Here is a 285538-nt window from a genome sequence, read left to right on the forward strand (position 1 = left end):
TTTCCAGCCTCCCTTGTGGGTAAGTTGGGGCCAGATGGCTGGCTCTGGCCAATGGGATGTGAGCAGAAGGATACTAGCAGGCCAGGCTGGAACTACCTGTGCAATCCTCCTGGTCCCTGTTTTGCTCCTCACTTTGCAGAAGAACCAATCAAAGACTCAATGAAGGTTCTAGAACTGTGCTGTCCAATACAGTAGCCACTAGCTAGATGTGGTTATTGACCACCTGGAATGTGGCCAGTCTAACCTGAGATGTGCTGTAGGTATAAAATGTACTCTGAGTTTCAAAGGAAAACAGCTCATTAATCATTTTTATGGGATTACATGTTGAAATGATAACATTTGGTCTATTTTGGGTTTAATTATATTGTTAAATTTAATCTGTTTTTCTTTTTAAAAAATTTTGTATTTTAGAGATGCCTGGGTGGCCCAGCAGTTGAACAGTCTGCCTTCCGCTCAGGATGTGATCCCAGGATCCCGGGATCAAGTCCCACATCAGGCTCCCTGAGGGCAGCCTGCTTCTCCCTCTGCTGATGTCTCTGCCTCTCTCTATGTGTCTCTCATGAATAAATAAATAACATCTTTTTAAAAATTTTTTTATTTTAATTCCACTATAGTTAACATACAATGTTATATTTGTTTCAGGTGTTCTTTTTACTTTTTTCATGTGGCTACTAGAAATTTTTAAATTTTGTATGTGGTTGTGGCTGACAGTTTCACTGGGCAGTCCTATTCTAGAACAGTGTATCTCGGTCTTTTTTTAATAGTTATTATTATGATGATCCCCCTGAGGAGACTTTTTAGACATTTTTTTCCCTAAATTCATCTCTCTCATGAAATACGAAAAACACAGATACTGTATATCTGTTTAGGTATTGTAGCCCTTATAATATCGAAGATTTTTTTCACTAGCCTTCCCCCAAAACCAAGTTTGCCCCATTTAGGGTAATATCTCCCATGCTGAGATTGCATGTTATAGAAGATGGTGGTATTGCAAGATAAGAAAATCCAGAATCCCTGAGTCACCACATGGAAAGCTGAATGGGTAACGGGCACTGAGGGGGGCACTTGACGGGATGAGCACTGGGTGTTATTCTGTATGTTGGGAAATTGAACACCAATAAAAAATAAATTTATTATTTAAAAAAAAAGAAAAGAAAGCTGCTTTCCAGTAAGAGCAAGAAACAAAGCATTATGGCGTAGACCACCGAGATGTTAGAGCTGTTTGTTTGGGAGGCCACCACCGATCACCCTGACAAATCTTTAATTTTACAATGTCCTCAGTAAACCCAGAGAGATCTTGGAGGATTAAAAATCAGGGATCCACAGGGCCCAGTACACAATCTGGGTTATTTCCAGATGTGATGCAGCACCCCAGCGCTGCACCAGCCCATCATCCGGCGCTTGCTGCCAGCTTCCTCTCAGGCTCCTTGGCCTGGTCAGTTCCCCCTGGTTGGCCTTCTTCACTCCCTTTGCTTCCTCCTATGCCTGGATGACTTTCTCTTCTGTGTGCCTGGCAAATCTTTCAGACTCAGCTCTAGTGTCACCTCCTCCAGGAAGCACTACAGGGCCTCACCACTCCTGGCCTCCACTAAATGCTCCACACTCTGGCCAGAACCAGAGCTGTCTTCCGTATGAACCGCTACAGAGAAATAAACTCTTCTTGAACCCTCTTGCACTGTTGGTGGGAATGTGAACCGGTGCAGCCCCTCTGGAAAACTGTTTGGAGGTTCCTCAAAGAATTAAAAGTAGAGCTACCCTACAACCCAGCAATTGCACTGCTGGGGATTTACCCTAAAGATACAGATGCGGTGAAACGCCGGGACACCTGCACCCCGATGTTTATAGCAGCAAGGTCCATAATAGCCAAACTGTGGAAGGAGCCTCTGTCCACTGAAAGATGATGGATAAAGCTGTGGTCTATGTGTACAACGGAATGTTCCTCAGCCATTAGAAAAGACAAATACCCACCATTTGCTACGAAGTGAATGGACCTGGAGGGTATTATGCTGAGTGAAGTAAGTCAATCAGAGAAGGACAATTATATGGTCTCATTCATTTGGGAAATAAAATATTGGGGGAAAAATAGTGAAAGGGAATAAAGGGGAAAGCAGAGAAAATGAGTGAAAAATATCAGTGAGGACGACAGACCAGGAGAGACATCCTAACTCTGGGAAACGAACAAGGGGTGTTGGAAGGGGAGGTGGGCGGGGGAGGGTGGGGTGACTGGGTGACGGGCACTGAGGGGGGCACTTGATGGGATGAGCACTGGGTGATATGCTATATGTTGGCAAATTGAACTCCAATAAAAAAACATGCGAAAATAATAACAATAATAAAATAAACCCTGCCTAACACAGAAACAAAACGCTCCAAGGCCCCTCCGCAGCCAGAAGGGGAAAGGGATCTTAGCCTGCTACGTTTAAAATATTGGACTTTTTGCAAATTTCACAAAGCACGTGACCCCGGGGGCGCTGCCCAGGCCCTCGCAGGAGGAGCTCGGAAGCTGAACCCCGCGGGCCTCCAGGGGGACCCCATCCTATCGGTGCCCCGGACCGAGGAACTTTTAAAAGTAATTCAACAAAATAAATACGTGTGGAACGACGGTATATATAGCACGTGCTTAGCAAGCGTTTGATGGACTCCTCGTCCAGGCACGAGAAAAATCCCCCCCGTGGGGTGGGGAGGGGGAGGGGGACGAAGAGGTCAAGGGGTGGGGAGAGGGTGGGAAGGGCCGCCCTAAAGGCCAGGGAGGGAAACAGAATAAAGACCCGAAGACTAACAGGAACCGGGCGCCGGGCCCCCAGGGCAGAGGCCGCGAGCGCACAGGGCCCGGCGGGGTCCCAGCGCCCCCCAGCGCCCCCCACCGCCCCCCGAGGAAAAGGAGGGGCCGCCCCGCCCCCAGCAAGTCCCTCCTTCCGCCGCTGGCTCCGCCCCCGAGAAAAAAATCAAACCGGGAACCTCTACCCGGCCGCCTCCCATTGGCTGCGCGAATGAGCGAGGCCCGCGGCGACCAATGAGCGGCGGCCACGGCTTGGCGAGCGCCTTCCGGCCCGTCCCCGCCGCGCCGCCCGGCGCCTGCCTCACGGGCCGAGGGCGGGACGAGGGGCGGCGGGGGCGCGGCGCGCGGAGCTCAGGCGGCGGCGGGACGACGCGGCGGCGCGGGCGCTCGGCATGGCTCGCCTGGTGCTGGGTAGGCGCGCGGCCTCGTCGCCCGCGGGGGCTGCCCTCGGGAGGTCCGGGCGGGGCGGGCTGCGGTGGGGGCGCGGGGCCCTGGCGGCCTCGGGGCGGCTCGGCGGCGGGGCGCGGGCGCGCGGGGGCGCGGGCAGCCGAGGCCGGGAGCTGCGTGGGAGCCGCGCGGAGCAGCCCGGGCCCTGGCGGGGTGTTCGCTGGAAGCCCACGGAGGGGCACCCCGGGAGCAGAGCCGGCCCTGGAAGTGGAAGCAGGCCGGAGCGTGGCCCGGGAAGGGGGCCGGTGCCCTCCCAGAGCCCCTGAGCCGGGGGCTTGGACTCCGAAAACTAAATGGAGCGGCAGCCTTGCGTGCATTGCGTAAAGGTCTGTTTTAGGAAGCGCAGGGAGTGCGGGGAGGAGGATCCCGTCGCTTCTGTGGCTCCCCTTGGTGCCACCCGCGGCGCCCCGGCCCGGCCCCGCGTTACCAGCCGGGAGCCCGGGGGCCCGGGAGCCGGTACCACCCCGCTCTGGGTGCTGCTCGGGATCGGGGGTTCGTAGAGGTCTCCCGGGAGGAGGCAAGAGACGAACACTTGGCTGTACTCCTGCGGAGAAGCTACAGGAGGGGAACAGGTTCCGGTCTGCGTTCAGTTTCCCTCGGGGCGAATTCACACTCGGCTCCGAAAGGGTCAGGGATCCTGTCAGTTAACTCGTTACTTGATTACACGTCGTGAGCGTTTTTTGGGGGGAAGCCCTGTTGGTTTCTAGATGACTGCTTTTGGGATCTTGTACTCTTCTTCCTAGCAGGTGTGGTGGGACAGAGATGCTGCTGATGTGGATTTATAACGTCCTTAGCTACTGTGGAGGGATAATGGGGAGCCACAGATGGCAAGACCATCTGCTCCCAGGGATGCTAGACACTCGGATGTTCCAATTTCCCATTGGTGCTCATTATCCGTGAGTGGAACCGCCATGTGAATTGTAGAAACAGAACATTATTAGTCGAGATCGATTTACTTTATCATCTTAAGTGGCCCCGGGTTTTTGTTTTTGTTTTTATTGTTGTTGTTGGTTTTCTTGAGGGTTTTTGAAGGGAGTAGTTACTGGCTTCTTTCATGCTATTGGAATCTATACATCTTGTAATCTGTGTTTCTGAGTATTATGTTCAGTTTCTTTCTAGGCCCTACGAGGTCATTGTGCCTTTTAAGGAATTTGGGTCCCCAATCTTTATTATCAAGACATCTCCTTTGGAGAGCCATTTAAAAGAAAGAGGAGGCTCTTGTGAGAATTAGGCAAAATTTAAAGACAAATAAGCCACACACCATTGCTGGGGGGGGGGGGGAGGGGGCGGGGGGGACCCAAACCCTCGTCCGTGTTACACTGATGTCATGACCATCCCTGTAGGGAAAGGAAGCACATTCCTGAGGTAAAAATCATGGTCCATCCCCTTCCGTGAAGCTAGCCTGCTTGTAACATCCGTGCTGTCCGTGATTGACAGGAGAAGGGAGAGGACCTAATTCTCCTCCCACTATCTACCTAATGGCCCTCCTTGGGATTATACTAATGCAGTCTCCAGTCCTTTGGTTAAAAATTTGGATTGCATAACAATGTTCTATCTCTTTCCAATTGTGTGGCCTTGGGCAAGCTTGTCTTCTCTGTGGCTCTGTTTCCTGGTGTAAAAATGAGCACATAGAGTTCTTGAAATGAGTTAATATATCTTAGTTGTTTAGCTAGTGCTTGGTGTGTGGTGCTATTTCAGTATTCTTAGTTACCATGTCAGTTTCTGGAGGGTACTTGGACAGATACATATATTGAAATATTAGCTCTTCCCCCAGTCCCCCTGTAAGATCATCTCTTAAGAAAATATGTATATTTATTTGAGGGGAAGGGAAAGTATAAGAAATTTCAGCATTGAAAAAAAAAAAAGAATTTTCAGCATTGGTCTGTTAATAGAGACAAATCAGAAATAAATTCTGTTAGTCGTGGATTGGCAACATGATAATGGCTATATAGGGGATGAGAGTGATAAGGAGTCCATAATTATATAGAAAATGTCTGACTTATTTTTTTTTAAGATTTTTAAAATTTATTAATGAGATACATACAGAGAGGCAGAGACACAGGCAGAGGGAGAAGCAGCCTCCATGCAGGGAGCGCATCCTGGGACTCGATCCCAGGTCTCCAGGATCAGGTCCTGGGCTGAAGGCGGCACTGAACCTCTGAGCCACCCAGGCCGCCCAGTCTGACTTATTTTGAGTGAAAAAAGGTTACAGAAAGGAATGTATAGAATGACCACATGCATATAAGTATGAAGTTTTAGAGCTCTGAGTTACATAGAAATGTCAGTAAGAATATTCACCAAAATACTGCCCATTCTAGTGGAACTGTTGATGGGTTTTCTTTTGCATTTTCAAAAATTTCAGTGAGCTCAGTGTATCGAACAAGTATCAATTCATGTTGATTAAAAAAACAAAACTTCAGAAAGTAGATCTCTGTGGAGATTTTCCAGGACCAGTCTTAAGTTCTAAGTTTATTCAGAATTAGGACTCTGCTTGGATTCTTAATTTACTTTGTTAGATATGTCAAGCTCCCCTTAACCTTTCCTGCAACAACAAAAATATAATTGAGCAGCACAGTCCCATGGAGATGATAATGCAAACTTCATATCTAATTTTTAAATATTCTGTTAACCACGTTTAAAAGGCTTAAAAGAAATAGGTGAAGTTAATTTTAATATAAATTTCCCAAGTGTCTATAAGATACCATTTTAGCATGTAATCAATTTCAAAAATACTAATAAGATACTTTTTTCCTCCTACCAAGTCATCAAAATATAGTGCACTCTTTATGCTGTTTGCACATGTAGGGGCAGCTGCATGTGGCAAGTGGCTGCCATATTGGACAGTAGAGGTTATCAAGAGAACCCCACTTTGGTTGGCTTGACCTCCATCCGCATGCACCCTTTCCCACCTCTCGAAGTGGAAAAGGAGGCCATCTTGTCCTGGGCTGCCCCTGTCACTGACCCTGGTTCCCTCCCTTCCTCATTCCAGGCATTTTATTTCATTATTCCTCCCCTTTATCTTGAGCCTCTCCCACTCCCCATATTTTTTCCCTTCATGCTCAGATCACTCTCGACTTTAAAAAGAAACCTCCCTTCTACCGCAGGTTTGCTTGCTCTCTTGTGCTCTTTCTAATAAAACTTGTTTTAAAGAGTTACCTGTTTTCATCAACTTGTTCCCTCCTACCCTCTCCAGTCCTTTGCAGATTGGCTGCTGCTTATTCTCAGTCCTTCACCACAGCTGTCCTGGGTCCCAGCGATTTGTCATTAAATCCAGCAGTTCATTTTCCATCTCCTATTTGATCTCCCAGTAGCGTGTGTCACTGCTGCCCATTCCATCTTTCCCTAGGTTTGGGTGCCACCACTCTCTTGAGAGTTTCCCCAACCCGTCTGCATTGGAGCTAGAAAACTCTCTAGAAAGCAAATCTAGTCATACTTCCTGCATGATAACCTCTCATGTCCGCCTTAGTAAAGTCCACAGTTTTATTTCCTAAATTCCGATATTAGCCAATCTATAATTGAGATGCAATTTTTTTTTTTTTTTAAAGTAGGCTCCATGCCCGGTGTGGGGCTTGAACTCACATCCTTGAGACTGAGCATTGCATGCTCAGCTCTGCTGACTGAGCCAGCCAGGCACCCCTCCGATGCAGTATTTTTGAACAACATCATTACTTGGTTTATTCATGCCCATGACCTACTGAACCATTTTATCCTGAGCACTAAAAAGACAACTGTGGTTTAATGGGAAGAACTTGGAAATAGACGTCAGAGACCACAGATGGGCCACTAGATGTGCCTTTGTTTCCTTATTTACAAAAGCAGGATTATTCCTGCTCTCCAGTTATCAATGCTTTGAAACACCAAGTGGTCTAACGTATTTGAGAGTGATTTGAAAATTGAAAGCGCTATGTAACTACAAGGTAGAAGATTTAGCAACAGAAGCGTTGACATTGGTGTATACTCCTTCCAGAAGAAATACACCATTGAGCTATTCCAAAAAGCTCCATTTGAAATCTTCCAGATCCTATCTACAAGACATGTAAATGTGATTGCAATGATGCACACATGCTGCCTTAGAAGACAGGGCAGTTTCACAGTTTATTGCATCAGTAGATAAAAAGAAATAAAATCATCTTCATAGATGCTAAAGAGGAAGTAACAGGTAGGAATTCCTTTACTATCATAAAGTTTATCTGTTTCAACTCCAAATCCAGCAAATAAGAAAATATTAAAGTCAAGAATAGTCCATTATTAAGCATTATTCTGAAGGTATTAGATGCAATGCAATTGGAAAACAAAAATTCTACATATATTTAAAAGGAGGAGGTAGAATTTTGGTAGTACTACCTATTCAAAAAAACTTTTGAGTTCTTAAAATATTCATAAGTCAGTTCGGAACTTTTCTTCCTGTATAACAGTTAAAAATTACCTTTCAGTTCCTGGAGTAGCCAGCCAAAATGCACTTGGTCCACCGTGTGGCTAAACTGTGCTATCAATAATAACGACAAGACTCCATCCTCACTTTATTTTTTTTAAGATTTTATTTATTTATTCATAGAGAGAGAGAGAGAGAGGCAGAGACACAGGCAGAGGGAGAAGCAGGCTCTATGCAGGGAGCCTGACGTGGGACTCGATCCCGGGTCTCCAGGATCACACCCTGGGCTGAAGGCGGCGCTAAACCGCTGAGCCACCCGGGCTGCCCTCATCCTCTCTTTATAACATTTATATGAAAAATCTTTGTAAGCTCATCCAACAGCATTGCCTGTGCTGGGTGATTGTCATGAATAGTATTAGCAGAAATAAAAATATTTATAAAAGGAATTACTGCCCTTGGTAGTCCTATTTTAGTAGAGGAGACAATTTTTCCTCCAAAAGTAGTAATAAAGATGGTGTGCTAATATTGCAACTGAATAACATGAGAAATAATGCTGTGTGGATTGCCTAGGGTCACAGGGAGGCCTCCCAGCTTTTCAGTATCCTTGCCCATAAAACAACAGTAGTATTACCTCACAAGGTGACTGTAAAGAATGAAGATGTTAGTGCATAAGCACGAAGTAAGAAATCTTTTTCTGGCTACAGTTCAAGAGGTGAGCATATGGCCTCTGTTTCCTACTTGCTGTGCCCTGCAGTGAGCAGGAGAAGGGGAGGGCACTGGGGGTCCAAGGGACCCTGCCCTAGAAGGACCTTGAGCAATAGAAGACCCCACCCCCATTGTCCAAGTTGGCTGCTGGAGCATGAACCCTTTCACTCATGCTGTGCTTTGTGTCCTTACCACAGGTCTGGTGAGCTGCACCTTCTTCCTAGCAGCAAACGGTCTTTATTCCTCTAGCGATGATGTGATTGAACTAACCCCATCAAATTTCAACCGGGAAGTTATTCAAAGTGATAATTTGTGGCTGGTAGAATTCTATGCTCCATGGTAAGTATAAAACAGTTGTGGGATATTGATGGTACTTTATAAAATTAGGAGAAATATTACATGAAAATGTGCTCTCATTCAGCCGTCTAGTTTATCTAGTATACTGCTTGTTCAAAAGAAGTAGAGAAGGGGATGGGAGACTGCCTGAAGTGGTGCCAGTTAAAGGCCATGGAGATGGAGTCCATTGGAAAAAAATGGTTGAAGTAACTAATTGTTGCAAGAAAGAAGAAAGAAAATTTTTCTTGTAATTAAAAAAAAAAATATATATATATATATATCAGTGATGAGTTAAGTAGGATCTTGATGGAAGGAAAACTCATGGTGAAAGAATATTGGGCCCAGGAAAGGGAAGAACTAGTGATTCCATTTTGTTTCTTGAGAGTTGCTTCCAGAAATATTAGAAAAATCTGGTCTAATTTAAAAATTCTTCGGGGATCCCTGGGTGGCTCAGGGGTTTGGTGCCTGCCTTTGGCCCAGGGCGCGATCCTGGAGTCCCAGGATCAAGTCCCATGTCGGGCTTCCAGCATAGAGCCTGCTTCTCCCTCCTCCTGTGTCTCTGCCTCTCTCTCTCTCTCTCTCTCTCTCTCTCTCTCTCATAAATAAATAAATAAATAATTCTTTTAAAAAAATTCTTCTCTTGCCTTACATGCATTGCTGAGGGAAAAAAAAAACCCTTGTAGAATAAAGATGTAATTATATTGAAATTAATGATGCACAATTATACGTAGTCAAAATACAGTATTGAACTAATTGTGTGTGTAGTTAAGCATATAACGCAAACAAAACAAAAACCCAACAAATAGAAGTGTAGAGGCAGATTAATGGGAACTGCAAAATGTGCATGAGGCTGTACTTCTGTAAATTAGCAGCCTGCAGGTTCGCTGAGCCCCAGCCGGCTGTGTGTCTTACAGATAAACTGTGTGGTGGTCTGAGAACCAGGAAGTCCTTCTAGAGGTGAGCTGTGCCCCCCACACTCACATAGGGAGTAGTAAATGAAATTCTTAGAAATTCCTACCGGGACAGCCTGGGTGGCTCAGGGGTTTAGCACTGCCTTTGGCCCAGGGTATGATCCTGGAGACCCGGGATTCGAGTCCCATGTCGGGCTCCCTGCGTAGAGCCTGCTTCTCCCTCTGCCTGTGTCTGTGCCCCTCTCTCTCTCTCTCTCTCTCTCTGTCTCTCATTAATAAATAAAATCTTTTAAAAAAATTCTTCTTACCTGAGTTGGTGCATTTTAGGCTATACTTGAAAGGTTTTCCTTCATTGCTTTAAGTTTTTCCTTTGCAAGACCATGAAAACTGAGTTTTGGAAACTCAATACCAGTTTTCATGGACTATTTCACTTAATGTTCAATGTGGCAAATTAAGGTAAAATCCTCTACTTTTATGTTACTACATTGTGAATACTATTCAGCTTAATGCCTTTTTTTTTTTTAAAGTTTCTTTTTTTGTTGTTGTTTTTTTTTTTTTTTTGTTAAATCCAAATGAGAATTCTGTATGGATTAGTTCATTCATATAAGTAAATGTACCGATAATAATTGTAGAAACTTAAGTGTTGGATGCCTTTGTATGCAATTTTTATAAGTTAGATTTTTTTTTTAATCATTTTAGAATGAGTAATTGACATTGTTTTGGGGAGCTACGATATTAGAGAATATACCTCACTCTAAAACTAAACCAGAGAGCACAGCTGAGAAGGTCGGATCTGGATCATGTAGTTAATGGTTACTGTTAACATGGCAGTTTTGCTTCCTAGTGTTCTGGGGAAGAGGAGGTATCATTAGAGCAAGTGTTTTTCCTCTCTTCTTGTGTTTGGACTTGGCAGCTTGGTGAAGGCTTTGAATTCTCCCCAGAATAAAGGTTTTCCTTTTCCGTGTATAAAATAAAGGACACGAGGTCATGGAACCTAAAATATTGAAATACCATTATCAAAATGTTAAAATAAATATTGATGTGGGGGATCCCTGCATGGCTCAACGGTTTGGCGCCTGCCTTTGGCCTGGGGCGCGATCCTGGAGTCCTGGGATCGAGTTCCGCGTCGGGCTCCTGGCATGGAGCCTGCTTCTCCCTCTGCCTGTGTCTCTGCCTCTCTCTCTCTCTCTCTCTCTCTCTCTATGTCTATCATGAATGAATAAATAAATCTTTAAAAAGTGTGTGTGTGTGTGTGTATTGATAGATGTGGTTATGTAGTACTCTTGCACTGGGACAGTAAATACCAAGATCCAGCGGAAGATCTAACACCTAGACACCATAATCGTGAAATAGTGATCAGCATAAATGAGGTTGGGAGATCAGTGGAGCAGCTCTGGTAGTGAAGTGATGTGAAGGTAGCTGTGAGTTCACTTGTGACAAGTGGTGTGCTGTGAATGTTCACCATTGAAGGAAAGCCTTTATTTCCAAGTTAGTGAAAAAGAGGTGGTTTCCCTTCATCAAAAGTTCCTGGAACCCATGAATTTTTATCCACCAATTTTAGGATCTGTGCACTACAGGTGAAGAACTCTGGGTAGAGGTGTAGAGATGTGTTGTATTTTTGTGGCTTTCTGTTGTGTCTTTACTATGCTTCATATCGAAATTAAAGAGAATATATACTCTTGACGATCTTTGATATGAGTCCTTTCATAGAATAAAGGGAGACTCAAGAGCCACAAAATCCTATAAAATTTTGACACCTGGACTTCTAAGTAGCTCACCTGAACAGCAAAAGATACTAGATTTTAAGTATGTAGAACCGGCATTCCAGGATATTTCCCAGAAGATTCTATTAAAATATTGAGATAGGCTTAGGCTCCTGCGGAAGGTAATAATATATAGTGATTAAGAATGTGGGACCTGGAGTCACAGAGACCTATCCAGCAGCTCTGTCACCAGACACCTGTGTGATGTGATATTGGACAGGTTTCTGAACTTCTCAGCCTCTGTCTGCTCATCCATAAGGTGAAAATAACAAGGCCTGTCTTCAATGTTTTGTTGATGAAATGAAATTGAAATCCTGTGTGAAGGGCTCCTCATGGTCCTGGCATGTGGCATTTGCTTAGTAGGTTTTTAGAACCCTAATTAGGAGACTTTGTTCTAAAAAACAACTAATCACCTATGGGTAAACTGGCTATAGTGTCTTCATCCAATGGATGTTATTCAGCAGTGAAAACGAACAGTAAAACAGTTTACAGCCTCGATAAATGGTATAAACGTAACAGGTGTGTGTATCTATAACTTTTAAAAGCACATGTCTGTATAGTTCAGGATAATTTATTTTAAATACTGTTCCTTAGAAGATTAAAGTTGTTTTTCCTTGTGTACTCATCTCTGTCTCTCTTGTTTCCTCTCACTCTTTTATCTCTACCTTGTGGTATCAAGTACTTTTTAGCTTACTAGAAGATTTGGGATTACATGTACATTTGTAACCCTACATGCTTCTGTGGGAGCCAAAGAGCATTGAGATTTAGGCTTTAATACAGATGCCTCATCTATAAAATGAAGAGGTTGAACTAGATCACAGAGTATCAAACCTTAATGAGCTTAAGAATCACTAATTGATCTTAATAAAATGCGGGTTCCTGAACACCTTCTCTAGGAGTCTTGATTTCATGGGGCCCAAGAATCTACATTTTGCCTGACCTTTTAACTCAGACCAGCCATTGAGGTACACTTGACCGGATAAATGCCAAAGTTCCTACCCCAGGATAGAGTTAGAAATGACAGTTTAAACTTTTTAAATTAGTATATGAAAAAGGATTATAGTAAAGCCTTAAAATGGGAAGTTCCTTCACATCTCTGTGTTTTATTAATGCCTGTATGTACTCCCCGGTGGGTACCGTTTGCACCCACCCCTGTGCAACTCACTCTGTAGACTGTTGGTAGAGGATTTTTGAATTGGGGATCCAAGATATTAATCGTTGCCTGTGTTTTCATCTCCCAAAAGGTGTGGCCACTGCCAGAGGCTGACACCAGAATGGAAGAAGGTAGCAACTGCATTAAAAGTAAGTTTCTAAAATGTCCACATTCAGGTGTATACGTATAAATAAGTATACAACTGGGCTTAATGTGCAATAGGAAAATAATTTGCACATTGAAGTTCAGAACCTTTGTTCCGGTGCCGAAATCATGTAGAGATCAAAGGGATAATTTACATCTCATTTTTACATTGGCTGTGTTCGTTAATTCGATTTTCCAGATTAACGACATAATTACTCTTAGTTGTAGTAATTCTGGGAGCAACAGAATTCCCTCTCTAGGGCTGACTTAACATTCCCCCATCATTCCACGTAGGAATGATTTCTCCAGGCTAAAGTAATTCCATTTTTGTAAACCTAATCCTGCCCTTTATTTTCTTGTCCCTGAGTCTACATGAATCAAATGGTGGGTTTTTGTGGAATCTGCTATTTGAAAGAAAAATAGGTAATACTTTTATTTTTTCACAGGATGTTGTCAAAGTTGGTGCAGTGGACGCAGATAAACATCAGTCTCTGGGAGGTCAATATGGTGTTCAGGGATTTCCTACCATTAAGATTTTTGGATCCAACAAAAACAGACCAGAAGATTATCAGGGTAAGGACTTTCCCTAACTGCTCCATTCCCCCTGGTTGGAATTTTAATTTGAGCAGGTAGGTAAAAAAATAGGAGCAAAGGCCTGTTTATTTTTCAGAACACAGTCATACCTGTTTACATACCGTTTGTAGTTGCTTTCACACCAAAATGGCAGCATCTAGTGGCTGCAACAGACAAAGATAATTACTGCCCAGCTAAAGATAATTACTGTTGGGCCCTTCACAAAGTTTGCCAACTCTTGGGTCTAGAGTGAGAAAATCCTCTCTTTCTTTCCTAGTGCATTTCTTAATTTGGTTTATTTCCAGGTAGATAGGTGGAAGGGGCACTGCTTCCGAGGATGGAGGCATCTGGAGATAAAGAAGGAACAGACTAGAAGGCTATGTTATGTGCAGTTCTTGGACTTTTGTGTTAGGAAGTATCATCCAGGGCTGTAGTACACACCATCTGAACACATTCTGAATATTGCTGTACTGTATTTTCTTCTAATGTCAGGTCAAAATGTTCTCAGACGTTTGATAAGAAACTACTTTTAAAAAAACACAAAATTGGGACACTTGGGTGGCTCAGTGATTGAGTGTCTCAGGTTGTGATCCGAGGGTCCTGTGATTGAGTTCTGAATCTGGCTCCCTGCAGGGAGCCTGCTTCTCCCTCTGCCTCTGCCTCTCTTTGTCTCTCTCTCCCTCTGTGTCTCGTGAATGAGTAAAATCTTAAAAAAAAAAAAAAAAATAGGAAATTTTCTAAAGAAATTTTATTAGAGTTTTGCCTTTGAACTCTGAAGATAGCCTCATGGCTTAGATTGCCCATATACTTCTGAGTCAGTTAACAGCCTCCTGACTTTTTCTTGAGTATAGTTTTTGGCTAAACTTCCAAAGGCTGTTGTCATTATTGAGTTTCAGTAATTCAGTTACTTCTTAGACAAGGAGTAAATTCAGCTAGAGAACCTAAAAAAGCCTAAAATAACAGTGTTGTCAGCAAGAGAGAAAAAAGAGGCCTGGATTATGTGACTTTTCAGACCTTTCATATCCTACTTTTTCCTGATTTTTTTTCTCTCCATTATCATAGAAAGTTTTTCTTTTTTCTTCAATTGGTAATTTGTATTTGGAAATATTCTCTGCTTTATTAAGTAGATACAGGTTTCTTATTCATCTGTGTATGTGTTCCTTGTTCAGTAAACATTCCTGAGTTACTCTCATTTGTAAGTGGTATTAAGAGTGGTATTTGTAAGTGGTATTAAGAACATACAGGAGGATGTTCTTGTTCACACTAACAACCTCAAACTGAAATTGGGGATTTGGCTTTCCCAGTGAAAAGTCCAGTGCAATATGCATGGTAGGGAAAACTTGGCTCTCTGCTAAATACACGTGTGTACTGTTGGGTGTGTTCAAACATCTGATTAAACTGACAGATTGAGGTAGTGTCATACTGGTGCACAGCCCCCCACCGCCTGTTTGTGTGATTGTTCCTTGTCTTCCTATAGGGAGCAGAACTGGCGAAGCCATTGTGGATGCTGCTCTTGGTGCTCTGCGCCAGCTTGTGAAGGACCGCCTTGGGGGAAGGGGTGGCGGATACAGTTCTGGAAAACAAGTAAGGCTGTATAATGTCGATTTTTAATGCGTGTGATGATTTTTATGCCAGAATATGGACTCCTTGGAGAGGATAGATTTTTTTGGTTATTACTAATATTTTAATGAATTTTCAGTTGAAAAATAACATGAGGTTACATCAACTGATAACAGAGGAAGTCAGCTACCCATCCTGTTCATTTGGCCTCCTCAAAAGTCACTGGTCCCAGGGCACCCTGCCACAACTGCAGGCCAAGAACCAGGCCACAGATGGGCTTCATTGGCCCAGCGCTAAAATAGAAGAGTTTGGGCTGTGTAGCTAGAGAAAGAGCTCCAGGCCGGGGAGCTGGGCTCAGGGATCCTATGGCCTTTGTAGTTCCAAAGTGGAGAGAGAGACCAGATCGGCTTTAATCAAAGAGGAAAGCAATTTAAATAATCTCTTGGCTTATATCTGTAGTCAGCCTGAAATTCTGGAAAATTCTACACAAATGGAAGAAAAAACAATTTCTTGTCCCGTGGATTGGTATTTTAGATGCCCTCGTATGACAAGTGATGTTTAACCATGATGTACTTATGTTCTTGTGAAGAGGTATTAAATTCTTAAAAATGTAGATTAAATGGCCCTTTACTCTTAAAGAGATCATTAAAACTAGCTTCCTTCTACAGATGATGAACTTACCCAGAGATTTCTGGCTCTTGCCTTTGATTTCAAACTCCAACACTGAATGGTTGCAGTTGTCTCCCCTAGTCCCTGGCTTTTGGCCTAGACACCAGAAAGCCCTATAACAGAACTGACTGCTTCTGCCGTTTGGTATTTAAGAAAATTCTTTGGGGGCGCCTGGCTGACTCAGAGGAGTGTACAACTCTTGCTCTTGGGGGTATGAGTTCGAGCCCCACATTGGGTGTAGAGAGGACTTAAATAAGTAAAACTTTAAAAAATTTCTTTGGAAAAAAGGGGTTAAATTCTATATTTAGCTCTCTTGAATGGTAGGGACTTTATCTGTGGAAAGGTAGCAGCTGTGGTACGTTTAACATCCTGGGATGAACGAGCAGCTGTGCCCAGTCTGAATAGAGTAGTGTTCCTGGGTGGTTCTGTGAGCCATGTGGGCTTTCTCTTAATAAAACAGCAGGTGATAGAATTCAGGTGCATGTGATAGCTTATGCTGTAGGTTCTGGTAATTGACAGCAAACACTGCTTACCAAGCAAAAATACTATTAAGGAATAGCCCCAATCTGAGTGAGATAGTTTTCCCTTGAAAGAAAGCTCCAAACTTTGTTAACATTGGAAGAGATTATTGTAGAATTCTGTTTAGAACAGGGTAGTGTGCTTTCTGGACAAGCAGAGTTGAATGTCGCATGTCACCTGTCACAGGGTAGGAGTGAAAGTTCAAATAAGAAGGATGTGATCGAGCTCACAGATGACAGCTTCGATAAGAATGTCCTCGATAGTGACGATGTTTGGATGGTTGAATTCTATGCTCCTTGGTGTGGACACTGCAAAAAGTAAGTGCTTTTTACCAGGTTCTTTAAGTTACAGTGCCTTCAATGTAGTCACCTCGTTTGCTTTGAAGAAGCTGACCCAGGCCTAGGTAATCCCCGAGCTCTCCTCCAGAAAAACTCGTGACTCCGAATGACATTACACATTGTCATTACTACCAAGAGTTTCTTCTGTCATGTGTTCAGAGATGAACAGGGAGCCAGCATCCAGATTCTGGGAGGGCAGTGACAAAGGCCCGGGAGGTGAATGTGGGAGGGTGGCATCATGTCATGCATGGAGCTATACACAACCTGTTGTCCAAGTGTGATTTCACGGGGCTGGGCAGAAATGCATGCCTCAGCTAAAGTATTTGTGCCGAGAGTTAAAATACACTTTTAACGTGCAAGTGTTTTTCTGTAGCCTCGAGCCCGAATGGGCTGCTGCAGCTACAGAGGTGAAAGAGCAGACGAAGGGAAAAGTGAAGCTTGCAGCTGTGGATGCCACGGTTAACCAGCTTCTGGCCAGCCGATACGGGGTGAGTGTGGCTGTAAGGCTAATTGTTTTTATGTTACTTCATCCAGTATCCCAAGCCTCCTTGTGCGGTAGGAGAGGAGATGTTTGGCCATTTGTAATGAAACTAAAGCACTTTATTGTTAACCATTAAGTCTTGAACTTAGGACTCTTTTTTTTTTTTTTTTTTTTTTTTTAATCTAATATCTCACTATTTCTGCTGTGTGCTTAATGCAAATCTTTAGCCTGCCCAGGCTTTTACAAGTTGCTAATACTGCTTTTGAAGTTGGTGCATTTGTCTTAGAGCAGATATAGTTGTATTAAATATATATGTAAGATTTGAATAAAACTTGGCTGGGAGCACTTTGCGGGGCTCAGTCGGTTAAGTATCTTCCTTCAGTTGAGGTCATGATCCCAGGATCCTGGGATGGAGTCCCACACCAGGCTCCCTGCTTGTGCTTTCTCTCTCTCTCTCAAATATATAAAATGCTAAGCCTGGTAGGCAGACTGTTGGCCTGAACTGATGCAGACTGGGGATATTGTTAAATTAAATCACCCATAAAGTAGTGTTAGAATCTGTAGATATTTTATTCCTTATTAAATGTTAATTTGATTTTGTCTTATTTTTTTCTTTTTAATAGATTAGGGGGTTTCCTACAATCAAGATATTTCAGAAGGGAGAGTCTCCTATGGAATATGAAGGAGGACGGACACGATCTGACATCGTCTCCCGGGCCCTGGATTTGTTTTCTGAGAATGCCCCACCCCCTGAGCTGCTTGAGGTAAATCGCTTCCATCACTTGGGATAAGAGGAATGGTCCAGTCTGATGGTAGCAGGCACCAAAGCAGTAATGACACTCACTTTGCCTTTTCAGAGGAGCTCTTTTCCTTCTCTTTTAAAATGATCTCTTTAAAGTGTTACTGTACTTTCAAGTGGGGAAAACCTGTCTGACAAATTGCTACTTTTCATAACTTTTAGTACTAAAATAATTACACCATGAGTACACATGTACCAAGCTTCTTAGAATGCATCCGGTCACACTGTCATCGTTCTCAAAGTAATAGCTGTTATTTGTGGAGCTCTGAGCATGTGATAGGTGCCTCGCTAGCATCCCAGGGGAAGGGCTTAGGGATGAATCACAGAAGTCCATCGCTGGTGCCGCAGTGCATATGAGGCAATCTTTTTGGGAAGGGTCACTCGGTCTCGTGAACTGCTTTGCTCTTTAGTGAGCGTGATGATGCCCAGTCTTTGTTGTCAAGCTGACCTTTGGGTTTTGTGACTGTGGCCTTCCAACCACCCCTTGTCTTCTGGGCCCACAGATCATCAATGAGGACATTGCTAAGAAGACCTGTGAGGAGCATCAGCTCTGTGTTGTGGCCGTGCTGCCCCACATTCTGGATACTGGTACGATGAACAGAGGCTCCCTTGCTGTTAGTTGCTCTGTGCTGCCTGCCCTCAGAATGTTCGCTTATTTGATTAATGTTATAGACTTGTTTATCTTTGCCTTTAAAAATTTTTGTCTGTTCAAATCAGGAGCTGCTGGCAGAAATTCTTACTTAGAAGTTCTTCTGAAGTTGGCAGACAAATACAAAAAGAAAATGTGGGGGTAAGTTGTTATTTTCTCAATACAATTTGGCTGGGAGAGCATCATCATGTTCCTGAAGTGTCTGATTCCTGCTGTGATTTCTGTGGGATGTGTCCCTGTTTCTCTTTGGTATTTTTTAAATTTAAGAGGTAAATCTCACCTAGAAGGAAAAGAAGTAATGCAGGTCTCTTATTTATAAGATACTGATCTGTGCCACGGTGTATATATTTTTCATAGCAGTCATTTTAAATAGTGGTTGGGGCCCCAGGCTAGCATGCGAAAACTTAGTTTAGTCGCATAACTGGATTCTGGTACAGCTTCGAAGGCCAGATAAAGAAAGCAGAAATAGAAGTGTGTTTTCTTACCTTTTCCAAGCGAGGACTAGATACAGGCAGATTTTTAAGATAAAGTATGTCTCCTGTTCAGCTTTTTGCTTCTCTTCCTCAATATCGATCGCTGTCCCACCGCCCTCCTGCCCCTGCCGGCCCTCAGGTGACCTTGCGCCTCCTCCATTAGTTCAACAGAGGATTGTGTGCCTACAGAATAGCACGGCTGACGCCCTTTACTCTTCACCATTGTAGAGCTTGAGTAATGTGGTTGAGCATGTTCCCGGTGCTGAATAATAACATACCAGTAAGTTTTACAAAGAAGTTCCTGTACTCCTAGAGAGCATGCATAATCATCCAAATGATGTTAGTAGGATTTCAGGTAATAAAGACAGAAAATTCACCAGGTTTAGTAGATAATTTGGGGGCTGGGAGGAAAACTTTGCAGACTTGGGGGGCTTCTGGAGGTAGCGTAGGGAATGTAAAAGGAACTGTAGTTAAAAGAACATGTAGGGTGGCTTAGCGGTTTAGCGCCGCCTTCAGCCCGGGGTGTAATCCTGGGGTCCTGGGATCAAGTCCCACGTCAGGCTCCCTGCATGGAGCCTGCTTCTCCCTCTGCCTATGTCTCTGTGTCTCTCATGAATAAATAAAAAAATCTTAAAAAATAAAAAATAAAAAAACATGTAGAGGGGCACCTGGGTGCTGGTTAAGTGGTGAAGTATCTGCTTTCAGCTCAGGTCATGATCCCAGGACCCTGGGATTGAGCCCCACGTTGGGTTCCATGAGCCGGCTTCTCCCTCTCCCTCTGCCTGCCACTCACTCCCCCTTCTTGTGCACCCACGTGCCCTCTGTGTCAAATAAATAAAATCTTAAAGAGTACATGTAGAATACATTATTGTTGTGAACTTCCTTTTTATTCCTGCATCCATTTTGTTCCATAAAATATTTATAGTGTAATCTTTTTTTTTATATCTGCTATTTGGATTCCATCTAATTTGAGAGAAATCTTTATCCTAACAACCAGCTTGTTTTTTTAGGTGGCTGTGGACAGAAGCTGGAGCTCAGTCGGAACTTGAAAATGCATTGGGGATTGGAGGGTTTGGCTACCCGGCCATGGCTGCCATTAATGCCCGCAAGATGAAATTTGCTCTTCTAAAAGGGTCTTTCAGCGAGCAAGGCATTAACGAGTTTCTCAGGTAACTTCTTGCTTTCTTGAGTTGTTTATGTTTTGTGGCTTAGTTCTCTTGTGGTGTGGGTTCAAAACTAGGTTTATATAGACCAGGCAATAAATGGAATTACTTCACATTTGGCATTCTGGAGAATTAGGTGTTTGCTTTCTAAATTCTCTTTTAAGAGCTGTGTTCCCTTTTCTGTGGAAGGATTCTATATAGTGAAGGCCACCTTGCCATTTTGTGCTGTTGGCACTGAGCTCTTCCTGATTGTCATAAAAGTCTCAGTGGGCCAGTCTCACCCAGGGGCCACCCTCACATGCTTTGTGCCCCCGACCTCAGGGAGTACTGCTTCCATCTCTGGCCATTAGCTCCAGAAGGTGGTTATGTGAAGATGAGTGTACTCCTGGCAGGGAGGTGATGTGCACACCAGCCAACACGTGTGCTCAGAAACCACACACCTGTTCGGCCTGGCTCATGGAAAAGCAGAGTGAGAAATACCATTGGTGGAAATGTGCAGTTTGTCACACAGCCCATAGAAGCTCGTCAGCAACGAGGAAGCTAAAATGGACAACCTAGGAATATAGTAGCAGCACTTGAAATCTGCACTCAACCCATGACAGTGTTAGTGATTTCTAGATCCTTCCCTGAAGGTCTATTAAAGCGTTCCTCTTGGCCAGAACACAAGTATGTGTCTGGGTGCATTACCTACCCACCCTGAAGTAGAGAAAAGGACTGGGGTTTTATATCTGTTCATGGCCCTTTGGTTTGTGTGAGGCAGCAGCTGTGTTTCTCGGGCTCCCCTAGAAGAGATGAGAGCATGCAGCCCTGCAGAGAAAATGGTGGTACAGGGAGGAGCATGGCTGAGCTATGAAAAACTTTTTTTTAGCAATTGAACTCTGCCCTCAAGGCACAGTTCCCTCAGAATTTCGTTCCTATTTAAAGGAGGCTTGGCATCTTTCCATCAGTCCTGTTTGCTCTTAGTGCTGCTGAGCTTACATAGGAAGGTAATAGCTTTTATTTGAGCACCAGCTCCTGTCCAAATTGGCATCGTTTCAATGAAGAAACGTATGTTCAGAGATGACAAATAACCTGATTCAGGATGCTAATCTCGTAAGGAATAGCACCCCTGGCTTTCCTTGTTCTGTTGACATGGGTTTGTATTTCTTACATAAGCCACCGCTTGGGTTGGCCTTTGCCCCTTCATAGTGAATTGAGCCATTCTAGCTCAGTGTAGACAGACCGTGTGAGACATGGGGCCGACTGGCTGTGCTGACACCTCTGTACTCTGCATAGACAGCATCCTGCCCTGTGTTACGCTTACGGTTTGGTGAATGGTGTAGGGTCGGGTCTCAGCATACTGACAATCTGTTTTCTGAATGTAACTGATCTTCAGACATCAAGGTTTCTCGACGTTGGCACCAGGGCCAGATCTTTGCCCTGTCCTAAGTGACAGATGTTTAGGATCTACCTTTCAGATGCCAGTTGCGTGCCTCGCACACGTATGCGCACACACGGTTGTTCCCATCAGAAATGTCTGCGGTCATTGCCACATGCCCCTTAGGGAGACAATTGCTCCTGTGTAAGAACCACTGGTAGCACATCATGTAAAATGCAGTCTCCAAAGGCAGTGGATCAAATTAACCGGTTTTCCCACTCTGCTGAATAACCATCAGACGCACACAGGGGAGACTTCACTCCTGTTCGCTTTTCCTCTTTCCCCTGTGGTCCAAACACCCTTCACCTGAGGTTGCTTGGAGTCTCCTTTTAAAGAAAGCTTACTCCCAGTCCAGTGACTGCCTCTCTGTCTTTCTGGTGAAATATTTATCAGAATTGGTCAAAGTTAAGACATAAGGTGCTGTTTAATCGTAGAACTCTTCTCTGCCCTAAAGCCTGAGGTGTGAGAAACGCCACCATCACCTCCAGGCCTGCGTCCCTGGGCTGGTCTAAGTGCTACTGTGTGCTCGGAGGCGTCTGAGGAAAGGAACTGAATTGCACTTTGAAGATGCCATCTTTCATAAGGTGTATTAGGGGTCTTAAGTCTGTCTACAGTTTCGTTACGCTGACGTCCGTGTTGTGCCTAGGTTCTACGCAATTTTGATAGGTTTTGTGTACTTCGTTTGTATTTTAGCAAAATAAGTTTTTCTTAATTATTGACTTTATTTGATGCCAAGATCTGAGCCATTTCATTACCTTGTCCTGAGATAATACTGTTCAGGAGTAGGAGGTGAGAGATGCCTCCACGGGAACCTGGTGGGCAAGTCATTATTTTAAAGCATTGTTCCTTCATCTGTATGTGCTTGCTTTGGTCATCTTCCCCACAGGGAGCTCTCTTTTGGGCGCGGATCTACAGCTCCTGTCGGAGGTGGGGCTTTCCCCACCATCAGCACCAGAGAGCCTTGGGATGGCAAGGATGGCGAGGTGAGTCCCCAGGGCTGGGACTTGTCATTGTGGTGCTTGGCCAGCTGCTTCCTACTCTCCCCATCCCTGTGCATCTTTGCTGTTGTAAGCCAAGACCTTTCCACCAGATAAAGCCTTGGCGTGGCGTCAGAAACACCTGACCTCACCAGCCTCTCAGGGCTGCATGGCACTGGTTATTCTTGACAGAGACAACCAAGAAAATTTCAGTGTTTGACGTTTCTTTCCTGATTCTCATTCTGAAACCAAACATTGAACCTGGAATTCATGTACCTTTCGTCTGAGAAATACAAAATTACAGCTTTGAAATTAGTGTTCATTCTAGTACACTTGTGTCCCTCCTCCCCAGAAGGACAAGCTAAATGGTGTTAAAGAGGTGGTAATAGTTTAAACTCCTACTTCACCCAAGTTCTCAGCTTTTCCGGCTATGAAATAATAGGGAGTGTTCAAAGCAGGAGCTGGATTAGGGAGGAATGGGCTCTGTAATCCGGGGCATCTCTAGAAATGAGTTTGCTCCTCTGTGGTGAGTCCGTGGGGCCCTCCGAGCCCCCACTCTCCCTCCCCTGCAGGGCCTCACGGTGGCTTTGTTTTCCAGCTTCCCGTGGAAGACGACATTGACCTCAGTGACGTGGAGCTGGACGATTTGGAAAGAGATGAGCTGTGAGAGGCTTGGCACAGACTTCAGTTTTCTTTTCTTGGGAGCAGATTTCTCCAGCAGTGAAGGAACATTCTTCACACTCAGATGAGTCTACCAGTGGCCTTTTTAACCAAGAAGTAGCACTTGATTGGTCATGTGAAAACACTGCAACAGTGAACTTTGCATCTCAAGAAAACAATGAAAAATTCTATGAATTGTTGTAGCCAGCGAATTGGGTTGTCTTATCAAGTAATATTTTGAGGAAAACTGATGGGCTGTTGACATACTTTTCCCTCCCTCTGACTGCTGCTTGAATGTTCTTGGAGGCTGTTTCTTATATTAAGTTTTTTAATGTGATTCTTTCGTTTGAATATTAATGGCTTTTTTCCATTAAAAAATAAAATAATATTTTGGACAATGCCAATAAATGTATGAACTTAGTGTCCACATCATAAATTCAGAGTCCGATGTGTAGCCAGTGAATTAGTATAATGAAGGGTTGACCGTGATGTCCTCTGTCCCCGCACACCTGTGGTCTAGGGGACACCATCTGGATGCCTGCCAAGCACAGATTTCACATGTGTCCCACGAGGTCAAGCTCCAGCCTCGAGATGTAAAATGTACAGCGAGCTTGTAGAAAGAAGGGTGAACAGCAGTGGCCTTCCGCTGAGAGCTGCATTTCACACACAGGAGTTTGTCTCTCGGCGTTCCTGGTGACCGTTAGGAAATAGCGCTAATGATACAGTGAGCTCGGGATCTGGAAGGGTCTTCCTCCGCCCTCACAAGATGGCCATTAAGACACGAAACAGCAGCAGGCTACCGACTCAACAGGCAGCTCCCGTTTATGTAAAGCGCAGTTTTGAGTTCTGTTAGAACATAAGAGACCATTCAAAGGACTGAGCGTTTCTTTATTGTAACTTAAAAAAAATAAATACAACTGTAACTAACTTTTGTGAGCAATTTCTCTAAAAATCTGAATTCTGTAGGGCTCTCTGGCTAAGGGGAACAAGGTGTCTGTAAGAAGTCTGCACGAACAACGCGCAGTGGCGCCAGCTCATCTCTCTAGTCGAGAAGACTGAGGTCGATGTGGAAGTAGACATAAGGAAAATAGTCCTGGTTGTTGAGCTGCAGGCCCGGGATCTCCACAGATGCCTGCAAAAGAAGACGTGGTATTGGCGCTCTAAACCCAGAAACCGGTCTGCTGTCCTGTCTCTACTCTCAAGGAGGCTCTCTAGGCCCCAACCATGCTTTCTGCCCCGCACAGCACACAACCGCCTCGCAAACGTACACGCGGCCTCCTCCCGGTTATCCTTGTGTGTTGGTGAAACGTAGCCCTTAACAGACTGGCAGTTTCCATTTTCGGAAAGGGCCTCCCACCTGACCTGGAGCGGCTGACCTCAGCGCAGAAACCCAGCCATTTCTGGATTCTATACCTACATCCAGTATACTTGCAGCTGCTACTTGGTCCAGATGTCTGAAGACAGAGTTCAGCACCTCCCTTAAACGTTTGGTGGATGACTTCTTATGAGGCTGGAGGAGCACCGCCTGGAAATTCACCGGGAGTCCATACCTTCCCAGACAGACAAAACGTGCCAATAAGTTACTTCCGGCACAAATGTGGGTAAAATAACCCTGACAAGGAATAGAGGAAGTTCTAGTGAAATAATAAAAGCTTCAGTCAACACTGAAGAAAATAAAACCCAGTTGAATGGAGTGTCTAGTGTCAGAGGCAAGACTAATAACTGGGTTTTTCTGGGCAGGAAAATCCAGAACATGCTAACCAGCCACTTCTGGCCACTAATGGCGTGGTGTCTACTAAAATACCAAGGTCTGTGGGATCTGCAGGAAGAGGTGACGTGAAGGAGGCTGCAACTGCGTGTGCTACTGTTTCACTGCAAATCAAGCCTGCGACCTACTTAGTCCTGTGCCTTGAGGACCCTGGGTGAGCGGAACCCCAATTTCAGAACCCCACCTAACTCGTCTCCCAGAGCAAGCGCCAGGGGAGCCGGCAGGTGCGGACAGGGATGGCAGCAGGTAGTCCAGGTCCCAGGTGAGGGGGACGGCCTCAACTGTTCTCTGTCCCCCTCCTATCATCAGAGCTCTGGGGTTTCCCAGGGGAAAACGAGCAAAAAGAAAAAGAGTTGTAGCCGTCTTAGGAATGAGCAGTTTCCCTCCCAACTCCCCCAACTCCCAGTGCTTTCCAGAAACCCATTCCACATCCTCAACTTTGCCAAGCCCATTCTCTCCACCTGCTGGGCACCCCTGGGCAACCTGTACATTAGGGACGGGCCCTCCAGCTCCCAGGCCGTCACAGCCACCCCTGCGTCCTCCTTCTCCAACTGGTCAGTCCTCCAGTCACTGCCAAGGTGCTCAGGGAGGTTGTGTATCCTCCCCACCAAGGCCCCATGGTCCGAGCTCTCCTGCCTCTCCCAGCCTGGGAGCTACGGGCCATCGACGCTCAGTAAATCCTGACAATGCTCCTTGCCCTGCTCATGTAGCCTCCGAGCCCTTCCCCTTTCTCGGCCTGCTCCTGATTTCAGGGCTTTTCACATTCTTCGCAGACCCTCCCAGGCCTTTCCCTGCAAACTCCCACTCTGGGTCAATTTAAAGGAATGCCTTCTCCGTTCTGCTCAGAACATGCCTTCCAGAACAGCTGGGTCTGTTCTCACTCTCCCCAAGGCTGCCTCCCGTGCTGCTCCCCGCTGGACCGCTCAGTCGAGGACCCCCTTCCCTGATCGCTGAGGTCACCTGGGGGGAGCCGGGGCCTGCAGCCCCCATCCCGAGACCACTGTGGCCACCCCACCGTCAGGCCTGTGCTGCACAGGGCGTCAGGCTTTCTCTACTACTGCCCCCTTCCCCTTACCATATCACCCTCTTGCCCTGCTTTAAATAAGCTTCCTAGGCTCCCTAAGGCTCTCATTCCAAACGTGAGAGCGTCCAGCATCCTATGTCACCCAGTCATCCTTCAGCCACCACACTCTAGCTTGTCCCAACAACGACCTCACGGCCCGTTCGCAGGGACGCACAGATCCTTAAGCTCCCACTTCCTCCTCCTGCCTCTGACTTCCCCATGGGCTCTTCTGCATCCACCCCCCTTCCCTGTCGGGGTTCCCCAAGGTGCCTGTTCCCGTTGTCCCCTCTATAGGACTCTCTGTAAACGAATGCAGCCACACAGCCACCAGTAGGGTTCCCTCCAACCCCCACCAACCCCTCTCCCAGGAGCCAGACTGACTAGATAGTACCTGGCCAGCTCCTTCAGTCCCACGGGGCCGGCTCCACGCGCAGCCGGGATGGCTGAAGCCCCAGGTTCACTTCACCCCCGGGGAACTAGCCCCTCCTCGGCAGAGGCCTGCGTCCACTTCACTTCGGTGCTACCGAGCCATGAACATTTAGCATCTGCTCTGTCTAGCTCGGGGCTGGGGGACAGAGGGGGAGAGCCAGCCGGCCCCGGCCCCCCACGTAGGCGGGAAGGCTGGGACAGCTTGGAAAGGAGACTCCCCGATGCCAGCTGGGGCGCAGGGGAACAGGCAAGCAGGCCGACCTCGCTGGCCTTGTGCTCCGACACACGTGTTAGTTCAACACCCGTTTTTTCAGACCATGATCTCTCCATAGGACACACTACGGAAACACCACTAAAAAGATCAGATAGAGGGACGCCTGGGTGGCTCAGTGGTTGAGCGTCAGCCTTGGGCTCTGGGCATGATCCCGGGGTCCTGGGATCAAGTCCCACATTGGGGTCCCTGTGGGGAGCCTGCTTCTCCCTCTGCCTGTGTCTCTGCCTTTCTCTCTGTGTGTCTCATGAATAAATAAATAAATAAAATATAAAAGAAAGATCAGCTGGCTCCACACATAATTATAAGACTAATTAATCGAAGCACATTTTAAAAAGCAAGCTGCAGAACATTAAGGATAAACGGTCCCATTTGGGGGATAAGAAGAGTCTTGAAACCATTAACCATGATCATCTGTGAGCCGGGGACCAGGGAACTGGAACTTTCTCCAGTCTGCATTTCTGAACCTGAATGTCTTTAACAGTATTCACATATTACAACCGGAAAAACACGGATACAGCAAGAAAAAGTCCTACATGGTAGTCTTGTAAAGAATTATTTATACCTAGGCTTTTAGAGGAAATACTCCGTTTTATCCAGCTTAGGATATTTTTTTAAAGATTTTATTTATTTATTCATGAGAGAGAGAGGCAGAGACACAGGCAGAGGGAGAAGCAGGCTCCATGCAGGGAGCCTGACTTGGGACTCAATCCTCGGTCCCCAGGATCACACCCTGGGCTGAAGGTGGCGCCAAACCACTGAGCCACCCTGGCTGCCCTCAGCTTAGGCCATTAAGGACATCTATCTCTACCTCTCTCAGACAAATGGGCATGCACACTGTTGGGCCTGAGACCCACTGATTTTTGAGGCAAGCAGGTCAGCCTTGGGGCCTGTCTACACTACAGATGGCCGGAACACCCCAGGTTAGCTTGGGTTCACCCTGCGACCCAATGCCAGCATCCACGCCATTCCAGGCCTCTGCGATGGGCAAGGGGAGGACGAGGAGCCACGGTCAGATCCGAGCTGTGTTTGGACAAAACCACACCTGGCAGCCACCGTATTGTGTTTGGACAACACCGTGCCTGGCAGTGACTAGTTTGAACAAAACCACATTGGTGGCCACGTGGAGGATGAACCGGTGGCAGAGAACCGAGTGAGAGCCTGTGGCAACAGCTGGCCCGGCGAGGCAGGACACCAGGGGAAGACAGCAAGTGCAGGCAGGAGGATGGCAGGATGGTGGCCCGTCAAGGGCGCTGAGGAGTGCAGGGAGTGAGGATGAGGGAGCAGAGGCGCCTGCGCCCCAAGGTCTGGGGCCTGGTGACAGGAAAGACGTGAGGCCACTGGCATTAATGGGGCCACCAGAGGAAAGGGTTGGGAGGGAAGATGAGCCAGGTGTGCAGAAGCCTGTGTCGGGTGAGCAGCAGGATCGGGAGATGTAGGAAGCAGAGGCAGGGAAAGGAAAGTAGGAACAGGCCTCGGGTGGATGGCCGTGCAGGGGTCCTGGGGCCACCCGCCTTGCACACTGGGAGCAAGCAAGAGCTCCTGAGGCCCTGAGAACCGGAGGAGCACTGGCGCCTGCCGGTCAGAGCAGGCCAAGAGGCAGGGGTGGGAGCTTCCGGAAAAAAGGGTGTACAGCCAGCCGAGTGGGGTGCCACCAAGATCTGCCCCTGAGCTCCCGACGCAGGGCATGTTCAAACCACCGGAGAAAAGCAGGCTTCAAAAAATATTTCCTGTAGAATTCCATTTTTGTAAAAACAAACCAAAAAACCCCACCGCATAGCTGTAAATTAGAAGAGAAAAAGAAAAAGCAAAACCCAACGGAACAAAGACTCCTAAGGGAGCTGGGCCGGCGCAGCAGCTAGCCGTCTCTGTCTCGGTGTTAAAGTCACAGGTGACTTTTATTCATTATTTGTACACGTCTACAGTTTCCTAATTTTTCACAGTGAACCTATTTCACGTTCATGAAAAACAAGGCAAAATGTTTGTTGTCCATTCGCGTGGGTGTAGGTTTTAGGTTTTAGCTTTTGTGTCGCCTTGGGCCTCGGAGGTCGGGGGCCGAGACGGGGCTGGTGTTTCTTCTAGGAGTGGCCCGTAGCAGAGAGCGTGACACCTGCCCCGGGCCTGGCATGAAGGGGGTGCAGAGCCCAGGACAGCGGGGCCGCAGCGCTGAGCGGAGGCTCGGGGGACCCAGGAGGCCCTGAGCAGGGCGCCCGGGGCAGGAGCCCCACAGGAGGGGGCCGGAGGGGCAGGCGGCAGTCCAGGCGCCCCCTCCCGCCCGCAGGCCGCCGAGGCGGCATCTGCCCCACGCACCTGAGCACCGACTCCACGAACACTCTGAGCGCCTTGAGGTGGATCCAGGCGATGAAGGCCTCGCTGAAGTTCACCTTGAGCCAGCGCAGCAGCGGGCCCTGCGGAGACAGGACAGCGGGGGGGCCTGCTGGCCGCGCGCCCGACGCAGGCCCCGGAGGACACGGGTTCGGACACAGCAAGCCCTGAGCGGAGAAGCGCTGCCCGGCGGCCCGCGGAAGCAGCCAGTCGGTCGGCAGAGGCCCGGGCCCGGGTTCTCCGGGGCGCCCGGAGCCGGGGAAGCGCAGCAGGCCAGCCACCTGCCACATGCGTGGGGCCACCAGACCGGGCTGCGGGGGCGCTGGCAGCCCCTGACCTCAGGGCTGTCGGCAGGCAGCGGGCACGTCACCCCCCGCCCCCCGTCCCGGCATCGTCCGCCAGCTGCCACTTCCAGGGGCCTCGGCAGAGCCCGCCTCGCGCGGCCGCAACCCCTCACGGCCACCGCAGCTGCCACTAACGCTGGTGTGGCCGGCCCCGTGACGGAGCGCAGAGTCCTGGAGCGCAGGCTCCGAGCTCCGGGCGCCGTCGCCAATGGGCCACAAAGGTCAGGGGTGGGTCCAGCCCGGGCAGCCAGGGGAGGGGAGCCGAGCTGCCCGACCACCGCCACCCAGCAGGGCCTGGCCCCGTCACCAGCTCCAGCCACCTCCAGGCAGGGCAGGGGCACCCTGGCCAACAAGCACCATCCGTCGCCGGGGCGGGGGGGGGGGGGCAGCTCCAAAGACGCCCTCCGGACGAGGACGGAGGCAGGAGCGCTCTGGGCTCCCGGATTCAGGCTCTACGCAAGGCTTTGTTTTCTCAGAAGATTCCCGCGCTGGCGAGGACATGCGAGCGGGGGCGGGGGAGCCCAGGGGTCCGGGTGCTGCTTACCTCTCCCTCGCCCTCACTCTCTCTCTCTCTGTCCGTCTGCCCCGCAGCGGGCCTATCGGGGGTACCTAGCGGGGTTACCTTAACTTTGTGGTCCGGGAAGGTGGATGATCCCTTTTTAAGAGCAACACAGGAAGTTTGCTAAAGGCACAGAAATGATTTATTAATCTCTCAGCAAACACGCATCACGACAAACAAACAAGTCGCATCGCCTGAGCAGCGCGGGAAGGCAAGCTCGGGGGCGCCGGGCCGCCCTGGGGACCTGCGCGCTGGCTGCACTGGGGGTGGGACGGGGCGGGGGTTCGCGTCCTCGGGCCCGCGTTCCGGGGACGGAGCTGATCGCTGGCAGCGGGGTCGGGTCCCACACACCCTCCCTCCGCCTGGCCTCGGTCCGGACCTCCCCTCCAGAGGGGACAGGACAGGGACAGCTACAGCAGGTGTCCGCGGAATGGGCCCTGCCCCTGCAGCGCGTCTCCACCCCGGGGTCCCCCCGCACTGCACGCTTCATCCCCTTTCTCTGCAAACAGGTAGAAAGCAGGGGAAAGCCCCACCCTGTGCTCTCGAGGGGAGTGGAAGCCCCGGGACCTGGCCCGTGCCCTCCGGCTGATGAGGACCAACGACGCACGGGCCCACCTCCCAGCAAGCCGAAGGGGAAGGAGACGCCCCAGAAGCCGGGGGGGGGGGGGCCCCTCGCTGAGCCCTGTGGGCAGCACACGGCAGGGCCTGGCAAGGAGTTAGCGAGTCTCCGCAGCTCCACTCCCCGTCGAAGGGACCCTGGGAGGGGTGCAGAAGCCGACACCACCTAACAAAGTGCCAGCTGGCAACCTGAGCCCTGGGCGGCAGGTGTCAGACTCTCGTGTGTCACCTAGATCTCAGGGGGTCTGTGCCAGCGCGGAGGTGGGTGCCGACGGCCTCCCGCCCGGACATGTGTGAAGGCTGCCACCGTCTGGCCCCCCACCCAGGGGCCCCAGGACCGAAGCCAGCAGGGATGAGGCTCGACCGCAGAGACCACCGAGGCCTCCTGGGCCATTGGGGTTCGGGGCGAGCTAAGGCCAAGGAGGAAAACCCTTCGGTGTTCGGGTTCTCATTGGCGAAGGCCTTTCCTGCCTGGGGGTGTGGGGTCGGGGCCTCGGGGCCCTCCGTCCCAGGGGGAGCCCTCAACCCGAGGCCCAGCAGATTCTGGATCTGAGAAGCACGTTCACTTGGTGTGTGCACACATGTCCGTACACATACGTGTGTGCTGGGGGGGGTCAAATCCCCTCGGGCACGATCACGTGATCAGCTCCTGTTTCCTCCTCAGAGGGAATGGTGGGCCGGCCCGGGAGGGGCTCTGGGAACCCCATTTCATGGAACCCCGTGCTGCTGCTCCCTCAAGGGGTAGCTTGTCTGGAGTCCCCAAGAAAAGGCCACTGACCCAGAGAGGTCAAGCCGGACGTGCAGTTTCCGCCAGCGGGTGTCAGGGGATGCCCCGGGCCAAACGCTCGGCCACCTGGGAGGCACTCGTCGCTCTCTACCCAAGCACATACTTACAGCCTCTGTTTACGCCCTGGCTTCCCTTCAAGAGGCCTGAAGTACGTTCTACTCATCCTTGCCCCCCTCTCTGCACTAGAGGCCGAACTGGAAGTTCCTCTGAGGACCCTCCCCAGTGGGGCTGGGGGAGCGAGGCCCTGAAGACAGTCCACGAGGGGGGAGGGCCCGGAGCCACCCGGCTGAGGCCTCTCTGCAGGGGGAGGACCCTACACCCGGGATGTGCCCCTCGACGGCGACAGCGGAGCAGGGTGACCCTCCCAGGGCTACACTGTTCACACTTCAACAATCAAAGCCTGGGCACGCCGGGGTGGCTCCATGGGTTAAGCATCTGCCTTCAGCTCAGGTCATGATCCTGGGGTCTTGGGATCGAGCCCCGCGTGGGGCTCCCTACTCAGCGTGGAGTCTGCTTCTCCCTCCCCGTCTGCCCCTCACCCCTGCTCGTGCTCTCTGGGGCTCACTGTCTCTCTCTGTCAAATAAATAAATAAGATCTAAAAATAAATAAATAAATAAATAAATACCCAAAACCTAGTCTTCTCCCTCCTGAGCCCAGCGGCCCTCGCAGGTGGAAGGTCTCTGAGCGGCTGCGGCTAGAAATCTCCGGCATACGCACCGCTCTTTGCTAAAAGCATAGGGGACATCTACACAGGTGCTGGCGACAGGGGTGTTACATCGGGCCACACGGCGGGTGGACAGCAAGGTGCCCAGGGGACGGGCCGCCCGCTCTCGGCACAGCCACCCCGGCCTGGGTCGCTGCCCCCTGCCGGGTCTCGGGGTGGAGGAAGGTGGGGGGACCTCCCAGAGCCTCAGTTTCCCGGCCGCCGAGCGGGGCAAGGAGTCCCTTCCCGGGAGCTCTCCTAGGGGAGGCACCCAGCGCCGTAGCAGAGCTCAGGTGCCACCGGGGTGCCCCTCCCTTCCCCAGACATGGTCCGGGGCCGCGGGTCCCCAGGTGAGGGGGCGCTGGCGCGGGCGGAGGGGGCACTCTCCATGAAGCCCGCCGGCCCGGGGCGTCTACTCACATACTGTTGCTTCTTATCAGACAGCAACCTGCTCATCTCTTCCCTTTCCCTTTTAATCTCTTTCTCATCATAGTAAAATTCACGGACAGTGAACCTTCAAACAAGCAAATGAGACGCTTTCACCAGGAAGCTTCCGGCGGAGCAGGGACACCGCCCCCCGCCTGCCAGGGGAGGACGGACCAAACCCGGGGAGCCCACCGACGCCCGCCCTTACTTGTTCTCTTTGGCTTTGGTTTTGAAATCCTCGATCACTTTTCGAAACAGGGTGACTGTGAAGAGGCCGCCCTCGTTGTCCTCGGCAATCAGTCTGGGGGAGAGAAGCCTTTGTTCAGGGGACTCCTCGCCACACCCGACGGCGGAGCGGGCCGAGGAGAGGCCTGGCCCCTCTCCCTAGAGAGGCGGTCGCTGCAGAGGGGAGGCTCCGGCCCCGTCAGCCTGCGGGCCCATGGGCGCCCCCCCCCAACCCCCCCAACCAGCTGAGGGCAGGGAACCGGGCGTTCCTTATGATTTCAACGTCACCGCATTCCAATCGGCCAGCCTCCAAGGCACGCCTCAACACAGGGCCACGGTGGGCACTGTCCCAAACACAGCGGTCACCGGAGCCAGTGGTCAGCATTCTGGGATCAGCCTTGCTGGCCAGAAGACCTAAGGAAAGCCCCTGCCAAGCCCGGGCAGGTCGCACGGGCATGTGGGCCAGGTCACCTTTCCTGTCTCTCAGAGCCCCCGCCCATAACGGCCGCCCCAGGCTCCAGAGACTTTTCCAGAGACGCCTCTGCAGACTCTCAGGGGCCTCCTGACAATGTAGACCCTGGGGGTTCTGGCCTGAGAACCTGGTGGGGCAGCCTCTTTGTAAGGGGCCCCCAGCACACGGCCACAGAAAGCCACAGAAAGCCAGTGTTGCAGAGCAAGGTCGCCTCTGTGGAGCTGGCTGGCTGGCTGCAAGGTCCTCTGGCCTCCTCTCGTGACCTCAGGCCGTGACTGTCCCGTTCCCCGCACCCCTCCGTTCAGCCGGATTGCTATCTCCTGTGAGCTGTGACCCTGGGGGAGCCACCCGGGCAGGAGGTGTCCCCCGGCCGGAGGCCCCGGAGCTGAGATGGGCGTGGGCAGGGCTGCCGGGAAGCAGGTGACCTGGCGAGGCTGGTTGGCCAAGACTCACTGTCAAATCTTGTTAAATGACAACGTATTTCAGACGTACGAAAAGGCAGAGAGAATAACAAACGCTACGTACTGGCCGCTCCACTGAAGCCATGACGCGATTCTCACCCAGCAGAACCCTGGGGCACCTCCAGCTGCACATCGCTGCCCGCCCCGAGGTCACCACTGTGCTGAGCCTGGCGTTTCCCATCCCCACAGCCCCACGATGCCACCGTGCACGCGCACGTGCCCAGATCACGTATGGCTCAGTTTCCAGGCCTTATGCAAACGGGCCGCATGCTGGGTGTACTTTCCAGCCGCTGTTCTTCCTGCTGCGAGCTGCACAGGGAGACCCACCCGGCTGCTGCGTGCAGCGTGCAGCCCTGACACGCTGCTCTCCCCACGTGCCTGGTGCTCACGGTCTGAATATATTCCTGTATCTCTTCCCCTACCACTTCCCCAGCCCTCCCCAGCCACTCCTGCTCCGACCCCAGGAGGCCAGACGCTGAGACATCTTCCCCCACGGCTCATGCTCTGTGGCCATCGGAGCCAGGCCCCTGCTTGACCCGCAGTCGGAGCGGGGAGAAAGAGTGGACCTGCGCTGAGAGAGCAGAGGGGGAGCCAGGGAGGGCAGCCAGGGAGGGCTTCCTGGAAGAGGGGGCAGGGAGGCAGCATTCTGAAAGATAGAGGGAGTCCCGCCTGTGGCTGGGGGTGCGGCTGCAACAGAACTCCAGGCTGAGGGGCTCTTGTGAGGGCGAGCATGGAGGGCTGAGGGTTCCCTCACTCTCAGGACAGGAGGGTGCCAAGTTGGGGTGTCACTTACTTTGTTGACCGAGGGACCACCATGTCCGAGAGGGATTCGTAGGTTTTTTGCCATTGCGTGTAGCTTGGTCTGCAAGAACACAGAATCCCTCAGTGACTTCTGCAGAAAGGCTGGGGGGTCCCGAGTGCTTAGGACGCTGGACATGCCCTTTTCCCAAGATGATGAGTAGGCCTGGGCCAGAGAGCCCCAAACACCTCAAGGCCCTGCCTGGGCATTGGGAGCCCCCTCCCCAGCCCGGTCCTGGACCCTGCCGCCCCACATCTGGGGATGCCACCGAGGGCCCACGTGAAGGGTTCAGCCAGAGATTCGCCTTGGGGCTTTCTAGTCCTGACCCTGTACGGCGTTGGAGAAGCGAATTGGCCTCTCTGGCCTGTGGACAAGGGAGTGAGAGCCACCCCCGGGTTTTGAGGTGAGTGAAACAAGAGCTCCTGTCCAAGGCACATGGCACACAGCAGGTGCTCAAGAAGTGGCTGCGCCTGTCGCTGCTTTATACCACAGACACTGTCCCCCTGCTCCCGTTCCTGCCCACACAACTGCCCCCGGGGTCCAGGCCATGGAGGGCTCTCCTTTCCCTCCAGTCTTCTCCTGTGATCACCAACACAGGCTGAGCAGCCCCCCCCCCCACCTTCCTGGGCCACTCACTTGGGGACAATGACCAGAAGTGTGATGAGGTACTCGGAATCCAACACAAAGTCTTCTTTGCTCACAATATCGCTCAGTGTCCGAGTGAAGAGGTTTCCCCTGAATCCGGGTGGGACAGAGGGGGCGTGATCAGCAGACAGGCAGAGGGAGGCTGGGCTTCTGGGACACACGGACCCCCGCACACCCAAGACACATGAGCAGACCCTGGGCTGAGTGGTCCCCCGAGCGCCCCCTCCCCGTTCTGGATGGCCTGAGCCGCGGTGGCCGATCCCAACACCTCCGTCACCTGGGCCACCCCCGTGCAAGCCACCAGTGGTTGGGAGGGGACTGCGGGTGGCTGGCAGCTTGAGTTACTCAAGTGTCAATACTCGGGCTGTCCTGAGCAGAGTCGGGCCCAGAGAGGAGCCCCGTTTCACTTTTCACACCTCCCAGGTCCAGCCGCCAGGGGACATTCACCTGCTGCCGGTGGAACCCGGTCTCCACAGAGGTCGTGGTGTTTTTAGCACGTGGTTCAAGGCTACTGTATCAGCTACGGAGACCGCCTGCGACCTCGGCACCCGGGCCACCACGGCAGCTGATACCTTAGCACTCGACCCGTCCCTGGTGGGTGGCTCTCAACCACTCGGCCAAGGCCAAAGCCTTAGGGAACATGGCACCTCCAGCCTCACCTCTCCCACCTGCGCCATCACTACGTCCCGGAGGACCCTCTCCAGGGACACAGGGCACGCGCCCTCGACCGTGGCACTTGCTCGTGACTGTTCCGCCAACAGGTCTCACCTGCTGGCTATGCCCGCACTCCCGGCGCAAAGCAGATCGCCCCTAAATACCCGCTGAGCGAGTAATTGTGAGCTCTCCCAAGCGCAGAAATGACACTTTACTCTGCTATGTTATCTTTAGGGCCTGGCAAAAAGCCTGAGAATGCAGCAGGTGCTTAATAAAGCTTTATCGGGATGTCTGGGTGGCTCAGCGGTTTAACGCCTGCCTTCGGCCCAGGGTGTGATCCTGGGGTCCCGGGATCGAGTCCCACATCGGGCTCCCTGCATGGAGCCTGCTTCTCCCTCTGCCTGTGGCTCTGTCTGTCTCTCTCTCTCTCAATCATAAATAAATAAATAAAATCTAAAAAAATAATAATAAAAAAAATAAAGCTTTATCAAAAGAAAAATAACAGACCAAGGAGGCAGGAAGAGCCTCTCCCTCCCTCACGCGGCAGGTGCTCTCAACAGCTCAGCGCTGCGTGAATCAGCGGACGATGAGCTTCTTCACCAGTTGACTGAGGAGGCTGGACCAGATGTTTGCCCAAGTCCCCGAACAATTCTCAAGGAGCCCGCAACTGGAGGGCACGACGAGGAGATGGCCCAGCAGGCAAATGGTCGATGCCAGGGTCACCAAGTGGGGCTCTCTCTGCCACCGGCGCCCTGCCCTTCTCCCATCTCATGCCTTCGTAAGGCCAAGGGTGAGGCGAGATGCAGGTGATGCCCATGTGGCCTGATACAAAGTCGAGCAACCAACAACCGCCATTCCTAGTGGAAGAGCACCTTTCCCCGGTGGCTTTAAATTCTCCACTAAAATGAGCACCTGGGTGGTTCAGTGGTTGGTGATCTGATGGTGACCCTGGGATCCCAAGATCAAGTCCTGCATCGGGTTCCCCACAGGGAGCCCGCTTCTCCCTCGGCCTGTGTCTCTGCCTCTCTCTGTGTGTCTCTCATGAATAAATAAATAAAAATTAAAAATAAAATTAAAAAAAATTTCTCCACTAATGTACTGTTGGCTTCTTTCACGAGAAGACAGCTGGCCCAGTGACCATCCAAAGAGAGGGGCGTAAATGGGAGTGGGAGGTACTCAGAGGGACAGCTGGGTCCGAACTCCCCTGGGTGCCTCTCTTCTTTGGAGGATCTTCAGAGAACCGCCGACAGAATCAGATCCAGAATCTGGGGAGACTCGGAGGGTGCTCCCTGCCAACTCAGCCCTGCCCAGGAGCACCTTCCAGACTCCCTGGCAGGGGCTCATCTGTCCTCGTCCTCATGCCTCCAACAACAAGGCACTCACTACCTCACAAGAGAGCTGCTGTCATCATGACACTGGGCTTCTGCTTCTCCCCAGACACCTCCCACCATCTTGGTGACTGGTGGGGACTGGTGTCCACTGGGCCGAGCAGTCTGTTCCCTCCCGCTCCCGTGAGGTCCTTCAGTTGAGTGGGGAAGCCCTTGAGGTTGCTCTTCTCTGGGCTGCAGAACCCACTGCCCTCGGGTGCCTCTGATAGTCAGGTCCCGGCCACCCAAGCAGGGAGGGTCCTCTGTAAAGCTTCCATGGGGGAAAGGTCTTGGGGTGCAACCCAGGTGTTCTCAGTAACTGGGGAGGTTGGGGGTCGAGGCGGTGTGGGGCAGCATGGTATTCCTCTCTGGGCCCGGGCAGGGAGGTGCCATAACCCCTGCTCAGGCCTTTCCTCCGAGACTTGTGCACCAAGGCCCCCCTCCCAGGGCACAGCTTCTGGAGAGGCAGGAGCGCCTCGGCGTCGCGCTCTCTCAGACCCGGGCCGGGACCCCGGCTCACGCAGTGACCTGAACGGCACACTCCTGCCCCTGCCCCTGCCCTGCCCGGTCCCTGCCCGGCTCCTGCGCCCTCCAGCTCCTTGCACCCACCGGCTCCGGCAGCGCAGGAGCTCGCATACTCACATGGATTTCTTCTCCAGGTTCTCCAGGTTTGTCTTCAGAGTGTTGTAGGCGGCTGTTCGGGACTTCAGGTCAGTCTCGATTTGCGCCAGTTGCTTTTTGGAAAAGCAGAAGAGTCGGTCCAACTTTTCAAAATGGCCATAAGCTGCTCCCGGCGCCCGTCGGCATAAAGCACCAGTGCGGCCCACTTGTCAGGGACGCCCACGTCTTCCCCCACCCCGCCGTCCCGCGCACGCGGAGCAGGCCAGAGGTCAGATCCCCGCTCCGCACACGCGGGGCCCCCAGACACGCACGGCTGTTCCGGCTCGCTCGGCGGGGCGCATCTGCCACTGCAAGCCCTGCCCTGCTGCCGGGCCGGCCGAGGCCACCGCACCCCGGCTCCTGGGGGACCCACTGTGCCTTGGCCCCGCCGGGGCCCGGTCCCCAGGAAGGGGGAGGTAGGTAGGAAGGCTCCTTGCAGCTGGCACTAAGGAGATCCCCAGTTCTTGAGTTTCTGGGGGGACGTCCCAGACCCCCTCCTGCAGCGGGCCCTGGGGGTGGGGGGGCAGGTCATGGAAACGGGACGAGCCCGGGGCCCACAGCCTCACTCTCGTGCTTTCTGGCTGCCGGGCCTCAGCGGCCCCATCGGAGGCCAGTTGGGCTCCAACCGGACTCCAGGTCCCACCCTACCTGCCTGGGAGCTGCTGTCACGTCTGCAGCCTCTGAGCTCCCAGAATCTGCAGCGCAGGCCCCTGAGCAAGGGGAGGCCCACGCCAGACTGAGCTCCTCCCGGGCCGGGTCCCGTCTCTGCGACCCCAGGCCTACGCAGTGCTGGGGACACGCCTTCACCGGAACCAAGCACACCCAGCAGGGCTCCCAGGTGTGTGGCTGGTGCTGCGCGCGCGCGCACACACACACACACACACACACACACACACACACACCCTGCTCAAGGCAGCCAGGCCAGGCCAAAGCCCTGAGAGCCTCAGGGACCTGCCCCGCCGAACCCGAAAAGTTTCAGGCAGTGGAGACACCAGCGCAGCACCCCGAGGGGTCGGCACGGAGCAGTGCCCCCTCAGTGAAGAGCAACCCCTTCGCCGTGTTACACCCGCGGGTCTGGGGCCTCTGAAACTGCGGCATGACCCGGCCTGTGGGGACCGACATGCGCGGCCGGGTCCCCGACCGGGTGGCAGGACACGCTGCCACATGCTGGGCTCAGCGCTGGGAGGGGCTGAAGCCCCCCACCCCCGAGCCTCTTCTTCAAGGGACGTCAGCACCGGGTGTCAGCACCGGGGCCCTGCCAGCCTGGGAGACCTGCCCGGACACCCAGCAAGTGCCGCTGGGTGCCCAACGGCCCAGCAACCTTGGGTCCCAAGCCTCTCCCGGTGAAGGACCTCCCGGGGGAGGAACAGACCTGAGCCAGGGCTGGGGACGTTGCCCACGTGGTCATGCTGCGGGGCCACCGCAGGGAGCTGCGGCTCAGGGCCTCACACTGCAGGGGACGGGAGCTGTGCCACACACATGGACACACGGACACACACAGACACATGGACACACAGGCACACACAGACACGAGGACACACAGACATGGACACATGGACACACAGATGGGCACAAAGACACTTGGACACAGACACACATAGACACTTGGACACACAGACACACAGACACATACACATGAACACATGGACACATGGACACACGGGCACACACACAGACACATGGACAGACACACACGGACACACACACATAGACACATGGACACATGGACACAGACACACAGACACACACAGTCACAGACACAGAGACACACACGCGGCCCGGCCAAGCCCTGCATTCCCGCCCCAGGTCCCGGAGCGAGGCACTTAAGCTCTCAGCCAGCCTCCCATCCGCGGCCAGAGGAAGGGGATCCACGTCACAGGGGTGACACGGGAAGAGCCCAGCCTGTTTCTGGGCACCCGGGCAGTGCACCAGTGCCCTCCTCCCTCTCCTTGCTTTCCTGCCAAAGTCACCCTCCGGTCTCTGGCCTAGCGGGAAGCCAAGGTGTGTCCCCTCCAACTGCTCTGCTCCCCTCTCGGTGGACACCCCGACGTGGTCCAGGGCCCTCATCACCATCCGGCATCCCTAGGGCGGCGAGAACGGGCTGCCCGCCCTGCCCAGCGTGGCAGGGGTGCACAACACCTCCGGGAAGCCCCACCTGGCACCGGTGCTCAGGGAAGCCCCCCCTCAAAGGGCTTTCCGGAATCACTGCCCAATTGTCCCCCAAGGGGCTGGGACCTCTGTGGCGTAAGCAGTGCTGGAGGAGCCGCACCCGGATTCTGGAGCCTTCTGGCCACACCCGAGCTCCCAGAGACACAGGCCGGGCACCAGCGGGCCGTGAGGAGTGCACAGGGCTGCACTCAGGTGGGTCCCCGTGGCCCATCTCCTTCACCTGACCCGCCCAGACACACCTGGGTGGCTCTGTGGTCTGAGGAGACAACAGGAAGGCTTTGTTCCTGGCCTGCCCGAGACTCGGTCTCCCAGGCACCCCGGCCCGGCGGAGACGCGACCTGTCAGGGGCTCAGCGTACGGTGGAGGGAGGGGGCAGGCAGTCCCGACAATCAGCGCTCAGCCTCAGCGAGACAAACAGGAGCAACAGGGCCACCAGACACCCGCAACGTCCCCAGAGACTTGTGCCACGTGCTCTCATTTATGAAGTAAAAACTGGAAGCCACCACTTACCAAGATGGTAGAAGCGTGGGCTGCGGTGCTTATGGGCCTTTTTTGTGTGTTTTTTTTTTTTTAAGATTTATTCATTTATTTTTAGAGGGGAGGTGCAGAGAGAGAGAAACCCAAGCAGATTCCCCACTGAGCACAGAGCCCAACGCGGAGCTCGATGCCACGACCCCAAGATCACGACCTGAGTCGAAATCAAGAGTCGGAGGCTCCACCGACCGTGCCACCCAGGTGCCCCTAACTGGCCTCACTATCGTCACAGGCTCCTCAAGGCAGGAGCAGGACCCCTGGCGATGCCTCCCAGGAGTTAGGGCTCCAAAGCCGGACTCTCCACCGAAGCAGATAGTTTCTGGCAAGCAAATGATCACTCTGGGGTGTGGTGGGGGGATTAGGCTCTCACGAGTAGGGCAGGATGAGGCTGAGCTGCTCCACCAGCACCTCTCAAAAGGTAAAGAGCTGGAAGGAACACACTGAGCGGGCACGAGGGTCTGGGCCGGGCACGTCAGGGGAGTGTCTTGGGGATGCCGCCACCTGCCGGACCACAGGGCCAGAAGAGGTGGAAGGAGGACAGGTGCCCGCCTTGAAACCCGAAAGTCTCTGACCTTGCCCAGGGCATGGAAGGCCATACCTCACAAAGGCTCCGGGCCTGGTCAGGGCTGGCAGGAAGCAGATGGGAAGGGGACTCCGCCCAGGGTCACTCAGCAGAGCTAGGACCGCACCCAGCCTCCTGACTCAGGCCTCCCAGAAAGTCCCTCTTGGCACCATCACCAGGGCCCAAACGCCGTGTAGGTCCCGCAGGTGGTCAGATCCCCCTGGTCACACAGGTTTATCTGTCCCCCAGGAGAAGGCCCTCCTCTTACCTTTGCTAGAGTGTCCACCACGCTCACCAGCGGCTGCTTCGCCGGATATTTGGCCATGTCCCATTCAAAGTGGGTCACGAAGGATGTCAAGTCAACTGGAAGAAACACATTTTAATAATGAGTGGGATGCTCCCCATCTCATGAGGCCAAGGTTGCCAAACCCCAAGCCAAGCAACCCCCACTTAAACCAAGGAAGCAATCAGAGAAACAGAAGGACAGATTCAGGGCTCTGGGAAAGCACACACTCCCCTCCCCCCTACCCCCCCACCCCGGGAGCAGAGTACTGAGCCAGCTGGTTGGCCTTGGGTCAGGACCGTCAGCACCCAAAGCCCCTCTGAAAACGCATCACCAGCCACAGGGCCGCTGTAACCAGTGCACACATGAGCCTCAAACTCCCTCAGGTGGTTGCCCCCATCCCCACCCCCAAGATCAGCATTTGGGAGACCCTACTTTCCAGGTGGAAGCAAAGTCAGGAGATATTCTGAGGGCCAGGCTAATTCTCCACCTTGGCCGGTTGTGTTGGCCACATTCCCCTGTTGGGTTACTGTTCTGTTTTGAGGTACCTCAAAGACACGCCAGAGAGCCTCAAGCCAACCCCCAAAGACCACAGAGCCAGTTATGGGTGCCACCTGCCCACAGATGAGCCGTCTTTCCAGCTTCCTCGTCCAAGCCCTGGACAGAGGCAACTTCAACACACACGGTTTGTTTTAAAGAAGGCATTTTAGGCGTGCCTCGGTGGCTCAGTCGGTTGAGCATCCTACCCTTGATTTCTGTGCGGGTCGTGATCTCGAGGTCCTGAGATCCCCCTCATCGGGCTCCCGACTCATGGGGAGTCTGCTTGAGATCCTCTCTCCCTCTGACCCTCCCCCAACTCTCGCATGCACACGTGCATGCTCTGTCAAATAAACACATCTTTTTTTAAAAAAACAAGAAGGCATTTTAAACCTTGGCAAAGGGACACCTGGGTGGCTCAGTGGTTGAGCGTCTGCCTTTGGCTCAGGGTGTGATCCCAGGGGTCCTGGGATCGAGTCCCGCATTGGGATCCCCGCAGGGAGCCTGCTTCTCCCTCTGCCCATGTCTCTGCCCCTCTCTGTGTCTCTTATGAATAAAAAATAGATAAATAAATAAACAAACAAACCTTGGCAAAATACTAGAGTCTGTGACTGTGGTTTTTCCCACCTGGTGAGGAGGTGCATTTTTCAATGTATGTCCTTTATATGATAGTCTATAGTGAATAGACCAAATCAGGGGTTTTATTCAACATATTTCCCTTTTCCCCTTCCTTTCTCCAAAACCAAACCGAAACCTGCCATCCTTGGGATGCTTCTGGTTCCCTAACCAGCTGTGGGCAGAGGAAGGAGCTCTGTTGTGGACGTGAGACAAGCCGCGCGAGTGAGTGAACGTGGGCTGATCCAGGAACCCAGCCTCGGGCGCCTTAGTAACAAAGCCCTCTGCACCTGGGTCTCCCCACCTGAGAAATGGGCAGGAAAGGAGGCCACACAGCGCTGAGTGCCCACTCTTCAGATCAGCTCTGTGCACATTTAAGGAGGCGCCCCCACCCCCCGCCGGAGCCAGCTGCTGCTTACACCGCCCCAAGACCAGCCCCCCTCTCCTGGATTCTCATCCCAGGATAGGTGCATGCACCCCCTGCCCAGCACGTCCTTGTGCAGATAAAGGGACTGCTGGCCGCTCACTCAACAGTCAGGCACCTCCACTGACGCCAGCTTGCTACGGTGAGGGGGAGAGGGAGCCCCCACCACCACCGATTTCTCCTGGGGAGACAACCAGGCAAATGGTTGAGCGGCATTTTGCAGGCTGAGCGGCAACAGAAGTGCATCGGGGTGCTATGGGTAGGCGAGCTGGCACCTGACTCCCACGGAGGGCCAGGAGGGCTGCACGCAGGGGCTGGAGGTGATGGGAGGCTGCCATATGGCCACTGGGGGAGGGTGCTGCATGGGGGCCTGGGGTTGCTGGGACAGCCCAATGGAAGGGGAGGGCCAGGGCGGGTCACAGAAGGCCGTGTCTGTGTTTGCTCCTATGATGATAAAGACACGAGGCACCCAGTGTGTACCAGAAATTGGCCACACATTGTTCCAACTCCAACAGCAGGGCTGGGAAGGTAGGTCACTGAGCAGGTTAAGACACCAGGGCACACCAGGGGACACCAGGGGACACCAGGAGCTGTGTGGTCAGCCAAGGACATTCATGCACTGGGGCCACTGGGGACTCTGCAGGAGAGAAGCCAGTGTCGGGGTACGGGGTGCATGTGAGAGAGGAGGAGCAGCTGAGAGGGGCCAAGCTCTGGAAGCACAAAGGGGAGGGCCAGCTCAACAGGACACTGCCCGGGAAGGACGCCCAGGGCACCCTTGGATTTCCAGACTGGGTGAGTGGGGACAGTAAGGGGCCCCTCACTAAGTTGGGCGGCCACAAGGATGGACGGGGCAGAGGGGAGTCAAGTCCCCAGGACGCAGATGGAAATGAAACGGGGCTCAGAGGAGGGAACCAGGCAGCAGGCAGAGGAGGGAGTGCACAGCAGGTGGGAAGTGCCTTCCAGCTGGACGCTGCTGCCACCGCCCAGGACATCAAGGCTGGTGATGGGTGATGGCTGATGGTTCACCTTGGCCAGGACTGGGAGTCATTCCATTTAACTTACCTTTTAACACTATTAAGTATGTTGGCAAATTGAACACCAGTAAAAAATAAATTTATTATTAAAAAAATTATCATTTAACATACACCTAAAAGAATGACTGCTATTCGACAGATCTTAATAATTTAGTTAAATTATGTTTGATACTTCATTTAATAAGAAAACATGCTAAAATTTAAAAAAAAAAAAAAAGTACTATCATCGTCTCCATCTCAGAGGCGAGGGCACCGGCACAAGGCAGGCCCCTCACCAACATCCACTATGAGACGAGACAGTGACCGGGGAGGAGGCAGCACCCCCGCCCCTTCCCTGCTCGTCCCAGTCAGGTCACGCTACCCTGCGGGGTGCACGGTGGCCCATCTCTAGGCAAGAACCCGGTGCTCAGACCCCTGGGTCCCTCACACCTAGGAGATGGTCTCCAGGCTCCCGGTGCTCGAATCCACAAGAGGCTCCAGGGGGAGAGGTGCCCTGATCGGCTGGGATGTGGGGCCCCATCAGGAGAGACAAGGGGGCTCCCACCAAGCAAGGCCCGTGTGAGGACCCAGTGACGGCACCAACCTGCTGGCCCCGGACCCTGGGCTTCCAGCCTCCAGGATGGCGAGGGATAGAGGTCTGTTGCATAAACTCCCGGCTGCCGTATTCTGTTAGGACACCCCGATCCGATACAGACCGGGGTACAAATTTGCTATGAATATGGTTTTGTACTGCCGCACCCTGCAGGGGAAGACGCTGCAGAAGCGTGCAGGCCAGGGGGGAACAGCACGTATGTCTGGATGATGGAGGGTGGGGGTGGACGGGGGGTGAGGGCAGAGGCAGGACCCGAAGGTCGAGAAGGCAACTGTGGCACTGATCCCAGCCACCAATCCCCACTGCAGGCCGGGCACGCTGGCCACAGGCTGTCAGGCTGGAGCCCTCGCCTGTCCCAGTGGCCGGCCCCAGGCGGGGATGCTGGGCAGACCTGTGCGTTGGGATCTGCGCCCCTTCTCGCGACCACTCTGCCACTTCCAGGCCCCTGGGGACACTCCAGACCCCAGGCACAGATGCCTGGACCCCCTACTCTCTCTCACTGCTGCTTTTGTCTTTTAACAGCAGGACAAGGGCCACTCCTGAAAGCCTGCCGACCGTCCATCCACCTGCTGCCTGGGACACTCGCCTGTTCGGTTCCACTCTTGATGCTGCCTGGACACCCCCACCTCCCGCCCCAATTCCTCGCACTTTCAGGCTCCTGGAGGCCGGATGACTACTTCTGTGTCCCCAGAGCCGGTCACAGCACCCAACACAGAGCAAGCCTTCCATTTAAGAATCTCCCTAACAACTCTGGTGATTGTACTAACTTGCAGTACGTGGGTTGCTGAGAAGAGACACATTATGGACCAAACCAAACGTGTCTCCACGCATTGTCATAAATTCTAAGGTCTTTATGGCATTCAGATCAGAGAGAATGAACTGCTCCCTTTCCGCCAGAAGAGCTCCTGTAGGAGCCAGGCTCTGCCCATCTCCTTGGGTGGCTCCCCAGCACTCAGTCTCAATTGGCATCACAGCCCATATGGCACCGTGGGGCCGTCCCCCTGGCCAGGAGCTCCTGGAGAGCAATCTGCATGCCCAGCACCCAGCACAGTGCTTGGGACTTGAGAGCCATGCGGGGGGGTGGGGGGGGGTCCATGAATGAGGGGGCGAGAGGATGTCAGATAAATCTGAGACCGTGCAGACCTCCCTGCAACAGCCTCTTGGGATCTCTGGTGTGTGACCCTGACCCCCTGACCCCCTCTCCTCCTTCACCTCCCCTTGTGTGTCCAGAGCACCAGTTCCAGCTCCAGACCCTGACCCTTGCCCTAGGTCTAGCATCCAAGGGCAGCACCGCCCTGTCCGTGCCCATCACCTTCGGTGACAACATGGCCTGAGGATGGTCCCCTGACTTAGAAAGCAGCAGTCCCCTTGGGCCTTCCTGCCCTGCAGCTTTCTCTCCGCTGGCCCAGGAAAGAACAGGCCCCCACTCCCTTCCCTGGCTGAAGTCGGAGAAGCCTGGCCCCCAAGGGAGCAACTGACGGCTTGGGCTGATGGCCCATGAGGTCAGACCATGACCTGGGCAGGCTTGCTCAGAATCAAAACATGCCGTTCACAGGCGGCTGTTCTTGCGCACTAGTCACCTCATCTTAGAACCAAAACAAGGCCTTCCTGGCAGGCAGCAGGATGAGGGACCCGTGACCACACGGGCTGCGGCCTCTCTCCCGGTCAGGCCGGCCAATCTCCGGGTGTTCGTGACATCTGGGCATGAGCTGGGGCCTGCGCCAGACAGCCATGCGTCTGCCCCGCTACTGCTACAACCCAAAGCACCTGTCTCCTTCCTTCCAGACTCAAAGCTCGGCTGGGGCCAAAGAGCAAGCAAAAACAAAAGGTGCCCGTGCAAGGCTAAGAGCCCTTTGTAAAGGGATTATGTCCACTGACAGGTGAGAAAACCAGGACCCAGAGAGATGACCTGTGAAGGTCCGGGGCCAGGTGTGGCTGCTCCAAGGCTGCTGCTGCTGCTGGCTGGCTGTCCCTGCAACAGTGCCCTGGGGGACAGAGGCGAAATCCTGCCCACTGAGGGTAGCACTGACATCTCCAGTTAATTCTGTCAACCGCTATGCTACGCATGGGTGCTCTGCAGAAGAAGAAAAGGGTTTCCCCATCCAAATGGAATCAGAAAAGCCTGAGCAAAGTCAGCCTGAACAGGTCTCTTGACTGCAGTACTTTTCAGAGCCTTTATTGTGCTAATACACGTTGTGAAGGTCAAGAGTCACTGGCCAAGAGCAAGAGCCCTGCATTTGAGCCCCTGACCTCTATTTGCACAGAGCTGGTTACAGAAGGAGCCTGGAAGCTCTAGTCTGGGAAATCATGGGGACCCGATTCACAGTGGGCCCGGGGATAATGAAGCCTATGACATGAACAAATGAAGCTGAATCTCCTCCTTCCGAGATGAGAAGCAGCCAGCCTTTCAATAGCTGCCATTGCACCGGGGATGGAGATGGTGGAATGAGAATATCTAGTTTTAAGGAACATGAATTTTGGGTAGAAGCAAGCATCTTGAGCGCTATTGCAGAGTGAGCTTGAATCCCTGTGTCTTAAAGACCAGGTTTTTATGTAGAAAAGCGGCTCTCTCCCTTAAGCCAGCTCTTTGGTCTAGGACCCCCCAAGTTACCTGGCTTGGAAGTAAGATCAGTTGATCAATTTAAAAAGTAATTTTTTATTAGCACCAGCAAGAAATTTCAGTTATCGCAGACAGACTGCCTTCGGAAAGGTATTCTGATTAAATTCCAATCCGTAAAGATCGGGCGTTTGTCCTAAAAGGATTTGCTGGCTTTCATCGTTCTTCCTAAAAGGATTTGCCGCTGCTCATCCCACCGGTTTGAGCAAGGCTGGAGAAAACCCAAAGCAAATGTTTCCTTCTGAAACGCTGAAGCCAGGAAAGGCCTGTTCAGGCATGGGGATGCCCCCCATCCCCCCAGACTCCGAGACTCATGAGAAGAAGGGCCCTTGCATGAGTGAACCCCATCAGGACCACACAAAGGTAAGCCTGACATGTGAACTGCAGGGTCCACAAAACAGCCAGAGTCCAAGAGCGGGCAGGACAGTGGGCACAGAGGACAGTCATCAAAGCAAGGAGCAGGCCACAAGCCACAAGATGTAAGAGTCCACCTTGAACTTCAGAGCCAGAGCATTACCCCATTCCAGGAGGCATGCAGTGCTGGGGCAAGCAGGGCAGACACGAGAAAGAGGGAAAAGGAATAAAACAGGTGATAGGTTGTTAACTGGAGAAATCCACCGTGACCCGATCACCACACCCCTACGGCCAGGCTGAGAGAGTCCACCTTCCCAGGGACATGCAGGCATCACACCAAGCACACTCACGGCAAACAACACATAACCTACTCTTTAAATATTTCATTTTTTCCTTCAAACCTGCAATGTAATAAGGGGGAGTTATTATATTGCATGAACACACGAGGCCAAGTTCAGATTCGGGAGCACAAGCATTTCCATTTGTCAATTGAAACAAGCAAATAAAAAGGCCTTTTATGGTTCTCAAGAGGGAAGAACTATGCATTGCTACGTAACAAATGACAAAAGTGTTAAATACAGAACACACACTCTTATTTTCAGTATTCGTACGTGCATTGATAGAGTTACAGGTTTAGGCACGCCTGGGTGGCTCAGTGGTTGACCCTCTGCCTTCAGCTCAGGTCATGATTCCGGGGTCCTGGGATCGAGTCCCGCATCGGGCTCCCTGCTGGGAGCCTGCTTCTCCCTTTGCCTGTGTCTCTGCCTCTCTCTGTGTGTCTCTCATGAATAAATAAATAAAATCTTAAAAAAAAATAAATGACATTCAAAATGTGAACACACAGCACAGAGCATTTTCGGTCTAACTCTGTGTATTTGCTGGCCACAACTTAAGACTTCAATCTGCGGCTTTCCTTAGGCCCTGAAGGCATTTTCCAGCCTTATCTGGGGAGAGGGATAAATGGGTTGGGCAGGGTGGTGGGGTGGAGGAGAAGGTGGAACTTTCCATGCAGGACAGAGCAGAAGCTGATAGAGAAGGCAGGTAAGTCAAACCGTTAGACCCCACCAACCCCATTGTCCCCTGAGGTTTCTATAGGGTAAAAACGGCAGGTGCTCTAGAAATGCCACAGCAGGACTAGTAACAGGCCCAGGGGCATGTCTTCAAACCAGCGGTGCTGCTGAGCTCAAAACGAGGTTACAGCTGTGCCGGACATGTCAATTTTGACACTCCTTGGGCCATATTGCTGCAGCCACGACAGGTGGCACAGCCAGGGGCACCGATGGGCTGGAAGCAGCTGAGAGAGCCCTGGGTATAAAGACGCCAATGACCTACCTCCGTTGGCCAGGAGGTTCTCCGGAACCTTCCCTTTAGCATCTTCCATAACTTCCACCACGCTCTGGGCCATCCTCTTTATGAGGCTTTGGGAAAAGAACACAAGGCCGTTAGACTAGGAAGGTGCCTTCCTAATCCTCCTCTTCCACGGGCGGGTGGGTGGGGAAAGGAATGGGAGCCGCCCTCTGGGGGATCTTTGGCAAGAGGCAGGCAGAGACTTCAAATGTGAATAGCCTCTGAACCAGTATTTCCACTTCTGAGAACCTATCTTAAGGAAATAGGACGAACAGAAAAAGCTTTCTGAATAAAAAGATGTTCTGCGCTGCAGCAGACTGGAAGCCACTGGAAGGTTCGACAATAGGGGATTGTTTGAGTAAACGGCATAGCCCACTGAGGGACCATTACGCAGGCATTGGGAACGAGGTCTACAAAGAATGTCTAATACTGTGGGACAAGGCATGCATTATAATGTTCCATGGAAAAAACCCAAGATACAGACTTATACAGACAGCACGGCTGTGACTACGTGAAAGGGCTCTTCCTACTTTACGGATTCTCGATTATCATCCATAATGGTAATTCAATACTGAATTAATCCGGACTATAATAATTCAGTATTGCTTTTATAATTAGAAAATCAAAACCTTTTAAGTCTCCAGAAAGGCTCCTGGAGGCTTCAGAAAGTATGAGAAAGGATGGTGAGCTAGCAGGGCAGAGGGTCGTCCAATCACTAGGCTGTACGCCTGAAACTCATGTAGCGCTGAAGATCCAAAACGTCATAAAACAAACAAGAGTTCTCCACCCCTCAAACCAATAACAAAGTATGAGAAAAGAAATTGAAGTATAGGATTTCAAGGCAGAAGGACTCAAATTCACACGGCTCTGCCAATTACAAATGTATCGCTTCTTTGTTTGGTTTTTAATTTTTATTTTAAGTAGGCCCCACTCCCAGTGTGGGGCTCAGAGATCAAGAGTCCATGCTCCACCCATGGAGCCAGCAGGGTGCTCCTTGCAATTTTTTTTCTTTTTTCTCCGGGAGCCTGCTTCTCCTGCTGCCCCCTCTCTCTCTGTCTCTCTCATGAATAAATACAAAATTAAAAAATAAATAAATAAATAAAGACATGAGACTCCCGATGTGGGACTTGATCCCGGAACCCTGGGATCATGCCATAAATAAAATCTTTTTAAAAAATGAAGTAATATCTGCACCCAAGGTGCTCAAACTCACAACCCCAAGATCAAGAATTATACACGTTTCTGACGGAGCCAGCCAGGTCCCCCAAATGTATGCTTTGGGCCAGATTTTTTTAATTTCTTTGTACCTCAGTGCTCTTATCTATAAGATGCAGATCACACCCATTTTGCAGGATTATTATATTAATATAACTCATTAGACACCGAGGATCTGGGAGCAGAGTGTCTGCTCCTGGAGGCTGAGCACTGGGAAGTCTGGCTGGAAAACATGCCAGACTAGGACCGAAGTCTAAAAGCTCTGAAGATCCCAATCTCTGCCTCAGGCCTCCTCTCCAGCTGCTCTGGGCTCCCAGGAGGGAGGCAGCCTTGGCAGGGAGCCTGGATCGGGTCACTCAATTCCAGAGGGGGAACATGCTCTTCTGCTGTTGTGGCATTGGCCATCCTGGCCACGCAGGGCAGGAGGCTGGGGGGGCTGAGGACCAACGCAGGAAACTGAGGCAGAAGGGCGCCACTGAAAGGTCCCAGGTATAAGGGAGGGAGGGACAGGGAGGAAGGGAGGAACAATCAGGGGAGGGGAGGAGGGGAAAGGGAGAGGAACGAACCTGTTTTCCCATCAAAGTGATATGTATTCATGGTCAAAATTTGAAAAATATCCCAAAAAATGAACCATCACACTGCTCTGCCCAAGAGAAAACACACACTCTGCATTCCGGCACACTTCCAGCACCTTCCACGTCCACGGCTTATGTGAGCTGAGGTTTTCTTTTGATAACACCTGCCACTTGGCGGAGACTACCAGGTACCAAATATTCTGTAATCATTACCTCATTGAATCCTCACAAGCAGGGGCGCCTGGGTGGGTCAGTCGGTGAAGCGTCTGCCTTCGGCTCCGGTGGTGACCCCGGGGTCCTGGGATCGAGTCCCATGTCTGACTCCCCACTAAGTGGGGAGTCTGCTTCTCCTTCTCCCTCTGTCCCTCCCCCCAACTTATTCTCTCTCTCTCTCTCTCAAATAAATAAATAAAATCTTTTTTAAAAGATCCTCACCAACATTCTTGAAGGCGAGTATTATCCCATTTTACAGATGAAGGCCAGAGAAGTAAGCTGACCCCATCCACCTGGTCCATCTGAGGATCCTGAGGGTCTCAGCCACTGGGCCACGCTGCTGTCTACACTGAGACCCATCCTGGACTTAACACCTCCATAAATGTGTCAGCATTTCTTAGAATAGCAGTTCTCCACCTTACTAATTATAACTAATTATAATGACTCTACGAATTAATTACCCCACTAATCTTAGTCTGTTTTCTCAGCTATAAAATGGAGATGGGATTGCCCATCTCACGGGGTTATTTGTAGTGTGCTGTAATGCCTGTGCGGTTCCAGGTGTGGGGGGTTCGAGGCAAACCTCAGAGGTGCTCTAGGCAGCCCAATGGACCACATCGGGCTCTCCGCCCCCTGCTCAGGGAGACATGTGGCAGGAGACTGGGGCCAGTGGGGGACGGTGAGTCTGGTTCCCTCAGTTCCAGGAACCTCTCTCCTCTCTTCCCCTCCAGCCTGGGGGTTTGACCACGGCTCCCCACCTGCCTGGGTTTGTACACCATCCCTCGTGGGCCACCTACAGCCCACACGCAACACTTCACCCGTTCATAAACAGACACTCCTCAAATCCTCCTCATCTGGATAAAGAAGCTGTGGTCTATATACACAGTGGAATATCACTCAACCATTACAAACCATGAATACCCACCCTTAGCTTCGACGTGGATGGAACCGGAGGGTATGATGCTGAGTGAAGTAAGTCAATCGGAGAAGGACAAACATTATATGGTTTCACTCATACAGGGAATATAAAAAATAGTGAAAGGGATTATAGGGGAAAGGAGAGAAAACGAGTGGGAAAAATTAGAGAGGGAGACAAAACATGAGAGACATCTAACTCTCAGAAATGAACAAGGGAAGATGGAAGGGGAGGCAGGCGGGGGGATGGGGTGACTGGGTGACGGGCACTGGGAGGGGCACTTGATGGGATGAGCACTGGGTGTTATGCTGTATGTTGGCAAATCGAACTCCAATAAAAAAAATTCCAAAAAAATTTCTGAAAAAATCCTCCTCATCTGAATGTGTCTTCCATTCGCTGTGAAGACTCTGGCTCACTAAATTCATTTATCCATTTGTTTGCTCATTCATCCAGCAAATTCCATATGCTAAAGCAACTGTGTACCCAGTACTGTTTATAGTGCTGTGAACGAACGAAACAAAGGCCCTGCTCTCGGGAAGCTTCTATCCTAAAGCTGTCAACAATTCCACTTTATTGGGGCGCCTGGGTGGCTCAGCGGTTGAGGTCTGCCTGCAGCTCAGGTCAAGATCCCAGGGTCCCGGGATCGAGTCCCACCTTGGGCTCCCCACAGGGAGCCTGCTTCTCCCTCTGCCTCTGTCTCGGCCCCTCTCTCTGGGTCTCTCATGAATAAATATATACAATCTAAAAAAAAAAGAAAAAGAAAAAACAATTCCTCTTTATCATTGCTATCGTGGTGCATGCAAGTCACTACCTCCACATCCTCTGTGGTGCCTTGAGTAATAATTTGTTTATGCGAAGGTAGAAGTAACGCTCACCCCAGCACAATGCCTGATGCGCACCGCTGCTCAGGACATGTTTGTCGAGTGAATACATGACCTCTGGCACTCCGCGGCACCTAAATACCACACATGCTTGCTTCCTAATCAACCGCAAAACAGAACTCACTCATCATTTTGTTAATGACTTTTTGTGGCTTGCGATTCTAGCCCGTATGGAATTTTCAACAATAACAAGTAGGGCCGCACACCTGCCCTCAGGCGTGTACGCCACCGCGGAACATCTCAGAATAACATGGTCTGATGAAGTTTAACTGCTGGAAAACCCACTTATTGCACAGAACAAAAGGAGCCCTGACCTAGCTGTGATGACTATACCGTCATCAGCAAATTGTGGTCTTCCTGAATCAGAACATTTTTCTCATCAGAAGGAGCCTAAGAGACTATGTGATGTTTTGTTTTTACTAAGAGACTCTACAGTTTACTGTGAACACACTTCCGTGGACAGAGCTTCCCCGTACCTGGGATCTACCGCATGGTGTCTTGCCACCTGACTGTATGGTAACTACTTCCCTACCTTTGGACACATGGGTGGTTTCCCCTGTGATAGGATGTTGCAATGATACACATGTTTTGCCCACTTGTGCAGGTCAGAATAAGTTGTTAAAGAATAACTAGTGGAATAAAGGGTATAAACATTTGTAATTTTAACAAACAGGCCAAGCAACTCTCCAAATATACAGAGCCGGAGTGCAGCCCCATCAACAATGGGTAAGAGCGCCTGCTTCCCTAAACCGCAGCCAACATCGGGTGTCATGAATGTTTAATCTCTGCCGATCTGATAGCTGAGAAATTATATCTCATTGTTGCTCTGATTTGCATCTCTTTGATCATCACTGAGGCTGGACATCTTTTCATAGGTTCATTGACTCTACAAATGACTGTTTTCTTCTTCTGTGAATAGCATGTTTATGCCCTTGGCTGCTTTTTCTGTTTTTTTTTTGTTTTTTTGTTTTTTGTTTTTTTAAATTGACTTACTTGTAAGGGCTTTTAAGTATCTCAGGAACTCAATTCTTGAGACGGTGCTTTGAGCTGGATGACGTCCCCATGTTAAAGGTGAAAACGTGAAGACTTACATTGCTGAAAGTCACCCACGGAGGGTGACATGACAGGTGTCAAAGCAGAAACTGATCCCAAATCAACACGACTCTGAAGTCCATGCTCTTCAACGCTAGTTTACATTACACTTGGCACTTTCCTCTGAAGCACTTGATGAAAACATATATTATTAATCCATAAGGTAGGATGTACGCTTGTATTTTTAATTAAAAAGGCAAACTGCAAACACTGGGTAATCTTAATTGTGGTGCTGGGTACATCAGTGTCTGTCTCTCTGATATAACTACAGGAAACCTGGCATCTGCTGAAGGCTTGCAACTTCCAGCGGAAGGCTTGAACCATAAATTGTGGTTAATCTGGTTCAATCTCAGCTCTTAACACAGTAGCAGCAACCCCTTTTCCCATCTCTCAGCCACATGGGAGGCAGCTTTGTGTTCTAGGAGCAACTTGTACACAGTTTGCAGGAGCCAGGGTGAACATAAAGGACCCTGTCCTTGAGATACTGGGGATCTGTGTTCTGATTGCTGCTTCTGATCACAGAGGTACAAAGAGGTGGGTGGTTAGTGTGGTGAGTGTTTTATGCCTCCCTCTACCACCTCAAGCTCCTCGCCCTTCAGCTACACTGACTTCCAAGGGATTTAAAGAGTGTGTTGTTGTCCTCCCCTCTTCACTTTTCTTTTTCTCATTTTTGGAACCAGACATGAAGATTAACATTCCAAAACAAACAAACAAACAAAACTGTGTATATGGGGAACATTAGAAAGCAAATGTTCAAAGCCAGGGAAGGGCTCAGGAAAGACCTGAGAAGACTCTAAGTTTATACCTCAGGCTGATCCTTGGCACAGAGACAGCCTACAACAGTTGAAAGTAATAACAAAAAACAGCAAACCCAATAACAAAAAACAGCAAACCCAGAGAAGGAGAAGGATCTGATTTCCAGAGTTACCACATTATTAGATTCAAATGTCCAGTGCTCAACAACAAAAAAAAATCACAAGGCATAAAAAGAAACAGGAGAGTACGGCCCATTTAGAGAAAAGAAATAAATGAACATAAGCTATCTCTGTAAAAGAGACGATGGTAGACCTACCAAAGACTTTAAAACCACTGTTTTAAAAATGCTCAAAGAACTAAGAGAAATTGAGGAGAAAGTTAAGAAAATTAACTATGAACAAAAAATAAAGAGATAGAGGCACGCCTGGATGGCTTAGTGGTTAACATCTGCCTCTGGCTCAGGTCATGATCCCGGGGTCCTGGGATCAAGTCCCACATCGGGCTCTCCACAGGGCGCCTGCTTCTCCCTCTGCCTGTGTCTCTGCCTCTCTCTGTGTGTCTCTCATGAATAAATAAATAAAATCTTTTTTAAAAATTGAACTATTAAAAAAAAGGAGATAGAAAGCCTTTAAAAAAATGCCAAAAAAGATTCTGGAGCTAAAAAGTACAATAACTGAAATGATAAATTCACTAGAGGGATTCCAAGGCAGATATGAGCAGAAAGATTTAGCAAATCTGAAGACAGGACATGGAAATTACCAAATCTGAGGAACAAAAAGAAAAAAAGATTGAAGGAAAGTGGATAGAGCCTAAGGGCTCTATGGGCACAGCAAGTGCACCAATATATGCATTTTGGGAGTCTCAAAAGAAGAAGAGAGAGGCGCCTGGATAGCTCAGTCAGTTAAAGCAGCCCGGGTCATGATCTCCAGGTCCTGATTAAGTCCCACGTCCAGCTTCCTGCTCAGCAGGGAGTCTGTTTCTCCCTCTCCTTTGGTCCCTCCTTCCCCCCTGCCCCTCCCCGCCCTATATGCTCTCTCTCTCTCCCAAATAAATGTTAAAATCTTAAAAAAAAAAAAAAAAAAAAACAGAAGAGCGAACAAGGGACCCAGGTGACCCAGGTGATAATAATGAATCACCAAGAAGTCTCCAAAAAAGAATGAGGAAGGTCTCTCACGGATTGCCATGAAAGGCTGTCCCTTTTGGAATAAAGGGGAAAAAGAAAACAATAAGTAGTATCTGGGACACCTGGGTGGCTCAGCGGTTAAGTGTCTGCCTTCAGCTCAGGTCCTGATCCTAGCTAGGGTCCCAGGATCGAGTCCCGCATCAGGCTCCCCGCAAGGAGCAGGAGACCCGGGATCGGGTTAAAAAAAATAAAATCTTTTTTAAAAAAGAAAATAATAAGTAGTATCTGTAGTTATGGTCACATTTTTGTAAAAACAAAACCAAAAGACATAAAAATACTCGTATTATGCATGGAAAAATCTAGAAAGACTGGCACTACATTGTTGAAATGGCTATCTTTGGGGACTAGAGTTGCAGAGAGGGGATCCAGATTTTCAAATGACCAGCATGTATTAATAAAAAAAGAGAAGAATGGTGTGGCAAATAAACAGAGCAATAAGAACGTGATCAAGAGCATGTCACCTGGGCTCAGCTGCTTAAGACTTCTTTCTTTTTTTTTTTAAATTTTTTTTATTTATTCATGAGAGACACAGAGAGAGAAAGAGGCAGAGACACAGGCAGAGGGAGAAGCAGGCTCCATGCAGGGAGCCCGACGTGGGACTCGATCCCGGTCTCCAGGATCAGGCCCTGGGCTGAAGGCGGCGCTAAACCGCTGAGCCACGGGGGCCGCCCTAAGATCTCTTTCAAACTGAGCTTGCCAGTCCAGTCGGGAGCTAAGGGAGAAGGTGGGAAAGACGGGGGCACCACCCAGGTGGGAGGCAGGGCAGGTAGGGAACCGATGGGGGGACAGGTCTCCAGGAGCCAGGCAGCTAGGAACCCGGGACTGAGGGGCCAGGGAAGAGGGGCTGCCGGTGGCCACGTGTGCAATGAAAATGCTCTGCTCCTCCTTTCTGAGAACACTACGGGGCACCTCCTGGCGCTGCTGATTTTCGAACCCTGGGCTCCAAGAGGGCCATTCCCGCTGGCCCTTGGGACACAGGATGGCTCAAGAGCTGAGCGCACAGCAGGACAGGGACCCCCGAGACCTCTGTCCACGCCCTCTCCTCCCGCAACCCCACGCTCGTCTGACCACCTGTGGCGCAGGGCCCCGGGGCTCGCCCAGGCCCACCCCGGATGGACGATGGGCACCAGCGGGGGGTGATCGCCACTCGCTGAAGCACCACGAGATCCCAGGGCCCACGCATAGAGGATGTTCTTCCTGAAGGGTGGCCCCACTGCAAGCTTGCCTGGCAAAGCTTCGTGGGGTCCCTCCTTCCAGAGCATCCCCTGTGGACCCAGTTTTCATCGGGGCACCCCTCTCGGCAGGAGACCCGCCCCCCCCCGCACCGCCCCCCTGCTCTGTGGGGAGAAGGGCTGAGCCTCGCACACCCGGGACGGGAGCGTGCCTTGAGGATCCCAGGTCCCGGGTGCATCCACGGGAAGGGAAACAGGGCTTCCCCGCCCCCCCTTCCCTGGGTTTTTTGGAAAATTCAGACAAACCAGGCTGATAACCGACTGGTTTTCAGAAATTACTCCATGCCAGGGAAGAGAGGGCCAACAGATGACAGGGCGGGGCAGAGGAGTTTCCACAGGGTTCGGAAGCAAGAGTAACAATAGCTTTTATCTAGTGAGCTGTCCTCGGGCCTCAGGCACTTTGTGGACGCACAGACACAAACATCAAGAATGACAGATGAGGCGAGACCACAGTGGGCTCAGGAAGCGGAGGTTCAGAGAGACCAAGACACCTGCCCAAGATCCCTTGGCTGGTGGCCTTGACCTTGACTAGTACTGTCCCCAGACCCCGCCCCTAATGCAAGGCCCGGCACCACCCGCTCTCGGCGCTCCAGCGGCCAACGTGTCCCTCTCTGGATAACCAGAACCCCAAGCACACCCCACAGATGAAGGAGCTCTGACAGGCCCAGCCTTCCTCTGCAGCCACACAGGAGCCCGGAGAAGCGAGGCCCAGAAGCTTCCACACAGCTGGTGACTCACTGAGCCCCTGGGCCCCTCACCCCGCTCCTTTGTCTGTGCTTCCTCCTCCGCCAAAGGACAATGAAATCAACGTGCCTTGCAGCAATCATCAGGAACATGTGACTGGATCATGATTCTCTGACTTTCTTTTAATAAAAAATAAAGGTTCAGTGAGGCCTCTGAGAAGGTTCCCACACTGGAGGGCTCTGGAGGGCTCTGGAGGCTCTGAATTCTGGCCTTGCTTTTTAGAAGCTGGAAGTGGCAATAATGGGCTGATATTTCCACCTTTAGAGGGATCCCCTCAGCCTACTGTTTGTAAAGCCATTTAGGAAAATCACCCATCAGTCAAAACAGAATTTGCTTTGGCCAAGTCAGCTTTATGCAGCTTGGTTCACCCACAGCTCTGCTGATTCTTGGTCCCCTTCTAAAGCCTATCTACCCTCAAGAGAAAATTCGCCCCCCTACGGGGCTGGGGACAAGGAAGGCCTCTCTTGTGTCACTGAAACGCTCTAGGGTCCTGCAGGCCTTCAGGAGTAAGCGGGCGTCCTCTGAGCATGGGGATGAGAAGGGAGACTGGAGTTTGTTTAAGTTCCGGAGCATCTTCCAGAAAAGTCAATCCACCAACCAGTCTGGGCACCGTGCCCAACTGCAGGAGCCTCCCTCACAGCAAGCTAGGCCCAGGGCACACGATGTGAAGAGCGCCCCCAGAGTTGTGCAACCTGCAGCCCACCCCAGAGGATGAATGGGCAAAGGCCAGAGTGGGCAAATCATAAAAACAGAACTACAAATGGCTGATGGGCACCTGAAGATATGCTTCCTCTTGCTGGTTCCCAGGAAATACACATTAAGACCATCACAGGGATCCCTGGATGGCGCAGCGGTTTGGTGCCTGCCTTTGGCCCAGGGCGCGATCCTGGAGACCCGGGATCGAATCCCACATCGGGCTCCCGGTGCATGGAGCCTGCTTCTCCCTCTGCCTGTGTCTCTGCCTCTCTCTCTCTCTCTCTGTGACTATCATAAATAAATAAAAAAAATTAAAAAAAAAAAAAAAAGACCATCACACATGATCTGCATTTTACCTGGTCAACCAGCAGACAGGGGTATGACGAAACAGCGCTGTCTTACCACCTCATTGGAAAACGACTTAGCGATCTGTACAAACAGCTTGAAATACGCCTGTATCCTTTGAACCAGTCATTCCACTTTTGGAAATGCGTCTTTAGGACACAGCCAAAAATGCAGCTAAGGATTTACGTGAAGGTATTAATCAGGGTATTATTATGATTAAGTGTTTCATTACCACGAGAAATAAAATGAAAGAAGCCCTCCTGCCATTAAAAATCCTTGACTTGGGCGCCTGGGTGGCTCAGTCGGTTGAGCGTCTGTCTTCAAGTCAAGATTCCAGGACCCTGAGATCGAGCCCCCTGTTGGGCTCCTTGCTCAGTGGGGAGCCTGCTGCTCCCCTGCTTGCAAGCTCTCTCTGTCAAATAAGCAAATAAAATCTTTTTAAAAAGAAATTCTTGACATTATAGTCATGCCTGGGAAGGAAGACTAGAATATAAGCCCCCCACCCAGAATCATCACATGGAGTCACGATTGGAAGGGCCCTTAGAGACCCAGGAGAGGTGAGGGCCCACTCGAGGTCACACAGCCCTTAGGTAGCCGACCAGAGCAAAAACAAGACCTCAGTTTTAGAGTAACAAATTGAATTTAATAACTGTTGTTGACTTGTTGGGTTTTTTTTTCCATAAAATCTCTCCTCACTTAAATCTTTTGTCTATTTGCACATGGAATTTTTTTTTTTTTTAAGTAAGAAGAAAGCAATAGACTGCTGACACAAACATTTTTTCCACACTGCAGAAGTGGGTGGGGCTTCTGTGGAGCCTGGCCAGCCACCCCTATGGGATTCCTCCCATGGTCAATCACCTTTAGGGGCCTCGTGAACACACATTTCATGGCAAATCTGCATGAAAGGTGTTTCCTCTTGGTTTATCTGAAAATATCCAGGCTTTCTCTTTGCATGAAATGCCCACAAGAGGCAAATCCATAGATGAATGTCCAATGACCAGGGGTTGGGGGAGTGGAGGGGAGGGGTTGGGGCTGAGGCTGGAGGTTGCAGAAGGGAGTGATCGTGACTGACAGGCACAGGGTTTCCTTCTGAGATGATGACCACGCTCTGGAATCAGATGGTGGTGATGGTTGTAAACATACTGGAGACCAATGAATAGCGTCCATCAAAGGGGCGACTGTTACCATGTGTGAATTATGTCAGTTCTTAAAAACCTGCCCTAGCCTTTTTCTTGGCTTTGAGGGTGAAGATCCAGCCTGGAGGAGAATGTCAAGGACGGATTTGGCCCTTTATGCTGGATGTCATCACCTTCTCCAAAGTTCCTTGGCCTCGCTCCCTTCTTTCCCGCCACTGCTATATCTTATCATTGCCACCAACCTGTCCAAGCCCTGCCCGGGGTCACTGTCCTGGGCAGGCCACAACATCTTTCTCCACATTTCCTCCAATAGCTTCCTCTCTGCTTGTCCTGCCTCTCCCAATCTGGCGCCCTCCTGTCCATCCCGCCCACAACAAGCAGACAAAGCTCTGCAAATACCCAGCTTAGCATGTCAGTGCGCTGCTGAAACTATGTCAGTGGTTTCCCAAGAAATTCAAATGTTGATGTTCAAGCTCCCTGGCCAAGTTAACAAGGGGCCCATCCATCTGCCTGTCCGGCCTCCTCCTTCTTTACCTACCCACCACCGCCCTTCCCATGCCAGCCTTCTAGAAGCACCTGGGACATCCTGAGCCACCTGGATGCAACTCATCCTTGAAAACAGCCCAAGTGCCCCTCCTTGCGGCAAGTCACCCCTAACAAACACAATACAGTGATGGATAACACCCCCGCCCAATACCTGTTGGTTCTTGCACTCAATAAAAACTGTATTGTGTTCATTACGTACCAGGCAATATTATGGGGAGATAGTAGTGAACAAACCGACCATAGCTGCCACCCTCGTGGGGCTTACTGGAAACTTCCCTCCACCACATCACTTATTATACTGTACAAAGTGTGGCTTTCCTTATCTAGGTACTCCATCAAAACAAACAGATCTCTGAAAAATTATTAATTGTACGACCATCAGCTCCAGCAAAAATACAGTGGTTCCTGGAAGACACACAGCCTGGCAAGTGCTGGCTGGCTGGGCAAGTGCCTGAGAGGTGAAGCAGGATGTTAGACCAGTGCTCCTCAGAGCCAACGTGGAGCCATTTTTGTTTTGTTCACACATCACCTAGGATTGAGATGATCTCTTTATTCATCTACCCCATCTCCCAGAATGTGAACGTCTTGAAGAATGGCCATTTCCTTAAAAATAACAACTCAGCATTCTCTATGTCTACATAGAGAATTATGTAGAGAGGCTACATAAGCCTCAATGCAATCGAAATAGCAAACTCAGCCCATGATAAGGGAGCCGTGTCCTGGGACCACATGGGACCCACGCTTTAGAAGGTCCCAGTGTGGCCTTCCTCTAAGCTGCGTCCATCCCTTTGGAGCAATCCAAAGGTTTGAGGGTCAAAGGGGATGTGTATGCCCACACTGTGTACCCAGGACCCTACATGCCTCAATGGGTAGATATTTATGTAAGAGAAATTAAAACATATGTCAAGGGACGCCTGGGTGGCTCAGTGGTTGAGCGCCTGCCTTTGGCTCAGGATGTGATCCCAGGCTCCTGGAATGGAGTCCCACATCGGGCTCCCTGCAGGGAGGCTGCTTCTCCCTCTACCTATGTCTCTGCCTCTCTCTCTGCGTCTCTCATGAATAAATGAATAAAATCTTTAAAAGTAATAATAATAAATAAATAAAACATATGTCAATAATAAAAATTGTACATGAATGTTCATAAAAGATCTTTCTTTTTAATAGTCCAAAACTGGGATGCCTGGCTGGCACAGGTGGTTGGGTGTCTGACTCTTGATTTTGGCTCAAGTCGTGATCTCAGGGTCATGAGATGGAGCCCTATAACAGGCTCCACGCTTAGCGGGGAGTCTGCTTGAGATTCTCTCTTCCTCTCCCTCTGGCTCCCCCTCACGTACCTGCTCTCCCTCTCTCTTTCTCTCTAAAAAAAATACATACATAAAAGTCCCAAACTAAAAAAAAAAAAAAGTCCCAAACTAGAAGGCATCTAAATGTCCCCCAACAGGTGAACAGATAAATAAATTGAGGGTTACTCATAAAACAAAATACTACTGAGCAGTAAAAAAAAAAAAAGACTGCTAATAGACACACAACATAGATAAATCCCAAATAATGATGTGGAATGGAAAACCCAGACCAAAGAAAGAGTAAGTAACTGTATCATTCTCTTTATATAAATGCTGTGAAAGATGCAAATAATCTTATAGTGAAAGAAAGCATATTAGTGTTCAAGGAGCTGTGAGAAAGAAATTGCTTACAAAGGGACACAGAGCACCTTTTGCAGGGAAAGGGACACGTGGTGATGGCTTCACAGACATGTGTATTTCAAAACTCATCAAACTGTCTATGCTTGTCATTCATGTCTAAATACAGCCACTAGGGAAAAAAAAAGCTACTATGCCCAGGTCACATTTCTTAACTGTCAAGTTCATAAAAACCCAACATTTGATAACACACTTGATGAGAAAGGTTTAGGGAAATGCGGACTCTTCATCATCGAGGGTGGAAGTGCAAAATGGTCAGCGCAGGGAAATCTGGCAACATCCATCAAAATTACAGAAGCATATGATGCTCGGAGTCAGCAGTCTGCTTCGGAGAATTCAGCCTGCGGATATACCTGCACACCCTTCCGTGCAAAGTGATGGTCTGGGTGCGGGATTGGGTACTGCAGCACCATTGGGAACGGCTCCCTTCCCCTTCCCCGTGAGACTAAATAAGCCAGTGTCCACCTCTGTGGCTGGTTAATAAACGATGGGACCTTCCCCGTGAGGGGGGCCTGGTAGCTGGGAAAGAGACAGCTCTTTATGAACCAACAGGAGAATCTCCCAGGACACATTGCTAAGTGACAAATAACCAAGATGCAAAACGCCCATTTGGATTACTACTTTGCGTTTCCAAAGGGGAGAGGCTCCGAAAATGTATCCGAGCAACTCCTAAAACTGGTTTCCTTAAGCAGGGGCCGGGAAAGGGGTCAGATGGGGCGCGGACGGTGTAAGGTGTCCGGGAGACTTCTCATTGTTCAGATCTTGGATGTGTGTGAATGTATGACCGGTTCAGAAACAAACTTTTTTTTTTTTTATTATGAACTTTTTAATATATATTGAGAGTCCCCGGTCTAGAGATCAACTTCCTGGAAGTGTGTGGAGATTAAATGGGGTTGGGACATCTGGGTGGTTCAGTGGCTGAGTGTCTGCCTTTGGCTCAGGGCGTGATCCCGGAGTCCTGGGATCGAGTCCTGCATCGGGCTCCCTGCAGGGAGCCTGCTTCTCCCTCTGCCTGTGTCTCCAGCCCTCTCTCTATGTCTCTTGAATCACCCTAAGCTTCTATTTAAAATGCAGGTTCCAAGGGGTGCCTGGGTGGCTCATTTGGTTAAGCGTCCAACTCATGATTTCAGCTCAGGTCATGATCTCAGGGTCATGAGTTCAAGCCCCACAGCAGTTAGCGTAGCTAACTACACACAGAGTTAGCTTAAGTTTCTCTCTCTCTGTACTCTCAATCTCTCCAATAAATAAATAAATTAGTCAAGTAATTAATGCTTTAAAAAATGAAATAAAAGGGCAGCCCCGGTGGCGCAGCGGTTTAGCGCCGTCACACCCAGGGCGTGATCCTGGAGACCCTGGATCGAGTCCCATGTCAGGCTCTCGGCATGGAGCCTGCTTCTCCCTCTGCCTGTGTCTCTGCCTCTCTCTCTCTCTGCATTTCTATGAATAAATAATAATAAAAATCTTTAAAAAAATGAAATAAAATAAAATGCACATTCCAGGACCCCACCCCAGATAAGCCTCATCAGAATCCCTAAAGGTGGTGGTGCCCAAGGACCTGTGCATTTTTTTTTTTTATTTCTCAGGAAATCATTTGGGCTGAAAGAGGAGGCTTATGACCTCCTGATGGGGTAGATGAGGGACACGGATTCAGTACATATTTATTCAGCTCCCACTATGAGTCAGGCGCTGTTCCAGAACCTGCTTACCTGCTTTCTTAGGGCTTATATTCTACAGGAAACAGGCAAAGACAAAAAACAAAAGTATTAAATAGTGGCAGGTGGAATGCAAGTATCAAAACAGGGTGACCTGGCAGGATGAGGCTGTCAGCCAGTCTGGAGAAGGCCTCTGGAGGAGGTGACATCTAACCCGAGATGGGGATGACAAGAAGGAACCCGCCCTGCAAGGGTGGGGGTCCTTCTCGTCCAAGGCAGGTTGTGCCTGAACCCAGAGCAGGATGGGGCCAGGGCGGTGGTTGGTGGGGAGGGCATGAGGGAGGACTCCAAAGCCCGACTCAGTAGGTTCTGGAAGTCAGAGTTAAAAGCATGCATTCTATATCGAAGGCACTGGAAAGCCACAGGAAGGTCTCAAGCACAAAAGTCATGAGCCTCTTCTCCCTCTGCCTATGTCTCTGCCTTTCTCTCTGTGTGTCATGAATAAATAAATAAAACCTTTAAAAAAATAAATAAAGCTGCTCTTGAAGTTGTTGAGAACAAGGGTGACAGCCATCTCGTTACGGTGTGAAGAGCCAAGCCAGAGGGCTGAGGAGCAAACGAGGTTAGGGCCGCTGGGCTGAGGCCTGGAGAACACTGGAGCCGTGGGGCCCAGGAGCTGCTCGAGATCTAAGATGGAAGTAAGAGCCTTTGACTAAATTTAGCCTCCAAAGGATTATTCTGCGGATTTCACAATGTTGCCTCAGGCCTCCCCTGACCCCAGGCCTGCTGCACAGAAGGCCACCAGCTGACATTCCTTCCCTGCTGGCCCAACTTCTGGTTTGGTGAGAGCAGCTAGAGATGGGGGGCGGGGGGGTCAGGGACTGAGTCACCTCAGGCAGAGCAGAGAGTGTCACAGCAGGACCTGAAGGCAGGGCTGGCAGGGGAGAAGCTACCTGTCCCCTTCCCAGGTCCCTGGCTGAGGGAGGAGAGAAGCAGGTGGACCAGGGTAAGGCCTGACACGCACCAGCTATGTGACTTTGCACAAGCGGCTTCCGTATTCTCATCTATCACGAGCGGGTATTTACCCAGTTCGCAGGACTGTGGCGAAGATTCCATGAGGAAACAGAGAAATGAGAAGCGCCTCCTACAGCGCCCGGCACACGATGAGTGATCGCTGAAAGGCAGTTGCCAGAACAGGGTGGTGCGTGAACTCAAGACAGAAAACAGGGCAAAGAGAGGCACAACAACCCTTGTCTTGTCAACCCCCATAGCCTTCATGCCTCCAGCAAGAGCGCCAAGTTGCATCAGGTACCAAAGCACAGAGCAGATATGAAAATGGTGATAACTGTTGTTCCTATAAACGTTTATCGACGCTGTACAATGAGAACAAGAGCATGCACCCATCTTGGCACCCATGGAACATTCAGGAGAAGCAGCAATACACGTGGTCCCACGAGGTCTTCAAATGGCCAAAGATAGAAACAGCACTCACTTACTTCACACTGAAAATGCAGATTTTCAGGCCCCACCTCAGACCTACTGAATCAGAAATTCTGCAGGTGGAGTCCCGTAATCTATTCTTTCATGGGGGGCGGGGGGTGGGCAGAGAATCTCAAGCAGGCTCCATGCCCAGCATGGATCCCAATGTGGAACTCGATCTCACAACCCTGAGATGACCTGAGCTGAAATCAAGAGTCGGATGTTTAACTGAGCCACCCAGGCAGCCCTCCAGTAATCTATTTTTTTTTTTTTAAGATTGTATTTATTCATGAGAGACACAGAGAGAGAGAGAGGCAGAGACACAGGCAGAGGGAGAAGCAGGCTCCATGCAGGGAGCCCGATGCAGGACTTGATCCCGGGACTCTGGGATCATGCCCTGAGCCAAAGGCAGATGCTCAACCATTGAGCCATACAGGTGCCCCCAGTAATATGTTTCCTAACAAAGCTTCCATATGATTTTCTTGTACGCTGCTGTTCAAGAGCCACTGATGTAAGTGGTGTGGAGGTGGCATGCCAAGTGTGGCCTGCAGACCAGCAGCACAGTATCAGTATATATAACTGGAGCTTGTAAGAAATGCAAGGTCCTAAGTCAGAATCTGCATTTTTCTTGAGATCCCCAGGGGATTCATCTGTATGTTTGAGAAGCACTGTCTAGACTCTAGCCCAATGCTGCCTCATAGAAATATAATTGAGCCACAAGTGTCATTTAAAAATTCCTAGTAGGGGATCCTTGGATGGCTCAGCGGTTGGGCATCTGCCTTCGGTCCAGGGTGTGGTCCTGGAGTCCTGGGATCAGGTCCCACGTCGGGCTCCCTGCATGGAGCCTGCTTCTCCCTCTGCCTGTGTCTCTGCCTCTCAATCTGTGTCTCTCATGAATAAATAAATAAAAATCTTTAAAAATAATAATAAGAAGAAGAAGAAGAAGAATTCCTAGTAGCCACACTAAAAAAATAACAGTGAAATAGGGCAGTCCCAGTGGCTCAGCAGTTTGGCAACGCCTTCAGCCCAGGGCCTGATCCTGGAGTCCCGGGATCGAGTCTTGAGTCGGACTCCTTGCATGGAGCCTGCTTTTCCCTTTGCCTGTGTCTCTGCCTCTGTGTGTGTGTGTTTCTCATGAATAAATAAATAAAATCTTTAAAAAAATAACAGTGAAACTAATTTTAATAATACATTTTACGGGGCAGCCCCGGTTTAGCACCTCTTGCAGCCTGGGGTATGATCCTAGAGACCCGGGATCAAGTCCCACGTGAGGCTTCCTGAATAGGGCCTGCTTCTCCCTCTGCCTGTGTCTCTGCCTCTCTCTCTCTGTGTCTCTATGAATAAATAAAATCTTAAAAAATAATAATAATGTATTTTACGTAACCCAATATCCAAAACATTACTGTTTCAACAAATATTAGGATTTTCCTTTTTTTAAAAAAAATTTTTTTTTGGTACTAAGTCTTTGTAATGTGATGTTTCATACTTCACACATCTCATTTCAAACTAGCCACCTCTCAAGTACTCAAAGGCCCCATGTGGCTAGTGGACGCTGTGTGAACATCGTGGAGAGGATGGAGAACAGAGTAAAACTTCCAAATTCTTTTTACAAAGCTGTCATCATTCTTACATTAATACAGCTTTCTAATGTTGTGCTGTCACACAACAGACCCACCTTAATATTGTGGTTAAAAGTGAGGACTCTGGAGCCAGACTCCCTGCCTCTCACCTTAGCTCCAATTCAGTAAGTTTGTGGGTCATGAAATTAATACATGAAAATCTCTATTTATAAACAGTAAGCATTTAAAGAAAACATCTCATTTCTAATAGCAATTAAATAAAAAATAAAACTTGAGGGGAAATCGTCAATGAGATACCGTGCAGAACCTTTATTGAATGAGACATGGAAACTCTCTTTCAGAGGAAGGAGAAAAATAATTAAGTCATTTGAAAGATGCACTGTGCTCATGGAAATACTCAAAATGATAAGAGTGTTAATCCCCCCTAATTTCAATATAATCCTAAATGAATTATCAACAAGATCTTTGCACCATCCACATGATAGGTTCTGTCCTAAATGCTTGGGATATATCTGAATTAAAAAAAAAAATCATGCTTAAGAGATATCTCACAATGAGATCTTTAAGGTTTGTAAATATTAGGGCAGGAGCATGAAGGCATGTGTATTTTTTGTTTTGTTTTACTAAGGAAGGAACAATACAAAACCATCATAATGATTGCCTACGGGGAGAGCAACTGGGGTAAAGTGGAACTTTTTGTTCCTTTTTATACCATTTGATTGTTACACCATTTAAATTTTTAAATATTTACAAATACTTTGTAAAATGCCAATGTTAATTATCTGAGCAATGAATAGACATGAGTGAGCCATTTTTAAATGTCTGTATTTAAAAAAAAAAAAAATCCTAACAATGACTGATGGGTGAATCTGGGTCAAGGCTCCTCTGCTGCCCTGAGCCCACTCAGCTCTTTGGGCATGTTCCTCATCTGGAGCATGGCTGGGTTAGATTAGCTCTCTAAGGGTCTGTGCAGCTCTAATATTTCAGGATTCTTCTGTTCATTCATTCAGCTGGTTTTTGAGGGCCTACAAAGTTATAGGTGAAGGGATCTACCGTGTACCAATGACTAACCTCAGGATCTAACTAGAAGGCTGGTATTAACCAAATGATCACAGAAGAAAATGCACAAGTACACTGTGAATGCCATGAAGAGGGAGCCCACCAGGACAGGGGGTGGGAGGAGAGTCTGGGGAGGCTGAGCAGCCTGAGCAGGTGTTCAGGGGGTTTACAGCGAGGGGGAGGTTGGGAATAGTCATCAAGAACAGGAGGACAGCCAACACATACAGTAGGACTGCCAGGCAGCTTTGAGGAGTCTAGAAAGCACACAGCATTAAGAGGCATTCAACTGAGGCGCCTGGGTGGCTCAGTTGGTTAAACAAGTGTCTGCTTTTGGCTCAGGTCATGATCCCAGAGTCCTGGGATCAGGCTCTCTGCTCAGCAGGGAGTCTGCTTCTCCCTCTCCCTCCCCCCAGCTCATGCATTTAATCTCTCTCTGTCTGTCAAATAAAAAGGGGGGGCACTCAATTGATATTTTTCTAATGAACTGAAGAAATGTCATGCAGCCAGGGTAATGTTTTAAATTATATTTGCTTGTCTTTAGAATGCCCTTAGAAGAACCCACTCCCTGAGATCTGCATCATTAAGCAGACATCCGCACTCAGATATCTAATCTGTGATCCACATCTTTGAGCTAACCCTCAGTCAACTCCCCCGAGCCACATGGGTAAAGAAAAGCCACCAGCTATCCCAGAAGCTGGGCACTTTACTCAGGGGGCAAGCGACAGTCACCCGTGTACCACAGGGCCCCATGCAGTGTCTCTGAGTGCCCAAAGCACCTGTGCAACGTAACTATATTTCAACCCGCACCACAAAACCAGCTAAGATAACGTCAAGAACTCAAACACTGATAAAGGTGGGGGGCGGGGGGAGGGAGGCAGTGCGCTTCTTTCAAGATTAAATCATTCGGTTTCTCAAATGTTCATGAATTCCAGGGTAAATATAGAGTAAATGGGTGGGGGGGGATAAAGAATAAATTTTTAAAAAAAAAGGAAGAAGAAGAAGGCAGTAAGCAAAACCTGCCTTCCAGCTACATGGAAAAACACTCTAGTGCCCCGAGTAAATAAATAATAAAAGGATATGGAAACAATACACCTTGAAAACACTTGCCCCTCCTCTGTTCTCCTGGCCAGAAGCAGCGCTGACAGGTTTGTGCTGCCTGGGCTAGCATTTATTTATCTAACAACACTCATGTCCCCTTTAAAGGATGAGGTAGGACGTTTCAAAGACCTGCAGGCCTTCAGGTAGTGTATATCCTATCATTTTACTCTAAACTCCAGCATTAACTCCTAAGACAAAGAACCCTGGGCCCCTGGACTAAATAAATGCTAGAAATAAGGGGTGCTCAGATCACACCACTTCCCTCTCCCGGCCCCGCCTCTGAAGGAAGGCTCTAGAGAATATATACCCACAAGGAAAAATAAAACAATGCACTGTGACTGCCATTCTCACCACACCTAGCCCTGCTTTTTGAAAACACCTTAATTCGTATGGGTCCTATCTGTTTCACGATGACAGCCTTAACCTTGCCTGCTCACACTATTTTCATAGTACTTCTTAAATACATGCCATGGCACCAGAGCAAGCAAACTGTTGCAACCACTAGGTATGGGACAGAACACAAATAAAAACAAGGCAAAACAACAAAACAAAAAGGAAATGAAGGTGGAAATAATAATCCAGGATCACAGAATTTTAGAGCTAGAGGAATAAGAAACAGGCCACGGGACCTGCACTAGGGCAGACAATTTGTAGCAAAGAAAGATCTAGAAGGGTCTAAAAAAGTCTAGAAAGACAAAATGCTGACTCGCGGTCATTTCTGCAGCAGGCCTGGAAACACTTCTTATGGCAATACTGCCGCTCCTCACTGCATGGCCCTCATGCTGTGGTGTGTTAGGGCTGCGGAGAAAATCAGGAGTAATCGCGAGCCTAGGGCAGTGAGCTGCCTCCACTGTCTGTCAGACCCAACTCCTGTGCAGTGGAGTAGCCTAAGAAAGGAGTTGATATTCAGGGATCAGGCCACTGTTCCTCAGATGTTAACTTTTCATAGAACATGTCCTAGGGGGGCCTCTGGGTGGCTCAGGGGTTGAGCATCTGCCTTTGGCTCAGGGCGTGATCCCAGGATCCTGGGATCGAGTCCCACATCGGGCTCCCTGCAGGGAGCCTGTTCTCCTTCTGCCTGTGTCTGTGCTTCTCTTTGTGTGCCTCTCATGAAAAAGAACTTAAAAAAAAAAAAAAGAACATGTCTTAGGTTTTTATAATACTTGATATAACATGACTTTACTTCCCTTCACTCTTCTGTGAAAGCACAGAGACACTCACTATTGTCCCATTTTACAGATAGGAAAGCCAAAGGCTAGTTTTCTTTTTCAAAGTTGGTGCCAACTACTTGGTGACCAGGACTGCCTTCCTGTGGTTGGAGCAACATCCCACGTGTATCAGAATGTTACTAACAAAGCATCCTTTTCATTCTCAGACTAGGGATAGGTGAACAGCGACAGAACCAGAAAACCAGAAAAGAACCAGAAAAGAACCCAGAAAACCTAATTTCTAGCTCATGGCACCAATCTGCAGATTAAGAATCCTTAAAGTGTGATCGCTAGGACTCCTTTAAAAATGTGTTAAAAAGGCAGGGACACATCACATCACCTTTGCGCTGAAAAGAAACACCAGCAAAGTCCATAGGCCCCGAGAATCTGAAACCCTCTATGGAGGCAGCAAGATTAAGTGGCGGGTGTCCTGGTCATGACCTGGGCCTCGTGGACTGTTTTCTTCATCTACCCCACCTGCATTCTTTTTCATTCACATGAGAACATTTGTTAACACATTTTCAGTTGCACGAAAACTGGGGGTTATTATTTTAAAACAGCCAAATAAACAAATTTTGGCAAATCCCTAGGGTATAACACTCAGAGTGGAATAGTTAATAGTGTGATCCACAGGATATAAGATATGAAGAGAGGGGTACTTAGGTGGCTCAGTCAGTCGAGCATCCAACTCTTGACTTCGGCCCAGGTCATGATCTCAGGGTCATGATCTCAGGGTTGTGAGATCGAGCCCCACTTCGGGCTCTGTGCTGGGTGTGGAGCCTGCTTGGGATTCTCTCTCTCTCCCTCTGCCTCTGCCCCACTCATGCAAGCACTCTTGCTCTCTCTCTCAAATAAATGATCTTTAAAAAAAAAAGATATAAGGAGAAAAGCAAGTTACAAAATACATATAACAAATGTCACCGTTATTAATATATGCAAGCATAAATAACATGCAGAGAAAAAATTGGAGGTCTCTACTGTAAATACAACATAACAACATAGTGGTATCTTCTGAATGGCATAATTACTGGTGATTTGGATTTTCTTTTTTTTCTTTAAATATTTTATTTATTTATTCATGAGAGACACACAGAGAGAGGCAAAGACACAGGCAGAGGGAGAAGCAGCCTCCCTGCAGGGAACTTGGTGCGGGACTCAATCCCTGAACTCCGGGATCACAACCTAAGCCAAAGGCAGATGCTCAACCACTGAGCCACCCAGGTGCCCTTGATTTATATCTTCTTTTTCATGGTCCTCTGAGATCCATCTCTATTTTCCAGAGATTATGTACTAGATTTGTAACAATTTTATAAATTAATAAAGGACTTTAAGACTTTGAACTACTCTCACACACTTTTGGTGGGAATGGGAATGGGAATAATTCCTTGGAGAGGTGATGTGGGCATATCTGTACAAGTTTACATCCAAATATTCTTTAATCCAGCATTTCAATTTGCAATTATCCTACTCCTACATGTGCACAAAGAAAAAAGGACCACCATACAACATTATTTGTAACAGCTAGAGACCAGAAAACTTAAGTGTCCATCAATAGGGAAATACAAGTAAATTAGGGAATCTCTATTCAACAGAATAGAGCCCAGTAGAAAAACCCAGTTATGGACTGACATGAAACTATCTCTAAGGGATCCCTGGGTGGCGCAGTGGTTTAGCGCCTGCCTTTGGCCCAGGGCGCGATCCTGGAGACCCGGGATCGAATCCCACGTCGGGCTCCCGGTGCATGGAGCCTGCTTCTCCCTCTGCCTATGTCTCTGCCTCTCTCTCTCTCTCTCTGTGTGACTATCATAAATAAATAAAAATTTAAAAAAAAAAAAAAGAAACTATCTCTAAGATATGTGATTAGATGAAAAAAGCAAGGTGCAGGACATACGCTCTTATTTGTGTAAAACTGCTTTTTGGGACATATTCATATTTGATTATGCATGTACAGGCTGTCTCCAGAAGGTGCTCCTCAAAATTACAGTAATGTTGCCACAAAAGAGGGGAAATGAAGGAACAGGAAAGAAGAAACCAGATGAGAAGAAAACATGTCACTGGATAGCCTTCCATCTGCACTTCAAATTTTTTACTATGTGCTTCTAGTACTACAAAAACAAAACCAACCAAAGAACTTTAAAATATAAAGCCTTGGGGGAACCTGCATCAATTACATTTCTAAAAGTTTTTTTTTAAGATTTTTTTTTATTTATTCATGAGAGACACAGAGAGAGGCAGAGACTCAGGCAGAGGGAGAAGCAGGCTCCCTCTGGGGAGCCTGATGTGGGACAGGATCCCAGGACCCCCGGATCACGTACTGAGCCAAAGGCAGATGCTCAACCACTGAGCCACCCAGGCTCCCCATTGACAAGTTTTTAATACCTTATGCCATAGTTCTCTTCATTTTGAAGGTAGCCCCCTAAAAAATGCTGCTTCCAGAAAAAAAAAAATCTACCTGAGAGCCCCCAGGTGCTGCTGTCCAACTGATGCCCTCATGGGGACCCACACTGGCTCTTCATGTGACTTCTAGGACTCGGTTTGGACAAGTATGGGTTCAGCCAAAGCAAGAGCACTGTGTCCTCTGACAACAATGTCAAATTCTCACTTGTTTGCAGTAAATAAGAAATAGTTTACCTTTCAGCAAAGGTATCGAGTTTCCCCAGCTCATCGGAGAGGCCAACCAAGGAATCCAAGGTCCCCACCTAGAAAGATCGGAAAGAAGTTAGAGGCTCACACTTTCTGGCAGAGAAGGGTAGGTCACTTTCAACAACGGTGCAGGGAGTTCTGTAACCTTCATCTTGCCTTTGCTATTACTGGTCAATGGCCCAACTGGGAGCTGGGAAGAGCTGTTAAAGAGAATCAGTGGATTTGGGATATTTTTGAACTTTTAATTTTAATTATCATTGTTGTTGTTATTGCTGTTATTATAATAAACTGGGATAAACGTCATTATTTCTGCCACAGGAAGGAGTGACCACTAGGTCACTGTGAGACCCCAGCTCATTTTCTTCTTAGAATGGGATTTGCTAGTCATGTGATTAATCCCCGCAGCTGAGGAGCGGATGTAGCAGAAAGCACATTAAAGAAGCTGCCATTTCCGGGGCGCCTGGGTGGCTCAGTAGGTTAAGCATCTGTCTTTGGCTCAGGTCATGATTCTAGGGTCCAGGGACTAAGCCCCGCCTTGAGCTCCCTGCTCAGCAGGGCTCTTGCTTCTCCCTCTGCCTCTGCCACCCCCATCCCCACCCTCACGGCTCATGTTCTCTCTTTCAAATAAATAAAATATTAAAAAAAAAAAAAAAAGGAAATTGCCATTTCTAAAGCCTTTCTTCTTCAAAATGTGCAACCAGTCCCTATGTCTGTTCTTTGCTATTACTAACAGTGATCTTGCTTGCCCGGGGGCCAGCTCTCCCTCCCACCTCATCAGTCCTGCAAGGCCTTTTCTTTTTAGATTTCTTGTAACGATCGGTTTTTAAAGTGAAAAATGATTACAGCGTCCAAAGCTGTATTTAAAGGTCTAGCCACAGAGCCAGAAGGAAGGACTTTGTTTTCGTGTCACCAGTCACCCATCAGGCACTGAAGAGTAATCAGGATTAACGTGGTGTGTCAACTATACCTTCATTTGAAAATGCTTTAAAAAAATACTTTAAGAAAGCTAATTAGGAACGGATGAAGCCTGGATAGCTCTTATGAGTGCAGTTGCTCCTTTCCAGGCAATTTGATGTTAAGCAACTTTGGGGGAGGCTCCTGTTTCTTATCTTTCCTCCCTCCAATCTAACACGCTGCCTTATGGAGTCTGTAGCGCGTGCATGCTGAATTCCCAAACCTTTAGAGCATGGGCCACCAGACAGAGGGACATCTGCACAAGCAGCCACATATGGCTTCAGAAACCAGTGCTGAAAAAAAGAAAGAAAGAAAGAAAGAAAGAAAGAAAGAAAGAAAGAAAGAAAGAAAGAAAGAAAGAAAAAGAAAAAAAAAAAAAAAAGAAACCAGTGCTGCCACTCCCCAGATCCGCAGCCCTGGTCTCCTTCTTGGCTCTTCCTGGTTTATACCGTGGGACTTGTGAAGATGCCAGATGATGTGCTGAAGGTGCCTGGCCCCCAACATATTGTTCAATAAACGCTCGCAGATACAGTAGCATCACCGATAACTAGGGTGGCTGATGGCAGAGCTCGTAGGGCAGAGGGGCAGACTGAGGTTTGAAAGATTAGGTGACAGTTTGCTAGAAGAGCTGCCTCTGGTAGTTGGGGCCACCCCTCCAGCACCCACAACGCATTTGCACAGGTGTCATCGAAAAAGCCTCAAGCTTCGTCCTTTTGGAAATGTACGATCTTAGGAGGCATGACAAGAATTCCACTCTTTTAAAGCAAAAAGATTATTACACACCTTGTTTCTCCTTCATATTTCTTTCATTTTAACTTTGTTCTCTTGCAGTGCCCTTAGACTCCCCTGCCTCATACCTCTTTCCTGTCCTATCTCTTTCTGCCATCTGCCCACTTATCATTAAATTGCCTTCTTGCCTCTCCACCAGAACCAGAAGGATCCTTTATCTCCCACCACGTGCCCAGTTCTACTGGGGACTACCCAATGGTTCTGGGCTACCAAGAACGGTAACTACCAAGGATGCAGCTCTCCAAGCCCGCACGTTTAAACTGTATCGTTGGTCTTCTTACGTGTCCAAGACAACACACGAAGAATCCTAGAACAACTCACAGGCCCAGGTGTGTAAAATGCTCTTCCCACTTTTTCAAGACACTTCTACCCACACCCGTCTCCCCCTGCTTGTTCTGTCCTGTGTCTTTAAGCCCACAGGAACCACAACTAACTTCGGGCTGTGGTACGAAGTCCCATCCAGACCGCTGACTCACCCTGTCCATCCTCACCCCCAGGCTGGTCCTCAGCCTCGCTGTCTTCGCCCTGTTATTTTCTCCTTGGCTTCCCAGAAGACATCCACCCACCCCAATCCATCACCTCCTTCCTCCTCTCCAGGAATTTTACCTTGAAGTCTGGAATCGAGAATTTGGTGTTATAAGACAGGTTGGACTTGGAGGTTACGGTGTTCATCCTCTCCAGAGCTTGCAAATTTTCCTGATCACCAGGGGCAGAAATTAACCAAAACTCCGACATGCTTCCCGCCTTCTTTTATCCAGTTACTGACCAGAACCACAGCAACATACACAAACAGAAACAGGAGGAGACAAGTGTCAAATATCTCTCCACTCCTTCCGCACTCCCTTCCCGCAGAATTAATCCTCTGGAGGATGTGTTGATTTTCCCATTTCTCATTCTTTGCCCCTTTGACCTTCCAATTCAGATTCTCTAGTTCCAAGGACACCATATGCACAAAGCAACGTTTCTTATCTCCACTCAGAAAGCCCTCAGGGCGCCAGAAAGACTCTCAAGCCACCCCTAGGGTGGTTCTGACTGGTTTCCAGGGTTGGGGGAGAGGGTTGGGGAGAACCAGATTCCTGTTCCTTTTATCCCCCCCCCCCCCAAAACACACACACTCCTGACACCATAATGCACACGCAGGGCACAGCAAGCTGGGCGTGGGGCCCTCTGAAATAGTTCCTCCTTTCCACCTTGTACTTTGTGGGATGCAGGATGGGGTGAAGGCAGGAATGAGACAAGGAGGCAATTTCACAACAGGGGCTTGCTTGGACAAACCCCGGATCTTAACTGGCCAACTTGGAGAATAGTGCTACCCTTACAAACAGACTTCGGGGGGCACCTGGGTGGCTCGGTCTGCCTGCAGCTCGGGGGGTGATCCCAGGGTCCTGGGATGGAACCCCCGCATTGGGCTGAGCAGCAACCTGCTCTGCGCAGAGTCCACTTCTCCGTTTTTCTCTCTCCCTCTGCCTCTCCCCGCTGCTTGCGCTCAAGCTCTCTCAAATAAATAAGTAAAATCTTAAAACAGGCCTCAGAAGAACTCCACTTTTTCACAAATACGTGGAAAGGGTGGTGGGAGGCCTACGAAAGTCGTTTTCCCCTACGACCAGGTGTGCACCGTGCAGAGGTGGGTAGCGCGCCGGGCCTCAGGTCTGCAGCTTCCAAAGGCCACTAGTCCTGCTCATTCAAACGTGCACACGCCCACACCTCGGGCCCCGGCCCGCTCCTCCCCTCCCAGCGCCTCCCGAGGGGGACAGCCCGGGCCCGTCCGGGAAGCTTTTCCTTTGGCCTCGCGTCTCACGCCCCCCCCCCCCAAGACACCCCGGGTCCCTCCTGCCCCCGCGCTCCGAACGCAGTCCCTGGCGGTCCGGGGCCCAAGGCCTGGGGACACACCGGCCCGCGCGCGCAGCCTGCGGAGATGCCGCCCGCCCGGCCCGCCGAGGGCGCCGCGGAGGCGCCGCTTCCCCGGTTCCCACGGAGAAAGCGCGGCCCGGGCCGGCGCGCGGGGGGCCGAGGCGAGGCGAGGGGCGAGGGGGGGCGGCGAGCGCCGGCCCCCGGGTCGCGCCCCCGACCCCGCGCGTCCTTACCCGGAGCCTGCGGCCGCGCGGGGGACTGCGGGCGGGCGCGGGGCGGAGCGCACGGCCGGCTCCCGGGAGGCAGCGGCTGCTGCGCGGCGCCCCGCCCCGGGCTTTTATCCCGACCGGGAGGCCGCCGCCCGCCCCCGGGCATTTGCATACCCGCCTCCCGCCTCCCTCCGCCGCCCGCCCGGGGCCCCTAGCCGGCTGTGGCCTCCGCGCGCCCCGGGTCCTGGGTCCCCCTCGGGGGTGCTGCAGGCGGGATCCTGGGGAGCATCGGGGCCTGGGTCCCCCTCGGGGGTGCTGCAGGAGGGATCCTGGGGAGCATCGGGGGCCCTGGGTCTCCCTCGGGGGTGCTGCAGGAGGGATCCTGGGGAGCATCGGAGCCCTGGGTCTCCGTCGGGGGTGCGTGCAGGCGGGATCCTGGGGAGCATCGGGGCCTGGGTCCCCCTCGGGGGTGCTGCAGGCGGGATCCTGGGGAGCATCGGAGCCCTGGGTCTCCCTCGGGGGTGCTGCAGGCGGGATTCTGGGGAGCATCGGGGGCCTGGGTCCTCCTCGGAGGTGCGTGCAGGAGGGATCCTGGGAAGCATCGGAGCCCTGGGTCCCCCTCGGGGGTGCTGCAGGCGGGATTCTGGGGAGCATCGGGGGCGGGGTGGGGAGCTCCGGCCCACGACGTAGCAGAGCGCACCCGACCTGCACGCCCGAGAGGAGCGGGCTGCGCGCGGTCCCCGGGACCCGGACCCCCACCCCCCACCGCGCCCCGCGGGGACCCAGCACCGGGGCTCGGGAATCCCCCGGCGACAGGACTGATCCGTGGGAAGAAACGCAACAGGTCCGCATAGGTTCTGGAACGCACCTGGGCGGGCGACCAAGCCTCCGTGGGCGTCCACGTGGGCGGCAGCGGGTCCCCGGTTGCCAAGGAAACTCTCCAGGGTCCCCCGCGCCCACCTCACCTCACCCCTCCTGCGAAGCCGCCCTGGATATGGCAGGGCTTGAAAACCTAGTGTCCCCCCCACCCCATGTGCAGTCACGATCTGCGCTGTCTGAAAAAAGAGAGGGAACCCCCAGAAATTAACGTGTGACGCTTACAAAACGAAAGAAAAACTCCTAAGAATTCATGTTCTCTGGAGTAGAGGAGGAAATGTGAGCGTATCCTTCCCCGTGGACGGTGTTTGCAGTGATTTCTGGGAAAGATAAAAATCTCAGAATTATAGTGGGGGGGGGGTGGAGAGTGTTGAAGAGTTCCTTGAGAAATGAGCCCCCCCCCCCCTTATTAGACAAAACCAGTCAGACTATCCAACTGTTGCTGAGAATGCTTTCGGATCTTTGGAAAGGAAGGGAAGGTGGAACTCCAGATGCTGGGATGAGAAGCCCCAGATGCCGCACAGAAAGGTGACTTCTAAGGTCACAAGTGCTCACACTGCAATCCTGTTGTGGGCTTGGAATTGGCAGTTCGGAACTCCCAGCACCTGTGCGGTGCATCATCACTATTGGGACACTCATGTGCATTAGTCAGTCCTTGCAACATCATCTGAGGGAGGACACCTGAAACCAAGGGATGAGGAAACCCGGTGTGTACAGGGAGGTAAAAATGGTAATTCCAGGGAAGGAGTGGCCCGGTTGGACATTAAACCTAGGGTCTCCGACCTTGGACTTGACCCAGGAATGTCAATTCTTTCCAGCCAGGCCAAACAGAATCGTAGAGCTGCGGACAAACTTCAATTACAAACAAGTGTAGGGATGCTCCAGAATTGCATGAATTGCTGGGTGTCGGGTCACTGGTTAATGGCAGAGCTATGAAGGGGATATAGGCCTGGGGTCCAAGGGTCCTTAGCCCTGCTCCCGCCAGCCTGCAGGACTGGGCCCTAACTCAGGGGGAGAATATGTGCTTTCCTTCTCAGATCATGTTTTTCTCCAATATTCCAAACTATCACCCTACACTGGCTTCTCAGGCATTGGGCAACACATTTAGAATTGTCCTGGACTTTCCTTACGGCACCATTCTTTCTACAAATATGGCTTCCTCTAATGAGCTTGTTTCACGAAATAAGAGTCAGACACAAAATAACTCCTGGACATCTGATTAAGAAGTTATTGAAGATCTACAGTGTTCCTTGTCTTAAAATCTTCCCACTGAAAACCTAAAATTTTCTGATTATTGTACACCTTAAGCTTCTTGTTACAGGTTGGAATTTGTGATAGTTGATGACTCCTGCTGTAGAGGTAGCTTGACTTTTTTCAACTCACTTTTTTCTGCTTATAAACATCACTTTCTGCTGCTTATAGAGAATTTGGAAAACATGGAAAGTATAAAAAAGAAAATTAAAAAAATCACCTGTATTTCCACGGTCTGAAAATAGCCCCTCTTAACATTTTTCTTAGCTACCTTTTAATGCATATTCATATATATAGACTAAGACTTTTGGCCATGATTGAGATTAGATATTATACATAAGGTTTGACATCCTTTTGTGGATTGTTTTTTAAAGATCAAAAAATTATCAAGCCAATCTTATCAATGAAGAATAATCCAATGGCATCAACAATTTACCACAGATTGGGACTTGAATCAGATCTATTTGATTTCAAAGGCAAATGAAGAGATCTTGTTGGACAACTTACATCTTAAATAAAAGGATTTAAAAAAAACAGAGAGAGAAGAAGAGAGAGAGATGAAAACAGCACTGTCTTGCCCCAGGGGTCTTTTGATTTGCAGCTTTCAAAGGCAACATCTGTACTCATCAGTTCTGAACGGACTTGTTTTATTTTGTCACGTTTCCCTATAGTCAATCAATCTTTAACACAGAGAAATTGGGAGAAATTCACCGAAAGTTGTGGAACCTGGTCCTTTGGTATATCTAAAGAATATAAAACAGCATTCCCACCCCATAAGGAAAGTGATTCCTTTCCATGTATCAGCCTGAAGCAGCCCTTATGAACCCATGTGCAGTTCCTCCAACTGTCCCCACACTCCCAACGTCTCTGAAATCTACAGCTAAATGACTGCAAGCTTATGTGCCTTGACCACTGCTTTGAAAACACCCACAGGTTAGGGAAAGTGCCTCATAGACACAACCCTGTAAGAACCCAGGTTGTAAAGAATATTATCTCTTCCTGGGAATAAAGGCCAGGAAGGAAATGCTATCAGCTTGGAATTATCCTGAAATTATTATGAATTTAGCTTTGGCTACATAGTCCAGGAATATTTCCGCAGTTGGCACTGGTTATGTATTGAGCCAGCTGAAGTCTGTGCAAGATGAAACAGTCCCATCAAGTTTGGGAACCAGAAGGACCAGGCTGGCCTAGTTGGTCTGTTGTTCCCTGGCCTCTCCCAGATGCTGCCCTTTGGATCTCTTTGTTACTTTGTGGAGAGAGCCGTCATAGGATGCTCCTTACGATGAGCACGGACACGTAATTCCACCTACAGGTGGCTTAGGTGGATTTTTCTAGGCTTTCCTGATAAGAACCCAGGGAAGTTATTCTATAAGGACAGCTCTCTGGTGGAGATAAATGTTAAGTGGAGCTGTCTGCTGAGTCAGGATGGTGTTGGAGAAACAGATTAGGCTTTGGAATCGGGCAATTGGATGAGCTACTTAGCCTTGCTGAGCTGTGGGTTTCCCATCTGAAAACAGGGGCACAATTATGCCCACGTTTCAGGCTTGTCCTGCGGGTGAGAGAGAATAGCATTGGAGGCACCAAAGACGTGGTGTGCTCTGTGAACGCTCCCTTCACTTCCTGATCCCTCTCTTTCCTTAGATATCCAGTTGGGTTTTGTATCTTAAATATGGGCCATGCCAGGCATCTTTCTCCATGAGCCTAAAGTACTTTGACTTACGTTTTCCCATTCAGCCAATACCCTTGTGATTTAAGGACAGTCATGATGGCTTTCGCTCTTTGGTTGGACAAAGCGAGGCCATGAATTCTCATGATTTATTTGCCCAACCTGGACAGGGTTATGGAGAATACTGCTCTTCTTCTGCTCATTTAACAGCTTGTTACTATTCTTTCCAGTGTCTGCAAGGCAGTGGGGGGGATGCAAAAGCGAATCAGAGTTTTCAGCCTAGCGATGGAGAGAAGCAAGTGCGGTAAACAGAATCTTAAGAAGTCCTAACTCACAAAGGTATGAATACAACCCCCCGAGCAGGATGTGATACATGCATAGAAATGAGATGTAAGCGCTCAAGAATGCCATGATCCTTGTTTCACAGATGAAGAAACAGGCCAAGGAGATTAAGTGATCTGATCGGGAGCACAGTTACTGGTAGACCTGGAACTTGAACTTCATTCTTCCACCCCTGAGAGCATATTGCTCAACCAGATCTAAGCTCCCTCCACTGCCCTGTCCAAAGATGAGTTACTAGCACTCCGTCCATGATTACCTTCCTGACTCTTCCACTCTTAGCTGAGTGAACTTGCACAAGTTACTTGATTTGGGTGAGCTGGGACACAGAGATAGTAGACGTACCTGTCTTCTAAGGTTTTTCTGGGGATTCCATGATATGGCCCATGGACCGGCCCATATCAGGTCCTTGGTGAAGGCGTGCTAGGAGCATTAGCCACCTCAAACACTCTGCTCCTTTTCCTTCGTCTTTCCTTTCCTTATCCCTCACAGGGTTCTTTTGGAAGACACTGATTCTGCCCTGTTGTAAACTTGTGGCTCATTTGTCACTCATGCATTCAGTCACTTCAAACGTGTCTTTGATGTTGTTCGCCTTAGAGGAAGTAGAGCACAGCTAGTGCTCTGCTTGGGGAAGAAGGCAAAGCAAAGAGTCTCTCAGGGGTTTGGGTTCTAGCTTTGGAATTAAGAGGATCTGACCTCACATCCCATTTCTGGTGCTTATTAACTGTGCCCTTGCCACATACCCAACCTCCTTGCACTCCACTTTCCTCACCTGTAAAATGGGGACTTCAAGGTCTAGCTAGAGAGTTATGATAAAAACGGAAAGAAACGGAATGTGTGCAAATGTCCAAGTGTGCCTAACCCCACTGTGCTCCTCTCTTTAGATCAGAGGCTTATGCTTCACTCACTGTCACGTTCTTGGTGCTGAGTAGATGCTCAGGGAATATTTTTTGGGTCACCTAAAGCAAAGAGCTTAAATGCCCGCCACTGCTTGGAGAATCAGGGCAAGCCTGGTGAGAATTTTCTTGCTCTTCTTAAATCGATTCTGTTTTAGAACTTGTAAATGGTTTGACAGGGTCATGAAGATAGAACACTGTGTGTGAGTAGTGGCTCGGAGTGTTCAACAGGAGTGGCTTCCACAGTCATTTGAATTATATTTACAAGACTGAAAATTGGAGGTGGCGTAGATGCCCAACCAAGAGGGTTTGAGCAAATCAATAATGGCATAACCATGGTGCCATTGAAAATGTTTTAGAGGAATAGTAAGTGTCGTCATTAAGATTCCAATGGCAGCCCGGGTGGCTCAGCAGTTTAGTGCCACCTTCAGCCCAGGGTGTGATCCTGGAGACCTGGGATCGAGTCCCGCGTTGGCTCCCTGCATGGAGCCTGTTTCTCCCTCTGCCTGTGTCTCTGCCTCTCTCTGTCTCTTTCTGTGTCTCTCATGAATAAATAAATAATTTTTAAAAGATTCCAACTTTGTAAGAAATGATAATGTAAATATAAGAAATGCAATACATGCATCTATATTCATCTTAAAAGGAAATAAATTAAGATGTTAGAAGAAGTTATTGCTGGAAAGTGGGATCATAGGTGTTTTTTCTCCTTTGACCTTTGTATTTTCAACTTTTTTATAATAAACAAGTCTTTTTGGGGGTGCCTGGGTGGCTCAGTCGGTGAGGCGACTGCCTTTGGCTCAGGCCATGATCTCAGGGTCCTGAGATTGAGCCCATGTTGGGCTCCCTGCACAGTGGAGATTCTGCTTCTCCCTCTGCCTCTGCTGCTCCACCTGCTTGTGCTCTCTCATGCTCTCCCTCTCAAACAAATAAATAAAATCTTTAAAAGACAATAAGCAAGTCATTTTAAAAAAGATTTTATTCGTCTATCTGTTTATTTAGAGAGAGTGCATGTGCAGCAGAGGCAGGGCAGAGGGAGAGGGAAAATCTTCAGCAGACTCTCCACTGAGCACAGAGCCCAACTCAGAGCTCAATCTCATGAACCTGAATCATGACCTGAGGCAAAACCAAGAGTCAGATGCTTAACTGACTGAGCCACCCAGGCGCCCCTGTAGTAAACAAGTCATTTTTAAACTCAAGAAAAATAAGGAATCATAGTAAAATTAACAGCCATCCAGACCACCAGACACCAATCACTAAGGTGCAATAATGTCTACACGCTCCACCTCCTGTTCCAAGCTCTGAAATCTACCATCTTCCATCATTCCTGCCCTGCCCAACTCTTAAGCTCAAAGAAGCCAAGGAGAGACTGCCTTCTTTTTCTCTTTCTTTTTCCTTATCCTCATATTAGTTTGTACCTCTGAATACTCCCATCCTCTGTCCCTAAAAAGGCAGAGCATGATCAACACTTCCTTCCAAGAGGCCAAGTATTTAAGGCCATTAGAGAACTTTTCATCAGCTACATAGTCTTGCTTTTTATTATTGTATCATGATTAGTTATTTGTTTCTTTATAGCTAAATTTTAAGTGTCCTGAATTACCTTTCTCTGATGACTCATTTCATTTTTTTTTGTCTTTTACTTCTCTGAGGAACTTAGAACACACCTAGCAAACATTCAAAGGTTGTTAAGTAAATATTTGTTACCACCAAAAAAAAAAAAAGGCTCTCCTAGCTTTATTACAATCTTTTAAAAACATGAGGTAGAAAGTTTCCACGTGTTCTGTTCTTCAACCTTTCCTCTAAGGAGCTTCCTAAGAGCCAGTCCCAAGCGTGCCCTACAGATTCCAGAGTACAACTTGAACTTGCCCACTCTTCTTCATTTCTCTGTTCTGGGCCATCATCACCTCTGCTCCCGTCTCCTGCAGTGATTGAATCATGCTCCTCTCCCAAATTCATGTTCACCCAGAACCTCAGAGTGGATCTGATTTGGAAAACAGGTCTTTGCAGATGTAACTAGTTAAGAATATCAAAATGAAATCATATTGGATTTAGGGTCAGCTCTAAATCCAGTGACCAGGATCCTACAAAAAGAGGAAATAGATACACGTGGGGAAGAAGACCAGGTAAAGACAGAGGCAGAGGTTGGAGGGATACCAGCCAAGGAAGACTGAGGGTGCTGGGGCCACCAGAAGGCAGGCGGAAGCAAGGAAACCTCCCTCCCCCCCTGAGACTCCAGAGGGAGCATGGTCCTGCTAACACCTTGATTTAGAGCTTCTAGTTTTCAGAACTTGAGAGAACAGATCTCTCTTGTTTTAAGCCACCTAGTTTGTGTCACTTTGCTAAGGTAGCCCTGGGAAACTAATACATCTCCCTACAGCCCAGAGTTGTGGTTTATTTTTTTTTAAAGATTTTATTCATTTATTCATGAGAGACAGAGAGAGACAGAGACAGAGGGAGAAGCAGGCTCCACGCAGGGAGCTCAACGCGGGATCTGATCCAGGGTCTCCAGGATCACGCCCTGGGCTGGAGGCGGCGCCAAACCACTAAGCCACCAGGGCTGCCCCAGAGTTGTGGTTTATAACACATATCAGATCACATCATGCCTCTGCTCAAAATCCTCCAATCATTTCCCATTGCTCTTAAAATAAACTCCAAAGCCCCATTTCTCACATAGAGGAAAGAAGTTACAAATACGGAAAAGGGGGGAAACTGGAACAAACCTTGTGTAGCTGGATGGGGATTAGAGGTGTGAGTAAAGAATTTCTAGATTTTCAGGTGGATGTGTGGATGCTGCACGGATAGTTGGATGGACAGATAGATATTTTCCTAGCTCTGTTCATTGAGAGAGCCTAGATGCAATGATTTATCAGTTATCAGCACCGAAAACATTGGTAGTTTACATCTTGATTTCTAAATACCATAGTCCCCTGAAAGGAAGCAGGGAACCAGGGAGAAATGTGTAGTTCCAGAGCTGGAATAGAGGACAGTAAAGGGACATAATGTCTTCAACTTACTCTCAAACTGTCCCAAATAATAATAACATATATTACATAGAGAGATATGTGTATCTCTCTCTTTTTACACACAGTCTCATCATATACCTACCATATACCATAGATATATCTATGGGTATCCCTTGTGCTATTTTTTTTAAAGTATTTATTTATTCATGAGAGACACAGAGAGAGAGGCAGAGACACAGACAGAGGGAGAAGCAGGCTCCCTGCGGGGAGCCCGATGTGAGACTCGTTCCCAGTACCCCGGGATCACGCCCTGAGTTGAAGGCAGATGCTCAACCACTGAGCCACCCATGCGTCCCCCTTGTGCTGTTCTTGTTACTTTTCTGTCATTTTGAAATTATGTTAAAATAAAAAGAAAATCTCCCTTTGCAGGCCTGCGGGAAGTGGAAGGGAAGAGAGGGGTCCCGTTCCCCCACCTCCGCTCACAGCCTGGCCCCTCTGTGGGCCTCGAGGCCACTAGGCCTCTATACTTCCATTCCGCCACCACAGGAAGCCAGCCCCCCGGCCAGGTCACCATTCCCATCTCACTCCTACTTCTGTCCCTCTTCCTATTCCTCCTCAAGCCCTCAGCCCCTGTACCTGTGCCCTCTGTAAGTCACACCCCCATCAGCAAACCCATGCTGTTCCACCTTCCTTGAGCCTCCCTCACCATCTTGTGCTGACCTCAACCTGGCTCCCCCTGAGGCCATGATTTTCTTCAGATCTCTCTCAAGCAGCAGCTGCTTTTCACTCTCGTACCTCCTAGCATTGGGTCTCCAGTGGGAAGCACCCTCCTTGCTCCTTCCTGCCACTTCCAGGTTCTTCTTCCTCCACCCCCACCCCCAACACCTCTCCCCAGCTTTGAATCTGCTGCTTGGCTCGTCCACTGGAACTTCTCTGCCTCCAATGGAAAGGAAACATTTTCTAACTGTGCTCCCTTCCCTGCATGGTAGCCACTAGCCTTGTGTCTATTGGGCACTTGAGATGTGGCTAATGACTCTAAGGAATGGAGTTTTAGATTTTATTTAATTTGTATTAATTTAGGGGCACCTGGGTGACTCAGTGGTTGAGAATCAGCTTTGGCTGCGGTCATGATCCCCGGTCTTGGGATCGAGTCCCTCATTGGGCTCCCCACAGGGAGCCTATTTCTCCCTCTGCCTGTGTCTCTGCCTCTCTCTGTGTGTCTCTCATGAATAAATAAATAAATTTAAAAAAAAATTTTGTATTAATTTAGATGTGAGAAGTCACACATGGAGGGTGGCTACCATATTAGACATACCACCCACTTCCACTCAGGATGGTGCTCTATACACCCCCAAGGCACTCCATCTTCTTCCTCAAAGAGTTTAGTTCCTCACACATTCTTTCTCTCAATGCTTGGTGGTGGCACCACATATGGAACTGATCCTGGCCACATTCTGGCTCATTTCTCTGAACTCTTCTCCTTCAGTGATGGTGACCATCTGTCTTTTACTCCCATGGTCTTAGCCTTTGTCATTACTGCCTGGAACCCTTTGCTGGTCTCCATACCATGCGTCTCACTCTCCAACCACTGTCAAATCCACTAAGAATGGTACTGATGTTCCCCTATTGCCCAAAGAGGAAGTGATTTTCTCTGCCTCGCTTTTTATTAGAGCATTTGCCAGAGAAAGGTATGTTTGTAAACCGTAAGTCTATCCTTTTACATGTATATCAATCTTTTTTAAAGCTACAGAAGCCTCTGGCCAACAAGACAACCCAGGGAGGTTTTGCTTAAGGCCCCTCTTTGAAATGTAGACATCAAGGACCTAAGCTTCCTGTTACTACTTGTTATAGAAATATGAGAAATTTTCTTTTTTGCCTTTGGATAAAGGCAGTTGGCCAACACAGACAGCTACTCAATTACCAGGTGGATTATGTGCCCCCAACCCAACACCACCACCTTATTTTCCTAGTACCCTATGGTCCTTGTCCATCCCACTGAGACCAAAATCCATGGGTCCTGCCATTGGCTGTCACCCTGCCATGCCCTCACATCCCTCTTTAAACCTCACTGTCTGTATTATATTTACTCCCTTGCCTACCCTCTCAGCATTCTTGACACTTACTTGCTTTGTTTTACTTGATGGCCAAAAAATCCAACCTTGGGAAAATCCACCTCTTCGCCCACACTGTGCTGCATCACGCAGCAGTCACGGCTGGAAGAAAACACAGGGCTTGAAGGAAACATAGAATATGTCCCTTGATTGGTCTTGAAGGAAACATAGAATATGTCCTGCCAAGATATGCCATTGGTCTTAAATGTCAAGTGAAACTGTAGAGGAGGAAAAATTCTCCTCCACCCTATTTGGATCTCTGGCTGGACCTAAGGATTAAACTGGAACAAAACAGATTAATGGGAGAAAAGCATGGCAATTTTATTAGATTTTTACATGTACGTGGAAACCCTCATAAGACAATGAAGCCCAGAAGACCAGACCAGAGCAGGAAGCTTTTATTCTCTTAGGTAGAAGATTAATCAATTTATGAATTGATCAGACAAAGGAGTTTGGACTAGATGTAGTAGGAAGTGAAGAAGTAACTAGGAAGATAAAGGGTAGTTTAAGTAGGTTGCTTGTGCACATTTCTTGGCTCCACATTCCCCTACAGTCTCCCTTGACCTTTACCACCAGGATCCTAGATCGTGTTCTTGGTACAATCCAGTAATATACTACATTTCCCTGATCCATTTTGTCCCCGCTCTTCTATTTCAAACTCTCCTCTCTCCTTGTATGTTCAATTTCTCTTCACCCATTCCCACCCCCAGCAGGGAACTTTGCTAATTCCCTGAAAAAGGAAAACAATCTCCCCCACAAGCTCCCACCACGTCTACACCAATTAAGTCAAAATGGATCACAAACTTAAAATGAATGAGCTGAAGCTATAAATCCTTAGAAGAAAACAGAGCAATCTTTGTAATCTTGGGTTTAAGAAAAAAAATTTCTTAGATATGACACCAAGATCGCAAGTAATGAAAGAAAAAGAAATTGAATAAATAAAAACAAAAATAAAAAATAAATAACTTCTGTGCTTCAAAAGGACATCATTAGAAAATGGAAAGGCAACTCACAGAATGACAAAAAATATTTGCAAATTATATATCTGATAGGGAACTTGTATCTAGAATGTATAAAGAACTCTTACGAACTCAATAATAAAAAGACAATTCAATTGAAATGGGCAATGGATTTTTAAAAAAAGATCTTATTTATTTATTCATGAGAGACACAGAGAGAGAGGTGGAGACATAGGCAGAGGGAGAAGCAGGCTCCCTGTGGGGACCCTGATGTGGGACTCCATCCCGGGACACTGGGATCACGACAAAAAAGAAATCACTATGAGATACCACTTCATACACACAAGTTGGCTATTATTGAAAGAAAGAAAGAAAGAAAGAAAAAGAAAACAATGGAGCATCTGAGTGACTTAGTCGGTTAAGCATCTACTTCTTGATTTCAGCTCAGGTCATGATCTCAGGATCTGAAGATGGAGCCCTGTGTAGGGCCCTGCGGTGAGTGTGGATCCTGCTTGGGATTTTCTGTCTCTCTCTCCCTTTGCCTCTCTCCCCATCAAAATAAACAAACAAACAAATAAATAAAATTTTAAAGAAAGAAAAAAAACAAGTGTTGACAAGGGTGTAGATGGATTGGAACACTCAAACGCTGGGGGTGGAAATATAAATGCTGCAACCACTTTAGAAAACAGTTTGGCAATTCCTTAAATGCTACCCCAGATGGCTCAGCAATACCAGTCCTAGGTACATACTAAAGAAATGAAAACACTGTCCACACAAAAAACTTGGACATGTGTGTTAATAACAGTATTATTCATAATAGCCAAAAAGTAGAAACAACCCAACTGTCCATCAGCCGGTGAAGAGACAAATAACCTGTGTTACGTCCATACAATAGAATATTACTCGGCAGTGACAAGGGATGGGGTGTAGACACAGGCTTCGCTGTGGATGAACCTTGAAAACATGATGCTAGGTCACAAAAGACCATGTATTATATGATTTCCTTTATATAAAATGTCTAGAATGGGCCAGTCCATTGAGGCAGAAGGTAGATGAGTAGTTGCCTAGAGCTGAGGGGTGGGAAGGTTTGGGAAAAAATGGAATATGACTATTAATGGATATAGAGTTTCCTTGTGGGGTCATGAACAGGTAAACTAATTGCAGTGATGATAGCACAACTCTATGAATATACTGAAAATTATATGGTATGTGAATTATATTTCAATAAAGCTACTTTAAAAAAGGAAAGCAGCTGCAAATACCACGTACAAAAAAAAAAGGCAGCCTAAAAGCAAACAGGTCTGCTCAAGCACGACCGGCCTGTGAAACCCTTCCAGGTCCTTGATTGGATTTCTGTACCAACTGGCATCTCCTATCCCTCTCTTCATGGCTTGCAGGGCATCAGGCTGTGGTCGTGGGTCACTCATCAGGCCCATGGCTGGGCCGTGAGCCAGTAGAGGCCAGGAAAGACACCTCACTCTTCTCTGCGTCGTCAACACCCAGCACGGCGCCTGGCACAGAGTAGGTTGCCGGGAAATGTTTAATAAGTGGATACTCATAATTCTCTTGAAAAAAGATTACATTTAATGAGTATACCACTCAGATATTTAATTATTTCATAAGCATATATTCATTGCCATGAATAATATATCCTTGATTCATACACTGCTGATAAACATTGCCAGAACTATGAACCTAAGACCCACGCTGCGCCCAATAACTTCAGAGGTCAGGAATGTCAGTCTCTGAATGCTCGAGCTCTGTCTTGATCTCAACACTGCACTGCCAACGTTTTTGGGGAGCAAGCCACTGTGTAGGTGGTTGGAGGGACAAGCCTTGCCCCAAACCCCGCTGCAGTCAGCTTTGGGGACAATCCAGGTCCTCTTGATCCGAATCATGTCTGTGCCCCTGGTCTGGACACAGTGTTCCACATGGAGTGGGGCCCCAGGAAGGCTTGTGCTCTGGTTATCCCACATGGCTTATTGAAGAGATTTATGCTTAGCCAGAGGCTGGTGGAGGTGGGGTGTGGATTTTACAGGCAGATGAGCAGATGACAACAGTAGAGGAGGTAGCCCATCCCTTCATCCTTGTCCCTTCACCCCAGCACCTTGGGAGGACATTGTGAGAGGTTCCCTAGGGTGCAGATGAGACTGCTACCCAACACTTAAAGAGGTTGTAAAGATCTGTTTTAGAACTACTACACGCACCTGTGAACATTTGTGCTGAAATGCACGACCTCCTCTCCCCCGTGGATTTACCTGGCAGGAGTGGCACACTGACACCGAGATGAAATAACATAGAACGAGCTAAATAACATGCCATCTTTTTAAAGCACATCATTGTTTTCAAGGCCTGTTCATTTGAAAAAACCAGCAGCACAATCATAGGTAATTTTGAACCAGGATGTTACAGAGGAGCAATGGTTCTCCACCAGCATGGAAGAGCAGCACAAAACTCCCACAAGTCTCTGCTTTATGGAAGTCTGCTGAACCTGTGGACAAAGTGAAGCAGTTCACACACACCAACTTATAAAGCAGGGATTTTGAGGTGTTGGTAAGGCCAAGAGTGAAATCTCTAGGCAGAGTCCAGGCTGGGTATGAGCCTGAGCCCCGTATCCATGGGTTTGGAGAGGCCCTTGGGAACCCTCATTTCTTGGGCGAGCGCGTCCTGGCCTGCCAACCTCCTGGTCATCCCCACTTCTCCCCACCCTGCTCTCCTCTCTCTGTTCTTCCCGGAGTACTCAGGATCCTCCTTCTGGTCCTAAAGGCCCAGGGATCCTGGGAGCCAACATCCCCAGCAAGCAGACAATCTGCATGTCAGCCTTCCTCTGCCTCCCACCACGACCCTCCCCTGAGGACACCTGTGGGGAGACCCCCAGATGCCTCCGAGATAGTGACTGTGCAGAAGCCCCTCCCTGCTGAGGCTCCTGACCCCCAGCTGCCCACCGCCCTCTGCCCCTCCTAGGAAGGGACAAGAGAAAGCAGAGACGTGTGTCCGTGATGATACGTCCTTAGACATGACAACACCCATCAGGGAAAGACCCGTATCTGCCTGCTTCACTGCAGGGTGAAGCTAATCAGCAGTATTTCCTGAATGAATGAATGAATGAATGAATGAAATGTGATGAGTGAGTGAAATGTCATCATCTGGTCACTCCCCCTTCCTCAGTGAAATTTCTCTGCAGCCCAGGATGCATGGCTCGAGTGTCCCCATGGACACCCCCCCCCCACCTCTGAGCACCTGGAGCTCTTCCCCTCCAAGGACCTTCCCTTTCTGTCCCTCAGCTCCCACTCCTGTGGCCACGCCCTGCACCTTGCCCCCCACCCCGGAAGCTCCTCCACATCTGAATGCTTAGATACTGCCAGCCCCTCAGCACAGCCGGCTGTCCTCCTTGTCCCCTGCCCGACTCCCACTGCATGGCCCACAGCGCACGCTCACACACGTACTCACATGCACACACACATGCATGCACATGCTCACAGTGCTCATGTGCTTGCACACACGCACATGCACACGCAGGCACTCACACCTGCTCTTGTGCATGCGCACACGTAAGCACGCCTGTCACCGGCCCTTGGAGGACCGACTGCCTGAACTTCCATCTCACCTGCACCCTTGTTCTCTCGTCCCCGGCTCTTGCTGCGGATCGCGGATCGCCCCACCTTGCTCAGCAAACCCCAGGCCCCTCCACTCTGTAAGGTTGCCACCATCCCCACGCGGCAGCTGAGCAGGGCTGGAGGGAGCCCCACTGAAGTCTGACCCCCACTGCTCTTGGCACTTGACACCCCCCACCCCCCAGCGGTCCCTTTCTTTGGGTCACTCGCCTGTTCACTCATTCCACAGCTATGCCCTGAGCACCTCCCACGGGTCAGGATAGTCATCAACAGGACAGGCAGGGTCCCCGCTCTCAGGGACCTTACCCACCATGGGGAGACAGTAAAGGGATCATAACCGTCAAAGGGATTTATCGAGCTTCCCATTGCCCTTCTGCTGGGGTCCCTCCCCTGGGCTTTGCAGCCTTCATTCTGTAGATGACTTTGCCTCTTACTTCAAGGAAAGTGACCCCCTCAGGTGTCATATGCCTTCCAGTCTATGAATGTTTCACCCTCTGCACCCCCTGCTGCCACTGCCACCTTTTTTAAAAATTGTCTCAGAGGATGTGACAGGTCCCTGCTCACCCGGAGCCCCGTCTCTCCCATCAGTTGTTCCCTTTTATCTTCACATGGTCACCCTACAGATCCTTCCCTCAGCTTGCAAACAAGCTCAATCACCTCCTGTCCTGAAACCGTCCTCCTTGGTCCCCGAATCCCCTGTGGCCACCACCCAACCTCTCTTCTCTTCCTGTCAGGAAGCTTTACTTCCTCAGGCCTGGCTTTTGCTTCCTTACCACCCTGCACACGTACCGTTGCCTGCAAGGGAAAGTGTGTGTAGGGGAGCAGAGCCCTCCTGGTCCGCTGCAGTAAACTCTACCCTTACCATTTCCTTGGCAACCATCCCACATGATGCTTCTGAGAGTTTGTGTTCTTGGGTGGAGCAATGGTTCATTCATTCTTTTTTTTTTTTTAAGATTTTATTTATTTATTCATGAGACTCACACACACACACACACACACACACACACACACACACAGAGGCAGAGACATAGGCAGAGGGAGAAGCAGGCTCCATGCAGGAAGCCCAATATGGGACTCGATCCTGGTACTCTGGGATCATGCCCTGAGCTACAGGCAGACACTCAACCGCTGAGCCACCCCGGCGTCCCTGGTTCATTCATTCTTAATTGACAGTGTTCATTGTTGGTCATTGCACTTTGTATTTTGGTGAACTTCTGTTTCAAGTTTGGGGTTATTAGGAAGAAAGCATTTGTGAACATTCTGGTAAGTGTCTTTTGGTGCACATGTTGTTCGCATTGCATTTGAAGACGTGTCTGGGAGTGAAATCAGTGGGTCTTGGTTTACATAGGTTCAACTTATGTAGATAATTCTAAATGGTTTTCTGAAGTGAAATTTTAATTTTAATGATATCTCATTGTGGTTTTAACTAGCATTTCTCTGATGACTAAATATGTAGAAGACACATGCATGTGCTTTTTGGTCATTACTCTATTAATATATTTTTATTAGATTTTTTTTCATTATTGAGTTGTAGGAGCTCTTTATATATGCTAGATACCAGTCCTTTTTGGCATATATGTTATGATTGTTTTCTCCCAGCTTGTATTTTGCTTATTCATTTTAACCATGTCTCTTGATGGTCAGAAATTTCTAATTTTTGATGACGTCTAACTCGTCAATTTTTCTTTTATGATTACAGATTCTTTTTGTGACTGAAGCAGCTCTGCCTATCCCAAGTCACAAGATACTCTCCTGTGTTTCCTTTTAAAATCTTAATGGTTCAACTTTGATGTTGAGATTTATGATCACTTTTGAATTCTTTTTTTTTTTTGGTATGGTACGAAGTAGGACTCAAGGTAAGCTTTTCCCCACCTGGAGATCCAGTTACCCCAGCACCATTTGTTGCAAAAAATTTCCTCTCCTCATTGGACTGCTTTGGTGCCACTGTTGAAAAATCAGATGATTACATAAACTAGGGTTTATTAGTGGGCTTTTTATTCTCGTCTGTGATCTGTTTGCTGATTCTTATTCTAGAAGCTCAACTATCTTGATTACCATAGTTTTACAGTATATCTTAAAATCAGGTAGTGTAAGTTTTCTAACTCTTTTTTTCCCCAAAAGTGTTTTGAAAGAAAACTTTGTATTTCTACACATTTTAGGATCAGCTTGTCAATTTCTACCAAAAGAAAAGAAAAGCCCCCTGGGCTTTTGATGAGGAATGCATTGAATCCATAGATTAATGTGATGAGAGTGGACATTTTAACAATAAATCTCATCTTGAATTATTTATGTATCTCTCCCACCCCTCCCCAACCTGCTCTTATACTGTGTGATATCATGCCTGCCCCTGAAACTGGGAGGTGCCCTGAATTTGGCCCTCTCTCTTAGCCTCAGCAATAATCACTGAGGCCTGCTTATTTTTCTCCCTAAATATATGCTGGATCCATTCTTACCTTTCCCCACTACTGTGAGAATGTAGTAGAACATGCAGAATGCAGGCTTTCCCCCTTACTCAGCTAGAGAATTGCAATCACTGCTTACCTAGCTGCACTCTGCAAAGCCAGCTTGCACAGCAGCCTCAGAGAGAATCCTTTGCAGATCTGACCATGCCACTCTGGCTCAAAGCTCATTAGCTCCAGAATGTGGTCCCAACCACCTTAACTTGAAATGCACCATGTGCACGATCTGGCTCTTTGCCACCTTGTCAGCAGCATTTCCTGATATCCCCTGTGCCTTCCTCTATCTGAGAGCCTCCCCACGCCCACCAAATGAGTTAGGGGGCCTTCCTTGATATGCTCATTATGCCCTGTACACAGGATAAGGTATCTAATGTAGGGGGCCCTTGTTCAAAACTTATTAAGGATTTCAAGATGGTGACAGCAGAGTGTTAAGCCAAGAATAAGGCTTTTCTGAGTGCAGGGCCCTGTGTGACTGCACGGGTCCTTTGCACATCTCACACTTGTAACTGTTTCTGTTTCTATAGCGCAGGAAGCCGTAGAGCTTTAGAGGGCCCAGGCAAATCATCCAGAAAATGAGTTGCTTTTTCCTAAAATCAATGGCTTTTGTCCTTTGGTATAATCTCATCATTTTAAATGGTCTCAGAAGACAGAACATTGTATTGTAGTATTGTAGTCCAGTTACTTAGTCTTGGAAAGTAAGTCAACAAACAGCTATGCGTAAGGCCCGCTGAGATCAGAACATTGTGAGCTCTGACGAAATGAATTTGCCTGTGCCCACAGTGTCAGCCAGCAACTCCGTCATAAGGAGAGGTCATGATAAGCTTTCAGGCACAGAAGTCACCTGTTTGTATTCTGTATGCTATACTCACCCTGTGCTCATTTTCAGTAAGCATCTGTTCTTATTTAAAGGAGCTCATACGTTAAATACTCCAAATATCCCCTTCCAAATAAGCTGGAAATGCATGAACATTCATATTTGGTATTCTTTTTTTAAAAAAGTTTTTTTTATTTATTCATGAGAGACACAGAGAGAGAGGCAGAGACACAGGCAGAGGGAGAAGCAGGCTCCCTTCGGGGACCCCGATGCAGGATTCGATCCCAGGACCCTGGGATCACGACCTGAGCTGAAGGCAGACGCTCAACCACTGAGCCACCCAGGCACCCCCCATATTTGGTATTCTTTATACAAAATGTAAGTGATTGAGGAGGAAATGTGTAGCGAAGTAGCATCTCACTGTCTGAGGCTGGGTGTGGGGTGATGATTGTGGTCTGGTTTGGGGCACAGGTCCCAGTGAGGGTATTTTTGATCAAGTGCAAGAAGTCTTCCTGTTTTACTGCTCAGCTTCCCTGGTTGGATTTCTCCCTCTCCAGGGTTCATTAGCAGTTTGGGCTATATCCTGTGCAGGCTTTTATTCCTAACGTGCACAAGGCCCGGCAGCAGGTCCAATAAATGTTTGGCTGATGAATGTATGAGAAGGGGGAGGGAGAAAGGAAAGAAAACAGAAGGAGACTTCAGGGCAGGATTCTATTATCTTATGGAAATAAGATAACTCCCTCCCTCTACCCACCCCACCACATAAAGCTGACAAGCAAACAAAACGACCCGACTTAATCTGAAGTCCAGTTTAACTTTATCCTTAATGTAGGTACAGGTTCACTGAAGACCGTTAAATGCCCATGTTAATAATACTAATGAAGACAATAATAAATTTATATCAATAACGTTTATGAAATGTTATTTTCTTAATAACATGCATAGGGCTTTAACCATTTTTAATTTGGTTATTCGTTTATTTATGCACTCAACAGACAATGAGCACCTATTACGTGTCAAAACTAGGGAATACGTTTCTGTGGTCAAATGTTCTATAGTTTATTTTACCATTGGACATTTGTGGATTTAAACATAATAAAAAAAAAAACTAGAACCCCAGGTAACTCAGTCAGCTAAGCCTCCGACTATTGGTTTCAGCTCAGGTTATGATCTCATGGGTTGTGGAATTGAGCCCTGTGTTGGGCTCCACACTCAGTGGGGAATCTGCTTGGGATTCTCTCTTCCTTTCCCTCTGCCCCTCTCCCTGCTTTCTCTCTCTCTCTCTCTCTCTCTCTCTCTCTCTCTCTCTCTCTCTCCTGTATGCCAGGACTCCTTTGCATGGAAGAAGTGACTGTCTTCTCCCTCAGCAGGAAAGACAACTTGCCCTGGATGCTGGCATTGGTGGCAGTGGCGATGACTATCCAGGTGTGGTCAGCAGTAATCTAAAATGACCCATTGACCTTCACTTTTCCATGATTCCTTCCCCTGTGCATGTGATAGGATATTGTTATGTAGCAAAAGAGATTTTTGCAGGTGTAATTAAGGTTACTAATCAGTTGATCTTGCAGTAGGACCTCACTAACTCACACAAGCCCTTTAGAAGAATTTTCTCTGTTGGGCACAGAGGAAGACATCAGAGGGACCACACTGAGTGGCCTGAAAGAATGCAAGCATCCAGATTGTGAGGTGCCTCTGGGGGTCATGGAGGAGGGATCTGAGATCAGCCTCTGGGAGCCAAGAGTGGCCCCCAGATGACAGCCAGCAAGAAAAACAAGGGATCTCAACTGCAAGGGAACGAATTCGGCTGACAAGAATGATCTTGGAAGCTGATTTTTCCCCAGAGCCTCCTGACCAGAACTCAGCCTGGCTGCCACCTTTGTTTCTGCCTTGTGGTGCCTTGAACCAGGAAACCCAGCCATTCCATGCCAGATCTGACCTATACATAGCTGTTTAGTCGATATGTTGTTTTAAGCCACTCAGTTTGTGGTAGTTTCTTAGAGAGCAAGAGAAAACTAATGGCATTTTTAAGATAGGGAAAATTGTTCCATGGTTTACGGGCAAACCTAAGTGATGATGCCGAGAAGCAGGGAGACGGGCAGACGTGGAATCCTGGGCGGGGAAGGGCTCAGCTAGGAGGGGGAGGGCGAGGTCCACAGTCACTCAGGCAGGGTGCATCCCATCTCTCTTATGCAACCTGGGACAAGTTTGTTTTTCTTTTAAAACTTTCAAACCTACAGAAAAGTTGAGAAAGCGGTATTTTCAACATCTCACATACTCCTTTACATAAATTGAACAATTATTAACATCTTTTGTAATATGAGACAATTAATACTGCCTCCTCCATAGGTTTTGGTGAAGATTAAGAGAGGAGACTTGTATAAAGCATTAAATTAGAAAGCTTACTGTCCTCGCAGTGAAGTTGGTGATTTTATTCTTATTAATTCTTGCAACATACACTTAGCAGCATCTACATGGGGTGAGACACTTTCAATTCATCACAGATCTCATGCTGAAATTGCAGTTTAGGAATCTATGGAGATATGGTTAAGTAGATAAAAAATTACAAATTCTTCAACCTTAAGTAATGATCATTCAGGTAAGGGGAAAAGAAATCTCACTCTCAATATTGGCTTGGCTTATTTAAAAAAACATATTTATTTTGAAATAATTTTAGATGTATGGAAAGGTTGTAAATACACCACAGAGAGTTCCCATATGCACTTCTTCTAGGTGCCCTACTCTTACTGTCTTACACAACCATGGCATGTTTATCAAAACTAAGAAGTTAATACTGGTGCAATACTATTTTTTTAAAAAAATGTTTATTTATTTACTCATGAGAGACACAGAGAGAGGCAGAGACACAGGCAGAGGGAGAAGGCAGGCTCCCTGCGTGGAGCCTGATGCAGGACTCGATCTCAGGTTCCCGGGATCATGACCTTAGCCGAAGGCAGACGCTCAACCACTGAGCCACCCAGGTGCCCCTGATGCAATACTATTAACTAAACTACAGATTTTATTCAAATTTTCCTAATTCTTCCATTAATGTGCTCCTTCTGTTCCAGGGTCCAATGCAGAACACTGCATTGCAATTAGGACTTTTTTTTTTTAATGTTTGACTTGAAGATGTGTACATATAAAGCCAGCTATAAGTTTATTGTGGTTTTAGCTCTTGCATTACTATACAACAGAATAAACCTATACGTTATTTTCAAGCAAAATGTTAAAAGTTCAAACCATTTGCCACTTTGTTAAAGGAATATATAGCATTGCATGAATTTTTTTTTTCATTGCATGAATTCTTTTGCATTCCCTGCCCCTACCTGACCAAGTTGATTTGATTCTTCCCATCATTGTTCTCTATTTGACGAACTGTAAAACCTTCTTTCACACAGCAGGCCATGACATCACTGGACTTTTACTTGGCTCAAACTTGTCCCTATCATATTACTTCATACCATCCTCCTCTCCTAATCACTGAGCCAAGACAATGAAAGTAGTGACACGTGGCATCAGTGAACTGTAAACGAAATGCAAACCTGGCACTGACACCGAACTTCTTTCAGAAGATGGCCAACCAGATAATCAGATACGCTTAAATCAATTATTAAAAAGACTATCATTGAAAATTTTTTTAAATCCTAAAGTTTTTTCTTTTAAAGAATACAGCCAGAAGTACCAGGTTAAGTGCAGCTTAAGAAACACTGCAGTGAGATTCTATACAATGTTTGATGAGAACTTAGATATTTTAAGGCCTCCTAGAGATGAAGAAGGATGAATGGGAGTTACTGAGGTTTCCAGAGAGAGGGAGTTGAAAAAAGTCAGAAGAGCAGGAGTGGCAGGAGAGGGTCTTGTATTTTTCAAGCCGTAAGTAGTTCAGCTTAGAGAGTCTAGTGGGTGAGGGGCAGCATCAGGTACTGTGACTGGAAGGCCAGAGAGGTCAGCAAAAGTAGGCAGATGTATTCTTCTAGGTTTGGGGAAAACTAAAGAGTTTTGAATTGGAGTGTAATGTGATCAGATTTTCCCATTAGAGATGGTTTTGTCCCCTGGGGGGGACAGAGACCAGAGAAAAGGATTATAAGGGGCTGGATGAGAGAGGATGAAGCTTTGAACTCTTATGGCACGATGGCAACAGAGAAGAATGAATCTGACATCTGAAAAGTAGAATCAAAAGGATTTGGAGACCAATTGGCAATGGAGGTAGAGAATTAAAGAGGAATCTTGGAGATTGCTTGAAAGTTTCTGAAATGGCAACTAATAAAACAGAACATTTAAGTTAGGCTTCATGGCTCCAAATATGGAGCCTACATTTAGCTCTTTTTCTCTTAAATAGTTTTAAATATTTTGGTTCCCAGGACTAGATAATAGCAAGTAATGCATAGTTTTCACCATGTCAGGTGCTGTTTTTTCACCATGTCAGGTGCTGTTTGGAGTGCTCCAACTGTACTGTATTTTATTGAATCTCAAAGCCCAAGGGGGCGCCTGGCTGGATCAGTTGGTAGATCTCAGGGTTGTGAGTTCGAGGCCCACATAGGGCATGGAATCTATGAAAGAAAAGAAAAGAAAGAAAGAAAGAAAGAAAGAAAGAAAGAAAGAAAGAAAGAAAGAAAGAAAGAAAGAAAGAAAGAGAAGAAAGATGGATGCCTGGGTGGCTCAGCGGTTGGGTGTCTGCCTTTGGCTCAGGGTGTGATCCAGGAGTACCTAGATTGAGGCCCGTATCAGGCTCCCTGTATGGAGCCTGTTTCTCCCTCTGCCTATGTCTCTGCCTCTCTTTGTGTCTCTCATGAATAAATAAATAAAATCTTAAAAAAAGAAGAAATAAAGAAATAAAAGCCCATTAACTGTAAGACACACCATTAGCTAAAGTACCACTACAGGAAAAAACACCGTCAACTAAACATGCATGACACAGAAGACAGACCTTCACTTCAGGAATGTTAAGAATATATATCCTGGACTCCATGATTTATGGCATCTGCTCATTTAAAAAAAAAATTACATGGGGGTCCCTGGGTGGCTCAGCAGTTTGTGCCTGCCTTCGGCCCAGGGCGTGATCCTGGAGACCCGGGATCAAGTCCCACATCGGGCTCCCTGTGTGGAGCCGCTTCTCTCTCTCTCTCTCTCTCTCATGAATAAATAAATTCTAAAAAAAATTACAACAGCCCTCTGAAGTAGGTCCTAATATTATCTTTATTTTTCAAATGCGGAAACAGAGGCAGGGAGAGATTAGGTTCGCTCACTGTAGCTCTAGGCTCTCTCTGGGTAGCCAGTGGGAGAATCAGGATCTGGCTCCAATCTGGCTCTACAGTCTATGCTCTTAGCTCCAAGCACAGGCATCTAGTAAGCATTACATTCACAGTTCATTATATCCTCAGAAGCGTTTGTGTTATAGATGATACTAGAAACACTGGAGAAACACCTGCTTTGCAGTTCTGTCCTCAGTGGAAAGCAACCTAGAGTGCAGTCATAGTCAGTAAGCCCCTCAGGCTAGTGACGGTGGGGAGGGAGCTGTGTTGGCTTTGAGGAACCAAGAACACCTTGTTTTATCTTGCAGGAAACACTGTGTTCCCTCCTGTGTGGTTTCTGACTCTGACATTTCTTGTTGGAGACACAAGAAATAGAAATGGACGTATCTGAAACAGTAATCATCTGGCATAGAGATACACTGTTTTTAATAAGGCCGCAATGTACAGATGAAAGAATTAGGACTTTGGGTCAGGATGAGCAGTGATAAATTAGTTGATTCATTTCAATGAAGAGATATCTACTGAAAGTGTGCTACACACTAGGCACTGGGTTGGCCCAGGGAACCCAGAGATGAATTAAGGCCCAGTGCTGCCACCGAGTCTAGATGGATGGGGTGGTCAGACACGTACAATACAACCCTCAAAGATAATTGCCGTGGATTTACACAAAATCATTCAAACTAACCCAAGAAGAGGGAGTGTGAGGGTACAATGGAAGCATGCTGGGTCACATGTGAGCTGTTGAAGCTGGTATGGTATTATACTTTCAAATATATTAACATTTTCCTATGGTAATAAAAATGAGAGAGGGAGAAGATAAAAGAATGAAGGACATGTTCTAAAGGAGACTGTCCCAAGTTTAATAAAGGAAGATGCTTTATGGGCTCTTGAAAAATGCCATTTTAGTTAGCCTCGAGAAGTCATGGTGATTTAAGGAAACCAGAGCACTTGAAGGAAATCTCCAAGCCTAGGCTTTGAGGACAGCATTACATCCAGGTTCATTATTATTGTCCTTACAGGGTGTGTTAAATTACCGTGTTTATTGCTAACAAAAATCTACCAAAAAGATATAGTTGCCATAAAGGTACTTATACAGTACAGTGAGCATAAGAGAAAGAACAAGATATTCAAGAGGTGAGTTTTGAGGAGGCGGTGGAAACTGGATATAAGGTGAAAAAGAGAGCATTCCAGAATTCAGATTAGCATGAACGAAGATTCAAAAACAGAATGAAACCAGTGCTAATGAATGAGGAGGCAAATTTAGGCATCCATGGGAAATAGGACCCTATAAAGCAAAGCGAAATGGCCTATGGCCCTTAATTACCAAAATTAGTAGGATAGGAGTGCCTGGGTGGCTCAGTCAATTAAGTGTCTGACTTTGGCTCAGTTTGTGATGTCAGGGTCCTGGGATCCAGCCCCGCCTCAGGCTCCCTGCTCCGCAGGCAGTCTGCTTGTCCCTCTGCCACTCCTCTTGCTCATGCTGTCTCTCTCAAATAAATAAAATCTTTTTAAAAATTAGGGGACGCCTGGGTGGCTCAGCGGTTGAGCGCCTGCCTTCGGCCCAGGGCGTGATCCCAGAGTCTTGGGATCGAGTCCTACATCAGGCTCCTTGCATGGAGCCTGCTTCTCCCTCCTCCTGTGTCTCTGCCTTCTCTCTGTGTCTCTTGTGGATTAAATAAATGTTTTAAAAAAATTAGTAGGACAGGTCTACATATCTTCTAACGCATAGTACTTCATAAGTGACAGATACTATCATGTTTTACAATCAATGGACTTTTACAAGACATTCGTGGAAATAATAAAATATCCTTTTCGTATAAAATTATTCTAGATTTCTTGGAAATCATCTTGCATATTTTGGAAAATAAGCGTCTTATATTTTTATGACTTGCTTGCAAGGCTTATTACTGCTATGGAGCCGATGACCTAACTGTAGCACGATGCCTCCCCACCGGGGATGACAGTCCTGCGCATTTCCTCCAAATAAACGCTCAAGCAGAAGGTAGAACCTGGACTGGAACTTTGAGGATAGTTACAACAAAACCAAAATTGCTAAGCCCAGAAGCCTTCCCCCTGGGGTAAACTAATACAGCCTGTGCTCGAAATGACCCACCTCGGTTACATGCAAGGGACGCAGTACTGTTAGATTTCACAAGGCCCCGTGTGACTGCTTGGAACTACACTTTCCCATTAACTTTGCATCTAAGCTGAAAATGCTCCAGTCCCCGGATCTGGGCAACAGTTTCGGAGGCCTTCTCCCTCACCAAACAACCAACAGAGTTCGTCAACTTTCTGAAAACGCTGTAGCGAGGGGCTGTATTTGTCCTTCCGGTCACACACCCCTCTCCAAAGACATCAGTTTCAAAAGCACTTCATCCTTGATCTTCACCCCTTGCTTTTACAATTTTCCTTAGTATGCTTTTTTTTTCTTTCCCTTCTTAGTGGATGAATGTCAAACAAATCTAGATGCAAGTAACATTTTTACTACACCGGCTTTTTAAAAAATAGATTTACAAAATATTTATTTATTCATGAGAGAGAGGGAGAGAGAGAGAGAGAGAGGCAGAGACACAGGCAGAGGGAGAAGCAGGCTCCCTGCAGGGAGCCCGACGTGGGACTCGATCTTGGGACTCCAGGGTCAGGCCCTGGGCTGAAGGTGATGCTAAACTGCGGAGCCACCGGGCTGCCCTTTTTAAAATATTTCATTTCTTTATTTATGAGAGACACAGAGAGAGGCAGAGACACAGGCAGAGGGGAGCCTGTCGGGGGGACTCGATCCCAGGACTGTGCGATCAGGACCCGCGCCGAAGGCAGGCGCTCAACCTTTGGCCTTTGGCTCCGGTCGGGATCCTAGGGTCCCGCGGGGCCGGGACTTGATCCCAGGATCACAACCGGAGCCAAAGGCAGAGGCTCACCCACTGAGCCACCCAGGTGCCCCTACACCTGCTTTATTCATTGTTTTAAAGATTGTATTTATTAGAGACACACACACTCACACAGAGGCAGAGACACAGGCAGAGGGAGAAGCAGGCTCCATGCACCGGGAGCCCGACGCGGGACTCGATCCCGGGTCTCCAGGATCACGCCCTGGGCCGAAGGCGGCGCTAAACCGCTGAACCACCCAGGGATCCCCCGACACCAGCTGTAAGGCGCACTCAGATGCGATGTATTATAGCTAAACGGGGGGAAGAAAAGAAAACGAGTCCACCGGTTCGCGGCCGCCTTCTCCCGCTGGGGTCCCTTGACCCAGCCTCCAAGACCTCCGGTCGCCCGGCAGCACCGCGACACTCGGCCAGGACGGCGGCTCCAGGGGCTTCCTAACGGCCAGGGGTGTGGAGGGGCGAGAGAGCGACCCTCCTGCCCCGCGCCGGGGTCGCCCCGCCAGAGCCCCACTCGTTGTCCACCCAGCCGCTCCGCTCCCCGCCGCCCGCCACTTCCTTCTTCCGGAGACTGGCGCTGTTCCGGCGCGGGGGCTGCGTCATCAGCCGGCGCCTGCGCCTGCGCCTGCGCCGCCCAGGCGCGCGGGGCCCACGCTCAGAGCCGGATGCTCGCGTGCGGCGCGGGGCCCCGGGCGCTGGGAGGAACGCGGGGCGCCGCGGCTCTGCCCCACCATGCAGGTGTCCAGCCTCAACGAGGTGAAGGTTTACAGCCTCAGCTGCGGCAAGTCGCTGCCCGAGGTGAGGCGCTTCGGGGTCCCCCTCCTGGCGACGCGGCCGCCCCTGGCCTCGCCCCTGGCCTCGCCCCTGGCCTCGCCCCTGGCCTCGGCCCTGGCCTCTGTCAGGCTCCCCCCGGGCCGGCCCCTGACTCGGGGGTGGGGGCGGTCGGTGCGGGGAGACGGGGACCTTGCTGTGCCGAGGGTGGGTGATGGGCGCCGGACAGCTTCGCTGCACCTTCTGTCGGGTTCTCTGGAACAGAGGACGCGTCCCTTTGGGCTTCGAGGGATGCTCCCAGTCTCGGCCGCACGGAGGACGGAACAGATCGGTTACAGAATTTAGGGTGTAGAGGGCAGTATCTCTGAGCCTTGCTGACCTTAGCTTGATGTCATCGAGTCTTGGGACCTTAGGACCTCGGAATTGGAAGGAGCTGGGAAAACAGTGATTCCTTTACAGTCTTATATTTAAAATGTGCAACAGATCCAGTGATGGGAAGGGTGACTACTTATCCAAGCTCACACACCTGTGCCCTGAGGCTTGGTGTTTTTTTGTTTTGTTTTGTTTTGTTTACTTCTTTTTTTATTTTTTTTTTAAAATTTTTTTTTAATTTTTATTTATTTATGATAGTCACAGAGAGAGAGAGAGAGAGAGAGGCAGAGACAGAAGCAGGCTCCATGCACCGGGAGCCCGATGTGGGATTCGATCCCGGGTCTCCAGGATCGCGACCTGGGCCAAAGGCAGGCGCCAAACCGCTGCGCCACCCAGGGATCCCTTGTTTTGTTTACTTCTTAAAAGTTTCAGTCAAGGGATCCCTGGGTGGCGCAGCGGTTTGGCGCCTGCCTTTGGCCCAGGGCGCGATCCTGGAGACCCTGGATCGAATCCCACGTCAGGCTCCCGGTGCATGGAGCCTGCTTCTCCCTCTGCCTGTGTCTCTGCCTCTCTCTCTCTCTCTCTCTCTCTCTCTCTCTCTCTCTCTGTGACTATCATAAATAAATAAAAAAAAATTAAAAAAAAAAGTTTCAGTCAAGCCTCTGTCCAACTGCTTCCAGCTAGAGGAAACTTGTAGCAGAGGCTGATTTCCGTTTTTAGATCACTGATTAGATACTGGTTTTATTTACTTATCTATCTATTTGTTTAAAGATTTTATTTATTCATGAGAGACACACAGAGAGAGGCAGAGACACAGGCAGAGGGAGAAGCAGGCTCCCTGCAGGGAGCCCAACGTCGGACTGGGTCCTGGGACTCCAGGATCACGCCCTGGGCTGAAGGCGGCGCTAAACCGCTGAGCCACCCAGGGATCCCCTAGATAGTGGTTTTAAAACTTGTCGTTTAACAGCATGCTGGTGTGGGTTTGACTCTTGCCCTTAGAAATCAGAATACAGGGCAGCCCAGGTGGCTGAGTGGTTTAGCACTGCCTTCAGCCCAGGGTGTGATCTTGGGGTCCCGGGATCAAGTCCCACATCAGGCTCCCTGCATGGAGCCTGCTTCTCCCTCTGCCTGTGTCTCTGCCTCTCTCTTTCTCTGTGTGTGTCTCTCATGAATAAATAAATTAAACCTTTAAAAACAAACAAAAAAAGAAGTCAGAATACATGTAGCTCTTTGCGGGGTCTGCCCCTGAAAGACCTGAAGTCAGGGATTCGATTTGTCCTCTCTTTTCAGAACTCAGGCTAGGTAATTCCTCATCTTCCAGTTTTATTCTTCACACACAGTATGATCTTTTCTCGTTTTGTTCATTCCCCACATTTGTTGAGAGGTCACTGCACGCGGGCAGCCCTGTTGTGAGTGTTGGGATGCACGGAGAACACATCAGATCAAAGTTCCCTGTTGGGATAAAGGATGAGTGAACAAACGAGGAGTCAACTGCAGATAATGATTAAGTGTTTTGAGGGACGTGTGAGTAGAGGAAAGCGTCGTGGCGAATGTGGTCAGAGAAAGTATTTTGGGTAAAGCCTTTGTGGAAGGCCTCTCCACCAGAAGTATAGGAGCAGAAGCTTGGATAAGGAAAAGGAGCCAGTCGTGTGAAGCTGGGGAAAGAGTTTTCAGTGCTGGGAGAACAGAAAGTCTAAGTGTTTCCAGATTGGAATGCTCTTGGCATGTTGGAGAAACAGAAGAAGCACAGGTGTAGGTGTGGCTGTGTTTGGCCAGTGGGGAGAGCAGAGGTGGATAAGGCTGGAGAGGTGGGCCCTGAAGGTGGAGGTAGGGAGTTGGGGTGTTGTCCTTAGTGCTGCTGGAAGCCATCGTTGGGCTTTAGTATGGGCTGCTGTGTACAAATGACTGTCACTGGGAGAAGCTGAGTGGGGATGAGGTTGATGGGCCACCTGAGAGACTTGGGCTTTGGAATTACACTGCCTGCTGCGCTGAGCTCCATTAATTTCAGAATGAAATGTGCCATCAATGAATTTGACTTAAAAGTGTCATTTCTTCATTATCAGGTATCAGCTGTTTGGTTAGTTGATGATCTACTTTTCTTCTTTGTAAAAAAAAAAAAAAAAAGTGTCCGTAAGAAACTTTCTCCTTTTAATGTTTTACTGATTAATATTTCACGTGAATAAAGTTATCCCATATGTTAGTTGTAATCCCTAATATTTGAGGCTTATTGCCTTCCGGATGAATTCATTTTCTGTGGTGTCAAACATAGTAGTTCTAGAATTTATTTATTATCTAATGTGTCTAAATATGTAGTAGAAAAAAAATCCAGAGGATATAGTAACAAGGTTGGGAGCAGAGAATATTTTCACTTCCTATGTGAATATATTCCTGTAATGTTTTGATTTTTTTTTAATATGAGCATTTTTGTAAGCAGAAAAGCAAAGTAGTTATGTTTTGAAACTGTCTCTTCATTTTCTTTAAGTGGCTTTCTGACAGGAAGAAGAGAGCACTACAGAAGAAGGATGTCGGTAAGTATTATTTTTTCCCACTTTGGCTATATTCATGATCCATGTTATAATGCTTTCACACATTTGTTGTTACATTTAAGTGGAGGTTCGCAAAAATATGGCTCAAAATACGCTTTTTTGCCCTTTTCCATCTAGAAAACCTTATGCTGTAATTGATATGTTCCGGTGGGTGTGGGGTTTAATTCTACCTATGTATAACCAAATAAGTTAGCCTGTTACTATTTCATGGATAATAGCAGAGGATGCAAGACTCCTGGGTCAGAGATGAGGACTCTGTTACTCAGTGTGGCATGGCAGGTAGCAGACATGTCAGCATATTGCTGTCAGTTCTCTTTGCCCTGAGTCCCCCAGGGGCACTTAGATAGCCCGCAGCTGCTGGCCACACAGGGGGCTTGTGTTGAAGCTGAGGGACTCTGAGCTTGGGGAGTCCACTGCTTTTATAGCAATTAAGAAGCAAGCCTGCTTTGTCCAGAGGAGACGTGTTACCTGTCCAGGTTCTTAGCTGTATAGTTAACCCAGAGAACTGGCTCAGGTGAAGGCATGGCTGGGGCATTGTGGCCTTATCATACCTAGCAAGATGTATAGGAATGTAAGAGGCCCAAGGAGGACAGTCTGTCCTAGCAGTGCCATAATTGCCTTGTTCTGCATTGTATCAATTTTCTTTATTAAAAGATCATTGCAGAAGATTTTGATTCTTTAATTGATGGTGGTTGGGAAGAATATAAGATCAGTTGTTTGTTTGTTTGTTTTAAAGGGGGACTGGCAGATTGTGACTCCTAGGCATCCCACAAAGTAGGCCGGTCACCTTAGGGGCAACCTTTACCCACTTAAAAATTCATCTCACATTAACAGTGAGGATTCATGTGTCACACTGAATTATTTTCCTTACTCATAACTTTGAGGCATTGAGGCATTGATCGAGTTTTTTTTTTTTTTTTTTAACAAATTTTCACTAAATTTTCTCCATCACAACTTGTCATATAAGAAAGATGATTTACTTTCCATATATATTGTTTAAATTTGTCTCTAAAAATCAAAGACTAAGATGTTGAAGGGGTTTCTTCTGGGTGTGAGATAAATACCCCAAGGCAAGCATCTTGGAAGAGATAGCTTTGTATAGCTGGGACTGAAGTTAGATGAGAAAACTTTGAGTCAAAGGAAAATGAGAATGCTGCCCTAGTAATGTTCACTGATTTGGATTTCTTCTGATTCCCCCATCTACTCCAGCACCCAAGTGTGTAGGAAAACAGATTTAGATGACTTAGAGGAAAAAACTGTTCATGGACTCTTTCAGCCCATCTCAAAACTATTGTGTATCTTCCATATCGAGTGGGCCATTCCTACTCAGCTGGTTTGAATCTTATATTTGGGTTTAGTTTAATAAACAAGGCAGTAATGTGCCATAGAGTCATAAACAGTCCTTGCAGTAGACCCATTGTTACTATAGCAACCCGCAAGAATCCACACATTTTTATAGAAAAGGGAACCAGGTGTGAGAATCCATGTTTGTGTTTTGATCCAGAGAGATTGCTCTAAATCTTTACCCTGGGTCCTCTCAGCTCAGCTGTGTGCCAGTTTCTTGGTAGCAGTTTCTTACATTAACTTAAGATTTGAAAGGTTTAAACTTATTATTATTTAGAAGGAAAAAAAGATTTTTGTCTTACCTATGACTGAGTAATAATAGTGGTATGATGTTTGTTGTTTCCCCTTTATCCAGATTTTGAAACTGGATGATTGTTTCACACCATTATGGATATTTTTCTTTTCAAGTAGTGATGATACTTCTTCTGTTTAAAAAGTAAAAATAAGAGGTGCCTGGGGGGCTGAGTGGGTTACCCATCTGCTTTCAGCTCAGGTCATTATCTCAGGTCCTTGGAATGTTGGGCTCCCTGCTCAGCGGGGAGCCTGTTTCTCCTTCTGCCCCTCCCCCCTGCTCATGCAGGCTTAGTACACTAAGTACTAAGCTTAGAAAACTAATGTATGAGCTAAGAAAAAACCTCCCCATGTGATAGGTGGGTCTGTACTGATGTGCTTTCCCAAGGCTCGGAAGTACGGGGACGTTGATGACCTGTTCATAGTGATTGTTCTATGTGTTTAGTCTTTTTATGAAATAAAATAAGCACTTGGTAGTTAAACCCATTACTTACTTCCTCTCTTTGTAGATGTCCGCAGGAGAATTGAACTTATTCAGGATTTTGAAATGCCTACTGTTTGCACCACTATCAAAGTGTCAAAAGATGGACAGTATATCTTAGCAACTGGTAAGTATCATTACATACATGATTTACATACATTTTATAGTAGGAAATGCTAGGGTGGGAAAGGGCACTTTTTTATTTAACATTTTATTATAAACCATTTCAAACATACAGAAATACTGAAAAAATTGTATAGTAAACATCTCTTTACCCATCACCTAGGTTCTCATTAGTGTTTTGCATGACCATATCTCTCCATCTCTGTGCATCCATCCATTCATTCTGTTTCTTAATGCATTTCAGAGCAGGTTGCAGATATGAGTGTCCTTTTCTGCCACATTTTTTGAGGAGTTTTGACAGAGGCATACACCTGTGTAAGCCAAATCCCAGTCAAGATCCAGAACATTCCTTTTACCCAGAAATGTCTTTCATGCCCCTCATCATCTTCCTCCCACCCATGCAGAGGCAATGCTCTGTGGTTTGTGTGTTGTTGTGTTGTTGTTTTGGTACTGGTGACAAGTGCAGCCTGTTTTGGAACCTTACATAAATGGAGTCATACATTGTGGATTATTTTTATGTGGGACTTATTTTCTTAGGACTTTAAGATTCATACGTGTTATGTGTGTCAGTAGTTTTTTCTTATTACCAAATAGTATTTCCTTATAAAAATAGAGTTTATTTATCTATTCTCCATTTAATGGACACCTGGACTGTTCTAATTTTTTGGCTGTTATTGATAAAGCCCTGTGAACAACCCTATACAGGCTTGTTTTGAGAACATTGCTGGGTCATAAGGTCTTTTTAGTTTTAGAGGGAGCTGCCAGACTTTTTCCAAAGTGGTCAGATCATTTTACATTCCTACCAACAATGATTGAGAGTTTCAGGAAGGGTTACTTTTAACATAACTTACTGTATAATGGACTAATATTTTTTATGCCACTAAGCGTTTATATTAGTAATATTCATCAGTTTCAAGTGATATGAGTGTCACTCGTATAAAATATAGGGAACTTTTAATGTGTTATAATTTAGAAGAGTATTACCCAGGGTGTGGTTTGGCTGTGCTTTTGGTACAATATCCTGTGTATTGGCCATACACTTTTTTTTACTTCGCTGGCTTAACATGCATCTGTATCCCTTTTCTAAACACTTTCTTATTTGACAGAACTTTTATACATCAACATGCCAGTCTCTCTTACTCTGTAATGGTTGTCTCAGTACTAATACTATGCACATTTCTTAGCCTCCAGTTCATATGTAAGAACTATGTATGCCATATGTAGTTTTATATACATAAACTTATGGAATATATTATATATAGTAATGGTGTTTTTGTGTGTGTATGTGTGTGTGTGTGTGTGTGTATATATATATATATATATATATATATATATTTTTTTTTTTTTTTTTTTTTTACACTTTTTAAAAATGAGCCGAAGGCAGATGCTTAACCACTGAGTCACCCAGGCGACCCTATTATACTATTTTTAAGTGAGGTCTTAGGAACTCAAAGATTACCTTATTTCCTTTTTAAAAAATATTGGCTTTAAAAATCAGTCTTTTTCTTTTCTTAATAATGCAAACATGATAAACTTACAAAAAATGAAGACATTACAGAAATATAAAAGATAAAATGTGAAAGGCCCTAAAATTGGGCTTCACAGAAATGAACAATCACTGTGCAGAGTACTTACATCATCAGTGTTGAGTCTTATAAACATGGGGTCATAGGCACCACTCTGCAGCACTCACCTGGTCCCTCTGTCCTCTCCCTTTACTTGGTAGTGTGTTTTGGCAGCTTTCCTTGTCAGTACAGGTCTTCATCCTCCACTTTATGAGGTGTATGATGATTTGCCATCATTTATTTAATGATTTTTCTATCAGTGGACATTTTACTTCCTTTCAGCTTTGGGCCATTTGTAAACAGTGCTGCAGTGAACCCTCTTCATGTCTTGCTATATGTTTCTCTAGGACAAATTTGTATAAGTTGAAATAAGGATTCCAGGTATATAAACATCACATATTGTACAGATTTTGCCAGGTTGTCCTTCAAAGTTATAACAATTTATACTAATCACCAAGTGTGTGAGAGTACTTCTTTTTTTAACACCCTCATCTACACAGATGTTAACTGTCTTTTAATCTTTACCATTCTGATAAACAATAACTATTTCATTGTTTTAATCTACTTTGTTAGATTGTTTGTGAAGTTTATTAGTTTTTTGTATTTCATTTTCTGTGACTTGCTTGTTTGTATTCTCTGCTGATTTTTTTGTTTTTGAAAGATTTATTTATTTATTTATGATAGACATAGAGAGAAAGAGAGGCAGAGATACAGGAGGAGGGAGAAGCAGGCTCCATACCGGGAGCCCGACGCGGGACTCGATCCCAGGACTCCAGGATCACACCCTGGGCCAAAGGCAGGCGCCAAACCGCTGAGCCACCCAGGGATCCCCCTCTGCTGATTTTCTTCTTGGGTTGTTGAAGAGGGCTGCTTTTAGATTCTTTTTCTTTCATGAGATTATAATGAATCCTATTCATCTCAGAACAGAAGGTATACTTAATACACCTGCAAGGTATTGACAATGAAAAGCATGTCCTTTAGGTTTTACATCACATTAATTTTTTTTTTTATAGGAACATATAAACCTCGGGTTCGATGTTACGACACCTATCAGTTATCCTTGAAGTTTGAAAGGTGTTTAGATTCAGAAGGTAAGTAAGAGATAAAATTTGAGTTCACGAAAATAACTTTTTTATATGTGGCTACTCTTCTGCTTTTTAAAAATGGAGACGGGCCATGTATAAGTTTTCTTTGCTGTGTAATGGATTGGCATGAATGTGGCAGCTTAAAACATCCATTTATTAGCTGATTGCTCTGTAGGTGAAGTTTATCTAGGCTCTGCTGTGTCCTGTTTTCAGGGCTGACCCAAGCTGTCAGCCAGGCACATCTGGCTCTTACTCAGGAACTTTGGGTGAGAATCTGCTTCAAAGCTTCCCGGGTGTTGGCAGAATGCGGTTTGTTATGCATGTGGGGCTGGGGTTCCCGTTTCCTGCTGGCTGTCAGCCTGGGGCCACTCTCAGCTCCTGGAGGCTGCCTGCATTCCTTGTCACCTGGTCTTCTCCACCTTTAAACCAGCACCTACTTGTTGGGTCCTTCTCCTGGTTTGATTCTCTTACTTCCCCTTCTGCCATCAACAGGAGAAAACTGATTTTAAAGAGCTCTTGTGATTATAAATCTCCCCATTCACCATCCAATGCAATATAGTCATGGGTGGCCCACCACACTCATAGGCTTCACCCTCTCTGCAGGGAAGGTGACTGTACCAGAAGGGCAGGGAAAGTGGACGGATTTCTGTCAGGTGCCTGGTTTTGAGGCATTTGAGAGAAAAGCAGTTAATGGACTAAGTCTTCTCCAACTGGTTTTACTCTTTCCTTTTTCAAAACAAGATGAACTTCCGCATGCTACTAATAGCAACTGTTTTCACTCTTCATTTATGTTTAGCAGATATACAACAAAAGGGTAAAAAGCTGCTGTTCTCTTTTTTAAGTAAATCATTAAAGAATTTTTGAATGTTCTTTAATGTCTATTTGTATTTTGAACTCAGAAAAACTGGGAAAGTCTAGAAGTCATTATGTTTTGTGAGTTTAATTCGCTTCAGTTCTGCAGAAAATCTGATCTATCTGTATTGAGAAATTAAAAAGCTTTTAATTTTCCACTTGTTTTAGGGCCAATATAATATGGCAACTTTATTATTTTATGAAAGGACAAAAAGGGGGAGAACCCAGTATTTGCATATAATTTTTGTGTTGAATTAGAATCTGCATCAAGTTTGCATTTGTATGAAAGTGGATTGATAATTGTAATTTTTCTTACTCTTTCCTTTTTTTCAGTTGTCACCTTTGAAACTTTGTCTGATGACTACTCAAAGGTATGCTTGATAGTGCTGGTCAGAACTGATCATGATAGATATTTCTATGATGTTCCCATTGTTACGTTAGGAATGGCTCTGTAGTAAAATAAAACCTATAATTTCTATTAATATATTTTTAGTTTGACCACAGGTGTGATACATAAAGTATCTTTTAAGACAACAGTGATGGCCTTTGGCCAGTCTAATTAAGTTTTCTATATAACATATGGAACTTTGTCTACATCGTCAAGAATTGGTAGCAGCCATCTCTTTTTAGGCCATGTTAGATTGTAGATTTGTGATTTTTAAGTATTTCCTTTAAACTAGTATTATTTACCAAGTTGCTTTCATATGTGAGAAGTAAGATAGTATTTATGACTAATTTTTTTTACCCTGCAAACAGATGGTCATGGAACAGTTCGAAACACAGTTAAATTCATCTATTTTTTCTTGTCTGTTTTTGGTGCCATTAGTCCATCTTTCAACTTATGTCATTTTCAGTAGTTATAAAATTGTCAGAGTACCGTATTCAATTTAAGGTACGTTAAAAAATAAAAAAAAAATTTTAGTCATGTCAGATATCACTGTGAAGGAAAATGGAATTTCTGAGCTGACCTGGCTTTATGTATTGTCTTCAGTTCTGGAAACTGTGGAATGTAGTCTATTCTTTTGCCTAATAGTGGTCATTAATTGTGTTTTTGGGAACATATAATTCCCTGAGTGGCAATTGTGAGATTATTAAAATGTGTTAAGTAAAATAGGGAATTACTTGAGGTTGCTGAGCAGTGTTCCACGTTGTAAAGTGCTGGAGCCAGGTAAATGAAGGGCGTTTGTTTTAAGTCTCTGTCAGAGGCAAGAAAAACTATCTTGGGTTCAGGAAAGCAATAAGAAAGCATGGGAGAAAAAAAAAAGAAAGCATGGGAGAGGTTTGATTCTTAGTCATGATAGAGAGTTAGTTGTGTGTGCACACGTACGTGTTACAGAGAGGGAGGGTGGGAGGGATCAGAGTTCTCTAGCTCCATCGGTTCTAGTGGTGATGAAGTAAATGCTTTACCTAGAAACCTCAGCAAACTCATGTTCTTGTTTCATTTTCAGATTGTTTTCTTACATAATGATAGATACATCGAATTTCATTCACAATCAGGTTTTTACTACAAAACCAGAATACCAAAGTTCGGGAGAGATTTCTCCTACCACTATCCATCCTGTGACTTGTACTTTGTTGGCGCAAGGTATTGGGTCGGATTCTTTGTTTTCTCCACCCCACCCCCCACCCCCCAGCTTCTGTTGTTGAAATCAAGAAGAGGGATTCAAAGAGGAATAAGAGGGATCCCTGGGTGGCACAGCGGTTTGGCGCCTGCCTTTGGCCCAGGGCCCGATCCTGGAGACCCGGGATCGAATCCCACATCGGGCTCCCGGTGCATGGAGCCTGCTTCTCCCTCTGCCTGTGTCTCTGCCTCTCTCTCTCTCTGTGACTATCATAAATAAATAAATAAAAAAAATTAAAAAAAAAACAAAGAGGAATAAGACATGATCCCTGCCTTTCAGTTGCTTGAGGGATGTAGTTCCAGAGTAACTGCTCATTTGGGAATTACATCCGTGGCTTTCATTAGCATGGTGCTCTGAACCTAGCGCCATGTGGGCACCTCATAGGGTCATATTGGTGGTGAAGGTGATTTCCTAGTCCCATTGCGCAATGTTTTAAAATCTCATTTTTTAAAGCTACCTTCTATATGATGATAAAAATAATACATATCCATTTTAGAAATTGGGAAAATATAAAAAAGTATTAAAAAAATCACCCATCATCATGCCTTCTAGAGGAAATCCTTTTAAGTATTTAGTTGTATTTCCTTAAAGTCTTTTCTGCTATATACATACGGATCCATTTTGGATCTTGTATTTTCTGTGTTATTTGTAAATAACATTCCACCTGATAAATTCTTTTTTTTTTTAACCCTTTGATTTTTTTGTTGGAGTTCAATTTGCCATCATTTAGCATAACACCCAGTGCTCATTCCGCCAAGTGCCCCCTCGGTGCCCATCACCCAGTCACCCCAACCCCCGCCCACCTCCCTTTCCACTACCCCTTGTTTGTTTCCCAGAGTTACCACCTGATAAATTCATAATATTTTATTTTGTACATGAACAAACTCACAAAAAAAGGTGATTATTTTTTAGGTTTAAAATACATTTTGGTTTAAGTTTTACATGGGGAAGTAATGCCCTGTAAGCAAAAGATATATGTACATACTTCTAAAATTTATATTTACTTGAAGTGAAGTTCATTGCAATTTACCAGATTTCTAACTTAATTCAATTCATTACTTTGCAGCTCTGAAGTTTATAGATTAAACTTAGAACAAGGACGGTACTTGAATCCTCTACAGACCGATGCCGCGTGAGTGTTCTGTTGTCGGAATACTGCTGTATTTCTCTTGGCCAGGAGATGGAGCCAGATGCTCAAGTTATCAGATGGCATGTTGCATTTAAAGGAGCATGGGGCAACTTAGTTATTTAAAAAAGTATCATTGAGTTTTTTCTTAAATATAAAATTCACTGAAAGACCTGGTGATTTCTTTAAAATTTTAATTTTTTAATATACTCGAAAATTTTATAACTCTACAAAGTTCAGTTTATTATTTTTTGGAGTGTTCTTTAACTTTTCATTTATGATTTTGTTCTGTGATATCTCTTATGGAGAAATTTTGGATTATTTGCAATATGACTTTTTAAATTTTATTTTTTATGTTTTTGCTGGCAGACATTTAAGGTTTTTTTTTTCAAGTTTTCCTTCCCCCCCCCCTCACATTATAGTCTGTATTTTTATTTTATTCAGAGAGAAATCCTTTAGGGATTAATTTATCATAATAATAATACTGAGTAATAATGACAATGGTAACAGTGAAAGCGCTTACTCTGTGCCAGATATTCAGTATTTTATACATATTAGCTCATTTTAAACTTAGAACAATTTTACTATCATCATTTCCATTTTAAAGATAGGACAGCTGAGGCACAGAGAGCGTGAGTCCATAGTCACACAGCTAGTACGGATTGGAAGCTAGGTTACTTTTCATCTAAGTCTATAAAGCACTTTTTGGATTTTCCTTATTTTTTTTAATATTTTAATTTATTTATTCATGAGAGACATAGAGGCAGAGACACAGGCAGAGGGAGAAGCAGGCTTCATGCAGGGAGCCTGACATGGGACTCGATCCCAGAATCCCGGGGATTATGCCCTGAGCCAAAGGCAGACACTTAACTGCTGAGCCACCCAGGTGTCCCTGGATTTTCCTTATTGCTTTGAGAGGGTTTTTAAAGGTTGGAAGAACGTGTAGTGATAAAGACCAGATAAACTCTTCAGTATTTCTTTTCATATGGCTTGAAATGCTCTTATTTTCTTTAAAAAAAAAACTAGAGTAACTTCATGATGCATTGTTGAATAATAAATGCTTTATGGCTGGATACTTTCCTGTTGGTAATAGCTATTATTTATTGAGTATCTTGTGAGTTCGGATGCCGTGCTGAACATTTTATCATTTTTTCATTTAGTGAAGTATCCATTTTACAGAAAATGAGGCTTAGGGATCCCTGGGTGGCTCAGCGGTTTGGCACCTGCCTTTGGCCCAGGGCATGATCCTGGAGTCCTGGGATCAAGTCCCACGTCAGGCTCCCGGCATGAAGCCTGCTTCTCCCTCCTCCTGTGTCTCTGCCTCTCTCTCTCCCTCTCTATGTCTATCATAAATAAATAAATAAATAAATAAATAATCTTGAGAAATGGGTAAAATGTTATAAAAATAAAAAAAGAAAGAAAGAAAGAAAATGAGGCTTGGATTAGTACACCCAACTCAAGCTAGTCCGGTCTCAGGACTCACTATCTTAGTGATAGCCTGTGTTCTTTCTGCCGTGGGGAGAAGGTATACTGAGAAAATAGAATGAACCTTTATTGTCAAGGTGGTAGGATAGTATTTTAGAAGGAATCCCTTCATTGTCTCATCCCCTGGCAGATTGAGGGTTGAGTGTCATTCTGGGGAATTCTTTCCTTTCTGGGATTTTTTTGTACGCAGATGAATAAGGAAGAACCTACCTGTCTTCTTTTTCCACAGGATTGAGTTGGCTATTTAGAAAGTTCATGGAGTATCTCTCCCACCTAAAATAAATATAATAATACTTTCTCCCTTCCTGCTTTACTGATTCAGGGAGAATAACGTGTGTGACATCAACTCAGTGCATGGCTTGTTTGCCACAGGAACGATAGAGGTAAGCAGACATGGTGTTTATTTTTTTAACTTGTTTTGCATTTGATACTGAGTGGAGTGTTACTTGAAGATGGAGTGGCTTGTTCTAAGAGCAGAGTGCTAATGGAGCAGCAGGCTACTGGTTTACTTTTTGCAGGGACATTGGTAACGCTGCACACCCAGACAGGGCCCTTCTGTTGCTGCAGATTGGCCCTGGTGTGTCTGCTCTGGCACACTTTGACATGGATCATCTCTGACATTGATCATCAGGAGCTAGATGAGCATTGCCAGCCTCAGGGGAGCAGTGGTAGCATGACAGCCAGTCCTGTTCCTAGCAGGAGGCAATATGTCATGCAGTCCCAGCTCTGATACTTCCTGGCTTTACAACTGAATTACTTTCCCTGAGGCTGTTTCCTCATCAGTGACATGGAGATAATGATAGCTTGCTTGCCAGCTTTATAGAGGCGCTGGTGAGAGCCACTCCGAACACCCTGTGTGGAAACATTGTCGGCTATAAAGGCATACAAGATCATGATCTGTACATCCTGGAGAGTAGGATTCAGTAAATACACAACACTTCCCTTTTAAACTGTAGTACTTTGGAGTCTATGTTCTTCGTACTTGTTGAGAATATTCCTAGATTTGCAGTTTTTTGTTTCTTTTTTAAAGATTTTATTTATTTATTCATGATAGAGAGAGAGAGAGAGAGAGGCAGAGACAGAGGCAGAGGCAGAGGGAGAAGCAGGCTCCATGTCGGGAGCCTGACACGGGACTTGATCCCAGGACTCCAGGATCATGCCCTGGCCCAAAGGCAGGTGCTAAACTGCTAAGCTACCCAGGGATCTCCAGATTTGCAGTTTTTAATTAAAATAAGTACTCATAGTTTTAAAAAAAAAGTGAGAAATGTATTATTGAAAAAGTGTTCTCTTGTGCCTTCCAGTCATCAAATCCTACAGCCTGGAGTTAATTCTTTAATGTTTTTTCCCTAGGTATATGCAAATATGCATATGTTAGTCATATATTTTTTTAAAGCTTTTTACAAAAGTAAAATTATATTTCTTGACTTGCTTTTAACATGATAGTATATAATATACATCTTTATACATCTCTACTTACAATGCTAAATTAATTTTTAAATTTTATTTTATTTTTTAAAGATTTTATTTATTTATTCCTGAGAGAGACAGAGAGAGAGAGAGGGAGACAGAAACAGGCTCCATGCAGGGAGCCCGATGTGGGACTTGATCCTGAGATTCCAGGAGCATGTCCTGGGCCAAAGGCAGGTGCTAAACCGCTGAGCCACCCAGGCATCCCAAAATTAAATTTTTTAAACTGATGGATAGGATTCCATTGTTTAAAGGTACTATAGTTGATTAAACCAATCTCAGATGGATGAAATTTAGGGCTCTACTCAAATTATTTTTATGCATTTTTCTTTTAGTGATTGCATAGTATTCTTTTTTTTTTTTTTTTAAAGGTTTTATTTATTTAAGAGAGAATGAGCAGGGAGGAGGGACAGAGGGGGAGAGAGAGAGAAAGGGGGGGCAGACTCCCTGCTCAGCAGGGAGCTGATAAGGGTCTCGATCCCAGGACCCTGGGATCATGACCTGACGCCACCCAGGCGCCTCAGCATAGTGTTCTTCTTAAATGGATTGTGCCAGTCACTCTCTTGCTCTATTGCTTGCAGTTCTTTTTTTGTTATTGTTTTTTCATTTTTTGTTTTATTTTTCCCTAGCTATGTATTTTTTTAAAATTCTGAAAAGTTGGAAACTGCACTTTCAAAAAAAAAAAAAAGAAAACCGCACTTTCTGAGAAATTGAAAACACAGTTCACTCATTACATACATTTTGCACATTTGCTTTCTTTTCCATAAAAATATGAGTGTATATATAAAATGTTTTTTGCACCATTTGAAAGCAAATTGCAGACATTGTGACATTTTAGCCCTAAATACTTCTGAATGTTTTTCTTAAAAGCAAGGACTTTCTTGTATAAAATCATAGTACTGTTATCCCTAAGAAATTTAGCATTGATACAATAAAATTATGTATTAAATACTTAACATTGATACAGTAAATATTTAAATAGTTTCAGTTCTACCACAATGTCTTTCACAGCTCCTGCTCCACTCTACCACCCAAACCAAGGTCCAGTCAGGGATCAGACATTGCATTTCAGACTTTTCTTAACCAATTTTTTTTTCCTTTTAAAAACAAATTCAGCTCATTGTAAAATATTTGACAGTACCAAAAAGGGTGGAAGAAAAAATTAAATTCTTAGCCCCATGAGATAATCAGTGTTAGTAAAGCCCTTTTCAGTATTTGTCTAAGAATTTTCTGGCAGCAGCTATTTTGTAAAATTACCACGTTTTGTTTTTTTTTTTTTAGGGTCGAGTAGAGTGCTGGGACCCAAGAACTCGCGGTAGAGTGGGCCTGCTAGACTGTGCATTAAGTAGTGTCACAGCAGATTCAGAGTAAGTGGAAATGAACGTGGTTTAAGTACCCATCTGCTTATGATTTAAACACGGGTATCAATATTGCATTAAAATTAATTGCTGAAGGTATCTGAGGTAGTAGTTTTGTGAGTGTTTTATGTAAAAACCCTTTTCTGGAAAAGTTCAATAAGAGGGAAAGCCGGACAGAATTCCTTTCTAAGGTGCTACATAGAATGTCTTTTTTGTTAGTTGCTGTTGAATTTTATTTAAATAGGTACACTGCAGGAATGTGTAGTTCCAATTCTGTAGGATCTAGTGATAGAACCATGTGTTCACCACTGCAGTTAATAAGCAACAAGGTGTACTTTGAATTCTAAGGTAGAGGAAGGCAAGTGTTTCAGATATCTTCTTGTTCTTGTTTGCCAATTCCTACTCTAAAACAATCAGAAAAGTAACACACACTTGGGGGATGAAAACTTCTATCTGCCTGAATTTTAGTAAGATGTATAGGCCTCTGTTTTCCCTCCACTCACCAGAGTGGTTACTGTTGCACTGTTTGGTACATATGTTTTCAAACATTTTTCTGTGCTCATATTAATACATATGCAATCTTACACTTTCTTGGTCAGATTCACGATTTGGGATTATTTGTTGTAATCATTTCAGAAACATCTTTTCTCTGGGATCTTGATATTTGTAGTATTGAGACTTTACTCATCATTTCGGTTGGCCAGACATATACCTGTAGTTGTGTTGTGTGGGAGGTAGAGTGTTTGATGGGGGGGCTGCAGAGAGAATGTGAACCCTCTAAATTATTTCTGATATTTGTGTGATTTGCATTTTTCTGGGAGAGAAAAGAATTTATGTAGTTCTTTCTTTTGAAAAATTAGCCTATTTAAAGCATCCTTGACTTAGAGAAAAGGTATAAATTGCTTACTTGGAAAGACATCTTTTTCTAATGTATACATTTTCCCCTATATGATAAGTAAAGATTTAATCTTTTTCATCTTTTAATTATGACATTTAAAGGGAGTGTAGGTAGTGGGGGGTGGGGTAACTGGGTGACAGGCATTACGGAGGGCACATGATGTAATGAGCGCTGGGTGTTATATACAACTGATGAATCACTGACTACCTCTGAAACTGGTAATACACTGTATGTTAACTAATTGAATGTAAATTAAATAAAAAAAATAAAGGGAGTGTAGGGAATTTTTTTCCTTATTAATGAGTAATACTAAAGTAATACTAATGAACAATTTCATTAATCATGGTATGGAGTATAGATAGTAGACAATCTTAAAGTGGAAAATTTACTTATTCTACATTCGTTTGTTTTTAGAATTAGACATTTCTATTGTGAAATACCATATACATACACAATCTCAAAACATTAATGTACAGATTACCAAATTATTTTAAAGCTCTATGTTTGTCAATAGAAGAAACCAATAGAGAAATGATTCTCATAGAAGCCTGAGAAAACAGGCCAGCAGCAGTTCTATGTATTGTGTCTTAACACTTATTTTTACTGTAATTTTTATGACTGTAATAGAAGTAACATTATAGAAAATTTAAGGAAGGGATGTGAAAAGATAATCTTTAATGTGGTCTTTAGAAATATGGGAGTATTTATTGTTTTTTTTTTCTTTACATAAAATATTGATTTACAAACACTTCCTATGACCACTTTTGTTCTTGTGAGTTGAGTGTTTTTAGCTATGATGACAGTTATTTTGTTTGCTTGTTTATTATTTTTCAAAGATATTTATTTAAGAGAGAACATGAGCAAGGATAGAGGGGCAGAGAGGGAGGGAGAAGCAGGCTCTCTGCTGATCAGGGAGCCCAACGCAGTACTCAGTCCCAGGACTCTGGCATCATGACTTGAGCTAAAGGTAGATGCTTAACTGACTGAGCCACCTAGGTGCCCCCAAAGAAGAGATGTTTATGTAAATACCTTATCCTGGCTTAATCAAAGGGAAGATATTGTCATACTGATCTTTTTCAGGTTTTATAAATTTTTATTTTTGCTTGTAGATACTTTGACAGTATTTTTTACAGTTTTGAAGAAGTTAATCTACAGATATTTAAAAGCAGATTACATTTACATATAAAGCTTATTTTTTATTTTGATTAAGAAAGTCTGGATATAAGTACCTTTTTATTATTATTATTTTTATTTTAAAGATTTATTTTACAGAGAGGGAGAGAGAGAGAGAATGTGTGTGGGGGGAGAGGCAGAGGAGTAGAATCTTTTTTTTTTTTAAGATTTTATTTACTCGTGAGACAGAGAGAGGCAGAGACATAGGCAGAGGGAGAAGTAGGTTCCTCGTGGGGAGCCTGATGTGGGACTCGATCCCCAGGTCTGGAATCATGCCCTGAGCCAAAGGCAGATGCTCAACCGCTGAGCCACCCAGGCGTCCCTGTAAGTACCTTTTAAATATTATGCTAGAAATAGGATTTTCTCCATTAGAATTAAAGATTAATGCATTTGTTATTTGAAAGGTTTGGCCATAATACATGGAACACAAATATTTTGCCTTTCAGAATAAACAGTTTACCAACAATCTCTGCTTTGAAATTTAATGGTGCCTTGACCATGGCAGTTGGAACATCCACAGGGCAGGTGAGTATGTTTAAGATGGAAACTTCATACTTAAGTTAGTATCTCAGAGGCATGTATATATTGTGGGAAACATCCACTTTATTTGTTCTGTTTGGCAACAGAAAATGAAGCATTATTGTTTTGACCAGAGTGGAGGGGGTACTCTGGAATGCTATACTCTTTTAGCACCTTGAGAAAAAAAAAATTTTTTTTTAAAGATTTTATTTATTTATTCACGAGAGACACACAGAGAGAGGCAGAGACATAGGCAGAGGGAGAAGCAGGCTCCCTGTGGGGAGTCCCATGCGAGACTCAATCCCAGGACCCTGGGATCACGACCTGAGCTAAAGGCAGACGCTCAACTGCTGAGCCACCCAGGCATCCCCACCTTGAGAAATTTTGATTGTGGCCTTCATGGTTGACCTGAGAGGTTTTTTTTTTTTTTTTTAATAAGATTTTATTTATTTATTCATGAGAGACACAGAGAGAGAGGCAGAGACACAGGCAGAGGGAGAAGCAGGCTCCATGCAGGGAGCCTGATGTGGGATGTGATCCTGGGACTCCAAGATCACACTCTGGGCTGAAGGCGGTGCTAAACTGCTGAGCCACCTGGGCTGCCCAATCTGAGAGGTTCTTAAGCTGGAGCTACAATGGAGCTATTTATTATGCCTCAGGCATTCTCTTAAATGTGATTTAGAATAATATTTTCCAGAGTGTGTGGGTCAGCAAAGCTTGGAATTTCAGCAGATTCCTACTCTTGCAGGATCACAGTGCATTTGCGTACATATTGAAGCTCTGAAAAATTCATCTAGACAAGAAATGTGCTTAACAAGTATTTCCAAAATTTATGTATCCCAGGAAGCTTTTTTTCACCAAGCACCATTGACCCCATGCCATGCAGTAATGTACGTTCGCAGTGCTCGTCTGACAAGTATGGGTTGAGTAGCCACTGTGACCTATTCTTTCTTCCCTTCTTTCCTTCAAGGCAGAGCCCACACACTTGCAGGTTTGCTCTTCTCTGAAACAGATTCAAGACCCTATTTCCAGTGGAGATACTGCCTGTGTTGTCATGGTCTGCAGAACTCGGGCCCCCCCCCCCCCCCCCGCAACAGTCATAGCTTTGCCATCACTGTCCGCTCAGATCTGCTGTGATTATGTTCAGCCCGCCTTTTTTTCTTATTTCTGTCAGCAACTCTGACAGTGCGTGGTACATGTAGGTCCTCGGTATATATATTTGTTTTAGTTCACAAATGACACAGACTCTTACAAATTTTTCTTTCTGTTCCTTTCTTAGTATAGCCCAGTTATTCTCAATCTTAGTGTGCCCAAAAATTATTCTCTGGTGAAATTCATAAAACTGTGTTACTCTAAGGGTGATTTAATAGATTTTTCTAGAATGTTTTTGTTGTCAGATTTTAGAATCATTGTGCCCTGAGTAAGGTGTTCATTATACTCGTAAAAAGGCAGTAAAACAAATGGCATCCATTATCCTAAGTTTTCAAAGTTGTTTTTAACATACAATTTGTTTAAACAAATCATTTGTTTTCTTTCTCTTAGGTTTTATTATATGACCTTCGATCGGATAAGCCACTGTTGGTTAAGGATCACCAGTATGGGCTGCCCATTAAGTCAGTTCATTTCCAGGATTCATTAGATTTGATTTTGTCTGCAGACTCGCGCATCATCAAAATGTGGAATAAGAACTCAGTATGTACTTACTAGATTATTTTCCTAATATTTCTTTTCTTTCTGTTGTCTTTTTGAGTTATGTGGGCTTTTGAGAAAGAGATGCTAAGTACCCATCTGAGAGTTTAGTTGGGAGTCAGTTACTTTAGCAGAGATAATATTCATACATAAATAAAGTAGTGAAGACTGCTTTCTTACTGCTGAGAAGTTGTCCTGGTTTGCTAGAACTGGCATGCCTTTCTGCATGTTCAGTTAGGTAGAGAGTAAATCCCTTTTTAAAAACATCGCTCCATGAGAACCTCCTAGATCCTGAGGCTCTTTCACAGCTTGGGAAAGTTTTTATGAGCTACTAATTATCTTTCCATGTCAACGTTATTATGTATCTCAATTTCATACCTTTTAAAACCTATCTCAAATAATTGCCTTCTGGAAATGACCCCTTTTCAATAATTTCTTAAAGTGTTTTTCTTAAAAACATTATTAAGAATATTTGATGTGGGGACACCTGAGTGGCTCAGTTAACAGCTCTGATTCTTGATTTCGGCTCAAGACACAATCTCAAGAGTTGTAAGATTGAGCCCTGCAGTGGGCACTGTGCTTGGTGGGGAGTCTGCTTGAGATTGTCTCTCTCCTTCTGCCTCTCCCTGCTTGTGTGTTCTCTCCTTCTTTAAAAAAAAAAAAAAGAGTATTTGATGTTCTTTCTTCTCACTTCCAAGTGTCATTTAAAATGTAAAAGTAACAAGCCTACATTTCTGGTTTTCACCTGCCTTATGCTTTTCATTTTTTGTTTTAAAACTTTAAATATTTTGAGAGTTGGGACACCTGGGTGGCTCAGAAGTTGGGTGTCTGCCTTCGCCTCAGGGCCTGATCCAGGGTCTGGGGATCAGGTCCCATGTCAGGCTCCCTGCGGGGAGCCTGCTTCTCCCTCTGCCTATGTCTCTGCCTCTCTCTGTGTCTCTCATGAGTAAATAAATAAAATCTTTAAAATTTTTTTTGAAAGTAGAGGAAGATTGGTTTGTTAATAAAATGGGAAAAAATTCAGTATAGCAATTTTTTTTTTAAAGATTTTATTTGTTTAGAGGGAGAAAGAGCACAAGTGGGGTGAGGGGCAGAGGGAGAGAGAAGCTCAAGCAGACTCCCCGCTGAGTGCAGAGCCAACACAGGGCTCAATCCCAGGACCCTGAGATCGTGACCGAAAGCAAAATCAAGAGTTGGATGCTCAACCGACTAAGCCACTCAGACATCTCAATATAGCAATGGCTTTTAAGAGTTCTTTGTATTTGGGGGTCCCTGGGTGGCTCAGCGGTTTAGCGCCTGCCTTTGGCCCAGGGCGTTATCTTGGAGTCCCGGAATTGAGTCCGACATTGGGCTCCCTGCATGGAGCCTGCTTCTCCCTCTGCCTGTGTCTCTGTCTCTCTGTCTCTCTCTCTCTCTCTCTCTCTGTGTGTGTGTGTGTGTCTCTTATGAATAAATAAAATCTTTAAAAAAAAAAGAATTTTTTGTATTTAATTAATTACAAACTTCAGTGTCTTTAGTAAAAAGTGTTACTTTTTTTTTTTTTTTTAATTCATTTTTGAGGTGAAGGGGGTGGAAAGTCCAGCAGCCTCAGCAGTAGTTGCCAGAGTTGCACATGTCCAGGACAGAAGTGCTACTGCCATCCCATCGTACTTCAGCTACGTCCCCAGCTCCTGGGACCATAACTTTTGTTTTTAATTTTCTTTTGGTTAACTCCCGGAGTATTGGCCTTTGTCATCATGTCTTGAATTAGAATTTGGCTGCAGCTTCTCACTGCGTGTGCAGTGGGTATCTTCCCCATGCTATAACTAAACCCCCACTCCTTCTCATGGGAGCCTCTGATGATACATTAATAAATGCAAGAGCTAGCAGACATTTTCAACATCAGTTCTTGAAATTATTCCACCGCGGTTGCTGCAATGCATTTTCTTTTGGTGTTGTTATGACTAAATACGCCCTCTTGACCAACACCCAGATTGCTTGGTTTTGCTTCACTCGTTTTCCTTATTTACCTTTCTCATCACCTTTTTCCCTTTCCCATCTTCTTATCTTTTGCCTCTTGTTTCTTTTACTGTCCTCCTCTTAATTTTTTAAAATATAACACCTTTCTCCCTCTGCCCCCATATTGAATATAAAAGTCTGTTAGCCTTTCCTGCATAACTAACACATTACATGTTTATAGGATCACATTTTGTAGGTTATTTTCTGCCCATGTCTTACTCGATCCTCCTCAGAGCTTTGTGATCCAGGTGTTGCAGATATGCTCTCCTCTGACCCTGCTGACCATCTCCCATTCTTTGCTTTCTCTGAGTACAAGCTTAACTGAGGCCTGTCTTCCAGATGAGAAGTATATCTCTAAGTTGATGCACAACCATAGCTTAAACTTTATGTAACCGCTGCTGGTGTATGGACCTTATCTGTGAAACTGTATTTCCTTGGATAAATCACCTTCCCCCCAGGCCTCAACTTCTCCATCTCTAAAGTGAACGCATTTCATAAGTTGATAAAATGAATGCCCTACTATTTTTGAGACTTAAATTCTGTGCTTTCAACTAGGTAATGTTATTTCTTTACATAGTAGTTTGTGGTTAGGTTAGATCTCTGGTTTATTTTTTTACTCAACATTGCTAAAAGTTGTCTTCCGGGATCCCTGGGTGGCGCAGTGGTTTGGCGCCTGCCTTTGGCCCAGGGCGCGATCCTGGAGACCCGAGATCGAATCCCACATCGGGCTCCCGGTGTATGGAGCCTGCTTCTCTCTCTGCCTGTGTCTCTGCCTCTCTCTCTCTCTCTCTGTGTGACTATCATAAATAAAGAAAAAAAAATAATTAAAAAAAAAAGTTGAAAAGTTGTCTTCCTTTAACTGTTTTAATAATTCCTTTTTGCTTATTCTTCTAGGGAAAAATATTTACTTCCTTGGAGCCAGAACATGACATTAATGATGTCTGCCTCTACCCCAACTCAGGTATGCAGTAGCCATTCAGTGGGATAAATCTAGGCTGTATGTTATAGGGTTTTAAATTGATTTCATTTCTTCAGACAGGGTTTGGCTTGGTTAGGACAATTCTTGGATATTATATTTACTGGAAGAATCAAGAGCAGGAAGTGGTGTGAATGATTCAGAGAATGGCACTTGGTGACTCAGTCCTTAGCTGGCCTAGCTATTAGTAGAAACTAACAATATATAGGCAGGTGGCAGGTGAGATGCTATTTTAGTGTGCTCTTCACTCTTTTATGTGATTAGTAATGGTGTGTGGAAATTGAGGTCAGGGATTTGGAGAAGGCTGGGATTGCCTGATAATCCACAGGGCTTCCGCAGTTGTGGGTTTTGATGTCTTCTGTGTTGTATGCTGTTCAGCACGCATCATGGATTTCAAGACTTATGATACCTTCAAGACAAATCATTGAAGAATTTTGGGTTACAAAAGTAAAGAACAGTCCCCACTCTCAAGCAGTGTTGTATTCTAAGGACAGGTGTTCACAGATCATTTTGATGGAGGGATACAAAGCAAAGTAGGAAAAATTCTGTGATGTACAAACAGCACTTTGATAGCATGTTAGAGTGAGGGGTTTCAGCCATAGCAACTGGGGAGATTGCAGAGGAGATGTTGGTTTGCATATATTTGGTAGGTGGGGTGGGGAGATGGGACGTTCCACGTGAGGGAGCAGTGTAGGAAGGGCAAGAAGGAGAGGGTACAGCAGGTACTATAGGGTATCATTCGTGGGGCTTAGTTGGGAAAGGGGTGGAGCCTTTATGCGGGAGCCCTGGTGGCTCTCCCAGGAATGAAGGTGGCAGAGGTCCAGGAGTGATGTGCTGAATGGTTTGGGCTCAGTCTGTAGTCAGGACCTGTTCAGACCATGGTTTCAGAAGATGGTTCTGTCCATCGTGTAAAGGATAGATTGGTGTGGAACTAAAAAGAGTAGGAGGGGATATTCTGAGCTAAGGAGAACACAAGAGACCAAGCCAGTTTAGACAGATTGTTTTCTTTTTTAAACATTCAAATATCAAGAGGCGGTAGGTTAGTGACAGTGTCTGGCAGAGGGTCTCACACCTGCTGCTTGTCAGTATCATATTGGGAGCCTTTTTAAAAACTACACATCTCTGGGCCCAGTCCCCGATGGACTGACTGGAGTGTCCCGAGGAGGGCCCAGAAGCATGTGTTTGTAATGTGTTTGCCAAATACTCCGGAGGCCCTGGCTGTACCCATAGCCTTGTGGTGGGAGCCGGGTCTAGTGGCCTATAGAAAGTGTGGTCTCAAGAGAAGCAGGTCTGTGGTTACGAAGTTTGGAGACATGTAAGTAGAGGTGATTTCAGAAGAAGTTAGAGTATGTGAGATCACTGTAGGAAAGTGTAGAGGTCAGGACCTGAGTCCATTTAGAGAGGCTGTGGGGAGAAGGAAGACCCAGCTGAGAAACTTCACAGGAACAGATAGAGGCCAGAGAAGGGACCGAATTTGAAGTAGGTGATTGGGTAAGGCATGGACGATCGGGTGAGCACTGCTGGGCAGGTCTGAGGATGGTCAAAGTTGAGGTAGGAGGAAAAGCGAGTTCTCAGCACTCCTGTGCTACTGTGCTCGGCAATACCCATGCATCATTCATTTGTTCAGAACCCTGTGTCGTTGGTGTTGCACACAGTTGTTACTTTTTTCCTGTTTGTTTTGCATCTTAGGAGGGGAGGATGGTTGGGTAATCGGGCCAGAATTGGTCACCCCGCTGGTGTGTGGCAGGGCCTCAGCTAGAGCCAATCTTTCCTGATTCTGGAGCCCTTGCCCTTTCTAGTTCCATGCTGCTCTCCCTGGAGAGCTGAGAAGCTTCAGTTTTGTAATCAACTATATATTTATGATTTCATAGCAGAAGTCGGGGTGAAGTCAGATTCTGATGGGTTGAGGAATAAACTGCAGTGAGGATGGTGGAGTCCGAGTTAGAGAGAGTAGACAGTCTGAGAGGGGGTCTTAGACAGGAAGATGAGTAAGACCAGGTGAAAGTGACGTTGGAACAAGGGTGGTGAGCAGGTTTCGCCAGATTGAGGGGAGAGTTTGAAGGGGGCAGCTGGTGTTGGGAGCAGGAGGCTGCATGGCCACTTACGATCCTTGAACACTGGCAGGGCGACTCATTGAACAGAGGTGTGCTTTATGTGTAAAATAACAGGTTTCAAAGACGTTATACAGATAAAAAATAATGTGAAATAGAGGAGCCTGGGCACTCAGTTGGTTAAGCCTCTGACTCTTGATTTCGGCTCACATCATGATCTCAGGGTCATGAAATCGAGCCCTGTATCCAGCTTGATGCTGGGTGTGGAGCTTGCTGAGAATTCTCTCTCCCTCGCCCTCTGCCCCTCCCCCTGCTTGCATGCACACGCGCACACACACATGTGGGCACGCTCTCTTTAATTTTTCATGTGAAAAGATTTTGGACATATTAAAATCATTTTCCCTGTTTTAAAAAAATTTTTTGTTTAAATGTATCTACCAGAAAACGTGAAATCACGTGTGTGGCTTGCATTATATTTCTGTCTTGCAGTACCGGCCAGACACGGGGATCTTTCCCAGGGTAGGATGCTGCCAAGATGCAAGGTGTTGAAGTCGGGCAAGGACGAGCAGCATTAATCTTGTTGGAGTAGGGATGTTCCTCTAGGAGTCCGATCCCATCTGATGATTCTGGTTCCCCAGCATTACATCCTGTCCATTCTCACATTCCCCATTGTCTCCCAGATGCCTTTCGTAGCCCATTGTTTGGAACCAGGCTGTAGTCAGTTGTGTGTTACATCGATGTGTGGCCATGTTTAGTTTCTTTCAACCATAATAGCGTGTCCTTCCCCCCCCCCCCCCCCGCCCACACACACACATCCCCCATGGGTTTTTTTGTTTGTTTGTTGGTTTGTTTGTTTTTGCCTTCTCCATGATGTTGACTTTTCCAGGATCAGTCAGTAGTCTCAGAGAATGCCCCTCACCCTGGGTCTCGGTTGGTTTTCATAATGTCGTTTACCTTGTGCCTCCAGCCTGTATTATTTTTTCCCAAATAGAAGTTTGGCCTAACTGTGGTGGACTTTAGGTTAAGTATTCTGGACAAGAGAAATGGTGGTTTCTCCATGTCAGACCCCATCCCATAGCCCTCTAGGGCCAGTGAGGGGCAGTGTGACCCAGGTTAAGGTGACCACCAGGTCTCTTCATTGCAAAGTACACTTTTCTGAGAGGTAAAAATGTTAAGAGTAATGTTTTGGATAGAAGAACAAGGTGACTGACAGATATCTTATAAGAAGTGAATCAAACACCAAAAAATAGCCAAGTAATGTATTTCCTGAGCCGGCAAGCACATTAGGACAAGTACCTCAGATGCCGCCTTGGGGTTTGGATGTGAGCAGGCTTGATTTCACGCGTCTCGCTGCTTTCCCTCGCTCTGCTCCTTTCCCTTTAATACCACTCTTGCTACTTCGTGCTTAATCATCACAAGCTTAATCATATTTTAGAAAAGCTAAAACGTTCTTCTTTCTTTATCTTCTTGCTTACTCATTTTGAAGTAATTAAAGCCGAATCACAATTATTGTTTTGTCATGTTTTTCTAATATAGAGATGGCTCAGAATATTGAGAAATGTTCCCGCCTTCCTGGCTCCTTTCTGGTCCTTCTCGTGTTGCTCATTCAGCCCGGCTCCAGCGTCTCTGTGTCTGGCAGCTGCATGCAGGTTGGCCCGGAAGGGGTGGTGCGCAGCACGTGTGGCTGAGCCCCGCCGCAGCTGGGAGTCAGGATGGCTGGGTTCAGGTCACTGGGAGAGAGAAGATGGGCTTTCCACCCAGAAAGCTTGAGGTGAGGCTGAGTAGTCCTATAAAGTACACTGTGTGGGTCTCCCCAGCTGCCTTCCAGGCTCCTGGAGACTGCCTGCCCTGGTAGATGGGAGGAAACCTTGCCTTCTCCCAGCATCGAAAAGAGTGGCTCAGGACACCTGTAAATACTCTCGGTGCCCTCTTTGGGAAAACCCCACGCTCACAGCAGGAGTTGAGTACATGGAAAGAGGTGTCCTGGCCTCTCCTCTCTGGCACAGTTCTATACTCAGACTGTACACTCTGTGTTGTTCATGGCAATGACTGCTGCTGGCCGCCTAGCACAAACGTGTCTGAAGGACTGAGATTTTGCTTTTCCTTTGTTTTTAAATTTTCAATTCATGGCAGGCTGCTACTTTCGTAAAATGTAATAAAAATGAATTACAAGGAAAAGGCAATGTGGCATGGCTCCACTGGTTTCTAGATTCTTCCCTTCCATTCCTCCACTTTCCCTGGGCCTGGGCCCACTTTGCAGATTGGCCCTGGGAGCTGGCCAAGTAGAATTGGCAGAGAGCATGGTTTCAGATTTTGAACATTGTGCTTCAGTGAATCCTTGAGCCCCTGAAGCACATGCAGGTGAGAATTGATGTGTGCTTGCTTCCTGGGAGGGCCCTGCTGTTCCATCCAGGTTTTTGTGACTGCACCGTGAAGCTGCACAGCACACGGGATAGCACATGGTATAGCAGATACCAGACTTGAGGTGTTTTTTTTGTTTGTTTTTTTTTTGTTTTTTTTTTAAGATTTTATTTATTTGGGGCAGCCCAGGTGGCTCAGGGGTTTAGTGCTGCCTTTGGCCCAGGGTCTGATCCTGGAGACCTAGGATCGAGTCCCACGTCAGGTTCCCTGCATGGAGCCTGCTTCTCCCTCTGTCTGTGTTTCTGCCTCTCTCTCTCTCTCTGTCTCTTTCTGTCTCTCATGAATAAATAAATAAAATCTTAAAAAAAAAAAAGATTTTATTTATTCATGAGAGGGAAAGAGGCAGAGACATAAACAGAGGGAGAAGCAGGCTCCCTACAGGGAACCTGATGTGGAACCCGATCCCAGGACCCCAGGATTACACCCTGAGGGGAAGGCAGACGCTTAACCACTGAGTCACCCAGGCGCCCCAAGGCGGGCTCTTAGACTCTAGGCGCTCCTGAGCTTCTCCCTCTCTTTTATAGTTAATATTGTCATTGTTGACACTAATAAGCATCACTACAAAGGACATGGGGGAGGAAAAACCATTCATTATTCCACCCTCTCCTCCCGAGTACTGTTACAGTTTCCATGAAAGAAATTCTTGTATTTATCTTGTGTTCATAGGTTTTCAGTTGTTGTCCTCACACTGTATGTATAGTTGTCTTTTGCTTTCCAGTTGACATACTAGTTTTTTTTCCCTTTGCTGTATGGCATTTATATTTGAACTTCTGAAATTTTTAGTATTTGACCATGTAAGAAGTCTTTCATTTTATCTTAGCTGTGGTTGTGGTTTGAGAGTCCTGTTCCATGGGCTTTGGAGTTGATAGAACATCCGCTTCTCTCCTTCCTAGCCGTGTGGTGACCTTGAGCAAACCATCTAACTTTCTGAGGCCGTGTTATCTGGAAGTCAAGTTCCTGGCACAGGGCCTTACACTCTTCTCCTCTCTTGAGTGTGATCATCTTAATTTCTACTGAATTTCTTTTGCTGATTTTATGTACTTCTTTTGGCTTCTTGTTCTTGGGCTTTGCCAGGTTGCCTGGTTTTTTTCATTCATAATTGGTTTCAGTCCTGACCTTCCCCACTTTAGTTTGGTAGTAGGTCAGCTTGTATCATTGTCCATATATGGCCAAGTGAGATCCTATTCCATTGTGGAAAACAATCTGCTTTTTCTAGTCTGAGTTCTTTTGTGCAGTTAGATTAGAGCCTTCTCACTGGTTTATTGGGTAGATGTGATTGTGTTTCCTTGTGGAATGCAGTTTTTTGAATGATCCGTGTTCACAGTCGAGCCATTGAAGCCAGACTTAGGGAATCTCTTTCGCAAGAACTTTCATTTTGGTTGTAATCTGTCTCCTCAGTCCCCAGAACGACTTCTTTTTATCGTGTCTAAAAGGTATAGGGAAAGGTTTGGCTCTAAAATTCTCTAGCTTGTGGCAGGGCACTTGGTCCCTTTGAGCTTTTTTTTTTCCCCCTATCTGTAAAAATGGATGCTATTATTTCTTATTTCAGAGACTTGTTGCATGTTCACCAAGTTAATATCTGTGAAGGCTCTTTGTCATTCTGGAACAGGGGCTATGAGGACTGGCACTGCTTTGGAGGCTTGTGGGGAGGAGTAGGTTGCAAATGTGGCAGAGAGCAGAGACCAAAACCGGGACATGGACACACTGGTACTGTGCTGCAGAATCATGGGGGTCACTGGGTGCTGCTGCTCCTGGGGCTTGGGGGGATGCCTTCACCAAATGCTGGGAACTTTTCCCATACTTCAGTTCTGCTTTCTCAAAATGCGGATCTGTTAGTTGAGTCTCATCAAATTCCCTTGGGAGTGAATGAACTGGGGTAGAGTAAGGGCTGTTAGATGCTCTTTAGATCTTTCCTGGTATGGCCACACAGAGCATTCCCCTTAAGTCAGTGGTTTTGTTTTCAGTTCAGGAGTGAAATTTAATGCAAACCTGAGGAACTACGTTGCTGTGACATTCTGTGGAAGATGCTTTGCCTTGGTTCTTTGATTCCTGATAACAGAAGCCTTTCTTCTTCATTGTTGTCATCATCATTATTATTTTAACTAGTGCACCAGAAGTATATTTTATGTATCTACGTGTCTAAAGCATCAAACTCTCTCCCCCTTAAGAACAATGGCAAACTTTATGTAGACCTGAGCACCTAATGGTAGAAACTGCTTACTTACTTGGCTAGTTCAGCTTGAGCATTTTGCAGGTAGGGAAGCTGGTCTTCATGATACTGAAGGCTCCCCATCTAGGAGGATCAGAGACTGAAGCCTGTGACCTGATTCCTGGGGTGCCTGGCCTCTAGGCCCTGCTCTTCTGCGGCATGTGTCTTCTGAGCACCTGGAGCATTTCAAAGTGTAAAACAAATAGAAAAAGGCACCTTTCTCTTACCCGTGTGTTTACCTTTTTCATTGTGTTTATTTTTAGGAATGCTTCTTACTGCCAATGAAACCCCCAAGATGGGCATCTATTACATTCCGGTAAGTAATTTGAATAGTAGTTACGGTAAATGTAGGACAAGCAAAGACAGTTTATTTTTAAACTGGTTGTATTGAAGGCGTTTGGGTCTGCATGCGGTTGCATAAATTAAACATAGCGAACTCACTTGTAGTTTCACTTTGCTTCCTGGAGCCAGTAAAATAATGCTTAACTATTCTTTTATGGGAAACTGCTTACTCTCACATTAAAATAGGGATTAGGAAGTGTTTGTTTTTCACATTGACATTTGGTTTTTGTTTCCGAAGTATTGCAGAATCTTAAGCTTTAAGCTGTTAGTGATCAGGAGGTCTGATTCTAAACCAACAGCCTGGTGCTCTTTAGTCATTTCATTGTTTCTCTTATAAATAAGTTCCGCCTAAGGAAACGGTCAGACGGATCTGGTCAGTGATGGCATACAGTCACAGTCTCGGCCTTTTATTCTTCTTTAAGAAATTCTCTTGCATGTGACAGAAGCTTCCCTACCTTTACCATTAGATTACAATAAGAAAGAGACATAGGGGAATAAGATCTCCTGAATAGAAAACCACGTAGTGCAGCATTGGCACTAGATTACTTTATGGCTGGCAACCAGCTCCTTTTCTGAGATTTGGGGAGAAGAGGGTGAGAAGTGTTGCAGAGCAGGACTTTAGGAAGGTCAACTCCGTAACTACTGTCAGCCTCCAGTTGGGAAAGTTCTTCATATTTACAATTGTCCTTTTAAAATAGCTTAATGGTGTGTATATTTCCCAAAAGAAGTATTCTGGTTGATGTCAACTTTCTGTGGTTTCAGGAAACTCCTGAGTTGTTAAAAGTACTTTGAGATAATTCTTTTGGTTGCTAGTGAAACGAAGGCCATTCAAGCAGCAAACTTTGATGCTTTTCTGAGTTGTTATTTGTTCCATTTTCCCCAGCCTCTCCAATACTGCTTCTGTATTCCTATCCATTTTTCTGTCTTTCCTCATGTTTGTTTGTTTGGTGAATACATTTATTAATTGCATCAATGGTGTGTCAGGCTGGATGCTAGATGCCAGAAGAGTAATGGTGTATAGAGCATTGCCCCTTTCCTCACAGAGTTGGCTGACAGGGAACGAAGAAAGGAGCAGTTCGAGTCCAGTGTGAAGAATGCTGTCATGGGAGTAAGGAGGGTGCTCTGGAGCACTTGGGAGAGCAGATGCGCCACCCAGTGTGGAGCTGGGACCTGGTGGCTGGTGCAGAGGGTACTCAGAAACCTGCCCATGGAGATGGACTTCCAAGGAGAGACTGGAGGGTGGTTATATATATCAGATGGAGAGGGTGGGGTTCAGAGTGGGAGAGAGATCTTAGAAGTAGAGGGAGCAGTGTGCAGATGTCAGGGAGAAAGTAGCCAACATGGCTGGGGCACAGAGAAGGATGGGGGTCAAGAGCCAGATGGTGGAGGTCTTATAAATCAGGGTGGCTTGCGGGCAGGGAGGCCTGGATAGGCTTCAGGCAGGGGAGTGATATAATCAGATTTGCACTTGGGAAGGATTATTTTGGCTTTCCAAGGAGAATGGCTTAGACAGGATCTAATATGAATACGCCAAAGCCACATACAGGAGATGATGGTACCAGTGCTACCTCTGCTGGGCTTCTATTTTTAATGGTTGTAGCCTTTTGAGTTCTGGAATAATTTGAAGCAAGATCGAACCAGCAGGCAGTAATTTCAGAGGTTTGTTATCCTTGCATTGCCAGATGGCATGTCCCAAAGGTGTTTAATGATGAAGGCTTGTACAGATCATGAGAAATGCCTTGCCCCGGTCCAGTATGACAGTCTTCAAGAGAAACAGAATAAATCAGCTTACCTCCTACACATTACTGCTCATCTTGAGAGAAGTCTCTTCATTTTCCTCTGCGGAGTGCTTATTATGTTTTGGTCTTACCACTTGCGCATAAGGTGTTAATGTCCTGGGTGGTGCTTTCCTAGGTCAAACTTAGGAGAATCAACCAGTGGATGGGGGTGGAGGTCTAAGATGGAGCATGAAGGGCTGCATCAAGAGGCTCCCTAAGTGGATAAGGAACCACAGGCCTCAGCCCCAGAGCTGCTTGGTGGGGAGGCAGGAAGGGCTGTCCTGAGTGCTTGTGCACTAAAGCCACCTCACCCGTTTGTGCTCTGCTGACAGCAGTGGGGATAGGATTGAAAGATAGACTTGGCTACTGATGGGACTTCGGGAGTAAGAGAGAGGGAGAGAGCAGAGACAGCAGCTCTGTTTCTGCTCAGGGGGAATGGGTGGAAGAGGAAAAAGAGGGCGGGGATAGTAAAAATCAATCTCCCATTGGTATCCTTGTCTGCATTTTATAAAATGATCTTTAAAAGGAACAAGCACACAGTTTTTTTGATTAGACAATGTATGCATGTTTCTAATTATTCCAAGTGTTGTACAAGGTATGAGGAAATAAAAACCACCCATTATCCCTTGATACTCTTAAAAACACTCTTTTGGGATGTGGTATTTTTCAGTTATGATGTCATTGGTGTGAAGTTATATTTTATATAAAAGTTTGTATCCTGGGCTCTTCAGATTAACTTCAGAAATATTAATTCCAAGGCATTAAAATCACCTAAAACATTTTTAGTTGTCTGTTGTTTTTTCTTTCATTATAATTCCAGTGTAGTTAGCATACAGTGTGACAATAATTGTGGGTTTACAGTGGCCAGCACTTCTGTAAGTACTTCGCCGGTGCTCATCACAGGGCACTCTCGGTCCTCTGCACCTATTTCACCCATCTTCTCCCTCCCCGTCCTGCTATCTGTATTAGTGTTCATTGCCTGGCTCATGACATTTATCTAATCTTAGGACTATAGGAGACCCATGACTTAGTTCTCACTTTCTGTCTATTTGTTGGGGTGGATATTTTTGTTCCAAGTAATATGGACTTTAAAGAGCATGAATGATAAGGGTCAATGCCAGCCAGATGGTGAGTAACTGCTTTCTTGACAAATGGTAGCTTGTCTTCTTAGACCTTTTTAGTTTGTGCTTTGTGACTTAGAATTAACAGAGGCTGTGCAAAAAAGCCCACAGGGACCGCTCCCAGGTGACTGCGTGTGGTAACAGTGGGAGCATGTCGTTCTTTCCCAGCTAAGCACTGTGCTGGGACTTGTATTCAATGCTCCTTCCTGACTGCCTTTTTACCCTGCACTGCATGATGTTTTAGAGTGCCCTTGTCTTTCTTTGGAACCTCTTCTTTTGTAAGCGTCCTTCAGAGCAAGGAGAGAGCCCAGGGCTCTGAAAGCCTGCCATTTTTCTAAAGATTTTATCAAACTTACCAAGCTGATATTTGACACAATGATTTCTTTGAGGCCTATAAAACCGGGAAGTATGTTTTTAATATATGATTCATGCCAAATTTAGGAGATTTGCATTGTGATGTATTGGAACATAAATCAGGTATGAGGCCCCCATCCTCCACTTTGGGCCTGTACTAAAAAGGAAGACAGCTTAATGTTCTTTTAGCTTAAATTTGGCAACTCTGTCTCTTACCATTTTTCTTGAATACTTGAAATCTTTATAGATTAAGTGCAATTCCTGATGTACACACTTTGCCACATACAGAACCCATAACTGACGAGTCTTTTATGGCCAAGTGGGTTTTTTCAAGCCCTTTCTCTATTTTCTCGGTATGCTCTTTTCCCCCACTCCTCTCAGAGACCAAGAGGTGTTATTTTGCTTGTTTGTTTGCATTTTAAATTCTAGGGTCTAACTCAACTGCAGCTCCTGAGACGAAAGTCAGGAATAGTTTTTTAGGTTTGGTTTTCTTCTGCAATGTAATTTAATCTTAGGGTAGTTCTTTATACTTAAACCTTTGGCAACTGAGTGGTTTTTAGAGGGAGTCCAAATGTCCTATAGCACCCAACCTTAAACCCAGCCAGGGTGGTTAATGCTGTCTCTGTTGGAGATGACCCTAAGTTCCAAGCCCCCCAGTGTGTCAGGAGCTCCCGAAACCCCTCATGACTGGATAGTTGATCGCTTGCACGCTTAATAATATGTATGGATGTGTAACCTTGAGGAAAAATGTAAAAGGAAAAAGCATCATTATTTGTTTAGGAAGCTGTTTAATTTAGAAGAATAAAAGGCAATTGAAGATATATTTTTAAAACATGTAGGGGCACCTGAATGGCTCTATCAATTAAGTGTCTATCTCTTGATTTTGGTTCAGTTCATGATCCTAAGGTCAGGAGATCCAAGCCCTACATTGGGCTCTGCACTGGGCATGGAGCCTGCTTGAAATTCTCTCTCTACCTTTCTCTCTCCCCCTCCAACCCCCTCAAAAAAAAGCCAGACCAACTCCCCCTAAAAAAACACAAAAAATTAAAAAAATAATAAAACGTGTAAATATAAGCCACTATGAAGAATTATATGCAACATCATCAAACCCAACAATCAATATTGGCAGTTAAGCATTTTATTTTAAAACAATTTTTTAAGGAAAAAGAATAAATACATTGTTTTTATTGAAGTGTTTTTATTATTTGTAAAAAATCAAGTATTAACTATTTTAACATTCACTATTTAAAAGTATGTTTTAAGTTTGGAAAGTACTTTTGAATCCAAAGCATCTGGAATTGGGCAGGATTTCAAAATTATAAATCCAGGATTTCAAATATTACAAATAAAAACAATATTCAAATAAAAAAGGATTATATTTAACTTGCACTAGCACTTCTGTTTCTGTTGGGAAATAGCACTGGAACTCAGCCAGCATAATGCATAAAACCCACAAAACTTTGTCTTTGCAAATAAAAGTAACTAGGTATTAAGCATACATGCTCAAGAATACTTCATTTAATGATAAAACACACACACACACCCTCATAAACGCATGTAAAGCCAAAGGAAATGCAAACATTTTTTAGTTGTGCAATGTAATAAAAGCCTCATAGTAAAGAATGAGTGTAAGTCTCTTCACTTCAGTGAGTTCTCACAAATCTGGAAAGGTCTGTGGTAGAGCCAAGGGCTTCTGATACCATCACTGGGTTCATGTGCTCCTGTCTTCGTAGGGGTTTAGTCACTGGTTTGGGTTAAACGTCCGTGCTGTGGTTCTCAGGGAGACACACTGTCAGTAAGTACTTTCTGGTTGAGGGGGGTGGGAGTCCGCGCTTTTGAAATTACTGAGTTGTAGCCTTTGGAAGTCAGTTTTAAGAAGTGGAGTGAAAACTTTGTAGTCTCTGTATGGATGCTTGCATTTGGGCGCATTGGGTTGTTGCTCCAGCAAAGGATAAAAAATGGGTACCATAATTTTCTCCTCAGTATTTTTTGTTCGATAGGCAGGCAAAGAGAAATTTGTGACCAAAACAAAGAAATTTCAGTACAAGTGATTTTTCTTGCTCTGTATGTGGCAGATTGAATTTGTTCATCTAGTTCTGAACTCAGCCACTCTGTCGTGTTGGTACAGAGATATTTCTGGATATTTGTTCACCTCCGTGTAGCCACTCTGAGGTATGGCATCTATTTTTTAAGTCCAGCATTTCAAAATATTACTGCTCTGAGGGGCTTTGGCATAATTTTCCAGAAGACTTAAGAGCATAGCCGTAGAATACTTTCTAACAATTACTCCATACCTTCACCTCTTAAGGCAACATATTTTTTTTTATCACCCATGCAAATTGTAAATAACTTATTTTATGTTAGATTTGACAGTATCTGAAAACTAAGTGCTAATTAAAATTCTTAGGGGGGGTGACCCCTTTGCTCTTTTGCCTGTTGGCCGTTTTGTCTTTTCCTGTATTATAAAAGCAATTGGAGGAGACCGACTGATACTTGTATTCATTTGGCAAGAATATACTGAGCATGTGCCTGGACCCGGGAATGTGTTGGTGAATGCAGCCATTTTCCTACCCTGCCTCTGTGAGTTCATGATCTAGGGGAGGGTGATGGTAAATAAGTGTGTACCTAAGTGCTGTGGGGAAAAGGACCAGGTGCAGTGACAGAGGAGTACACTGGGGGCAGGGAGGGGGATTAGGCCCTGTTAGCATTCTCCATTTTGTGAGATATTTTAGGTTTCCTTTCTATATAGATGTTATCCTCCCTGTTTTAATCATAAAGCTTAGGGGTAAAAACTTGGTCTTCTTTCTGTCTTATGATCGCAGCACATACCTCGGGGCTAAATGGTGAATGACAGATTTGTTCCATAATCTCTAGAAACAAAACACCCACAGAGAGAATTTTGGCCAACGAAGAAAGTGTTGCTTTTCCTGGAGAGTCAGTGGTACAATCAATCAAGTGCCCTTCCTTCCTTAATGTGGATCTCACATGCAGATCATTTAGATTTATCTCTAAATAGCACATAACATGGCCGATCGGACCGCTTTGAAACACTGCCTTGACTTCTAGAACACCATATTCTTGTGGTCTTCCTCTTATCATCCAGTTGGCTCTTCTCAGTCTTCATTGGTTAGTTCTTCTGTGTGTGGCTCAGGGCTTGGGTCTCACCCTTCTCCCCTTGACCTTCGTGAACCCAGCAGTTTAGTCCTTGTCACTTCTCTTTCTATTCTTCCCCTCAGGAGCTCTTCTGTCCCTAGGCTTTCTATGATACATGTGTGCTGATAACTCCCAAATTTCCATCTCTGGTCTTTCCTTCTCTGAGCTACGGTTATGTATCCACTAATCTTCTTGGGCTCTCCATTTGGAGATCGAATAGGCACATTATATTGAATAGGTCCACAGTGGAGTTCTCGATCTCAGCTCTCTACCCTTACCCCACACCTGCCAGGTGTTCCCATTTCAGCAGAGGACTCATCATGCACGTAGTTACCTAGGCCCGGGGCACAGGAGCCACCCTTATTCCCCTCCCCTTTCCACTTCGTGCCTCCTTCTCCGTCTGTCAGAAAATCAATATCGATTCTGTTTCCAGTTTGGTTCAGATCCTGCCGTGTTCCCGTGCTTTGGCTCCTGCCCCTCATCTTGATTGCCAGACTGGCCTCTTAGCTGCTCTTTCTTCTTTTTCTGTTAGCTGTCTTGCAGTCTATTTTCCATATACCAGCACGAGTGATATATAAAAATAAAAATGAAACAAATATAAATTGAATTATATCACTCTACTGCTTAAAACCTTTCAGAGGCTTATCACTTTGCTTAGTATAACTCCTTTTCTAACTTAAAATGCCCTATAAGCAGAAAAAGATCCCAAATCTGGAGTCTCCATTTTCTCTCCCACGTTGGAGAATAGATCTCTGTAACCCATTAATCCATTTATAGAGTTGACCAAATAGAGTATAAAGCCAAATCCACAGCCATTGCTGCCATCAAGGGGAAATAACCTAAATGAACCAAAATCAACACATGAAATTAGTAGAGAGGAAAATAAAAATTAGAAGAACAATCAGCAGAGTTCTGCTCTCCCCCTTCCTTCACCTCTGGGAGCCAAGGGGAAAGCTGTACTCGAGCCTACACAGCCTGTGTGAGATGAATGTCTCAGGCAACGGAGTTTACCTGGCTGTCAGGTGAGTCGGTTGTGTATCTAGGTGAGACCTTCAAAATGTAAAAGATCATTGCAGAAAAAGGTTAAATCGTGACTCTCACATAGATATCAAATAAATGTGTTAAAATTACTTATTTTAAACAGATTGAGAGTGTGACTGGGGGTGGGAGGAGCTGAGAGGGAGAGAGAGAATCTCAAGCAGGCTTCATGTCCAGCATGGAGCCTGACACAGGGTTTGATCTCAGGACCCTGAGATCATGACCTGAGTCAAAATCAAGAGTTGGATGCTCAACTGACTGAGCTAACCAGGCACCCTGAACATGTTGAAATTTTTATTTAGCCTGTTTATTAACTGAGGGAACCAGGCACATAAATCAAAGGAGAAGTCTAAAAAAGCACAAATTTGCGTGCCATAAAGTTATGTTGAATTGGGTGTGTGCAAATGGACACATAAATCAGCTTTTTCAAAGGTGTGGAGGGTTATTTGTGCAAGACAATTCATGTGCGTGTCTACAGACAGTATTTTGCACTGCTACCAGTTCCCTACATTTAGAGTTGTAAAATGAATTCCATGAAATCAGAATCCAATCATCTTGAAGGGTGTGCTCTAGATCAGGGGTTTGGCAAACTAAAACACCAGCACTTGTTTTTGTAAATAGTTTTATTGGAACACAGCAAACCCATTTGTGTCTGTATTGTCCTTGGCAGTGTTGAGTATTTGTAACAGAGACCGTATGGCTCACAAACCCTGTAATATGTACCTGGCCCTTTAAGAAAAAATTTCCCGACCCCTGCTCTAGACTATGCATAGTTTTCCATGAAAGCACAGTATTTTTCCTATGCTAATTAATCTACTTAAAAGTTTATGTATTTCTTCATCATAATATACAGAATATAAAAATAAAATATAAAACAGGGATTCAGGATTTTGGCTTTTCTACCATTAAACTTCTAGCACCTAAAGCAGTGCCTGTTACACTGTAGGCATTCAATTAGTGTGTATTGAAAAATCAATAAATATGTGTGAGAGTACTCTGATGACTGATTTGGAGAATCTTTGTGATTGTCAGCTTCCACAGTGGCTGGTTGGCAGTGTTAATTTTTAGCTATTATGTCAAATTCGAATTTTGCATGGGCCTTTTTCTGCTACCACTCCTGAATCACAAAAGTGGAGAACATGCCTCTTAAGTGCCAGAGTATAATTTTCATACGGTGGGATAAGGATCAGTTCCTTTGCTCTGACAGTACATTCTAATCAGCTAGATCAGAACATCTTAGAGTGATGCAATCTCTGTATTTGGGAGTGCTGACAGATTTATAAAAGTAATACCTTGTCCAGAAGATTTACTAGTGATACTGTTAAGAGGATAAACCCTTTCCTAGAAGAATACAAAAGGAAAATATGAGAATATAGGTATTTAGCTTTTGTTGGACCCTTTTTGAAATTTGTGCAAAAGTTGGCTTTTCATCTGAGTAGAGCAGACCTATATGTTTTAAAGAGTGGAAGTAATGCCTTTGTTTTTCTCCCTGTGTGTCCTGTGCTTTTAAGCAGGAGTTGCTGGAAGTACTGTGCATGTTCTTGTCTAAGATGTGGGTTTGAATCTAAACAATGATGATTCCAGTTGATCCGTTTCAATTCAAAGTCAGTACTGAAAGCCCTTTGGTGTCCACTAATCAGATATTTGATGATTCCCCAGATATGAGATCTCTCTGGCCAACTGGTGTGTCCATGTACAGTCCTGAAAGTGACAAACCAAAGGAGAGAGCTATTAGACACAGTGATAGAAGTAATTTTGTTAGAAATTCCTGCTTCATGATGCCAGTGGCAACGTATTCTCTTGGTTCTAGGGAGGTAATGCCAGACACAAAGAAAACTATCCCCCTGGGGAATTTGCTAGCATACAAAGGGTGTACAAGACAGAACATAAACTGGACAAGTAGTTGCTGAATTGTTTCCTCACTAAAGGAATTTCCATGTGCTGTAGACAAATGGGGGAAGCTTTTGGAGCATAGAACAGTAGAGCAGGAAGGGAACTTAAGGTCATCTTGCCCGACTCCTTAATTTATAGCTGAGGCGTCAGACTATTTGTTCAAGGTCAAATGACAAGATGGTGGGCAGAGCTGGCCCTAGAAGGCATTTCTTCAGTCTGTATTGCAGAGCGGAAACGGCTGAAATTTTCTAACTAGTCGAACCTGAGTTTGAATACTAGCTTTGTCACTTACAAATTTTGAGGCCTTGAGTGGGTTATTTACCCTGGCTGATTCTTCGTTTCTTGAGCTATGGAAGAGGAGTGATATCTTAAGGCGGTTCTGTGGAGCAGATGGATTTATTCAATCATTTATCTGGTGCCAGGCACATATATGGAGGTTTTGCTGATTATGACTGTTACACTTTCTTACAATAGCAAAACTATTTGCTACTATCCCCGTTGTCCGGGGATAGGGAGTATTTGGCATTATGTGGAAATGGGCCTTTATGTAGGGCTTAGAAGGAATGTACTTTGAGCAAAATGGAGACATATTGAAAAGTTTGTGATAAAATCATAAATATGAACTAGGAAAATGATTTCAGAAATATACCTTGGTATTGTTGAGCCTGTGATAGTGGATTATATAGAATGTGGGTTGGGAAAGAGCAGTCCAGTGCCATTAGTTTTGCTGTTCATTATTGAAACAGAAGTGATGAGAATCTGGTTGCTAAAATAAGAAATCTGATTTATTTATTTTTTTAAGATTTTATTGACTTCTTCATGAGAGACACAGAGAGAGAGGCAGGGACACAGGCAGAGGGAGAAGCAGGCTCCTGCGGGGGGCCTGATGGGGGACTTGATCCCAGGACCCCGGGATCACAACCTGAGCCAAAGGCAGACACTCAACTAAGTCATCCAGGTGACCCAAGAAATCTGATTTTTAAAACTGAAGTACTTTCCCCCCTATTATATCATCGAAGCATGCTTTTTATAGAAAATGGCAAATAAAGAGAAGCAGGAGAAAACTTGAGCACCCTCCACTTCCGAAAGACATACTAACATTCTGCTGTATTTTTTCCATTGTTTTAATCTGAAACATTGTTTATGTGGTTTCATATCTTGCTTTTTCCCAGTTAATTAATATTTCCTGGTGTTTTATAGACTCTTGGAGATTAGTTTAAAAGCAGGTTTTGTGTGTAACATAAAAGTAATATATATTTGGGCACCTGGGCGACTCAGTCGAATGGGTGTCTGACTCTTGGTTTTGGCTCAGGTCATGATCTCAGGGTCGTGGGATGGAGCCCTGCATTGGGCTTCATGCTCAGCAGGGAGTTGGTTTGTCCCTCTTCCTCTACTTGAGTGCTTTCTCTCCTCTCTCTCTCTCTCAAATAAATAAAATCTTTTGTAGAAAAGTAATATGTAGCTATTTTTAAAAACATTTATCAGAAAAAAAGAAACTCCCAGGGGTTGGGCCTCTGGGTAGCTCAGCGATTGAGTATCTATCTGCCTTTGGCTCAGGTTGTGATCCTGGGGTCCTGGGATCAAGTCTTACATCAGGCTCCTCTCAGGGATCCTGCTTCTCCCTCTGCCTGTGTCTCTGCCTCTCCCTCTCTCTGAGTCCTTCATAAATAAATAAATAAATAAATAAATAAATAAATAAATAAAATCTTTAAAAAAGAAAAGAAACAAAACCAACCATAGTCTCAGTAGTCAAGAGACATTCTTATTTATATTTTGTTACATTTTCTTTGCATTTGGGAATATCTTAGTGGCCACTGATTAGATTTACAGCACAATCCCATAATTAAATTCACTTAGCTTACATAAATATAAACAGAAGTCCTTCAAGGTGCTGGGGGCTACAGTGACAAGAGCACATGGTGGCAGTTATGTGGTGGCCCATTCCACATGCTGGGAATGTGTCCTGGACCAAACTGTGGCAGAGAGAGCCTTTCTCAACTAAGAGAATTCAGTCCTAATTCCTAAAGGGTCTACTGTATGTGATTAGCTACCTTCTCTCTGGTGCATGGAGGGAGGTGCTAGTTACATGTCTGTCATTCTTAGGAAAATAGAGAAAGTAGTTATTTTTTGTTTATGTGGTAGAGATGAGGAATGCCATTAGAAAAAGGCTGCTTGGATCAGTTGTTTTCTTCAGAAGATATTTCCCCTAGTATCTCTCAGAGTGTTGCCACACTGAGTGCAATTCTGATCATTTAAGAGATGGTTTCTCTTTTGGCATGACAACCAACCACTAGATGCAAGTCATCCATTGTATCTGCCCTGTCCCAACACTGAGGAAAATGTGCTTTTCATTTACTGAGGGATATCCCAAAGGGATATTGTCAGATTTAATTTTGTTTCTACTCCATTTGGTGTTACCTGCTTGATATCAGAGCCTGATCTCTACATGAGGTCGAACCAATGAAATTGAATTTTAGAAATATTACATGTTATGGACGGAGTAGGAGAAGGGAAAAGATTTAAAAAATATAGTTAGCAAGTTCAGAATGGGCAAGAGGGTTTAGCCACGGCCTTGGTGAAAAAGAGATCTGAGAGTTCTCCAGCTGTAAGTCAAAGGGGTGAATGTCAAGCAGAATGTTGGCAGTGATGCCGCGTGTGAAGGTGGAGGACAAGGTGAACCAGTGAAAGGGACATCTGCGGGCTTTTAATGTGGGAATGTTCATTGAGAAATATTTTACAGGCTGAGGGTCAGAGCCAGTTTGGAAGAGAGTTCAGGAGTTGTTTGTCATGCACAGCTAGAGAAGGCATGTTTTTAGGATGTAGGGAAAGAGTAAGATTATGGGAGAAAGGTACCTGCGTGAGCCAGAGGAAATGGTGGGGTGTCGGGCTGTAGGGGACAATGTCTGTGACTAGGAATACGGGAAAAGCTGGTGGAATGTGGGGCGGAGCGGGGAAGGATGGAACTTCCAGAGCTGCTGCAAGGAAGAAAAAGATAAATTTGAGGAAAAAAACCAGTTCATTGTAAACTGAGTTCAGTTTTCAGACCAAAGATGCATATTTTTCAGATGTCTTGGTCCATAATAATGCAAATGGGCCATATGCTTAATTTTGTTCTCCAAGAAAAGCATTTCAAAGAGAAAAAAACTAAACCTTGATATAGAAGGATGTTATCTTACGAAAAGTAAAAGACCTGATATGGAGAAAAAAATGGGAGGCACTTATGAGTTAGTGGAAGAGTTAGACTCAAAGCCTGTGTGTTTTCCTGATGAACAAAAGGAGAGGGATACAGAGCAGGTGCCTTTTGGGGGGGGTTCCTTTCCAACCCAAGCTCGCAGGAAACTTGTGATTGAATTTTATCTTATGCATGAAATGGCATGCTGTTTGTAATGTGTCAGTTACATGTTCCTCACTATGAAATGGGAAGTAAAGGCAAAAGTCAGGTGGCTCATAAAGTGTTCTGTTCTAATACACATAAGTTGTTTGCATCTTGACCAAGGGGAAACGTGGGCTTCCTATTTTAATCTAAACACTTACAGGCAGCAGCAGAGCATGTGAAACATTTTTCCCAATAATGGAAATACTTTCCATTGCCATTTCTGATGACAACTTATTAGGTCTTCAGAATTTCAGACCTATAGAAAACATTGATGTGCGACACTCAGGAAGTAACTTCCCAAGCATCCTGTCACATTTTCAGAAGTTAATTTGAGTTCTGGCTAGGTAAAATGCATCATTTTCATATGGAAATATTTGATACACATGTGACATATGCTTTATTATGTTAATACGTCAGATGGTATTTATTTTGCTTAAACGGTTATGTGTCAGGCATGCCCATTTTCTTGAAAATAAATGACAACTTCCTATTTGGGTGCTAGTTACTCAGTTTGAATCAGATATTGACCAGAAGACTTGTCTCCTAGCTCTCTGTTAGTCATCTTGGTGTTTATCAGTTTGATCTCTTTACTTCTTCTGGACAAGATAGAGTTGGAAGTAAATCGAGTATTCCCATTTCCTGTTGCTATGGTCATGTAGGTGGTGTTGATACAACAGAGTGTCCACAACTAGGGATTGGTTTTAGCTTCTGAAAATGCTTGACCACTCAAATCATGGGGCAGTCTTTGGTTAATATGCCTGTTACCTACTCTGATTTTTTTGGCCTGTTTTCTCCTTAAAAATAGAAGGGAGGTTATACAAATAGGCAAGAATTTGGGGCTACATTCTTTTAAAAGGCTTAACATATACAGAAAACAATAAGAAGGTTCTCGGACTCACACAGTCTTTACTTTGACTCTCTTCTCCAATTCCAAGAAAGTTTGTCCATCTTCTGATGTCGTGGTCTCAGGTGTCAGCTCCTCAAGGGCAGGGCCTCTGTGTATTTTACTTTTTTTGTGGCTTTCACAGAATACATGCTGATATGAAGGAATAGATAGTATTGACACTTCATGTTGAAATTTTTATCATGGAAAAATTTCAAATATGCATGAAAGAGAAAAAGAATGAACTCCATCTACTTATCTCTTAGCTTCAGTATTTGCATTTATAGAGGGAAGCAGAGGAAGGATTGGTTCATATTTCTAGCACTTTAAATTGCTCCAGAAAGTGGTTGTTAAAAATTGTTAAATGGAAATGAATATTTCATTTTCACATTGGCTCATATCTTTAATTAGGTTGTGTATTTGACCTGCTTGAAGAACAGGACATTATTCTCAATTAGAAACAGATCATATATAAATGATAGTGAGGCATATTGAGAGAAAGGTTAGATCTACCTGTCTGTGTTTCTTGTGTATTTGCATGTGGTTGTCATTCAGTTATGACTGACTTTACTTTTTAGAGCAGTTTTAAGTTCCCAGACAAATTGAGTGGAAAGTACAGAGAGTTCCCACATACTCCATACACGCATTCACACACAATGCGCTCTCCACCATTGTCAACATCCTGTACCAGACTGGTACATTTGTTACAGTGGATAAGTCTACACTGACACATCATTATTATCTGAAGTCCTTAGCGTTCACTCTTGGTGTGTACATTCTGTGGGTTTTGACAAACATATAATGACGTGTATCCACCATTATGTTTCATACAGAATAATTCACTGCCCAAAAAGTGCTCTTGTACTCTACCTGTTTATCCTTCTCCTCCCTCCAAGCCCCTGGCAACCGCTGGTCTTTTTACTGTCCACTTAGTTTTGTCTTTTCTAGAATGTCATAAAGCTGAAGTCGTATGGTATGTGACCTTTTCAGATTGGCTTCTTTCACTTAGTAATATGCCCTTATGATCCCTCCATGTGTTTTTGTGGCTTGATTGCTCATTTCTTTTCGTTGCTGAATACTATTCCGTTGTATGAATGTACCACATTCATTTATTCATTCATTCATCTCTGGAAGGACATCTTGTTGCTTCAAGTTTTGGCATTTATACATAAAGCTGTTCTTAACATTCTGGTGCATGTTTTTGTGTAGATGTAAGCTTTTGACTCCTTTGTGTAAAGAACAAGGAGCGTGATTGCTGTATCCTCCATTAGCGTCTGTAATTAGTTTTATAAGAAAACAATTTTATCTCAGAGTGGTTGTACTGTTTTACGTTCCCACCACCAGTGGGTGAGAATCCCTGTTGCTCACATCCTCACCAGCATTTGGTTATCAGCATTTTGGGTGTTAGCATCCTAATAGGTGTATAGTGGTATTTCATTGTTTCAATTTGCAAATACCATTTATTTTTACATTGATCACTGAAAAAGACACCATGGGCTTGACTACAGTGTCTGTGTTGGCTAGTTTTTAGTTTTAGTATTTTGAGGGGACTGGATTATTATTAAACAAATATTCAGTAGGCATTTTTCATGTGCCTGCATTAAAGCCTGAGGTACTGAAGACATTTTCAGACTTGGACATTACTACTTCTGAGCTTCCTGTTATGTAAAGAGCAGACAATACAGTTGCTAAGGGACTTGTATACAAGATCTTAAAGGAGCACATAGAGAAGTCACTTTTCCATAGTGAGAGGCTCAGAGGGAGTACTGATATTGGAGTTGAATTTTGAAGGACTTGTAGGATTTAGCCAGTAAAAAGGTAGAAGGGAAGGGTGATGGTATCAGGGAGCTCTTTCTACATGCAGTGAATTGAGAAGAGCCTAGGTTTTCTGGGTAAGAGATAAATAAAACTGGGGAGGTATTGGGGCTTAAATCTAAACCTTTTATATCATGTTAAAGTCTTTGCTTTTGATTTTAAGTAGAGTGGCATGCCTTTAAAGGGTTTTATTCAAGGGAATGGGATCAATCATTTGTGTATCAGATTATTTGCTTTTAAGGAGGGGAGTGGCTTTGAAAACAGAGGCTAGGACAGTTTGTAATTAGGAAAAGTCATGAGGGCTCCATCTAAGACAGTGACAGTGGGTGGTGAAAGAGGTGACAGATACACATTAAAGAGGTATATCCCTAGAGCTCAGTGATTGTTGGGAGTGGAGGCTACGTAAGGAAGGTAGGGGAACCAAATGAACAGTGGTACCAATTACAAAGACAAGAGCTATGGAATGTCGGGTGAATGCTAACTTCAGTTTTAGAAATGTCTAATTGTCTTGATGGGATCCCTGGGTGGCGCAGCGGTTTGGCGAAGTTCTATCTCCCAGGTATGAATTAAAACTCTGGAGCTTCAGGTAATATTGTGTTAAAATGCTTCCTGGGAAGGAGTTTTGATCTTTAGGTTTTTTGGTTCATCTCCTTGGAAGGGGTCAAAGGTGGTAAGGAAGTTAGGTTCTTGAATTTTCTAGTGCTAAAAAATCATCTTTCCTAAAGATCTTACCTTAGTCAATATCACAAATACCAGTCCAAGTGTTGACGAAGGACCTCAGTCCCAAATTAAAAGCTGGGATTCTGATCCTTTAGAAAGATTATCTGAATCAGTTGGTGTTTCAGTTTGTTAAGGGGACTTGTTAACCCTTGGTGTCTGTGCCCTTTGTCTTTTGGAGGATGTTTGTTTTACTTTAGAAAATATGTCCTAATTAAAAAACAAATCAAACAGTGTAAAACTCTATACTTAGAAAGGAAGAGTTCTTCCTAACCACCCCTCCAACTACCATTTAGAACAAAGATGGTGCACGTTCTTTGCAGAGTCCAGTCAATTCTCTGCCTTCTTCCCCTCCCAGACAGTAGTATACACACACATTAGCATACGTTTTTTTGCAAAACTGGGATCTCATTATGCATATCATTGTGAGAGGGTTTTTGGTGCTTTAACAATATATCATTCTGATCAACACGTAAGTCTAACCTGTTCTTTTTGATCGTTGCTTAGTATATCATTTATAGAGAATGGCAGTGATTTATTTACCAACTTTCCTATTCATGGATATTTGCCACCCATTTCTTTCAGTTCTCTAAACCAGCACTATTCAGTAGGACATTTTGTAATGAGGGAAATGTTCTAGATTTGCTCAGTCCAGTATGGTAACCGCTAAGCACATGTGGCTTTTGAGCATTTGAAATGTGCTTTGTGTGCTTAAGGAACTGAATTTAAGATTTTATTCCATTTTATTTTTTTTTAAGATTGTATTTATTTATTCATGAGAGACACAGAGAGAGAGGCAAAGACATAGGTAGAGGGAGAAGCAGCTGGGATCATGACCTGAGCTAAAGGCAGATGCTCAACCACTGAGCCATCCATGTGCCCATTTTATTCCATTTTAATTTAAATTTAAATAGCCACATGTAGCTAGTGGCTACTATGTAGGACAGCGTAGCTCTGAGCTGTTTTACAGTCAAGTTATGTCATCACGCCATTTGCTTGGATCACATTCCTTTAGCCTTCATACATTACAATTTAATGGTATTTGATGTTTAACAATCTTGTGAAGTTTATTTTGTGAACCTCTTTTAAAGAAATACTGTTCAGAATCAGAGTCTCTTAAAGATCTTTGATATACTTTTTGAATTTAGTTCCAATAGAGAGTTGATAATTCCAGACATATCAGTATGCTTCCCTTTATCAAGTAAATGATATCTTTTCACCTTACTGTGCAAGTCCTTTTGCCTTAGGTTGCCGGGGAGCCCAAAGCAAAAGTTTTGGTCAGCGATAGCAGGTGGTATTTTACCTCTGCTACTCCCCTACCTAACTACATAGTTTTCCTTTCATTCTGAGTTTAAAGATCTCATTATGTAAATGGTTTTTCTTATAAAGCTCTCTTCTTTTTTGCACGTAGTTAGATTTTACATGAACTTTTTAGAATCTGTTCTGGCCTCACTAAAAAAAGATTAATCTGTATACACACTGCTTCCCTCACCATAGCGTAGGTCTTGATAGGACCTTTAATATCGTCGTATGTATGGGACTCCTGTTTATCTTCTCAGTGGGAAATAGACATTCTATCTGGGTTGTAGGAGGTTACTTAAATACTTAATGGCTGGTCACTTATTCAATTATGAGTCCATGTTGGGTTCTTTCACTCTCCTCTTTTGTTCTGCCAGTATAATGCTCTCTGTTGGTTTTTTTGAGGGGTAAATGAGAAATCTTACTTTACTTGAATTGAAAATGTCTTCAGGATTTCCTAGTTTCATGTGTGGCACTCTGTAGATAAACAGTAACTGCTGAATGGTGGCAAAATATTTTTTGATCCTCGTGGAATAGCACTATTGAGGTGTATAACCTTGAGAAAAAGTACACATAAAATTTTAAGACATTTACTCTTCCTTTGTTTCTGCCAAGTTTCCATCCATGGCTATTTTAAAATATTAATATACTATTAGTTTTTATGTAGACTTCAGATTAAGAATTGGAAAGAATAAGAATATGCTAAAAAATTAAAAATACTTTTGCCTGCAAGGAAGTGGGATGGAACCAGGAAACTACTGATGTGGTAACCAGGATAACACACGACAACCATCTGTGTAACCCTTGGCAGGAATCAAGTGACAAAACAAGATCTGGGAGAGTGCTCATTACCAGGTGTGTGATCCAAAAGATAAATACATTCTCATATGATAAAATTGGCCTCATGCCTTCAGCACCCATGGGGCATGTGCGTGTGCATGTGCGTGCAGACATAGCCATCAAGGTTGAGCATTTTTAGCATGGTTAGGAAATTGGGAGAGGAAGAGGCTGGAAGTGCAGTACATTGATACTGTTTGCACTCATTGTCGCTGCACGCTCTGGACGTGAGCTCCAGAAAACTGACTGAGGATTTCAAGTGTAGCATGATAGTAAACATAAAATGGTGACATGGGTGCAAGGCCAGGCTGTCCAGGACAGAAGCAGCGGGGGGCCCTAGAAGAAACAGGTTCTCCTATTTATTTATTTTTAAAGATTTTATTTATTTGAGAGAGAGCAAGAGTGAGAGAGAGAAGCAGATTCTCTGCTGAGCGGGGAGCCCAAATGTAGTGCTCAATCCCAGGACCCCAGGATCATGACCTGAGTAGAAGGCAGATGTTCAGCCTACTGAGTCACCCAGGCACCCCAGGTGTTCCTATTTAACTAGCAGTGGACTTTGAAGAAGTCAGGGACCATATTAAGATATTCTTTCCTTTCTCTTGAGAATTTAGGGCATTGTTTGTCATTTCATGAAAAAGCAGAAAGAAAGCTATTCATTCTACCCTAAATTAGAATTGCTCAGATTAAATGTAATGTAGTTTTGAATGCTTAAGTGAGAAATTGAAGAGATTTGCTTTATGAAGGAGTTTTACATGTTCGAATAAAATTTTTGCTCTCTTAAATTGCGGCGGTTCATTTGAATGTAATTCTGTTCTCAAATTTAGCAGAAATATTTGGTTTTCAGTAAGCTTAAATGTTCTGAATGATACTAAGCTCAAAGTCAGTACAGCTCCAGGGGATACATGTGTCTGGGTTTCAAAAAATCATGGCTTTGGTGTCCCAGAAGCTTTCTTGACATTCCAGCACCTCAAATAAATGTTAAAAGTTTAGGAAAGAAGAGGAGTGGAATGCTTTTGTATATCTTTTCATTTGATAAGATCAGGAGACAGGAGAGTCTCTATCTGCTGGCACGATCTTTTCGCCTAAGTTTGCCAAAGGGTAATTTCACGATACCAGTTCCTTGTGAAAAGAGGTGAAGTGTGTGTCCCTGTCTTCAGTTTTGCTCATCTCTCTAGTTTTTTTTCTGTCTGTGTGGTGGGGAAGGAGGGCAAGGGAGTCTAACAAGTATTCCATGTATTTTTCTGGCCTCTCCTTCTGGCTCCCGGGATATGGTACTCAGACAAACTCTTATTGGGCCCCCTTTCCTGGAAACTCATTTTCTATCCCAAATCCAAAAAACAAAGAAAGGGAAGTGTAAAAATACATGAAAATAAATTCTGTAAGCACGTGACATTACAAATATGAATCATATGAAGTCAAATCTTGTTGTAGAAATAGGATTAAGAGTTGTTTGGGGGGTACGTGGTTGGCTTAGCTGATTAAGCATCTGACCCTCGATTTCGGTTCAGTTCATGCTCTCAGGGTCGTGAGATCGAGCACTTTGGGTTCCATCCTGGGTGTGGGGCCTACTTGAGATTCTTTCTCTCCTTCTGTCCCTCCCCACACACCCTCTCTCCTTCTCTTAAAAAAAAATTGTTTTGGCACACATTACCTGTGTATTCTTGTTAGAAATGTTTAAATGAATCTAATTCTGAGAAACAGACTGTAAAGGTGTTGAGACCTCTACATATCAGCTGGCCTGAACTCAGAGTGTAAACATCCTTAGAGGTAGAGGAACTCTTTTAGATTAAAGGAAACTAGAGAGGCATTATAACCTAGTGCAATGTGTGATCCCTCATTAGATTTTTTTAAATAACAGCTTTTTCAAGATATAATTCAGAAGCTGTAAAGTTATAACCCTTTTAGAGTACACGATTCAGTAGTTTTTAGCATATTCAGAATTTTGTGTAAGTAAGCATCACTATGTTTTATCAAACCCAAAGGAAGCCCCATACCAGTACTCCCCAACCTCTCTTTCCCCCATCCTCATCCCTTGGCAGCCACTAGTCTACTTCTGTTTCTCTGAATTTGCTTGCCTATTCTGAACATTTCACAAAAATGGAGTTGTTTAATATGTGACCTTCTGTGTTTGGCTTCTTTCACTTAAAAGTTTTCAAGGTTTATCCATGTTGTGTTATGAATCAGTACTTCATTCCTTTCTGTTGCTGAGTGACATTCCCTTGTATGGTTATACCACATCTTGTTAATTCATTCATCAGTTGATGTACTTTGGGGTTGCTTTCACTTTTAAAATGAATATTGCTGCTGTAAGCATTTTGTATGGACATGTGTTTTCAGTTCTCTTGGGTATATATATATATATACACACACACACACACACACTTAGGATTAGAATTGCTAGATCATATGACAACTCTATGCTTAACTGTATGCAGAAGTGCCAAACTGTTTCCCACAGTGGCTGCCCCATTTTACATTCCCACCAGCAATATATGGGGTTTCCAGTTTCTTCAGATTCTCAGCATTCTTTGTTGCTTTCCATTTTCCTGAGTATAGCTATTCAAGTAAGTGTGGTGTGTTAACCTTATTTTGGGTTAGATTAGCATTTCCTGGTGACTGATGATGTGGAACATCTTCTCATATGCTTGTTGGCTGTTTTTATATCTTTGGAGAAATTATTCAAATCCTTTGCCAAGTTTTAAATTAGAGTACTTAACATTTTTATTGTTGTGTTGTAAGACTTTATAAATTCTGTCTTTCCTTTATTGTTTTCCTTTCTGGAATGGAAGCCTTTTAAAAGCAGAGATTCTTGTTTTATTCTCTGCTGTATCTATGTCTGACAGGAACTATTTGTTGGATAAATGAATGGTGATCTTTAGCAATCTATTCTTATTTAAGAATGAGGCACTAAGGTGCCAGGTGAAAGTTCTTTATACACGGTGGTCTAGTCCATGGTAGTTTTCATGCTGACTGTTCAGCTCATGACTGTTGGGGGATTCCCAGAGACCAGCATTTGCCCTTTGGGGGATCTTTCATTTCCTGCAGAGAAGAACCCTCAGTTCATTATGGGAACACGGGGAGGGGGGTTAGGATAGCAAGAGTGGAAACACAGCAACACATCTGTAGTTTTTGGAAGATGAGAAAAGGAGCCGGGGGCGGGGGCGGGGGTAGGGGTCAGTGCGGTACCTGCTGCTGGACACACAGATTGGCATTCATTGTGCTAATTTCAGCCTCACAGTGCAAATCTCTTGTGCTGGCATCCTCTCTCCTGTCCTATTCACTTTCTCCGAAGAATTATCCTCTGGTCTCCTCCTGGGTGGTGAGAACTTAGGCTTTCATCATCTCCATCACCTCCCCTCCGTCAGGCTTGGTACCCCAGATGAATGGAGCCTGGAAGTCCTGGGTCTCAAGGGCTCCAGGGAAGAATCTGCTCTTCTTTTTCTGTTAGGTTCACCATGCTAAATTCCTCAACTGCTGCATTTTCTTCTTTTGTTCTTTTTGTCCTTGAAAGTTAATACCTTTTTATATTGATGGACTGAATTTTGAGTAGGTTTGGGAGAGAGAGATGAAAACATATAGTCAATGTGCTGTTATTAACTGAAATCTCTGATGTTGTTATTATCAGTTTTAATTTTGTATTTAGATGTTTGCTTGGGGTGTCCTGTCTTCCCCAGCCCTTGAGTACAGGCATTCTATCTTCTGCTTATCTGTGCACAGAGCCTTGCATACATTGACCACTGATTTGATTGGCTAATAGTGAGACAGTAGCATGAGCACTTTTTTCGCTTAGACTTCTTTTCTTATTTCAGTTTCTAAACAGCTTCAAAAACCAAATCGAAATTGAAATCATGGCTGACAATTTCTCTCTTTTGAAATATACTTTTGAAAATGTTGAAATTAAATTGCTCTTTTTGCTTAATCTGATATTTAGGAATGAGAGAACAAAGTGCTAAGAGTACCTTTAAATGACTCACAATTACTCACGCAAATGCATGTGAACTTGGGTGTGCAGTTAGGCAGCTCATCGTGTTGCAGATGCAATTACACGCCTAAGTGCGTGGCCACTCCCTCGGCTCACCCTCGGCTCACCCAGCTGCCTCTCTGGTTTCAGGCTTGTGATCGGTGATTATTAAGCCCCAGCTGTCAGAATTTGAAAGTACATGCTGGGGCTCGTGGTGCCTCTCAACCAATAATGGAGGAAAAGTCCGAAAGGAAATTTGCCTCAGGGTGTATGTATTGAACAGTTGGTCTTACTTGGCAAAATCCCATTCAGCCACTAGAGATAAAGGCTACACAGTGAGAAAAATTAATAATCATAATAGTAGTCAGTGATGTTTACAGTATAACTACCTCTGATCTGCAATGAAATCGAAAAAGCCTTGAAGTTTTTAAAATAATTCATTGGTGGGAAAACCTGACTTGACTTGCTTCATTGAGATGGAAAACCTGCCCATTTTAGTTGTTATTTATTGTCTGTTGATAATTTTTTTTTAAAGATTTTATTTATTCAAGAGAGACAGAGAGAGAAAGGCAGAGCCACAGGCAGAGGGAGAAGCAGGCTCCATGCAGGGAGCTCAATGCAGGACTCTATCCCGGGACTCCAGGATCACACCTGAGGAAGGCAGGCGCTTGACCGCTGAGCCATCCAGGCATCCCTGTTGATAGAGTTCTACCAAACGGAATAACAAAGAATTTTCTTAGTTGCTTAAGTTTTTTAAGTTATTAAAAATTCAAGATAATAATTGTAGGGAAATACAAATCAAAACTACAATGAGATAGTACCTCACACCTGTCAGAATGGCTAAAATTAACAGCACAGGAAACAACAGGTGTTGGCAAGGATGTGAAGAAAGGACAATCCTCTTACACTGTTGGTGGGAATGCAAACTGGGTGCAGCCACTGTGGAGAACAGTATGGAGGGTCCTTAGAATGTTAAAAATAGAGCTACCGTGGGATCCAGCAATTGCACTACTAGGTATTTACCCAAAGGATACAAAAATAGTGATTTGAAAGGGACATGTGTACCTCGATATTTATAGCAGCATTATCAACAATAGCCAATTATGGAAAGAGCCCAAGTGTCTGTTGACTGATGAATGGGTAAAGAAGGTAAGGGGTGTGTGTGTGTGTATATATATAAAATAACATATATATATATATGTATATATATATATAATGCCATTATTATTACTCCGCTATCAAAAAAGAATGAAATCTTGCCATTTGCAGTGATGTAAATGAGCTAGACTGTATTATGCAAAACAAAATGTCAGTCAGAAAAAGACCATATGATTTCACTCATATGTGGAATTTAAGACACAAAACAGGGGAGTCGGGGGAAGAGGCAAACCAAAGAAACCAACTCTTAACTACAGAGAACAAACTGATGGTTACAGTTGAGGTGGGGTGGGCTAGATAGGTGATGGGGATGAAGGAGAGTGCTTGTAATGAACACCAGATGATGTATGGAAGTGTTAAATCACTATATTTGTACACCTGAAATTGATATTACACTGTATGTTAACTAAGTGGAATTTATTTATTTATTTATTTAAGATTTTATTTATTTATTCATATGAGATACACACACACAGAGAAGCAGGGACATAAGCAGAGGGAGAAGCAGGCTCCATGCAGGAAGCCTGATGTGGGACTTGATCCCAGGACACTGGGATCATGCCCTGAGCCAAAGGCAGACTCTCAACCACTGAGCCACCCAGGGGTCCCCAACTAAGTGGAATTTAAATAAAAACTCAAGAAGGATAATATAAAATTTAATTGCTGTTCTATGTTATCAGTTATTTTCTTATCATTGATAGGAAGATAATGAGATTATTTGATTGTGTTCAGTAGCATTATGAGTAAATGAAAGAAATGATGAGATTTATACTGACATAGTAGTTTGGTTCTTTGTTTCTAATAATATGAATAATACTTCGTTGTTATTTTAATTGTACTTGATTTGTTAAAACCATCCCTTTAGTAAATCCTCATTCTTTATTTCTACCCCAGCCCAGCTCAGGCTGCAGCACAGTGATGTTTTAAAAGTAGAGTAGTGGGAGGGCCACCCTCTTCTGTGGACTCCAAAAGGATTTTAATATTCATCCTCTTTTCTCCCCACTCTGTCATTTCTGTCCACTACCTGAATATATAAGAACTTTGGGTTTTATTTTTTACAACTTGTTTTTGCTTTTTTAAAGACTTGACTCATTTTATTTATGATAGACACGCAGAGACATAGGCAGAGGGAGAAGCAGGCTCCTTCCAGGGAGCCTGATGCAGGACTCCATCCCAGGACCCTGGGGTCACAACCTGAGCCAAAGGCAGACGCTCAACCACTCAGCCACCCATGCGTCCCAGAACTTTGGGTTTTAAAATTAAACCTATATAAGTAACATCTTAAAGGCAGTTTATAACCATAAAGGCAGAAGATCACGGGCACATACTATGTATTTTTCATGTATTTTAAAACCAGTTCTGCTCAGATGAATTAGAGCAAGCAAATATTTGGCTGCATTGTTGTTGAGGCGTTCCTGGGAATGTTGATAAAGGTTCTTTCCCATGTGGTAGAACCATGTATTTCCACCCAGATTGGTTGGTATGGTGGTCATTAAAGTTGCCAAGAGGCCCACAGTATCCCTTCATTAGCAGTTGGTTGAATCCGTTTCCAATTCACTGCTGTGCTGACTGACTTTAGGAAATTCTTATAAATTAAAAGTAGTTCATGAATAGGTAATAGAAGTTTAAAATAGAACAGTCTCCACTAATTTTCTGAAACAAACAAAACCTTAAGGTAAATAAAAATGTAGATAAAGGAGCAATAAGCAGTTGTGGCTGAAATACAGAATAAGCAATGTGATGACAATACAGAAAACCTAGAAGCTTTTGATAGACTAGTTATAGTACACCAGTAGTTAGAAAGGATGTTTCCTTCAAGTTGTAAAGCCTGAAATTTAGGAAGTAAATTAACATATTTTTAGGATTAATTGAAGGTTTAACATATTTTATGAGTGAGGACAAGAACTTTTTATACATTAATTAATATTGTGGTCATTATAGTTACCTCAGAGAGCTGTGTGAGGGGCTGTGCCCTCCTTATTGGTTAAGCTGACCACTGCTTTTGCAACCTAATGCTAGGCCTTTGGGGAAATCTGGAATGTAGATAAAACCTGCAGTTTAATGCCAGTTAAATCAGTAATTTCAACTTTGTTATGGTTGTTCTGTTGTTTCTTTTTTTTTTCCTGAAGAGGAACTAGGGAAATGTGATTAATAAAATCAACCCACTAGATTTAATTTTGTTTTTGATGGAAATATTTCCTCCTGTAAAATTTAATGGCCATGAGTTTGATTGCAGAGTTTATTTACCGTAACCAGACCTGTCCCCTGAGAGGCAGTTTAAAACAATACCACTAGAATCCAGTTAACTAATCAAGATGAGTGTTGTGGAACATTATAAAAAAGGACTTTTGTGAAAGTCAGTTCAGATCTGGCCTGATATTTTGATACTCCTGCTCTTCACCCCCAAGAAAAGTCAGTAAACACAATATAATCTTGTCTTGGAAGCCAGTGACTTATCACTGATGGAAGGTTTTTAAAAATGAAACTGTCTTATTATGAGGTCTTTTGGTCACCATTGCCCCCTCGCCTGCAAGGCAAAAATGGTCTGACCAAATGTTCTTTATATCCAGTAGTTTTATGGTGAGATACTTGAGTGTTTTTATCTGAATAAGGAAAATTAAACAATGTAGAAAAATACTTTTGCCAAGTAGGACCCTTTAAAGTCTTGGTACTTTGTGCTATGTGGAATTCACGAATGCATCCATACATTATGTACCAATCAAGGTATTTGTGAAATAGTATTGAAAACATGCTACTTGGCAGGCAGTGTTCTAGATACTGGAGATTCAGCATTTAGAACAGAGGAAGTTCCTGCCCTCCCACGAGGACAGTATTTTGGATATTATATTCTAGAAAAGTGACCATAGTGTACTTACTTTTTGTCTGAAAGAGGAGGAAGCTGCCGTCTTAGCACTACTTCAGTGTATGGCAGAGCTTTGCGTTTGCCCTGTGATGGATGAGAAGCAGATACCCTGTGACTGCCCGAGCTGTCACTCTCAGAAGGGACCCTGTGATTTTTTCCCTGCTTGCTCATGAGTTCACTCCAACCCAAATACCCTCCAGACGTGCTTTTCGATGTTCCTGCCATTTGTTCCAGCTCTCACCTGTCTTCCCTAGAGACTCAGGGCATCTGTTTGTTGCTTTACATGATTCGTTGGGTGTGCACATGTGCTCCACTCAATATTCTCTTCCAGCTATATTTTAAACTCCTTCAGAGAGATCATGGGCAGTGACTTTGGTTTAGTGTAGTGCTTCCTGTGTAGTAGACTTATTAGTGTTTGTGACATCCAGCCACTGTCCTAAAATTGCTTAAAAACATAGCAATTTCTTTAAAAAGTGTTCTACATTGAATCTTTAATGCCTTGCATTTCTTGAAGGTTTGTCTTTTAGTTAGAGTCAAACCACTTAGTACATCAAAACATTTACTTTAAAAAATTCTATAAGTCATGCTAGTATGAAACTTCTTGTTAGGGTTCCTTTTATGCTCATTAAGCACTGTTTTTCATGTTCAAGAGTGCCATACCCTTTGGGGTCTGGGGGATCACCCTTTCTAATCAGGCACAATAATTAATACTACATTAGTATGGCCATGTCGAACATTTATAGTTTTTTGATTGGAGATGGTATTAGGCACTGTTTTTCTTTGTTATAATTCTCTTCCTCCCCCCCTTCCCTTCTCTAAAAAATTTAAGCTAGATTTAATAATTTCCATTATGATTTTTGTTTTCCTCACGTTTAATTGATTACTATCACAGTACACAGGGAAGTAGTCATGGGAAGTTCCATTTTGTCAGAGCCCAGGGTTGGTCCTTCGGAAACCTCCAGTTCAGTGAGGCTTTCAGCAACATGGCCTTCCCGCTGAGCAGCATTGCTTCCTTTGGGGTAAGCTTTGACCCCAGTGGATGAGGCATTGTGCTGGGAGAGATTTGTATCAATAGCAAAAAAGTAAAAAGCAGCCATTGAGTTTTATGAACTTAATATTTTCTTAGTTAGCTATAAATTCTGTTCAACTTTTATTCCTCAGCCTATTGTTGGGACTAACAATGGGTGAGTGACCCATTTTAGGTTAAGTCTAAAGGAGTCTATATACAGAATTTAATTTTTAATGAATTAAATGAAGTGGACCACACAGAAACAAATATAATTATCAAATAATTAGTTGAAAACCCCTAAAAAAGGAGATAATTCTCATTTTAGACTTCATTTGTCATGAACAGCAATCTTAAAAAAAATATATTTTATGCCAAATATGTTTTTGTAGATTTTAGTACTCTTTTGAATGAAAGAAGTGATAGATAAAATGATGGATGTTATTTTTAAGTACCTGATTTATTTGTATTTTGGTAGCGCTAATATAAGAGCATTCATTAATATCTTTGTATTCTAGACTGATATTTTTCCCTTACAAGCCTAAATTTTTCCTACTTTATTCTCTTCCATTATACACATGTTGGTTATGCATATTATAGTTATTTTTCAATACTTCTGATAGAAACAAGGATTTTTAAGTTATTGTAAGAAAATCTGGTGGTAAAATTACTCTTAGTTGAGGTGGTGAGAATGTACATATCTAACCTGTTGATCAACACGGTAGGTTTTGGGTCCTGCTCCCAGGTGGTGTTCCTTCCTAGACAACTTGACAGAAGAATTAGAAGAGAATCCGGAAAGCACAGTCTACGATGATTACAAATTTGTCACCAAGAAAGACCTTGAAAATTTAGGTAAAAAAATTATGATAAAAATTTTTTAAATTTTTTAAATTTTTTGTGGGGGAGGGTGAATTTTGAACATTAGCTAGAGTCACATTTTTCTGATTTTCCAAATCTTCTCTCTCTGCCAGATGAGATATTAAACATACTATTTATTTTGCCAGGTTTGTAATCTCTGCTTAGAGAAAGGTTCAGATAAATCCAACCTACTGAAGCTTTTTTGTATCCTAAGTGAGGAAGAATTTTCTTTAGCCTATTAGCTATGTATAGAAAAAAATCGCTGATTTTTTGCAAGAAAGCAGCGACTTTTTTCAAGTACTATTTGAGTATAAGGTTTTGAAGATATCTCAGAAACTACACATAAATGATTTTTGGCTCCCTTTTACGTTTGCTTATAGAAGACCCCATCTAAAACTTAGAAACTTGATCGAATCCTCAGTTATGTAGAACCTTAAAGACCAAGCAATGCCTTTTACCAATAGCCAACACTTGTGGGGCTTATCATGTGCCACGTAATATTCTGAATGTTTACATACAACTCTTAAACCTCACCACTCCATGGAGTGGATATGGTTATGATGCCATTTTATAGATAAGGAAACTGAGGCCCTAAAAGTGAAACTAACTTACCAAAGACTTCAGTCGTCATGGACACAGGGGTTGGGGTTTACACCTAGAATGCCTGTGCTTCACCTAGCCTTGCTGACCGGGCGGAAGAGAGCGTGTGTCTCAGGTGATGGGTACTACTTCGGCACCTGGGAGAAGATGGATAAGGAGAGGAGATTTTGCTGATCTAGTTCTGTTGTTTGAGAACGGCTGCAGCACAGGAAATGTTGGACAGTGGGCAAAGCCCAAGGACCCCTTCTCCAGGAGTCGACGCAGCTTAGTTGTCTGTGGCACAGATAGATGTACAGCAACAGTTCAGTGTTGAAAGAAAATAAAGTTTAAGAGCCTCTCAGTGTATTTATGACACAATTCTGTTTCATAGCACAATTAATTTTCCACCAGTTCCGCCAAAACAGCTCTTTACATTTTAATGTTTAAAGAGAAAAGACATGTAGTCAGCCTTTTAAAAATGCTGATTTGAAATATGGTCAGGTGGGATCTTCCTACTGACATGCCTTCCTGAATATCTCGAGTGTGACTTTTATACTATGCTGTGTCACACTCACCATTCTTAAATTGGAGGGGAAAAGTCACTGCTATCTTGCAGAGTTTTAAAAAATATTATGTTTAGTTCATTGGGGCACTTGTTTAATCTCTTTTACTATGTTCATCTTGGGTGAAGAAGGCAGTTACAAAGTATAGTGTTTCCCAAAGCATGTTTCGTGGAGTATTTCTTGTGCTGGAATGCTGGATGGAGCATGCAGTGGCTAGCACTATGGGCATTAGAGGGAGACTGGTATGCGTCCCATGTCTCTGCTTAACATCTGCATGACTTGGCCAGTTACTTAACCTCCTTAAGCCTTGGTTTTCTCATCTATAAAACAAGAATAATAATGGGAAAGAGCATGCCCTTCCTACCTTACAGTGATAGGATACTTTGGTCTGGAAATTATGGGAGATTATGCCCCCGACTCCCTGCCACCACTACCTGGTGGTACAAAGTTGGCAAATCACTGTTGATGCCAATATTTTTTAAATTAAACTGGTGCACAGAATCTAAAAATCTGATAAACAATAGTATAAAGAAATCTTCTTTGCCAGTCTTTCATAGTTCATTAAGACTTTTTCATCATTTTTATGCTTAATAAGACCTTTAAAATAAACAAGGGTGGGCAGCCTGGGTGGCTCAGCGGTTTAGCACCGCCTTCAGCCCAGGGCCTGATCCTGGAGACCCGGGGTTGAGTCCCACATCAGGCTCCCTGCATGGAACCTGCTTCTCCCTCTGCCTGTGTCTCTGCCTCTCTCTTTCTCTCTCTCTGTGTGTCTCTCATGAATAAATAAATAAAAATCTTAAAAAAAAAAAAAAATTCCCATTCCTTCAAAAAAAAAAACAAGGGTGACACTGCTTAAGGTGAATTAATTTTTCTCCATGGTTTGTGAAGATTAGTGGTTCCAGTCCTTGGAGTTTTACTCCAAAGTGAAATCTTACAGTCAAATCAGAAGTGAAATCTTAGTATAATGCAAGAAAAACTGTTTAATTTTAATCAAGATTTCATAAGGATTATGATTTACTTCCCTCTTTTGATTAACTTCCTCCAGGGCTCACACATCTCATCGGGTCACCTTTTCTCCGGGCATATATGCATGGATTTTTCATGGACATAAGACTCTATCACAAGGTAAGTAGAAGACTACACTTATTTTAGGTGATTAATGAGCCATTTCTTCTCTATTTACTTGGATTTTGTAGAACATATTTATGATTTGTAAGATACTTCTGTCCTTTAGCAGAATAGTCATGGTGTAGATGAAACATGCTATTAAATATGCCTTTATTTTTTAACTTGTTTTTCCTCTTTGAAAGGTGAAATTGATGGTAAATCCATTTGCTTATGAAGAATACAGGAAAGATAAGATCCGCCAGAAGATAGAAGAAACCCGCGCACAGAGAGTCCAATTAAAGGTAGATGTTGTGCTCACTACAGAGTTGACCAGAAAAGTACTACATTTTCATTTTGTATGTTACTCCAGAGAAACCAGCCATCTATTTCTTTGTTTTCCCATTTTTAGTTTACATCTTTTCCTAATAGTTTGGTATATTTTATTGGTCATGAGGGCAGATACTCTTTACAGCTTGGACATTATGGATTCTATGGTAACGATATTGGGAAATAATATCAGAGGGACTGACATTATCAGCCCTTCTAAGAAAATGTGATGGAATTTTCACACAGGTTTTCAGTGTTTGGAGTGTTGAGGCTTCGATAATCCCCATTTCTTTCTGACATTTGGCAGTATCTGAGGCCATCTGGACTTGGATCATGGTCATTAGACTATGTCAGGATCCAGATAGGAATCAGATCACCTAGTTCTAGAAGATAATTTAATGTAAGGGATTGTTAGCCAAGTGTTAGAGAACTAAGGCGAAAAACATAAGGACAGCTATAAGAGACGAGGCTGTAGGAAGCAGCTAGTGCCTCAGGGCTGGGCAGTGGGGAGGAGGCAGCCCTGGTGGAGCTGGGCTATGGCCACTGCTGGGACCCAGCCTCTGAGGAGGCTGCAGCCTGTGCTGGCATCCTGGGGTTAGAGCAAGTCTGCTCCTGGGAGTGTCAGAAGACGGCACACTGAAACCCCACGCTGCTGGAACCACCTGCTTGCTGCCAGAGTGAAGAGCTGCTGACTTGTGTCAGCCCAACAGCAGGCCGACAGGGAAGCCAGGTCCCCTCTGCATCCCGATCTTTCTGGCACCCCTCCTTGGTTACATTCACCACGAGGTGACACACTCATTTCTAACTAAATGTTGGCAATAAATAAATACACATGTACATAAGTACATACATGTGCACATAAATATACATATATATGCAACACTCAGTACCCTCTTTGTAGATTGTTTTCTAGGAGTGCTGAATGTGTGTGTGTTGGCAAGGGGGATACTGGGCTGTGGGGTACTCGTGTCCCATTCTTTGCATTACTTGTCAGAGTTGTATTCTACAATGGAACAGAAACCCTAAGGTGGAAAAGGACAAAAAAGAACTCACAACTTGATCCTGAGAGTCGTCAAGACACCCACTGAGAATTCCTCTTAGAAATGTGCTATTTCAAGAGCAGCAGAGTGCACGTAGCATTATTAGTAACATCTCAAGGGTTCCCTAAGCCCCAGCCAGGGGCTGCCATAGCAGGCCTGCTGGTTTCCAGCCCCCAGTGAGGGGCGTGGCCCCTGTGACACTGCCTCCAGCCAAACCGCCCCCTAAGCAGGTGCATGTTTCTCCATGCACCAGGGAGAGGCCAGGTGAGGGCAGGTATTCCTGGCTGAACTTTGTGTCTCCTTGTGCCCGCCTGATAACATCGCATGTGTCCACGTTATTTCCTACTCTGGGGATTGTGAAATTTTAAAAGTAAGAATCAGAGGGCGCCTGGGTGACTCAGTCAATTATACATCTGACTCTTGATCCTAGCATGAGTCCTGATCTCGGGGTCGTGAGTTTGGGCCCACATTGGGCTCCACGCTGGGAGTGGAACCTACTTTAAAAATAGATAAATAAGAAAGAGAAAGAAAGAAATCTCTTGTTTGTGAAACTGTACTCCTTATAGAACTATTAACTTTTAAAGCTAAAATCTAGGTACTTAGTACACCTTTTTTTTCTTCTGCTAGAAACTGCCAAAAGTTAACAAAGAACTGGCACTTAAATTAATTGAGGAAGAGGAGGAGAAGCAAAAATCTACCTGGAAAAAGAAAGTTAAGGTAAGATTTTATAAGGTAGTGAAGATACTGCTAAGTTGTTTCTGTATTTTCTTAGTAACTTATAATTATCTTTTTTCTTTCTTCTCGGAATATTTTCCGAGATGTAGCTTTTTCCCCCCTGCTTGTCGAATGGTATATGCTCAATAGGAGAAGTTTGGAAAACAGAAAAGAATATAAAGAGTGTCGCTTACATAATTCTACCCAGAAAAAGACATCACTAATATGTTAGTGAATTTCATTCCTGTCTTATTGCTCTTAAAATTATAAGCTATAATACTGAGATAATATTGTATATTTATCCTGACTGTATAAAATAACAAGTGGTTTTGAGAGCTGCATATAATATATACTCTTAAGGATGTATAATTTATTTAATCCTTTTATTGTTAAATATTTAAATTGTTTATTGTTTTTCTTTGTTCTGACTAGATCTGTTTATAATTCGAGAAGTAATTTTTATTTAGACTTGGCATTATCAGGAGTATGCACACTTGTGTGTAACTGCTGTTTATGTTCCTTAGTTACTAATGGGAAAATGGAATGAAATAAGTAAGGGTTAGTGTTTCATGTTGTTGATATGGTCAAGGTGGGGAGATTTTTCTAACTTTCCCACATATATGAAGACTTCCTCATCATCTGCTTAGACTAGCTGGCAGGTAGGCAGATCACTCAAGTTTGGCTCTTTGCTGGAATGAGTTCTAAAGATCCAAGCTCCCAGGAGCCTGTGGACTTCGACTCTGAGTAAAGGGCCTGACCTTGGAACTTTGGGCTAGCTGTGTTATGCTCTCAGGTTTTTGTTTGCTTGTTTATTCTTTCTCTGTTCTCTTGCTGATTTCTAACCAGGTAAATAAACATGAGATAAGCCAGTTCTTTCTGTGTTTATTTTTGTTCCACTCTCTTATAATGCCAGCAGACTTCGGCTGATGAGTCTTATAGTTTCTTGCTCACTAGTTGGGTCATCCTCGGTGACCTTGGGCTTTACTGGAGCATAGTGTTTTCTTCTATAACATGCAAAGATAGAACCAGGAAGGGGATGTTTTTGCAGTGCTGTGATTTCTAAGTGGAGCACACACTCACTACTTAACCTCTGTCTCCTCATCCTGGTTGCATCTTCCCATCCTGGTCTATTACGTTTTTTTAATATATTATTTAAACTCTGATTTTAAGAGCCTCCCTTATGTAAATCCATAGATGACTTTTGTGCTTCCATTTTCCTTATGTGAATAATATACCAACATTGAAATAATCACTTAAACTTATTATATACATTTATATCCACATGCTATGTCTATGCCTCCTCCTAATTAATTCACATCAGAGCGTTTAAGTGTGTGTGTGGATCTTAAAGTGCTTGAAGTGCAAGTGCCTCCTGCTGTGTTGACTCTCTCCTCAGAGTATTCATCTTGATTTTCTTGTAAGCCCAGCCTGAGGATGACTAGAGAGGTAACTTTTTAACTTCAAAATGTCTTTTTGCAAGCTAAATGGGAGTGATCTTTGGATTACTGAAGCCCTAAAGCTTCAGGAGGAAGAACGTGGGGCTGATATAGAATGCACACGTATACATTCCTATCTATGTTTTATGCTGACGAATCCTTATCTATAATGATACGTATCTTAATATTACAGAGAGTAAGACACTTCAATTGTGATTTCAATACTTGTGAAGGGTGGTATACTCAGTTCAGGAGCTTTTTAAAAAGGCCCTGATGATCATGAAGATGTGGGGAAAGTATCCTGTCCTTGCCTCCCACCCCCTTTGTTTTAAAGACTTGCATTGCAGTTGAGGGACAGCCAGAGGTTTATAACACAGATGGTTCTCACTGTGCACAGGGTGCAGGCTGGTAAAATGACTATGTGAACTGAAAACCTGCAAAGTGATCTTAATAGTTAGTGGGAAAAATTGTGATTGTGCATTTACAGGTCTTTGTCAAAACATTGATAGAGTCATCCTGTAAAGAATCCTCCATCAGGCTGTGTACTACTTCTCTTGCAGCATAAGGAAGGACAACCTTCAAAATTCTTACCTTCCTTCATCAAACACCATTATCTCTCTGGCTGCTGGAAGCTGGATGTGCTGTCTTTGTAAAAGCAATGTCACCTATAAAATTCTGCTAGAAAGTGCTATTTGTAAAATGTGCCCCTGATTTGCTTTTCAATTGCTTGCCAACCCAGCTCTGGACCTTATCATCAGAGCTCACTTTCTTTCTAGAAATACTTGTGTATAGTTTTCTAGAAATCTGAGGCTATTATTAGACAAAGTTTATATGACTTGTTGTTTAACGTTGTTATCTAATTAAAAACGAAGACCTTAAAGACCACTTGCAAGTTAAGGGAAGAAGCCTTCATAATGCAAAGAATACTTGAAAGAATTGTTCCGACTCTCAGCAGTTTGTTAGTTTTGCCTTTGAACTAAGTTCTTCAAACCCTCAAGATTTGTAATAGCTCTGATGACTTCTGATTTGAAAGCCAGTATGCTTTAATTCTGCTTTGGCCCCAACTGGAATTTCTTGGAGGCAGACACCAATATCTGCTCCCAAATATTGCTGCCACTGATAACATCGTTAGAGTGTAATAAGATGTGTACTGCAGACCTTATTGATGCTGGGCCTGCAGTGCAAAGGGACCCATTATCTAGTGTCAGGAAGCATTATCTGGACCTTATCCAAACTTAAACACTTGGTGATATTAATTCTAATTAAGACTTGATTCATTCATTTCTTTCAACAAATCCGTATTGAACTCCCCATGTACACAGGTTTGGCACCTGGTGATTCATTGGATTTGAAAGGATTTGAGCCATTTTTCTTATAAGTGTCATTTCCTGGCCGTTGGCCTTTTCTACCAGTTTTTCACTGTTGCCTTGGAGTCTTGTATGAATGTCCTTCTCTTGGGTTCTGCAGCAGCTCAGTTGTGTGTGGTCTTGCACGACGTCTCTAGGTCAAGTGTACTCTCACCTGGGCCGTTCACAGGAGAGGTGTCTTAGCCCGCAGGTTGATTCGATACTGTGAAGGGTATACTTTAAAGTAATAATTCATCTCTCTAGGGAGAAGATAGAGCCATGCAATGACACTGGGTTGGATCAGATCAGCTTTAACATTCCAAATACTCTTTTTAATGTTTTTTACTACCAACTAAAGATTGTTTTTGGATTTATTAGTTTTAAACCACATGGTCTTAAAAACTAAGTATTTCTCCATGCTTTGTTAGGAATGTCGGCTCTCTCTCCCTTCTCCCCCATTTTCACCTGTCCTAAGGTAAGCACTTTTGCCCTTTTAGCAGACTATTTTGGTGTAAAGCAGATTACAGTTGCCCACAGTGCTCCTTTGTGACTTTTAAATGTCAGGCCAGGGATGCCTGGGTGTGGCTCAGCAGTTGAGTATCTGCCTCCGGCTCAGGGTATGATCCTGGGGTCCAGGGATCAATTCCCTATTGGGCTCCCTGCGGGGATCCTGCTTCTCTGTCCTCCTGTGTCTCTGTTTCTCTCTCTGTGTATCTCTCATGAATGAATGAATGAATGAATGAATGTCAGGCCAACCATCTTTCATCTTTTGATGACCTTCCCTCCTGGTAAGTTCTGTTGCAGTTTGGGACTGTCAGCACCAGCATTTACCTCATCGGGTCTGTGCACGTGCTCTTCCTGTTCCAGATGGAGTCAGGTGGCCATCTGTGATTACCGTCCCTTCAGCCTCTGTCTTCTATGGATTTAGTGGTTGGCCTTTTGTTGGTCTTATATACAGTGATCACTAGTTAGCGTTCAGTCCTTTGCTGGTTGTCTAAATCTCATGTCAAGATATTTATGTGAATATCAGTTGTTACATGAACTTTTCTTTTCCTGATGGAGTCTCTTCTACATGTGTCGACCCTGCTCCATCTGGACTGGTCACCTCTGAGTGTTGGTCCATGGTCAACATCCTGGGGATTCACTCCACCTCCTCCCCATCTTGGATACAGAATTAAAAGGACCTTTATTTCCTGAAGGCATATTCTTTCCAACCCAGACGAGCAGGCAGGCAGTGAGGGTATAGGGAAGAGATTTTCACATGTGCGGGTTCTCAGCAACAACCACACATTATATTGGAAGGAGAAAATGCTAGGTAATTTCCTGAGGAAAATAAACACATAAATGTAATAATATGTGGTTGTGCTACGCCAAGGGGTTGTCCTCCTTCCATTAACCCCGCCTGTAGTGCTGGCCACTGAGTAGGCCCCTTCAGTCCAGAAACTTAGGCTCTTCAGTGCTGGGGGATTTTCTTGGGGAAAAGAAATTTTAAGTACTTTGCTCCTACTATGATCTTAGGTCATTTGTTTATATTTAAGAGTGAAGGACCTAAAAAAAAGCTGAATGAAGGCTCTGAGGTGGGGAGATAGGACTCAGCAGTCACTGTATGGTGACCCAGCCAAACTGTTTATTTGGGGAAGCTTCAAAAAGCAATGTCTTTTTGGTTTTTCTCTTGGCTGGTCTATTCTCCTGTTTGGAGGGTAGTGGCCTGGCTCCCAGCGTTCTGAAAGCTACAGTCACAAGGGCGTGGGGTGTGGGGCAGGGTGTCATCGCAGCCCATGGTGTGCAGCCCCTTTGTGCCACGTGCTTCCCTTGTCCTCAGGGTGCTGCTGCCACAGCAGGCACCTCTCTCTCTCCAGGGAAGAAGCCTCTCCTGGGACAGGGTGGGTTTGAGGCCTGCCTTGCTTCTTTTTAGAATCTTACCGCTCCTATTTTTCTGTCTTTCCCTCCTTCTTCTTAAGGCTCGTGTCTTTAAGCCTATATTCTGTTGCTTTAGTGGGGTTTTAGCAGAGGTTAGAAGGAGATGCTTGTGTGCAGACTAGCATCTTTACCCAGAAGCCTGCACCCAAGACATCATAGCATTCATTTCATAGATATCGTAGCCTTGAAGGAATTGACTTGTTTCAAATGTTAAGCATTCCTCGTATATTACTCTCTTGGGACAGAATATTCATGGTAAGCATCCTACTCAAATCTATAGATAATACTTCTTTGAAGTAGAGCTGTGATAGGAACAATGCTTTGAGAGATGTTTTTCAGATTTGCCTGGCAGGTGTTTAACGTGTGCATGTGTATTTCTAGGGTAGATAGCTAGCCAGACACATATAAACTACTGTAGAACATCACTAACTACATCTTATCATACTCCTTTTTTAAAATTGGTTGTAAAAATAAACAATTAGACCAGGAGAAATCTCCAAGGGAAATATTTTTATAGCTAGGTCAGAAGAGTTATTATTTTATAGTTGTTCTTCCAAAACATACTTGTCCATGGCAATATAATTTATTTGTTTAAAATTCAGAAAAAACGTAAGAATACTAGCAGCATATTCTTTTGTAACATGTTTCTGTATTACTCAATGTGATTATTTAATAAATACAGTAAGAATTAATACAATTTAGTCTCCTCCTCTCACTTGAGACCTAGCATGGTGTTCCCAGGCAGTTAATGGTGTTCCTCAGAATCCAGAGGACATTCTCCTTAAAGACTTAATTTTGGGGATCCCTGGGTGGCTCAGTGGTTGAGCGTCTGCCTTCAGCTCAGGTTGTGATCCTGGGGTCCTGGGATCAAGTCCTGCATAGGGCTCCCTGCAATGGAGCCTACTTCTCCCTCTGCCTGTGTCTCTCCCTCTCTCTCTGTGTATCTCTCATGAATAAATAAAAATCTTTGAAAAAAAACTTCATTTTTTTTAGAGTAATTTTAGGTTCACAGCAGAACTTAGGGGCAAGTCTGGCCTGATCAAAGAATGCTTTTTTCAGATTTTGTCATTATCCTTGTGTCGTCAGACTTCACCAGTCCATAGTGGGCTGGAAATGCTCTTCAACTCTGTGTCTGTTTAAACCCATTCATCTGTCCTCAGATACTGCATCCCCCAGTGAGCCCTTTTGACATGTCTTTTGTTGGAGTTACTTTTTCCCTCTACCCTTAGAGCACTTTCAGCTCTGCTTAGCATCCTTCATACGGTGCCTTGGATCTTCTAGGCTTTTGTTTGTGTTTTTATTGTTTTCCTTCTCATTAGATCTGAGCTAGCACCTTGGAATCAGGAACTGGATTCTTACCTATCTTTCTGTCTTCCTTGAACCTAAATCTATCTTAGATATGATATTTAATCAGGGAACGCTTGATCAATGTATCTTAAATATATATCCAGTATGTCTTAGAATTTTAGGTTAAGGGTTTGTCAGACATTAGGGACATGCGAATAATAAATAGCATAAGTTCCTTAATGTCTTGTGCCTTATCAAATCTATTCCAAGTACCACACTCAGAAATCCACTGCTTACAAACAACCACAGACAGGTTAGCTTTTCCAGCCTGTGTTCAGGCTGTTTAATTTACAAACCCTGTGAAGTAGTTTGATTTTTCTGGTTTCCAAGCCTGTAGTAGATAAACATTAGAACTCTGAATGTAAAAGATTGTCATCTGTTTATGTGAACAGCTAAGTTTACAATACATTCTAGAAAACTTTCTATTCAAAATGGTACAACTAAAAAGGAATTTAGTTAGCGTCAGCCCTGACCTATTCAGATCGGTCTCAATAGCAATTTTATTGTGTCAGAAGGTTTACACTGTATCCTTCATGAACAGTTAAATGGCCTACAGGAAAAAATTGATGAGGCCATTGCGTAAGAGATGGAAGCTTCCCTTAGGTTTCCAAATAGCTCCCTGAGAGCCAGGAAGTATACACCAGCATCTCCTCACCGTGTTAATGGTTGCCTTATTATTACTATGTATTTTCTTTCCCAGTTTTGGAATATGAACTTGGAAGACTCACTAATTTTATTTCAGTATAGTAGCTATGCTTAAAAAACTGTGTTTCAGAACTATATGTTTCCTTGAAAAGTATTTTTTCATGAGAAATGCTAATTGAAGAAAATTCTTTCCAACATATTAGGCATAGAGTTAAGCCAGAAAAGTTCATTCTTAGCTCATTATGTGTAATGGCCACGTAATACATGTAGTCTGTGAAATAGATTAATAGAATCTGTGAGTAGGAGGTAAAACCCAAAGGCAGATAGAAAGTTCTGGAAACTAGTACTAAAGAATTTTCCTAATGATTTAATGTTATGCCTTATGCAGCCTATTCATTTATAATTGACTGAAATGTTTTTAGGCCGTCTTTCTGGTCAGATTTTGTTCATACTGACTTGAAATTCTGCATTCTTTTTGTCATAGAGCCTTCCTAATATTCTCACCGATGATCGATTTAAAGTTATGTTTGAGAACCCTGACTTCCAAGTAGATGAAGAGAGTGAAGAATTTAGGCTTTTGAATCCACTTGTCTCCAAAATAAGTGAAAAAAGGAAGAAGAAACTAAGACTCTTAGAACAACAAGAACTCCGTGAAAAAGTAATGTACTCCTTATCATTTTGTATCTGCTGTTGTTTCCTTAATGTAAAGTTTTCTATGTAAGTTAGAAAAACCTTTGGGACACTGGAGATATAATTCATTTGACCTTCCGCTCAGAAGTAGATCTTACCTAATTAAGAGCATTTTGCCCCGATGCGTGTGATGTCACGTACTCTGGACAATGACTCTTTCCAAGAGAACAGCAAGTCAGTGTTTGGTGGGGGATAGGAGCTGCTGCTTACTATTTTTATTTTCAGGAAGAGGAGGAAGAGCCGGAAGGAAAACCAAGTGATGCGGAAAGTTCTGAGAGTTCAGATGATGAGAAAGACTGGGTTGAAGAGGTCAGGAAACAGCGCAGACTGCTCCACCAGGAGGAAAAGATGAAGCGGCAGGAGCAGCTCAGGGAGGACCAGCAGACTGTCCTCAAGCCCCAGTTTTATGAGATCAAAGCCGGTGAGGAATTCAGGAGCTTCAAAGATTCTGCCGCCAAGCAGAAGCTGCTGAAGTGAGTAACCCCCCTCTCTGATGCCTCCCGGGTTGCCGGGGCCTTGCTCTTCCTCACGGCCGTGTGACCCTGAGGAGGACATCTTGGTCTTTGAACTTAACATGAGGGAAGCACCACAAGGTTTGAGGGGAAATATACTGGCCTTCCTTACGATGACTTTTAACAACTTTCTGAGGTGGAGTTCACATAGGGGAAGGCCCAGGGTGTGAGTGTTGGCTGGTGGAGGTAAGAACACTTTGACACTGCACAGGTCATGATCTTGTGTTGTCCTTGTTTCTTTCCCTCTGTTTCCCTCACCTACAGATACCTGTTTTGTTCTGTGCCCCTATGATTGATGGTTTTCGGTATAGTGGTAACTGAGAACAGCAACAGATTCTTTGCCTCTTAACAAAAAGTTATTTTTCCTAATTAGAATTTCCACTATGTTTATCTGTATCTCAGCTTACCTGATGACTGAAAAGATCACTTGGGAAATTTGCCAGAAATGTTAAGCCTTTTGCAAGAACACTGAGGGATAAGAGTGGTATTCTGGAATAGTCAAAAACCTAGAAACAGAAAATGGAATGGGGGTTACCCAGGCTGGAGGAGGGGGAATGGGGAGATGCTACTTAACTAGGTACATGGGCAGCCCGGGTGGCTTGGGTAGCCTGGGTGGCTCAGTGGTTTAGCGCCGCCTTGAGCCCAGGGTGTGATCCTGGGGACCTGGGATCGAGTCCCACATCAGGCTCCCTGCATGGAGCCTGCGTCTCCCTCTGCCTGTGTCTCTGCCTCTCTCTCTGCGTGTGTCTCTCATGAATAAATAAATAAAATATTAAAAAAAAATAACTAGGTACAGAGTTTCAGTTTGGAAGATGAAAAATTCTTGTAATGGATGGTGATTGTTGCACAGCAAGGTGAATATATTTTATCACCATAAAAAAGTCAACTTAAAAAAAAAACAGTATTACTTGGATAGTTTCAATTGTAGGTGTCTAAGTAAGGAACAGGCTAGGCTAGGTCCTCAGTTCCAGATTGTGTACAAGCCATAAGTTAGGTAAGTCTCTGTTAAGAGAGCTCCTGGGCTGAATGTTGATGTTCAAGATGAGAATGTGATAGATGGTAGATAATCTCAAAAGAAGAGCGCGAGTGTCTGGAGGAGCTGGGCGGAATGGATGAGGTGTGAGGTCCGGGGCAGTACCAGTTCTGTACCTGTACTTCTCCAGCTCCTTGCTTCCCATTTAGAAAATCTGGTTTTTCAGATGTAGGAAGTGGGAAAAGGGTGGAGAGGACATTGATGGACAGGCTAAACTGTCTCTGGAATGGAAGAAATATGACTGGTCCTCATGATCTCACTGCTTCTAGCAAGTATCTGGGACACCAAATAATAAGTAAATCCTTCAACTTAGAATCCAGGAGATCTCAAAATTCTGGTTCTAAAGAACCAAAGGTCTGCTGGTGAATGAAGAATCTAGTAATTGGGTTGGTATCTTTACCGGCCTTACTTTTCTTTCAGTAATAACAACTTCCTTGAGATACAATTCACATAACGTACAGTTCACCTACTTAAAGTGTAAGTTTCTAGTATATTAACAGAGTTGTGCAACTATTACCACAGTTAACTTTGAAACATTTTCATCTTCCAAATGAAGCCCCATTATCATTTGCTCCCACCTGCCCCCAGCCCATCCTGTCCCCAGACAACCACAAATCATCTTCTATCTCTATGGGTTTGCCTGTTCTGCCATTTCATATAAATGGAACTACACACCGTGTGGCATTTGTCCGGCTTCTGTTACTTAGCGTAATGCCTTCAATGTTCGTCCGTGCTATAGCATCTGTTAGTACTTCATTCATTTTTATTGCCAAATAGTATTCTGGTGTGTGGATAAACCATGTTCCCTTCATCTGTTCACCAGTTGATGGACATTTGGGTTGCTCCACATTTTGGTTATTATGAATAATGTTGTTACGAACATTTGTGTATAAGATTTTACGTGGACGTGTTTTCATTTCTCCTGGCTATGTACTTAGGAGTGGAATGGCTGGTCATATGGTAGCATTATGCCTAACCTTTTGAGAAACTGCCAAACTTTTTCAAAGAGGCTGCTCCATTTTACTTTCCCACCAGCAGTGTGTGCAAGCCTCAATTTTCATGTTCCTGCTGGTCTTGGAAATTTAACTTGGAGTCCCACTCAGAAACAGAGGGAAGACTAGTTGTTTGTAGTATTCTGATTTGTAGTATTCTGATTCTGTGGAGTGAGATTCTTTGTTAGATTATCTGCTGGTTTTGTCTGGCTTTATTTACTTGACAACTGGCTCCTGAATCGGTACTGGGTAGACCCAAGTAGGCACATGATACATTTTTGTGGAACTGTGAATCTCCAGTGCCTTGGCTACATGACAGGCAACTCAGGAAGTTACCCTTTCAAGGGTAACTTGAAAGAAAAATGAGAAAGAACCCATTTACTCCCAACCCATTGGCCAGGAAAACTTAGGAACAGTTGTCTTTAGTGTAAGCATGGTAACACGGTGATTTGGGAGGAGGAGGCATGACTAAACTTTCTGACATTTTTGTTCTGCCTGTGGGTTTTAGTAGGACGTTAATAAGAGAAACAAAAGGGATAGAAATTTAGTACTTAATGGATAAATAATAGCCATGTTAATACACTACAATTAAACATTTTTACTAAGTTAAACTTTTTTTTTTTTTTTGAAAAGGAACTATATAAGTGATAATACTTCATGAGCTTAAAAGAAGAGTCCTGGTTCTTGAAGTAATAACCCTTTGGTATGAACAGCCTGCAGTTTGCTGGCGTTTTGGCACAAACTGCTCATTGAGTTCTAGTCTTGACTGGATTATTTTGGCAGATCCTGAACTTGCAATATTTTTATATTATTTGATGAAGCATTGAAGCATTATCCTTCAGAGAACCAAAGTGACACCTTCTGCTTATTCTGTGAGTTACCACAAGGCAATCAATAAAACACAGCATCAAAACTGAGTGTATCACATTTTAAATGTTTACTTGGACTTGCCCAACTTTAAGACTTTTTCTGTAAAGGGTAAAGTGAATTATGAATCCTAACTCAGTACTTGAGTGAGTCCTCTTCTTTGCTTGGCATGCCAACATGAATTCAGACAAAAACGTATGTCTGTCGACACATAGTTATAGACCTTATAGTATGTTGTGCTTTGTGAGTTTATTCACCCACCTGTCAGCCTCTCCAGCCACCCATTCGTCAGTGAGACATTGGTTGAGTGTCTGCCTAGTGTGAACAAAGTGCTGTCCAGAGCCAGGGGTTGGAAAGAGAAGGCACAGCCCACAGGCCTGTAGCCTTCACATTCTAGCTAATAGTCTAGAGCTAAAAAGGGCCATGTAGAAAGTGCATAAGAAAGGGAGAGATTTAAGGAAGTCCTTAGAAGAGGTCATACTGAAACTGGCTGTAGACAAAAGACAAAAAGATGAGCACCCAAGGCAGGGTGGGAAGATGGCATGCCAGGCAGAGTGACATGTGAACAAAGGAGCACTGTGTGAAAGCCGAGGGAAGCATGGTTTGGTGTAGGAGGGCATAGAATAACCAGAGAGCAGTGGGCAGGCCCTGGCCCAAGCATTGCTAAGCCAGGGAAGGTTGTCACACTGAGGTTCCCGTGAGCAAATCTGTTTCCAGCTCCTTCCCCAAATCATAAAATCATTTGTGAATAAAAGGAGTTCATATTGGTTATGGAAGATAAAAATAAAAACTTGTAGGTACAAAAAGTCCCTCTTTCCCAGAAACTCATAATGAAATATCTCAGTTTTAGAGAGAAAGCACAGGGAGGGGCTCCTGAGGTCAGCTAACAGACTATTCAGTAGTCCCAGTCAAAAGTGATAAAAGCCTGCACTGTGGGATAGAGATGACCAGGCCATCCTGAGCCCAAATTATCCACAAGACTGTCTAAGAATAGGAAAGGAAAATGGACATACATCACAACATTGTTCAGTTACTAATGTAATAGCGAAGGAAAAAGAGGTAGTTGGATGATATTGAACTGTCTGGCAGTGTTGCCATCAAGAGCAAGAATACAGAATGAAAACCAGGTTTAAGGCCACAAGTACTAAGCTGGCTATCAGCACATTAAGTGTCTTCTTGGTGATGTTCAGTAGAGAAACGGAGACCCAGGGGCTGGACTAGAGATACAGCGCTGAGAAAGCAGCTTTCCCTGTGTGATTGAGACCACAGGGTGAGGAAGATCGACTCAGTGTGTAGGATGCATTGAGGGTGAAGAGTGGAGCCCCTTGGGAGCAACAGGTATTTTTTTCTTGAGTCTGTGATAAAAACCACATGCCTCTCTTTAGGAAAATAAACAGCACACAAAGTACTACAGGTAGTTTTAGAGCTGTCACTGATAATACTGACAGCCACATGCTAACAATCCCAACTTGGACAAGCAGAGGGGAAGGTAGCTAGTAAAGATCACTGAGGAGTTTTCAGAGATGTAAGCTGGAAGGAGCCAAGCAGGAAGAAAATGGCACAGAGGGTGTGGCACAAATGTGCAGTGGGGCTGGGAGTTCCCTGAACAGAGGAAAGCCATTAGGAAGATTGTCTTGCTGGGACCAGCTTCTCAGGCACCAGCCCAAATGTCGGATTGCCATGGACTGATGAATGAATAGAGATAATAAATATTGTGAGTAATTAATGTAGATGATTCTTCCAAGAAGTTTGGCAGAAAAAGGAAGGAGTCCAAGCCAATAACTTGATGGGGAAAGTTTTTTCGGCTATTAGAGATAGAATGTGTTTGTGGGCAGAGCAGGATTACCCGTGGCAGCAGACAGTGACTTGAGACACCAAAGTCAGTTGGCAGAGCTGAGTTCAGTAAGCAGTCAGGAGGGGATGGGCCAGGGCACAGGCCAAGGAGACAGCCTCAGAAGGACAGGGGTTACCTCCTCAGAGACCAAGGGGAGGCTGTCAGGATGGGTGGGAATAATTACGTTTGCAGGTGGAAAGCAGGGAAGTTCATGCTGCCGGCCTGTCAGGATTCCAGGCACATTGGCCTGTCCAGTTATGGGAGTGGAGGCAGGCAGGTCCGCAGGGCCTAATGGAGGTGCTGGCCGGGTTGTGCCGGTAAGCCTGGAGAAGAGGTCTAGAACACAGCTTCCTGCACCTCAGAGTGGGGGTGCCTCTTCTCCTCTCCCTGCCAGGCGGCCCGTCAGTGGGAAGGCATTCTTGGAAGCACCTAGTCTGTGGCCTGTCTTGGAAATGCAGAGATTTCAGAGACATTTCCTACCTTGGAGGAATTCGCCTTCTTCATCAGGTGGTTTTAGTAGCTCATGGGAGGCCGCTTATCACGCCCACAGTTTTATCTGCTTGTGGATGAACCATGGCCAGTTTTTACTCTTCAGCTAATTTTCCTCACTGCCAGTGGATGAGAGCTGAAGGAACACAGTCTTATTTTAATAGAAGCATTTTTAATTTAATCTTGAAAGCAGTTTAATTCCAAAGTTGCACTTAGAAAAAAAATAATCTCTTATCACTCAAGTTAATATGCACTCAGGTGATGTATAAGCATATTTTCATTGTAATACTTAAGAATATGGAATAAAACGTGAAAGTCTCCCTTTTACCCCCTCACTCCCTCCCTGAGGTCTCTGCTGTGTGTGCCTTTCTAGAACCAAGTCACTCCTGTGGGCGCATGTTTGCACGTGTACAGATTAGCTATTCTGTTCTAGACGTGAAGGGGCCTTACTGATCCTATTACTGATGAACTTCTCTTCATGTAGCAATGAGTTGGAACATTTATCCTTCTAGTACGTGTAGGCCTCTCAATAACACATAAAACTCCCAGTAATGCCTAAAATGGCTCATAAGGTGGTTGGGCCATAACATACGTAACATTCTCTGATTTGAGATATTTACATTGTTTCTTGTTTTCCTCTTACCCCTTTCCACAATGATAAATGTGTGCTCATGTGCAGGGATTCCTATAGACTGAACTACCCTAGGCATGGAACTTGCTGGATCAAAAGGGTCTGTGATATGGCCGCATCGCCCTGGAGAAAGGCTTTGAGCTCTGACTTGCAACAACAGTGGATGTTACGAATCTTTAAATATGAACAGAGCTGCTAGATGAGGTATCCAGGTATCCTGGTTGCTTCAGTTCACATCACCTGAGATGGGCTTTGAGGAACTCATGTAAACAGAAAGCATGAAGATGGAGTTTTCAGTGATCTGTAAATATTTTTCAAAGTTAGTTGGCTCTAAACAGAGTATTTAACATTTTCCATTTATCTGTAGATTCCGTTTCTCTACCGCCTGCCTATTCCCCTTCAGAGTATAGACTGTGAAGGAGCGAGTCCTTTCTTTTGAGTTAAGTCCTATGAATGCTGTACTAACGCACATGCCTCCACAGAGAGTGATTTTTAAAAACTCAAGTTGAGCATTACTTCCTGAGGCATATAATAAGTATCTATCTAATTTGATGTTTCTCCTTGTATTTGCTGCCCACCTTCGTTTAAAGGTCGCCTAGCTGAGAATTCCTATTCCCTCCGCCAAAGCCCTGTCCGTAGTCCTGTGCTAAATCATTCCATCCTTTCAGCCTTTAGAAGGTTGACAAAGGTTGGAAGCCCACGTCTGTCTTCTTGGCCATCTCCACAGATTGGTGAGGGGCTGTTCATCATGTGACAGTGGCATTTTTTTTCCCCTAAAATTCTTCACCTTATTTAGGGATTTCTGCATTTTGTTCCTCTGTTGCAGTAGACAGTTTTCAGGTATTTGCATCTTAAATCACCTCCGACTGAATTCATTCTCAAATAGCTGGCTTAGAACTGCTGGTTAGCAGCCACATACCGTAAACTGACTTTCAAAGGGCGGGAAGTGGAACTTGCTTTAATGTAGAAATCTCCACGCTCAGTGCCTGTGTCTGATCTTTTGCCATGGCTCGTTCTAAAACTCAGCTTGTCTTTCCAAGTAGTCCAGACAGAACAAGTTTTTACAAGTACACATCGAAAGTACATTGAGAGAAAACCAGAATTTATGTACCCTGTCATGGAGGAAATAAGGTCATTCTTAAAAGCATAGTAATTGCCCACAATTTACTTGAAAAGTGACTTTCTTCCCAAATTAGTGTTTGCTGTGTGCCACCCTTCAGCAGCCATGAAGGGAAAGAACAGAAATGGCACGAACAGGCTGAGGAATTTGCTTAGGCTGACACAATCACATCCACACCGGTGTCCCTTTACACTTCATTTTTGAGTTCTTGTTTTAAAAAAAAAAAAAACTAAACTAGATCTTTGTTTCATTCAGTCTGTCATGTAGAAGCTTGTCACTTGGAAGACTTTGTGGAACATTTCCTACACAAAACTTTATAAATCAGGTTTGGTCTGACACACTCCTGGAAACCAGAAATTCTTAAATCGGAATTCTGGTTTTAGACTTGAGTCCTCCTATGGCCTGGGGCGAGTCATTTAGCGCCTCACCTCCCTTCTTGCCATCTATAAAGGATAAATACTTGTGTCTCAGGGATGTTGAAAGGATTAATTAGTTCGTCTGTAAAGCACTTTGAAGATGAAAAGTACTTTAAAAGTGCTTCTTAATAACATTATTGCTTAGAAAAGAGTGCCACTTTTATGCTAACCACTTCACGTCTCAAGTTATATAAAGAAGGCATGTTCAGTACGTTACTACTAGTCATAAACTGGAGATAAATCTCTCATGGTGCGAACATCAAACATTTCCTGCGGAATTTCAAAGGAGCATCACTTTATCTTGCGGGCCATTTAGAAGCAGCGTTCTGCTCAGTAATTAGTTACGATGATCGTATTTCAGGCAAAAGAAAACCCTTCGCCCAATTCAGCTACTTTTTAAAATCAGTCCAGTTTTTTACTATTAACTCAAAAGGGGTACATTCAACTTAGGTTGGTACAAGGAGGACTGGAAAGGGAAGCACGTTGACTTTTTTGGAAGAGGGAACAGGAAAGAAAAGAGAACCGTATTCCTTCCCTCTTGCTTCCTCTACCCTCTCCTCCTGTTTTCCTCACGGGTGCCGGTGGGGGGATTGCTGCTTTGGCTGCATCTCTGAGCGTTAGAGCCAAAGTGAAAACTTACTGCAAGTCTTTGTCTTGAAGCTTAATTCCAGTTTTTCCCTCCAAACTCAGTTCACAGAAGGGACCACTGTTTCGATTTTATAGTAAAACAATATTATTGCAACATGCCACGAAGTGTTATACGTACGAGACAGAGTGAACATCTCGATTATAAAGCCGAGGTAGGGTGGCAGTAATGGTGCCGAGGACAGGATTGCAGGACACAGATTATACAGAGAGACCCTAGAAAAGTCTGGGAGACATGAGCAAGGAACGAAATGAAACAGTCGGGGTAAAGTATATGGAAATACTAATTCAGGGAAAAATTTGGAAGGAAAAGGCACCTAGTAGCAGTGAGTGAGCAGACCGAACTGGATAGAATTTACCCGCCGTGCTTTTGCTCACTGTCTATAGGCAGACGGACTCATGTTTCAAATTGTTCATGCTGTGGGTGGTGAGGGTAGCTAAGGGATCCACTGGACTCGCATGGCACTTCTCCATGGCTTCACCTGGAAGAGGATCTGTGTTCGCTCCCTTGGAGACGTGCCTGAGGTGCAAAAGCGTGAAGCACTCCGCCGCCTGCCTCGTGTGTGGTTTAAGTATGAAATGCTTCAGAAGCGTATGTGCCACTGACCATTACAGTAAATTATAGGCTTCAGAAATACCGCTCCTTGCGTGTTGGCTTCAGAAATGTGATTTAGTAAGATAAGTAGCAACCATTGAAAATATATTTGGAACCACCACTTAAAATGCTAAATTAGCGGGTGTTTTGGCAGCTGCTCTTTTTGCTTGTATCTATTGAGCATGAGCAATGACTGTCTGCCCCTGATTCTTTCCTCGATTATGTTAAGTGAATGCCATGTTCTGTCTTTCCCACAAGTGTAACAGATTTCCTTCGTGTGATCCATTCTAATTAAAACTTGTTTCAAATGCTAAATCAAAACATGATGCTAATTAATGTGTCATTCTCTTCATTCTCCTATAGTAAAACCCTTGAAGATCGTTTGAAACTTGAAGCAAAAAATGGCACATTGAGCGTATCAGACACCACAGTTGGCAGCAAACAGTTGACATTCACGTTAAAGAGGGTAAGTTTTTTAATGTGATTTTGTTAATTCAAGGAAGGAAAATAGGCTTCCAGTAGTGCCGTATAGTGTGTCTGACTTCAGCACAGCCTTCCCAAGCTTTTCCCCTATTGAGGAAGCCATGTTCCTGTTCTAGCACTTTTTCTGCAGCCAGAGCTCTTCCTGGGTTGGGAGTGAGCGCACAGCTCGGCCGTGGCAGAGCCAGAGCCCGAGGCAGAGCCAGAGCCTGAGCCTGAGCCCAAGGCAGGGGCGGAGCCCGAGCCCAAGCCTGAGGCAGGGGCAGAGCCAGAGCCAGAGCCTGAGCTTGAGGCAGGGGCAGAGCTCGAGCCCGGGGCAGAGCCAGGCTGGCTTCTGGTGTCCTGAGGGAGGCGGGACCTTAGTGATTAGGAGTTGGCGCTGTTGGTGTGAAGCTAGCAGTCAGTGTGGTTTCTGCGTCATTGGGCCACCTGAGGTGCGGCCTTGTAAAGTGAAAGTCCTGACTATCTAGGGCTTATATAATTTGTGGTAAAATGAAAATAAGATGCCTCTGAAATTATTATTTTTTGCTAAAAACCAAAGAAGTACTAAGGGTTGAGTCAAGCAGAGGCTATGAAACAATTTGGGGAAATTTATCAATTAATGTTTGATTTTGCCTGTTTGTATCATTAGAGTAACAAAATTTTAACTATTAAATCTCACTTTTACCTAGGAATAATTAGGACTTTATGTAGTAGTAAGTCTTCTTTGATATTAGATGTGTGATATATTTAGGTAAACTCTTAAGTTTCCCCAGGATTTTCATATATACTTTCCTTTTTTAAGTAAACTCTGTACCCAATGTGGGGCTTGAACTCAAAACACCATGGTCAAGGGTCACATGCCCCACCGACTGAACCAGCCAGGCACCCCTCACACATACTTTCTAATACATGAATAAAATATAAGGGGAAAGCTTGTGCTTTAGTATTATTTCCAGTTGTGTAGTGGCAAAACTAGGATTAGGTCCCAGGTCCAATTTTCAGATTTCCTGTACTGCAGTTTGTCATCAGACTGTTGACCAGGCTGCTGCTAATAAGGCATGGGGGCTTGCACATGTCTGCATCCCTTACTTCTCTGGGCCAGCCTGCTGGTGATAGTGAGCCAGCAGCCACAGCAGGACTCAGAAGCAGAAGGAAAGGAAACTTGGAAGATGAGCATCTGGCCCACCGGTCGTGCGGGATTGGGCAGGTGGTGCTGACATCATCCAAAACAGCCTTCCAGAGAGAGACAGGCGAGTGTTCCTTTCTGAGTGGGGCTTTGCGGGACAGTCGCTGCTGCTTACAGGCTCCTCTGGAGGCTCCTACCATTGTGGGGAAGGCCTGGCAGGGAGGGCTCTGCAAAAACATGGTGCTGGAGAGGGAGCAGTGCTCCCGGGAGATTGCTCTGCACCAGACTGGTGGGGAAATGCCTAGGACTGATGTCCACGCTGAAGGTGCAGAGGAGCGCCCAACCTAGAAGCGCCTGTGCACCCTGTTTTATCTTTATTTGGTATATCATGTTCTGAGATCATTTGGACAAGAAATGCTTCTGGGGATACTTTTTAACATGAAGAAACAAAATATGGAGTAACCAGTGTTTGTTGATCTTACAAGGGTCTTGTTACCATTGTATGATGTGCCGGTATGTGGGTTCGGTATGTGGGTTCCTCCAGGTTTGTCGAGTAGTCCATTAACAAGTGCGTGTCAGATATCTGCTCTGTGGTGTGTGCTGAGGACACACAAAACAAGGCCGATGGGGTCCTTGCTGCCACAATTCTCAGTCTGTTGAAAGGAGGACACACCCAGTTATGTCAGTGGAGTGGTGGCAGGTGCTCCAGCAGGGGACAGGGTGCCGTGAGAGTGTCAGGTGGGGCCTGGCCTGGACAGAGGGGCTAGGGAAGGGTAGGTGATGTGTGGGTTGCGTCTTTAAGTCGAGCGAATCTCTGAGGGGTCAAGCAGGGTGCCAGGCACAGGGTACCACCAAGGCGAAGTTCTTGCTTGAGGAGGGAGGAAGCCAGGCACACTCGAGGATCTGAATAAGAGCCTCTGTGTGTAAAACGAGATCAGAGGGAAAGAGTGGCATCAGAGCAGAAACTATGCGGAGCTCAGTCCTGGAGGGCCTTGTGAGTGGGCCACAGCCAGTGTTTATCCTTCATTCTCAGTAGAACCGTGGAAAGCTGTTGAAGAGTTTTACTTAGCAGAAGACTGACCCTTTATATTTCTAAAAACTCACTGTGGATGTTGCCTGAGGAATGGGCTGAAGGGGCCCAGAGCGACAGTGCAGCAGGAGCAGAGGTGGAGCCAAGCAGAGGAAGGGGCGTTGTGCTGGGGAGGGATGTACAGGGCAGGATTTAGTGGGGCTCTTGAAGAGTAATAGTCATCAGAAAAAGAACTTAAGGATTTATTTGTTCTCATTTTCAGAGCTCCTGGATTAGGGGACTCGTTGGTTCTGGGTCTTACAGATTGCTCTCCTTCCCCACTACTCCCTTACCTCTCAACTCTTTGATTTTAAAATATTGAGTAATACCCCCTGGCGACAAATACAGACTTCTCCTTCAAGAGCAAAATAACAAAGGAATATTTTTAGGTGCACAGAATAATGCAGACCGGTGTGAAGCAAGCCTCATAGGTGTCTATAAGGCATTGCTTTTCAACTTTTAAAACTTATGCCCCAACAGTGCTCTCTTGGTTTACCTTTTGTGCCATTCCACTGGCTAAGGATATTTTTTTGAGTTTTGCATTCAAGGGTTGGTACCCTCAGAGCCATCAAACGTGATTTTAAAATCATACGGCTCTGACCTCCATCGTGGGTTCTGCATTGGCTCTCTTCTCTCCAAGAACTGCTGCTGGCAGCCACGGGCCTAATTGGGGGGGAGGGGGCCCCTCCACTCTGCCAGCACGGGTGTCACCCCAGGCGACATGCCCTTGGAGCCATCAGCCTGTAAACCTGTGTGCTCACTCCAGCCAGGGACTTGCAGGCCACTTGTCTGCTGAGCCCTTGTCAGTGGTTAATGGCAGCAGATCTCTGCCTTCTGAGGGGAGTTGGACTTTTTGGAAACAGCCAAAAATTCTTTGGGACCAGTCCTGGTGAATGATACTTAATCATGGTGGGTTATAGTACACCTTTAGTACGTGTTCAATATTTGTCTTGCGTTTGGGGCAGTGTAAGTAGACGAATGGCTCTGGCTTGTGAACAGGACAGCATTGTGGGAGCAGAGTCCAGGGCCGGCCGGCGTGGCCCCTGCAACTGGGCTGTGCCGTGGGATTCTGATGCTTACAACAGGGGACGTTGGGGTTTTCTTTCTCTTTCTCTCTCATGTAATTTTCTCCTTTAGTCCGAACAGCAGAAGAAGCAGCAGGAGGCTGAGAAGCTGCACCGACAAGAAAGGAAAACACTCCGTCGCTCAGCCGGTCACCTCAAGTCCCGACACAGACGCGGACGGCCGTTTCATTGAATCTGGAAACAATCCTGCGTGCAATTCGGGAGGTCATTGTTGGAGCACGTTAAACACACAGGAACGCACTTTAAAAGTACACATAAATTCTTGGTCTCTGTGTGAGGTAACATTCGGCAGCTCGTCCCGGTGCCTTCTGTGTTGGGCTTGGATGCTGCCCCCTTCCCTGCACTGGGCAGTGCACCACCCCCGGGGCGCTTCTCGTAAGTTGTTCCGCATAAACACTGTCTGCTTTCCTGTGGTTTCAATCATGTAGAACAGATTGTTGTTTGTCAATATTGTGAAACGTGTACCACCAAATGGCAGGTTGTCCTGAGCTGCAAGTTAAGATTGACCGTGTCCTGGGGACTTTTTTCCTTGTGGCATCTACTGCTTCTTAACCGTTGACCCCCCAGAAACCTCTTTCCTGTTTCAACATCTGTCGGTGTTGGCCGTGTTCACAGTTACACGTGGGTAGTAGGTTTGTGGCTTGTTGACATGTTTGGGACTTTTTGAAAAATATTTTTATACCAAGAGAATATAATTTAATGGTAATAACCTAAAACCAGAAATGGAAGCTACTGGTTTTTCTTTTAACTTTTCACAGGATTCATTACAGATTTTTTTTTCTGTTTCTTAAGTGCAATTTGAGATAAACTGGCTGGAGAAAAACATTTATAAAAATAAATACTTTTCATTTGAATAGTTTCGTTGAGAAAGATCCATTCTTTGAATTAATTTGACAACTGAATTTAGTTTCTCTGGATTTTCAGGTATTAATGTGTGTTTTCTTTATGTACAACTGGAACAGGGGCTCTTTAGCCTTTACATGATGGAATCTGACTGAGAATGCATAAGCACAAAGGCAGAATGTGCTAGCAGAACCAGGCTGCAGGATGTCTAACTGGCCTCAGGGACACCTGGGTCCAGGGCCCCAGACTTAGGCAGGTCTGTCTCCCCCTCTTCTTGTCCTACGGCAACGTTGTTCCTTAGCCCTTGGTCTCTCCTCTCTTTCCTTCCTGTCCTGTCCCCGTCATATCTCTGTAGCTTCTGTACAGACATATGTCCACTTCTGAGGCCTAAGAAGTGCAGTCTGCTTCTAGAAAAAAAGGTGTGTGTGTTTGACGTGTGTGTGTGGACAGATACCGTCACAGGAAGGAGTGTTGTTACCTGGGCCACCTATTTCCCACCTGTTTCCATGCCTGGTACCACCTGCTCTGCTCTTTCGGCTTCCTACCCCTTGAGGACACTCCTTTGATGAGCTCCCTCTTCCCAAAGGAGGGGCCTCAGCTTCTCTGCTATTCCTCTTCCTTGTTTCCCACCTTGATGGGTTCCTAGAGAGGGGAACTTCAGAAGTCACGGAAGGCCACCGCCTGCTGCAGTTTTTTCCCAGGGGTGAGTGGTTGCGCTGCAGACCTGTAGCCGGAGGCCAGGGTCTGCCCCACCTCCTCCTGACCTTCCCTGCCTCTCTTTTCCTTTCCCTCCTCCTGGGGGGGTCCTCACTGCAGAGTGGAGAGCCTGTATGCCATGGTATTAACCCCCAGACGCAGTGCCATGGGCTAGTGGGGCGCGATCGTGTGCTCGGTGAGCCAGGGTGTTTCGAAGACGGGCGTCAGCATCATCGGGCCAAGGGCAGTGGAACCAGCCCAGCCCAGTGTTCAGCCCCAGCCCTGCTGCCCACCCCTTCAGAGCCTTGACTGTTTACCCTCCCTGAGTCTCAGCTCCTCCTCTGGCGTGAGCCCAGTACTTCATTTTCGTGAGGATGAGATGAGGTACTTGTGTTGGGTACTCATTGAGCACAGCATGAGGCTCACAAGTACTTGGTACAGCTTGTCTCTCAGCTGCCACCCTTCCCTCACCTTGGCACACACCCCTCTGAACCGAACAGATATCTTAATACTGCTTAGTACTGAGGTTCTTCTAGGGTAGTGGTGCCCCCCAGCTTTTGTTCTGGGGGATTCCTGAAAGGGAGGTGGAGGATCTGAGCTGAATCTGTGATGGACGGTCAGGGAAACTTTACAAACAGAGTTGCAGATAACCTGCTCCAGGCACCCAGGCTCCGTCCTCAGTGCCTTGTAGCAGCCCCATCTCTGCAGGGTTGAGATTCTTTAAGTACATGCTACAATCCTCACCTTCCTCCGAAACACAGGTTTCATATTCGGTAGTTTTTGTTTGTAATGGTACATGCAGAAGGTACACACAGGCGGTCATGGGCCAGGCCCAGCCTAAAGAGTAGGGGCTTGGCTTTCACAACAGGACCATCCTGGGGGCTGCTGAATGAATAATGGCTTCTCCCCCAGTCGTGCTCCAGATCTCCCTCATTCTCTAATATCCCTGGCCTGATGCCTAAATATATTTTTTACCAACTATTTAAAAGAAAATTGTGGGGGCATCTGGGTGGCTCGGTTGGTCAAGCATCTGCCTTCAGCTAAGGTCATGATCCTGGGGGTCCCAGGATCAAGCCCCACATTGGGCTCCCCACTCAATGGGGAGTGTGCTTCTCCTTCTCTCTCTGCCTTTCTATTCTCTCTCTCGAATAAATAAATAAAATCTTTTTTAAAATGAAAATAAAATGTCCAAGTGTTTAATAAATAAATAAAAGGAAGTTGTTTTCAAAGCAGTCAGGGTGGTGAGCAGGGAAAGTAGCTGAGGGCACAGTAGGACATCTGGGCTCTGGTTGGTTCTGCACCTTACCCTGTATGGCAAGCTGCTCTCATGGCTTCCATACCTCTCTGTATGCATGTTATACTTCAATTAAAAACTCTTATTAGAAAATAATTATTTTATCAAAGTCACCTATACCCATTGTAATAAATTACCCCATCTAATCCCGCTGAAATAACTCCTGATAGTGTAAGCTATATTTATTTAAATATTTTTCTGTTTTTATAAACAACTATATACCCATTTGTTTTAGTAATGCAGTGGGACCATACTATTTATGCTGTTCTTCATCTTGGTTTTTATAACTAATTTTCTCAAGTATGGACATACAGAGAGATGTACTTCATTCTTGTGTATAAACCTCAGAGTATTTTATTACATGGCTGATCCATAAGCTAACTCTTTCTCTATTGATGGTTATGCCAAAAAAAGACATCTTTTTTCTTCTTTTTTTTAAAGATTAATTTATTGGGGAGGCAAGATGGTGGAAAAGTAGGGGGTTCTTGAATCATCTGGTCCCCCAAACTTACCTAGGTAACTTTCAAAGACTCTGGAAACCTATGAATGCAACCTGAGATGTAAAGAGAGAACAACTGGAATGCTACAGAGAGAAAAGTGATCGCTTCTGACAAAATATTTATTTTAGAGAGATAGCGTGTGTGAGTGGGAGGAGAGGTGGGGGAAAGGGGAGAGAATACTCGAGCAGACTCCTTACTGAGTGCAGAGCCCAAGACGGCTCGATCCCAGGACCCTGAGATCATGATCTGAGCCGAAATCAAGTCAGACGCTTAACCGACTGAGCCACCTAGGCACCCTGTAACCCAACTTATTTTTTTAAATGGACATAGTAATTGTATGAAACACCCATTTTAGCAAAGCAATCTAAATTTCATTTCAGTTATTTGTTCCCCTTTTTTGCATATGGAATTTGAGAGAATTTCAGTGTTCTAGTTAGAATATAGTTTTGGCTTTATCTGTAGGATCCACCATTTTGTCAAAAGAAGCAAATATTTTGTAACATAGTTGGGCTGTTCTTAATGATGTACTTTTCAGTACCATTTATGGAGTGTGTTATTATGCCTGCAACTATAATTATTAAAAAGTTCCTAAGACAAATGTATGGGTTTTCATCTCATGGAAGACCCACAGCAAGTACTCTCCAGCGGCCATGAGCAGAGCAGCCTCTACCAGGTCATGGGCAGGGGAACCATGGCACTTCGGGTGAGGAATCTGCTGCTGGCCTGGCTGTGGAGGATGAAGGAGAGGAGCTGGACATGGCCTTGAGGCATTTGGCCTCAGTAAAGGCAGGGATAGAGTTATCACTGGCTGATAGGGCTGACCCCAGCAAAGCGAGTGTAGGGTGAGGAAGTAATGATCCCATCTGACCAGAGGAAGCTTATTTAAAATCTAATTCAGATCAGCTCCCTTTCTTAGAAACCCTCTAGTGGCTTAGTCTCTCCATAAAAGCCAAAGCCCTCCCAGCCTCCAAGGCACAGTGTGACCTGACCCCTTCTGCAGTGTCCTCCACTCACTCATCATCATTGCACTGACCTTGCGGCTTCTAGAACACCAGTCATTCTCTTTAGCTGGAGCCTTTGCAGATGCATTTCCTCTGCTTGGCGTGCTCTTCCTCGGCGGGCCATTGGCATGTCTGTCACACTTCAGGGCACAGCTACCCTATGTAAAACAGTCATGCCCCTGCCCCCCACGCTACCCATGCCTTTACTGCAGCAGATACCCAGTACAGTGTGCTTGTAAAAGACTCTTTATTATGGAAAATTTCAAACGTACACCAAAGTAGAAAACAGCTTAATGAGCTTCCATGTACCCATCACCTGCTTCAGCGATTAACAATAAAACTTCTCTTGTTTTGTGGTTACTCCTGTCCATTGGCCCCATTACTTTGAAATATATTGATCCCAGATATCATATTATTTTATCCATAAATACTCATAGTGCTTTTTTTGTTTGTTTATTGTTTGCCCTCCATCCCATACCAGAATGCAACTCTGTAAAAATAGGGATATTTTTTATTTTTGGTCTGCTTCATTTTGTTCACTGCTGTACATACAGCATGTGCCACCGTGCCTGGCACCTAGTCGCTATCTAATAAATTTGTATTAAATGAATAGTTAGGTGGAACTTTGGATTTAATACCAAGGGGCTATTCTCCGTTGGCAAGAGCTGTTTCAGGGCTGGAAGGTCTCACTGGAGTAGCTGAGGACAGGACTAGGGAAAGGGAATTGGAAAGAGGGATGGTAGACTGCACTTGGTAGGAGTTTTTGGATATAAGGGAACAGAAAATAGGACATGTGAGATCAAGAGATGGTTTTGTTTAGGAGAAATCCCAGCATGTCTGCATGTTACTGGAAATCATCCAGAAAAAGGAAAGAGTGTTGATGTCAGAGAGAGGACAGTTCCCGGAGTGATACCATAAGTGTGGGGTTATCTATTGCTGTGTGACAGATTGCCTGGAAACAGCAGCTTGAAATAACAGAGTTATGTAACTGTTTCAGTGGGTCCAGAATTCAGGAGCAGGCTAGCTGGGTAGTTCAGATGCAGGACCTCCTGAGGGTACAGCCAAGGCTACCGCCATCCACAGCTGTGACCTGGGCTAGAGGATGCCCTTCCTCGCCCAGACTCTCAGCTGCAGGCAAGAGGACGCCTTCTCAGATGCATGGCTGCAGGCAGGAGGTCTCCGTTTGTTGCTACATGGACCTCTCCATGGGTTGATGGGGTGTTATGACACAGTAGCTAACTTCCCCCAAAGGTATCCAGAATTCCAACCAAGTTGGAAGCCACAGTGCTTCTTATCACCTGGTATCAGAGGGCATACATCATCACTTACTTACCTTTTCTTCCATCAGTTAGAAGGGAGTCACTGAATAGAGCACACACTTAGAGAGGAATTAGATGCCATCTTCCTAGTGGAAGGAGCGTCAAGAAGGGTGGCCAGGTGAAATAAATACAGGACACCTAGTGAGAGTTGAATTTCAGATAAATAGGGCAGCCCGGGTGGCCTCAGCGGTTTAGCGCCGCCTTCAGCCCAGGGCCTGATCCTGGAGTCCGGGGATCGAGTCCCATGTCGGGCTCCCTGCATGGAGCCTGCTTTTCCCTCTGCCTATGTCTCTGCCTCTCTCTCTCTCTCTCTCTCTCTCTCTCTCTGTATTTCTCATGAATAAATAAATAAGATATTTAAAAAGTTTTTTTTCAGATAAACAAGTGACTTACCAGAGTGTGCACCATATGTTGCATGGGCCATACTTCCATTAAAAATTTTTTTATTTATTCAGAATTCAAATTTAATGGATGACCTGTATTTTTGTTAGATCGGGCAACCCTAGAGAGAATTTGTTGATGCAATTTAGAATGAACATGGTAGCAAAGGAGGGTGTGGTACACAGAGATGGTGACCACCTCAGTGGTTTTCAGATGTCTCTTTGTTCCACAGTAAGAAATACATTTGACATTGTGACTCAGAACACGCGTACATCAGGTGTTATAGAGCGTGGTCGATAAAGCACGCTGAGATTTCTCTATCCTATGCTATTGCAGTTCTTCATTCTCCCCCCCGCCCCGCAGCGCCACCCATGTAATAAGTTTTACACCCATTGAATTGACTTCACAACTCACTAATGATGGATCCAGCTCCAAGCTGAAAATTAGTACTGACCCTAACAGGTGGATGGTTTTTTTGAACTCCAGGAGCGTGGTGCAGAGCAGGGTATGGTTTGTCTCCCAGGTTTGTGCTTGTTGCTACAATGTGTGATTGTGACACATTGTGGAGTGAGCTGGATCTTCCATGAGAATTTTTTTTTTCTACTAAATGCACAAGATGAGTAACTCGTTTTCAAAGCTCTATCGTCAGCATCATTTAAATGCAAAACAGATTTTTTTAAAGGTTTATTTGAGAGAGTGCCCCCACATGTGAGCATGGGGGTGGGGGGAGAATCTCGAGCAGACTCCCTCTGAGCGCACAGCCAGCCGCAGGGCTTCGTCTCAGGACCCTGAGATCATGACCTGAGCTGGAACCAAGAGTTGGAGGCTCACCCGACCAAGCCACCGAGGCGCCCCCATAAATGCAAAACAGATTTTATAGAAGAAAAGTTTTTGTGGTTTTATAAGATAATGTGAAAGAATTTATAGTTCTTAGGTAAATTTTCAATGCATTAAGAAGTTGGGGGTTTTACTTGATTGCTTTTGGCTTTGAAATGATTTTCAAACTTCACTTCACCTGTGTAGCCATGAGGCTGAAGCAAAATCCTGGAGTTGACGCTCTCATTTTGAGCGAATATAGATGATGGGGCTCACCCAACCATGTAACTCTTTTTAACAGAGATCAGCTTCCATGTCACATACTCAGTAGGAAACTTGTCTTTGAGAATATCAAAAGTAATGTATTTTAGTCCAATAAAAGTCCACAGTAAATTAATATGTTGGGTCTTGGAATGACTGAATTTTATGGATATCTTGAAAGAGGAGAATAAAGCATTAGCAAAGTGTGTGTGTGTGTGTGTGTGTGTGTGTGAATACTATAAGTAGATACTTGATTTTTTTTTATCAGTATCCCTAAAAAGTTTATATAACCAAGTTGGCATAATTATTTTTTCCTCCTCCTTGGGGAAAATGTAGAATTGTCTTGTAGTTGGAATTTCCTTCTATTTAGGCATGTATAATAACTTAGGATTCTTGCACATCTTGAATATGCACGGGAAATTCCAGTCCTAGTAATTTTTATTCTTGAAAATCAGTTTCTATCCCCATGTAAATTTTCCTAAATTAATTAGTGGAATACAGAAGCCTAACAGTTATATCTGAATGAACTATTTTGGAAATTAGGGTGCTGTCTCCTCAAAACATGTCCCCTTCATCACGAATGAGCACATACTGGGTGGAGAAATTGACTGGAAACTATGCCTCTGCACGGCTCCTCTGGTGGGGAGTGGGAACCCCTGATGTGGTGGGTGCCAGGAGTGGAACTTCAGAGTTGGAGGGCCAGATGCCTTCTTGGAGGAGAGGGAGGTTGGCTGTATTTTTCTAGTAGCCTTGGGTTTCTTTGAGACCAGGACAGAATCATGAGCCCCAGACTCCATATTTGAAGGAAGCTTCACGTTCAGTCACAGCACCTGCCTGCTTGGGATTCCACTACCATATCCCTGTGCACTCACTGTCGAGTTAGTTTCTGCTTACACACCCCATTGACGAGAGGTCTCCTTCCCAGTTCAGCTGCTCCAATTGTGAGTTCAAAACGGGGGGCTTGAAACCTTCCTCTCCACCCACCCCTCCTCTCCCTTCCTCCCGCCCCTGCTGGTTCTGCACAGCAAGTGAGTGTCTCCTCTATCCTCCTCGAGGCCCCATGCCTTGTCTCCATCACCCCACAGTCCTTCCCTCCTGCTAGAGCCACCTTCTGGCCTCCACTCGAGGACCGAGGACCGTAGCTTTTGGGCCAGAAGCTTGTTTCCCAATTTTGCTAGATCTGAGACCAGACTTCCCTGATCCTGCTTGACTCCTTTGTCACAGTGGCCACTGTCAGGCGCTTGGCCTCTTCGGTGTCACTGCTGGTGCCTCGTCCTCACCACCCACACAGGTGCTGACATGCTCCAGGATTTCTTCTTTGAATCTTTCATTCCCCCTCCTCAATATCACCTTCTCTGGGTGTTCCTGAGCCACCCACGAAACTGTGGGCCACTGGCCAAAGCCAGACTTCTCGGCCCCGTGCCCCACCCACCCAAATACGTGTTCCTCGTCCTCACCCCTCCTCTTGTAACTTGGGTCACAAATCGAGGCTCGTGTGGATATTGACTGACTACTCAGTGCCGGTGACCAAGCAGAGGGCCCTGTTCTGGAACCCGCGGGGCCAGCTGGGGGAGACTGGTGGTGCCTGCCGGGCATACTGAAGGTGAGGCAGGGTGACGAGGGCCGGGCGGGGGGCCTGCTGCTGTGTTAACAAGGCCACGTCAGGACAGGCCCATGAAGAAGTGAGATTGGGAAACAGGCGTGAAGGACACCTCGGGGAGGAACATTGCAGGGAGAGATCCTGGAGAACAGTTTCCGATTCTGCAGGTTTGGAGCATGGCAGCCGCTGCTCACCTGGGCCCTGCTCTGAGAGCCACTGAGCCACAGCAGAGGCCCCCGGGGGGCGGCATGGAGGGGCAGACTCCGGTGACCGAGGCAAGAGCGGCTTGGCATCAGCTTGCACCTCTGCGTCCGCACCGTCCGGCAAACGTCAGGCCACCAAGGCCGGTCCCTGGCTCTGCCACTGGAGCAGCACCCCCTGGGCGCCCACCTTCCGGCGGCCTTGCCTCCCTCCCCCGTGCTCCCTGTCCTCCCTCAGCCCTTCCGCCTCCCCGCCAAGGCCCCTTCTGCACACGGATGGCAGCAGACCGCGCTGTGGGAAACTGAGCCTTTCGTGGAGAACGGCTTTCAAACCTCAGAATGGAGTCTGAGCAGAAGGAAACCAGAGGAGGCCTGGGTCGGGTCCAGACTTGCTCGCGGCTCAGCTGCCAGTCAGTGGCCAAGTCACTTAACCCGTCTGTGCCTTGGTGTCTGTGTCTGTAAAATGGGTTTAATAGTAGCTGTCCCCTAAAGACTTCAGAGGATGTTTGTGAAGCTTAATGAGTGAGGTCCATTAAACCCCTCAGAAGAAAGGTGTAACTAAATACAAAGCACTATTGTAATTAGCTCTCAGGCTCTTTAAACCAGGTCGCATCTTGTTTTAAGAGAGTTACCATGACGACGGGTTTGTTTGAAAAACACATAAAAAAGGTGTGGCCATAAATCTCACAATAATAAGTAAATTTATTTTGCTGGTTTCTATTGTAATAAAGAACCGTCTAGCTCCTGACCAAGAGTCTCGCGCTGACGGCCAGCCTCGACTGGTAACGTCTGCGTCTCGTCCACCGCGGCACGGATGGTCTTCGCGGCCCTCTTGGGCACACAACAGGCACTTAATAAATGATTTTGGGTTAATGAACTCATGGTGCCTGATGCTCCGTAGGCTCCGGGTGGTTGTTGGCTGCATGGCGTGGAGATGCAGTGGTGGCCCTGGTCACGCCGATGACGTATTAGGGTTCTCCAGAGATCAGAGCCAGTAGGCGAGAATAGATGCGTACAGAGATTTACTATGAGGAACTGGCTAACGTGGTGATGGAGGCTGACAAGTCCCAAGACCCGCCGTCCGCCAGCTGGAGCCCCCGGAGAGCCAGTGCGCTTCCCTCCAAGGCCAGAGGCCTGCAAACCAGAAGAGGCCATAGCTCCAGTCAGAAAGCCAGCAGGCTGGAGACCCAAGAAGAGCCAGTTTTTCCATCCAAATCTGAAGGCCAGAGAAGACCCAGCTCCCAGCCGTGCAGTCGGGCTGGACGAGTTCCCTCTTGCTCTGCCTTTTTGTTCTATTCAGGTCTTCAGCTGTTTGGATGAGGCCCACCCACATCAGGGAGGGCCATCTGCTTTACTCAGTCTACCAACTAAAATGTTAATCTCATCCAGAGACACCCTCACGGGCACACCCAGGATGATGTTTGACCAAATGTCTGGGCATCCAGGGGCCCAGTCACGTTGACGCATGAAATTAGCCAGCGTGGTGGCATTTGCTGTGCCCTCCCCATGCGCCAGGCATGGAATTCGGTGCACGGTCCAACCTCATTCAATGGATCCGTGGACAGATGGGTGTGGGGAAGCCGCTGGATTCAGTCTAGTGCTACACAGACACTGGACGGTATTTCGGGGGCACCAGCGAAAGTTTGGGAACAGATGGTAATAAACTCCTGAAGTTTCAGGTGGGAAGACGAGGCTGAGCAGATTAAGGGGGACAGCAGACAACACAGCTCTTACAATGCAACAACAGTGGGGAGAGTGAGGAGGTCCGGGTTTGAGTCAACTGGAAGGATCGTGCTCCAAGTCCACTGGGTGGTTCTTCCCTCCTGGGACAGCGCCCCCTGTTCCAGGCCCGAAGGCCTCCCTGGCCAGCCCGCAGTCCAGTGCGTGCTTCTGGAACTACCAGGCTTGCAGGTCAGCGTGCATGGCCACTAAGCCTCCTCCCTCATGCTCGCTGGCTGGGGAGATCCAGAGTCCCCAGCACGGCCCGGCTTGAGGCAGAACCTGGCTACCTGGCCAGGGCTTGCAGGGGGTGGGAGGCGGCCCTGGGGGTCGGGCCCTGGGGCTGGGATGGAGGGGCAAGGGCCCAGACCCGGCTGAGGGCCCCGGCCACCTGACCACCTTCCAGCAGAGGCTTCTTACAGCAGAGGCTGAAGACAGGGAGGAGGGGGAGAGTGGGAGTCCCCAGGGGGAGAGGGAGGGACGCCTCCTCCCCGTCGGCAGGGCCCTGTTGACGTCGACGGCAGGCTCTTCCAGGCCTGTGGGCCGCTCTGCGCCCCCGAGGGCTGCTCCTCTCGGCGCAGGGGCGACGGAGAGTGGATCTTTGAAGAATCGTTCAAGAAATGTCTGCTGGAAAATCACTCTTGCCCCTCAGGTTGGCCTGGCAAGCGGGGTCACTCCCCGCATGTAGTCAGGTGCAGCCCCACATGAAGAAACGCAGTGCGTCCTTTCCTCAGGGAGAGTGGAGGCAGGTGCTGCACCCAAGTCCATGAACAGACTCGGGCTGGGGGTGAGAACGCGCCAGCTCGCCCTGGGCCTGGGGAGCCCTCAACCTCCCCCCTCCCCCGGTTCTGTCCCTCCCTCCTGGCTCTGCTCTCCCTCGGGTCTTACTACTGCTTTTTAAACCTTAGCTGTTCGTCCAGGAGGCCTGTCGTCCCCTTCACCCCTTCCCTGCAGATTAGCCACCTGCAGCCCCAGCAGGTCCCGGGAGGCCGGCTGTGTCCCCTGGTTCTGAGTCGACCCAGCCAAAGGGGCAGGGTGCTGGGGTGGGTTCCCCTGTGTGCCTCTGGCCGCTCCTGGCTCCTGGCCGGAGCCTGGTGACAGAGGTGACATGGGGCAAGGCCGGGGACAGCTCTCCTTCCAACAAGGCCTGACTGGTCGCCCCTTGGTGAGTGGACAGAGTTCCTGGAGTTCCTGGTAACCATGGCAACCTCCTGCCTGCCACCGGGCCTCCTACCTGCACTCAGCGGCCACGACTGCATCTCCCCCGTGCCAGAGCTGCAAACTTGGAAACGTTGCTAGAACTCCGTGGATTTCTTCATCTGTAAAATGGGTGTGATTATTTCTACCCCACAAGGCTGTGAGAGGCATTTAACGAGGTAAAGTGTGCAAAGACTCTGGCAGCGCCTAGAAAACGGTAGGTTCCTGGGGGGTGTTGGACATCACCCCCTCTGGCCCCAGCATGGACCAGCTTAGCCACAAGTGTGGCACCGCAGGTACCATGGGAGTCAGGCAGTGGGGAGGGGCACCCAGGCCCCAGGCCCCGTGTCAGGGAAGTGGGCTCCGTGACCACGGAAGCAGGGTTCTTAGAGTCCTGGGTGCCCCTCCCCACTGCCTGACTCCCGTGGTACCACCACCGGTTCATCAGTGGGAGCCAAAATCTCCAATAGATTGTCCCTCCCTCCTCCTGATATAACCTGCCAGACACATTCCATCTTTCAGGAGTCATCTCTTTGGATCAAGAACAGAGGAGACGTACTTTCGGGATGTGCTTCTCCTTCCTGGCTCATGCTGCCCGGTGGGCTGCCGTCACCTCCCTTCCCTCCGCTCAGGAGATGACCAAGGCCCCACGTGGAAAAATCTCTTCTCGTTTCCCTGCAGTTTTCTAGATGAGAATAAACCTCCAACTTTGGATGAATTCTGAGCAATTCACAGCCTCCATCCTCCCCATCCTTTCCCTTTCTCCCTTTGGTTTCAGAATCCCTGTCTCTTCGGTTTCAAATACTTGCTTTTTTTTTTTCCAAAAGCACATCTGCAGGTAAAATCACAACAGACAATACATAAACCTGACCTGGAACTTGGGAGTTTTTATGAAATATTTCTGCACTTCCAGGCTGCAAAATCTCTGGTGGCAAAATGTCACAGTGAGAGCCCCTGCAGTTCTGTGGGGCTGCTGTGTGTCTGGAGGATCGGCGTGTCCCGTGGCTCCCAGAAGACCTGCCAGGTGGCCACCAGCGTGATCTAAAGGCAGGAGCCAGACGGGCCAGGAGTGACTGGGGTGGAGGGAGGGAAGTGACTCAGAGGAAGCCCCCAGGCCACCACCTTCAGCTCCCGAGGGCGCTCAGGCCCTGGAGACCTTGACTTGGTTCACCTGACCGCATCCCCAGCTTCCTTCATTAGGACATGATCTCTAAAGAGGACTTGGGGCTCCGGAAAGTGATGTCAGTCATACTTGAAAATACTCGTCGGTCAGATGGCTCCCCAGCCTACAAGGAAGCCGGGCCCTGTGCGCCCTGAGGGCCCTGTGCGCCCTCTGCCTCCCAGCCAGTGGATGGGGTGGGGAGGGGCGTGGGACGGCAATGACAGGGTGGGGTGGCTCTGAAACCCCAAGCACAGGGGCCAGCCCAGGGAGGCAGCAGCGGGGCCCCAGGAGCCCCGGGCACCCCGAGGGCCTGGGCCTCCATCCCGGGGCAGAGGCTCCATCCAGCAGCTCCTTGAGCCCAAGGATGACTTGGCCAATTTACGCCCCCCTGCTTCCCTGATTGCCTCACCACCCTGCCCTTCTCTGCAGGGTTGCTCATCCAACATCAGTTATTTTTCAGAGGCGGGGGCTGGGGCCCCGAAATGCTTGAGGAGGAAACCGGGGTGGATTGCATTTACACCAAAGGCTTTGAAGCCCTTGCCCTTTCCGACTCCTTGTGTGGGTGAGGACAGGAAGGAGCCAGTACCCCCGTGCTCTGGCCCATCTCATCGTCGTAGGTGGGCACCAGCCTCTTCCTGGGCCGGGAGGGAGGCCCCACGTCCCCCAGCAGCCAGAGGGCACGGGCAGCCCGGCAGGCTTCACCCCACGGCTGCATCTTATTTGATTGTCTCTAATCCGAAGAGAAATACACGCTGACTACTCACAAAGACCTGATTAAACGTCACAGAAATGTAACAAGGAAAACAAAATCCACCCCCACATCCCCCCCACCTCCCCGAGAGACAACGGCGTCGAATCACGACCTCCCGTGATTTCTTGGTGTTTCGACATCTGCTGACCCCCGAGCCCCCGGGGGGCAGAGCGCTGCCCTGGGCGCTGTGACGGGCCCCGGTGCAAGGAGCCAGACCCAGTCCATGAGACACTGTCCCCGCCCGGGAGACGGGGAGACCGAACGTGACGTGTATCCTGGCTGGGGTCTCAGGACCGGTAAAGGACAGCAGGGAAAATCAAGGAAATCCCGGCAAAGGCCGGACTCGGCATCATCCTGTGGACTGTACCCCATGTTCCAAACCCACCTCGGATGTTGAGGACAGTGTGGACTGGGTGCCGCGAATATGGGAACTCCCTGTGCGGTACTCTCCAGTTTTCTGTAAATCGAAAGCTGTTGGGGAAAAAAAAATTAAGTCTACATTTTGAGAATTTAGTCGAATGAAAACAAAACCAAAAAAAAAAAAAAAAACCAAAAAACAAAAAACTGAGATATGGCAAAATGGTGAGTGGCTCTGAGCATCCTCGTTGCTCGGGCTGGAAGCGGCGGGGCTCCCACGCCCGGGCCCTGCGGGGCGGCCTCCCCGTGGGCTCCTTGACAAGGAGCCGAGGCTGATATTTGAGGAGAGAGCAGTCAGGGGCTCCACCTGGACCCCTGTCCTCATCCCTCCCTGTCAGGGCCCCGTCAGGTAAGCAGCATCTTCTGCCCCGCGAATACCCCAAGCGGGGGTATTTGGAGGCCGGAGGCTGGGCCTCACTGCTCTGGATCTAGGGCTGCCGGCCACGTGGGAGGGCTCGCAGGTGCCCACTGAGCACGTAAGTGAAGGAGCCACGCGTTTGTTTCTCGGTCTTGCTGGAAGGGCTGCGTCGAGGCATGAAGCCAGAGAGCGCGCGGGTAGGGCCCCCCACCGTCCTTCACCCAGTGTCACTGGAGTCTGGATGCTGAGGCCCAGATGCCCAGTAGGCACCTTGATCCACATCCCATGGTCCTGGTCCTCAGTTCCTGGAGGGCAGAGCCGGGGCGCAGCCTCAGAGCCCTACCGCTTCCTGCCCCGCAGGTGGCCTCACGACTGCCTTCCTGCCCAACACCTGAGCAGGGGCGCGAGCCCGGGGAATTGAACGGCGGGTCCCGAGAAGCCCCACTCCTTCTGGTTCCTTCCCCTGGACGTGTGTTTATGAAGGTCTCTGCAAACACAACTGTTTGGAAAAGCCTTGAAATAGGAAACAGAGTCCCAGCTGAGTGTCTAGGTCACACGAGAGTCTGAAAAAAAATTTTTTTTTTAACCATTTCCTTCGAGGTTGCCAAGTCTGGAGGTCCTGTCCGGATCTGCACATCCTGCAGATGAGTCAACTTGAATTTCCCTCCCCGTCCTCCACTGGCACCGTTCTCACCCGAAGCCAGCACCCTAGGGGGAGCGCGGGCCCGGTGGGGCCCCAGGCCGGCCTCCCGCTCTGCCGTCGTGACCGTTTCCGAGCCCGCGGTTCGGCGGATCCAGTAATTCACGTTGTTGTTCCGCCCTCACCACCACCCTGTTCATCCCCCAAACAGAAGCTCTGTGCCCCCGAAGACCCGCTGCCCGTGCCCCCTCCCATCAGCCCCTGGCCAACTCCAGTCCTCTCTCCATCCCTCCGCAGGTGACAGTCCTGCGTACCTCGTGTAAGGGGGGATCAGACAATACGTGTCCTTCTGTGTCTGGCTCTTCACTTGCCTAACGCTCTCTAGGTTTACCGGGACGGTGGTAGCACGTGCCAGAGCCCATCCTGGGGCTGACTAGTACTGCACTGCCTGCGGGGCCACCTCCTGCTTATCCATGCGTCCATTGACGGACACCCGAGTTGCTGCCGTGCTTTGGCTATCGTGGACGCCGCCGCCGCGGACACGGGTGGACAAGTACCTGTTTGAGTCCCCGCTTTCAGTTTCATTGCAGTGAATCCGGGGCAGCTCCGGCCCCACCTGCCCGAGGACCACCTGTCACTGCCTTGCTCTGTGCGGCGCACTCACGTGTCAGGCTCCCCGCTCGCCAACGCCCCCAGCGCCCCTCCTGCACCCTCTGTGCTCCCCTGCGTGCTCGTCGGAACCCATCAGCTCTGGGGGCAGGGATTTTGTCTGCGATGGATCTCTGGGTGCAGTTTCATCATCCAGGGAAGCACTGAGCACGGATATTAAATACCAGTTATGAGAAAGGAGAGCAAAACCCACGCCGGTGATGTTACACAGGGTGTGATGCGCTGCAAGGACACGGTCGACTTACCCATCTGAGTCACCCCCGATTTATTTGTCAGGTTCCTCAAATTGTGCCAACGGCCCATTCCTCATCTAATGGGTGTTTGCCACCCACGGTCAGGCTCCGGGGATGCGTGCCTTCCTTGTCACTGCTTGGGTTTGAGCTCTTCTGGGAGTAAACCCCTTAGACTCTGGGGGGGGGGGGGGGGGTGCTGGCGAGTGAGAGGTAGTGAGTAGCATGTCAGGGGGAAGATGCAAGCCAAATGTGACGGCCCTGTTCGGGACGGAAGTGCTTAACACAGCTCGAGGGTGTGATGGAGCCTTTGTGGCTGCGGGGATGAATGCCAGCTCTGTCCCCGTGCTCAGCCCTGCCCACTGAGCAGGACAGCTCTGGGCCAGCCTGAGCCACCAGGCATAGGTTCCAGGACCCTGTTCCCCCCACACTTCTGCTTGGTCCTGCTAGTTGCCCCTCGTCTGATGGCTGGTGAGTCACGGTGCATAATGCCCCTCAGATCGACACTGTGATTTCATATCACAGCTGTTGGGGAGCTCACCTCCTTGGCATAGGAGAACTTGGGGGGCACTCGGGTGGCTCAGTGGTTGAGTGTCTGCCTTCGGCTCAGGCCATGATCCTGGGGTCCTGGGATCGAGCCCTGCGTTGGGCTCCACGCTAGGGGTGGGGGTGGGGGTCTGCTTCCCTCTTTCTCCCTCTGCCTCTACCCTTGCTTGTACACTCTCTTTCTCAAATAAATAAATAAATAAATAAATAAATAAGATCTTCAAAAAACAAACAAACAACAACTTTGGGATGCATTCTAACCTCATGTGATACCACGTGTTTGAACGACCCTCCTGCGTTATTCCCAGTGGGCTGTTGACCCCCCGAGGAAATCTGGATCTCCCAGAACACTGGCGCTCTCCGTGTCCCCTCCTGTCATGCCAGTAGACAAATCTCTGAGCACCTGCCTCTTCGTGGCTGTGAGCAGCTGGATGTGCGGGGAAGTCCAAGGTGGGGTCCAGGGTGCAGGCCAGGGTTGCTCGTGCGTGTTCCTGCTGAAGGAAGGCTCCGGCCTCCAGCCTTGCGTCAGACGGGCTGAGGTTCCCAGCTTCTCAGCTGAAGGAAGGAGGCGTGCACTTCCCCAAGGGGACCCACACCTGGGCTAGACTTGGGGGCTCTTTAGTACCCAACAGCCCTCATCCCTCCCTTACCTGTCCCGTGTCCCTTCAGGCCCTCCGTCCCCTTGCTGCACAGTTGGGCAGTCTTGCTCTTCCTCTTGCTCCAACTGCGAAACATCGGATGTCCCAGCTGTCCCAGGCTCGGAGGTGAAGCTGCCGCCCTGTGTGTGTGGGGGGGGGGGGGCGTGGGATAGGGAGTTGCCACAGAGTTGGGGGGACCAAGAGACAGGGAGGGACATGAGCAATCTGAGGCTCAGAGGGCAGGTGACCAGCTGGCCTGAGATAGTCCTGAGACCGGGCTTGGACCTGGGTCTCTCGCTTACCCCCTGGCTTGTCCGTGAGGTGCACACACACTTGGGAGTGCAAATCCAGCAGTCCCAGCCTCCGTTCCTCCCCCTAGAACTGCCCCTCCCTGTCCCGGCCCCAGATGTGGAACTGACGCCCGTCTGCCTGGCATGTGCAGGTACAGGTCCTCACTCCGACTGCCTCATGTCTCCACCGGAAAAAAGCATCCTCTTTAAAGCTGTTTAGAAGCATCCTATGATTAATCTTTTCATTAAAAGAAGAATCGGCCCACTTCCCTGTTGAGAACATCCGAATTTTTATCGGGGGCGGGGGGGGGGGTTTGCTTAACGTTAGGGTTGCCAGTTGAAAGAAAGAAAGAAGGAAGGAAGGAAAGAGAGGAAGGAAGAACAGAGAGAGAAGTACAGATCGCTTGGTGAAATCCGAATTTCAGAAAAACAACAAATAATTTTGTAGTGTGTGTCCCAACTCCTGCACGGGACACGCTGAAATCCACATGCGACCCGGGACCTGTAGCTCATCTTCTGTTGAGGGTTGAGTGTGTCCCCTAAAATGCACATGTTGAGGTCCGACCCTCCAGCACCTATGAGTGTGGCCTTATTTGAAAAGGTCTTTTCAGAGGTAATCAAATTAAGATGAAGCCATTAGGATGGGAGCTAATCCAGTACGACTGGGTCTTGATAAATGGGGAGACTTGGACGCGGACATGTGCTCGGGGCAGCGCCATGTGAGGATGAAGGGAGACGTCCCCGTGATGCTTCTCCAAGCCGAGGACCACCAAGCATGGCCAGCAAACCACGAGCAGCTGCGGGGGCCTCGGAAGGCCCCAACGTCACCCACACCTTGACCTTGGACTTCCGGCCTCCAGACCTGTGATGATGAATGTGTGTTGTTGGAGCCCCTCAGTGTGGGGTGCTTCGCTCTGGCAGCCCCCGCAAACCCACAAGGGGGGTGCGGCCCTCACTGGAGCCCCTGGGTCCGGAACACAGGGGCCTAGGCCCGGGCTGGGGGCGCCACGGTGACGCACCACAGGCTGGGTGACGCCTGCCTCCTAAGTCGGGAGGGAACGGAGGGTCCCCGGCGAGCGCGCGCCGGACCCTCGCAGCTGGGGGTGGGCCAGGCTGTGCGTGCGGGGCAAGCCGGTGCCGCCGAGCCTCGCGCGCCCTGGCCTGCGGCCTCTCGGGCTCGCCTGCGGCTGGACGGAGCGCGGTGGCGGCCCCGGGGACCGGCTGCACCCCAGCGTCTGAGGAAGGGCGCGAGCGAGCCTCTCTCACGGCCTGAAGAAGAACGCGGCCGTGAAATCAGTGATGCCACATTATTGCTTCCTGGCCGTGCGGGCTGGGCTTCCTTCCCGTGACCAGCAGCCCCCAGGGCAGCGGCTCCCGCTCTGGAAAAAGGCTGCGACACGTGTATCCTGGACAGCTGGGGCTGGAGGGCTTCCTCTTCATTGTTTGAAGGAAGACTCAGGGGGAAATGTGGAAAAAGCGGGGGGGAGGGGGGCGCACGCAGGCCGCCTGACCCGGGAGGCCAGGCCTTGGGGAACGTGGGCCGCCTGGCACAGGCCCCGGGCCCAGCCTCCGGCCCCCAGATGCCTGGGGAGGGCGTCCTCCCCACCTGGGCCTCGGTCCCGAAGGCCTGTGGAGCTGCTGTTCCTGCAGAGCAAGGGCTGGGTTGTTTCAGGGGAGCCTGGGGGCTCCCCACTGCCTATAGCAACCTGGGAGCCTGGGGACCCAAGCTGGGGGTGCCCTACCCGTCCACGGCCCTCACGACAGAGCTGTCGTGTTGGGCTTCACTCAGTTCCCCCCGGGGCAGGGGAAAGGGTGCTGCTGCGAAGGGTGGCGGGCCGTGGCTTCTCGGGGCGCCCGCCCTGCTCACCCACAGGTGAGCACACTCCCGCACGCCCGAGACCAGCAGTCATGTACACACCCCGTGCCCCCCAGCACTGGCACAGAACCTGCACCCCATCAGCTTGCTGCATAGTTATTACCACCTGGAAGTTGCCGGCCGGTTTAAGTCCAAGCCGAAGAACCAGGTGAGTCGGGGCGCCTGGGTGGCTCAGTGGTTGGAGCATCTGCCTTCGGCCCAGGGCGTGATCCCGGGGTCTTAGGATCGAGTCCCACATCGGGCTCCCTGCATGGAGCCTGCTTCTCCCTCTGCCTGTGTCTCTGCGTCTCTCTTTGTGTGTGTCTCAAATAAATAAATAAATAAATAAATAAATAAATAAATAAATAAAATATTCTTTAAAACCAGATGAGTCAAAGAAATGCAAACTGCGTTAGCGGGTGATGACTGCCTGTTGAGGGGTCTGTTCAAACAGAAGAGGGGCGGCCACATGCTCCGACATTGCGTTCATCATCACTGGGGCCGCAGGTATGGGAACTAGGGGTCCTCCAGGGCCTTTCGACTGGAGATCCCAAGAATCTTTATAACCAACCAGAGCACCCAGGCCCCGTGGGCTGCATTAGACACGTCCTGGCGGGGCCTACGAGCCCAGCTTCTTCCTGGTGCCACTGCCCTCCAAAACACCACCACTTCCTTTAGGCTTGGGGATTGTAGAATTTCATCTCCCCAAAACCCCTTCTCCCCTTCTTCCAGCAGAAATCCCCCATGTCGGCACATGACCCCCAGGAACAAAGAGCACACTGCCCAGCCTCCCTGGGCCAGGTGTCACCATGCCACCAAGCTCTGGACAAGCGGCTATGACAGAAGTCCTAAGTTCTGCTTCTGGGGGTCAGTGTTTCTTAAGGAGGAAGCGTCCCCTCTCATCTCCTGCCCCCTCCCCAGCGGCTGGAATTCCAGCACAGTAGCCGGATTCCAGCAGCCGTCTTGGGCTTGTGAGGACAAAGGATACACCTGAGGGATGAGTCTCTGGAAGCCGGGAGGGGCCCAGGTCCCGGGGATTTTGTGGGCTCCTGTACAGCCTGACCTTCTGGAACATCAGAGGATGCAGCTTTGGGTCTTTCTGCTTCACTTTGCCAAACGGAATGACTAATATATTCAACTGACAGCAAAACCCACCTCTTTGAATTCCCTTGACGGGACAGACTGTGTCTCACATGTCTCTGTATTTACAGCATCTGGCACATAGTAAATGTTTTGACTTGATTTGATTTGATCCAACCTTTTAGACGCCTGTGAGCCAGGGAGTAACAAAATCTACGCGGCAACTTCCTGCGGTGTCCAGTGACACTTCCCGCTTTCGTTCTAAAAATTACCTCTTTTGGGTTCCAGACAGGCCCTTGGTGAGGGATGCCAAGCTCCCTCCGGACCCAGGTGATGCCAGTGACAGGTCTGGCTGACCTCACTTCTCAGATCTAGTCTTTCCAGATGGGAGGTTCCCTCCAGGGGCCGCTGAATGAAGCCTCTGCCGGAGGCCGTGTGCAGGCCCAGGCCAGGGAGGACAAGGCCTCCAGGAAGGAAGGGCCGGGGTCAGCAGGCCTTCCGGTGGGGCCTGGGGCCGCATGCACGGGGATAACTGGGGCGGGGGAGCCCCCCAGCCCCACGCCGCCCTCGCCCAGTGGCCCTGGTAGGGACGGAAGGAGCCAGAGCGTGGAGGCCGGCTCCCCTCGGTGGGCTCTAGACGTGGACGAGCAGCGGCTCTTTTTCTGACAGCCACCGTTTCCCCCTAGCCGGGGGCCGCAGGGGACGTTTTAGATCTTCCTTCATACACACCTGCATTGTTTTCATGCTTCCAAGGCCTATTTTTATGTTTTCAAAGCCGACCTCTGTCATCCAGAAGGAAACATTGAAAATCGATTCTTGAGCGCCCGGGGGCTCAGAGGTTGAGCTTCTGCCTTCGACTCAGGGCATGACCCCGGGGTCCTGAGATCGAGTCCCGCATCCGGCTCCCCGCGGGGAGCCTGCTTCTCCATCCAGCCGTGTCTCTGCCTCTCTCTCTCTGTGTCTCTCATGAATAAATAAATAAAATGTTAAAAAAAATAAAATAAAATCAATTCTTAAAAAAAGAAGCCGTTAGTCATTAGACATAAAAACCCGGGAATGCCTGTTCACAACCTTCTCCAGGATTGGGACCCGTTTCCATCTGTGGGGTCAGCCAGACAAGGGGACGCTGGTGAGAAAAGCTTCCAGTGGCCCTGAGGACGCGGCTCTGGGGGGTTCTGACCAGAAGACATCGGACACTCCTGTCCTCAGGGTGCCAGGCAGGTCTGGGGTGCCAGCACCCACCGTTGTCGCCCCGAGACCAGGAGCCCCTGCCCTACACTCAGTTTCATTTCTAATTCTTTACTTCTTTTTGTTTTTTTAAAGATTTTATTTATTTATTCATGAGAGACACACAGAGAGAGAGAGGGAGGCAGAGACACAGGCAGAGGGAGAAGCAGGTTCCATGCAGGGAGCCTGACGTGGGACTCGATCCTGGGCCTCCAAGATCAGGCCGTGGGCTGAAGGCGGCGCTAAACCACTGAGCCACCTGGGCTGCCCCCAATTCTTTACTTCTTTTTGAAATAAGAGTCTGGCGGCAGCGGTGGGCGTGTGGTTTGGTTGGGGATGATGTCAGGCCGTCGCCTCGGCCCGGGAGCCCAGGAGGAGTGACATGCATGTCTCACAGTGAAAAGACTCGAGAACACCTTTATTTCCACACTCCATTTAGTTCTGCAGCTACTAAGTTGGGCTCCCATAAGAAAAGGCTAAAAACACCGAGCTTTGGGGCCAGCTTCACGGGAAGAACCCAAAGTCAGGGTGGGTAAGGGAAGCAGCCCCTGACCGTGGGACGTAGCCGAGTACATCACCAGGGGGAACTCCGCACCTGTAAGGGACAGATACCGCGTAAGGTGCTACTCGTGGTGTCCAGCTGCTGCGCACACTGACCCTGGTGAGCCCACGGTGCCTGCCCATTTCATAGAGGAAGAAACTGAGTCTGACCAAGGTCCCACAGCCAGTGAGTGGCCCGGCTGGAAGTGGTGCCTCCGGGCCTTCAGGGCTGAGCTGCGTCTGCCCAGACGGGGCCGGCAGGCACGGTGAGTGCCTACTGAGTAGATCCGAATGTGCAGGGGATGCTGAGGACAAATTATCCTGTGCTCCACACGTTTTCACATACTGATCGAGCACCTGCTACGTGCGTGGCCCGGTGTGGAGCTCGTCAGAGGCACCGGGGGAAACACGATGTCGAGTGTTCCCGAAAGAGCCGGCTGCGGGGCTGCGAAGCAAGGGGTCCACGGAGTTAATGCCCAGTGTGCTGGGTCAGATCAGGTGCGCCACGGGGCCCCAGGAGACAAGAAAGCTCCCTGCTGGGTTAGATCATCCGGGGATGCTTCCCAAAGAAAGTCGGGTTTGGGCTGAGCTCCAAGGCATGAGCAGGGCAGGAATAGGTAAGAACAAAGGAAGAACTTTCCAGAAGGGAGAAATGGAATGAACGTAGAAAGGGTCAGAGACAGGCACGTGTTGGGCACAACTGGGAGATGATACCCCCACTTGCTTAGAACAGCAAAAGGTCCTGCTAGGGTCTGGAGCGACCTCAGCGTGCAGGGCACACTTCTGACCCACGCCCAGCACGGACGGACCTTGAAGACATTATTTCTTCACTGAGCAGTGAAATAAAGAAATGGTAGCGAAAAACAAATTGATGAATGAATACAGATCCTCACTGTTTACTCGGGCTGAATCATGTTCCTCTTTTAAACCCGCTGATTATGCAGATTTGTTGTTGTTGTTAAACCCCAGCTAATAGCTTTCCCTCCTCCCCGTTGTCATCTGTTGTTGTTGTTGGCTCCAACTATTTAGCAGGTTTTGCATTTTTAATAAATGTGTTCAAAGTTCACCAAATCTCGTCGTCAGGACGGTGCGTATGCCGGCTGGAGAATTTTGTTCTCAGATTTTTAAACCGTGCAGATACGGAAACTCTTCAGTTGACTGCATGGCCAGCTCGCCCTAACCCTCCACCAAATCAATCAATCAATCAATCAATCAATCACACAGCGGTAACATTTTCAAACATATTTTCCAAAATGCTCAACTGTGCAAGATAAAGCAATTTCTTGGAATTCTCCGAATGTCCTCTTTGCTCTGAAGGGACAGGTTGTGCGGCTGGGGCCGAAGCACCTGCCGGGGGCTGGTCACCTGCATCCCAGAGAGGGTCACGAAGTTGGGGCCCTGGATTTTTTGCTTGTTTGCAGCTCAATGGGCCTTTTAGCTGTTGTGTCACAAGATCACCTTTAGATCTTCGAGGGACCAAAGGTTCTCTTTTCACTCTGTCATCGCAAAAAAAAATGCAAACGATCGTACCATGTCTAAGGGTTTTGTTTCTACCCGAGTAGCCGCTGATCCTCGGGGGCACCGCTTTGGCATCGACCCCTTCGCCTTCCTCAACAGTGAAAGGAATGAATTCCCTGCTTCACTATCTTTGTAACCTGGTCCTGAATTCTTTTTTTTTTTTTAATTCTGAGTAAAATGCAGCCCTGCTAACTTGCAGAGCATTTCAATAACACATTGTTTTAAAGAGGTCATTTACAGTTGAGAAAATACGTTCCTTTAGTGGCTCATTAAAAAAAAAAAAAAAGTAGTTCTTTGTGTACTTCGTTTATGGGAACATAATCTTTTCCAGATACAGTCACAGTTACCTGTAGTTTGATCCAATTGTACAGCAAACTTCCCAAAGAATAAGCCTTTGAATGAGTGTTCGGATGTTCCCTAGGGCTCTCTAGGCGTTTCCAGCAGTGTTTGTCGGGGAAGGGACGCATTTCTGTTCGTTGTCACCTGCTCTTCCATTATTTAGCCCAGTTAAGCTGTTTGCCCCCCAGGCTTTTTCTTTCTTTCTTTTTTTTTTTTTAAGATTTATTTATTTATTCATGATAGACAGAGAGAGAGAGAGAGAGGCAGAGACACAGGAGGAGGGAGAAGCAGGCTCCATGCAGGGAGCCCAATGCAGGACTCGATCCGGGGACTCCAGGATCACGCCCTGGGCCAAAGGCAGGCGCTAAACCGCTGAGCCACCCAGGGATCCCTCCCAGGCTTTTTCTATTAAAGTCGAACTCGAAAGAAGCTTCTAAACATGTTTCCTTAGGTTTGCGAGAGGTTGGATGGACCCGGATGGAGCAGCGCTGCACACACACGTCTGGGGGTGCGGAGGTGCCCCGGGGCTCGGGACGCTTGGCTGCCCAGGAGACGCGTCACGCAGTCCAGGGCCTCAGAGCCTTGGAGGAAGGTCTCTCGTGGGCAAGGGCCGCAGATACCCATCTACCTGCCCAAAGAGCCCGGGTCGGTTTTCAAAACCGGCTGATTTGCTGCCGTGGCAGGCTCGATCTGCATTGTTTTCACTGGGTGTTTATCAGCTCTGCACCCTATTGTGCGCTGCATCCTGACCTCACTGCGGACGCGAATTGCGCGTTGCTTTTGCACACCAACAGCCAATTCCCCGTGTCCTTGACACCAGCTCGTGACCAGCAATTCAATTCCATTCTTTTTTTTTTTTTTTTTAAGATTTTATTTATTCATGAGAACACACACAGAGAGGCAGAGACACAGGCACAGGGAGAAGCAGGCTCCATGTGGGGAGCCCGATGCGGGGCTTGATCTTGGGACCCCGGGATCACACCCTGAGCTGAAGGCAGATGCTCAACCTCTGAGCCACCCAGGTGCCTCAATTCAATTCCCTTCTCATGCTGTTCACCTGGAGCTAGCGTCAGACACCCCCAAACGAGAGGCCCGGCCCCCTAAGACTACCTCCGCTTCAGACTTTAGCCACCCCGGAGTCTCTCTTTAGCCACACGGGGCCCCCACACTTCTGTCCAGCTGCTTCCAATGCCGGGGTTCCCACCGTGCTGACAACTCACAAAAATGCCTCCCAGAACCCAGGGCGCTGCCTTCCTTACCATCACAGTTTGTTATCACAACAGGTAGAAAGGAGCAGCCCAGGGCCAGGTCTGGAAGGGCCTGAAGCATGGGAGCCCTGACCCCGGGGAACTGGGGTGTGCGACCCTCCCGGAACGTGCATGCGCTCATCAAACCCCGTCATTTCAGAGGTTCTGCTGGAGGCTTCATTACACAGCTGTGGTTGACCGATTCGCTGGCTGCTGGGGAAGGGACTCCAGCGCCTCACCCCTCCCTGGAGGGACTGCAAGTTCAAACCCTCTAATTATGGCGGGGTCTTTCTATTGATCAGCACCCACCCTGGAACTTTCTAGCGCCCTTTGGGTCATGTCATTAGCATATACACAAAACACACTCTTTTTTTTTTAAGATTTTATTTATTTATTCATGAGAGATACAGAAAGACAGGCAGAGACACAGGCAGTGGAAGAAGCAGGCTCCTCACGGGGAGCCCGATGCGGAACTCGATCCCAGGACCCTGGGATCACACCCTGAGATGAAGGCAGATGCTCAACCACTGAGCCACCCAGGTGTCCCACAAAACACACTCTTATCCAGGAGATTCCCGGGGTTTTAGGAACTCTGTGTCAGGGACTGAGGACAAATACCATATCCATTGTCCACTTGGGTTTTATATTAGGATTATTTTCAATTTTAGGATCTTTTTTTTTTTTCCTGAACCATTTTGAAGCCATTTCTCCATTTGGAGACAGTTACTTTAATTAAACTCAGATGCCGTACAATTCATATGTCCATAATGACTGTTCTGGGCGCGAGTAATCTGCAAATGTCCCAGAAGGCTAAAAAAAGACAAAATGTCAGGCAAAATGCGAGTGCAGGCTCCCTGTATACTGCATGCAGGAGTAACCTTCTGATGGTGTCAGTTTGAGAAATAAATGTTTGTAAATCTTACTCTCTTAGGAAAACTGAGTCAGTGAGGATTCTTGAGGCTGAGTGATTCATTCACCCATTCACCCCACAGACATGTACGGGGAGCTGCCTGGGTTTCAGATGCTGCAGGGACTGGGAAGATGCGGTTGCTCTGTGAAGCCTACAGTTCAGTCATCAGCCCAGAAGGGCAAACAGACGACTCCCCTATCAGGTGTCAGTGTCACACGTGGTGGCAGGTGCTGGGAGCAGAAGAGAGGCACTGAAAGCAGTGTGAGTCACAGGGAAAAGGGTCAAAGGAGGTGAAATGCAGGCTGAAGTTTGAAGGTCACAGTAGAGATGACTGATGTTAGGACAATAAGGCTCCAGAAACTAGAAGGAGTGGGGTGAGAACCCGAAAGAAATCTCCCAAGGTCGAGCTGGGCAGAAGAGAGGTTGGCAAGAGGCCAGGTCATAGGCCTTTGCATGTGGGACCACACATTTTTGACTCGCCTCCCAAGAAAACGGGAGTCAATGACGGGCTCAAGGGGGGTGCCAGGTAATATCTGAGGTTTGGGAAGATCTCTCTGACAGCAGGTTGGAGGATGGTCCAGAGAGAGGGAGACACGGGAGGCAGGGAGCCAGCTGGGGGGTGAGCTCCCTGGGGCCAGTCAAACTCAAGGTTAGATACACCTCACCTTAGGCACCAACCACAGGTTCAGGGGTCCCCGAGATCACCATTTTAGAGCCGCTGGCTACGAATTTAGAGGTCCCCATGAACTCTCTCAGGTTTGATAATTCCCTGGAATAACTCAAAGAACTAGGAAAGTGCCATACTCGATGGTTACAGCCATATTATAGCCAAAAATACAAATTAGAACTGGCCAGAGGATGAGGCACATGGGGAGAAGTCAGGAGGGCTCTGAGTGCAGAGCTCCCACCATCGCTGGGGTCACCATCCCTCTCGCATCCAGTGTGACAACACTCCAACAGTCCTGCCCCCCAGGGACGCTCACTCGAGCTTCAGTGTCCAGCACTTCTATTGGGATTTAATTACGTAGGCACAACTTATTGAACCATTGGTTGTGGGATTGACCTCGACCTCCAATTCCTCAACCTGCCTCCCAGGGCAGGTCTGATACCGTGTGGCTTAAGCCCCAAGCCTCTACTCACACGGTTGGTCATTCTGGTGTGGCCAGACCCCGTCCTGAGTCATCTCCTATCATAAACTCTCAGGACTCCCTCATCACTGTGGGAAACAAGACACAATTACTCGGAATCCCCAGGGCTGAGAGGCTTGTCCCAGGAAGTGGGGATACAACCATCGAGGCACAGGGCTCTGTAGGAATGTGTGGTGATCCGCTTTCCTCTGGAGCTGGGACCTGCCAGAGAAGGAAGGTGTTTGAGCTGCGGTGGGGGAAGGACAACTGGGGTCCCAACAGGGGGTGGGCTTGGTAAGCAGAGTCTGTTCATCTTTTTATTACCCATGGTGTGTGCTTTGGGGGTCTTGTTTTTTTTATTATTTTTTTTAAAGATTTTATTTATTTATTCATGAGAGACAGAGAGAGAGAGGCCGAGACACAGGCAGAGGGAGAAGCAGGCTCACTACAGGGAGCCCAATGTGGGACTCGATCCCAGGACCCTGGGATCATAGCCTGAGCCAAAGGCAGACGCTCAACCACTGAGCCACACAGGCATCCCTGGGGTCTTGTTTAGAAAGCATTTTCCAATCTCTAGGTTAACCATATTCCCTATTATATTTTTCTTCTATAGGCATATCTCAGAAATATTGTGGGTTCCGTGCCAGACTATTGCAATGAAGCGCATATTGCAATAAAACGAGTCAAATGAAATGTTTGGCTTCCCAGTTCATGTAAAAGTTATGTTTACACTAGACTGTAGTCTCTTGAGTGTGCAACAGGGCTGTGTCTATAAACGTACGAACCTTAATTAAAAAGTACTTCCTTGCCAAAAGTTGCTAGCCATCACACGAGCGCTCAGTAGGTCATAATCACTGAATCACGGATCACGGATCACCGTAACACATATGATAACAATGAAAAAGTTTGAGGTACTTACCAAATCTTTCCTGACCAAAATGTGAAACAAAGATACAAAGTGAGTCACTGTTGGGAAAATGACGCCGGTCGACTTGCTGGATGCAAGGCTGGCACAAACCTCCAATGTGTAAGGAATACGGGATCTGCGAAGCACGATAAAACGGGGTACGCCTGTATTAGGCCTGTGATTGAAGTTATTATTTCATCCGGAGTCTTCTGTTTAAGCTGTGCTACAAGACCGAGGAGTCCAGCCCAACTTTGCACAAACGAGGAGCCAGGGTTCTCAATCCACTCGCATCTATGAGCTGCGTACTCCGTTCGTTGGTTTACTCGTCTATTCCTGACCTAGCACCAGACTGATTTTATTTCTGACTTTCTACCAATGGACTAAGAGAATCTGCTATTCTGAACTCGCGCTGGCGGTGGGGCTGGGGCCTCCGAGCCGGCTTTGCCCATGAGGGCTTGGGGTGGGGGAGAGGATGAGGGGCCTCGGAGCCCTGTCCTTGGGGTGACCCACCCACCCACGCTGAGGTCCCTGAGCCCCGCTCTGTAGGCCACAGGGCTGGCGTGACCCGGGGACTTTGGTGCTAAACCAATCCTGGGCAAACCAGCACCGACTCAATCCAGAAATGAAGCGACGAGGCCCCTCTCGTTCTACAAATCCCTTCCCCAAGATCTGACCTGCCTGCATGGCCTCTCTTCTCAAATACCCTGCCTGAGCCACAATCACTGTCACCAGTTTCAGAAATAAAGGTTTTCCAGACACAAGATTAAAGCTCAAAGCCAGAAGAGTATTAGGTTCTAGGGCAAGGAATTGCCAAACAAGCAGGCTCCACTGTTAGTGTGTCTGCAAAGGCTGGGGCAGGCAAGGCCCTTTTCTTTCTTTCTTTCTTTCTTTCTTTCTTTCTTTCTTTCTTTCTTTCTTTCTTTCTTTCTTTCTTTCTTTCTTTTCTGGACCTCCAGTGGAAACGGAGCCAAGCCAGCAGCCACATGGAGTAGCCAGCGAACGTGGGTTTGTCAACAGGGCATGGCCGGGACAGGACTGGGGAGGTGGGGGGAGCGGCTCTGCCTTTAACAGGCGAGGAGGAGCCGGACAGGAGGCGCCTCTCCCTCTGAGTCCCAGGGTGCAGCCAGGCCAGCCGGGAGGTGCCTGCACCCGAGGGTGCACTGGGAGGCCTGCCTGCTGCTGCTCGGCCCAGCCCAGCCAGCGCCCACTCTGGGGCCTCCCTCCCACGTTGGGGAGACCACATGCACCAGATGCCGACTGTGAAGACAGAGTCAGGTGATCCGCTTTCCTCGAGCCTGAGCCCGGGCAAGGGGCCACTGTGTGCGCCGGGGACCTGGGTGTCATCACTCCCCCGGATGCCCGGTGGTGCTCTCTCGGCGCCCTCACCGGACACAACTCATGTCCTTCGACGGAGGTTCAGGGTGCTGGGCAGGATGGTCCAGTGGCAAATCCAGGTCCCCGTGTCTCTCTGCCAGGCGTCTCCAGGCCAGGGCACATCCCCCTGTGTGTGGAGCGGGTGTCAGGAGGCAAAGCTCCTTGCAGCCCGCAGCTGCTCTGATGTTCAGACAGCCTCCCCGCACCCCTGCAACCAGCCACCAGCCTCGGTTTCCCACTCAGGGTTGCCCTAGACAAGCCAGGCCCTTCTTTGCTCTGCCAGGCCTCCAGCTGTTGGATCGCCACTCCCTTCTCTCTGAGTCTCTCCCCGTTCCCCGAGGTAACACACCCGGCCCTGCAGAGGGTTGCAGGGTAGACGAGGCCCCTCATCAACCCGGCTGGAACCAGCTGTGGAATTTGCAGACACATTCAGTAATTCAGGAAAGCCCCACCTTGTTCCTCCTGGGTCCCTCCACTTGCACAGTGCTGCTCCGCTCAACACATCTGAGCCCAGCTGGAGGCCCCGGGGCTGAACTCCATTCTGACACCATCCACCTGCCGAGAGCATCAGGTCCCACAAGTCAGCGGCTCGGTCCCACAGGACCAGGCCACCAATGTCAGCCACCAATGGCAAGTTCAGATGGGCACCTGTGCTTCTGACCGCCTGGCGGCAAACGGCAGGTTCCCGCAACCTCCTCCTTCGATGAATTTGCTGGAACGGCTCTCAGAAGTCACGAAAACAGCCTAGGTGCCACATACCACTTTCTCCTAAGCGGATACGACCAAGGATACAGGTGCACGTCCAGCTGGAAGAGGCATGTGGGGTGAGGGTGGTGGGAAGGGGCTTCCCTCGGTACACGGTGTACCCCCAGCCCCTCCAAGTGCCACCAGCCCAGAAACTCTGAGAACCCTGCAATCATGGGATTTGCATGGAGGCTTCATCACATAAGGACGATTGATCATAAACTCCGTCCCCACCCCTCTCCCCTTTATGGAAAAGAGAGGGTGAGGCAGGACAATTCCAACCTTTGAATCATGGCCCGGTGTCTGGTGACCGGTCCCATCCGGCAGCCCACCGAGACTCACCTTCGAGCAAGGACATTGCATTCACCCAGAAAATCCCAAGGGGTTTAGGAGCTCTGCGTCAGACTGTGGTCAAAGCCCAAGTATTAGAACAAAAGATGTGCTAGTGCTCTTACCACTTAGGACATGACAAGGGTTTTAGGAGCCCTGCCAAAAACCAGGCCCAGAGACCAATCTCGGTATTTTCTGTCCTCTACCTTTAGTGCAGAATAAAAATGTAAGGCCCTTGTTCAGAAATTATTACACGTTGCAAAATGGCAGCAATGGCGCTTCGAACCAGCTCAGGGCCCAGGCCACACACCCAGGAAGACAGCCCCACCATGGTCACTGCCCCCTGGGGACCCCCTGGCCTGCCAGGTCCTCCTTCAAGGGCAGGGCTCAGGCTCTCTGGGCCTGGTCAGAGCGGGCATCCGACCCGGTCAGGTCTTACTCCCTTACTTGGCGTTGCAGCCTGTGTTCATAGATGAGCCACTGTCCTCTGCACCCCCGCAGGGCTGGCCAGGAATGCAGATTCCAGGCCCCCTCAGCCCCGCCCCCCGACCTCTTGGGTCAGCATCTCGGGTGTGAGCAGGGGCCTCTGCCTTCTAAACCGGGTCCTCGGCAGGAGGAGCTTCAGGAGGGCAAGCTGAGAATCAGGGGGTTGGGGGGGGCCTGGGGCTCGTTCTGCAGCCTCTGGGGGAGGAGGCTGGGCCGTCCCTGGACTTGACAGTGAACTAAATGCCTCCTTATTTTCCCAAGGGCTGTTGGTCAGCCCCATCGGCCCATCCTTGGTGTGAGCATGCTCCTTCTGACCTTCTCCTTGCAAGAGCAGGCCTGACCTGACATCATCACTGCCGGGAGGGAAGCAGACGAGGCAGGCCTGAACGCTGTCCAGGTGCCCCAGGTGGAAGACGGAGGGGCCCGGGGCCCGTTCAGGTCCTGCCGCGTGCCCAGGAGGCCAGCCGAAGGAGCAGGGCCACCAGGGTGCAGGCAGCTGGGAAGGAGTGTGGACGTCAGCACGTACCCTGGAGGGAGGGGACAAAACACGGGACACCTGTTAGCAGCCACAGCCTCGAAGCTCAGGGAGTTCCCCGGGGGACCGTGCCCCGTGGCTGGATCTGTGGCCTTCCTGCCGGCCCTTCTCTTTTCTGGGCCTCCCATCCTGGTTTTCCTTCTCAGTCCCCAGACCAGCTTTCCTTCTGGCATCAGCAGCTCAGCTCAGGGCACGAGGGGGCCTCCTGGGGCCTCCAGCAGGTCAGAGCCCCAGCTCAGCGTTGAACTGAGGTCTGTCTGGGGCCAAACCCAGAGTCAGAGGTGAGCGAGGGGCCTCGTGTGTCTCAGGTTCTGGCCCCCACTGCCTCTCTGGGAACGTTTGGGAAAGGAGGCTGGTGGCCTCCCCACCACCATTCCCACCTTTGGGGGATCCTTTCACAGTCCGACGTCATTGCGCCCCTCCGTCTACGGTACATGGTTTCTGGTTTTCAGGAGCAGAAACTGAGTCTTCGCACAGCAGGTGGTAAAGCGTCTATGCGGCAGGAGCAGGCCACACCCACATTCTGGGACAACTGTTAGGAGGGTACCCTGTGCACAGTTACAGAGCAAACCTTTGGGGACAGAGGTTTTCCCCAGGAAGGAAACGGCCCCGGGGACCAAGCCAAGAGGTCTGTGCCCTCTGTGAAGGGGATGTGCAGGTTTCAGGTCCCAGGCGTCTACACCCGGCATTTCAACCCCCATCCTCTGACTGGGCCAGGTCAGGGACTTCTCCTTCCCACAGCAGAGGGGGCAAGGGTGGCACGAGGGGATTCAGGGAGTGACCCCAGCACAGGGGGCAGCTCCGGGCGCTGCACAAACCACCAACAGGGCCGCGGGTTTCCTCCATGAAAGTGGCAGTGGCCTGGGGGCCTGCAGGGCTCTGCTCAGCGGTTGTCACTCTGCAGACCCCAGGAAGAGAGTCCGGTGGTGACCAAGCGCTTGGACCCCGCCAGCTGGGCGAGGGCCTGGGCAGGCAGCAAGGACCCAGTGAGCCTCCGCGGGCTTGACGTTCCGTAACTGCGTCAAAGGGAGGCCCCAGCGTCGTCTCAGCACACAGACCAGAGCAAGGGGGACAGGAGACCTGCATCCAGAACATTCCTGCTGAAATGTGGCGACAGAGCATGGCAAGGAGAAACGCCCCAGAGATGGAAACCTCCCGGGGCTGCCTTTGGAGCAAATGTGCACTCTGCAGGCTTAATCCAGGAGGCTTTGTTCTTTTCTTTCTTTTTTTTGGGCGGGGGGGGGGAGGGTTGTTCTTTCTTGTGTTAATATTCCAGTTCTTTTGTCCTCATCAAAGCCCTACATGCTTATGTGTCTTGTCTTGCTCGGCCGTTTCTGAGCTGGTTAGACAGAGGCCCGTGTCCCCAGATGAACTCAGGATTTCAAAAAGATCTCTGGCCCCGATCTATCCCCAGTCTTTCCAGAGACGTCCTCCACACGCACGATTTGTTCTCAAGCCTTCAAGCCGGTGCGTGATTCGGGGTAATCCCGCTCCCCGTGGGAATGGCAGGGCCAGGAACCAAGGCTGCACGCTGGAATCCCCCGGGGATTGAAAAGGCGACACCAATGCATGGGCCCCGCCCCAGAGACCCTGACTTAGTGGGATGAGAATCTGGTCCCCACCCCCCACCCCGCCCCCATGATTCCAGCGCAGGGCCTGGGCAGGAAGACGGCTCTGCAGCACAGCACAGATGCCAGCCGACCAGCAAGAGGCAGGAAGGCCCTCGGTCGGCACCAGCTGTGTGACTTTGGCAAAGGCTCAGAGCTCCCTCGACCTTGGGTTCCCCACGCGTGAGTCGGGACAGCACCCCCGCCTCCTAGGTCTCCCAGGACGGGCCAGCTACAGGCCAGCAACCTGGGGATGCTCTGCTTCTTCAAGGTGGTTCGTCGGGGCCGTGAGCTTGACACCTTGCGAAGGGCACCAAGCACGTGGGCTGGAGACACCAAGTGCGGCGTGAAGCCAGGTGGATCTGCCCTCCCGTGGGTTCTGTGACCTCGCTGAGCATCTGTCAGGAGGTGGCAGGGGTGTTCTTTCCAAGGGCTTCTGCAGCAGGCAAGGGCTGGGCCAGGTGGGACCCAGCAGGGACCAGGGAAGATGCGCAGATGTCAGTGGCCTAAGGCCAGGAGGGACCACAGTGTCTCTGGAGGCCCCACCTGGGTGGGGACAGAGAAGCTCCAGGCAGGAGTGGACGCAGATCCTGGGCCAGACGGCCTATGTGAGCTTCCAGCCTCCACCCTGGAGAAGGTGCCTGAGCCTCAGCCTCTCCATCAGAGCAGGGGGCCTAGAGCCACCCTGAGGGCTGAAGAGACTATCCAGACGTGTCGTCAGGATTACCACCTGCCCCGTGGGTGGGACGGTGGCAGCCACTGCACGGGTGCGGCTCCTTTCTTGTCGACAGCAGTCCTGCCGCTCGTCCCTTGCTCCCCGCTTTTCTCGGTCAGACACCTGGGACTCAGGCTGAGTCACTCGCCTGGGGTGATAGAGCCCGTGAGCAGAGGCAGAGCCAGAATTTGAACCCACGTCTGCCTAACGGCGGAGACTGCTGTCCTCGGGCGCCTGGCCTCGTCCGAACAGGCCGTGCTTTAGAGCCGCTTGAAGATGGGAAGGAGAGGGGGGGCCCCGGGCAGCTGGGGGAGAGGCAGGTGGCTGCTTGTCTGACGGGAGCCCCCGGGCCCCCCAGAGAGGAGCACAGGGCACATCAGTGGGGGTGCAGGAGGCAGGGGGAGCGGGGAGGCCCAGAGAAGCCGCCGCAGGGGATGAGGCCCTGCTGACTCGTGGCTCCTCACGCTCCGCGGGGCTGTCCCCGAGATCATCTCTGATGGGTGACCGACGAGAGAACGAGCAGGCCCTGTGTCCAGTCCCTGGAAGGGCAAGAAGGGTCGCAGCAGACAGGGGGGTGCTTGCCTCCCTGGACAGGCCCCAAGGGCACACGGGGCTCATCCTGCCCCGGGGGCCTCTGCAGGCCTGGATCCCCCGCCGGGGGTCCTCCCTCCCCACGCTGGGTCTGTGATCCCCGGGGGACCGGGCTCTGCCCTCCAGCCTCGCAGCCGTCCTGCCCACCCACGTCCCTCCGTGTCGGCCTGTCCGTGCCTGCGGCTTGGCTGTCCCCCTGCCCAGACTGGAGAGGCCGCATGAAGAATGAGATAGAGAGAGGAGAGAGAGAGAGAGAGGCCATGAGCTGGGCCCGGGACTCCGACGCCAGGTTGGGGCTATGCCCCAATGGGGGGACAAGACTGCCTGCTGACAGGTTTCTTCGGGAAGCCCTTAAGTGTCTCCCCCATGGGTGCTACTCCTGGGTGGTGACATCCAACCTGGCCCCTGTTCCCTCAGAAGCTCCGAGCCTCCGTCTCCTAGCGACGGTGGCCTCTGCTGTCTGCGCCCTGAGAGCAGACCCTCGGGAAGAGGGATCTGGCATTGGCTAGGGCTGCAGGCCGAGCAGCCCCGCCGGCATTACAGGCGGGAGTGTGGCCCACAGTGGAGCCACAGTGACCGAGGTCACAGCCTGTGGTCACCTGGAATGAAGGGCTCGGAGCCCAGCAGCGGTCGCCCGAGTGGCCGCAGGGGTGAACCAGTGTGAAGGGCGTGAGCCGTGGGGGCTGCCGCTCTTAATTATGAGCAGAGTTTGGAGAAAGCAGTGAGGCTTAAGGCATGTTAACAGAATCAGAGAGCTTGTCTTTGCAGCCGTGGCTAACGTCACTCAAAACTGAGCAGAGGGGCGCCTGGGGGACTCCGCTGATTGAGTGCCGGACTCTTGATTTCGGCTCAGGTCATGATCTCAGGGTGGTGGGATCGAGCCCCGCCCGGGGCTCTGCACTCAGCAGGGAGTCTGCTTCTGTACCTCTGTCTCTCCCTCTGCCCATCCTTCCCCTAAAATGAATAAATAAATCTTAAAAAAAAAAAAAAAGGATTCACTTGACATTTCATTTTTAACAAAACAAAACAGAGTCTGACTTTAACACAGAGCAAACTCCTAGCCCCTCCAGGCCTCTTAAAGGAAAGTGCCAGAACCTTGGGCATAGTTTGGGCACCTTGGGAATGTTGCTGAGATTCCCAAAGCCCCGGAGCCCACAAAGCCCCCTCCCAGCTGATAAAACTGGACCTCTCATCTCCTCCTCACTCGGCAGCCCTTGTCGCCTGTCCACCTGTCACCATGCAAGATGACAGAGAGGAGCCCAATCCTCAGGAAACAGGAGGGTATGTACCTTCCCCTACCCAAACCCCCAGTTTTTGCCTGTTTATTTAATCCCAAACTCAGGGAATCTATGTGAGAATGGATTTGAGAATATTAGCGCTTATTTTATTAGTACAGCTGCACTTAGCGAAACTCGGGAGACCCGCAGGGAGTGAGCTGAGAGTGGGGCTGTTGGCTCAGCCACGGACCGGAACGTGGACTTGGTGCGAGCCCAAGATAAAGGAAAGGAAGCTTTCCGAGGTTCCTTGCACTGATGTGGAGCAAAGAATCCACAGCTCCGGGGATGCCTGGGTGGCTCAGCGGTTGAGCACCTGCCTTCGGCCCAGGGTGTGATCCCGGGGTTCCGGGATCGAGTACCACATCGGGCTCCCTGCATGGAGCCTGCTTCTTCCTCTTCCTCTCTCTGCCTCTCTCTGTGTGTCTCTCATGAATAAATAAATAAAATCTTTAAAAAAAAAAAGAATCCACAACACCCGTCCCCTCCTCCACCCCTCGCCCCCCCCTCACCCCCAGGTGGACACAGTCCCTTTACCTGCTTGAGAGGAGTTGTCAAGGTTATCATCAGTGTCCTTGAAGAGAGATGAAGTGAATATCCACCCTCTCCATCCCCAGGGGCTGCTGGGACAGCCTAAGGTTTGCTGCCCTGAGAAGGGCTCTCTGATTTCAGAGAGGGTGATGGGAACCCTGAGGGGCCAGGGGACGTCTTCCTGAGATGTGCAGCAGGACCAAGTGGCGATCACGGGGCCGGCCTGCAGAAGTCTTCCACTGATCACAGGAGTCCCAGGACCTAAGTACACAAACTGGTGCTAAAGTCCAGCCTCCTTGATCCATATGACCGAAGAAACTTCCAGCCCCACAAGCAGAGACCTGGCCTGACTCCTCAGGGTGGAGAGTCACGGTGCTTCCTCCACCCCGAAGGCCTCAGAGTTCCTGGAATTCTTGAGGAAGTTCCCAGAGATAACACTGCAGGTCAGTGACACTACAGGTTAACGTTGTAAACCTGCCCAACTGCCTCCCGAGCGACCTGTGGCCCTAACGGGGAACCATGGAGTGGGCAACGAAGCGCCAACACTTTGGGGGGATTATCTGACACTAATCCTGAGCTCTAATGACCAAGGACCCGTTAGTAGGGTCTAGTGGCTACGGCCCACCAGTCTGGACCCTGGTTTACAGGAGTCAGGATAAAACATATTTTTGAAAGCTTCCATCATACATGGGCCTTGTGGATTCAGGATTCTGGGCCTTGGGGGAATTTCTGGGCTATTTGGCTGGTTTGGCTCTGGCTTCCCAGCTCACAGTAAAACCCAGCAAAGCGGATGTCTCCGAAGCTCCCTCTCCTTGCAAAAAGTGTCAAAGCATTGCCACATCCCTGTGGAAATCAGAGATACCGTCTTTAATGTCGAGCCTCAAAAAGACAGAGACAGTGATTGAAATTCTATCTGGTTTGGGCTTCGAAGCGACCTAAGGGTCCCAGGGCACTGCAGGGGATTTGCCGAAGCTTAATTGGGTGGGGTCTCCACCTGCAGCCACGCTCTCCCGGGGCCTCTTTGCTGGAGCAAAAATGGGCAGTGATCACACCTCTGGGCAGCGATGGATGCGGGAAAGGCGCGCTGCAGCCCCACAGGCAGCTGGCACCAGGTGGCTCGTTACCTGGCCGCGCCTGCAGAGTTCTGGCACTGCAGGGTTGCCCTCTGGCTCCCTGCTATACAACATCATCCACCGGTACTCGAACCCCTCATCGTCGCAGAAGACCTCAGGCTGGACCGTGACACGGATAACAGCGCGCAGCAGGCACCTGCCAAGCAGAAAGTACCGGGATCGTCCAAACAGGTCAGCAAGACACCTGTGCGCCCGAGGGGATGATAAACCCCTCCTGCCTGAGCAGAGTTCCTGGGACTGCCTGGCATCTCCCCTGCAAAATGAACCCTGGAGTCTTCACTGAGAAAGGGGCGCAAAGCATGGTGAGCCCCTGTGGATTCTGGAGACAACAGGTATTACATCTCCTTTGTGGCGAGAGCAAGTGAAGTCTTTCTAGCTGATTCCGGCCTCGGTGCAGGGAGCTGGGCCCCTGATGTGGAGCAAAGAATCCACAACTCCCGGGACGCCTGGGTGGCTCAGCGGTTGAGCACCTGCCTTCAGCCCAGGTCGTGATCCCGGGGTCCTGGGATCGAGTCCCACATCGGGCTCCCGGCATGGAGCCTGCTTCTCTCTCTGCCTGTGTCTCTGCCTCTCTCTGTGCGTCTCTCGTGAATAAATAAATAAAATCTTTTAAAAAGTGGGGATCCCTGGGTGGCTCATCCGTTTTGCGCCTGCCTTTGGCCCAGGGTGCGGTCCTGGGGTCCCGGGATCGAGTCCCACATCGGGCTCCCGGCATGGAGCCTGCTTCTCCCTCTGCCGGTGTCTCTGCCTCTCTTTCTCTCTCCCTGTGTCTATCATAAATAAATAAATAAATCTTAAAAAAAAATCTTAAAAAAAAAAAGAATCCACAACACTCGTCTGGAGAGTAAACAGTGTCCTATGCAGCCCTTCCTCCACCCCGAGGCCCAGGGTGCCCTGAGTGTCTATGCCAGACCAGAAGGTGATGGACCAGAGGACCCAGGCCAGCCCCGAGGAAGGGATGGCAGCACAGACGCCCAGCTGCACAGCAGAGCCACACTCCCAACAGCGAGTAATGGTCCTTCACTGAGAAACAGCTCCCGGGCTGAACGTCGGCCGTGGAAGATACCAAGTGACTGTGAACTTGAGTTAGACGTCCCGGACTGAGTGTGGGGTGAGCCATCAAGCCACGGGCTGGTGTGTCCAGCGCAGCTAATGACCAGGGGAGGCGGCAGGTACAGCCTTCGGAAGGTCCCGATGGCACAGGTAAGGTGAATGAGCAGATGGCTCCCGCTCCCGGTGCTCGAGCTCCTGCCACCAGGCTGACACCGTGTCCTTCCAGGGAAGCCCTGTGGCCAGTTGCTTTAGTTTCCTGGGGCTGCTGACTCAAACCAACCTAATTTATTGTCTCATGCTTCTGGAGGGCAGAGGGCCGAAATCACAGTGCCAGCCGAGCCGCGTTCGCTCTGAAACCTGGAGAAGTCCAGCTCCCTTGCCTCTACCAGCTTCTGGTGGTTGCTGGCAATCCTTGGCATTCCTTGGCTTCTGGATGCATCCCTCCAATCTCTGCCCCTGTCGTCCCATGCTGTTTGCACCCTGTGTGTTTGTCTCTCTTATAAGGACACCAATCACATTGGATTATGGGCCTACATACCCCAACATGGCCTCATCTTCACTAACCACATGTTCTGGAAAGCAGAGAAGCACCCGGGAAGCACAGTGGGGATGAGACCCAGAGGCAAATGCAGGACACCCCGCAGTAGGGCTCTGGGCAGCCGGAGACCAGTGTGACCCGGGATGGGGGGGGGGTTCTGTGAAAGGAGCAGGACTGGGGGCCACAGAGAGGGTGGGGTGGGGCCCAGGGTGCAGGGCTGCACTGCCAGGAGGAGAGCCCGGACCTGGGGACCTGCGTCTGCAGGAGCCAGCTGGCCGGTGAGCACAGGAGAAACTGAGTCTGGCAGGAATACCTTGAGTAAATTAAAGGAACAGATGTGGGGAGGCCGGGAAGGACACACTCCTGGCAGCACAACAGGGTGGAGGTGAGGGCAGGTAAGGCAGGTATTCTGTCCCCGAGGATAGAGGTAGGCAGTCTGTCCCTGAGCCTGGCAGTGGCCAGGGGTTCTGGGCTGGAAAGACGGAGAGAAGAAGGGAATTTGGCCTGAGTGGACTGGTAGGATCAGGGAATCTGCTGGAGAGGAGAGGAGAGGAGAGGAGAGAGAGGGGATGGGGAAGGGGAGGGGGAGAGCCCCTGGGCCCACCCTGCCCTCCACCCATTACCCACAAGCCCCCGAGGACCTGAGGGTTAGCTCTACACCACAGTGCACATCACAGAGCCTTAGGAGCTTCTTAGACCTTGAAGCCATCATGGGGCCTCCCCAAATGCCGCCCCCCATACCCTACTTGAAGGCTCATGTCCCTTGGCTTGTTTTTTTCCCAAAGTGTGTTTTGTCCTTTTTTTTTGTTTTTAAGATTTATTTATTTATTTGAGAGACAGTGAAAGCACGAGCAGGGTTGTCTCTATTACCCCCGTCCTCATCTGTGCATCAGAGGTTATAGCCAGAGCGTGGAGGCCGGTTCCTGAGGCCTGGGCCCGGTGGCCCCAGGAGCAGGGCTGCCCGCACCCGCCCCAGCTGCACGCCTGCCGGGGAAGGACGCCTCTGCCCCTGGGTGCCAAGGGCTCCTCTACTCACTGAGCCGGTCAGGGGGCGTTCACTGCCCAGCAGGTGCAGAAGCACCTGCTTCACAGATTGGGTGGCGCTACCTCGGCCGCACCCTGGTCCTCTGTGATCTGTCCACTTTCTCCAGAGCACCGGACCCACCGCACCCCTGGGCGCAGGGTGTGCAGAGACGCAGGCCACGAGAATTGGCTGAGGGGAATGGAAGTGTGTCCTTCACAGTTGGAGAAACGTCAGTTAAGAAGGGGCTCAGAAGGGGATCTGTGGCTCAGTGGTTTAGTGCCTGCCTTTGGCCCAGGGCACGATCCTGGAGTCCCAGGATCAAGTCTCGTGTCGGGCTCCCTGCATGGAGCCTGCTTCTCCCTCTGCCTGTGTCTCTGCCTCTCTCTCTCTCTATGTTTATCATGAATAAATAAATAAAATCTTAAAAAAAAAGAGAAGGGGCTCAGAAGGGTGACCAAGTAGCTCTTCCAGCTAAACGAAGGCGAGTGGCCACCCCGGAGCGGCCAGGGGCTCTGGCTCTGAATCTAGTGACTCTGACCCCAGGGACAGGCCTGCGCCGTCTCAGCAGGAAGAGCCAGGGAAGCGTAGCCTCATCCTGCCGCTGTACAGGTGGGGAGACTGAGGCCCGGAGCTGGATCCAGAGCCCAGCCCTCTGGCACCATCCCCACCCGGTGTCGGGCTGCCCAGTGGGGCCCCCTGTGTCCCAGCCCCGGGCCCTGTGCAAGTCCGTGAGAACCCATACGGCCGGCTCTGGGACAGAGCAGAGCACAGCTCTCAGGAGGGGATGCTCCTGCCCGGGGTCTGGGAAAATGGAGAAACCACTTAGCACAAGGTCCTGCTTGCTAACCTGACGTGTCTGAGATGTCAGTCGGCCTCCAGGCGCGCAGCCCAGGTGTAGGGCTCCTTCCTGCGAACCTGGCAGAGGGACGCTGGCCACGCGTGTGGCCTCCCTTGACCCGGTGCCGCTGTGCTCCTGGTCCGGCTGGCACAAGGCAGCGGGGGCCCCTGGGGCTTGTCCCAGGCCTGAAAGTCAGCCCAGGGCGCGGAGGTACAGGCCGCCTCCTCCTGCCTGGCCGTGGCCTGGATCCCGTGCGCTGAACACTAACTAGTACGTGTCTGTAACGTGAGAAGCTGGGGAAATAGAGCAAAGTCCATGAAGAAGACAGAAATCTCTCATAAGCACGCATCTGAGCAATCCTAGGAGCTGCTTGGCGGCCTGTTTTGTTCTAGGCTTTTCTCAGTGTATAAACGTAACTTTCGAAAGTGGGTGTAACTGGGTCACACCACCTGCTCTTTCATATACTAGGGTTTTTTTTTTAAGATTTTATTTATTTATTAATGAGACAGAGAGAGAGAGAGAGAGAGAGAGAGAGAGGCAGAGACACAGGCAGATGGAGAAGCAGGCTCCACACAGGGAGCCCGATGTGGGATTCGATCTCGGGACTCCAGGATCACACCCTGGGCCAAAGGCAGACGCTCAACCGCTGAGCCACCCAGGGATCCCGTTTTTGTTTTTGTTTTTTAACTGAATATAATATTCTGTGGAATCTCCCACATTGGTATACATCATCCAAGAGCAAAATTATGAATTCCCTTAATTTAAGCCCATATTTTTAGAGAGGTTAAGTTATCCATGGTGCCCAGCCTGGTAAATCCCCGCTGGCAAATAAATATCCAAATAAAAAATGCCACTCAGTGGGGCGCCCGGGTGGCTCAGTGGTTGAGCATCTGCCTTAGGCTCAGGTCGTGATCCTGGAAACCAGGGATCAAGTCCCACATCGGGCTCCCTGCATGGAGCCTGTGTCTCCCTCTGCCTGTGTCTCTGCCTCTCTCTCTGTGTCTCTCATAAATAAATAAATAAAATAGTTTTTTTTAAAAAAGAAAAAGTTTTATGCGTATTATTCTATCAACCTACATGACAATGTGTCAGATGGCAAAATTGGGCAGAGATGGCCTATTCCCCCCCACACACCCCGGTGTTCCTTCTTCTGGAATAAAAACTACATTCCTCAGAATTCCTGGTTGCTGAGTGGGGCCATGTGACAAATTCTGTCTAAAGGTCGGTGAGCTAAAGTGTTGTGTGTGACTCCAAGAAGTGCTCCTTAAAGAGAGGCAGAGAACCCCACAGTGCTCCTTACTCATTTTCGCTACCTGGAAATAAGACATGGTGGCTGGAGCTTGGCAGCCACATTGAGCCAGGAGGTGAGAGCTTCCTGCAAGGATAGCAGAACAGCAAGAAAAAGGGGGATGATATTCCTGCAGATTATGAAATCACCCTGTCAGCCCAGGACTGCTTGCCAGTAGAACTTCACGTGACAGAAAAATAAACTTTTATCTTGTTAAAAAAATAAATAAATAAAAAGGCTATGGCAGGCCTTTTAGAGCCCTGGGCTCTTTCCACAGATAGCTCCCTACTATTAGGGAAGATTGTTAACATTTATTGAGTGCCTACCACTTGCCAGACATATTATATACCTTATTTAATTAAATTTAATGTAATTTAGCTTAATTTAATTTCCCCAACAACCCTGCAGTGTTAGTAATATTATCCCATCCTACAGATGAAGAAACTAAGGCTCAAAGAGGCTGAGGAACGTGTTAAGTCACACAGCCAGTAAATGATAGAGTGCCACTACCCAATCTCTGTGGGACTCTTCTAACTTAGCCTCTCTGCCTCCCAAACCCTTCTGGTTCACTTGCTTGCTTGTGCTTCCACCAAGAAGAGCTCCCACCTGAGAAAATGAAGTTGCTAAAGGTGGCTTTGTCTTGTTTTCTGCCAGCCACACATTTGAGCTGAAGTTCCAGAAACCACGCCATTTCCCAGGGATGTGAAGGAAAATTTAAACCATGTTTTAATATCAGTAAATTATTTTCTTCACTTAAGGGGGGGGGGAAGCCCGTCGTCAGCTATAATAAATCCAACTCAATTACCCTTATTAGAGTGATGACTGTTCATGCCACTCTAATTGGCTTCTCTCGGCATTTTCATTAAGAACCTGCATCTTCAAAGGTTTATACCTCAGACGCATCTTTACTTGGAGCTGAAATTTGGCGTTAACAGCCAGATGGGGAGCCCAGGCGCCACAGGAAGGAAGAAAGCCCAGCCCCCAGCCCCGGAGCCAACCCTCTGTGCCTCGGATGGTGCTGGCAGGTTCGTCTGGGCAGCTCGTCACTGCACGGTTGTCTCCACAAGGACCTGAGTCTTGTTGGGACGGGCCCCTGCGCTTGTCAGGTGGCAGTGGGGCCATAGCCTGGCCAAGACTGGGCTCCAGCCGGGATGCTGGCAGCTCATTTCACTGGGAAACAACTCCCCAGGGGACCCCCCGGAGCTGTGGGGTACAGTGGAAGGAGGCCAGAATGAGAAGTCAGACCTGGGTCGTGGTCCTCCTTGCTGTCCTGTGGTCTTGGGCAAGGTGCTTGGCCTTTTGAATCCTTTTGAATAGTTTTCATGAGGCTCAAATGAGATCAAGCATGGAAAGCAGTTATGGAAAGTGCTAGAAAGATGTGAATCTCTGTTATGCTGCCTACATAAGTCAACACCAGTTGACTTCTCTCTTAAGTAGGACGCTTGGACAGGCTGGTTTTCAAGACTGGTGGAGACCCAGACTCAAGTCAGTTCTGCGTGCGTGTGTCAGGCCAGCAAGAGTGGCGGTGTGCCCCCTCAGGAGGACGGGCTGAGGGGTGGCTGAGGGGAAGGGTGCTTTGGTCGGACGGCCCCGGGTTCCAATCCTGCCCGCTCCACTTACTCTCCAGGTGACTCTGGGCAGGTCACTCAGCTTCTCTGAGCCCCGGTTTTCACCAGCATAAAGTGCAGGTCATAATTGTGCGAGGTACAGGCCAGCACAGGTCGGCCGTCCACACAGCAGACCTACTGTTATTAGCAGCGGGTAGACTTGCAGGATTCAGAGAACCTGGAGAATGGAGGGGAGCTGCCCAGGCCCGGCGACTGCTCGAGAGGGAAAATAAAAACTGTCCCGCCCAGCGGGACCAGGCCTGTCTGAGGGTGGCTTTTGGGGAGCTCACCTGGAGACCTCAGTCTAGGGATTCCCCACGGGACCCTCAGCTCTCCCATCTGCCACCCCCCTGCTGCTTTCCTGCTGCTCGTCCACACCAGCAGCGACAGAGCCAGCCTGAGTCAAGGGGCGCTCAGCACAGGGGGAAGGGCTCCTTCCCGCGGCCCAGATGCAGGGCGGCTGTGGGAACAGGGAGGCTTGACCTCGCCCTCGGCTCCTCCTTTGGCCCCACAGCCCCGCCCTGGGGCACCTCCTTGTGTGACCGTCTCCCCCACAGGCTCAGGCCCGACCACGAGGAGACTGCACTGGAGCACGCGGAGCGTGGCCCTGGGCTCAGCAGCCCACCCTGGCTGGCTTCACCCACCTGCCGGCTGGAGCAACTTCCTGGGCCTCAGTTTCCTAGTCTGTGAAATGGGGTAGCAGTGCCTACCGGGCGGGGCTGTGGTCAGGTATCTTTTTTTTTCTTTTAAGATTATTTATTTATTTATGATAGAGAAAGAGAGAGAGAGAGAAAGAGGCAGAGACACAGGAGGAGAGAGAAGCAGGGTCCATGCAGGGAGCCCGACGTGGGACTCGATCCCGGGACTCCAGGATCGCGCCCTGGGCCAAAGGCAGGCGCTAAACCACTGAGCCACCCAGGGATCCCCTGTGGTCAGGTTTCAACGAGGCCGTGTGCTCCGGGGGCTGCACTGGGCCCCGTGCAGTGGGCTTTCAGCAGACAGGCTGGAAGCAGCAGGTCTGGAGCCCCCAGGACCCTGGTGACCACCCGGCCCCACCCCATCATCTGATGGACCCATGGTCTGGGCATCTGGGGTGAAGGCCGAACCCACAGCTGCCCCCCCGCACTCCTCCCACCAAGCCGGCTCCACTCACCCCTGCTCCAGCGCCTCCCCCACCAGGGCTCTTGTCACCTGCTTTGTCCCACAAGCTCCTCGTCCGTCTCTTGGCCTCCAGCCCCTCCGTCCCAGTCCCTTCTGTGGCCACCGCCTCCACCGTCCTCCTAAAATCTCTCCTTTCGGAAGTCCTCCAGGCTGCGACCGTGTGACTCCAAGTACCCGGCCCTCCGGGAAAGGCAGTGGCGGTTCGGTGGGTGCCGACGGGCGGAGGAGCTGCAGGCCGTGAGCACGCTGCGGGATGCGGTCACGGTGGACACACGACATCGGACGGTCGTCCAGGCCTCTAGGATGCGGGACACCGGGAGGGACCCTGAAGTAAACCACGTGTTCTCATCAGCAACGCACGAACATCGGTCCGTCGGTTGTAACAGCTGCACCACGGCAGGGCCCTCTGTTAGCAACTGGAGAGAGTGGTGGGAGCGAGGGGGACACGGGAACTGTGTGCTTTTTGCACTGTTTTCTGCACACTAAGATCACTCAAAAAAAAACCAAACACAACTACTATTATTCTTTTTTAAAAAAGCCTCAATTGTTCTAAACCTCTCGGTTTCAACCTCTCCATTGGACCCCGAGGCCCTCTAGGGATGGACTTGGCCTCCACCCCAGTCTCCCACCTCCCGACCTAAACACCCCCGCAGTGCCGGGTCAGTCTTGCATCCCCAGCACCCTGGGCCCCGGATCCACCTTCGGGCCAGAGGTCAGCCTGTGTGGGGTCAGAACCAATGTAACTCAGCCCGGGACCCCGATGGAGATGCACTGGGCACCCCCTGGCTGTGGGGGTCCTCACGCCCACCCCGCCGCTCCTAGAGCTGGTCTGAGTGGATCGGCCTCCCTCGGGCTCCCAGGTGCAGTGATGGGCTTGGTTTTGGGGTGCTGAGAGGCACCGCAGGGAGGCCTGGGGTCCCGTGTCCTCTAGGGTGCTCCCAGCTGGAGACCCAGGGGCAGGAAGACCCGGGGTCCCTCCTCCCGTGTGGTGGGGCAGCTGTGTCACTAGTTCTAAATGTCCCTCACGCCGACCCAGGAGATCTAGTTCCCCCTTGGTTCAGACGGGAGCGCCGTCAGCTGAATAGTGGGAGCAGGGGGGCGCTGACTGCAGAAGAGAGACAGGCAGGGAGCAGGTTCTCCCGAAGAAGGAGCCAGCCCCGGGGTCACCCTGGCTTCAGCCCCGAGAGACGTGCTCCCCATCCCTAGCCTCCAGAGCTATAACAATAAACTGAGTTTTATTTTTCCCTCCCTGCCCCTAAGCTCCTCTGTTTTGTTTCTTAAATCCCACATATTATGGGAAACAAACTGAGGGTCGCTGCAGGGGAGGGGCGTGGGGGGACGGGTTCACTGGGTGACGGGCATGAAGGAAGGCACGGGATGTGACAGAAGAGGAGGAATCCCTGGCCTCTGCCTCGGAAACTAATAATGCATTGTATGTTCATTAAGTGAATTTAAGTTTAAAAAAATTGAAAAAAGAAAAGAAAAGAATAAATTGGGTTATGAGTCATTCAATTTGCAGTGTTTTTTTTTTTTTAAAAGATTTTATTTATTTATTTGAGAGAGAAAGAGAGACCTGAGTGGGAGGGAGAGGGAGAAGCAGACTCTCTGAGGAGCAGGGAGCCCGAATCCAGGGGCTGGATCCCAGGATCTGGGATCACAACCTGAGCCGAAGGCAGACGCTTCACTGACTGAGCCACCCCCCGACTCTGGTCCGTGCGCCCCTGGGTCCCCTGGGTTCCGGGGACTTGCCGTCTGCCACCTGCACCACAAGGCCAAGGGGCCACAACGGGCCAGAGTTGTGCCTGGCCTCCTGGGTGGGCCGGACTTGATCGGCCGGGCCGCTGCGAGGTAGTCCTGGCCACGTCCACGGGGTCGGCCCCTTCCAGCCTGGCGCCTCTGGCCCCGGGGTCAGCAACTCCAGCTGCCGCTCGGGCCTCCTTCCCCTGCTGGCCTCACACCGGGCACCTCCTCCCGAGGCCAGACCCCGCACCTCCCCTGCATGTGGGTGCCCCTCCCCTCTGCCCGCACACCCCTGCCCTCCCCCTGCCGGCCTGTGGTCCCGAAGCCCCCTTCCCAGTTCACCTGCAGCCTCCGCCCGGCCTCGCTGCCCGCTTCCCACACCCCTTCCTCCTCATCCCTCCTCCCCTCCGGGGCCCTGACTCCCCGCTGCTCAGTCAGAGGCCCACTAGCTCGCGCAGGACTCGCTTCTTCACCGGTTCTTCATTCAACAGACTGCAGTCAAACCCCGACAGGTGCCAGGCCGCAGCTGGGGGCTGGGGATACAGCACGAACAAGCCAGAGAAATCCAGGCGCCTGGGGGTGCTCAGGGGTTGAGCGTCCGCCTTGGGCTCAGGTCATGATCCCGGGGTCCTGGGATCGAGTCCCGCATCGGGCTCCCTGCATGGAGCCTGCTTCTCCCTCTGCCTGTGTCTCTGCCTCTCTGTGTGTCTCTCATGAATAAATACATAAAATCTAAAAAAAGAAAAGAAAAATCCTTGCCTTGGTGGGTTCCATTCCAGGGGACAACCCCCCATAAAATACTAAGTGCAGCAGCGGGGAGAGGGCACAGCAGGGCAGGGGTGCTGGGGGCTGCTGCAGGGGAGGGGCTGTGCGGCCAGAGGGCAGGGTGCCCCTGGACCCAGGCTGAGCCCCCCGGCCCCCCCATGTCAGCCTGCTCTGGCTCTCCCTACCTCAAAAACCCACAGAAGATGAAAAGAAAAAAAAAAAAAAAACAAGCAAAATCTTCCTTGATCCTACTCCACCCCACCGCACCCGCTCTCTCCCTTTCCTCTCTCCTCCTAACTTCTCACAGGACCCATCTGGGTTCTGGGTCCTCACCGCCCACCCTCCCGCTCGGAGCCTGTGCACCGAGGGGCCCCTCCCGCTAGCAGTCAGGGCCGATTAGAGAAGAGCCCCCTGCACACCCCCCGGGGCATTTCGGGGAATGGAGAACGTAGGAGACGGAGGACCCACCCGAGGGCAAGGGGTGCAGTCAGCAGAATCGGGGGGCTCCAGGGTGCTGCCGGGTTCCAGGCCCGGCTCTTGGGTCCCTGGCTGCAGGCCGGCCCCCGCTGGGGCATCATGGACCCCGTGGACCCCAGGCCCCAACAGCAGACCAGCCTCAACGAGCGTGGGCAAGGGGGTGTGCAGGGTCCCCCCAGCATCACCAGAGCCCAGCGGGGAAGAGCAGGGGCCAACCAGCTCCCCATGTTCCCTCTTGTGTCATCACCTGCTCCTCCTGGTTTGGCTCCTAAATTTGGGGTGGTGGTGGGGGGTCTTTTCCTCCTCCTTCCTCACCTCAGGCTCCTCTTACCCAGGTAATTGCAACAGCTCACACTCAAGCTTCTTGCCTCTATCCCACCTCCACACCGCTGCCCGGGTGGCCTGTCCACATCCAAATCCATCAACATGGACCCTTCTGGAATGGCCCCTCAGCCCCAGCACCCCAGCACCGCGAGATGAAGCCCCTGCTCCTCCTCAGGGGGTGCACAGCTGCCTGATGGGGCCCTGGCCTCCCTCCAACACGAGCACTTGTTCCTGGCTGTACGTCTCCGTCACATCGTCCTTGCACCCTGACCTTGGTTCGAGCAGCCCGTCGGTGCCAGGTCTTTCACCTCCTCCCTTTGCTCAGCTAATGCTGACACAGCTTTTTTCCTTTTTTTTTTTTTTAAGATTTTATTTATTTATTCATGAGAGACAGAGAGAGAGAGAGAGAGAGAGAGAGAGAGAGGAAGAGAGAGAGGCAGAGGGAGTAGCAGGCTCCATGCAGGGAGCCCGATGTGGGACTCAATCCGGATCTCGGGATCACAACCTGAGCCGAAGGCAGACACTCAACCCCTGAGCCACCAGGTGTCCCAATAGCCTTGAAGACTTGGACCGGGAGTGGCCCTCCACTGGGGCCTTGCGGGTGCTGCTGGGATGTGCCCTTTGGACAGAAAGCAGGGTGTGGGCAGCCTTGATCAAGGGTCTTGACCGGGGCAGGCACCTGTGGCTCTCTGCAGGAAGGGCCCGGGTGGACCTTGCCCTCTCCTCAGCTCCGTGGAGCACCGGCCACGGGCCAGGCATTGTGTGGTGCTGGGTTCAAATGCTCACCAGGAGACAGATGTGCAGAACAACCCAAAATGCTGGGTAACCCCAGCAACCCCAAGACTCCTCCTGGTTGTCCTAGTCTCCAGCCTCCCCTTCCAGCCCTTCCTTCTCTGGGCTCCCGGATGGCTCTTTCCAAAGTCATTTGGAGACTGTGACTTCCCTGCTCAAAGGAACAGTCCATTGGTCTCCAGATACAAAGCCAGAGGCTTGACATTTCGGGGTCCTCATTATCTGGTTCTGGTCCTGTGTTCCAGTCTCGCCTCTTCACGCCCCTTGATGTGTGGGCTGTCTCTCATGCCAGGCTGTTTCTCTGCCTCACTCCACCATCCACCAGAGGGGTCCTAATGCACAGTGCAGAGCCAGGCCCTGAGATTGGCAGTGGGGGTAAAATGATGACCAAGGCGTAGCCCTGCCCTGGGCATGGGGCTCGCGATCTAGGACCACAGCATTTCCCCTTATCTTGTCTGTTGTTCAATGAATAAATGAGCAAGGTGATGGATGCAGTAAGCAGATGGCTGAGACCCCAGACAAGAAGGCATCTATGAGTCTGTAAGTGATGTACTTGGAGGCATTCCTGTCTGGGGGAGAAGGAGGGGAACGACTATGTGATTTCTCCTAGAGGGAGGGGTGAGTGTAGGTTGTCATGGACTGAATGTTGTGTACCCCTTACCTCTGCCCCCCATATTCAGCCCCAGACCCCAGTGTGATGGTAGTGGGAGGCAGGTCCTTCGGGAGTAATTAGGTTTAGGGAAGGCATGATGGGGGGCCCCATGATGGGACGAGTGCCTTTAGAAGAAGAGGAAGACAGACCATAGTTGTCTCTCCACCATGTGAGGTCACATGAGGTCAGCAAGAAGGCGGCCGACTGTCTGCCAACCAGGGAGCCCTTTCTCACTGGGAGCTGTATCCACTGGGACCTTCATCTGGACCTTGCAGCCTAATCTGTGGTGTTTTGTTACAACAGCTCTCACAGACTAACACACACATGAAACACCAAAATCACACTTGCAGTGAACTGTCTTGCTAACTGACAGAGGGCCTCATGTGAAGTGTCCCCGCCTCGGGTGCACATCACGCTCCAAGGCAGGCCTGGGAAATGTGCTCATGGTGGAGCCCAGGGCTCTAGGCCTCGGCCAAAAGTGACTGGGTGAGGCCTGCTGCAGAGAAGAATCCCTGTGACCTAGGGACCAGAGGGGTCACCGTGGCCATCCTGCAGGCTACTTGCTCTTCTCCACACCCTCACTGACCGATGCTCCCCCTGCTGGAGCAGCTTTGACCTTGAGCAAATGCCCACTAAGGTTAACTCGTGTCTTCTTATATTCTGTATGTTGAAGAACTAACATCTTTTTGGGGTGGGGGGGTGGGGGGGAGGCAAACATGAACATTTCAGAGAATTTGAGAATTAAAGAAAGATACGAAAATACCCAGATCACTTGTAGTCACAAGAAAAATCTTGTAAAAGACAGGCAAGGTCCTTTATCTCCCATGAAGAGGAAGACAGCCACCCATGCCTATTCCAAGTGCAGCAGGTATGCCTTCTTGGATCCTTGCCCTATCTGATGTTTATGTGAGGAGAGAAAATGCCTGGGTGTAACTTGCCAGAGGGATTGTGAATGGGGAGGAAGCTCCTCTGGTTCCAGTATCACTGTCTACACCTCTTTCTGGCACTGAAAGGGCAAACCCTGATGGGTTTCATCATCCAGAGGCCTGGCCTGGAAACTCCATGCTTTCCCTCTCTACCTTGGCAACTGGACTCCCCCACCTTCATCTACATCCAAGAAGAAACTTTTTCAAGGGTTGTCATCTCTCCCAGACATTTTGGGGACTTTTTAAAAATGACAACATTTTGATTGGATCAGGAAAGTGGTCTCCCAGCTGAGAAGCCCACTTCTGGAGGGTCCCACACAGCAGGCTCTAGTCTCGGTGGATTGCCTTTGTGCTGCTTTGCTGGAAGATGGGCAGTGAGCATAGTGAGCTCCAAGCATGACAAGCACTGCTCCCCACCTCAGTCTCCTTTTTCCTCTCTAACACCGTCTTTAGAGGAGAAGTGTGCTCAGTCCAAGGGGAGAACCAAGAGTGATTTATGCAATCATGACAATCTGACTCCATTTGCTGGATACTTTGTTTCTTAGGGTTCCTTGTAGCTAGGGTTAGTCCTGTGACAACATCTTGGACAATGCCATGCACAGGGAGGGGTGTGCTGGAGAAACTTTGGTCTCCCTGATAAAACAGACAGATGTGACTCTATCTCTTTCCTCTTTTTTTGTCTTAAACATGGGTATGATATCTAGAGTTATAGCAGCCATTTTTTTTTTACCAATGATATGATCAACATGAAAAAAAGTCAACACACATGAGGGGACATATAGAAAGGACCTGGACTGTCCACCCCATTCCAAAGGCATTCTTTTTTTTTTAAAAAAAGATTTTATTTTTTAAATTTATGATAAAAAAAATAAATTTATGATAATCACAGAGAGAGAAAGAGAGAGGCAGAGACATAGGCAGAGGGAGAAGCAGGCTCCATGCACCGGGAGCCCGACGTGGGATTCGATCCCGGGTCTCCAGGATCGCGCCCCGGGCCAAAGGCAGGCGCCAAACCGCTGCACCACCCAGGGATCCCCCAAAGGCATTCTTGAGTAGACAATTCAATGTTCCCAAATGTCTACCCCTACACTTCTATTATACAAGAAAACTAAGCCCCTATCTCTTAGATCTCTTCTTTTTGTAGTTGAAAACATTCCTAACTGATTCACCTTGCATGTCTAACACCCCTAAAATTCTCAAAAGTTGGTTCTGTAGCATTTATAGTTCCAGGACCTTTAATCAGACCAGATCGTGTCTGGTGCAGCAGAAAGAATGCCATCAGTTTCATTTCAAGGAGCCTTGTCTCCTTTCTTAACTTCCTGAGATTTAGCACACCACCGGTAGATTTATCACTATGCTTAGAAGAAGAAAATTAATCTAGAATTCAAAATTCCAAACCTAGAACCCACATGAGGTGCAAACTCTACTAGAAGATCTTGAACCCACTATGCTAGAACTCTAAAGGGCCACACACCCAGGATTAGCATGAACCAGAAATCAATCTTCACTTCTTCGCCTACTATAGAGATGACTAAGAACAGTTTTTTGGCACGGAGGAGATTAGGGGGAAAATCTCAGCCCTGGGAAGTTGTGACCACATACTAATCCTTGTGCATACTAGCCCAAATTCACATGACCTGAAGGGTTCAAAAAATCTTCAAGAAGCAGGTAGGTGTACATGAAGGCAATTCTGGAGTGAAAGTTCTACTGCATGGCATCAGCAGGTGCAGATCCTTTCTGGAAAAAAGTCACATTCATCCCATCCCATCCTCAAAAAATTCTCACAAAGTAATTTTTCAAGAACAGTAAGTACACTCAGTGAACTAGAAAAAAGCACAAAGGGAAATAAGGCAACAGGATCAGAATAAGGAGAAAAAAATAGCTAAGCCAACCCCCAAATGCTTCATATATTGAAATCATGGGAAATAAATCATAAAGCCATTCTTTCTGTTAAGAGAAATAAAATACAAGCTTAAAAATATCTGCAGGAGGATAGGGTGACAGGGTGATAGGCACTGAGGGGGGCACTTGACTGGATAGCACTGGGGGTTATGCTATATGTTGGCAAATCAAATTCCAATAAAAAAATATACCAAAAAATATCTGCAGGAAACAGAACTATTAAAAAAAAAAAACTGACCTAGCAGATTTTTAAAAAAGAATCAAATAGATCTTTTTTAAAAAAATAGAAATGAAAACAATAAAAACTGAAATTTAAAATTCAGTAAATGGATTTAATAGATTAAATATAGACAAAGAGAGAATCAGTGAACTGGAATATGGGTCAGAAGAAATCATCAAATGATGGCACAGAGAAACTAAAAGATGAAAAAGAGGTTCAGGGATGGGCAGGAGAGAGTGAGACTGTCCAAAAACATTCTGTTGTAATTCCAGAAAGAAAGGCAAGAGAGAATGGGGCCAGACTATTATTGAAAGAGATAATATCTCAGAATTTTTCAGAACTGTTGAAAGATATCAATCCATAGATTTAAGAAGCCCCACAATGCCAAGGATGAAAAATAAAAAGTGAAAAGGATGTTCAGACTCTGAATGCTCACAACCTGTTCTCTTACAAGCAGAGTAGACCAGTGACATGTCCCACGGGCAGATGTTACTCAACCCATCCTGGAACGTGGAGCTCCTGCAGGGGCATGAACAAAGCAAGTAGAAGTGCAATAATTGCCTCTGCAAAGTCCATTCCTTCTTTCCTGGCCTAGGTCTGCTGAGGGCTATGATCAGAATGACAGCTGAGGTGCCAATCCATCCTGACCCCCCAATTTATTATGTATAGCACAAGACAGATGGAGGAAAGGATGGAAATTCCATTCCTCCAAGACTGGATTCATTTATTATTGGGAAGTCTAGCATAAATTCCTTGTTGACCCCACTCAGCCCTATAGCTCAGTCTCCATGCCCAGCTTTGTAGTGCCATGCACTTAGCATTTGATAGCAAACACTCTGGGATCTCTTGTGTAGCCAAGAGAAAAATTCAGTCTTGTTAATTTTGGAATATCAAAGCTTACATCTCATTTTCAGGCGCAAAAACTGAGGCCAGAGAAGATCAGGAACGCAGAGGAAGGTCTGAGGTAAGGTCAACCTGGGCCAGGGTCTCCTGATGCCCTGTTCAGGGTACTCTCTACTATTTGCATGCCCACTTCTCAGGGAACATGAGGGCTGACTAGTTCATCTTCTGGGATGCATTCAACAACTGGTCATGACAGCATGTAACAGAGTGTGTGAAAAAGAAGCTTCCTAAAGCTTCCCTGCGGGGACATGGAAATACAGATATGGGCACCCCAAATCCAAACAGCCCAGTTACATAACCGCGACAGCAAATGGTGAATCATTGCCGTGTAATGGAAAAATCAGATTGGTCACTAGGAAAAGTAAAAGGATCACTGCGGTGAGTCACTGGGCCCACCCTCACGTTGAGTCTCCGAAACACTACACCTACCGGTTGATTCAGAGTCTGGTCTTTGTCTTCCTTTCTTCCACATCAATGTTTCGATATTTCACAATGGAGCTTTGCAAGTGATGTGAATTTCTAAAGAAGGCTGGGCCAAAGCCCCGCACGTTGTCTCTGGACTGTTCTAATGGGTGGGCTCTGCACCTACACCCAGCAGAGATGACAGCTTAACGTGGAATAATAGCTAATATTGTTGAGTGTCTACTGTGTTCCAAAAAGACCCTCGGACTCTTGAAATTCGTTATACTGATTCAACCTCATTACAACTCTATGAGCTAGGCATTGTCCCCATTTCACAGATGAGACAGCTGAGGCTAAGAAGGATTAAGAACATGCCTGAAGTCTCATAGTTAGCAGGAAATGACAGAGGCAAGAATCATCCCAGGAAAATCCATCTGAAGGCCCACCTGCTTTCTACCGGAATGGCTTTTGTGACCTAAGGGAAAGGAAGACACCCAGGTGGTGGTTGTCATTAGCGGGAGAGGAGACCGTGAATGGAGAGAGCCCCACGCTCCTGGTGCCCGCAGTGACTGTACAGTAGGCACGATCCTCCCCTTTGTAGTAGATTGTAAGAACTGAAATGGGACAAAAAGGCAAGGACAGCTCTTGGAAGAGGACTTTTTGTTCAGTGGAGGGCTATTCCCTTGGTAAACCACGTGGAAAGTTCTGGAAGGCAACCTTTTACTCAACACTGATGAGGAGCACTGGCCTATACTGCGTAGTGGAAACTCACCCAGAATAACATTTTCCAAAGCAGCTGTTCACGTGGTAGGCTGGGCGTGGAGAATGCCTCTTCCGCAGGAAGTTCCAGCTGAGCACACGAAAACACACTATGCTGGTGGCCTGACGAGCAATTCATTTGTTTATATACGTTACTGGTGTGACCCACTTCCCCAGCCACTTCTGCTTTTGGTATTCAAATTAGTCAGCGGGGTAGTTGTCCCAGGGCCTCAAGGACTCAGTTCAAAAGGGCCAGACCCTCTGCCTCCAGCTGTAGAGAAGCTGACTCGGTTTCCCTCTACAGCAGTTTCATCGGGACTTGACAGATCGTTGCCACGCACGGGTCCTTCTCAGTGCTTTTCCCCACTTCTGTCCCAAGGACAGTCCAGTTGGCCTGGAGGTGACTCCTCAGGGTTCCAATGAGGAGGAGTGGTCTCTGGTGGCCTCGGCTCAGCTGTGACTGCACCCCTGCACCAACCCTCCGCTGTGTGTGGGGCCAAGGGTGCTGGTGCCCTTGCTCACTGGGGTCTCCGGGTCCCTGTCCTCAGGGCCTCAGAACCTCTGTCCCAGCGGGCGGTGGCCAGGCCAGCAGTGTGTGTGCTCAGGTCGGAGGCCTAAACCAGCCCCTGCCCGGCCACACTCGGCCAAGTGCCCTCCCTCCTGGTGGGGCCTTGTCTCTCCCACCCTCGTAGGTTCTGATGATGCTGAACCTTACTGACCTCACTCCACACTCTTACAGAAGTCGATTCCAAGTGTGCTGGAGACCTAACTACAGAAGGAGAAAAAAACGAAGCCTCCAGAAGAGAAAATAGGAGAGCATCCTCATGGCCTTAGGATTAGCAAAGAATTCTTAAAACACAAAAAGGGCTAACTGTAAAGGGAAGAGCCTAGTAATCAGACTTGATGAAAATTAAGAGCTGCCGTTTGGGGGAACCTGGTTGGCTCAGTCAGTTAAGCATCTGCCTTGGGCTCAGGTCATGATCTTGGGGTCCTGGGATCCAGCCCCTCATGGGGCTCTCCTCTGTGGGAAGTCTACTTTTCCTTCTGCCTCTGCCTGCTGCTCCCCCTGCTTGTGCTCTCTCTCTCTGTTAAATAAATAAATAAAATCTTTAAAAAAAAAAAAAAAAAGCTGCCGATCATCAATTAAGATGCCATCACCACAGAGTGTAAAAGCCAGCCACAGAGTGGAAGTCCCTGGCCATACGTATTGGGAATGGGACGTATCTGGGGAATATATTTTTTAAAATTCTCACAAACCACTAATAATCAGAGAAGCCAGTAAAAAAAATTGGCGAAGGATCTGAACAGGCTCTTCACTGAAGACTAAATCCATCCAATGGCCAGTAAACAAACAAAATTGCATTCTCCTTCATCAGCCGCCGGGGACGTGCAGGAAACCACAACAGCTGCACCCCTGCCCTAGTGGCTCCTTGGAAAAGACACACGGTGGCTGGTGGTGGCAACAATGCTGGGCGCCTGGAACTGTCATCACTGCTGGTGGGAGGTGAAGATGCGTGCAATCACTTTGGGAAACTGCTAGGCCCCCTCGACTGAAGCTAAAGAGTAGCTAGTCCTAGGACACCGCAAGTCCTAGGACACGTCCACGGCACGTATGCACGTGTGCACAGAGCGTGTGAAAGAATACTCGCAGGAATCAAGTGCAAAGAAATGCAAATGTCTCCCCCAGCACCAAGGTGTACTCACATAATGGAATAGGACATGGCCACAAGGCCGAAGTGTTGATTCTCCGAGCAGCACACTCGAGACGCAAGTGTGCAGCTGAGCAGCGGAGAGCACACCGTGTGCTTTCTTGCACACCAAGTTCCAAAGCAGTGAAGAGAGGTCTGCAATGGAAGAAGTCAGAGGAGAGGTTACCCTTGGAGGAGTTAGTGCCTGGGAGAGGTACAAGGTGCTTTCTGGAATATTCCATGTCTTGTTCCGGGCACCAAGTTGTTCTCTTAGAATTTGTGTGCTTTTCTAATGCAGGTTGTAGTTGATGAAAATTTTTCTTTAAAAATGTGAAAGGGAAGGGGTCAAGGTGTCTACCTCTTTTCTCCCAGCAAGTGTCTTCCACTGTTTATGAATTTGCCCACCCTTTCGCCTCCGCTACAACCTTGAACTCTGTGTTTTAAGGATTATATCCAGGAATGGGCATGTGTATAACTGGGCAGGTGGACCTGGGGCCCCTGCTCAGAATACAGGGCATGAACTTTGCTTTTCCTGCTGGAGAAGCATCTGGCAACAGTAAAATGACAGCTTCTCTCACCAAAGCAAACAGGTAAGCTTTGCCTGACACCCTGCTACACACACACACACACACACACACACGCACACACACTCACTCTTGCTGTTTTTCTGTTTATGCAAGCTGCAGGCCCATTGTAGAACACGTAGAAAATACAGAAAAGAATAAGAAAAGTAGAAAAGTCATCCGTAATCCTACTGCCCAAACACAAAAGAACTTCTCATCTTGGCATGTTTTCTTCCATCTTTCTATACACGTATATTTCGTGACTACATTTTTTAACAGCTCCCTTGAGGAATAATTTGTACACAACAAAAGTCACCTGCTTTAAGTGACTTTACTTCTTTACAATACTTCTCAGTAAATTTTCAGAGTTGTGCAACCACCATGACGACCCAGTTGTAGGACATTTCCATCACCCTCAAAGGATGTCTCGTGCCCATTTGTACTCCTCCCCATCTCCCTCCCCTGCCAGGAGCCGAGATCTGCTTGCTGTAAATTTGTCCTTTCTGGACATTTCATATAAAAGAAATCATACGCTATGCAATTTAATGCATCTGGTTTATTACACTTACCACAATTTTTTTGAGTTGCATCCATGCTGTAGCAGGAATCAGCAGTTTGTTCTTTTTTATTGTTGAGTATCACCCCCTCTGTGTGGGGAGATTACATTTTGCTTATCCATCTATCAGTTGGAGAACATTTGGATTTTCTCTATTTTGGCCATTATGAATAATGCTGCTGTTATACTTGTGTATAACTTTTTGTCCGATCATCTCTTTTCATTTCTCTTGGGTACGTGCTCATGGGGGAAATCCCGGGGCATATGGTAAACTTATGTGTAACTTTTAAGAAACTGACAAACTGTTCTTTTGAGGTGGCTGTGCCAATTTACATTTTCAGCAGCCGTGTAGTCTCGTGTTCCTGCAAGTTGTTAAGATTATAACCATTCTAGTCGGTGTGAAGTGGTTTTAATTTGCTTTTCCCTAATGACTAATGAGCCATTTGTGTACCTTTTTGGCGAAATGCCTTTTCAAATATATATTTTTTAAGATTTTATTTATTTATTCATGAGAGACACAGAGAGAGAGAGAGTCAGAGACACAGGCAGAGGGAAAAGCAGGCTCTCTGCAGGGAGCCAGATGCGGGACTTGATCCCAGGACCCTGGAATCACACCCTGAGCCAAAGGCACTTGCTCAACCACTGAGCCACTCTGGCATCCCTGTCTTTTCAGACATTTTGCCTATTTTAAAATTGGATTGTTTGTCTTTCTATTGAGATGTAAGAGTTCTTTATATTCTCTGGGTACATGTCCTTTATCAGGTATATGATTGACAAATATTTTCTCCCAGTCCATAGCACGTCTTTTCATTTTCCTAATGGTGTTTACTAAAGCACAAATGTTTTTTTTTTTTAATTTTTTTTAAATTTTTATTTATTTATGATAGTCACAGAGAGAGAGAGAGAGAGGCAGAGACACAGGCAGAGGGAGAAGCAGGCTCCATGCACCGGGAGCCCGACGTGGGATTCGATCCCGGGTCTCCAGGATCGCGCCCTGGGCCAAAGGCAGGCGCCAAACCGCTGCGCCACCCAGGGATCCCAAAGCACAAATGTTTTTAATTTTGATGAAGTCAATTTATCCTTTTTTCTTCTTTTACTACTTGCCTTTTTTGGTATCGTATCTAAGAACTATTTGCCTAGTCCAAGATCACAAAGGTTTTATCCTATGTTAATTCCTAAAATTTTTATAATTTAAACTTTTATACTTATATCTAAGATTTATTTTGAGTTCATATCTGTGTACATTGTGATTTAAGGGTCTAAATTCATCTTTTTGGCATGTGGGTATATAATTATTCCAGTGCCATTTGTTGAAAAACCATTCTTTCCCACTCTTGAATTCTTTTGGCATCTTTGTTGAAAATCAATTGACCAGGGATCCCTGGGTGGTGCAGGGGTTTGGCGCCTGCCTTTGGCCCAGGGCATGATCCTGGAGACCTGGGATCGAATCCCACGTCGGGCTCCCGGTGCATGGAGCCTGCTTCTCCCTCTGCCTATGTCTCTGCCTCCCTCTCTCTCTCTGTGACTATCATAAATAAAAATTAAAAAAAAAAGAAATTCAATTGACCACACTGTAAGAGTTGATTTCTGGGCTCTTGATTCTGTTCCAATGATCTACATATGTGTGTGTGTGTTTGTGTGTGTGTGTGTCTTATGTCCGTACCATACTGTCTTAATTATTGTAACATATTTGTAATAAGTTTTAAAATCAGGGAGCATGAATGCTCCAACTCTATTTTTCTTTTTCAAAATTATTTTGACTAGTGTGAGCTCTTTGCGTTTCCATATAAATTTTAGGATTAGCTGATCAATTTCTGCAAAAATGCCTGTTGGGTTTTTGATAGGGGCTTCATTGCATCTAGAGTTCCTTTCAAGAGAATTGCCATCTTATTGGTATGGGGTCCTACCATCTATGAACATATAACATCTTCCCATTTTTTTTAAACTTTAGTTTCTTTTAGGGATGTTTTTTGACACACAAGACTTGTACTTCTTTTTGTTTAACTTATTCCCAAGTATTTTACACTTTTAGATGCCATCATGAGTGAAATTGCTTTCATAATATCATTGTTGGATTGTTATTCGATTTTTGTAACTGAACTTTAAGTTGTGTCCTTGCTGAGCTTGTTCATTACTTCTAGCAGTGTGTGAGTATGTGAGTGTGTGTGTGTCTTCCTTAGGATTCTCTATGTACAGGATCATGTTTTGCCTCTTAATAAAGACAGTTTTGCTTTACTCTTTTCCAATCTAGATGACTTTTGTTTCTTTTTCTTGATTGATTGCATTGGCCAGAACCTCCAGTAGAAAGATGAATAGCCATGGTAAGAGGGATCATTCTTGCCTTGTTACCAATCTTACGGAGAAAACATTTAAGCATGAGTTATCATGTTAGCTATAGGTTTTTGGTAAAGCAGGTGAGAAAATTTCCTTCTATTACTAATATGTTGAGAGTTTTTATTATGAATATTAGATTTTTTCAAATATATATTTTGTGCCAACTGACCATGCAGTTTTGTTTTTTATTCTGTTGATATGATGTATTACATTAATGGATTTTGCTTACATTTCTGCAATAAATCCCCAGTGGTCGTTGTGTAGAATTCCATTTATACACTGTTCAGTTCAGTTCACTAGTTTTTTTTTTTTTTTTGAGGATATTTGTATCTGTACTCATAAGAAATATCGATACTTAGTTTTATCTTCTTGTGATATCCTTGTTTGGTTTTGGCACAGAGGTGATTCTGGTCTCACAGAGTGAGTTGTTAAGTGTTCCCTCCTCTTCTATTTTCTGGAAGAGTTTGTGGCAGATCAGTATTATTTCTTCTTTAAATGTGAAGTCATCTGGGCCTGGACTTCTCTTCATGGGAAGTTTTTAACTTATAAATTCATTTTTTTTTACATGCTAAAAGTCTATTTAGATGAGCTCTTTCTTTTCAAGTCAGTTTTGGTCATTTATGTTTCTAGAAATTTGTCTTTTTCATCTTAGTTGTCTGTTGGCATAAAGTTTTCCATAGTATTCCCTTACGATCCTTTCAATTTGGTCAAGTCTGCAGTGATATGCCCTCATTCATTCCTGATTTTGGTAAGTTGAGGTATCTTTCCTTTTTTCTAGGTCAGTCCAGAAAAAGGTTGGTCACCGTTGCTGATTATTTCAAAGATCAAGAGTTGGTTTCATTGCTTTCCTTTTTGTTTTTATTTTATAGAGTCCACTTTCATCTTTAAGATTTATATATGTATATGAGCAGCCTGGGTTGCTCAGTGGTTTAGCGTTGCCTTGGCCCAGGGCATGATCCTGGAGACCCGGGATCGAGTCCCACATCGGGCTCCCTGCATGGAGCCTGCTTCTCCCTCTGCCTGTGTCTCTGCCTCTCTCTCTATCTCTGTGTATCTCATGAATAAATAAATAAAACCTTAAAAAACAAAAAATGAAATATATATACATATATAAATGTTTATTCATTTTTATTTTTGTTTTTTTTTTTATTTTTTAAGTAGGCTGCATGCGCAGCATGGAGCCGAGTACAGGTCCCAAATCTATGACCCTGAGATCAAGACCTGAGTCAAGATCAAGAGTCGGATGCTTAACTGGCTGAGCCACCCAGGTGCCCTTGATGTATATATTTTTCAATGAAATTCGATTCATAAAGTTTTATATTCTGGTTTTTCTTAAAATTGTCATAAATCTTTTCCCATCATCAAACATCCCTTGACACTCAGTTTTTGTGGATGCTTCATATTACATTGTGCTTGCTAGGGATTGTCCTATCATTGAACGGTTGAATGGCTTTCTAGTTTCTCAAGATTATGAACAATGCCTACAAGAACATCTTTCTACTTACATCTAATTACTTCTTGAGAATAGTTTCTCAGAGGCAAGTTATCGTGTCAGAGCAGGTGAATACTAATTCCGTTCTGGAAGGTCTTCACCAAGTGATGCTCTCTTGGCTGGGATGAGAACATTTACTTGACAGTACTTCAATTTTACAAATGTTAAAGGAAGAATCCTGGCCCAGGTTTTCTGGGGCTCGGTGACAGTGAGGACCCCGAGGGCTGCAGCAGGGCCGAATCTGAGCATAGGCTCCTTGAGCTGCGTGAGGTTGGGGGTGAGTGGAGGGAAAGTGAAAGATGTCCTCTCTCAGGTCTGGTGTCAGGGCCCACAGACCGGTGCTGGCTGGTGATGGTGATTCAACACTTCAAGGCCAGAGATTATCTACCTCAGCCTCTGCAGGGGGAACCTAGAGGCTGGTTCAAGGTCCCCTAAGAGCCACGTGGTTCCCTCAGGCTCAAGGGGCCTGTGTCAGCCACTCAGTTCAGCTCCATACATTACTGACCAGAACAATTTGAGCAACAATGAGGTTGGCTCACCCCACACCCAAAAACTTGCCACTGGTCTGCAGGGAATGAAGTGCAAGCTCTTTAGCCTGAGTTCCACAACTTTCCACAGACTGGCCCAACTTCATTTCCTGGCTTTGTTCATTTTTTTCGTTCATTTATGCAACAAATGGGAGTACCTCCTCTCGGCCTGGCACTTTTCTAAGTACTGGAACACAGCAGTGGTGATAACAGAAAGCCTGCCTTCGGGGAGCTTCCAGCACCCTTGCCCCGCCCCCCCCCCCCCCGGGCACCCAGCTCTCCCCCCCACACCCCTACATGTAACCACACCAGCCTCCTGCTCATACAGAACACCAGGAAGCATTCTCTTGCCACAGTTCTGCCTGCCTTGCTAGAATGTTCGGGGCCGCCTGGTCATAAAGCTCTGGCCACACAACAAGGCCCTTCAAGTTACCTCCTTAAGACCAGCCTTCCCTGGCTCCATCTGGGCCCGATCCTTTACTTATACTAGGCCATTAGGAATGTTTATTGAGTTCAAGAGCCCTGGGCTGTGGGCCAGCTCCCAGCAATGCCGTGGAGCTCCTGAATGCAGGGCTGCTTTGATCCGTCCCGGGTCCTTGGGGCCTCCTCGCTGTCTGAGGGTGCCCGGCGGGAGGGGTACGGGTGGGTAGGTCATGGGAGCTAGTACGCGATGGGAGAAGCCTCACTGGACACCAGCTGTGTGCCTCTGGCAGGCCATGCATCCTCTTGGGGCGTTGGGGTGCTGCTCTGGAAGACAAAGGGTTTGGCTAGATGGGGAGTCCCCAGAAAGTAGTGACCCGAACAGTCCCTCCTCTGGGAATTTTGTTACAGGTCAGATTTTGGGTCCTAGCCCTGGAGGCTCTGATTCCTGGGCAGGGCCCAGGAATCTGTGTTTTCGATGACCAGCCATCCTTGGCTGCGGAAAGACTGGACAAGGTGAACTGTGAGGTCTCCACAGCTTCCTGAGTCCCTTGGATCTAAATTCAGGTAACTCAGACTGGAAGTTCTGTGAGAGTCTCTAACTAAATCTGCTCCTTAGAAAAATCTGCTGTTTTTCTTCCTTTGAAGACAGGGCCCACTGCTGGGCTGGGCAGGTGACAGGCTTGCCCAGGTATGGGGGAGCCAGGCCAGCTGGAAGCTGTGTGTGCAGCCCTCAGCTTCCACGAGACTGAGTGGCCATGTGTGACGACTGTTCCTCAGAGTCCTGCTGTGCCCAGAGTCTCAGCCTGGGAATCCCTATTGCAGTGGCCCCTCTGTCCTCTGAGCAGGTCTCCCAGCCACAGGCATCTCCTAGCTTGCAGGGGTGGGTGATGGGGAGTCACCACACCTGGCGTGCAGGAGCATCAGCCACTCACTGAGCCTCAGCTTCCTCTTGGGTTCCATGGGGGCCCCTGCCAGCCTGTCTCATAGGGGGACCTAATGAAATGGCCTGAGGCCCCCCGGGGGCGGGGGGAAGCAACGCTCCACATCAGCCCTGGTGCTGAGCCTGCAGGGAGAAAGGCAGGACTCAGGTGGGGGCAAGTAGAGGCTGGACTGCCAGACAGTCATCAGGCAAGGCCTGAGCCAGGAGCCAGGCCGAGCGGCAGGTGTGCAGGAATGGGGCAGGTAGCAGCAGCCTTGGGTGCCCGGCCCTGATGCCCGGCCCTGAGTGACGCTGCCTGCCCCATGGAGGTTGGAGGCCCAGGGCCCATCCAGGGCGGCCGTTCCTTGAGGCTGGGCTTCCTCCATCTTCTGTAGCTATGGACAATCTAGGGACCCATCTGGGAATGCCGCACCTCAGAAAACCCCCACTGGCCAGAAAGGGGAGTCAAAGTGGGCCAGAGCAGCCCAAGACTCCGGCCAGCTTCGTCTGTCTCAGCTGCAGGTTCATGCAAACTACAAATGAGGTCGGAGCCTCACCTAGTCCAACGTGTCCATTTTACAGCTAAGCAAACTGAGGCAAATCAGCTGAACAAGGCCTTCAGGTGCCCCAGCCAGAGAACCGTTTCTGCTCAGCTGTCATCTGCTCCCTTTCATGCCTCCCTGGGCTGGCACAGGACTGGATCCTCCTGGGTGTTGTCCTCCAGGAGTGCAGGGTGAGTCCTGACCCCCCTGAAGGAGCCTCGGCTGCGACAGGACCTGAAAGGAGCTTTTCTTGTCTCTCTTGGCCCCGGCTCGGCCGCCGACCTTTGCTGGCCTTTGCTGGCCTTGAGGGAAGGAAAACAAGCAAGATAAACCTGCGTTTATCTCCCGTGGGGCCCCTGGCTCAGGGACAGGGGAGGCTAGGAATGTTATCTCCTCCTCACAAAGGTGAGAAGAGCTGAGTCTCAGAGCCATCCATGCGGGCCTGGGAGGTGAGCCCTCCCAGCCCTAGAAAGACAAGAGCACACTATCTAATGGTGTCACGATTTCCCGGTCAAAGGATGACATAGTGAGTGGACCCTGGTGATCGCACTGCACCCCCAGCTTTGCAAGCACTTCTCTTTTTTTTTAAGATTTTATTTATTTAGAGAGAATAAATAAATAAATAAATAAATAAAATATTTATTTATTTATTTATTTATTTATTTATTTATAGAGAGGCAGAGACACAGGCAGAGGGAGAGGCAGGCTCCCTGCGGGGAGCCCGATGTGGGACTCGATCCCAGGACCCCCTGATCACGCCCTGGGCCGAAGGCAGACGTTCAGCCACTGAGCCACCCGGGCGTCCCTGCAAGCACTCTGTATCTGATTTTCATTTCTGGGCTGCGATGGTCCTAGGAGGGGGACGTGACTCTCCCCGTGTGGCAGACAAGGACACTGAGGCACAGGAGAGCATGTGTCCTGCTTGGGGTCATGTAGCTAGCGAGGTCGGGGGCAGAGCTGAAGCTGGGGCTGTCTGACCCCACCTCTATTGCCTCCATCCAGAACCTTCCAGGGAGTAAATAGAGATAAGGGTAGTGCCCGTGCCGGAGCTGCCTGTGCCCTTCCACTTTACAGGCAGGGAAACTGAGGCTGGGAGGGGCACGCTGACATGTAGGAGGCTGCAGCCAGCCCCAGCGGTCTTTCCCAGACCTGGGACCCCGTTTCCAATCTCATGGCCGGCTGTCCCCGGCTCTTCCCAGGCCGTCCAGGGTCTGCTTGTCAGCCCAGCTGGGGACTGGGCAGGGACAGACGCGGCAGGGAGGCATCCGCAGAGCCCGGCACAGCACGCAGACCTTTGGTACTTGCTGCTTTTTGCAAATCCTGAAATATCACCTTCTAATTGCTTAATTTTCTGCATTCGTTCATTTATTTAGACTAGCCTGGGGCTCTCCCGCCTGGCGTATTAGAGAACTTCTTACTTTTTAATAATAATACTTAGCATTTATATAGTGTGTTTCATGTTCAAAGTGCTTTACAGAGTTCACTAATTAATCAGAACGCTAACTGCCGCCCTGGGCAGGTTTGACCAAGTTCTGGGGCTCCTAATTGTGAGGGGTGTAGTTCCTCCTGCCGCCCGACCCCCGCTTTCCCCCCCGCGGACCCCCAATGCCATCCACAGCCAAGATCCTGGGCCATTGCTCCCAGCTCGGCCCCTGTGTGCTGGGTCACAGCCTGCCACCTCTGGGAGCCCCCTGCCCCTGAGCACAGGAGGAAACAGGCTGTGTGCAGGTGACCCTAGTGCTGGGGTGCACGCCAAAGGGGAGAGAGCCGAGAGACCCATGGAGGGGGCCCAGAGTGGGGCTCCGGGAAGGATGGAGATTTGAGGAATGACAAGGAGATCTCCCTGCAAGGGGGGTGGGGCGGGGCAGGAAGGGCATCCGAGTCAGAGGGAATAGCCCATGCAAAGAGGTGGTGTTGAGGAGCAGGGGTTTAGCTTTAGCATTGATGCAGGAGGGGAGGGGCACATGGGTACGGAGGCCTGGGGCCAGGCTGCAGGGGCTAAAGGGCCTGCAGAGAGGCTGAGGCCTTATGCACAGACCACGGGGGCTGTCAGCGTGGCTCTGCTGTTTCCAGGTTATTCGGCCGGTAGGTAGCAATGAGGCTGAGTCAAGGACAGGAGCAAAATGGAGAGGCCTGAACCGGGGAGATGGAAAGGACAGACCCAAGAGTGATATAGGGGAAGATGAACAGGACAGGTGACCAGTCAGGTGGGAGTGGAGGGGTACGTGGCAGTGGGGCGGCCTGAGGTCCCCAGGTCATCCAGGAGGGGTCCAGGAACGTGGTGCCTGCAGACTTCCTCCAGCATAGCTATGGTGAGACTGGCTGTGGGTGAATCCGTGGCTCTAGGGCTCAGAGGAGATTTGGAGAGAGGTCTGGAAGAAGCCAGACTTGGAAGTCACTGCGGTGCAGGTGGCATTTGAGACCTGAGAGTGTCGGGGCTCTCTGGGCTTTCGGGGGTGGGTGGAGGACAGGGGCAGGCGTAGGCCACCAAGGCGAGGTGGGCAGAGTGGGGCCATGTCAGCCTCACAGAGCGATGCCACCGAAGCCACGAGGGGAGCAGTTCGGGACAGCGGTGCTGTGGCAAGGCTGGGAAAGAAGGCCTGGGGAGCCGGAGCAGCACTGTGCCAGGGGGGCAGGGTGCAGGTGAGGGAGGGGGGCCAGCATGTGCACTGGGGGCGCAGGGGAAGGGTGGCCAGGCAGGGGCCGATGGGAGAAGGGGCAGAGGAGAAACTTATGAGTGTGTCCAGCAAAGAGGCAGGAGACTGGCTGAGGGGGGGAGAGAGCCCAGAGGGGCATCTGTCTTGACCTCGGTGGGGTGCGTGGGGACGCACACGGGGTGGGCTGGCAGGAGCCGAGGGGGTTTCCTGCCTGTGCAGGCTGCTTGTGTCAGTGGAGGAGGAGACGGACCTTTCCGTTGGCAGAAGGACCGGGTCCGCAGCTGCGCCCTGGGGCCAGGACCTGCAGAGCTGGTTGGCACCCAGGGGCTACCAGGATGGTGGCAGGTTTGGCCCATGGGGGGCTCGTGGTCTACATCTTAGGAACAGGCTGTGCCCAGGGAGGTCTCCGGTGTTCCTCCCGGGGTGCCCCGACAGTCCCCCTGTGGCTCCCTGCCCCCAGAGGCTCCCACAAGGACGGGGCCCATGCTCATGCTCCGTCCCCGCCTGGCCCAGTGCCAGGGCCTGCTCCATCAGGAGCCTCGGAGGGAAGTGGGCTCACTTCCTGTCAACCCTTTGGGCGTGGCGAGCGCCAGGGTCAGGTGGCCTGCCCTTACCCCAATTCCCCATCCAGCCTCCAGCACGAGGGGCAGAGACGAGGCTTGAAGTCCAAAGTGGGGGGCCCAGAGGCCTGCCGAGCCTCGGAGCCGCTTCCCACGGGCCGCCACACCCCGATGGCTGGATGCAGCCCCACCTGAAGCAGGTGCAGTCCTCTAACCCGAGGAGGCCCGGGAGGGCGGCCCAGAGGCAGGGCCCAGGAGCCAGAGGCAAGGTCTGGGGGGGGTCCCCCGGGGCAGAGCAGCAGCCATCCAGCCCCACCAGGGACGGGGAGTGGGGCAGTGGGAGCACGGGGACGGGAGTGGGGGGGAAGGAGAGGAGGGGGCCAAGGCAGGGCCGCTGGTGTCTCCTCTGAGCCTCTGATCATCTTCACCGACAACAACCGGGGCTGGGGCTCCGCCAGGTGTGTGCCGAGACGTTGCTGCCTTGGGGGGAGGGAGGAGCACGCCGCTTCTCCGTCTCCACTCGGGCTTCTGACTAAGGGGGTGCTCAGCGCCTGGCCCGGCGGCCGCCTGGGTTCGCAAGTCCTCGGGGCTGGGAAGGCGAGGAAAGTTAATTGAACATCTAATAGGCCCCGTGCCAAATAATAATAATTAGCTTTTACTGAGCCTGTGCTTGGTGCTCCCCGTAGCTCTTCACACGAAGCACCGCAGTAAGGTTCGCCGCAGCCCCGGGAGAGAGGTGTCACCAGTGGGGTCCCCGCTTGACAGATGGGGAAACTGAGGCAGCCTGTAGGGCAGCAGTGTGTGAGGCCACAGCAGCAGGACCCAAGCTGGCACCGAGCTTTGGGCTGCGCAGAGCCTGTGGTCCCCCGATGCACACAGGCACCAAGGCTGGGATGCCCGGGGGATATGCTGTGTGTGCGGCGTGTGGCGTGTGCGCGACGTGTGTGGTGTGCGGGCACGATGAGTGCATGGTGGGTGCGCAGCATGTGTGTGTGGCAAGGGTGTGGTGGGGGTGTGTGGGAGTGTGTGTGGTGTGGGAGATGGTGTATGTGAGACGTGTGGTGCGTGTGTGGGAGGAGCACGGGTGTGAGAAGTGTGTGTGCACGGTGGGGGTGTGCACGGTGCAGGACAGCCGCCTCCTCCCGCAGTCGTGGCCCGCTCATGGCGGAGTGAGCGCCCCGCACCCGAGTAGCCCCTCCTCGGTGACCACAGAGTCTTCCTCCACAGCGATGTACCTGAGATCCTCAGGATGGAAGACACATGGCGGGGAGGGGGAGACGGAGGGAGAGGGAGGGAGAGAGGGAGAGAGAGGAGGAGGGAGGGAGAGAGAGGGAGAGGGAGGAAGAGGGAGGGGGAGGGGGAGGAGGAGGGAGGGGGAGGGAGGGGGAGGGAGGGGGAGGGAGAGGGAGAGGGAGGGAGGGAGAGGGAGGAGTAGGGGGAGGGAGGGAGGAGGAGGGGGAGGGAGGGAGAGGGAGAGGGAGGGAGGGAGAGGGAGGAGTAGGGGGAGGGAGGGAGGAGGAGGGGGAGGGAGGGGGAGGGGGAGGGAGAGGGAGGGGGAGAGGGAGGGGGAGAGAGCAAGCTCCCAGGAGGCACCACAGCTGTGGGGATTTCTGCCCTGGCCCCCGCTGCCCCAGCCACCCCGCGGCCCCCCACAACCGCCAGCCCACCATCTGGGGCCGGCTCCCGCCGAGGGCCTCGGGGCGCCCCTGGCCGCGTCCGACCGCCCGGAGCACGGACCACCTGCCCACCCGGACAAGACGCTGCGCAGAGCAACCTGCACACGCACGACACAGGCAATAGGACCAGTCCCAGCACCAAGACGAACTGTGTTGCGACATGGAGATACACACGTCGCATAATCACGCCACTGCAATTTTTGAACTTATCATTTTGCAGCCTCTCCCAGCATGTGACCTGAAACCGAAGCTAGTTTATAGAGAAAAAACCCACCAGCAGCGGAGTTGACAGCTACGGATCGCGGCTGTCTCCGTCACGTCCCCAGCACCCAGCTCCCAGCCCGCTGCCGCAAGCCACTCCGGGGTGGGCCTGGCGGGGTGGGCCTGGCCGTTCTGAAGGCTTTCGGGATCCAGGAGCGGTGGGATCCCGAAAGGGCGCAGCGGTGCTGTGCGTGTTTTTCCGTTCATTCGTGTAATTTATGCATATGAATTCAATCCACATACACCGGGCACTCTCTGCTCCGCTGTGTTGGGTGCTCAGGATCTTGGGGGCTAGGTTGGGGACACCTCTGATATAGAAGAGCATCCCTACTGTAATGGCCAGTGTAGACATGCTGGGGCGCTTGAGCCTCGCTGGGGGGCCCCTGATCTCTGCTTCTGCCCCCACTTGCCGGGCCGAGGCTTGGGAGTAGCCACTGGGAGATGCTCTGGCAGTGGCAGTGCCAAGGGCCTGCCCGAGCCCCCAGAGAAATGCGCAAACCCGCCAGCTCGGGGGGACAGCTGCACATGCCTCCTCCAGCCCTCCTTCACTTCCTTCTTCAGGGGCCTGACCTCCAGGGTTCCCACTGGCATAGTAGGGAATTCTGACACAAGGACTCGATGCAGTCCCCTAAATGGGTTCATCAGGCACATCAGAATCCTTGAGTTGTGCCATCAGAAAGTCCCCTTGATGCAAGCGACACAAATGTGGTCTCAACAGGTGGCTAGCCTGGCCTTGCTTGAACACCTCCCATGACGGGGAGCTCACTACGTTTAAGGAAGCCCCTTCCAGTTCTCAATGGCTCTTATCAGAAACATGTTCAATTTTCCCCATAGCGGTTTACACACATACATCCTTAGCGCAACCCACACCAACCTTTAGGTTTTTCCACGGAACATTTCAGCTGCTAGAGAACAAGACGCACATGGACCTACCAAAGCTGCAGTCACGTCTACATGGGATATCGCTCATGCCCCGCCACCCGCATGGGCACGGGACCCAGCATTTACTCCTGTCCCTTCCACCGAGCGGGCCCAGCCCCTCCCTCCAGCCTCCAGGCCTCCTGGGCTCATGGACCGCTCGCTGTCCCCCAAGAGCACTTCTGTCTCCTTTTTAAGTCCAGAGACATCTGTCTCAGTTGGTAGAGTCTGCCAGAGAGTCCTTGAAGGTGACTGCCATCACGAGTCCTTTGGCGGCAGGATGTTGAGGGCCCGGGCTGTAGAGCCCACTGGCCAAAGGGTATTGGGGGCAGAGCTGGAGGCTCCTGGCTAAGGAGTCTACTCGCCAAGCCCCGTGCCTGGGGGTGCTCCCTTCTAGAGCACAGGCATTCGGCTCTCAGCACCAGCTCCAGCCCTGCCTGGGGAGTCAGAGTGTTTCTGAGCCTCAGTTTCCTTACCCGTAAAACCACGTGAGTGGTGATACCTAGGAGGTGCTCAGAAATATTTGAGTAAATAATGAACCAACTGAAGGAAACCAGCTCACTGGGCACCAGTGAAGCCTTGGCGGGCTAACACGGGTGCTGACACCACACTTGGCACCCAGGAGGTACCCGACATATGATCATTTCCTTACTGCACCTCCTTCTCGAGGTCAGAAGCAGAAAGCCCTGCTGCAGACCCACTCCTTTACGCACAGATGCCCCGCTTTGGGGGTAGGCCTCGCATTTCTTCCTCTTTCTACACGGTGCTCTGAGCCAGGGCCGACCAGCGGGGCACCTGGTCCAGGGCTGAGCCGAGCCACGGCTGCTCACGGAGGCTGGTGTTCCGTGCCCAGCTGGCTGTCTTGGCGGCGGGCCCCGCCACACCCACCCCGTCTCTCAGTGGAGGCGATTACAGGCTGTTGACAGAGGAGGCAAGTTAGTCAGTGGCCCTGCCAGTCGGCAGCGGCAGCAGCCTGTTACATCACAGCCCGCACGCCCGGCCGCCTGTCACCCACCCAGCACGCTGGCCAACGCCCCAGCCCCGGTCCCGGCCAGTGATGCATCATGACGGTAACTCCCTGCTGCCTCCCTAAACAGCTGGCGGGCCCCGTCTTGCCTTGGCACCATTGGCTCCTGTTCTTACCCAGATCATTATGGGGAGTGTGGCGTGAGCAGCCTCTCTGTCTCCTGGGGTGAGGTGGCTCAGAATGCTTGCACAGGCTCCGTGGGATCCGGGGTTCTCCCAGCAGGCCTCTGGGACCAGCCACCGGCGGCCCAGGAGACAGCTTCGGATGGTCTTTGGCTTAACTGATGCAAAGGGACCGGGTAGGGGGTGCATGCCAGCTTGGGAGTTAGCGTCGCCACTGATGACCTGTAACTCTGGGCGTGTTTCTAGCATCTCTGAGCTGTTCCATCAGCTGTAGAACTGGGAGGATGATGGCAACTACTTCACGCAGCATCTCAAGTTAAATGAGACACTGCTAGGGAGCCCTCGCACCACGTGCCCGATGCAGAGCCAGAGCTCATTCATGAGACGGCTAGCACCAATTGCCGTCGTGACTCTCGACCATTCTTTCCCTTTGTGATCGGTCAGATGGCCAAATGCAAATGTTCTTTTCAGTGACCTATAGTCATGTGGGGAAGAGAAAGAAAAAAGTCAGCTTCATTTTGAATTATTAAAAAGTCCTCAGGTTGGGGGGCCATGGGTAGCAGAAGGAGGGAAGTGGAAGGAGGGAACAAAGATGATACCTGTGCGAGCGAGGCGAGGGGCACACAGGGTCCTCTCACCATTCCATCTACTCTGTGTATGTATGATATTTTTCATTACAAAATGGTTAAATGAATGAAAATCATAGCGTGTGAGTCAGGCCGACACTGGGGTTGGTTCAGGATGCTCACGCTGACCGACGTGGGACAGATTTTCTGAGGACTGATGCTGTGGCAGGCTGCAGAGATGGAGATGAGCGTTTCCAGTGTAATAGAAGAGAGACACGTCCACAGGCCATTTATTAGGGATGAGCACAAAAGGGGGGCCTTCCTAAGGAGATGAGGTCTGCTCTAGGTCTGAAGCCACGCTCAAGGCAGGGAAGAGCATTTCAGCAGTGAGCACAGCCTGTACGAATATGCAGGGTGCACAGTGGGCCCCAAGGAGTTCTGGACGAGGGTGACCTGTGACACCATGTGTGGCAGATGACAAAGCCGGGCAGGTGGCAGGCAGCGGGCGACAGCTGTGGCTGCCTGTGTCGCTGGGCATTTATCTGGATACAGGAGGAGCCCCGGGGCTCCCATCATCTAGGAGAAGGACTTGCAGTGAGATGTTTTTCAGAAAGTTCATTTCACAGCCATGGCCAGAAGATTCGAGGGAGCCAAAGACCAGCTGGGAAGGTAACATTTGGGAGAAAAATCAGCAGGGCAAGGCTTGGATCAGATGGAGGTGGGGGCCGGGCTCTGGGCACCCCAACCTTGATTCTTGCCTGGGATGATTTGTGGAATCTGAATAGCGGGGAGGAGGGCATGTGGGATGGACCCCAAGGCCAAGTTTGGCTCCCAAAGGACCTGCTATTGAAACTTTCCAGGAGATGGGTGCATCAAGCTCAGTGTTGGCAATGTGAGTGGAGAGGTGATAGCCAAAGCTGATGGGTCACTCAAGTGGAACCTCCAAAGTGAGAAGAGTGGGGGTCAAGTCAAGGGCTCCAGAACATAAAGTGTGAGTGGGGCAGGTAGTGGAAAGGATGTCGTGGAAACTAAGATGGAAAGAGGGTCTGGGAGCAGTCTCTACGTCAGATGGGGGCTGGCAAGACGTGAAATTTGCTCATCGGATTGACAACACCACCATTGCTGGAGACTTCTGCCTGGATGGAGAAGGCACTACAGCTGAAACACCATGGGTTGTAGCACACAGGAGGCCAGGTCATGGACCTCATGATGGTGTAGGTGAATCCTGCAAAGAAGGAGGAAGGGGAGAGGGAGGTGGAGCAGTGGGGCCACAGCAGGGTTTATTTGGGGTGGGCTAAGTTTCTCAGAGACAGCCTCACCCTTCTGCAGGGGACTCTAAGCCTCTTGTCCTAACCACAGGCACACCCACGAGGCCAACGCCAGCCTGGACCCAATCACAACATTGGGCTGTTCACACCATGGACGCCCAGTGACTCAAAGGAGGAGCAACAAGTCATCCAAGGAGGTCACAGAAAGTGTCTAGAGACCTAGATCCTTGTCACAGCTCCACCAAGCCTCAATTTTCTCAACAGTGAAATGGGCAGTAAGCGCATTGGGTCATTACCAGGCTTGGGCAAGGTCTCACAGGTGGACATTCTCCGCGTGTGGTAAAGTCCATTTGTGCGTAAGGGAAGCCTGAGTCTCGCTAGGCCGTGCTGGCCTCATTTCCATGGGGTGCTCTGCAGGGCTCCCTCCCTTGAATAAATCTCAGTGTGTCAAGGGTCAGTCTCCATGATCCCACTGTGAAGGGCTACAGTGGTCTTCTTTGGGCTGTGGTGAGCCACCAGCTTCAGGGACCTCAGCTGCCACACAGGCTTCTCCAGGACTCACCCGAGTCCACAACACTGTCCCACATTCTGCAGAAAGTAAACACTGCTTAGCCCCGATGGCTCCCTAAATGGTTTCCAGGTGAATCAATGAGACAGTGTACACATCCTGTTAAGTAATCATCCTCTCTCCTGGGGGTTCCCCTATTTCCAGGATGTCTCTGCTCCCTCTGCATGTGCCCCATCCCAGCGTCATTGCCTGGGTTGCGCAAATAGCCCGTGAGGAGTGCAAACAAAGGCCAGCTGCTGAGGTAGGCACTTCCAGTGAAAGGTTACGTAGGGCCCAGCCCCGGTAGGACACAAGTTCCTGAAACTGCCACTGGTGGTTCTGGCCCGTGTGCTCCCGTGTTTATGGTTATCTGGGTCTCAAAGAGCCAGCCCAAGGGAAAGACAGACACTGCCTCTGAACCTACAAAGTCGAGTCATTTCCAGGATGAGACATCTGTTCCTTGCAGTTCAAGGGTTCAGTACCTTGAAGACAGCACAAGCTTTAGGGCCTAGAGGGGGAAATTCACGAGCAGCTGGACGCAGCAAACACTGCACGAAACACCTGCTATATGCTCATGAGAGTTTCTCTTACCCTGTCATGAAATTGTAGTGTTTTGTGGTCAGAAAGGACTTGTATGGTCGTCTGGTCCAACCCTGCCTTCCAAACCTGTGCGCGAATTATCTCTCTAGTGGCTCAGCCAGAAAGTGGATTGACCCCTGCCTTGTTAAATCCTTGAGTGCCAGGGATCCCTGGGTGGCTCAGCGGTTTAGCGCCTGCCTTCAGCCCAGGGTATGATCCTGGAGTCCTGGGATTGAGTCCCACGTCGGGCTCCCTACATGGACCTGGCTTCTTCTTCTGCCTGTGTCTCTGCCTCTCTCTCTCTCTCTCTCTCTCTCTCTCACTCTCTCTGTGTCTCTCATGAATGAATAAATAAAATCTTAAAAATAAATAAATAAATAAACCCTTCAGTGCCAAGGAACTCACTACCTTACGAAGAGGTCAGAACTGTCTTATAGCAGCTTACACTGATAGATTTTCTTATTATGTGAATTTTAGTAAATCACCCCAGAAGGTCTGTTTGGTCCTGCACTGACTCTGTGGAGCCACGGGGCCCTCATCCATCTGCTAGCCCTCCAGGTATTTAAACACAAACCCTTTGGCTGCTGCTTCTCCTTCTCATGATTTCTCTCCAATATTTGGTATTGTCTATTTTTAAAATTCTAGCCATCCTAGTTGGTGTGAAGTGGTATCTCATTGTGGTTTTTTTTTTTTTTTTTTTTTTTTTCATTGTGGTTTTGATTTCCACTTACCTAACGGCTCATGATGTTGAGCATCTTTTCACGTGCTTACTGGCCATTCATATATCTTCCTGAGAGTAATATCTATTCAAAGCCTTGGCCAATTTTAAAAATTGGATTATTTGTCTTGTTGTTGTTGTTGTTGAGTGGTAAGAGCTCTTTATATATTCTGGATACTAAACCCTTATAAAATATATGATTGCAAATAGTTTCTGTCCTTCTGTGAGTTTTTTTTTAACTTTCTTGATAGTATCCTCTGACACACAAAGATTTTATTTTATTTTTCCAGCTCTATTGATGTATGATTGACAATAAATTGTAAGATATTTAAAGTGTACAACATGATGATTTGAAAAATTTTTAATTTTTTAAGGCTTTATTTTTTTATCTTTTAAAAGATTGTATTTATTCATGAGAGAGAGAGAGAGAGAGAGAAAGGAGCAGAGACACAGGCAGAGAGAGAAGCAGGCTTCCTGCAAGGAGCCCCATGTGGGACTTGATCCTTGATCCCGGGATCATGCCCTGAGCTGAAGGTAGATGCTCAACTGCTGAGCCACCCAGGTGTCCCAAATTTATCTAGTTTTTTGTCTTTTGTGTTTTTGGCATTACACTTAAGAAACCATTGCCTAATTAAGCTCACAAAAATTTATTTATAAGGGTTTTTTTCCTAAGAGTTTTATAGTTTTAGCTCTTACATTTAAAAATCTTTGATCCATGTTGAGTGATTTTCTGTATATGGTGTGAGGTAGGGGTCCACCTTCATGCCTTCGCATGTAGCTATGCATTTGTCTGAGTGCGTTTGTTGAGAAGACTATTCTTTCCCCATTTAATTGTCTTAAACCATCGTTGAAAATCAATTATTCATATGTGTACGAGTTTCTTTCTATATTCTTAAATTTTTCCCATTGATATGTCTGTCCCTTACTAATAGCTTTGTAGTAAGCTTTGAAAGTGGGGAGTGTGAGTCCTCCAGCTCTGTTCCTCCTTATCAATATTGCTTTGGCCATTCAGCAACCCTTGTATTTCCATATGAATTTGAAGATTAGCTTGTCACTTTCTACCAAAAAAAAAAAAAAAACCCAAAACCAAAAACAAAAATCTGCACCTGGCATTTTGATAGGGATTGCATTGAATCTATAGATCAATTTGGGAAGTATTGCCTTCTTAACAATATGAAATCTTCTAATCCTACTACTAAAAACATCCATCTACTAGGATGTTTTTCTATTTATTTACCTAGATTTGCTTTAATTTCTTTCAACAATGTTCTGTCCATCTTTCTGGCCCCACTGAAACTTTTCTTCCAGCCAAAAAACTGCAGTTCCTCCAGGTTACACATACAACGTGGGTATGTATAAGCCCCTCAGCCTCCTGGCTGGTCCTCTGAACGTGTTCCTGTCTGTCCAAGTCCCTCTGATGGTGTGGAGCAGAGAATCCCTGAGCACAGTGCTCTCAGTCTGGCCTGCATGGCAGGGGAAGAGGACTGCTCCTCTGGGAGCCCCATGGCACCCTAGGATGCCATGCTGACCTCCAGTAACGCACCTGCTCCCAGGCGCCGGCATGCTGATCCTCAAGGTTGACTCATCTGCCTCTCCGAGGACACTGTGAACTAGTTAGAGACAGTAACCCAGGCTCAGTCACCTCTGTGTCTCTAGGGTCTGACTCCAGGGCTTCCGTTAATGTTTACAGAACAAGGCAGCTCCCTTGTTCTGGATCTAGAGAGCCATGGATTCCACCAAAGAGTACACTTGGAGATGCTCCAGGACACTGCTGATCCTATGGCATGTCTGTGAGTTAAAATCCCTCTCTCTCTTGGGAAACCAAGCAATCTGAGCACTATTGGAGATTCCCATCCCTCTTCTCTCATTCTGTAGCCTGCTTCAAACTGAAGACTCAGGACATTTAGCTCTAATTTGGGTTCTTAAATAGGACCATTGTTCACTTTATGAGTACCCAGAGGCTCAGAGATGGAACACTTTAAATGTGATAAATAATAATAATAATAATAATAATAATAATAATAATACTCTTTTCTCCTGGGGGCTAAGTCTTTAAATTAAATGTTTGGTTTGGGTGGCGCCTTCCAACGCCTGCAGGCAACATGCAACACCTTCAGATTGGAATTGCAAATAGTGAGAACCATGACTCAGTCACAGGAGAGACTAAGGAGAATATTAAGAGTGCTGTTTCTGAGATACAACGTCTCAGGGGACAGAAATAATCGGAAGTATCCCCAGTAGAGCAGAAATAAGACCAGTCAGAACAGAAGACACTGGATATGTTGTAAACTAGATCCAGAGACTGAATGAATGAGAGACTCCTTGGGGAATCAAGCTGTGAATCGTCTTGAGATTCTGTCCATGTTCCTCACCTGAGAGGTTCTCACTGAGTTAGGCTACCTAGACAAATCCCACTGGCCAGGTCACTGATGCCCTGTTGGTCTCCAGATACCAAGTGGGTACAGCATGTTCTCTTTTGACTAACAGAAGAGTCTGGATCCTCACTTTATGTTGCTGGGGTGATTTTACTCACCCAATGGAAATTCCAAGTTAGGTGTCACTGGCACTACTTGGTCTGGTCCTACATTATGGAGGTATCTTCCTTTCTTAGAGCACCCCAGAAATCTGGATTTTACAAACATCATGTTTTGTGTGAATCTGCTCTCATATGTTTATTGACAGATTGGCTGGGGATCACACTGTGGCCCTGTGGCCATGCTCTAAAATGGAAAAAGATGGCGAAAAACCCCCAATTGTATCTTCATACCTCATTGCCTTTTGGAATTTCCACCAGCGCCAAAGTAAAGACCTAAGGATATGCACATGGTTGCCCCTCATCAAGAAAAAGCCTAGGACGATGACCCTATAGCCCTGTCTACATGCCAAGGGCTTCTCCTTACCATTTCAGCACCTCAAACAACCAAGGACCCAGGACCTGGAAATGTAGAGACCCAAGCAAATAAGGCAGAAGAAGTAGTCTTTGCATGGAAAAGAAAAAAAAAGTCATTCTTATTAAAATCCTGATACAGAAATATTCATCCCACTCAAAAAGAAGCAATGACAGAACGCTTGATAGAAGGATGAGAAATTTAAGTTTGGGAACTCTACTAGGAAGTAAAACAAAAAGATAAGTGAAGGTACAGGAGAAAAGAAACTAAACTAAACTAAACTAAACTAAACTAACAGCCTAGTAGAGGAAGCCAGTTACAATAGAATAGAATAAAATACATTCCAGAAAGAAAAGCCAAGAAAAGAGGAGAGGAGGTAACCGACAAAAATAATGCAAGAAAAGTTTCCCAAACTAAAGGCCCGAGTGTCCAGAATGGCACAGAAGTACAGTACAATAAATGCAAATGGATCGATGACCAAGGCTTTCCTGGGAAAATGGCTTAATTTTATTTCTCTGACAAGTTGTAAATAGTCATTTTGCCCTTGAAATGTAAGAGAAGAGAGTTTTGGTGAGTGAGAAGGCTTTGCAGATGGAATTAAAAGGGAGGCTTTGCATGCCTGCCACTCAGGCACAGCACCAGAGCCTGTGCTCTGGGGGTCCCCTAACAGTTCTTGAAGCATGCTCCCTCCTTGAATCCCCCTAGGAACCACCCGAGATTTTCTTTGAAACCAAATGTCACGGGAGGAAATGTTGGACTGGAACGGGATCTAATCAGTGGAGAAGTTTACTAAAGAGAAGTGAAGTCCAGCCTGGGCACAGGAACTCCAATAGAGGTCCAGGCCCCCTCAAAACCCACCCACCCCCCAACACTTGCTAACTCCCTGGGGACCTGGAGAAAAGAACCAGATTCTGGAACAGGGTCATCAGGAACTATGGTGGAAAGGGACCTTTGAAGACTCCACGGTCAATCTGTGATGGGTGGGGGAGGGGTGCTTTAAATGCATTTTGGCTGAAAGAACGGAAGATACCATGGCATCATCCCCGCCCCCCCTTGGCCTCCTTAAAACCTTTCATCTGTTGTCACACCTGTATGTGAAGCAGTGAGAATATGTGTTTCAGAGCAGGTTGAGCAATCCACCCATACTTACTTTGTGGTTGGGTGTGAAGAGACACCAAGGCAAGGATGAGAAGGCTGAAGGCCTTTCTCCAAGCACAGGATTGATCTGTGATCCCTGAGTCACAAGTGGGTGAATGGGAGAGGCTTTCAAATCGGGGCGTTGGAGAGAATCTCAGGTTATGTAATAGAAGCATGGTGAGCTGTTCTTGATATGATTACCACTCTCAGTAATTATTATTATTATTTGACCTACTCAGATAAATCCAATTAAATAGAATTATTTTGCAATCAATTGTTCAGATGATGGTAAAGAGCTCTCTCTGTGGAGGCAAGAACAATCCCTTGGGTTTGTACTACCCTGGGTGGTGAATAAGACAGCCCCAGCTGTACGGTCTCTTCTAGATTTTGATCCATACAACCAACTGTACAAAGAAGACCAGGTATGATTTCCCCTCTGTTTCATGAGCAAGGAGTTATTTTTTGACTCAGAGATGCCAGGTGACTTTCCCAAGGTCACACCAGGAAAAGGACAGAGCCAAGACTGGGCTGGTCTCCTTGACTGAATCTCAGACTTAGCTCTACCATTTCAAGCTAGGTCGTAGAGAGCCTCTTACCAGGTGGCACTATTTTGGGTTGGAGAGTCAGCAAGTGCTGGAATGAGCAGGAACTCTGGATTAAGTAAAATACTGTAATTTGGGTCTCTATAATGAAACCATTGTGTGGTAGTGAGAGATGGCATGCCCCTGAGCCCTGCAGATCTGTGAGCCTCAATCCTTCACTGAGCTACAACCAGGCTGTATCATGAAAACCCTAGGTGCTGTTTGCACCTGAAGGAGACATCAAAGTCTTGTCATTGTCATCTCAAAATTAAAATATGGTTTTCCTTTTGATTATAATGTCAAGACAAGTTTATTGTAGAAGATCTTGAAAATCCAGATAACTATAAGGGACAATATAGAAATCATCCGTATTTCTACTAAAATTATGTATTTCCTTCCTGAAATTTTTCTTATATAGATGAGTATGTCTTTTTTAAGGAATTGGGATCATGTTGTGTAAGGTTTTGCATCCTAGGGTTTTTTTTCCCCACTGTAACTTATTTCACAATTCTCTCCCCATGACATTAGTCTCTGAAAATATCTTTTGCTTGACTTTTGTCTCTGTTAAACAATACAAATGAATTAAAACAAAGAATGAGAAACAGGATATATGCCTGGGTAAATTTCTAAGCATCAAAGTCTGTTCTTGAAAAACAAAGTTTGAGCAATTCAAAGACAATATCACCAGCCAGGCATGGCTATTTAAAAGTTTAAGCTAATTAAAATGAAATATAATTATAAATTTGATTTCTTGGGATGCCTGGGGGGCTCAGTGCTTGAGCATCTGCCTTTGGCTGAGGGCATGATCCCGGGGTCCTGGGATCAATTCTCACACCGGGCTCCCTGCAGGGAGCCTGCTTCTCCCTCTGCCTATGTCTCTGCCTCTCTCTGTCTCTCATGAATAAATAAATAAAATGGTTTAAAAAATGTATCTGAGAAAATAAATTCTTAAAAATACCAACTTTTTGAGAGGTGCCTGGGTGGCTCAGTTGGTTAAGCATTCAGCTCAGCTTGGGGTCAGGTCATGATCTCAGGGTTGTGAGCTCCAGCCCCATGTCAGGCTCCGTGCTCGGCGTGGAGCCTGTTAAAGATTCTCTCCCTCTGCCCCTCCCCTGCCCCCCACACACATATGTGTGTGTGTGAGTGCACTCTCTCTTTAAAGAAAAGGAAAAACAGAATACCAACTTTTTGAAAAAGAATAGAGGAATTTGTTTTTTGGGGTTTTTTAAAATTTTATTTATTTATTCATGAAAGACAGAGAGAGAGAGAGAGGCAGAGACACAGGCAGAGGATGAAGCAGGCTCAATGCAAGGAGCCTGCCGTGGGACTTGATCCTGGGTCTCCAGGATCACACCCTGGACTGAAGGTAGGCGCTAAACCACTGAGCCACCGGGGCTGCCCAGGAATTTGTATTTGACGACATACTAGAAAGCCACTCTATTCAAATAAATATGGTATTGGTATAGGAAGAAAACATATCTAGAACAAAATGAGAAAGTAGAAATAGAAAGCTAAAAGCAATATAAAAATATAATACATGAAAAAATGGTCTTTTACTAATGGAAAAAGATAAACTGGTTTTCTACTTTACAACTTTACAATGACCTATTTCAGATAAAGACAAATATAAAAAGAAAGGTAATAAAAATCTCAGAAAAATATTTTATTTCTTTTCTTTTTTTAGGAAGCTACATAATAATTTAGCAATAAGAAAATTTTTTCCAAGAAACTCAGAAGCTATTAAAAGGACAAAAAGAGGCTCATTTGTTAATATTAAGCCACTTAAAATTATTTATGCCACAAGATAGCTTAAACAAGTTGCCAATTATATATATTTGCAATTCAGAGAACAGTGGCTTAGTATCTATTACATAGAAATTGATGAGAGACGATTACCCAGTGAAAAATGGATCAAGAATATGGAGAAACAATTCATAGAAGAGCAAATCCAAGTGACTAACAATTGTTAATAAAGATTCTCAAAACTCTCATAGTATAGGAAATGCAATTTATATTAACTGAGATAATTCTCCAAAATGGTAAAACTAGCAAAATCTAAAAACAGCAATCATGCCTTTTACTCTTGGGGATATGGAAAAATGAATACTCAGTGACTAGTTACAGCTTAATTGAGAGGCAATGTCATAACTTCTGTTAAAATAATACATATATATCCTTTCAGCCCAGCAACAATCCCATGTCTCAGAATCCAATGCATAGAAATAAAAGCATCAGCATATTAGGCTTTATATTCAAGACCGCAGCCCTGGGGACACCTGGGTGGCTCAGTGGTTGACCGTCTGCCTTCGGCTCAGGGTGTGATCCTGGGGTCCTGGGATCCAGTCCTGCATGGGACTCCCTGCAGGGAGCCTGCTTCTTCCTCTGTCTGTGTCTCTGCCTCTCTGTGTGTGCCTCTCATGAATAAATTTTTAAAAAAATTAATCTTAAAGGAAAAAATCCTGGAAAAATGTGGGAACAAAATGAATACAAATCTGTCAATAAGAGAGGTTGAATAAAGCAGAGTATTTCTCACCTTAGAATATAATATAACCATTAATAGGGATCAATTAGGGCTATAACTGTTGACATCTTTGAGAAAACTAAGGAGGTGCTAAAATCTGTATAAAGTAGGACCTTGTTTTTGTAAACAGTATGATTAAAATCTTGTATGTGCTTTTACATTACTATATGAGCAAGGAGAATATGTATTTAGGTTGTTAGCATAGACATTCTGGAAAGTTGCTATGGGTAGAGTTAGAAGGGGCATGGAGGGCTGGCAGAAAAAAAAGGAAAGGAAAAAAATTAGCACCCCAAAAGAAAAATAAACCAAAGGGTGGGGATGGTATGTTCTGGGCCTTTGCCCTTGGCCTGGGCCCAGGGGAAGTCCAGTGAGATTTGCCATATCTCACAATAAAGACCCAGCATGGAGGCTTTTCCTCTCAGATTTAGCAAGTGGAAACTGGGAGACATAAGCTTATCGGCTTATGCTAGTATGACTCAGACTGGTCAGTACATTCCCACTGTAGCTACCTTAGCAGTAGACAGGTAATGGAAAATCTCACCTTGTCCCTCCCTCCTAAGAATGAGCGACACCGTGAATCCTTTCTTGGATAACCTCGTTCTCCACAATGCCTGCTGCCCACAAGGACCACCTGACTTGGGTAGCTTATCCACTGGCAGCTGAGCCAGGCCAACTGGAATCAGGGCGAGGGTGGAAACTGAGGAGACACTAGGACCAGGCATTTGGTGTTTGCAAGCTTTAGCACTGAGAGGTCATGTTGAGCTGGGGTTAGAGGGACCATATGGCTGAGGAGGCAGGATTGCCAAGAGCGATGGCACCTGACTCCAGCCTCCCATGGGTTCTGGAAGAGCAAGGGCCATGTGCCTCTGATGTCTCCTTCCTCGAAGAATATTGGTACAGAACAGACTCCTGCTGGTGCTGGATACGGCAACAGCCTGTGTCCCGGGCACTGCTGTCACCCTTTCCCTGGAATGTGACATTCATGGATACGGGCCGCGAGGCTCCCATCTAGCCTTGTGCTTACGAGCTCTGTACCCCAGGTGGTGCTTCATTTGACTTTCTCATCTGTTAGGTGGTGATCATGACCCCCCCCCCTCCACTCCATGGGCTCTGCTGAGGGGACATGTCTCGGGTACTTAGCACACGGTCTGTGAGTAGCAAGCACTTAGCAAGTGCTCTGTGAACGTTCTGGTTATCGGAAGTCAAGTCAGTGCTTGTTTGTTGACCAAACGAAGTGATGAATTGGTTTCCACGACACTGCACATTTGTGTTTATCTGTCTTTCTCCGCTCACCAATAACCTTCACAGGAACTAATAGACTTTAGATCACGTTATGCTACTAAAGGGTATCATGATTTGCTACAGGCAGACTTGTGGGTCAGTCAGCAATTGCACTGCTAGGTATTTACCCCAAAGATACAAATGTAGTGATCCCAAGGGGCTCCTGCACCCGGGGTTCCATAGCAGCCATGTCCACAATAGCCAAACTATGGAAAGAGCCCAGATGTTCATCGATAAAGAAGAGGTGGTGTATATACACAACGGAGTATTACTCAGTCATCAAAAAAATGAAATCTTGCCATTTGCAACAACGTGGATGGAACTAAAGGATATTAAGCTAAATGAAATGTCAGAAAAAGACAATTATCATATGATCTCACTCATGTGGAATTTAAGAAACAAAACAGATGAACATAGGGGAAGAGAGGGAAAAATAGAACAAGACGAAATCAGAGAGGGAGGCAAACCATAAGAGGTGCTTAATCATAGGAAGCAAACTGAGGGTCACTGGAGGGAATGGGGTAGGGGAGGAAGTGGGTGATGGACATTAAGGAGGGCATGTTATGGGATGAGCACTGAGTGTTATAAGCAACTGATGAATCACTGACCTCTACCTCTGAACCTAATAATACACTACATGTTAATTAATTAAATTTAAATAAAATAAAATTTTTAAAAATTTGTAGGTCATTTCACCATCTTGAAAATGCTGATAAATGCTTTCAAGTGAGTATAACTGATGCCAAATTGAGTGGAGTTACAGGCCCCAAAACTACTTAATATTGGTTGTTCTTCTTCAAAAAATCAAATATTGGGACATGTGGGTGGCTCAGTGGTTGAGCATCTGCCTTTGGCTCAGGTTGTGGTCCTGGGGTCCTGGGATCAAGTCCCCCATTGGGGTCTCCCACAGGGGAGCCTGCTTCTCCCTCTGCCTATGTCCCTGCCTCTCTGTGTGTGTGTCTTTCATGAATAAATAAAAATAAAATCTTTAAAAACGAAATAAAATAAAACAATTCAAATATCACCTTTAATCAAGAGGAGGCTTAACCTCTGTATGAAGGAATTCATGTGACCATCACTGTTAGCTCTAAATCCAACTCGCATGTAACCAGAGAAATTTATTTCTACTATCTTGAAGAGAATCTCCATTTTTCTGTTCACAAAAAAAAATTAGTGATTTTTTTTAATGGAAACTTCCAGGAGAACATTCCACAGGCACAAAGTTTATGACCTTCACACAGTGGCAACATTTCCCTTTCATCTCTCGTCTCTGATTTCCCACCTCTTCTTCATTTTCCCGCCATTACAGAGTGGCAAGGTCAGGCCAGGGTCAACAGCCATCATGAGAAAGGTAAGCAGAACCCTCCTCATCTCTTGCTAACAGGAAGACACAGGCAAACACATTATGGTTTCTGGTGGGGTTGATGTGTGGGGCACACACCCACACACTGCTGTGTGGACTTGTTCCCACGAAATGAGTCTTTCATGGTGGGAAGGGAATATTAATTTATTTGATTGGATGCCTGTCAGCATTGTTCTAGACAGAAAATGCCAGAACTGCACCAGCAAACAAAGTCATGACAAAGCATCAGCTGAACAGCTTCCCTTTATTTACCTTAGCGTTTCTTCACCATTACTTCTTATTACCCTGCATACCCCAACTGGATTCACTCGCTCATTCATTCCATACGTACCCAATATCTTCCACGCATTGAGGATACACAACGAACCTAGGGCCCCACCTTGAGGAGCTCGCACTGGGGGGAAACAAAGGACCAGTGCCCGGTGTCTTGGAAGAGAGGAGCTCAGGGAGCCTGGCCAGTTTGATGGACAGGTAGGCCACTGACTCAACTTGGGACAGAAGGAGGCTTCCTCAGGTGAGTTGACACTGCCATTGGGTCTGGAAGGATGGGTAGACCTCATCAGGAGAAGAACCAGCAGGTACAGATGTTGAGAAGAGGGGGAAGGCAGTGGGCTCAGACTCCTCCAGCAGTGGGGTGGGCCAGCAGCACATAGACACACAGAAGAACCCTCGTTGTTTGTTAGGCTATGTGTCTTGCCCACTGGACTGCGAACTTTAGCGCACAGATGGCCACTTCCTTCCTCTGTGGCAGCTCCAGGTCCCCACGATGGCTTGATACAGGCAGGGCCACTCAGTGAATAGAGAGTGATTCAAACAAAGACCTTCATCCAGCTGGTCCTGCCTGGATCCATTTTGTCCTGGCCCAGAAGGGACTTAGCATCCCTTCTGCTTTGGCAGAGCCTGAGACTTGGCATTCAGATCTGAGAGCTTCATGGGTCCCTCAAAACTCCACGATTCTTCCTCTCTCTGTACCCATTGATAGAAACAACAGTACAAAACAACAAAAAATATTACAGCATTTTTAAACCTGACTCCGAATGCTAATGCCATCTCTAAAACTGGGATTTTTTTTTCTTCCTCCTTTTTGGTCTATCAATTAATGTCAAAGAAAGACATATGGGTAGAAGATCATACCCTTTGAAAAAAATTAATTCCTTGATCAAAGAAGAATGTTTGGTAAACTTGCCCAGAGTTAAACTAATTGGTTTGGAAGCTGATAGAATCTTCCTGAGGTGCTCTGCTGCTAAATTAGTATTGGTCAAGATGTTTGAAGTTCAGAGGAGAGCGGATTCTCAGAGGAGAAGCCCATTTGAATAATTGGCATCACGTGGTGCTCACAAACACAGTCTTCCAGCATCCAACCCTCCTGGAGAGATGAAAGAGGCACTTCCCCTATACCTGACCTGGCTCCGATGCCAATGGAGATGCTCTGGAAAACTTTGAAGAGCAAGTGGCTTACCTGCCCTTGAAAACGAAGTGTTCTGGAACACTAACAAGCAAAAAGAGAAACAGAGGGAGGGCCTCCTGTAGCGTCTGGACCGCAGTGGGTTTCTCACTGAACTGTAGCGGTGCTGTGGACGTCAAGGCCCAGTCATTCTTCATTGTGAGGGCTGCTCTGTGCTTTGTGACACATGTGACAGCATCCCTGGCCTCTCCCCAGGGAGACGGCAGGGGCACACCCTACCCCCCTGTTGTGACAACCAAGTGTCACCAGACACTGCTGAATGTCCCCTGGGAGGCCAAAATCACCCTCAGTGGAGAATTCTGGGCTAGACCTGTAGTCTATTCTTTGGCTCTAAACAAAGTTTGGTACCTGTAGCCTCAACTCTGGAGACTTCCTTGGTCAGAGAGTGATCCCTCCTCTAGCTAGTTGCTGGCCTCCTCCTAGCCTGTAGTGGGAAGACAGAGATTGAAATTACAAGGCTGCCTGGGTGGTTCAGTTGGTTAAACTTCTGCCTTCAGTTCAGGTCATGATCTCCGCGTCCTGGGATCAAGCCCCATATGGGGCTCCCTGCTCAGAGGGGGGTCTGCTTCTTCCTCTCCCCCTGCTTTGACCATGCTCGATCTCATTCTCTCTCTCTCTCTCTCTCTCGAATAAATAAAATATTTAAAAAGAAAAAGAGAGATTGAAATTCTAAGTCTCTGTGGCTCAATTGCAATGTTGTGCCTAATTTGCAGTTATGTCTCCTCATCCTGGGACCTTAGGCAAACTGCTTCGTCTCTCAGAGCCTTGGTTTTACCATCTGTGTACAGAGAATGCCTATCCCATGTGTATGGTGGAGATTCAGTGAGCTAACATAGGTGGCGTCCAGCACAGAGCAGAGCTTAATAAATCGTAGCTTATCTCGCCGTGTCTACCCTTCCCTCTTCAGCCGAGGGAGGATGGGGCCAATCCCAGGACAAGAGAATCCAACGTGCTACGAAGTCCTCTTGACATTGGATTAACTAGTTCACAGCCTGTCTTACACGTTTAGAAGGAGCCAGGAGGCTATGCCCTCTGTGACAGGGACTAAGGGCTCAGGGGAGGAGCATGGGCCTTGGGGTCAGTCAGGCCAAGCTCCGTCTCTGGCCGCATCATTGCCCAGCTGGGGCCAGGGCTGGGTCATTTAGCCTTCTCACACTCCCCCACCTCCCCTGAGAAAACAGAGCCCATAATCTCTACTTTACAAGGTCTTGAGGAGGAGGGAGTGGGGAGACAGAACCAGGAGACGTCGGCATAGGGTTCCAGACTATGGCTCTTCTTTAAGAAAACATTCTTCCAAACTAAGCCATTAGCTCCCCTGAGACTATAAAACCAGCAAAGGCAGTGCTGACAGCTAGAGGCAGGCGGATGGCAGGGTTTGGTCAAAACCTCTAGAGTCTCCCCAGGGAACCGTCAGGTTCGGAGACACACAGGTCTAGAAGCACTTACTTCACGGTTTTGGATTTGGCCTGCAATTTGCTTCCCTTTTTTTCTGACGCTGAGAACCTTGGTTCTCAACAGCATCAACATGGATCCTACCCCATGTGTTCATGTATACAGTCATTCTGGAATAACAGAGTCCACCTTAGCACCTCGAGGATGGCCACTGGATGCAGTCTGGACCCCTTGGGGCGCCCTTGGTGTGATTGTTAACACCAGCATAGCAGTGTCAATGGAAACCATTCTTCTCTGGGAGTTTGTGCGACCAAGTTCATATGCAAACATTTATTTAATTAGTGTTTTATTTTTTATGGATTGCTTTGTGGTTCTTTTTTGCTTACCTTTGTTTTTTTTTTTCTTCTTAATATCGTAAGTTTGTGCAGTTTCCAAAATTAATACAGAAAAGCAAGGCACATCTGGAGAGGTCTGGCTGCCATGCCCGTGCCCCCTCTACACCCCCCTCTGTCTCCCTCCGCTGACAGGCCACCCTTTAAAATGAGTGTTTGGTTCACTCTTGTATCAATTCTTTGTGAAACATGAGCAAATGTATCTCTTGAGTCTATATATTGAATGTGCATCTATATCATACTATGTATATATACATATTATATCATACCTATACATCTTTTGTTTTTTTATATTTATAATTGTTAAATTAGCATGGTACATATGCACCATACCTCTCTTTCTTGGAACATCTTAAAAATCTCTTCCTTAGCAGAATATGAAAGGGTTTTTTTCAGTCCTACAACCAGCACCTACAACGCTTCTGTTCTGACAGGTAAGGATGCTGAGGCCAGAGATTCCTGCCTGTCCACTGAGCCCAGTATGTGGGGGCCGGAGAGACCACAGGTCCAGCCCAGGACTTTTTCCATTATTCACAGATGGATGGAGTTTGCAGAGTCCACTGAGGTGAACACAGGTCTTCCCAAGGCTACAGGCTGGGGCATATGGGTGCCACCCTCTGCCTTAGGACAGGAGGAGGGCCAGAGCCCCCTGGGGACCTCATCCAGGCCTCATCGTCCAGACCACAGGCCCCAGAATGGTGGCTAGAAAAGGCTTAGGGTACCCTCAGCCCCCTGCACAGACAAGCAGCCTGAGGCTGGGAGGGGTAAGTGTCCGGTTGTGGCCCATCATCCTGGCCCCCCACAGACAGGGATGGACTATCGGGCTCTGCCTTCAGGGGGCAGGGGGCAGGGGCAGTGGGGACCTGGCTGAGGTCATGGCTCTGCCATCCCAAGCTGTGTGCCTCAGGTGACTCACCTGACAGCGCTGAGCTTCAGTGCCCTCCCTCACTGTCAAGTGGGAATCCCCCTGCACGTTCCCCTGCAGGATGGGGCAAGGTTGCTGAGAATCGAGGCGAGTATTTCCTGCACACGATGGGCGGGCCCGCCTCGAGCAGCAGCACTACGTCTATCAACGTGGCCTTTTGGGTGCAGCCACCCAAAGGTGGAACGCCAGCCGATGGAAAGTGGGTGCGAGGGGTAGGGGGAGTGGATGCAGGCCAGGGAGCGGGGTGATGGCCCCGACCTGCTTCCTCATCAGGAACAGGACTGCGTCGGCTCAGGGCCAGGTGCTGGGAATGAACAGAGAGCCATCAGCAGAGGAGGCGAGAGAAGGTGACAAAGTCCTGACGAGGTCCCAGCAGCCCCTCAGTGGCCATTTCTCCAGGAGCAGGCCCAGGAGTACCAGAGCCCCCTCTCCGTCATAGATGATCCCCGCGGCCCTTGCAGCCCCCAGGTGGCCTCTCCACCACCCTGTGGGGCAGGCAGGGGAGCTGTCGTTACCCCAACTTTGCAGATGGGGAAACCAGGGCCTGAGAGGTCCCCCAAATTATAGAGTCTGTGGGAAATGCAACCAGGGCACCCTGACCTTCCCTGTCCAGGAAGGGCACGTCCCCTACTTTGGTACCTTAGGAAAGTCCCCCGGCCTCTCTGAGGCCCAGCTTCCTTAACTGTAAATTAGACTCTCTTGAAAGTCCCTCGATGCTTAGTTAACTCCTCAAATTCCAAGAATTGGGGAAAAAAGGATTTCCTCCTTCTGGCTTATCTGTGCCAACCCCGCCTTGGGGGTCTGAGCCGCGTCTGGGTGCCCATATATGGTGGGATCGCAGCCCCATTGGCCTGGTCTCCAGGTGCTCTCGCTCCCTGGCTCTTAGTCACCTGCCCGGGAATGCCGGCACTTGTGGGAGATGACAGGGCGTCTCTGCGCCTCTGCCTGCCAGGTGCTCTCCAAACGCAAGCTTCCTGCCCACGTCCTGGCCAGGAGGCTGCTGCGTGCGCTCTGGACATCAGACAGGGATTCACGCCTGTCCCGGGACGTCTCAGCTTTATCTTGCTCTCTTTCTTTACGAAGAAGGAGATTATTTCTTGAAGGTAAAATTAAGGGGCTAACACTTGACCTCATCATAGATTCCTTGAAGGGAACCGATGAAGTAAGGTTTGTACAAGCACATCTGGCCAGGGGCTGGCCCGGACCAGGGCGCGGCGGGTCCTTGCGGGGCGGGCACCTGTACGTGGGCACGTCCCCAAGCGCTGACCCTTGGAGCCGTCGCAGCGCTATGGGGTGGGCGGTGCGGGGTGTCCCCATTCTCCAGAGAAGGAAACACCCAGAGAAATTAAAATACTCCTGAAATCACAGAGAATGGGTGGTAAAGCTGACGTTTGAAAAAAGGGATGAGGAACGACTGGCCCTTCATCGCTTGTTGCCCAGAGCAAGCAGCGTGGGTGGCCGTGACCCGGCTGCCGGCCTCAGAGGTCTGCCCTCCCAGGACCCCGCTGTCAGGTTTGCCTCTACGTGCCCCCCACCTTGTCCTTTCTCAGCTTCCCCCTGCCCTGCAGAGACCTCTCCCCAGACATACAGGGTCCTGGAATGAGCGAAGCGTCTACACTCTTTTCTGTTCTGTGGATTCTCATTCATTTTACAATTTTCAAGTCTCTGTGTTTCTTTTTTTTTTAATTTGCCAGAGAAGCTGTGAAATCGTATGACTACTCTGCTTACCTTGATTCTCCCATTTCTCTGTGTATCTAATACACAAAAGAATAGGGCACCTGGGTGGCTCAGTGGTTGAGCATCTGCCTTTGGCCAGGGTATGATCCGGGGGTCCTGGGATCGAGTCCTGCAACGGGCAGGGAGCCTGCTTCTCCCTCTGCCTATGTCTCTGCCTCTCTCTCTGTGTGTCTCTTATGAATAAATAAATAAAATCTTTAAAAAATGTTTTTAAATATACAAAAGAATAATACTTTCTTTTTCAAGATCAGGTGCTTTACAAGCACTGACTATTAGAACCAGGGGCTTAGCCTTCACCCTCAAATCTCACAGCCGATGGGGGCAGTGCTGGAATCTATCTAGGTGTCCTCAGACCCCCAAGCCTGAGGCTACCCCACTCTGCCTCCGCTTCCCCCAAGAGAGAACCAGCCCAAGGGCCTGGATTTGCCTGCCCACCTGCTCCGGGGCTCCCCAGCCTGGGGCTTAATTGCACACATGCAAAGTCTTCAAGTGGAGATGAAAGAACCAACAATATAGAACTTTCCACACACAGGCCTCTCATTTGAAAACCCTATCTATCTATTTATCGTCTATTAATGTTTTTAAAAGAAGGTAATTGACTCTCCCAACACAGCTGAGAGGCAAGAGGAGACGGTATTTCCTTTTTTTGCTCATGAAGCAAGTAGCCTAGAGGTGCGGGCTGGGCAGCTTTCTCCCAGGAGGGGCGTTTGAACATGAGCTGGGAAGCAGAGTGGCAACAGCTCTGTGTTCCTGGCAGGAACCTGACCCCCGCCTGTCTCTGTTTCTCTTTGTGGCGGTATCTCAGATCTGCTTAAAGACCACCTGCCAAGGGGAATCAGAATGTCACCAAGGCCTCCTCCCAGCTCGAGCAGCAAGAGCAGTGGCCCAGGCCAGGAGAGGATTCTAGAGTTTGTCCTGGAGTCCTCTCCCGGGACGATGATACTCCCCTCGTGGGATTTCCAGAGATGACTCGGAGAGAATCCCTCACCCAAGGCCCGGCACACATAGTAGAGACACTTACTGTTACGATGTGCTGGCCTCGGACTGTAATCTATAATTATCATGCTGCATTGATTATTGGCAGGGAGCAAACATGGTATAATTTTTAAAAATTATATAAATTATCTTCTAGGCTTTTTTTTTTTAACTTTCTATGACTATATCTGCCTTTGTTTCTGCTTGTATGGAAATTAAAATTTTGCCTTTTCCTGCAAAATTATCTTTTATAGCCTACTAGATTATGATAATAATACTTTGTACTTTTGTAGGGCCTTTTATCCGGGAATCTCAAAGCACTTCATAAACTTTAATTAATTCTTGCAGCAAGCCCCGTGAGGTAGGTAAGCATTATTAACCCCATTTTACAGATAAGGAGAGCGAGACATTGAGAAGTTAAGTAATTTGCCGAAGGCCCCAAAGCATTTAGTAGCTAAGTCTGAACAAGACCGCAAAACGCCTGTCTCAGGCCTTCCTTGGCCGGCTGGGGCTACCCCGCCGGTCTCCCCAGAGGCCCCCGGGCGTGATTGATGAGGAGGCCTCAATTGATTGCAGGGCCCATGTTAAATACATGTTGCTGGGCTTACAGGCGTTATGGGGAATTAATGGAGCTGACTCATGTTTCGCCCCTGGGTCCTGGCCTATCTTCAGGTGAGCTGGGCAAAGCCTGCAAACCCACTTCTCAGATCAGAATGCTCCTCTGCTACCAAACCGTCTCAGCCAGTAGACTCCCCATGTCCCCCCTATTTGGACTCATCTAAGCATCTGCTGTGTGCCCGGCGCTGGGATGGAGGCTACTTGACCTGTGGCATGTCCTCTAAATGAATTCTTATGGCCATCCTATGATGATGTTGTGATCCCCACCCCCTTTTACAGATGAGGACACCAGAGGCTCAGAAGGTGGAGGGGTATATCCAAGATCACACAGAAGGACCAGAGCCCCAACCGGGTTCTGGCTCAAAGATGAGTGATCTTGTTGCTCAAGCAGCTGACAACTGGCATCCAGCTGTGTCACAGAGGAAAGGCTGTGGCTTTTCCAAGGGGCATCAGTGGGTGAGTAAAGAGCTTCTCTTTTTTTTAAAAAATTTTTCATTTTATTTATTTTTTTTAAATAAATTTATTTTTTATTGGTGTTCAATTTGCCAAAATACAGAATAACACCCAGTGCTCATCCTGTCAAGTGCCCACCTCAGTGCCCACCACCCAGTCACCCCCACCCCCCGCCCACCTCCCCTTCCACCACCCCTAGTTCCTTTCCCAGAGTTAGGAGGCTTTCATGTTCTGTCTCCCTTTCTGAGTGGGTGAGTAAAGAGTTTCTATTGTTATTGTAAGCCTGGTCAAGCTAATAGCTTCTCTTCTTGGATGCGTGAATTATCAGGGAACTCTCTTAGGGAGGTCTCACTACATGCAAGATTTCAGGAAGGGGGGCACCTGGGTGGGCGGGCTCAGTGGTTGAGCGGTGCCTTCAGCTCAGGGCATGATCCCAGGGTCCTGGGATTAAGTTCCTCATCAGGGTCCCCATGGGGAGCCTGCTTCTCCCTCTGCCTGTGTCTCTGCCTCTCTCTCTCTCTGTCTCTCATGAATAAATAAATAAAATCTTTAAAACAAAAAACAAAACAAAACAAGATTTCAGGAAGGGACATGGTTCCTCCAGAGGCCCTTCCCAGAGGATGCCAGCACAAGGCTTTTATTGCCTGCCCCCACCACCCCCTCCTTCCTCATTCAGTGACCTCTCAGCACCAGCAGCAAAACTCCTTCCCTTGGGCTGGAGACACTGGGATGGCTCACCATACTTCACTCTCCTCCACCATCACTCTTGAAGTTGGACAAGCCTGGATTTGAATTCTGGTTTTGTGCTCACTTATGGTTAATCTTGGGCAAGTCCCAACCTCTGCACACCTCAGTCTCCTCATCAGTAAGAGGACGTGTTGCCAGGATTAAATGAGTTGATGAACACAAAAGCCCACGGCACAGGGTCTGGCATATAGTAGGTGCTCATTAATGTCCTCTCTCCCCTCCTCTTCTTGCTGGGTCGTTGCCTACATTCTACCATCGTGGAACTGAATGACTCACATCAGTGCCACCCAATTCTTTTTCCTTGTTGGCTTTGCCAACATCCTGGCTCAGACTCTTGAGGCCCTGGTGTACCTCACCCAGGTCATTGGCACACCCACCAGTGGTCACAAGAGCCCTCGCTGCAGCCCCCTGTGAGCACCCGCTGCCTCTCATCTGAGATGGATGCTGCTTTTGCCTCTTGCAGCTCCTGAGACTCAGACCCTCCTCCCTAAATTGGAGTGTTGGACTCAATGAGCTCAGTGAGCTTAATGGGCCAGGGCAATTAAGATGTATCCCTACGTCCCAGGATCCCTTCTGCCCCGGCCGTGTTCGAGCTGCAAGCTAAGGCCAATGCCCCTGGGTGAGGGGTGGACACTTGGGTCCAGTCCCACAGCCTGAACGCTCAGACTTCTCTCAGGGGTGGCAAATCTGAGAAAGCCAAACACAGTTTCCTATCAGATTATCTCTGAAAAATAAGAATCGTCACACAACATTTAAGGTTTGAACAAGTTCTAGAATACCTGCCCTACCTTCTCTCTCTTCTTTACCTGTGGGCTCCTCTTAGTTCTTTTAGGCTTAACTGTTGAGTCTTAATTTATCACAAGAGACTCTTCCCCCGACACATCAAGGTCTTGGTCAGCTTGATACTCAGACGTCGTCCTGGACTTGCCCTTGCTCTGGCCCAGCCGCAAGCAGGCTGGGTGGCCTGTCCTGTCCTCCACCACACGGAGCAAAGCCAACCTGCGCCCAGAGCCTTTGGTCAGGGTCCCCACGGGAGCTGGCAGGGGCAGGGCAGCTTTGAGGCTCTAAGGTGCCTTGAGGAGGTGGAGGGGCCAGGTGGGTCGGGGACAAGGGTCTGACAGCAAGAGTAGGGAGGCCCGTGAGGAGAGGGATGAGTACTTCCTCCTTGCCAGAGGGGGGTCCGGGGTCAGCATTGCCAGAGGCACCCGAAGAGTGCCCCCCAATGCTGAGGCTGGAGTGCAGGCCACAAAACACTGCCTTGAAACAACATTAGGCAGGGGTGCTGGAGCCTCAGGGTGGCCCGGGGCCACCAGGCTTCCTAGGCTGGTATCCTGGGCCACCACCCTGCGGTCCCCCTCACTAGACAGTGGGCACAAGAAGGTCAAGGCTTGGAGGGTGTGTCCTTGTGCACCCAACCTTGCCCAGGGTGGCCTATCCAGTGACAGAAGGAGCTGGGCTCCAGACAACCTGCCCCTCAGAGGAAAAAAGTGAATACAGTTATCATGCTGACCCCCATGTTTGCCTGTGGGATCCCCAGGCAGCTTCTGACAGAGAGATGCCCCCCGCCGAGGAGAGCCACCCGCCCAGCACCCAGCGTACCCACAGCTGCCTCTGTTCCTCTGCTCCCTGGTGGGTCTGCCCACTCCCACCCCCTTCCAGCATGGGTTGACCTGAACCAGACCCTTGAGCCTTGACTAGTGGGGAGCTTCTGGGGTGCAAAATCAAAGACCTGGCCCTGGCCAACCCCACCCAAGTCCACCCCCCAGGGTCCTCCCCGCCCATTCTCTGGGCCATCTGCACTCTGTGAAGGCCTTTCTTATTAAATAGTAGCAGAATTAAATAAATATTTGCAAAGCCCTTGTGCCTAGACTGGCCTCCTGAACTCCCACGCTGATATCATGTAACCAATCCTTCCAGTCTGATTCCCCAGGTGTCCAGGGAATCAGACTTCTTTACCACAATGTGTCCTTCTAGAAGTTTCTGGACAATCATGAAGAGCAAGGATGGTGCTCATGTGTGCACATGTGTGTGTGTTTTTGTGTACATACACACCTGTATGTGGCTCCTGGGATCCCATGTGAAGTATCTCATTCAAACCAGATTACAAATATGACCCTGAGACAGCAAAGCCCAGCCCAGCCCAAGGGCCAGGCCTCTCCTCTCAGATGAAGGGAGTGAGGGAGTGAGAAGGGAGATGGGCTCATCCTTGGTCTGGCTTGGAAGTGCTCAGCTCCAAAAGCAACAGTGTTTCATCCTTAAATATCGGCCCCTGGTGGGCTCAGTGTTTAGAGCATCCCACTCTTGTTCTCCCAGTGGTGAGTCTGAGCCCCACGTTGGGCAGGAAGATTACTTCTGAAAAAACTCACATTTAGGGGCACCTGGGTGGCTCAGTGGTTGAGCGTCTGCCTTCGGCTCAGGTTATGACCCTGGGGTCCTGGGATCGATTCCCTCATCGGGCTCCCCACAGGGAGCTTGCTTCTCCCTCTGCCCCTCTCTCTGTGTTTCTCATGAATAAATAAATAAAATCTAAAAAAAAGAAAAACAACCCCTCACATTTAGTACTTACGATCGTAAAAGTTAAAACTTGATTGTAATAGAAAATTTGGAAAATACAGATAAATATGAAGAGAAAAATTCAGATAATCTGGAATCCCTCCATCTGGGGGTGATAATGACCGTAACATTTCCTGAGCTCTCCGGCCTGGGTGGGTGCCTGGTCCTTGGGGACAAGTGAGGCTGGGTGGCGGGCTGCAGGCAGGCCCGGAGCCCCCTCCAAAACAATTTATATTCTATGCTTTTCCTTCCAATGTAATCTTCTTCTCCACCCCCACCTTTTCAACAAAATTGGGCCCAAGTGGCATTCATTTGTATCTGACTTTCTGTGTTTAAACACTATATTAAACTTTTTTCCCTGGTCATGAAGCATTCTTTGAAGCCATCCTTTCAGTCACTGTGCAGGATTCCAGCCTCTGCAAACCTCCCCCGCCATGTATTTAACCATCCTGCCTGTGGGACTTCTGCCTGGGGGCAGACCATGGAAACTTGGTGCCCTCACGAGACACCCCTCATGGGGCCTTAGCCAGTTTGCCTCCACTGGCTGGGGAGCCGGAGCGGTGGCCGCAGGTGGCTGGGAGGGGCTCTGGGGACACCCCCATCCCTTGTTGTCACAGGTCATTCTCCTCATTAAAACTGCCAGGCTACCTAGTGGTTGTGAGGTTTCCTCTTGGGGAGACAAGAAGGTTCTGGAAGGAGAATAGCAGTGCTGGTAACACAACACTGCAAATGTCCTGAATGCAGCTGAATTGCAACTTGAAGATGGTAAATGTTATGTGTATGTTACCAAAAACAAATGTTTTGAACTGTCCAACTGGAACAGTCACCGTGGCACCAGGTCTGGTTCCTGGCCCCTGCACACACACGCCCCTGCAGTTGCTCAGGCGGCCTCATTCTCATCAGCGGCAGAATAGAAGGAAGGCTTGGTGCATCACCGAAGGGTCTCAGATACTGTCTTTGGGGTCAGGCATCAGCTGATTCAAAGCCTCCCAGCGATGGCTGTGTCCCCTCAGCAGAAAGTCTGCCCACCTGACATCCCCAAGCCGCTGGGCATTGCCCACTAGTCACCAGGGTTTTCTGCAGCCACAAGTTCTGTTGCCAGGTCAGTGGTGATGTCACGGCACCTGATAAGGTGCGATGTTTATGGTTGTTGCAGTGGAGGGACTTTTGTACCCAACCCGGCCCAGGTGCTCCTCTTAGTAAATCTTTTCTCCACACTTGCTGCTGGAGCCAAAGCCCTCTGTCCTTGCGTCTCTGTCCTTGTCCCTTTCCACCCTGGGCTGCAATGCTCTCTGCAGAGCTGACCTCCCCTGCTAGATGGCAGCAGTTGTGGAGCAGAAGCATGGCATCTGTCCCAGGCCGCCCCCAGTGCCCCCAGCCACGCAGGACTCATTTCTTCATCACATGGTGAGGGGATAGTTAGCCGGGCACCAAGGCCACAGTGGGGGACCCTGTCTTCCCCACGAAGAGGCTTCCTTCCAATTAGACATGCACAGACCTTCAGAGTGAGAGTGTGAGCCCAAGGACAGGAGTGGCCAAGCGATCAGTGCTAAGGAGACATGTCATTCACACAGGTTGGTGGAAGTGGGGTCCACGTCACCATTTTCAGAGGATGGATGGTGTTCTTTGCAGCGTGGGCAGCCCATCTGCTGCTTTTCCCTCCTTTGTAGCATCTCCTCCACCAACCCTGCCTTCTAGAATTTAGAAGAGGGAGCTGTGTTCTAAGATTTTATTTGGAAGTTAGTTATTTGGAATGTAAGGTGTATTTTACTAGAAACACTCCTGTGAAGGGTACCCTGTTGCCCAAAATCGCCCCCAAAATTGAGTCAGCTCAAATGTTTGCAATGTTACACATCAGTTAAAAAAAATTAGACTATAATGGCCCTAGAACAGCGATGGTCCTAACCTCCTAGAGGTATAGGCAGGTGCAGAATAACAAGTGCCTTCTCAGTAGCTCTTACCCCACCTGCTCACACGGGACCTCCAGCCCCCTAAGAGTGTCCCTTGCCCCGTATCTCTCTCTAGCAGACAGACCCACACTGTGGGTGCTTTCATGCAAGATGGCTGGGGCTGCTGAGCCATAAGCCTACTGCCTGGGGGAGCCTTGGGCAGCCTTGCCTTGGCACCATCATCTTGAACCTTGCGACCCCTTAGCCCACTGGGCCCACCCTCACCCGTGGCCTCTAGGGAAGCTGAGTGGGGCAGGCAGTACAGTGAGGTCCCTTTACAGCTCACCCTAGCAGACTCCAGTCAGATCTGAAAGTTGGCCCACATTCATTCACAGGGGTGGATAAAGCTAGGGTCTCACTGGGGGCAAAAGATGCCTTGGTGCCTGGTCATTTCTGCTGATGCCATCACAAGAACTTTCCAGAACTCAGGATTGGGGAACCAGAGAGTACCTCTCCCTACCCTTAATTTGTTTGTTCAGCCTATAGCTATTTACTGGGTATCAACCGTGTGCTTGTTCTTCAGCTATAGATCTGGAGAAGCATATTTGTTGGCAGTTATCTTAGAACAGAAGACCTGGATTCACACCCTGCTGTTTGACTAGGAGCGCAGGTTTTTCCCGGCTTTCACCTCCTCATTGTTAACGGGGCCGTGGCAAGAGTTAAAGAAGACCAAGAGCATGAAAGCTCTCTGTGAACTGGAAGGCGCTAGGTACAGGTCAAGTGATAAGTAAACAGGAAGAGTGTAGCCAGATTTCCGGGGTCTCATTGTTGGTTTCTTGATGGCAAAAATTAGTAATCACCCAAATGTGTAGATCCACTGCCGCCTCCAAATGGTGCCTCTCCCCAACCAACACAAGGTGAACTCAAAAAGAAGAACCAAAAATAAACAAACAAAAGACAGGTTTCTCATAATTTTTTTTTTAAATTCAGAAATATAAAGTGTACAAAGAAAATCCCCTCCTCCCCCCCTGCACAGGTATCCATGTCGTGGCCTACAGAGATGACATCACAGCATGGGTGATTTCTTTCCTGTAGATCCTGGATGATTCTTAATTCTGGTTCAAATATGAAGACCTATTGCAGAGGCCCACTGCCCATTATTTGGGTGGGTTCCCAGGGGAGGCCCTGACCCATGGAAGGGTTCACATGACATCACACATCATATTCACTCAGGATCCTGCTCTAGATCTTTGCTTCCCAAAACACCTATGCGCCCACAGATCACCTGGGTCTTCTTAAAACACAGATTCTGATTCAGAAAGGCTGGGGAGGGACCTGAGAGTCTATATTTCTACCAGACCCCCAGTGTTACGGTGAGACCATAGGCCTCCATCTGAAGAGCAGGGCTGTGGAGCTGTGGACTTGTCCCTGGCAGCACGGTAGGACCACCTCAGGGCTTTACAGGTCATGCATGGGTACCACTCCCCTCAAAATTTCCTGCTCTCATGGTGGAGGTGGGAGTCTGGGCATTGGTGTATCTTGAAAGCTCCCACTGGTTAATCCTAATAATCAACTAAGGACATTTCATTTTAGGCCAGCAGACTTCTCAAACAAACACAATTTTTATATTCTCTTTTTGATTAAGATAAAACATTCACTGAAGGTGTTTGGGAAACACCTACAAGAGTGAGCATCCGGCACAGAGCTGTTCACAAAGCTTGGCCCACTGTTAATACTCGGGATGGCATTACAAATAGTTAACAACCATACAACACAAAAAGTGAGCCCTAATGTAGACAACGGACTTTTAGTTAATGATAATGTACTGATATCTCAATATTGGGTCATCAGTTGTGACAAACAGACCGCATGAATGCCAGATGTTAATAA

At 47.7% G+C, this 285538-nt stretch overlaps 3 protein-coding genes, 4 long non-coding RNA genes and 1 other non-coding gene across 24 annotated transcripts; 2 read left to right on the forward strand and 6 right to left on the reverse strand.

The window, feature by feature from the left end:
* The first annotated feature begins 3063 nt into the window (after window positions 1–3063).
* PDIA6 (protein disulfide isomerase family A member 6) lies at window positions 3064–23296 on the forward strand. The gene is made up of 13 exons (XM_072771089.1): window positions 3064–3190; window positions 8501–8642; window positions 12558–12615; window positions 13057–13183; window positions 14661–14767; window positions 16118–16248; window positions 16643–16757; window positions 17374–17514; window positions 18053–18137; window positions 18267–18339; window positions 19682–19840; window positions 22138–22234; window positions 22827–23296. The coding sequence occupies exons 1-13, from the start codon at window positions 3172–3174 to the stop codon at window positions 22893–22895; spliced, it is 1323 nt and encodes a 440-aa protein (XP_072627190.1). The 5' UTR covers window positions 3064–3171; the 3' UTR covers window positions 22896–23296.
* ATP6V1C2 (ATPase H+ transporting V1 subunit C2) lies at window positions 23007–76400 on the reverse strand. Of its 5 annotated transcripts, none has more exons than XM_072771093.1 (15): window positions 76310–76400; window positions 74832–74986; window positions 72471–72538; window positions 48519–48604; window positions 47558–47587; window positions 40999–41093; window positions 37448–37539; window positions 34776–34874; window positions 34134–34202; window positions 32391–32483; window positions 32177–32270; window positions 29711–29770; window positions 28730–28827; window positions 24306–24438; window positions 23756–24020 (listed from the first exon to the last, which is right to left on the reverse strand). In XM_072771093.1, the coding sequence occupies exons 2-15, from the start codon at window positions 74958–74960 to the stop codon at window positions 23931–23933; spliced, it is 1236 nt and encodes a 411-aa protein (XP_072627194.1). In that variant the 5' UTR covers window positions 74961–74986; window positions 76310–76400; the 3' UTR covers window positions 23756–23930. The 5 variants fall into 5 exon arrangements, with proteins under 5 accessions (XP_072627193.1, XP_072627196.1, XP_072627194.1 ...); XM_072771090.1 differs by having other exon boundaries at window positions 29633–29770; XM_072771092.1 differs by lacking the exon at window positions 47558–47587 and having other exon boundaries at window positions 23007–24020; window positions 29633–29770.
* Window positions 76401–102965: 26565 nt separating this feature from the next.
* NOL10 (nucleolar protein 10) lies at window positions 102966–186673 on the forward strand. Its single transcript, XM_072771096.1, has 21 exons — window positions 102966–103153; window positions 105981–106026; window positions 108189–108287; window positions 110862–110939; window positions 112119–112156; window positions 113234–113370; window positions 114474–114539; window positions 116341–116401; window positions 118767–118852; window positions 121361–121439; window positions 122976–123125; window positions 126015–126081; window positions 133041–133093; window positions 161097–161223; window positions 163417–163496; window positions 163682–163780; window positions 165473–165562; window positions 172738–172911; window positions 173169–173416; window positions 182441–182543; window positions 185872–186673. Exons 1-21 carry the CDS (start codon window positions 103088–103090, stop codon window positions 185989–185991), a joined length of 2067 nt encoding a protein of 688 aa, XP_072627197.1. The 5' UTR covers window positions 102966–103087; the 3' UTR covers window positions 185992–186673.
* Window positions 106786–106932, reverse strand: LOC140602034 (U12 minor spliceosomal RNA). Its single transcript, XR_012005084.1, has one exon. It is a non-coding gene; the product is annotated as a U12 minor spliceosomal RNA (small nuclear RNA).
* On the reverse strand, window positions 141175–174791 carry LOC140601753 (uncharacterized). Of its 12 annotated transcripts, XR_012004811.1 has the most exons (11): window positions 174605–174791; window positions 173863–173961; window positions 161078–161210; window positions 159379–159449; window positions 155358–155523; window positions 154570–154918; window positions 150972–151102; window positions 149263–149457; window positions 146732–146868; window positions 142749–142835; window positions 141175–142264 (listed from the first exon to the last, which is right to left on the reverse strand). It is a non-coding gene; the product is annotated as an uncharacterized lncRNA (long non-coding RNA). The 12 variants fall into 12 exon arrangements; XR_012004819.1 differs by lacking the exons at window positions 149263–149457; window positions 150972–151102 and adding an exon at window positions 145310–145431 and having other exon boundaries at window positions 174605–174790; XR_012004810.1 differs by lacking the exons at window positions 149263–149457; window positions 150972–151102 and adding an exon at window positions 161842–161966 and having other exon boundaries at window positions 174605–174790.
* Window positions 186674–195414: 8741 nt separating the features above from the next.
* Window positions 195415–197999, reverse strand: LOC140601754 (uncharacterized). Of its 2 annotated transcripts, none has more exons than XR_012004821.1 (2): window positions 197684–197999; window positions 195415–197201 (listed from the first exon to the last, which is right to left on the reverse strand). It is a non-coding gene; the product is annotated as an uncharacterized lncRNA (long non-coding RNA). The 2 variants fall into 2 exon arrangements; XR_012004820.1 differs by having other exon boundaries at window positions 195415–197230.
* A 41435-nt stretch (window positions 198000–239434) lies between these two features.
* On the reverse strand, window positions 239435–243830 carry LOC140600756 (uncharacterized). The gene is made up of 3 exons (XR_012003927.1): window positions 243609–243830; window positions 242493–242632; window positions 239435–240911 (listed from the first exon to the last, which is right to left on the reverse strand). It is a non-coding gene; the product is annotated as an uncharacterized lncRNA (long non-coding RNA).
* Window positions 243831–270881: 27051 nt separating this feature from the next.
* On the reverse strand, window positions 270882–272057 carry LOC140601755 (uncharacterized). The gene is made up of 2 exons (XR_012004822.1): window positions 271962–272057; window positions 270882–271468 (listed from the first exon to the last, which is right to left on the reverse strand). It is a non-coding gene; the product is annotated as an uncharacterized lncRNA (long non-coding RNA).
* Between the last annotated feature and the right edge of the window lie 13481 nt (window positions 272058–285538).

This window comes from Canis lupus, chromosome 12 (genome assembly GCF_048164855.1).
Source record: "Canis lupus baileyi chromosome 12, mCanLup2.hap1, whole genome shotgun sequence".
NCBI lineage: Eukaryota > Metazoa > Chordata > Mammalia > Carnivora > Canidae > Canis > Canis lupus.

Excerpts from the sequence above, each read along its gene's own strand:
- PDIA6 (XM_072771089.1), top strand. Across the intron at positions 16,758-17,373 it reads TTCTGGCCAGCCGATACGGG|ATTAGGGGGTTTCCTACAAT; the intron begins GTGAGTGTGGCT and ends TCTTTTTAATAG. Across the intron at positions 17,515-18,052 it reads CACCCCCTGAGCTGCTTGAG|ATCATCAATGAGGACATTGC; the intron begins GTAAATCGCTTC and ends CTGGGCCCACAG.
- ATP6V1C2 (XM_072771090.1), bottom strand. The coding sequence starts at position 74,960 with ATGTCGGAGTTTTGGTTAATTTCTGCCCCTGGTGATCAGGAAAATTTG. Across the intron at positions 32,484-34,133 it reads GTGGTCCCTCGGTCAACAAA|ACTGATTGCCGAGGACAACG; the intron begins GTAAGTGACACC and ends TCTCTCCCCCAG. Across the intron at positions 29,771-32,176 it reads CTGATAAGAAGCAACAGTAT|CAAACTTCCTGTGTTGCTCT; the intron begins GTGAGTAGACGC and ends CTGTGCCTTTAG.
- NOL10 (XM_072771096.1), top strand. The coding sequence starts at position 103,088 with ATGCAGGTGTCCAGCCTCAACGAGGTGAAGGTTTACAGCCTCAGCTGC. Across the intron at positions 116,402-118,766 it reads TTGCCACAGGAACGATAGAG|GGTCGAGTAGAGTGCTGGGA; the intron begins GTAAGCAGACAT and ends TTTTTTTTTTAG. Across the intron at positions 182,544-185,871 it reads TGACATTCACGTTAAAGAGG|TCCGAACAGCAGAAGAAGCA; the intron begins GTAAGTTTTTTA and ends TTTCTCCTTTAG.